Below are 251,932 nucleotides of genomic sequence, written 5' to 3' on the forward strand. Positions count from 1 at the left end.
ACTTTTTTTGCATTTATAAAACTAGCTTAAAAATTAAGATTAAAAAATGCAATCCACCACATGTTTCCAATAGAGGGCACACACAGCACTTTGCAGAATGAAAGATTTTAGAAATTTGCTCTTACTAACTGATGTGGCAGAACTATTGTCAGATCAAACTCAGATTCCTGCAGAAATTATATACTAATTTGTCTCCACTTATGACAATACATTTCCAACATAGCAGATAAATTATTTCTTTGGTTTGCTTCAGAGTATGCAAATTTTAATTATTCAGAAAATCAATGAGAGTTTTCCTTACTTTTTTTGCCCATGCACCGACAAGGTGTAAACAGTTTTTTGAGAGATGATGTGTGGTATTTTTGTGGGACAGACTGCAAATGGATTTTCTATCTATATGAGACAGTGCTCAGCTCTCAGAATTAAGAAGTCAATTTACTCTCTAATCAAAATTATTGGACTTTCAAGAATTTCAGACAGCCACAGCATTGCTTTTTGTTTTGTTTTGTGCTCTCTTATTTCAGAGATTTAGTGAAACAGGGCCTGTCAGTAAGCTGGAAAGATGTGATACTTGATAGCCACTGAATTTCAGGGTTTCACAAGGACCATTTCAGTCTCTCATCTTGTTACAAGTCTCTATGCTGCCACTATCACAGCTGGCTGTACTGTATGGTCAGACAGCACAGGCACGGTGCACAATTGTTTTTGTCCTGAAGACAAGACCTAGTCACTGCCACCAGTAATGTTTGGTGCTTCAAAAACATGTGTTTGAGGACTAATAATGGTTCAGTATCCAAAATATGAGCGCAGGCAGAGGTGATGCCAGGAGGCAGATAAAAGCCTTTCGAAGGCTTCACAGCCCCATATCCACTCTTCTTTCTTTGAAGTTCCCACATCCCTACAGTCTATCGAAAATGTATTTTAGAACAATCTTTGGATTCTTCTCAAACACTCATTTGACAGCACAAACTTTCTATTACCTAAGCTAGGTTATTAACCTATACTGGCAAGCAGTGGCAAGCCTAATTTACACACTTAGTGCAAGCTCATGGCTGGACTACAGCATCTAAACTAATGGAGCGCTGATGTTCCAGGACACTTACAGACATGTAGGCACAACAGATAAGGTCCCACAGTCTACATTGACTACTTTGAAAATTGATTTAGATTCAAGTTCTTGTTCTTAATCTTCAAGGTTTCCCCAGACTTCATGCTGATAAAAGCCACACAAAATATTCACAGTTAAGATTATGGTTAATAACTACTTGGAAATTATCCCTGGTCAGAAAAAAATCTATCCTGCAGGAGTTGTTTGATTGCAATCTTTGCCCTGGAAGATCCAACACCTCACACACCTTGCTACCCAGTGCTCCATGTTCCTTCTCTAGCAAAAGCTGAGCAAATTTGTGTTTGAATATGAAACAACTAAAAAAAGTCCTTGTCTGCGGTATGTGCTTCTTTCCCTGTGGTAGAACATGAGAAATATTAGTTGCACTGGTTATATTTTCATTGCATGATAGGTACTTTCCATGAGACACACATTTAGATTTAGGACAGGTCCCTTTCCATCTTTCCTTGACTTTCCATCTGCGGAAATAATTGCATGGAGAAGTGGAGGCACGATGTATGATTGGCTCTAAGACTGAATCGGGATAAGTTATAACACTGGAAATGAAAAATTAGAAGTGTTTCACTGTCCCACAGTTCAGACACAGCCATCGTCTAATGGCTGCATTTACAGCCATTACGTGATGCAGTGTTGGATTGGGACACTGCAGTGATAAGCAGAGCATAAAAAATTGTATAGAATAACTCATCAACACAAGCTTTCAGCGCTGTCTGGAAAATAGCTCAGGACGTGTAGGATGCAACACTACATAATTAGAAGGCGATATTTCTGAATAGTAAATATACGCCTCTTCTTTTTTTTTTTTCCCTCTCATCTTCCTCATTCCCATCTAGCCATGCAAATACTGATGAATATTGCATGTTGGTTTTTACAAACAGACAAACATTTCTTAGCAAACATACTTAAAAAATGGCCTTAATAAACAATACGCTTTAAAAGTTTCTCCCCTTTTGCACTGCCTGTGATTTAGTCCCAGTCCTACTGGCTGTGCCTGACTGCAGCATTTCCCAAGGGACTATCTGCCAGTTTAGTGCAGCTTAAACACACAGCAGCAAAGTGAACCTTACCCTTTCTGACCACTCCCTGTTATTATTCCATTTGCCCAAGACAAGGGAGACCTGTTTTTCTAAGGATAAACTCTTGTTTGCTATTATTTAGGACTTGGTTCAGCATTCACAAGTAATGCTTTGTAAGCTGATGTAGAAAACTCTTGTTTCCAGCTATTTATTCCTGTATCTGCATCACCCAACTTCATGTGCCATGAAACCAACAGAACTGCTAGGACAGTAATGTAACATGGCAAAAAAAGTTAGGCTATTTTTGATCCATGGGTAAGGTCAGTTCACACCAACACTGTCACTGAAAACTGTTCACTTGTTTGCTCTTTGCTCACCCTGTGACAATTTCTTCAACTTTCAGTGAAAGGTTTGAAAGCTTCTGTGTTGGTCATATCTCAAGAAAATATAATAAAATCCAATTAAAAGTTTTCATCTGCAAATAGTCCTAAGCCAAACTGACTTCTCACTGAATTCAGGGTGAAACACTCTTTCAAGTTTCATCTCTTTTTCTTAATGGACTTCTCTTGTCACTGAATTTATCAGAAAGAATTCCAGAGCACCTAGAACCCGATGCTCAGCCTTGGTAACGTTTTAGAGCCATGCTGTATGTTTATACATAGCACCTGTAGGTTGAAGTCAGATTTAAATCAGATCAACTAGATTACTCCTAAATATTTAATATGACCTTAGGTTATGAAGCAAAGAGGACATGTTCGGAGAATGCAAAGACGGGCTGCTGTTCTCATAGCCCTCAATGCATATTACAGTATTTTTTTTAAAAAAGGAAAATTCCCAAGAATTATTTTTTTTTTCTGCTTTTGCTTTATCAGCCATAGGAGTAATTTCATAAGTATTAGTGACACAGTAAGCAAACAGAGCACAAGACTGAGACAGGAATTTGCTCTAGTCACCATGGAGGAGGACTAACAAATCTTTATCAACAACATACTAACTTTAGAAAAGTAAACACTTGTTGCATGTTACAAGAAATGTTGGTAGGAAAAGTGCAAAGTAGAATCCCTGCAGCTGAATGAGCTCCCACAAAAATATTTAGTGCTGTAGGTTAAGACCTTGCTGATAACCTGCCTAAAAACCAGGAAGAGTTGAGACTGAATATGTGTGATTCAAAATGCATCTCATTAGTGGATGAAATAATTAAGGAAGAATTGCTCTTGGGCCTAAAAAAACCTCATGCAAACCCAAAAGGGGTAGGTGGAGAACAACTGGCCAAAATATTCTCAGGGAAAGGAGAAAAGAGCTCAGATCTCCTCTTCATTACAGTGTATGAATGAATTACTTTTTATTTCATCCCAAAAATATGCCTCCACTAACAACACAGGGTTACTGCCTGAGCAAGTGAGAATCTCAGGCTGAGGAATATGAGATATTGTGTTGCCTGTTTACCCTTATTTCTTTCTTCTGCTTCATCTGCGTCCGTTCTCTGCCCTAGTCTTTTGGCAGATCTCAAAACGTGTATTTGTACGAAAAGAAAGAGAAAACCCTCAATTTCTGTGAACACATCATGGGGTTTCTGGCAGACATGGACAGAGCCTGGAGGTCAGGTAATTAATGTGTAATAGATTAGCTGGATGGAAAGAGGAAAGTAAAAGCCTTTTGGATCATAACAAAATCAGATTTTAATTTTTTTTCATTCCTCTCTTCTGTTGTACACTGTTGAGAATCTGTGTGATTGCACTCTGGTTTGTAAGTGGTAATAAGTACTTCTGTTTGTTTCTATTTTACCCTGGTTTCAGGTAAGGGTGATTTCTAGATAACTCTCTGTACCTATGAATTTAGTGACATTTAAACCAGGAATATTTGGATATGTCAGATGCCTTTAGCTTTTCTGTGTCTTAATGGTGATATCCAGAGAGAAACAGAAGTCTATATGTAGGTATGTCATCTACTTAGTCCAGCAGTGGGCACCATGGAGGTTATATGACAATAATCTGGAAAACCTTCTGGCCCCCGGCAGAGCAATGGCAAGTACAGCTAATCCCACAGCAGTGCTCAGGGTGGGTTTGGCCCTGGTTGAACCACCACAAGCAAAACCATACACAAGCAAAGTAACACAGGCTGAATTGTCTTAATACAGGTATACAGCATGTTTGATCCACAAGCAGTGTAATTTAATTTTAAGATAGCAGCAGGACTGGGAGTGCGCCAAGTAGAAGCTTTCAGTGTGCAGGAGTCTACCGAACATCTTAATTAATTGTTAGTCATACTCTGAGACGAGATCTTGCCCAGAAGGCTTTGTATTAAAAGTGCAAACTGCTATTAGTGGGGTGCATTTCCAAAGAAGTGAACTGGAGTGAACTGACAGAGATCACAACTGTGTTGCGAATGGAATAACATCTGAGGTTTTGGGAACCCTAAGGTACAGCTCTTCCTATATATTGATTTGAGGAAGCCATTCCATATTTTAATTAGAGAAGTAATGAAACAGACCTGGGAAACCACCAGCAACATATTGGTTAAGAGTGAACCTATTAAATGTGCATTTCAGCTATCAGCATTGATTGGCACAAGATTGTGTCCATACTATGTTGTACTTTTGGAAATGAGAACATAATGATGGGAATTGGCTTATTAGTTGTTCCATTGGAAACGAGAATGGTTTATTATTTGTACAGTTTGTTGTCTGGATTTTTTTACGGAGTAGTGTTGTTTCTTAGTCTTGGGAAACAAATTATAAATTACAGTTTCCTTGTTCATAATTTCCAGAACTGCAGAGAGTGTCTGGTTTGTGAGCTGCAAATGGGAACTGGAGATGAGAACTTGCACAAGAATATAAGAAAAGTCATTCCCGGCAGACTAAAGGTCTGTTTATCGCAGCATCCTGCCTCTAAACCAGAGGGTTGGCTCACTTCCCACTGCTAGGAAAAGGTCTGAGTCTCACTAGGAGCACAAGCAGCTCCACAGAAGTTGCCTAAACTATGAAACAATGGACAAGAGCCCCTGAAACCTTTCTGACCATCAGTCGGCAGCTCTGACTGATGGTACCTTGCTGGATCTGCCAGCCAAGCACTTGCTCGGTTTTCTTTCTGTAAATGTTTTGCATCCACAGCGCCTAGCCCCCAAAACTTTCCCTTTCATTCTTTCCTAGGAGAATGTCCCTTGCTTATGTGTTGCCTGTGTTCTCTTTCTGTAGGCAGCACAGGTGAGATTGTAAGATTGATTTCAAGCAAGCTAACTTGCCTTTCAGAGAAGTTCTCTCTCTGTTGCCCATAGAGGGGACCTATAGAAATGCTTATAAATAGGGAGGATGAGTCTGGGCCTTGAATGCTCCCTCTCTTGGCCTCAGTACTGGGGTGTCCTGCAGTCTCTGCACAGCAGCTGTAAGCAGAAGTAAGTATATTTCAGCACTGCAGGAAATTAATGATACAGAAGCAGCTCACCTGTCTCCTCAAATCGTTTGCTATTCTTATCCTTGAAGAAATATAAATACAGGTGAGAGGAAGACTGGCTGAAGCTTAGGCTACTATATCTTTTGTGATAGATAGCCCTGGGCAAACAATTGTCATAATTTTGGAGTCAATAAGGACATTCACTTTGCTTCTCACCACCAAACCTGAGAATAATATAAAGAAAGTTAATTTTAAGGATTTTAGGCTTAGTACTTTCAGTAGCCATTGTGATGTTAAAATTTACTGGTTTATTAACTGTTTTCACTAATAAATTATGCTATTTCTCATGTGAATATGTCTAAAATATTGGATACTAAGGATCTCACTGACAGATCAGAACTGTAGTACAAGTATGTAATTTTTACCAGCATCAGGCAACAGCACAGTTACTATATGTTGTGGTTAGGGTAGAATCATGTGCTTTAATTTATTCAATGTCAAGATGAAGAGAAGAGCTTCCCACTCTGACCAGTCATTTCCAGTCTCCAATCAGACACAGTTTAACTCTTTTTGTGATGATTTGATTACTTGAGGGGGCTTGCCCCAAAAAGGAATCAGTGAAATTATGTGAGATTTTGATTTTCTGAATCAGATGACTTCCTAGATAAGCTGTAATATTAGTAACATGGGACTGCTCTCTCACAAGGCTCAAAATGTGATCCCCCATCCTAGCCCTTTCAGCAACCCTGCTCTTAAAACTCTGGGATTTTATAGCTACCTATCTGCTATTTAGTCCCACTTCTTCCTTGTGGATTGCTGACAATGTTCTGCAGACTACTTGCTCATCCTTGGTCATTCAAATCAGACTGAATTGAACTGGCTGAACATCTGCCTGTTGATGGGAAGCAGTGAATGAATTCCTTGTTTTGTTTTGCTTGTGTGCATGGCTTTTGCTTTACCTGTTGGACTGCCTTTATCTCAACACATGAGTTTTCTCACTTTTTTACTCCCCCATCCCACTGGAAGAGTGAGCAAGTGGCTGTGTGGGCTTTAGCTGCTGGCTGGGGTTAAACCACAGCATTCCTATAGGTGGAAATCAATGCAAATGCAATGAACCAAGTGGTCTTATTTTGTGCAAAACAACATGCACAATCCCTCTGGAATCCCTGGCATAATTTCCTACTATCCCAGCTGCGCTGACTGAAATCAGCTCACCATAAGCCAATCCTGTGTTATAATCTCAGTGCCAGCCTTCATTTTGCTTAGCTTGTTTAACATCTGGTACTGTTTTGCAGGTTCTGCATTAATTAAATCATAGAAGTCTATTACAGAGTGACACTGCCATACAGCATCCCAGGTAAATAACGAACAGTTTGTTGAAAATGAGTGCAAACACTATGGCTTTGAGTGTTTCCATAAACCTAAAATCCTCACTAGTAAAGGCAGAGACCCTCTTTAGCACTCAAGAAGTATGTTCACTCAGCAGGTACAATGATCAGCCTCCACGTGCCTCCGGATCACAGTGGAGAACAAAAAGCCTACCATCTTAGTTACAGCAAGAATCTTAATTAAAAAGCTTCAGCTAACCAAAAAGCTTAATTAGTTTCATCTTTGTCAATGGTTTCTTTTGTTCACAGTAGCCTACAAAGTGCTCCCACAAGCAGTTCAGCTGTCATATCCAAAGGATAGGTAATCCTGGGAATATTCACTGGGCATTTTTGCAAGCAGCTGAGGCTAATGGTCCTTTATCTGGCACAGCTGTAGCTGGATGAGGCTACATGCCTGCTACCAAGATAGGCAAGGCAAAGCAAAACAAAATCAGATTTGTTTCTTCTCCACCCTCTGAGATCCTAAGTACTTGCCAGTTAGTCAAGTCAAAAGGGTGAGATCAGATTTGCTTGTTGCATGTACAACACCAGTGTTGCACATCTGACCTCCAAAGTATGCTTACAAGACGACAAGAAAAAAAGAAATCACAATTTTTTTACTTAAGCAAAGCCCAAAAGACTTTATATTGCAAAGTGCCAACAAGAACTCATAACAAGATGAAATGCATCAATTTTTTATTTAGGTGAAGATTGCCAGTTTAAACCGTTCCAAAATGTTCACAATTTTTAAGAAAACCCAAAATATTAAAAGAGGATGGCTGTTCCTTCCCCATGGTGGGTGAGGCCTCTATCTGGGCATGTTCCACTTGCCTGCCTTTAAAAGCAAGGCCCACCACCATGCTGGAGGATGCTTGAATGTGGGGGTTTGAAATGGATGACTTTTTTGGCCAAGGATTTCCAGGAGAATGGCACTTCCCTTGCTACCAGTTGTGAGTATTTACTGTTAGAATACAAAAGTAGTCTGTTGGGTTGAGATGTTGGGTTGAGTCTGTTTGGTGCTTGCCTAGTATGAGCTGTAACCTACTGGACTGAGTTTGGGACCTGTGCTGTTACTGCTTCTTCGGGGACGTGAAGCCCCTTTGCCTTTTCTTTTGTATGTGACTTGTGGCCTTGCTCCCTTCCTAGGCAGAGGGGACTGTAATACCTTGGTTTTCCTCTGAGGGATGTTGTGGGAAACACAGGTCATGGGACCTGCTTCTCTCTGTGTCCTCCATCCACTTACCCAGCCATACCCTGAGGAGTTACAGCATCCCGTCACTGCTCAGGAGAGGATTCACCCCATGATTTCGAAGTGCCCATCCTATTTCTCTTTTCTCTCTGTCCCCTCTCCCCAAAGCTCAGTTTGGTCCTATCTCCTCCAAAAAGCGGTGCTGCCCCGCCCGCCCAGTCCTCCGCTGCCACCGGCTCTCGGCTGGGAGATGACACCCAGCCTGACCCCCGGCTCCGCCGCGAGTGACCGGCGGGGAAACCGGTGCCGGGTGTACCCCGGACCCTCTGTCACCCTCCTCGGATCCGGCCCGCCCCGCTCCCGGATCCGGGATTGCCCTTCCCGGACACCCCGGACACCGACACCGCCTCCCCCGTCCCGCAGGCACGACGGGACCTCGCAACACCTTCGCTGCTCTTACAAGGCTCTTTATTACTGTGGTTTTGGGGGGCGTTTTTGGTTTGTTTGGGTTTGGTTTGGTTTGGTTTGTGGTTTTTTGTTTGTTTTTTAAGGAAATAATGACAGATGTGACACTGTTGAACGCCCTGCAGGTCCCGTCCTGGTCCCAGTGCGGCCCCGCCGGGGCAGGACGCTGGGCGGGCCGGGGGTGCCCGGGGCGGGGCGCGTCTCTGCACGGCGTGTACCCGGCTACCGACCCGCGGGGCTCTGGGGCAGCCGGGGGGTCCCGTTTCATCCCAGCAGGAGCGGCGCTGGGGCAGCGAGGGAGGGAGGGATGAGGTCGCCGGGTTGCACTTTCCCGCGGCACGTCGGTGGGATGCGGTAGCTGCTGCGCGCCGCCAGCCTTTAGGTGCAATACGGTAGCGGCGGGGGCGCGGCAAGAGCCGGTCTGGGTGGCATCTCTATGGTTCCGGGTGCGGCCGCGCCGGGCGGCCGGGCAGGCGGGCGCTTCCTGCCCGTCTCTCTATGGTGACTTTCCGGGGGGAAGGGCCGGCGCCGCGCGCCTGCGTGTGCCGGACCCGCCCGCCCCCCGCCGAGGCCGTGCCCGACGCGCGGAGCGGCGCCGGCTGCCAGCGCTCGCGGCGCCGCCGGTGCGGAGGAAGGCGCGCGCCCCGGCCCCCGCCGCGCCCCCGGCGCCCCGCGGCGGCAAATGGTGGGGCCGGACGATGCCGGAGCTCCGGGCGGCGCAGCCGTGCTTCCCGCGGGCCGGCAGGAGGCGGCGGCGGAGGAGGCGGCGGAGGAGGAGGAGGAGGAGGACGGGGAGCGGGATGGGAGCCGGGGCTCGAGCCGGCGGGGCGGAGGGCCGGGGCAGGAGCGGCTGCTGCAGCGGTACCTGGCGGCGCTCGGTCCCGCCGCGGCCGCGGGTGGGAAGCGCTGCCCGGAGAAGCCCGCGAACGGGGCCGCCTGCGCCGTGGGCCCCTGCGGGAGGATGACCAACGGGGACGTCGGTTTCCTGCTGCCGCCGCAGGAGCCGCCGCCGCCCCCCCGGGCAGGACGGGATGAGCCGGGGCCGGAGGAGGAGGAAGCGAAACTGCAGAACGGGGGCTTCCTCCCCTGCCCGCCCGGCCCGGCGGGCGGCGGCCCCGCGGGAACCGCCTTGGAGGAGCCGCTGCGGAGCTGCCGGCTGCGGGGCGAGGCGGAGCGGCGCGGGGAGGCGGCCGGCAGCCCCTCGCCGCCCCGCAGCCCCGGGGGTGACGCCGGCAGCCGCTCGCCCGCGGCGCTGCCCCCGGCGCCCCTCGGCTTCACGGACGTGAACCTGAACTCCCGCAACACGTACGAGGTGAGCCGCCGCCGCAGCGCCCCGGAGCACCTGCCCCACGGAGGAGGGACGGCGCCTGCAGCCCCGGCACCGCCGCCGCAGGAGCCGCCGGAGAGGGCCCGGCACCGGCTGGGCATCACCGGCGCCGGCAGCAGCTTTGCCGAGTTCTTCACCAGGTAAAGGAGCCGGCGGCGGGGCCGGTCGGTGCCCCCGGCAGAGACCGGGGCAGGGGTCGGGGGATGCCCCGCGGGACGCAGGCGGGCGGGTTCGGGTCTGTGCCGGACCGGGGGGCTGTCTGAAGGAGCGTGTCTTGAGTGGAGAGTGTCTTACTGCGGATCGCAGGAAGAGGTATTCCAACCTTAACGGACTCTTTTGCTAGCAAGCAGGCACTTTCAGAGTAAGGCAAGGTTTTGCGTTGGACGTGACAGTAATACGATAGAGGCGCTTTTACTGCTACGAACTACATGGACTTCAAACTGGAATTTGCTTCCTGTACCAGAGCATTTTACTGTCTGGATCATCACAGTGGTACTGATTAAACTGCTTGGGGAATAAGGTTAAAGTTGTTGGTATTGAAAACTACTTTCAAATCATCGTGGAAGTTGCAAAAGCTTTGCTACTTGGTGATGGTGTAGATACAGTTTACTTATTTATTTTAAAGTGTGTTGTGGAAAGCTTCAAAGACAAGGCTCAGATTAACTTCTCTTAAGTTTCTAGCACAAAATCAAAAACTACAGGACATCCAGCTAAGTTACCTGGGACCTCTGTAGCATTGCTCATTCTTTAGCATATTACACAGGAGATGCGGCTTGACTATAATAGTTTATAACATACTCTATATTACTTTTATTAGGTTTGAAGTGGGCAGTTTAATTTCCAACAGTATTTATTCTCCCAAACCCCAGGGTTATAGTTATTGTGCAACAGTCACTCTGAAAGCCCAGTAGGTCTCTAAATATCTTAAGAAAACAAAATAAGATTAAATCTATTAACTGAAGAAATGAGATAGGAGAGGTTTGATCTCAAGGTGGGATCCCAAACTGAGAAACAGGCTACTTCTGCTGACCCTCGGGAAACAGGGAGATGGATTCCTGTCTGAGGACAGAGATAGTGATAGTTGCAGTGTAAGTTTGGTGCATCTGCTTTGTGTCAAGGATAGATTGAGAGATGTCCCTCTATTCCTGCTGTTTCCTATTAGTGTTCTTCCCTTCCATGTTATGTGAGCTGCAGTATATTACCTTCCTTTTGCCTCATTTCTCGAACATTTTGATCAATAACATTTGTACCTTTTTCTTTTTACCCCAGAGCAGTAGCTGATTGAAATTCTGGAGAATTTTCCTCTTAGGTACTGCAGTTTAACCCCAGCTGGCAACTAAGCATTATGCAGCTACTGGTTTTTCTAATAGCCATAATTATATGGAAATTGTTCTAAAAAGTGGACACTTCTTGCATTTATTTAAAGAAAACGAGAGAAAGCAAGGGGGAAGTCCTACTGCCTTCAGTATGAAAGCTTCACTGTTGTAATTGCCATGACTGAACAGTTTGACTGATCAGACAGATCTGGGTTAGGAGGCTGCTGTTTCCAGCTGCGTATTCCCAGCTCTTCAGTTATCAGACTGACCTGCTTCATAGTTCTTTGAAATAATCCATGTTAATTGTCTGTCTTCATTTCACTGAACTGGAGGAGAAACCAATGAGGTGAGGTGGGGGAAAAAGTAAGCAGCTATCAACAGAAGCTTCTCACCCAAAGTCTGTGACAGGAAGAATGACTTTGCCCTTGAGATAGTAATTAATAATTATTCTAAGATCCCAGGAAAGTTTGCATCAGTGATTAAAGCCTTTCTTTCAGGTAAGTATTAGGTGTAATATTTGGCCCTGGGATCTTAGTTGTATTTGTGCAAAATCATTAAGCCTGTCAAATCAATGCTAACTTTTAACTGAAAAATAATCAGTTTTGCTCTACTTCTTCTTTCTCTCAACATGTGAAGTGGGATGCCATGAGTAGATCAGGGGTATGTTGAGCAGAGTGCTGTGGCAAGGAAAACTGTATGACTATGGTCACTTGTCTCCACTGTGCTACTGTTATGTTCAGAGCATTAAGTGGCTTCTTGAAAGTCACCTGTCACTGCCTTGTACTCCTGTGTATGATTCTTAGTACAGCCATATATAAGCATTGTTCTTATGGTTTGTGGTCTTACATAGACCTTACAAGGGCAATGCTTTGTTCTCGGGTTATTGGATCGCTTTTGGGTAGCCCCAATGGATTGCTATTTGATACAGAATGGTTCAGTGAGCAGGAATGTTGTGTGGACAGTTGAATTAAAGTTGTGATGACTGGAATGATACCTTGACTATGCTCTATCCCCCAAAGCAGCCCATACACAGCAGAAGAGTTAACAAAAAAGGTCAAGCAGGAGTGAGTATTCCAGTGGTGAGATAAAGACACAGTGATTCTGCACCTCTTTTAAAGATGAGTTCTACTTCATAGTTCTACAAGTATGTACCGGGCGTCTTTTCAGCTTGTATAGATATTGTTCCTTCCTGAATTATATATTTACTAGGTAAATTTAGATATCTGGTAGCTTTAGATATCTGGTGAAGCTTTTTATTCCTGGATTCAAAGCTTACTGTTGACAACAGCAGTGATACTTGCTTGTTATAGTAGAGCACCATTTTCCCAAATAAGTGTTTTCCAGTATTCATCTAACAAGATTCACAAAGAACTTAATTCCTAACTGCTACTTCTTGTAGGTCTTTGTGATGTGCTGTGAGAAATAGGTGTAAGGGGTTGTAAGCATGCTTATAGAAACTGTCTTTAGTCTCATTCTCCCTTCCTCACCCAGAATGGTTGTTTATTGTCCAGAAGTTTTGAAAAATATTCATTTGGGGAGATGATGGAAAGTTGAAGGGAGTCAGTATTTGTAGGAACAAAGAATTAAGAAATCACTGAAGCTCACATCTTTTTCTGCCTCGTTGTAAACACAGTCCTGTGGTTCCATAAGTAGGTAGTTCTTCAAAAGCTGCTAATCTTTTTGCCTCTACAAATGTCCTTGGTACAGACTGGAGGGTTGAAGAGAGGTTCACTTCCCAGAGTGTTGTTACATGTGTACATAGTAGTGTCTCTAGCTCTGTAGTTTAGTTCAGTTTATTACTAAGTAGCACTTGCATCTTTTTGTGCTACATAGGCGTCTACCTGGTCTACAGATGCATCCTATGAATGTTTAGTACCAGAATCAATGTTTTTCTTAGAGAAGAGTTCTGCATACATAAGGCAACATGAAACTTCAGGGGATGTACCGTGCATCTATGGAGAAAAAATATCTTTATCAGGCTTTTGGTCAAAAACAAGAGTCAAGTGGGAATGGGTTGTCCTAGTTGTGATGGATCTTCTAAACCTTCTGTTCGTGTAAAGATAAGAGAACAGATTGATGGGATCACTTCACAATGCTTAATTTATATTTTGCTATTGCCTGTGCCTATATCTTGGTCAGATCTTACTGACATCCCAAAAAAGCTTGTGTGTTCTATTTTTGATTTCGGGGTTGTTTTTATATTGTCCAGATAAAACAAATAAACCCAAACAAATAAAAAAGTCCAAATATACTGTCAATTTATTGGAAAAATGATTGGAGAGAAGATCTAAGGGAATACAACAAATCTTCCCATGGAAATCATTAGGGCACCCTTCACCCTTCTGTCTTAGTTGAACCCAGTTGTTTTTCCTTTCTCCAAGTAGCCTTGTAACCTAAGTGAACAAGTGGATACATATAATTGATTTGAATTAAAGCTGACTGGAGAAAGTAGGCAAGAGCACCTGGACCCAAATCCGTGAGTAACTTCAAACAGTATTTTTTTTTCCTGTGTTAGAGACATGATTAACTTGATATAAACAAGAAATAGTATTCATATTATTGAATTGAGAAGCTCCTGTGTAGATTATTCCTTCACTGTTTGCTAAGAATGATTTATTTTATGAAGTTGCATTGACATGTTTCTGGCTTTCAGTCACATGAATAATAAATATAACGACAACTTAAGTAAATGTAATCTCCAAAGTAAAGCAGACTCTAGCAGACATTGAAGATGAGTGCTCAGCATTATTTTTTTTGACTCAATTTTTTTAATAACTGTGTACATATAAAATTTTACCCAAATTATATAAAGCTTTTATTCATAAGAAGTTAAGGAAATATCTCTGGGCACCTAAAGTTTCTCTCACAAGTGCAGATCCCACTGTAGGAAGTTAAATGTAAAGGACAGCACCCCTGTTTTTATTAGTGCACCAGTTCCAAGTAGTTCACAAAAATAAGCAAGTCCTCAAGATCTATGAATTTCTCTGTTTGAGAAAGCTTCACTCTCAGGTCTCATGATGCATAGGTCTCAAAGAGTTTTGTGTTGTTGGAAAATATTAGCAATAGGTGCTTGACAATAGGTAAGATGCTGTGCACCCACAGAACCATTTTGCTTAGGATGTTTGTCTAGCAAACCAAAGTTAAATTTCAGGTGTGCAGGCAGAAGAGTGTTATGTTGATTTACCTCTTGATAGGTTTCAGGTTGCCATATTGCTCCAACTTCTGTCTCCAGCCAGTCTTCCCTCCCCCCCCCCCAAAGCTGACTAAATAGATATCACTCTAAAGCCTTAGAGCCACGTGTATAATCTTCATCATTTTATAATACCTAAAGTATTATTAGCAATTTCTCTGCTCCCCTTAGTGGACAGTGTAATAGTCTACATTGGTACTTACATTTGCACTAAGAATTTTGTAACTCTATTAAGAGTTTTTGTGAAGTAAGTTCTTCTTAAACTAATGCTGTAGTTTTTTTTGGGGGGGGGGTTGTGTGTGTTTTTTTCAAGCTAAACAGCTGAATTTGCTGTTTAGTGTGCAGCAAACTGTTGGAGTCAAAGCTTGTTTTGCTAAGGAGTGTTTTACAGAGGCATTTTAACTTAACCTGAAAGCATCTCTTCTCTCCCTCCCCCATCTCTTCCCCTCACTTCATTTTGCAGAAGGCCTTTTCATTACTTGGTCTCTTCTGCTTATTTTGTGTCACAGGATTTCTTACAGACTCAATATATTGAGAGTAGTGTGACAAAGTGAATGGGACCTCTCTTCTGAATAGGCTATGACTAAAAGGACAGTGTTTTACATGGGAAATAACAACCAAAGGAGGTCACTTTAATCACAGCTGGCCTCTAAGAAAATGATAGTTTTATGGTTTTGTCCTCATGGCTGTTGAATTATTCATTAGGCTATTTTGTCCTGATTGCTTAAGATTAAAAAAGGAGTTTAAGGGGTTTTGGTCATGTTTCATTCACATGGATGCAAAAAATTTTATTCCTATCTTCAATTTCTTGGAACTACTGAGATGTTTATGATATAAAATCTGTCATTTTTTATCCATCACTGGTCTTGTTTGTTGTTCAACTGGGAAGGACTGGGTTTGTTGGACTGGGTGGTAGGCATTGCTTTAAACTTCTCAGCTTCGGCATATGCATGTCTTTTTTATTTTATTGCTTTCTAAGGAAGTGAAGCTTAGTTACTGCCTCAGCTCTCTAGTAGTACTGCAGCCTGTTACCCAGGCTCTGTCAAACCTCTGAGACTTGAGAGGGCTCCAGCATAAAAATCCTACAGATTTTTGAATGATGCCTGAACATAAGGAGAGCCTGCAAAAGAGAGACTTTACTAATTTGGCTCTGTATTTTCAGAAACCAGTCAGTTGTGCCACCTGCAGAACATACTGCTTCTGGCTCAGCGTTGGGGTAACAGTATGAGAGGTGCATGGATGTTGTTGGGTAAACCTGTGCCTTCAATTAGTAGAAAACTAGTTTTCATGGTCATAGATGAGTTTATTCTTTCAGAACTTCTGAGAGCCAAACACTCAGACTAGTTTTCTTTTAAATTCCTTTCCTGATTTCTTACCTCCTGACTGAAAAGAATACTTGTAGCCTGTAGGAGTACTTTCTTGTAATTTTTGCTCTCTTCTTCTCCAAGGTACTCCTTTATTAAGAAGAAACTATGTTGAGTTTCCATTGTTATATTAGGAAGTTTTATTTAATGTGCTCTTGTGTAGGTGAATGAGTCTCTTTCGATCATGTAGTATAATAAAAGCTTCCTTGTTGGCTCCCCTTGCCTAGGGCATTCTGTTGATCTAAACTTCCTGAAGGCCAGCTATAGGAGTAGGCAAACTAAGTAATTGTCTAGAAGTAAAGGAGAAAAGATAATAGAGATATAGATAGCAATGAAACATCTATAGCCATTCTGCCTCTGTTGCTGAGGAAGACACTGTGGGAAAAGGGTGCACTTCACACATCTTACTTGGGTTCCAAGAACAGATGAATTGTTGATCCCAGCTCCTCTGCTTTCTGTAGCAGGGGAAGCTTGGCCCTAGTCAGGTCTCAGACCTTGCACAGCTTAGTCCTATATCTGTGTTGCTTCAGTTGCCCAATGCATCCATTAATGTGGGATCTTGTTTACCTTGCTGCTGGGCAATAATGAAGCTGTTTGTATGCTGGATGCCAGAATGCTTTAAAAAAAAACCCAAACAATCCATGTACTACCAAAGGTATTTCAGTAGTTGGTAGCTGTGAAATAGGAAGCAGTGGAGATTCCAGAGCACTTTAGGCTGCTGAGGAACTGAGGTGATTTAGTCTGGAGAAAAGGAGGCTGAAGGGAGATGTCACTACAAATACCAGAGAGAAGGTTGTGGTTAGGCAGGTGTCAATCTCTTTTTCCAGGTATCAAGTGATAGGATGAAAGGAAACAGTCTCGAGCTGTGGCAAAGAAGGCTTAGATTGGATATTAGGAAAAACATCCTCACTGAAAGGGTAATCAAGCACTGGAACAGGCTGCCAGGGAAGTAGTTGAGCCACTATCTCTGGAGGTATTTCAAAGATGTGTATGTGTGGCACTTAGGGACGTGGTTTAGAGGTGGACCCGGCAGTGCTGGATTAATGGTTGGACTCAGTGATCTTGGAGGTCTTTTCCAACCTAACTCTTTCTATGATTCTAGCTTTTTGTTGCTGTAACCAGTAGGTGTTTTGCAAGTTGCTTGCTGTTCCTGAAATTTTGTAGGTAGCTGAGTGGTAGATGGGGAAATTTCTTCTTTGTTTTGTAAAAAGTCATCAGGCAAAACTGAAAGGAGCGAGGCTTTTGCATTCTAATATCAGGTAACGGATGAAAAATGAATTCTTGTGTTTTGTAGTATTTCTACAATTGATCACTGATGCTGTGATATAAAATATATTGTGAATTGCTAACCACAGCAGAAACCTGATACTCAGAGTGGCTACAGAAGTACTGCAGTAGTACTTTGTAGTACAACATTGCACAATCAAGTAGTTGACAGGCACCCTGTCTGGGACCAGAAGAGAAAAATATTAACTGAGGCTTAACCAGTTTTTGGGCAGAGTAGCAATCATCTCCAACCCTTGGGACAGTCTTCAAAATAAAACTCTACCCTGGAAGTCTTTCTCACCTTGGTCATGCAAGTGTATATTGTATACAAACATTTGAACTATAGGGATAGTGACTGCCCTGATAAATCTGGTGAGTTTTGCCTTAACTGGAAGTGAGTCATTACTAGAACAATTTCAGGTCATTTGTTTAATTTGGTTGTACTTTGTGAGATATCTTGGTGAGCTGATTGAAGAATTTGCTATTGTCAGGAAACAAAGGAAATGTTTCTTCCCTGCTTCTGGTATTTATTTGATCCTCTGTGAGCTGTTGTAGCTCATTAAGCTAGGGAGTGAAAAAATGTTCATGGTTTTCTGTGGGATTAGTGAGTTGAATTGACTTGCAAGGTATGGAAAGTCTTGGAATCAATGTAGAAGAAGGGGGTGTAGGACATAACTTGTGCAAAGAGGAGTAATGAACTTCCCCTTAGTGACCACTCTGTGGGAGGAAGGGGTCTTGTTCCTCTAGCACTGTTTTGCTTGGAGTAGGTTGCTGGTTAACAAGCCTTGACTTCGCTGGAGTAGATATTCCTGGCCATGCAAGAAATAGCAGAATATCTGTAGGCGCTGGGTAGAAATTCTCCATTTCTTGCAGCTGTGATCTAGGATTTCATTTTAGATACTCTGAGCAAGTATTTTTATTATTATTGTAGAAGATTGACCATATAGTGTCAAAATAGCTGCTGAACTGCCTGACCAAATACAAAGGTGATGGAATAGTCTGGCATAGAGCTCTCTTTTGCTACTTCGCTCTGAAAAGTAAAGGTGAGTGACTGATGATCTCCCATTACTCATTTTGTATTTAAGCACTCTGAATTTTAACCCCTTTGCATATGTGTCTGCTTGTTTATGTAAGTTTTTTGAATGCTTGAGCTGTTTGTAAAGCTGACCTGTGCAACGGCTTTTTGTTAAGATTATAATGTAGAGTGGTAAAAAACTGTTTATCAGTCGGTGTTCTGTAAAGAATGTTCTGTAATACAGCTAAACGCTTTCAACTCCTAAAACTACCAAAGTGTCTGTGTGCCTGTAGTAAAACTGTTTTGCCAGCATACTTGGTAAAGCCACTTTGGGACTGCTGTCAAATGAGAGTTTAAGCAATAAGATTGATGTAATTTAGTCTCTTCAATGAAGTTCCATAATAGTTCTGTTAATCCTTCTGTCCTCTCTAAAGAGGCCAGAAGCCACCTCCTTCCCTACCTCTCAGTCCTTAGCAGCTGGTCCTTGACAGTTCATTGAATTTCAAACATACCTAATTGTAGCTGAAGCTTTAGTTTACAACTAATATCAATGGAAACATCATATTTAATTAAAAAAAGTACTACAGACTTGGTCTTGCTGAAGATGCATGTTCTTCTGGTTAGGATTTTTGTTTCCTTATTTTAATTTTTATTTGGGAGGAGGAGGAAAGTCAAAGGTTGCTTACGCGCTAAAGACTGTAAGTGTAGGGTAATACAGATGCAAACATGGAAATTCCTTTGGAGAGGATGGTTTGGGATATTCTTTGGCTTGTCTTGGTGTGGAGAGAAAGAAGATATCTTTGTACTGCTAAGAGGTGTTGAACTAGAAACCTGTAACAAATCTGTGTTTGGGGTAATAAAATTTAAAGTGAAGTTTGTGTCTAGCTGCTTCTCGTAGCAAGGTGATGGAAGACATGGACTGTAAAATTGGTTGGGTCATGTCTCCTCCAATGTAGGACAGAGCTTAAAAACTTGTGCTGAGAGCAGCCATATAAATGTATCAAATCAAAATGGATTGACATTGTTTGAAGCTATCGAAATTAAAAATGTAGAATGTTGAATATATTCTAAATCTTATTGTTTTTTTCTAAATCTCCATGTGAAGAGTTTTAAGCTAAGCCTAAAAATACTTGCATATTAACTTAGAAATTAAGGTTGAAATGTGAGGATAAAGGATGAATTTAAAAGTATATTTGTAAAGTAGGGGCTATTTGCTTTTAATATGTTTATGTTCATGTCACTTTTTCAGCCATAACTAATGTGAGGAAATAATTATGAGTAGGTGAAAGTGAGCAAATAGCTCCTGGACAGTGTCATGTAATTCAAATCTAAAATAACAGGGAAGCTGTGACACCCTGTCTTTTGGTCTTAGAAGTAATTACTGTGTGCACTCTGAACATATATTGTTAACTTTTTGGACACACTTTTTTATCAGTTCCTACAAATTGTGTACTGTATATAAACAGTCTGAGATGTAGAAATAGAATCCTACTTCTGTTGCTCTGCAGGCTTTGTAAGGGGCTAACCAAAAAGGTTCTATTTCCTTTTAATGTTTCATTATTTATGCTTAGAGTTGAGTTACATTTGTTTCTGTATGTAAATTATTGAAAAGTCTTGTTTAAAGCAGAAGGGCTGATGGTGCTTAATAAAGCAATAGGTTCTTTCTGCTGTTATTTCCAATTATTGCACATAAGACCTTAACAGAATGGACAAGACTGGAGTATGAAGAAAAATTCTGTTGTGTTTTTAAGCAGCTTTGGTGTTTTACACATGGTAAAGACATGCCAGTGTGAATTAATTAATTCTTGTTATGTACTCAGCTGTAATAGTAAAGGAATATGGCATCAGAGGCTTGCAGTGATCTTCAGAATTTGTGCAGACTGTTCTGAAAGTATGGTTTTAAGTAACAACTACTCATTTTAATGCTATACCAGTAAAAATGCATCTATAGCAATTCTTGGGACATACCTCTTCTAACTCCTTACTGATATAGCACTCTGGATAAAGATTATTGGGTAAATAAGTAATTTCCTTATCAGTTTGTCTTTCAGCTGATGTCAACAAATTTCAAATGTAGACCTATCTTTTATGCCTAGGAAGCCTATTTTAGAAATTAGGATAGGGATAGAGCAAGTCTACACAAGGAGAACTCTGAATTTTGTTACATCATATTCCTTTTACAAATTCTGAGGTTTTATTGGAAGCGGTAGATTTTTAATGTGCTTCAGTTATTGCAGAGAAATGAAGCTTCCAGGGCTTTTAACTGCATTTTTGTGCATTTGTGCTCATTTGTAGCATTAATTCTGTGCCGGATTCCCCCTCTAAGCCTTTCTGATTCTGTGAAGAAAAGTTTTATATCGTAGAGTGAGGATGTTCTTGACGGGATCCTGATTCCTTCCTGTTTGTGTACTGCTTCCCTGTTTTAAAATCAGACAGTTGTATTATGCAGTGTTTACTAACAGGTACTAGATGCTTAATCAAAAGGACAATCTAATCAGCCCTCACTTCCTTTGTCAGTTCTCTTAGCTTTCAAACCTTGTTTTCTCAGTACTTCCCTCTTATCAAAGCTCTTGAAAGCTGGATGCAATCAGAAGAAATGATTGGTGACGGAAAATGACAGTAGACCAGATTGGTATGTGTGTGAAGTAAAAAAAAATGTTTTAGCTTTTTTTTCTCTAAAAAAAAAAAAGGTAATTTTTAGTATGCTAACAGAAGGTCTCTTTTTGCAACTATTTCATTTATAGATTAGTAAGTAAACATTTTGAGCAAGGTCAAAGTTACCTTGCAAGGGAAGGAAGTCAAAGACTAGTAGCCAAACTTTCAGCATCAAGATTTAACCACAGTATTTCATCTATTCCTAAAATAACCCTGAATTCTGAATATTTTATTTGGAAAAAATTGTTTCTTTGGTGCCATGCTGCAAGTTCTGTAAGGATTGCTTTCCAGGGATGCCCACAGTTTGTTTGTTTGTTTTGTCTAACATGGTGCAGCATTTTGAATTAAATTTATTTGTATATTAAAGTGAACTGTAAGGATGCATGGTTCGTTGTTCATGTATAACACTAATGATGATCATATGGTTTGTGCTCTCTTCCAAGACCATATCCTTGTGTCAGTAGTTGATACCATTAGAATTTTACCATTTCTTTTTAGTGCACGATTAACAAATTGGAGAAATGCAGGCTGATTTTTTTATGTGCTTTATACTGATATTCATCTTAAATGGCTCAGGTGTAAGATCCAACCTACCTGAAATCTGTCTGTAGATTGCCAAAAGCATCAGGATAGGTGAAGCTTGAGCCTGAATGTGGAGTTCTAATGATTGGATTCTCTAACACCAAGTAAGAAGTAGATTGAGGCTACAGACATTCCTTAACGGAGAAGAGACAAATCTCTGTTATGACTCCTGACTGCTTTGTTTAACTGTCTTTGAGTTTGCAACGCCTTTAAAGAATCTGATAAAACTGCCTTTCTAGACTCCCTGGCTAAACAGTTGGTGTGGCTTTCTAAGCTGGGGCTGCACTTACAAGTGTTGCTGAATGTATGGGTTTAAGGGCTACAGTTTTATAGAGGGAGTGGAGAGATGAGTCAGTGTCTGTATCGTGCTTTAAAGCTAGAGAACTAAGGGCAGATATAGACTTGTGAATGCTGTTTCCAAGAGCTATTGTTAAGAATTCTGAATTCAAATGGGACTTTCAGGGAAAATGGAAGTAAATAAAGTTGATTGCTTCCAGTAATGCCCTACTATATCTTAACAACATCAGAGCTCTGAATCATCAGAGATAAACCTTTTGGCAGGCTCCTTTGAATCTGTTATTGGAAACCTAGGGATGTGCGTTTGGAGTGGGAAGGAAAGCAACTTCAGGTGTTGCTGGGATGCACAAAGCAGTGGAATGCAGGTAGTCTGTGGCACACAGTGAAGCAGTAAAAAGGGAAGGTCCACGTGTGTGATCTTTGAAAGAACTGTAGCAAAATTATATCTAACTTGAAACTAGATTACAGTTTGACATTTTTGGTTGAACAAAAGACTATTGCAAGACTACCTGGTCTTGTGGAGAGGTGAATCACTCATACCTAGAGGCAGAGTGCTGTAGTTGTATCTAGCCTGGCACTTTTCCTACCTGCTGATGTTCATGGTTGCTGCTATTCAAAGCACTTCAGCTTTCTTTGAGTGGCTGTTGTGGAAATACAGCAGCCCAGTTTCTAGTCTGTTTTTTGATATAATTTAAGATCAGTTTTGAATTAACTGTCTTGTATTGTTCAGTAACTTCCTCTAAAACTTGGAAATCTGTCATCCTCTTGAACTGACGTACAACTAGCTTGGAAATTGGAAAAAAGTTGTGTTCAGATTTTTTTCAGGAGGGAAGCCAAACCCCCAAAGTAAACAACAAAAAAATCCATTAAAATATCAAGTTCCACCTATCCCCTTCTGAGATTTAATTCTAATGGTATTTAGACTTCACTAATTTATCTTAAACGACAATGAAAAAAGGAATTTAAAAGCAAAAACAGAGTGGAAACAAGCAATTGCAGTAGAACATAACCATTTCTACAAGTGGCATTAATGTTAACATTTCTGAATTACTGTGCCATCAGTATGGTGAAACTTGCACAGAATGCTGTGGGCACAGGCAGTAATAGTTGAAGCAACATTGTTAAAAATAAGGAGGAAAACCACTAGTCATAACTGTCACTACAGCTGTTGTAGTTGGGTGATCAGAGCCCCATAGGTTTTTGTGTAGTGTAATCCAAACCTTGTTAGCAATAGGTGTCTTGATGTGTGCCACTAACAGCTTCTCCTTCTGTGGCACTTCACTTAGTTTTCAAGCTCTTCAAGGCACCTGCTGAAACATTTTGGAGTGTCATTTGAGAGTGTTAATATGTGTTCTATAAAAGTAGCAGGGAAAAAAACCCTGCAACTTTTCCCATGGGTTTTTGTAAACTAGAGCTTAAATCTATGAACTAATTTAATACTTCTATCCCAAGGGTCCTTGCAACAGAAAGCATTATTCAGTTCTAAAGTGTAGGCTTCTTTTTAAGGAATTTTGACGTTTTCAAACAGATTTTGAGATTCTGTACCAAAATGCTATTAACTTTTCAGCCATCTCAATAGATGACTCTTCCTGGGATCAGTGAAGCTCATGAATATTCTAAGCAAGAAACAAATATATCAAATCTAGTACACTTCTGCCATTCAGTGAATGCAACTTGTAAGCATTCACAGATGCTGTTCCTTAACAAGGCTTTTGTAAGGCTTTACTGCTGTCAACAACACATCAGATGTGATACTGCTAGCTGCCAAAACAATATATTGTGTCCTTCCATCTTCAGCAAACTTTATTTGTAAACATCTCATTAATTTCTCTTGGATTAGAATTCCTATGTGAGGTTTATTCTGACATCATAAAATGTTTGACCAGCTTTTTACCTTCACAAGAAACAGACTTCAATGAACATCTACTCAATAAAAGTGAAATTTCTTCGCTTCCAGACTGCTTTCCGGAAGGTTTGTTTGAATATTATATTTGTTAAAAAAAAATGAAAAACGAGATGTTGTAAAAGCTGTGAGCATGCCTTAATCTTTTGTACAGAAATATTAAATAAAACCTTCTGTTTGTTTACACATTTTTCCTTTTTTAAATCTATCAACGTCCTAGTTAATCATAAACCAGCTTTGATACAGTGACAGATTGCCATCAATGTTAAAGGCATACACCCTTCAGCTTCCACAAGTGCTAGAAGCAGTGGAGCTCAACTGCTAAGTTATTCTGGTGGTGTTCCATAGTATGTGCAGAGACTGGATGGTAATTGGTATCCATGAAGTCAAGAACAGTACTGCAGAATGTATCTTCCTGCATTTGTGCTTTCGGGTGAAAAAGTCTTTTTCAGTTAAGTTCAAATACAGCTGCTGCAGTAGTCTTGTTTTGTTTATGATTCTTCAAACACTCCTCCTTCCCTCCTGAAGACAACCTAAAGCATTGTGGAAGGTGTCCTGTACTTGTAAAGTGAGCCTTTGTTATTTCTGTAAACATGCAAGTGCACTTTTTTTTTTTGCCTTGATGGGTGGACCTGTTCATTTCACTAATGGTGTGCGGTCCTGGGATTGACTGAGGACGGTGTCTTTTAAAGACATTGGTGCCACAGCTTGGCTTTTTCATCAGCTCTTCTTTCCAGATTATGTGTTGGAAACCACTATCTTGGTGTTTGAGTGCTTACATTACTTCTACAGGGATGGATTAGGATATTGCAGGTTTCCCTGATGGAGATAGAGCTGTGGGATGTGTGGGACACAACTAAAGCTTACCAGAACACCTTGCATTAATTATACTATTATTAATAGCAACAGTTTGATTCCTTGAATGCAGTCTTTTTTTTTTTTTTTTTGGTCTTTTTTTTTAGCAAGCTGTTGAGGATTGTAGTGTGTGCTGGTGACCTCAGACAGAGGGTCTTGGGGTTTGGGGTTTCTTAATCTTCCTGAATTCCAGAGGACCACCAGTTGAGCTTACCAGTTCTTGGGAGGCTTCCATACTCTATCAGCCTCTACTTCTCCGTCTCTCCAGCTTGCTGTTTGCTGGTGGCTACATCCTCAACTACACATAAGTTTACAGACTGTATAGTCCATTCATGCAAACTTGCATGGAAGGGATTTTTGCGACAGGCATTTGCCTGTTTCCCAAATAACAAAAAGCATTCTGGAAACTGAAAAGATAGTTTGTATTTGAAGGCTATACAATATCTTAGAAACACTAACAGTTCTTAGTTGTAAAACTATGCTGCCTGCCCAGAAATCCTGACAGCACTGGAATTTAAGAGCGCTGAGCACTTTTTAGATCGATTGAGGTGTTTGAAGCATGCTTCTTTTATCTGGGCAAGCCAAAAGACTGTTTACTGTGCACAATGTGACTGCATCCAATTTGAGAAGGAATTGTATTTTAAAATATAGCAAACACTTCAAATGCAGAATAAATCTGGGGATCTCTTTCCAGAGGAAGATTGTGAAGTTAGCTAGTTAGCACCACACTAAAACATCTTTCAGTAAAAGTGCTCCATATTCTGTTCACTCAGAGGTCAGCTTGTAAGCTTCCTGAGAAATAACCTTATGGACTACTGAGCTTTTAATCCCTTTGCGTTGCAAGTTTCTGGAAAGTAACTTTCCAGTATGTGGAATAAATACACTTCTTTAATTTTCTAAGCACTCATACATAACATGCTCTGTGGGAGCTTGTGATTTGAGTCAAAAAGTACAGCTGAGTATCTACACAAATGGTTGCTAATATGGTCTTGTGATGGTTGCCTTTCTAAGAAGTAAGAGCAATGCAGTCATCTGCTTTTTTCAGTGTAATTGCCTTAGGCACTGGTAAAGGTTATCTGCTAAACTAAAGCTGTGTGATTGTTCACTGGTTTTCTAGTCCATGTTATGAAAGTTGAAGGTGTGAAGATTGCAGAGAATGTTAGTAGAAGTAATATTTCACAATTTCTTTTTTAAATCTCTGAGTTACACTGTGTTTTTCAGCTGTTGTCATTTCAGTACCAAAATAGGTTAGTAAGACATTAAAGCAAATCCCAAACAAAAGTCTGAGAGGTGTCTCATGCTGCTATCTTACATTTAATAAAGTGCCTGGTATTACTAAATAAAGCTCTGATATTTCATAAAGTAGCTTAAAATTCAGAGGTAAAGCTGAATGTTTAAACCAAATATGAGCATCAAAACATCTGTAATGAAAGATGCTTCATTTCACGTTAATTAATTTCAAGTCAAAGAGAAAGCTAAGGTAGCACACTCTGCATTTGTGGAGCAGTAAATATCTACAGTTTACCCCAGTGGCGAACTGCATTTAAAGAAGTGTAAATGGGCACAATATATTTTGTTTATATGCTTATAATAAACAAAAAGAAAACCCTCCTCTCTTTACAGAAACTTTTTCACTAAAAGGACAAAGGAACTCAAACCTGCTGTCCAAAGCGCTCCTGGTTGGAAGTTGTTTGGAAAAGTCCCACCCAGGGAAAACCTTCCGAAAGATTCCAAAATTATTCAGCAGGTGAGTAAACAGCACACAACTCTAGGTATGAAACCTGTAAAAATAACACATAGATATTGTGTTTCTCTGCTGTTATCTCCATATTGTTATACAACCATAGAGTGCTCTGAGAAACTCTTTTGGGGCTTTGTTTAAAGAATAGTAGTTACTAAGAAGTTTGAGTTTTATCAGGCACATTCCTCAGTACATCTCAGTGCTTATAAAAAGGTGATACATGTTCAGAAAGCATTTAAGCTGTTTTTGTCAATACATCAGAACTTGTATTAAATTCCTGTAACGTTTTGACTTATTGTCTTATTTAACCAGCACACTTATTTAATATGATATGCCACAATCTAACTGATTTTTCCGTAGTTGTTATTGCCTGGAAGGCTTTCTGTGTGGATAACTTGTGACAAATTGCTTAGAATTCTGAAACATATGATCTTTTTAAAATGAAAGTTTTAATTTCCCTCAAGGTATTTTGTTCCAAAATAATACTGTAAATTGAACTTGGTTAGGAGTTACTGGGGTACTCCAGAAAGGTACCTCTGATTTTCTTCCTCTGACACAAAGTTGCACTTCCATATAATTGTTCCTGTGGAGTTTATTTGATAAAATAATATTAAAACGTCATAGTCTTTGAAGGTGAGCAATTGGTAATATATCATTTACTTAATATTAGCATTAATATAACTTAATATTATAAACCTGAAATGGAAAGATTTGTTGACATATGAAATGTGAATGTCCCACGTGCTTGTTAAAACAGTAACTCCAGTCTCTTGGGAGCTGCTTTCTCCGTCTCTTTTCTTAAGTTCCATATAAGCTGATGTGTTTGGCAGATGCAAATGACTGTGAATGAAGCAGTGTTCAGTCATCTTCTAGAAAGAGCTTTGTGGCAAAAAGGGCCTTTTGGGAGTAACTAAAGTGAAAAATTCTTTTTGAAGGACTTCGATGTAATGGGGTTTGTCACACAATAAAATGTTGTAGGGAAATGATTACAGCAAGTGTGATCTTGGGGGTTGAAACTAGATGACCTTTAAAGGTCCCTTCCAAACCAAACCATCCTGTGATTTACTGTGAGGTAAACTGACTGCTTTTAACATTTTCAAATACAAATATATAAATGATTTTCCTTTTTGGGTGGGAAAGAGGGCATGTGTTCTTTGTTTCCTTGCAGATGAACGTTGTTGGTGTTGTGCTATGAAAATGCTGTGGTAAAAATCCAGAGAATCTGCACAGTGCTACCCATCATCTGCTTACTGTTCTCTAGTAACGAAGACATTTGTTCTGGAAACTGTGTTATAATCACAGAATGGTTTGGGTTGGAAGGGACCTTAAAGGTCATCTAGTTCTACCCTTCCTGCCATGGGCAGATTGCTCAAAGCCCCATCCAACCTGACCTTAAGCACTCCCAGGAATGGGGCATCCACAGCTTACCTTGGCAACCTGTTGAAGATAATAATCTGAAAAAATAGTCCTATTTTCTTATTCTGTTGTCCCTCGGTGATTGTGTTTTGTTTTAAAAGGCAGTATTCCTTTTTTTTTTTTTTTTTTTTCTCCAAAGTAGTAGAAAAGCAAATGTATTACAACAATATATTATCTTTAAATATGATTGAGTTGGTCCTAGCCATGATCACGTGGTTTGTGTCGTGTTTGCCAGATTAAAATCACTGTTGGATTTTCATAATCTTGAGTAAGGTAATAGCTAACATTTTTAGCTTTCTATTTGGCTAAAGCGTGCCTGGGTTTTAGATAAAGCCTCATGAACTAAGATATACAGTTATCAAAGGGGGACCCAGATTGACAGTATGCTCTCCACACAGTTAGATGTACAATACCCAAGACAATTGGATCTTTAATTGAGAAGTGACCCTAATGTCTCCAAATTTAGCATATGTCAAATGTCTTGTATGTGTGCTTAAGATTTACAATATAGCTCCCTGTGCACATGCCTTTGAAGAAAAGCCAATGGTTTCTTTTCTCAAAAAAGTGTTCAAACTTGCTAAGCTGGTGATGGTTTAGAATGGGTATGGGTACACTTGGTTACTGAAGATCAGTGGGAAATAGCATCTTCACTTTCAAATGTCTGACTGAAGCCCCTAGACTAGTTCCTCACTATGCAGGAGATGTGAATGAAAAAAATATAGGCAAGAATGAATATAGGCAAGTGAAAAAAATATAGGCCTTCAAGAAGTTGATATAAATATGATTGAAGCTTAATATGTTTTATTCATAAGTAATTCTGTGAACCTGGCAGATTGCTTCATAACCTACATGAAGTGTCTCTGCAAACTTGCACTTTGACTTTCTAAATTGGAGGGATCAAATGTGATCTGAAACACAAACCCTGCATTTTTCTCCAGGTTTTTTTTTTTTTTAGCAATCTATGGTCAGAACTATGACTACTTACTGTTAGCCAGCTTTTGTAAAATGAGCTTTAGGTGTAAGACTGCAAGTAGAATGGGCTTAAGCTGTAGGAAAGCTACCTGTAAGGGAGTTTATGGTAGTTTATTATTAGCAACAAATCTTGCTGTTCCTGAACATTATTCTCCATGGTTGAACACAGTTCTCTCACTTTACAGATGCCAGTGGCCAGCCTTGAGAGGGTACAAATAAACCCTTGATTAAGGAAACTCAGTAATGAGTCAGCATCCTTCAGATAAAGGATGAGATCGTAGGAAGCCCTGTTGCGAGAAAAATTAACTCACAACAGGAAAAACTTTGTAATTAATAAGAGGAGGAAGTCCTTTGGATAAGAATAATACTTCCATCAAAGTTTTACGGCAATATAATGAAGCTTAAAGGACTTTCCTATTAGTAAAAGAGAGAAAAATTGCATCATTGTACGTTTATAGCCAAAAGGTGGTGGAACTCAGGTGTCCCCTTTCCATTCTGGCTGATGGAAACCTCCTTTGTTTTCTTTGTTATGGTAAGGGTGATGTAGTAAATTGATAATTACATTTAAATGAATGCTTGTGGCTCCCAGTCACTGTCTATCAACTAGACACTGCTATATATGCCTCTCCAGAGAAGTCAGACAGTGATTCCAATATCTTGAATAACCTCTGAGAAAATCTGGAAACTTAATTTGGGATACTGTTTCAGACATTTTTCAGACGGCGACGCTAGCCAGCTCTGCCTTCAGAGACTGTCTAATGAATATTACTGTAAATAATTTCTTTGCAATCTTCTTAGCACACGTAGAAGAAGATAAATATTTTTGTGGTACAGCAGCCTGGGGGGCTTGCCTGCCTGGGGAGCAGCAGAGTCCCTCACAGCTGTGCTGCCATCAGCCTGCTCCGGGCGAGGTGCGCTCGCTCGAACTGGGTCAGAGGTTGAAAGTTCTTGGCAGCTGCATCTCCCCTCTCGCAGCTGCTGGCACGCTCATCTCTCCTTGGATTTAGAGCTGCCCAAGCAGGATGTGATCGAGGCCAACTCTTTTGCTGGACATCTCTCTCCTCTGGGCTTCCTTCCTTCACTGTTTTTTAAAAAGGGAAAACAGCAACTCCCCAGGACTGCAAATGTCAAATGCCTTTGATGGTTTTAGGAAGTGTGCCTTTTTTCATGAATTGCAGCTAATAAAACTGGCTATTAGAAGAAGTATGTGGTCATTAATGATCAGTTTGGTAAATTCTTTTCAGTCTGTACAGAAATCTGCTTTAAATTAAATGGCTAAAATATTTTAATGCAGAAGCATTTAAAGTAGAAACAGACTTGTGGGCTGATATATAACATTTTGGAATGTATTGACTAGAGTCCAAGTTCTCTTTAAAAATGCAAGCTCAATTTCAGTTTTTGTGCTTATGCTTAAAGAAAAGAACTTTTAATTTATAATCAAAACTATTCTGAAATCAAGTCATTAAGTTTAGCTCTTTTTTCATTAAAGCAGTCTTGCATACTTTTTATTAATTTGTTTAAAACAGTATGGTTTTTTTTTTTCTAATATGCCTGAATTAAACTCATAATTTGCGAATACACATTGCAAAATAAAAAAAAAAGTAAAATGTTCACCAAATTCATTTTATCAGCAGTTTTAACAATGCTGCTCTTAGTGGCAGCCTTAACTGAGGTGGAAAAAGAGGCTTCTTTTCTATTTAAATCTGACATACCATGAAAAGCTTGCAGTGATTTAGAAATGATTGCTTATTCAGAAGTGAAGCCATCTTTTTCCAAAATCTGTCACCTTGTGTACAAACTGGAAGGTTTTAATTTTAGACAGTCCATTAAATACTAACTTTTGACTCGGTCACTGTTGTACAACTAACCTCTGAAAATGTGTTGGGGTGACTCTGAAATCTTAAAAAAAAGAACTACTCAAAGGCTAAAAAACTCAGTGTCTTCACTTGCATATTTTTCCAATGTTGTTATCTCCGGTCTGAAATCTAATGGAGAAATTGCAGTCACTGATTGGGCAGAATTCCCTTGGTCTCCCAGGGACAAGGATTTTCAGAGGCTTCTCTTCAGAGGAACAGATGCGTTTTGAATGGGTTTTCATACAACTCAAACCTTCTAATTTGCAATATTAACTCTTCCCTCCAGTTTTGGTTGTTGCAGTTTAAAAGTGTGTGAAGCTCTTTAATGCTTATAAAAATGTGTATGGTGTGTTTGTAAACAAACCTAAGGACTAATTATCTGTGAGAAGTTGTACAATGCTCGGTGCTTTTTTGTAGGAGTGGTTCTTAAGCAGATTGTTTTATAGAGGTTGTGTTGGCTCACCTTGCACTACTACTGGAGAAAAGAGAAAGGCAAGATTTTTGCCTGTTTACCAGATATAGGGTTGATATACATTGGTAACAAATTGCCTTGAAAGGAGGACAGACAATAAAATTTATTTACTTGTTTATTTATTTATGGGGTATTGGGTCTTGCAAGGAACATGTAACGCCTGAATAACAATTTACTCTACTAGCAGCAGTGACAAGGCTGTGATGGTTTTCTTTGTAGATGCTGTAGCAGTTCAGATTCTCCAGAAATGTACCACATAGTTCCAGAATCACGTGTAGTCAGTAAAATATTTACTCTAGAGGTAAAGACATTCCCCAGTGTTCTAGATTTCTGCAATGATTATCTTGTCAGTAAAGTGGTAGAGAAAGTAGTAGAACCCCTCAGAGTGACAAATGCTTCCTTTTGTTTTGTATAAAGGACATAAAATACAATTCAGCTCCTACTGCCAGAGCTTACCCAGCTGCTTTGACAAGGAAAACTTAAGAAGTTTTTATGCTGTCAGTGCTATGCTGGTGGCACAAATACATCTTCAGGGGAGTAACTTACAGTGGGGATGGGAGCAGTGCTTTGAAAATAACACAGAGGTGTTGACTCTCCTGATGTGAATTCTTCTGATTGCTGTTATTCAAAAACAAAGTCTTTGGGGAGAACTACTAAGGGTATTAAAGCAAACTTCTTTTTCCTAATGCTTGAAAAAGAAAACATAAGCATTGTATATATTTTCATTTCTGTTCTTAGAAGTTTGGAGTAAACAAAGAATATAAATTGATGTAATAAAAATGATAAAACTTCTTTTACTTTAATCTGGTGGGACATGATGTTTTGGGTCTTTTTGTAGTCTGGATTCTCTCTTTGATGGTATTCTTCCCCCTCTATTGGAACTTTGGACTTCTTTAGCAAAGCATGATGTATTGGTTTGGTTTTTTTTTTCCTTCTCTTAAAGAGGTGAGCTTTTGCAGATTAAGCAGACATGGTGCTGAGCTTGAGGTGCTGACATAGCAAAATCATCACCTAGCCAGGCTATATCAAATTGCAAAAGGATAAAGAATTTAGCAAAAAGATTTAGGTGGTAGATCTGTCTTACACGGATATTTTTTCTTTAGGTTGGGGGGGTTTGTTTTTTTTCAATGTAAGCCTTATCCTTCTGAGGCTGGTATGGTACTTCAGTACTGAAAAGATAAAAATAGTATGTCAAGAGATAAGAAAGCCTTTAAAGTACTTTTCTATTATTCTGGGGTGTGCATGGTACAGAATACTGCAGATATGTTCTGTTGAAGTCATGATGCAAAGCTTATTTTCCTTCATCTTGGTGCTGCAATTTGGTGCTTAAAACCAATGGCTGGGTTTGTCACCTCCCCTGCACCCCATTTTTAAGCTTGGCTTTTCTTTCCATTAGAAAACCAGCTTTGACTTTTGAATGGAAGTGTGCAGAGCTGTGGTTGAATGGAGTCTCTTCTAGTTGGCATGCTTTTAACTGATTACCTTGCTGCAATGTGCTGTGAAGGGTTCGATAGGTGCTTAGAATCTTAGGCTTAATTGAAGTGATTATTTCTCAAAGCCTTACAAATGCATCTCAGTTCTCATTGGCTCACCAGTAATGTTGAGGTGTAGTCCACTTTTGTTCTTTCAGTTTAGAAATACTGATTATTACATGGCAGAAGGAAACGGGGGGCAATGTTTTGTTTCTGCTTTTTAACAGGGTGCCTTCCAAGGCTAGTGTTTAAGTAAGTCTAACTTTTATGAGTGATGTGTACTAGGGAGAGGCAGTGATGTCTTAGGGAATGCCTTTTGTCATGTGCCTGAGAAGCGCCACGGCAAAAGATCTCGCTTTGGGCAAAAGTGCTGATTACTGAGAATATAAAACATCAATTAAACCAGAAAGATAACGCAACCAGTGTCTGCAGACAACTTGCACAAATGGGCAGCTTTTGTATGTATATCTGTATATTTTGAGGGCTGGAGAAGGAGGAACAGACACATCTATGTGTCTTCAAACATAAAAGATAAATACTCTACATGTGAATTTAAATTTTGGCTTGCATGTTGCTATATTGTAATGGTCTTTTCCTTCATTTATTCACTAAGGCTTTGCTTCTGTTTTTCTCATTAGGATGACAGTTCTGGCAGTCTTGCGTCAATATCTGCTCTCAGTCTGTTAAACACAGGGGTATGAAATTTAATATATACTTTTTTTAGTTGTATTCAATGCCATGCATGGGACTGTGTAGCACTCATTAAAATAGAAAAAACATCACATTTTCACAGTAGCATGAATATTTTATGGCACTAACCATCAACTCATTAAATACCATTAGTAAAATAAACAAACAAACTTCACACATGAATCTCACTAACAGCTTAAAGTGATAGAGTATTATTGTTTATCGTTTATTTTGCATGTTCCTGAATAGCAGGAAATAGGTAATGATAGAGCTTGATAGTAATTTACTTTCTATGTTTGTGCCTTGTTGCTTAATGGTAAAAGTTGTTAAAAGGCTTAATTTCTAATATTTTTGAACACCTTATTAGATTTTAATCTTTGTTCTGTCACTAAGTCACACAAGTCATTAACAGTGGCACTTCAGAACTCCAGATGCTTTTAATCACTTATTTCCAATATGAAATTGGAAACCTAGAAAAGCGTAGCTATTGAAACTTTCGTTATGTTGTGTCATCTATCTGCTGTGACTGTATCTTTCTGAAATTGCTCCAACTGCTGCCTTTGTAAACTTTTTTTGAATCCTGCAGTCTGTTAAACAGGAATAGTACAGGTTGGCTCTTTAGTTTTATGAAACGGTTGCTGTGGCTTTGTGAAACAGAGCAGTGATGTAACTACCGTTGATTCTGATGCAAATGGTTACATGGTCCGACCACTCTCAGCTCTTCTTTGTTGGGCCCAAAACCGGTGGCTTCTTGTGAACAAAAGAAGATGAAATGTGATGCACCTTGTTAAATATCCAATTGAGGAAAAAATAAAGTAAACAAAGAATTGAAGGTGTATGGCATTATTTTGGAAGGTTGACCTAGAAACTCTTAAGTGTCAGCAGTCTTGTGCTATGTGAAAATTAGTATGTTTTCCTCCATAAATATATATTCTTCCTAGTTCACCTGCAAATTAGGCAAGAATGTACCGTTCTGCCTGTTCTGATAGCATCTGGAATTCTTAGTTCCAGGAAAATGTCTAGTTTGACTCAGAATTTTTCAGTGACATCTGCTCTTGCTATAAACACTTCATTGTTTATGATCACCTTGTAGCCAGTGCCAGCTTTAGATTTTAGCATTTAACCCAGAGGCAGCACATATGATGATGTAGGATTATGCATTAGCAGAAATTCTTCTTACATGGATGCCCTCCTAAGCGATTCTGTTAATGCTTCCATTCTTGAATGATCAACCCTGACTCAGAGAATCACAGAATACGCTGAGTTGGAAGGGACCCGCAAGGATCATTGACTCCATCTCTTAGGCCTGCACAGGACCATCCTCAAGAGTCATACCATGTGCCTGAGAGTACATTCAAACAGTAGATTCAAAAGAAGGGATGCAATCTTTCTGATGATATATCTAAGCAGCTGTATAACATCATGAAAATAATCATATAGATGGTTTATAGACCCGTCTGCTCCAGAGTCATGTGTATGTAGAGGAAAGACCATTAGCACAATATATGGCAATCCCCATTCTGTTTTCTCAACAGAAGTCATGGTTGATTGAATAAAACCTCTTTTAGTATCAGCCTTAGAATTTTGGAGGAGAAAGCGTGTTAGAAGAAACTGTCATATGCAGGGTGCATGCTTTGTTTAGTTGGAGTATTAGTGTGCTTTGACATCTACTTTAAATAGAGGCAATCCTTAAGATGCGGTAAATTAATTCAGTCTTGCCTATCAGATCACTTTCTCCTCCAGCTTGCCTAAAACATAATTGGATCGGTGGTATTCTAGCTGCATGATTGGTACTGTGAGGACTTCCACAGTCCTTGTAATCCAAGGCTTTTATCACTCATTTCCAGGAGTTCAGTTTTTGTTGTTGGATCATAGACAGATCAAAACTTATACAAGCAAGATTCATGTTAAATTTTATGGCTGGTATTTACTCCTTTACAGCTGTATAGTTTGGGCACTGTAGATGCAAATTTGTCTTCTAAGACTGAATCACTATGTTCACACTTAGTTAAATACTTTATCCTCAGAAGCATACCCTACTTAAGGTCAACTAATGCTTCTGGAATGCTGCAATGCAGCTGGTTTTCCTTTCTGTAAGGTTGTTAAGTATTGGAAGACGGAGCTATGGGCAATTACACACATTACACAGAGCAATCCAGTAGTGTTTAGAGATATCTAAAATAACTCTCAATGGTCTGGCTGTACCAGATGGTTCTTCAGAGAAAGGATGAAAGAAACTTCTGTTTTGTATGTTTTCCATGTAGATAGTGAAAAGGTGCAGGCAATAGACCTCTGCAGGTTTATTATTTTTTGTTTATTTAGAACACCAGGAAGGTGTTTTGGTGTTCTTTGTGGTGATGTTGGGGATGTGTGTTTGTTTTGTTGTTGTTTCTTTGGTGGGTTTTTGTTTGATTGATTGGTCGTTGTTTTGTTTGTGTGTGGTTTTTTCTTTTTTTCTTTTTTTTTTTTTTTTTTTTTTCTAGAAAATAGTATTTGGGGTATCTTTATCTTCTTAGGCACAAAGGCAGTTTATAAGCAAAAGACATTTTTTTCCCAGCCCCAGTTACCTGCTACCTACCTGTAGGTTAATAGGCTTATCTGTATTTCTGTGGGAATAAATACCAGAAATGCAAGTCCCTCCACATATTGTAGCGCTCTTAAATATCTTGTCATGGTGTTTTTCAGGAAAAACATGCCTTTAGCCTGTTAACAGATTAATTATTGGCTTAGAGGATGAGAAGGTGCAGTTCCAGCCTTAATAAGGAGATAACTATTTTTACTTTCTATTAAAGCTGAAATTTGTCTCTCCTTTGGGATTGTGAAACATTCTGGAACTTTCAGTAAATGCCTGATATCTTGTAATATTTTTTAACAACCTTCTCTAAGCTTGTGAAACCATACATGTGACACTTCCAAAATAACTTTTTTTACATATACAGGTCTTACGTAGTCTTGAATCTTAGCTGTCAGCTGTCTTCTACCACATGTCCTGCATGTTAAGCATTTGACAAAGCATTTGACTTTAAATTGTATTTTTACCTTGTTACGGAAAAGTATTAGCTCACATCTTTTGAAGTGAAATTTTGTGTCAGTTCAAGCTTTTTGTTCCACACCAAGAATTTTAGATTCTGATTCAAATGCAGAGTTAAGAATATTGGATTCTTTACATCTAGTCATGCAAAGTATCCAGAAAAAAATGGATATTTTAGTTGTGTAAGTTCTCGGTGTGTTTGATGGTTCTGGGATCTAATCTTCAAATAAATTTCCTGGTGCACGGACTTCTTGAGGAAGAAGCATCTTCCAATGAGAAGTTCTGATGCTTTGTGAATGTATTTCGATTTGGGGAATAAGCCACCATGACAGTTTGAGCCCGAAGCTATTTTGATCTCTGCTTTGACTTTTTCTAGTGACACTTAGTTTTCCTTCTCTGTTCATGTGATCTTTTCTTACAAAACCCAACTGTTCATAGCATGTACTTATTTTCAGAAACACAGTTGGATGATGAGTTCTGCCTTTTGTGAAAATCTCTGAAGACTTTTTAGTTTGTTTTTTTCCTTCTCTTTTGCTTTGGAAATAGTATATCCGTTCTTAGCACATACAGTAGCCAGAAGCACTAGCATTATTCAAATATATTGCTTGTGTTAAAAAAGGTAAGAGTGGCTTCATTTGCAACGTACAACTTGCAGTGCTGATTTTTTTTTTTGAACTTGCATATAAATTCAACATGTAGAAATATTGAAAAGATTCTAGACTACTAAATGAACTTGATTTTGTGGCTTCTGTTACAAAGAAGGATGTGAAAGTGAATTAGAACTTCTACCAAGAATAGGAGGGATGGCATTGTTACGGTACTGCAGCCTGGATGCTGATCTCTGGCTGCTGTCACAGGATGCATCCTAACTTACAAATGTACTGGAGTATCCTGAGGTATACAGCATGGCAAGAGTGCTGATGTTTCTGTTTTCGGGTGGAATGAAATATTACCTTGAGAATATGTGTATTCATTCATACAGTGAATGTCAATTTTCTGATTTTTCTTGTGCTTGTGTGAATTACAACAGAACTCTACCAATCCCACGTGCCCAGTTGTTCAAGGTACTTGTTTGAGTGGTGATGATGAATGGTGTTGGATGCACATTATTTTAAAGCAAAAACTGTCTTGGGAATTACCCTTCAGGAGGGGAAGTGTGTTCTAGGAAATTTGTATAACCACAGTTCTTGGCCAAACCCTTAGAATTATTGAGAAGTAAGTTGTATTTAAGAAGACTTGGCTAGTAACTTTTAAGTAATTGTGTTTAAAAAGAATTGGGATTTTAGTGTGAATATATGTTTAAATGATGATAGCAAACAGTTGCTATCACGGTATTTGGGCTTTTTTGAAGATGGTAAAGCAACAGATGTTCTCCTATAGTTGAAAGAGTAGGCTGGCTGCTATAGATTTTTGACTGTCTTTTAATTTTAGTCTTGAGATGAGATTAATGTGACATCATTGAGGTTATACTTCTCGGATCATTTAATGTATCATACCCAATGTGGAAGAACAGAAATTTTGTTAGAGATTGTTAGAAATGGACAGAGTGAGGAGGCTGTTGAGCAGAAAGCTCTAAGAGACCTTAATCTTGGACTTGGTGCCTTCTCTGGAAATCTGAAGTTGCATTGTGCATGTGCAATGGTCTTTTTGCATTTAACTTTATGAACTGTGTCCTGAACTTTTAACCTATATAATAGTTTTAAAGTTGTCAGCTCTGTTTCTACAATGCTGTCAATGAACACTGACTGTGTAAAACTTTGTTTCTCTCTGAGAGAACTAAGGTGTACATGAAGCTGTGTATTAGGTGTGAGATTCATTTGGTAGCAGTTTGAAGAGAAGATTCCTATGTGATTGGGAAGATATGTGACCTAATTAGTATTTGATTTTTTTTTTAAATTTACTTACAGAGTTATTAAAGCAACAGATGTATACAAAAGCAAACTGTCTATAGATTAAAAAAAGCTTATATGTTAGAACTCACTTGGCTATGATTAAGAATAGAGGTGTGTGATCTGTGAAAATACATTACTAAAGTATCTTGAATTTGTTCTCTAAAAAAGATGATTTTTCAGCTCTTAGTATTGTATGTTTGAATTCCAGCATGTGGAAGACTTGCAGAGAAACTAGTATTTAGCCTCCATACCTAAGGAGAGCGTGACCCCACAGGTTAACTTGGTTTGGGAATAGGTTAAAAGGTCTTGTCACAGATACCCATTCAGCACATCTTAAAAGGTTAACTTGGCAGTAAATGTTTATTTAGAGGCTAAAAAAGAGGGTATCTGAGATCTGAGGTTTTCACTTGGGTCTGCTTAGCCTTTTTCTAAAGATTGTATCATATTTCTGTTTTGTTGTGTTGCTCTTGTGGTAAAAGAGTGGGATTCTTTCTTTCTCAGAATCTTGTGTGTATTAAAGGTTGTTGAATATTTCTAAGTAGATTGCATGTTTTAACCTCTGAGAAAGAAATTATGTGAAACAGATATTTTTATATTGTCACTGATTATAGTGTAGGTGGTTATGGTTATTATGAGTTTGAAGGTCTTGCTAAAGGCCTCAGCAATGTGATGTGTACTGGATCTTAAGGGTGGCTAGAATTGAGAGGAAGAAATGGGAAGAGACACATGTTCTTGATTAGTTATTTTTGTTGTTAGTGGTGAGGGTTTTTTTACTGTCAACTCTACATGTTACTTAGATATACTTGTGCACTAACTAGGTTGGGAAGATTATGCAGATATCCTGACTAACTGATCCTTGGGTGCTCAGTTGTAATATTGAACTAGAATAGATCAAAGATTAAGTTGATGCAAGAAACTGTATTCTGATTCATCTTCACTTAGCAGTCCTGGAAAGGTGCACTGTTGCTATCAGCAATTTCAACTTGTAGTATCTTGCTTGCTGTCCTATAAAATAATGTTAAAATATACAATATTAAATTATTTAAGTATTAAGTATTATCATGCTTACTAATTATGGGTGAGGTTGAAAGTTGAAATTTAATTTTTATCAATAATGTTGTTTAGGAATATGAAGCACGGACAGGAAGAATGTATAAACCTCCACCCCCATCAGCAAGACGTAAAAATATTGAATTTGAACCACTTTCAACTACTGCTTTGATTCTGGAGGATCGACCGGCGTAAGTATGATTCTGCTGTGCCACTGAATTTTGGATATACTTATGATGAGCTAAACTTCACAAGTCTTATGTGAAAGTATAACTGGATTATTCTGTCTGAGATAACAGCCTAACAAGTACCTCTAGAAGAACCTTTTAAATATATTATAGTCTATGTGAGGAGTTTTTTCTCGCTGTAATAGAGCCACTAATCTATTACCTACTGTATATCACAGCTGTCTTTGACAGTGTTGTGAGCATCCCTAAAGTCTTCGGGAATTCTCCTGATTGATTTCTTCACTGCCTTCTCAACATGCACTCCCCTCTCCCTGCTCCTCCATTCCCCAGTCTGGAAACTTAATTTCCTAGACCAGTTGTGAAGACTTAATAGTGACAGTTGTCATTTCATCAAACCTGGACTTGTCTTACCACATGAGTTTTTAAAAAGGAAAAAAAAATTGTTAGGTAGGTAATAGCAGGAGTGGGAAGGATTGCCTTGGAAACACAGGCAATCCTTTCCTGTCACAAATGCTGAGTGCTCATTTTGTATCTGGCAGCTACAGTTCAGTGTATTGTTGGTACCAAGATTGGAGCAGTCACTGAAACTCTTCCTTTCCCTTATTCCGATTAAGTTTTCATGACTTCTTAAAATTACAGCTGAAGGCAAGGAAACAGTAGATGAAAATGTAACAAACCCCATATCAGTAGAAATAAGAATGGTAATGAAAAATTGGTAATAAATTGGTCAGTATTTTCAGCTATACAGTCTAGCAGTTTGAAGGAAAGAGAAGGACCTGCTGACCAGGAACACATGCTTGAGGAAAGCAAATGGAGCAATGCTTTCAAATTGCACCATGAAAAAGCTTGTGATGGCACTGTTAAATGTTTGCTCTGTTCAATTCCAATTAGAAAATGGAAAACAGAACATATTTCAGAAACAGTGTTTCTTTCAATATTCTCTCTAGGGGTATATAAGCTCATTCAGTGCTAAAACAGAAATATCCTGAGGATTGCTAGCAATATTTTTTTTGTTAATGTATTATTTCTTTTACAGTATGGCAGAGAGTAAGATAGGCAGTTACTGGATTGCTGATGCTTTTCTTTACTTTCATACTACTACAACTTACAAACTACTATAAGTATGTTTTTCCAAACGACACTTGTTTCAAATTGGAGTGCCATCCCAAGTGTCTAATGTGCTGCCACTATCCATTCTTGAAAATATATTCTGCTCTCACTTTTACTGGAAATATTAAGTAATCTTTTCTGCTTATATAAGAGGAGATGGAAAACTTTTAATATTAAAATGACAAAACTGCTTTCTATTTATTTTGAACCAAAGTAGACCAAATTGGGTAAGAGACTAAGAGCAAACATTGTGCTCTGATTTTTTTGAAATGAGTCTTCTTGGTCACAAGGAAGCATGTGTTTGGCAATTAGAGGATCACTATGCAGCCAAAAAACACATTTTGAGCTGGTGAACTTGTAGCACTGCAGCAAGCTTCCTTAGCTTTAGCTCTGACATAAATGGTGATCTATTCTTTCTTCCTTTGGGAAACCTATATTCTTTTGTGGGAATTTTAAAGGGCTAGCTATAATGAATAAAAACCTTTACCTTTTATTGAAAATACGCCATGATAGATTTCATGTGAACAACTGGGTCTCAATATGCAGGTGTATTTAGTGATTAAAATACACATGTGCAGAAATGCACTGGAATAAATAACTCTATGGTTTGTCAGTATTTCCCTTTTATTACTTAATTTGAGCATTGTTCCAGATGTTAAACAAATTTAATAACCGTACTTTGGGGGAAGCTCTAGGAGAAACTAAAAAACAGGAGCAGTAAACATCTGACAGTTCTATACAACTGTTACTGAAACACTGGTAGTGTGACAACCTCAGAGCTCACCTTAGAGAAAAGCCAAATTTAAACCTGTTCTGAAATGGTCCAGAATGTCACTTGTGTGTATTGAATTCAGGAACAACTTGTTTTCAGAAATCTTCCTGCCAAATCAGTGGAGGAGGCTTTACGTCACCGACAAGAATATGATGAGATGGTAGCAGAGGCAAAAAAACGAGGTATGTTAACTGTGAATAATCACTGTAAGTCTTTTTAACTGTGCAGCAAAAATAAAGGAAATTTTGGGTTGTAGGTGAGTACATACATTAAAGAACTTCATGTTTAATGTCTGGGTTATTCTCTGGTACATAGGGGCAGTTTAAAACAGAACTCAATTATCAAATTGTTTTCTTATTCCACTACAATGAATGTAACTAGGTTCAGAATGCAGCTTAACCTTTCGTTTACTTTTTAAGGAAAAACTACTCGTGTAGTATGATCAGCTAGAAACTTTCTGGATATTTGGGCTCTTTTTTCAAGCTGTGTTGCTGTAGTTGCCACTAAGAGCCAAATTATAATAAAACTGACTGCTTAAAGGTCTAGTTTCTCAGGAATTTGAGATCAATTTCAGCGCAAAGACAGATGAAAACTGGATTTTCTTCCAGACAGCTCTACCTGTATGAACCTTCCTACTCCCACTAGATATGTTTAATTTAAAAAACAGATCTGTAGCATCTGGTACTGTGTCAATCTATGAATAGTTGTTGAAAGGACTTCTGCAGTCTTGTGCCTAGTATTCAGGGAATATGCTATTTTAAGAATCTGTACTGCGTGCTTTACTTGGGCTGTTGTCAGAAATACAAGCTTCTGAACTGATTGATCCTCTATGGATCTGAGGCAGCTTTAGCTTTGAAAGATGAAATAAGAAATCCAAGGCATCTGACAATTCATTTCACTCTGCTCTTGTGGTGTGCATCTTGTAAGTTGTGATCTGTGGTCCATGTTCTTTAATAACTGCATCTTGGGAGGTGCAGCCATGTGTAGTGTTTATGTGCATATGTGTGCCCTGGTTTATTACATTAACTGTTGCCACACACAAAGCTTCAGTGAAAACTTAATGAAGCTGGTCAGCCCTATTGGTTTACCAGGGGTGGCATGTTTACGCTGTTGTGTCTAATGCATGCGTAAATAGAAAGTGTCTAGTCACAGTGGTTCTTAGTGATGTCGAGACAGCATTGCTCTGTCCTTCCCTTAGCTTTTTTAATAAGAGGGATCTACAAATGATCCTTTTTTAACAGATGGCAGAACATTGTTCTCTTGTTCACCATTGTGACTGTCTCAGGTCTTTAGGTCCTGTTTCCAGAAAAGAAAATACATAATCCTTTTAGGTAGATGCTTCAGTAAAATTTGAATAATTTTAAAATGAATGTAGAATTGCACCTTTAAATAATAATTTTATCTATAAATACTGCTGATTAGTCTAAGTAATAAGTAAGGCTCAGATAGAATGTGGTATGAAAATCATGACAGAAAGAACAGCGCTGATGATGTGCTTGCTTTTTAGTCATTCTGTGTACTGCAGAAGAGAGTTCTAGTCAGATTTTTGCTTGTCTAAATCACTGTATTTGAACAACTTAGCTTAAATTAAAAAAATGTCCTGAGAAATACACCTACAGTCCACAGAAATAGTACACACAACTGTAACTTACCCTTCATCTTTCAGACACCTAAATATTTGGATAATAGCTGAATTATTTACCGAATAATTCAAATACACTAATACAGAATTATTAACATGTTATGCCTAACAGAAATTAAAGAAGCACATAAAAGGAAAAAAATAATGAGAGAGCGTTTCAAGCAAGAAGAGAATATCGCTAGTGCTATGGTGATTTGGGTCAATGAAATACTACCTAACTGGGAAGGCATGTAAGTAAAGTTCTACTCTGTAAATAAGGCAAGGGTGGCTTGTTTCTCCTCTGGAAACTGAGGACCCACATACTTTATTTTCCTTTTCCTTTCTGTGTTGTCAAGAAGTCGGTTTTTGTTGCTGTGATATAGTGTGAGGTCATTACAGAGCAACATGAAATGTGCTTTCTGGGAGCTTGATGTTTTGGGGTTTTTTTAGTGGAGCTTTAGCATAAGCAGAGATCCTTGAATATTGATTTGGTAAATGGTATGTTATTTTGCTTGTAAATTGCCCAGTGATTTTAGAAAAGAAGATGTGCAATATGTGCCTTTTTTCTTTTTTTTTTTTTCTTTTCCTTCTCCCTGCTTCCCTATCTTAGGCGTGCTACTCGAAGAGTTCGAGAGCTGTGGTGGCAGGGTTTACCCCCAAGTGTACGTGGGAAGGTTTGGAGTCTAGCTGTGGGAAATGAATTAAATATCACTCCTGGTACGTCTTAACCAACTTCATTTTGCATTAAAATGTGATCCATTGTTTTCAAAGAAAAATGTCAACTTTCATTAAAAAAAAAAAATCAGTGTATTTTCTTGTGAAGAATTGTGTTTTGCAAGGTTAGGAACAGCTGTGTTTTACAAGTAGACATCATAGCCTTATAAATTACAGAAGCAAAGTTCAAAACCTGCTTACAAGAACATTTTAGTGTTGTAATGATTAAGGTGGGGCTTCCCTTCCAAAAAATAATTTTTATGTTTAAAATTAAGAAATTTTAGCTTTGGTTTCTTAAGGGAGTGAAAAGAGGAATTGCTTTATTTCATAATGAATGATTTTGATGATTATTCACAAAAATAATAATCTGAATTATTCAAGGCATCCTTTCCCTTTCATAATTTGCATGTTCACTGTGGCAGAAAGCACAATACAGTGCACACTACAAAACTGGTACTCCAGTGGTTAGCAGTAACCATCTAACAGATTCTCCCCCTCCCTCCAGTGACTTAAAATGAAATCAAGCAACCAAAGCCAAGAATACTTATTAGTGTGCTTTTGTCTTGGATAGATGCTTTTCATACTACTTCCTTTTCTATGACTGATTTTGTTTTGCTGTCTCACAGAACTTTATGAAATCTTCTTGTCGAGAGCTAAGGAACGATGGAAAAGCTTCAGTGAGACAACTGCTGAGAATGACACAGAAGGTGAGCTCTCCTGAGTGCTCAACAACCTCCTATTCAATTTTGAAAACCAGGAAGTCTACAATGGAATTGCAGCATTAAGAATACTTAATAAAAGTGCTCGAGTCATTCCCTACTTAAATGTTTACTTTCTTACAACAAGTCAGTGAGTGAGGGGCTTGGCAGTATTTACTGTATCAATAAAAGATGCATTAAAATATTGCATGTGCTAGTTTACTTTCAAATGAATGTTCTCCTCTGAAATATTAGGACTAAGCTCTCATGAAAATATTAGATAAAATGTAAAAAGAAGAAATGGGAAACTAAATTACAGGATGTGCTCTTGCTTAGCTCTGCTTAGATGGTTCTTATGTTGGTATCCCTTCCATGATTTTGGGAAAGAAAAAAATATTCTCTATTTTTGATTGTGTAACTGAGAGGTGAAGAACACATAACATGACACATTTCAGATCCCACTTGGGTTTCTTTGGCTGCCCAGATGGCCTTTCCTCCCAAATCTATTAAGATAGCACTGTTAGAGGATGTTAGTGCTAGAATAGAGTGTATAATAGAGTTTTTTCACTGGCATATTGCTGTCTCCTGTGGGCGTTTTTTCTATTAAAAGTAGTATCAATTATGTTTTTAAGGTTGGATATATCCTTGTTATTAACTCCTTGTGCTGTTAGTAGATACTTTTTAAAATGCTGCCATGCGATAGTCTCTTCCATTACTGGTTTTGTTTGCACTTGCTGTAGCCAGTCCTCAATAACTGCCAACTTTGACTGTAAATTATTTGATCTCACATAGGCTGCTTCTGTGACTCATCTGAAGCTTGTCTTGAGACAAACAATTTATAAAAAATTCTGTGTGTACATGACTGTAAATATGCTTGTCCTTAGAAAACAGGTTTGCAATACCCCTTGGTTTGTAGGGTGGTGGTTTGTTTGTTCTTTTGTTGTGGGGGTGTGGGCTGTCCATGGGGGAAAGCTTAGGTAATTTGTTTATTTTGGAAAGGTAGTAGTTCTGGATGGGAATGAAAGGGAGAAGGGTCCATCTTGATTGTGTCACATATTCTGGGAACGTATTAATAAGGGAAGACTTAAGAGTAATAAAATTTTCATCCATGGTTGAAAAGCAAGCAAGCTGACTGCTTATTATTAATCTTTGGTAGCAAAGTCTGAAAGACCAACTATCATAGTTTTAGGAGGACAGGAATGAAATGCTGTTTTTCAGGCTTCAGCAGAGCAGATTCTTTTCAGCCTATTCATCAAATTCTCTGATCATCTGCTTTCCAGATGGCTCTTGTCTGATTTAAGCCCTCTGAAAGATCCTTTTCCCCAAGTGCCTTCTGTCTTTTTCACCACATTATCACTAGTATTTGTATCATGTCCCTGTGTGGAGGATTGGACAGAGATAACTCAAGGGCCAGCTGAATTTCTGGAGGTTCTTGAGTGAATGCTGCATTCTTTCCTGCCATTTGATGAATGCTAGTCCTAAGGATGCAGAAAAATCTGAGTCAAATGAGAGTTAATGAGAGCTCAGAAGTAATGTAACTTCTGCAGATTGCAACTGTGTGGTGAGTTCTGGACATGTCAGTGAAGTTTCTCTATGTTTTGGTTACCTTCAGTAACAGTGGGACCTGAGAAATGCATGACTTAAAGTAATGTGCTTGACTTTGCAGGTGAAGATATGTTGGCTTCTTGTGATTATATGATTAATCTTTTTTTCTCCCCTCTAGTGTACATAGTATATTTTAATGCTGTTGTTTTAAATGACACACCATGTGAGCTGATTAGGAATGGAAAATTTGAAAAGTCAGATTCTGCTGGATCACGTTTAGATCAAGAGTAGTGCTCTCACTTTGCTCTTAAACAGACTCAGTAACTGAAGTCTCAGCAGAATATAAGAAAGAAAACAGGATTTTGAGGACTGGGTTGGGCCAAGTTAAAATTCTAGTTAATGTAGGGTTAGTCTGGGCCTGAATAGACTTGAAAAAGAATGAGTAGACAGGTAGTCATTACTGATAGCTTACCTCACTTTTTGGAGTTGTTGGCATATGCCAGGTATCAGTGGACGGTGTTAGCTTTTGAATTATAGCACTGTAGAAGTTACACCCCAAAAATTAAAGCCAAGTAACTTTTTTTCCTTATATGCTAAGTCTTTGTGTCTATGGCAGTTTTAGTTTGAAGTTTGTAGAATTTGTCAGTTTTAATAAGTGTTGGTTTTGCTTGCAGATGCAGGAGCATCTGTTGCTGATCGTGAGGCCAGTCTGGAGCTAATTAAGTTGGATATATCACGCACATTTCCATCCCTGTATATTTTCCAGAAGGTGAGATTTCTGTAACTTTAGCTATGACAACTTTAAAATTCTGAATAGTTAAACAAGAAAAGAAACCTAACTGGCCAAATGTGGTATAGTTTTTAGAAGTTGTTGAGGGTTTTTTTTGTTTTTTAAAAGAGAATAAAGTAGGGACACTTAATGATGGACTGTAAGGGTGGGTTTTTTTTCTCCTGGATATATTGCATGACGTTCCTATTATTCCTAATGCTACAGAAATCTTGATGCATTTTAGTACACTTTTTCAGGTTTATGATTTTTATATAGATATATAAAATGGCATGCAATATTGAAATACAGTAACTTGTGCTACTAAGAATTAAAATATCCACTCTCTGAAAAGGAAAGACTGACCCTGGATATGTACTAGACATCTTCATTTTCCATTATGAAATCATTCAGTGGTAATCAGTACATAGGATTATTGGTCTGTTACTTTTAACATCTCAAAAGCATATATGGTAATGCTCGGAGTAAAAACTGGTATTATTCTAGATGTGGATAAGGCAACAATTCACTGACTTGCTTTCATCTTAAAATACTGGCTTGTTACTTTCCTGTATGTATGAAGTGATTTGGAAAAAAAATAAAATTTTGTTTTCTTTTCTCCCTGCCGCCTCTCCTTTTATTAGGGTGGTCCTTATCATGATCTCCTGCACAGTGTCTTAGGAGCATATACATGTTACAGACCAGATGTGGGATATGTAAGTATTTTTTGTAACATGTTTATAACATGGCAAATAAGGTTAAGATGTCACGTGTTAGAGTGTATTAAATAAATAGGTTCTCTAAACTTTATGCTACTGGCACTTTAAAAATAATTAAACTTTGGCTTTTATTTCCTGGCGGTTACAATGATGATAGTTCTTAGAGATAATTAAATAGCTGAAAATGTAGTGCATGTCAAGGATGTATATATTGTCTGGCTTGCATGAAAAACTTTTAAATGGATGTGTTCACAAGGCATTATCATTCTGACAGACCTAAAGTATCTACAGAAAAAAACCAAAACATGCTAGTGGACTTCCAGTTAGCACTTCACCTCTTCTGTCCTACTGTTCCTTCCACTGTTATCATTTCTAAAGTGATACTCTCTGCTTCACTTCTGCATGTCCTAAAATCCAGAAACTCCTTATTGGTGTCTTACTGACAAAGAATAATCACTCCATCTGAGTTCAATGAAGATAAGACTGTTTTCAGCAAACATTACGTGTTTAAAACAAGCAAAATATAAAAAACTGTCAAACTCCCCTGAACAAACCAACTAAACCTAACATCTCTGTCTCAATGGTGTCAGCCTACAGAAGCTTATAAATAATGAACAGCAGGTTTTTTTTTTTTGTCTTTGTTTCTGAGGGTATCTAGGAAAATCTTTTACAAGCTCTAATGCTTCTGGGCTCAAAAACACTTGAAAAGTTTTAAATCTCATCCATGCAACAAAGCATTATTTAGCACAGGGTGTGTCTTCCTCTCTAAATCAGATATGCTTGGGACTCTGCATAAATAACTAGTTGGTTTTTCATGTTCAAATGTTTTTAAGCCTGAATTCTGTCATCTGTGACCTCATTTTTGGAGACTCTCCCATATTCTTTAAGTGAGATTATAAACTCTGCACTTTCTGAGACTGCTTGTTCCCAGGGTGGAGTTTTAAAAGGCAAATGAGTAATTTTTCATGGATAAGCTTTCTCTTTTTCATTAGGAATACAACTAGCCTGGATATTTCTCATCACACTTTTTTTTATGTTTATACGGCAGTAAATTTAATGTAATCTTATTTCCACACCTATTTATCCCACAAAAATGGAAAGCTGCTGGATTGTTTCTGATGCATATCAGTACTCTTTTCCGTAGTTGGTTAAAATGCTGAGTGCATTTTTTTATTTTTTGAGAAGCAGCAGCAGCATGAATGCTTAGAGATGGTAGAATAATGATCATTGCAATTGAAATTGGTAAAATTATTTTTAGTATAATGAGTATTCAGATCATCACTTAACTACAAGAATCGTGCTCTTCAGTTTTTATTGCAGGCTAAAGTGTTTGTGAGAGGGTAATCATGGAAAAATGTAAACTTGCATTGTAGCTAACCACTTAGAAGTAATTTTACATATGTGAACAAATACTGTTTGGCAAGTGGAGAGATGTGTATTGGCTGTTCTGAAACAGAATTTTGACTCAATTTCAACATATGTCTGGGTCTAAACTGTCCCATATGTGAAGTTTTTCTCCATGATTGCTTTTCCCATATCTTAACAACGAAGTTGAGGCCAAGCTTTGTCTCTTATGAACTCTGCATTCAGCCTGTGTGGTTTTAACTTTCTTGCATTTCAAGTCCTGAGGACTTGTGATCATGAGACCTCCCAGAACTTCCACTGAGCACCTAAAACCAGCATCTGAAGAAATATTTTATTTCTTGCTGAAATCAAATTGATTCGCGTGCATAAAAATTTATCTGTGTTGTCTTTATTCATCTGGAAATGTTATGCAATGGTGTTTGTATTGCAGACTGTAAATGTTTCCATTTCCAAAGATATAAGATGTACTGAACCTACTCACCTATGTTTGCCTGATGCTTTTCCCACTTGAAGGTACAAGGGATGTCCTTCATTGCTGCTGTGCTCATTCTCAATCTGGAAGAGGCAGATGCTTTCATTGCCTTTGCTAACCTTCTAAACAAGCCATGCCAGCTGGCCTTTTTCCGTGTGGATCACAGCATGGTATGCACAGTTTTCTGGTTTTGAACCGTAACATTTTTTTGTCTTGAAGGATAGTTGATTTATTGATAACTTCCTTTTGTCCTATTGAGAAATGGAGAACTTTAACCTTGATTCTCTGCAAAATTGAGAATATCAGATACTAATCCATAAAACTCATTCTATTGTTTTGATTTTTTTCCTCTAGAAACATTTAATAATTTTACTTATCCTAAGAAGTCACACTGTGCTATGTGACATCCTCAGTTCTTGGCGGGGTTTGTGTTAGTTTACAACTAAATGTTATTTTGATGACTGCTTATGAGGTGCTTTACTATCTCTACAGATGCTGAAATACTTTGCAGCCTTCGAAGTATTTTTTGAAGAAAATCTTCCCAAATTGTTTCTTCATTTCAAATCATACAGTCTTACTCCAGACATATATTTGATAGACTGGTGAGTTCATAGAACATAGCGACCCTAACCTTAGAACTGTTGGAACACTTTCTATTTTTGCTAGAAATCAAGAATAAAAAAAATGTCATTTGGTAGGTGTTTATGTACCTCAGCTTTCTAGGTCTTGTGAAATTGTGATGAACTGTTTTGTGCAACCACAGTTCCTTTGGCACAATTCAAACTTTATTAACCAGGATGTACTCAGTTAAAAAATGAGACACATGGGGTCCTGTGTGTTCATTTTCTTGTTGCTGCAGTTATGTGTAACATAAGTAGGGGAGAGGAGGCTACTACACCGTAGTAGTCTTATGACTGATTGTAAGTGAGTGGATGGAATGAGCATAATCAGCTACTAAAGAAAGTATGACTACAGGAATAGAGACGTTAAAAGCAGAGGGAGGAGGAAATTTAGGACCTGGTTTGGGAAGGGATAAACTGAAAATACAGTGAACAAATTGAAATAACAAATGTTGTAAACCAGAGAGTACCAAACTACATTATGTGCCTGCAATGGAAGGCAGTAATGCATGCGTCCTTGAAGTGTGGTAGAGCTGCCAAATACAGAATGTCTGTTCTGTATTTGTGTGTGTAAGGATAAGCTTCATACAGAAACTTCTAACCCATATAATAATTCTAATAGAGTGAATTGAGTTGGGTGGAATTAAATAATATAAAAACATTGTCATCTGAACTTTGCCTGCCTATGAGATGCAGCTTATCAGTAAGCAGTAAGTCTCAGCATGAACCACTTCCCAATAGCAGTAATGAGAAGACAGAGAACACTGTGCTTTGTATCAAAGAAACCACTACAAATTTGTGGGAGGAGTTCTACAATACATACAGCATGAGCTCTCTGCCCATGTGTAATGAATGCCTTTTAAAAATAAGCTTTGCAAAAAAAATGTGGTTGGACTCTTCTCAGTAAAAATAGAACAACAACTGTCTTTAGATTTTCCAGACTTTTAATGTGAATAGAAATTCAAAAATGTATCATAGAAATATAGTTATTCAATTTTCATTAGCAGATTAGTGGGATGTAGCTCTCCATTGAGATGATTTGTGGCTTTAGATTTAGTTTAGGAAACAAATGATGAACAGAGCTGTTAAACTGTATGGCTTAAATGGTAAAAGTTAAGCTATACATTTATCATCTTTGCTTAAGTTCTTACCTGTATATTGTACTCTGAGTATGAAGAGGTTTGTAACTTTAGCCAGAGCTTCCTAAGGGAGAGGATATTCCAGTGGAGGATTTCCTGTGGCATAAGAAGAGATGGGTTTCAGAGTACAAATTCTGACTTCAAAAACTGGAGACTTGCGGATTGCTGAAATATGGGAAAAATAAGAGTGTATGAAATAAGTTGTCATCTGCCTATTCTGAGCTAATGTAACTGAGATTTACAGGAAGCTATATTTTTGTTTTTCTGAAGTAAGTTACAGTTGTAACTGTTTCTTTTTTTTTTTTTACTTAATTGTAGGATTTTTACACTCTACAGCAAGTCATTACCACTTGATCTGGCCTGTCGTGTCTGGGACGTTTTCTGCAGAGATGGAGAAGAATTTTTGTTTAGGACAGGATTAGGAATCCTTCGGTTATATGAAGATATTCTCCTACAGATGGACTTTATTCATATAGCACAGTTTCTAACAAAACTTCCAGAAGATATTACATCAGAAAAGCTTTTTAGTTGTATTGCAGCTATTCAGATGCAGAATAGTAACAAGAAATGGGCACAGGTGAGTTTCTTGTATGTATATATATATCTCTATATATATATGAAATCAGAGATGTCAGCACATGAATATATGGGCCACTTCTTTTGATGACTATTTTATAGTCTGCTGCTTGTCTGACTTCTGAGCAATGGGCACTTCCTTTCTAATGTCTCATTCTAGAAGTTAAGCTCCATGCTAATATTGTGGGGGTTAATATAGCTACTTTTTATAAGACTGGCTTTTTTTATATTCATTTAATAATTTTGCCAGGTGTTTGCCTCACTGATGAAGGACAACAAAGAAGGAGACAAGAACCACAGCCCAGCACCGAAAAACTAATCCTTGTAACTAATCCTTGAAGTCAATTGAAAATGTGGAAAACCACTTGAAGACTAAAAGCTTTCACATCACTTCTATGTGGAAAAAACACTATAGAAAATGTGAAAATGAGTTGGAAAAATGACATAGCTCTCAGTGGAGTAATGAACTGATGAAATCTTCACCCTTTTGCCAGTATTAGTTTTTGTCGTGGGAAGATTTGTTTTCACACAGAATACTAAAACCTATAAAACTGAGAATTGAGGAGTTCATATTTAATACTTTAAAAGAATCAGCTCAATGCAATAAACATTTGTAATAACTTCTGTTGGTACTTAAAAAAAATTTTGAGGCATAACTTTTTTTACAAATACCGCAAAGGCACTTTTTTGGGGGGATGAGGGAAATTCTAAATCTTAAAGCCCCAAAACTGCTATCCAAACCAAATGTTTTGGTACAAACATTACCTCCAAAATTACCAAGTTGAAAGTATTAAGGACCAAATAAGGTGGTTTGGTATGTTTATGTGCAAGATGGTTAAAATTTGGGAAAGGGTATTGTCTTATTGTGGTTGTGTTTTGTTTTCTTTGTTTTTTTTTAAGTTGCAGCTTCATTCTTCAGTCTGGGCAAATGTACTTAACTCAGGAACTGTAGAAGTATTGTGCCCAAACCTAGAGTAAAAATAATACGAATTTTAAACAGTGGTAAGAACAGGGCTACTATTTTCACTGTACAGCTTTCAAAGTGAGTGGTGTTAAGCATTTGTTTTGGTGTATTGGTTGTGGAGTAAATGGAGTGGGTATTCTGTGAAAGGGTTTTGCCACCAGAAGTTTTATTTTGTCGAGCCATTTCCAACTAACAAATACTTGTATGTAATGGTGAACACTAGATAATGACAAAGCTATCTGCGGACTTGGTGTTAGCAAAGAAGCACCCGCTTTTAACACTTGGGAATAATGCAGACACAGATTTTATTAGTGTGCAATACTGAAGTCCAAAAGGTTTAGTGATACTGAATTCTTTAATTCTGTAACATCTTTTAACTGGTCATATTGTATGTGTCATGGCAGTTACTTTCAAACATTTCCTGTTCTCAAAGATGCTGTACAACAACCTGTGGTTGTAGGGGACAGAAATTTAATATGGATAGCACTGCAGGTAAGGAACACTTGCACTCTCTTCATCCATTTTTGCTAATATTTAATGTAAATAAATTCCTTACATGTGGGTTTTTTAACTGGTCCCTCTGGAAATCAAGTCAAAATTATCATTATGTATTTTTAAGTGCAGGAGGCTTCCAGTTGTCTGGTGTTTAAAAGCAGAGTCTGCATAATCGGGGTAAAGATTTAGTGTGGTGTAACTTACATTGCTTTCTGGTTTAAAAACTACGTATATGCTACTCATAACATTACGATTTGAAATGTAAATGTCAGATTTTTCTTAACTTATGTATTCACTACTTTAATTGGATCCAATTTGTCTTATATTTTTGTGTTATCTTGTACAGTTTTCTTACTTTTCAACTATAAATCTGTATATAACTGTAAATAGAAGGATCAAGCCTTCCTTTAAGACCACTAGTACCAACTCCTGTGTAAATAAAACTTATAGCAGATGCGCTCTGTGCCTCTTTTCCGTTCTCCTGAAATGTGCTCCAAGAGCTGGTGGCCGCGGTGTTGGTGCCTCACCGAGGAGCCGAGGGTAAGCTGGGGCCCAGTTCGAGCCCCTCCGGCCCGACAAGGGCCTGTTTCGGTGCGCGGCAGCGTCTGCGGCGTTAATTAAAATGTTCATTAATTGGGGCGGGTGTGGTCCCCGGCCCTCAGCGCCCCGCCGGCCTCCGCCGCCAGGGGCCGCTGTGGCGGCGGCCGGGCCGGGCCGGGAGCGCTTCCGCCGCCGGCAGCACGCGCGGGCCGCCGCCATGAAGCCGGTAGGGACTGAGGGAGCACCGGCGCCGGGCGGGACGGGGAGCTGAGACTGGAGTTCCCGCGGGCTTCACGTGGGGCTGGGCGGGATAGGGAGCCGTGCCCAGGAGCAGCCTGTGGCGCCGCGGCCCCGGCAGAGCAATGCGGGGGTGCCTAGGGCAGGTATCGGCGGGGTCTCGGCAAAGCGCAGCCTCCTCCCGCGTCCCTCGGAGGTGATTTTGACGGAACCGAGGGATGGAAGGAGGTCGGAACGGCTGTTCGGGACAGGGGGGAGCGGGACAGCCCGCGGCGTGTCCCTGGGGCTACGGGGGGCACCGGGAAGAGCCGAGCGGGGTCCGAGCTGCCCCCGGGCCGCGGCAGCGCCTGTGCCCGGCACAGGGACAGTGCCAGGGCACCCCAGTGAAGGCTTCGATGCCCGGCTTCTCCCCACAGCCCTTGCCTTCCCATGTCGTCAGTAGGTAATCCCAGTCCATTTCCACCCCGAGCACCCTTGGGATTGTTTTGGTGTTTTGGCATAGGACGCCTGTGTTGTCCTGTGCCTCCGGATTCTCCCTGAGCCCTGTTTCCCACGACCGCCGTGGCTCCCTGAGCTTTGGCACCTGCAACTCGTACATCTGCATCCTGCTGCTCTGAGCCTTGTAGGCAGCAAGGCAGCCTTGCCAGGTCCACGCAGCTGCTGGTCAGGGAGAGTTTTCAGGCCGGAGAAAGCCATAGCTCAGCATGGGGAAGTGTGCTGCAGGAGAACATTTACCCGAGGCTGTGGCCTTGTACTTTAAAGTACCCCGAAGTACTTACCGTGTGTTGGGGAACAACAGCATCCTGAAGAGAGAACAGAGTGCTTGGGAGCACACAAAGCACCCTAACAACCTGTTTACCATGCTTTGAGTGTCCATGTGTCTGAAGTGATAGACATAGGGCTTAATAAAAAGGTTGTTAAACAATATTTCTGTAGAACATTCATCACGGGTGTCTCTTCTCAAAAACGTAACACGGTTGTGTAAATTTGAAGCTAACTGATGATACTGTTTGGAAGAAACATGTTATTCAGCCCTAATAGAGAGAGGAACTTAATGAGATCTTAAACAGTGAAATAAATTTCACAAAGGCTGTGAATGTGTCAGTGACTTGTCATTTTCTGTTTGTTTCCAAGAGAAGAAACAAAAAGCGAGTTCCAAGCTTTCGCAAGTTACTGAGAACTAGTCAAATAAAACTTGACAACAAATTAAAGAATAAACAGTATAAGCAGAAGAGTGCTGCTAAGAAGTATCGAAAAGAACAAAAGAAGCTAAGGGAGGCTGTCAGAGATGCTATTTCTAGAAAGCCTTTTCCGCTGGAAGAATGCAAGAAAAAGCAAGTTGGTAAGTGCTCAGAGTTATTTTAGTAAGCAAGAAGGTATAAGTGTTACTAAATATTCTGCTGCTTTATGTTGTGAAATTCAAGAAAACAACATTCTCTGTGTACAAATAATTGATGTTCTTGTTGAAAGAAAGGGAGAGTTGTGAAAAATATAAAATGTAGCTGTTAGGGCATCAAGATCTGACAGTTGGAGATGGTAGAAATGTGTTTGTGCTGATCATTATTGGATGTCAGAGGGGCAGTTTTCTGGGATAACACAAAAGACATGCATAAAGGTCAGTGAGCTCCAGGTTGAAGTAAGGTGTAAAATCTTTTCACAAGCCTGGGCAGGGTTAGATTTTCAAGTTTGAATATACATACCGGATTTTAATCTGTAAACATCATCTTCTAAAATAGCTGGAAAATACAAAGAAGAGGAAGAAGATGCTCTTCCACTGGACATGATGGATGAAGATGACTTAAAATTAATGGAAGATTTGGCCCAAAAAGCATCCTTTTTAACCAGAGATCTTTCTTCTAAGTGAGTGTTATTGTGATGTCTACTTTTTGTACTAATTCAGCCTTGTGCAATTAATATGTAATGTAATACATCTATTGGGAGGTCCCTTTTAGCCTGGTGTTTCTTTGCAGTTCCAGTTTAGTGTTTCCTTAGTCTGTTAGTACATTCAGTATTAATGTATTGGCGTCTATCAGTACATTCACCTGCTCTGCCTGACCTTCAGGATACTGTTTCTGCAGTGCTCCTGCCCGTGAGGTCCCTGGCTGTGAGATGAGAAGTGTTTCTCAAACTGAAAGAAATGCTTTAATCTGTAAACAGTCTTTTTTCTGTATAGAGTATTCAGGACATTCCCTGGACTTTGGGCCTTTATACATTTTGCATTGCAAATTGCTGGAAAAAAAAAAAAAAGGTTCTGGAATCCATGTCTGTAAACACATGCAACACCAAAACATTCATACAAAAGATTTGTCACCAGTTTTCTGGAGCAAGGTGTTGGGTAGAGTTCACAGTGAAGTATGGAGAAGGACAGTGCTCCTAGTATTAAAATTGTAAGTCTTTACAAATATCCTTCTACAGAAGTCTCTGGTTACTTGATTCTTTGAAAATCTTGACTTGCCTTTTTTGATGAATGTGAAAACGAGTGTATACCTAAGTGCTCTAGGGTGGTTTTAATTTGTTAATGCTGATTAATATCAGTATCAGTTACTAATCATCTGTAGCAGTACTGATTAACATCAGTAATCAGTTACTAATTAATAATTTAGTATAGTTTTGAAGGAAAGTAGTAAATGGTTTTTCATTTCCAAAGTTGCAGTTGTGCTGTGCTCTGCTGCAGGGTTTCTTGTAGCCACATAGCAAGTTCTTGATTTAAAAGAATTTTATTTTAAACCTTCCCCTCTCCCCAAGCTAACTGGATGTGACATAAGTTTAAAGTCTTGCAAAACTCAAAATTTATTGTGTGTTTTTATTTAATGACATTTTGCAAGATGTAGGTCTCTATGTTTTACATTCATTATGCCAAAACATTTTTAAAATGGTGGAAAAATGGAAGTATTTGCTTTTTTACCTGTTTTACTAGATTTTACCTCCTTTCATAGTGTTCCCTTAAACTGGAGAACTTTTCAATTTTCTTTACTCTGGTCGACTGTAATAGTTCTTAAAAACTTGTCAAATATTACATCACTTATAAATTACCTGTTCATATTAGCACAGACTAGATACTTATGTTCTTATATACTAAAGCGTAGTTTAGGAACATACCTGCAAAAGGTTTGCTGTTGTCCCTGGAGAGTGGGGTGTGACATAGGCTTTCCCAGAAAGCAGAGTAGAAAAGTGATAGGAGTAGTGGTGCAAGTAAACATGGAGTAGGGTAAATAAAAATGTTCACTGACCCTCTCAGTATCACATCCTTGTTTAGACTCACCTGGCAGGTCAAGGCACGGTAAGGGAGAGAGAGGCTGTGGGACATCTTAAGGAAGGTGCTGGACTGTTTGTCCTGTGAGAGGATCCTAGTCCTGCTTGTTTGCTGGTGAAGTCCTTCATGGCAGGACTGCTGGGGGTTAAGAGTTAATCAGCCTGAGCCGTGTCAGTGCAGCCCCTCATGCTGTGGGGGAGCACAGGGAGGGAGGAAGGGCAAGTAAAACAGCACCTTGGCCTAGGTGAGGGGCAGACGCTTAATCCAATTAGTTACCACTAGTGATACACTGTCATACATGGTTCTTGTCTAATTAGGTGGCTGATACATTTAGTTTGCCTTGTGTTTTTCAGTGAACCTGTTCATGTCAAAAAACGAAAACATGAAAGTGTGATTGAGAAATATGAGAAGGTGCCAAGACGAATGCAGACAGAGCCAGAAAAGGAACTCATCCATCTGCTCCCCATCAAAGACAAGAGTGGCATTATTCCTCAAGCTGTGGAAAAGCCAGGTAAGACACAGATTCCAGAACTGGTATAGTAGCCAAAAAGTATATAATTTATTCTTTTAAAGGTTCACGGTATTACGTGCTTGACACTAGACATTTTATTTTTGCAGTTCTCAATGTTGCTCATGATGAAGAAGAGGGTACAGAAGAAATGGAGGAAGGAGAGGGTAATAAAACATTATGTTTGCTTTGTGTTGGGTTTTTTTATGGTTTTTTTTTTCTAAATCACTGCCATATCTGAAGAGTACTTTGCTGTTCCCTAAGGAAGTTTGTAGTTTAAGTGTATTTCGTTCAGATTTTTTGGATATGTTCATTACCATGTTGCCATGAAAGCATAACAGTTATTCAAAGCTTGCTTTCTTACCTGTTAGATTCTCAGGACCTGAGGAATAGCTGACTTCAGAATCTCTTTCTTTAAAATTATTTTTATTTTTTATCTGCAGCTGATGTGTTCATGAAGTTCCTTTTATCAGTTATGCTATCTTTGCTAGTAAGATGGATCATATTGGTCTAACATAAAGAATATATGCTGTGGTTCTGTTGATTACTCAGATCATTTTGAAACGCAGTTCAGGACACAGGCTTGTGGAGGCTTTTGAGTGTCTGTCTTTGTCTTTGAAATTTTTTGCTTAGAACATCAGAATACCAGGAAATTGAGATTTTTGATTTGCTGTTGGTTATCCAGTTAGGAGTAATTTTCAAATAACAGTTGCAGTTCTAACTTTGCCACTTCTGGGTCATTATTGTCTAAATATAATCTGAAGTTGAGAAAGGACATAACAAAGTAATACTCAGAAAACACAAACAAAACAATTGTATTTTTAAAAGAAAAAGTGAATGTTGAATAATTTGCTGCAAATTGCAGAGCACTGTGGTTTCTTGGCACAGTTGGGATAATATGTTGAGTTTCCATGGTCCCACTGTACTTCGGGAACACTGGACAGATTCAAAAACATTTAGTCCACTTCTTTTTGCAAGCAAAAGATTTTGAAGTGGAGCAAAAATTAATCTCTGGGTTAATATAAGTACTAGCAAAGTCATTCTTAAAGCTTCTTTGACTGCGGAACTTCATGTGTTACTCCTGTGGGGTTAATACCACACCCACTGAAATGATGTTGAACTGTAGTTTGCAACATGGTATTTGTTAAGTGACTTCCCCACTGACCCTCTTTTCTCTCACACCTTGTGCCAGACTTTGTTGAGGAGCCCCTGCCTGTTCTGACTCCTGAGGAAATGGCTGCTCAAAGGCGACAAAAGCTGCAGGAGAGGAAGATGCACATAGCTGCCTTAGCATCTGCCATTCTGTCTGAGCCAGACAACAATGTACGTAGCATTTACTTAACAGGCATGTACATGTACCTCTGTTGTGCGGTAAGTCACGAAATAAAGATCTGAAGTGACCAAACAGTAGCAAAGGCACAAGAATACATGGGTAGAACAAGGAAAAGGTCAGTGTTGTATCGCTTCTCAGGGGCTGTCAGACTGTGAAACTGCATAGGTTGGTGGTTGGTGTAAAGGATTTGAATCAGGTGAAGGTCCAGGTGACTATGTTTGCTCTGTTCAGGAGTAATTTGTCCCTCTGAGTACTTGTGGTTTTAGGAATAATACTGTCTGGGGTATTTTCTGTCCAAACTACCTTGTTCCTTAAGTGTGACCCTTATGTAAGCTCTGATTTCAGGGTTGTATCTGATAGTTCTCAGTGCTTCAGGATATACTAATGATTTTTTATAATTCTGTGCAAGTTTATAATAGCAGGACAGTTTGATTATTCCTGAGATTAAAATTTTTTGGGGACATGTGGCATTTCTTGGCTCTTTATGCAATGCTAAGTAGAGTGAGTAACTGCTGAGTTAAAGTACATTGTGCTTGTCCCTTGGTTTGTAGTTGATCTTCAGCTGATTTTGTCTCCCTGTTTTCTTTAACCAGATTAAAAAGTTGAAGGAGCTGCGTGCCATGCTGATGGAACAGGATCCTAATGTGGCTGTGATTGTTCGGAAGCTGGTCATGGTTTCCTTGATGGAGATATTCAAAGATATTGTGCCTTCTTACAAAATTCGGCCTCTGACCGAAGCAGAAAAGGCTACCAAGGTAAAATATCAAATTTATTTATAGGGTAGTATGAGTAGTTCAGAATTTTTTCAGTTGTGCCAAATATGAACGCTGTTCTTTTTTAATATAAATTTATAGTTCTGAGCAAAGGGTGACAAATATACAAATACTTGTGGAAGGTCTGAAGCTGTGACACTTTCAGGAGCAGAGGTCTTTGTTTTGAACCTTTAATTCTTACATACTTCCTTTCAGGAAGTAGGTGATATGCTGGTGGTAATGGAGAGGAAAACTAGTATATGAAAGTAGTATACCTAACCTGGGTGACTTTTCTCATAACCCTTTGAGTAAGGTCCCACACTAAAGAGAATTAGAAAGAAAACAAATTATGCAACACTGTCACCTAACTGGCATAGATTTCTTTGAAATGTGTTCAACAATTTACTGAACAAATGCAGAGTAATTTGTTTTGTGCAGCTCGTTTTTAATCAATTCTTTGGAAGGTTTCTTGAGTGTAGGTTTAGTGCAGTTTAGAGTCATTAAAATAACATCTAGTTGATAATTTTACTTCAGTCTCTGTAAATGAAATGGGCCTAGTTGGAAAAGGCCCTCTGAGCACAACTGTAGAAAAATACAGGAATATTTTAGTTTTAATACATTTCTAGGAAGTTCTGTCTAGAAGAAAAAACTGCTTAGATATCTGGTATTTGTTTTAAACCTTTTTTTTCACCATTGGCTAATTTCAATATTTAGCTTTCCAAATAAAATTTCGTTTCTCTTATGTTTACAGGTTAAAAAAGAAACTCAGAAACTGAGAGAATTTGAGGAAGGCCTTGTGAGCCAGTATAAATTTTACTTAGAAAATCTGGAACAAACAATTAAAGGTATAGTCAACACTTCCCAATTTTTGTAGTAAAGGCAAAATTGTTTGCAGCATCAGTTTCCCTCTGATTGAGTGCTACCTGCTGTCTTTGAGATAGTACTTGCATGAAGTATGTAGGAGAATGCCTGCAATCACTAAAAATTTAAATATTTATAAGCTTCCCATCATTCTGAACAGTAATCACTAAAAAAATTAATAATGGTTTGTGCAGATTGGAAGCAAAGGAAGTTGAAGAAAAGCAATGTCATCTCATTAAAGGCATATAAAGGTCTGGCAGAGGTAGCAGTGAAGTGTCTGTGTGAGCTGCTTGTGGCCCTACCTCACTTCAACTTCCACAACAACATTATTGTTCTCATTGTACCGCTCATGAACGATCCATCGAAAATGGTAAGTGATTTTTCTGATTAGAGAAATAGTTCTTGTTTTGCTTGAAAAATAATCTATTTCTGAGCTTTATTCCACAACATTCAGATCTTGTGGCCATTTCTTTTCACTATTTTAAAGACTGTGTCCACTTTCTAATTAGTAAATACCATGAGTATCATCTACTACTAGCTGTTGTTGTGGACTTGGCTTTGCAGAACAATCTGTGTGATTTGCTTTTTCAGATTTCTGAACTGTGCTTTGAGGCAGTTAAGAAGCTCTTTAAACAAGACAAGTTGGGCTATGCTTCACTTGGTGTGGTTAAGGTCATTTCTGGCCTTGTGAGGGGCAGAAATTACGATGTCAGACCTGAGGTAAGAGACTTCTGTTGTACCTCACAATATTCTTCTGGCAAAGGTTGAAAAAAAATCTGAATGTCAAAGTCAGCGTGGGTGCTGGCTACAGACAAGCAGAACGTCCCCACTCTGTCAGACCACAGACAGTTTAGGATTAGGCTGAGCCAGAGGGTTAGAAAGAGAGGTATGGGGCAAGGGAAGGAGACTGGGAGTTCATGCTGACAGAGGTGTGGGTTAAGTCAGACAGGGAGACTTGAAGTGAGAGGCAAGTGGAGGAATGGATAGAAGTGGACAGTGCTGGGGAAGGAACTGGGAGCAGAGGTTAGAGATACAGGTATGAAGGAACAGGAGGAGAGTAAACAGAAGAACCTTTGACTAGCAAAGCCCACTAGATGGAATGGAATTCAGGATTTTTTACCCTCTGTTCCTATAGTGGATCACCTTTCACTGTATTTAATTTGTTTTTACCATAGGTGTTAAAAGTATTTCTTCACTTAAGAATTAAGGAAGTAGAGTTACAAAAAGATTCCGAAGACATTGCACCAAAGAAAAAGTTCATGACTTACAAAGAGAAAAGAAAGAATCTTTCCAGAATGCAAAGAAAGGTATGACATGTGCTTTCTCGTGCTCTACTTGTGCAACTTTATGTAGCAATTTGTTCCAGCAATGATTGCACATCTGTTCTTGCCATTGCTAACTCTCAGCATCAGTGATTAGTGTTTGCATTGTACTTGAACATTTATGAGCTTCTACGGGGAATTTAATTATCTTCCTATCTTTTTTTTTTCCTCTTTCCTGTACTGATAATGCTTTTGATTGGTTGTTTCTGATAGCAATATCTAAACTGGTTACCCAGTAGGTACCATAAGTCACAGGGTGACTTTTGTGACTCACCAAGCATGGAAGATTTGTTCTCTGGGTATCTTTGCAACCTAGATATCCAGACTGGTTGGAAACATTTAATCTGTTGTTTTAAAATCAACTGTGTATTTTCAGTGGAAGAAAGCAGAAGAGAAACTAGAACGAGAACTCCTGGAAGCAGAAGCATCAGAAAGTAAAGAAAAAAAATTGAAGTTGGTAAGTAATTTAGAGATTATTTCCCTATTTTTGCTCCTAACCGTTTGGTAATCAAGTGTCTTCCCTCCATTCCAGCATTCTATATCTCTAGAGAATGTTGTCAGATAACAAACATTTTGCCTGTACCAGAGGTCTAGGTTTTAGTTAACCAAGGTCTCTCAGTTTGCCCAGGAAGGCCAACTTAGTCATTCCTATTCCCTTCTGCACTCTGCCCAAAAAGGTATTGAATCCATTGACATATGTCTTGCAGGTGCCCTATTCCGTAGGACACCATGTAATGGGTGTTATCAGCCTCTCAGAGTGGCCTTCAGGGAAAGGAGGAGTTTGGCTGCTGTGGGCTGTTTAGCCAGGAGGGCGTGAGGGAACAAAGTCAAAGCAGGAGAGCAGGACTTGAGCTTTTCTGCATAAGAAGAGTGGAAATGGCAGAGCCAGGACTGGTTTGGAAGGCTTCAGTGCAGGCTTGGACAGAGAGAAGCATTTTCAGTTGAGTTTAAGTGAAGTAGAAATGTCTGTTTTCCATGATTAAGTATTTAGTTTTGTTTTCTTTCCTTCAGCACACAGAAACCTTGAATATTGTATTCGTAACTTACTTTAGAATCTTGAAGAAAGCTCAGAAGTCTCCACTTTTGCCAGCTGTGCTAGAAGGTCTTGCAAAGTAAGAACTGACTCTGCCTTCTTTTGTGTGTGTTGGAAAAGACATAAAGCACTAAAAGAATTTTTGACTTTGAAAGGAATTTATAAAAGCGGTGAGAGAAGATTACTTTATTACAAATTACTTTATTTCTCTGCTGAAGTTCTCAGCTATTTCCAGAACCATTTCAATGTGATGTGAAATTTCCCATGATGGAATCAATGTGGTTCAAATCCAGCAGGGTGTGATGTGATTCCATTATTTTGCCTGATTACTTCCTGAAGGACATGAGCATGTCTCTAGAGCTATTGGGAAGCCATGATTAGCAGCTGGGGGCTGAATCATTCCTTCACGAGAAGACAGTAAATGTTCAGCATTTGATTTAGCTGCTTTTAAGGTGTGGATTTTGGCAATTTAAAATACTTTGAACTGAATTCACAGATAATATCTTTAGCTAAAAATAAAAATCTCTTTGATTCAAGGTTTGCTCATCTCATAAATGTGGAATTTTTTGATGACCTGTTGATTGTCCTTCATTCTCTTATTGCATCTGGGGTAAGTTGAGTTTACTTTTATTACAGTTTTCTTAAAATTACTTTCTTTTGGGTACTTAATCAGTTTTGTATTTTTAGGATTTAAGCTATCGTGAGAGTCTTCATTGCATTCTCAGTGCTTTTCATATACTTTCTGGTCAAGGTAAGAGATTTTTAAAAACAAACTTTTGTTTAATGTTGTCTGATAAATCAATGGAGTAAATGTGTTTGTTTGGGATTATGTTAATAGGTGATGTTCTTAACATTGATCCGATGAAATTTTACACACATCTTTACAAGACACTGTTCAGCCTACATGCAGGTAATGCCAGATTCTTGTTTTCAATGTTTACCTAGATAATGTTTATTCTGCCTCTTTGGTGTCACAGCCTTAATGTAGTGTTAATAAACTACAGTTGTTTTAAGATGTCTGAGTTCTGAAAAAATTACTGTCTGGTTTAACCTACTTTTTTTCTTAAGTTACACATTGCATTACTGCAATACAAGTACTTGAAGTATTATTGCAATACATGGTAACAGGTTCTCATCATGTAATTTCATTAGGGAGTGCTGAGTATGTGGTCTTGGATAAGCCTTTATCCTGTCCTCAATTTAAATATTTTTACTTCCTTGTAATTGTTTCTTACAGTGGCAATTTAGAAATTCTGGGGGTTTTCTCTAATTCTTTCTCTAACAGGGAAGGAATCTTTACTTTTTCCAATATTAAATTTAAATTATTTTAAAAATTAATTCTGTCTTCTAAAATTTTCTGGTGTATATTTCTGATTGTTATATTTCTGGCATTTTATTTTTCAAATCTAAATTTCCCAATAATTCTGAGAAGTTGAATAGTTTAAGAAACTGTATTTGTAAAATTTGAAACTAACATAATTTTAATTAACTTCATTAATGCGTATTCACTAATGGAGAAATATTAAGAAAAAGTATTCTGCAATTCTGGATGGGTAAAAGACTAAATCTTTGCACTGTTTAATAATTTACAGATGATACAGTGGATTGTCATGGTTTGACATGACATGGATGCACTTAGAATTAAAACAGTAGCTGTGTCTAATGTTTAGACATTTTTGACAAACAAGTATTTTCTTAGAAAGGAGTGCAGAAACAATGATACATTTTTTCTATTCAAAGCTGGAGTACTTTTACCAAAAAAGGGTGTATGCTTATGTCTATATCCCGTGAGAGCTGTGTTTGAACCTCTTGGCTTTTGTGCTGTTTCCAGTGTCCAGTCCATAGCAGAGTATTCAGCTGTATGTTCCATGAAATGGTTATTTACTCTTTTTCTGAAATTCTGTATTTGAGGTGGTACCAATGAGGATATAGGGATTGTGCTCCAGTGCCTGGATGTCATGTTTGCCAAGCGGAGAAAGCAAGTTTCCCAGCAACGAGCTCTTGCTTTCCTAAAGCGACTTTCCACACTTGCTCTTCATGTACTTCCAAATTCCAGTGTTGGGATATTGGCAACAAACAGGATATTCATGCAAGTAAGTTTTACTTGTTGAAATTTTAACTTGATGACTAAAGGTTATTGAATTTTTTGACAAATTGATTTTATGCAAAATATTTTAAAGCATCTTAAGCAAGAATGATGAAAACAGGGTATCCTTAAATGCTGCTGAAACTGAATAACATGGAATGAATCCTGAAACTGACTTAGCCATGTTATAATTGGATGTGTAATAAGAGCAACTCAGTTGTTTTTTTGTGTGTTGTAGATGTTCCCAAAGATGGACCTCTTACTAGATAACGAGTCTCAAGGCAGTGGAGTTTATCTTCCAGAACTAGATGAACCAGAGCATTGCAATGCTCAGAACACAGCTCTGTGGGAGCTGCATTTACTTCAGGTTAGTAACTGAGTGAATTGGGAAGTAAAAGTCAGCAGTAAATAGCTACTAAATGTTTATATGCTTTATACAAATAGAGAACAGAGGTCTCCAGGCTTATCAGTCAAATCTGGCCCACATGAGCCTATTCCATACAAAGAGGAAGAGCAATGCAGTGATATGGAAGGAATGGGCTCATGATAACACTGGATCTTACTGCAGGTTGTTTAATAAGATTCCTTTGGAGGCTTTTTCAGTTTGTCAAGTTCCCTTTAAATCCAGCCCTTGTCCAGGGAGGAACAGACACCTTGATCTGTCGTTCCAGTCAGAGTTTGGGGCTTGGGGAGGGCTTCCTTGGCCCTTTCTTCCTGTTTTCTGGGAGTAGGAGTTAGAATAACTGTGGAGAGTCATGTTCACAGCATGACATACAGTGAATAAATGTATGACTAGGTGTTCTCATTCACTTAACCCTACAAACTGAGTGATTTTGAGGTGCTTTTTCTATTTAAAACAACAACAGAACGTTCCATCTTATAGAAATGGAAATAAATGTGAGAATCTGTAGATAAATAAATTATTATCCCTCATCCTTCAGTCAACTGCCTTCTTTCTTCCTTTCTTTCAGAGACATTATCATCCAACAGTGCAGAAGTTTGCAGCACACCTTATTGCTGGAGCTCCAACTGAAGGTTCAGGAGCTCTTTCACTTGATTTCAGCCAAAGGTGAGTTATCAAAGAGATTGGGTTTTTTAAAATAGTGCTTTGAAAGGAAGCTGTTGCTTATGCTTTATTAAAGGAATTCCTAAAAATAACTCTCCATAAAATTAGAAGATTCTGATCTTCAAACTCTCTTTGTTCTTCTGCCAGTACAGAATGTTGGCTGCCCTTTTTTTTTTTTTTCTTTTGATACTTGCTGCCAGGCTGTAACAAGGGTAAAAATCTCAAAGTGCAGTGTGTTTTCTTCCCACGGGAGCAAAATTTCTGCACTTCCTCAGCAGCAGCCCTGATCTGAATATGGATCAGGATCACTGAATTGTGGTTGTCCAGCGTAAACTGGAAACCAAGTTGCAGCATAAGGTCCATAGTATGTTAAAACTCGAGAGCAGCCATGCTGGTTCACACTGAGGGTCTGATTTAGCATCCTGTCTTTGGCAGTGGCTGGAAGCAGGTGCCTCATGAAAAGTAAAAATGGGGCATACATATAAGGCATGCTCTGAGGTTAGCTCAGTTGGTTAGAGCATGGTGCTAATAACACCAGGGTTGTGGGTTCAATCCCTCTATGGGCTATTCACTTAAGAGTTGGACTCGATGATCCTTGTGGTCTCTTCCAGCTCAGAATAGTCTGTGATTCTGTGACATGCTCTGAGCAGTGTCTTGGCCTCTGACTGGTCTCAGCCTGGTGGATTTTCTGAACCTAATACCAGTTTCTGTTGGTACTTCGCTCTTCATAGCGTTCTTTTTAAAACTGTTCAGTGTCCCTTGAACCAAAGCACACATTTTGCGAATGCAGCATTGTTTGATAAGGGTCCCATGAGTCCACAGCTCCTTAGGTTAAGACCTGCTGTCTTTTGTTTTGAACCTGGTGCCAGTATGCTTCATTTGACAGCCCTTGGTTCTTGCTCTGGGAGATTAAGTGAACAATCTGCTCTACACTCTTTCCATGCCTCACAGAACTTGGTAGGCCCTCTATCATATCATCCCTCCACCTACTGTCTCTTCTGGCTCAAGGGATCTAGCTCAGACAGGAGCCGTTCCATACTTTTCCTCATCTTTGTTGCATATTCCTGAACTTTTACCAACTTAAGCATTTCAAGATGAGGAAATTGGAGACTCAGTTGCAATATTTGAGATGTGGATGATCTGTGGGTTTATACACTGATGTAACTAATTTCTATTGTGTTCTCTGTTTCTTTTCAACTCCAAACAGCATTAAGGTCACAACCCTATAAAAGTATCTGTCATAACAACAAGATTTTTTTCCTTAAGTGATAGTGGTCAGCTCAGAGCTTATTGTGTTTATGTAAAGCTGAGATTGATTTCTTTTTCCAACGCTAAATTTCATTTGACATGTTACTGATATCTCATATGGACTATCTGAAGTTCTTCACATGGAGCTCATTTTTACTACCACAAATAACTTGGTAATCTCCAGCTCATCTTTGAGCATGTTAGAAAGCACAGATCCTGGAACAGACCTTGTGTGAAATCCATAGTTTTTCCTGCCATTGCAAAAACTGGCCACAAACTGTCCTCAGTTTCCTGTCTTTTAGCCAGTTCTTTTCTCCTATGATGGTCTTCCCTGTTCTCCCATGGATGCTTAGTTTTCGTAAAACTTTGGTAAGGAACTCTTGGAAATTCTAGCAGATTGTGTCAGCTAGATAATCTTTATCCACCTTTTACTTTCCTTTATTAAATATGTACAGATTAAGCAGTGAGTGCTTGGAGCTCTGGCAAGCCAACAGAACAGTTTTCTTGTCTCCCACAATTGAGTATTTTAGACACATTTTACTTGACTTGCATTGTTTGCCAGCTGTTGGCTTCTGATCTTTTGCAGGTGATGCTCATTACTCTGAGTTCTCTTAAAGTGTGATGGAGGATGAGAGTGGTGTGTGTGAGAAGCTGCCCTTAAATTGTTGATTATCAGTTGAAGATGTATCTATCTAATGCCATTTTTCTTTCACTGTGGATTTTGCTGTAGGTCTGCTACAGAACTTTTTGAGGCATACTGCATGAAAGGAATGACCTTTAATCCTCCTGTTGCATCAGTAACACCCAGAAGAAAGGTACCATCTTGTCGCTGTGTCCTTTTTTAACCACATGATGTACCAAAATAACCTGTGTCTGCTGGCTCACTGTGCAGTGCCCAGGCATTGGCACGCTCAGTTTGGCTTTCTGGTTTCTATACTTTGCATGTCAAGTATTTCTTTTAACTGGTGTAAGATAGGACTGACTATAAAGAAGGAAAAGTAACTGTATAAATAGTTCCACCTCCCACAGCTTCAGTTCATGTAGCAAGATGAATATGGTAGCTGTTATTTTGCACTTTGCAGTGGTTCAGTGCAGATTTCTTGGCCCTTTTCTGTAATGATGAACTAATGTTTGTTCAAAAAGCAGTAAAAAAACCGCAGCTCTTTTCCCAGTGTGGGTAGTTGGCAGGACAGCTGGATTTCCAGAGCCTTTGATTCAGTATGTAGAGGGATACTGATCCCTATTAGCCTCACTGTAGCTTTAAAGTGTAAATTTGAGGGGAACAAAGAGTTAATGTATAAAGATGAGAAAGAGGGGAACAGTTTTTATGTCCTCAGCACTGTTCCAGAGGCCAGCCTCCTTTAAATGTCCAGTGAGGGGTGTCCTTTAAAAAGTGATAATTTTATTTCTTCCTATAAAAACATTTAACCTTGTCAGTGCTCCACTTTGTAACTCAGTAATGTCAGTTGAAGCCTTGAGAGCACAAATTTTTTTCCATTTTAGAGAAGCAACTCATGAAAATGTGTTTGTACTTACTTATTCCATCATTTTACAATGACTTCTTGACGTGTCTGTCCTGCTAGGGAGTTATATTAGCACCTCAGACAGAGCAAGGCTGGGAGCAGCAGATAGGTGAGAGATTTGAGTTGTAGTGCTTGAATAAGGAAAAGCACAAGCTTTTTAAGGTAGCAGAAACAAAGGAAGAGAGAAAACAAACTGTCCATAGGTGGTTATAATGGACATAACTGGGAAAACTACCCTGGGGCTTTGCCTGCTCTCTGGTTTTTGGGCTCATTTAACAAAGTTTGGCAGTATCTAAGTTTTATCCTCTCTGTTCTGCATATTCTCTGTGTGCCATGCTGCCTTTGTCAGCACCTCCCTGGTGTTGATAGAAGCTCCAATTGGAGCCCCTTGCACTACTAAAGAGAGGATCTCATTTGTCCTTGAGTGCACAATGTACTTGACTGTGTGAGTGCTTAGACTTTAATGGGGGAGCTTAAATCATGTGTGTGATCATAATTCCTCATCTGAGCACCAGGAAAGAGTGGAAGGCTCCAGCTCTGGCTGGAGGTAGAAGGGTCAGGGCATTCCTTTCTGTCTCACAGCCTCTACTGTGAGCATCATTGCTCTCACTGGCCTTTTAATCAGAGATGCTTGATTTATATATATAGGTGCTTGATTTTTGTTTCTGAGGTGTGTTGAACAGGAAGCAGCGTGTAAGCACCTCCAGAACTGGAAGCTGTGGCTGTGTGTAGTAGGTAATATTCCAAAGTCCAGTTTACCACAAAATAAAAAAACCCTGAGCTTATGAAGGGCTGACACATCATTTGCAAGCCAAGGGGAACTTACAGGCAGGGCAGGCAGGCATGAACTGCCAATTCCATAGGTCTAGAGTCTGGATGACTGGGGACATGGGAGAGTAACAGGACTGCTAATTTAAGCTATGCATGGAAAACACATACTGGCCTCGTTTAGTAATGCAACTAATATTTTGTAATTTTCAGGATACCTTCTCACAAATGGATTCATTTCTAGATGAAGAGCTAAACAAGCAGCTTCAACAACACATCAGTGAGACTGTTGTTCACAAATCCTTGGATTTTGCTAAACACTTGAAGGAAACATCTTTGTCATAAATGTACCTATTACTCAACTTCAGTTGGCTTCTTAATTATGGAGAAAGATTGGCTGAAACTGATTTCCACTCATCATTAAAGGAATACCAGTAGGCTTTTTTTTGAATATAGAAACACACAAAAATGTAACAGCAGTTTTCCACAGAGAGTTACAAACCTGTCCGCTTAACTATGGAGCCTGTGTTTGCAGGGCTGGGGAACCACAGTGAACAGTCACATCAGTAATTTAAAAAGATACAAAACAAGGCTATTTAAAATTTGTTTGCAACCATGCATGATTGTATTTTTGTTTATATATTTTTCTAATTTTTATAACAGAATATAGACATATGTATTTCCAAGAACTCACTGGTTCTGTTGATAAATTAATAAATATTTTGAAAATGTTAACAATATTGGCTTGTCTAAATTACTTACAAATTCCAAATCTCTATTTTTTCTGTTGCATTTTTTCTTTTTTTCTTCTAATGTCTTCTAACCATTTATCTCATCTTGAAATGATTTTGCATTTGGTGGAGGTTTTCCCTCTGGTGAATCTTGGTATTGGAAAATTGAGAATATTGGATTTCAGTTCTAAACTGGCATCATGACTGAATGCTCTACTGCAGTGTCTTCAATAAACCATTGCTGTCAAGAATGATGGACAAATACAAGGTAAGAATGTAAATATTTATCGTTTTATCTTGGAAGTAATTTTCTCCTGGTTCCCCAAATGTAAGTTATTGCCTAGTTGTTTTAGAATCCATTTTCAGCTGCATGTTGGCTTTGCAAACAGTAAGTGAAATATATGAACTAATTAAAAGATGATATTGTCTTTATGTGAATTCCATTCTACAGGGGACTGTGGTGGGCTGTCCCTGGCTGACAGCTCAGCTAATGTATTTTTGTAGTGTTTAGTCTATGATGTGATAATGATATATGTGTAAGTTTTTCAAAGCTTTCATTCAAGTCAGAAAATAGCTTTTTCTCTAGGGTATTTAGTTTTTTATCCTGATTTATAGTTCTTAGATAGTTTTAAAAGTAAATTTCCTTTTTTCTTTTAATACATGTTTTTAGTATTAATCACACTAATTCACCAACTTTGAAATAGTTAAACATAAATTCACAGACATTTTTAGAATAGACATCTATGTATTAATGGATTAGAAAATTCCTGTTTTACTATGTAGATTACAAAACTGCATACATAACACTGATATTTATACATGTTTAGGTTGTGATTCCCATAGCTTTTGAATAGTTTTTTTTAGTGTGAAGTGTTCACAAAATGGATGTGTTTTAAATTCTGAAAAATTCCAAGGGGGCCATTTGCCAATACTTTGGTCAGTTTGGGAAGGCAAAAGCAAAGAGTGAACATCTTAAACCATTTATTTTTTTTTACAACATATACAAATACAGGTTTATTCTTCAAGTCAGCAGAGAGAAAATAGTCCAGGTGGAAAATTTTGAAATTGTTCATTTTTCATAGTTTCCAAACATACAGAGACTGGCACATAGTGATGTTGCATTGTCAGAATACTCTGACATGCTTTAAGAGGCAGAGAAAGACAACTGTACAACTAAGTCATTCTGAAAGAGCCTATACATCTATTGGATCAAAAATCTTATTTACTGCTATTTATTTTTGTGTTTAATTTGCTAACTCTGCCAAATGTCTATTACTATTTAAGTTGCAAAACATTTATCACAGACAGGAAAAAAATGCCACCATTGGTACATTTAGTGGGCTACCCTAAAAGTAAACTGAGTTTTATAGTGGAATAATAACTGACAGTGATTAAAAACCAAATGCTAATTGAAGCATTCAAAGAGCTAGAGCAGAGCAGAGCAGACAGTTCAGTTTCAGAAGCTGCAGACTCAGCCTTTCACTGAAATGTAAAGTTACCAGCAAGGTCTTCTTTTTTGAAAATAAACTATGAATGTAAGAGAAAGTGTTCCTGAAATATTTAGATATTTCCATGTTGAAGTCTTTAAATCTCCAAAGCATGTGATTTCTAGAAGCAGACACTTCACCTAGTATTCACCTAATATTTGTAGCAAGAAAAGTAATGTGACTAGGTTTAAAAAAAATAAAACTGCGATAGTACTTTTTAGTCTTCTGCTATAGTTTGGGATCAGTAAGATAGAAACAAGAAACCCTTCAGGTGGGAGAGGAAGCAGCTCCTGGTGTGCCCCAGTTCCTACAGATGGAGCAGTGCTGATGCAGGCAGGAGCTGTGACTGCCCGTCTTTCGTCCCATACCAGAACACCACTGCAAGCACCACGTGCTGCACAGGGAGAAGTTAAGAACTTGGTAGAAAAGTAGCAGTTTTTTAAATAGTACAGAATAAAATGCTTCTGTATTTTTGCCATTAGGCAATGGAGCATGAGATTTCCACCTGTAAACTGTTCAGTGTAAGACCTGCTACTGCTCAGAGACAGCATGTTTCTGGAAGGTGTTGATTATTTACATTCCTTTCTTTCAAACTTTATCCTGGAAGCTGCTTCCTGTAAATAGTTTGTAATGTAAAAATGAATGTATTTTCCTAATTGATGTCCATGCCCAGCCAGAAGCACAGAAAAGGACAAAGTTATTTTGTCAGTCTTGTCGCAGGAGGGTGTAGACAAATATTCCTGCAGAAATAAAATCCGCGGCTAAGCAGAATAAATTTCCTATTAGCATAATAACTCAGCACATGGAAGCTCCTTAACTGAGCTTTCAAGAAAGTTAACTGCCCCCCCCCATTTAATGCTTCAGGTGGTGGTGTATTTTCACTATCAGGAAACTTGGACCCAACAAAAGGAAGAGTATTGTAATTCTTTTCCAAATTCACTCCAAAGTGTACCATGTTTCATTAACAAAAGTTTACTTGGCTATTTACCAATACCTAAACTTGAAATTAAGTGATATATGAACATTAATGAAATACTAGAACAGGGTAGTTAGCCTTACATAATTCCAGATATCTACATGCCTACAAATATGGATTTTGAAATAAAAAGCCAAATACTTTGCTCTCCTCTTTCACTGTAATAAACAGCAAGCAGCAAAAGCAGCTTTTGGTGAGACTAATGAGGAAGATATTCATATTAAGTTCCCACAGCTAGAAAAATTACTGTATTAGTAGAAATAGTAAAAATCTGCTGCTTTTAAATTGCCACCAGATTTCAGGCTAGTGTTAGATCTGCGTTAATGTGACACGGCTACTGTTGTCCCTTGATCCCCAAGGTTTGTATGTTGAATCTAATTAATTAGCCAGTGTGTGATACTTAGGTGATGGTAAGAATTTTCAGTGCTGCTAAAGATTTAAAAAAAAACCAACAAACCACCACCAAAAAAAAAGGCCAGACAGGTAAGGGCAAACTACAGGAACCTTAAGTATTGTTTCTAAAATGCCACAATCAACATCAAAAAGAAAAAATTCTTAGTGATGTGAATCTGCTACTGTGTTAAAATAACAGAGAATGAAGCTAACATTTAAAAACCAGTTGCATTAGTTGAATTGTGCAGCAGGTTGATGTATTTCCTAGTAATTCCAAAGAATTCCAAAGCAAACTGCGTATAAAACTATGTGTAAGTTGTCACTTCTAACATTTTACTCGGGATCAGTCTTTTCTTATGCATGTGCAGAGTTCAAGTTGGTACTAATGAGTGAAGAGGCTGAGCTCGGAGGTGGTTGGGGGTGCTATATCAGTTCAAAAGTTTACTTTTGTAAAAGACAAGCAGTGGGAAGTGCATGGCCTCTGTGAGGATATGCCACCAGGAAATTTGACTTTTTTTGTACTGCTGTAGTTATTTTTCCTGAAAGCTGGAAATGACCTCAAGAGGGCACTTTTTTGCTTTGGTAATAGCTATTTTACAGGCATTTTCTGTAGTGTGTACTGAAAGACTTCATCGTTTCTGGTGACAGAATGCAGGTTCTGTCTGCTTGTTTATATGACAGTTAATGACTTTTCTTTCTTCTGTTTCATTTTCTAATTAATAGGGGGGCATCAGTTGTCATGACACTACTGCCTGTTACTTCTTTCTCTTGTTTAGGGATTGCTCTAGTGAGACAAAACCGTGTGCAGAGCAATTTGTTCACCACAGACACATTTCTTGTGGGAGATCAAAGGGATCACTGATTCCAGCAGTTGTTTAATTTGTGCCCCTGTAACTCGGTATGGATTGTTTTAAGTAACTAAACACATTAGTAACTCCCATGGAAATAAAAAAAAAGACTAGCACAACTAATTTACTTACATATCAAAAGATGAATTCAGCAAACGTAAAACTTCACAACAGTGTTTCTATGTAAACAAAAATGTCAGGAGTTATAGGGTAAAAGTTCTTTATACTCTCTGTAACAGACAAGTAAAAAGACATTTCTGACTGTATGGAAAAATGTATTTGAATTAAAAATTTTGAAATGTTAATTACACTTATCAATGCATTGTTTTGAATTTGGTCAGTTTGGAGTATTAAACATCTTGCGCTGAAAAGAAACAACCATAAAAGTTCAAACATATTTTCCTCTAAATCCAGAGAGAGGTAAAAATCTGCATTTTCTAAAAAGTAGTATATGATAAATATATTATACAATGCCATGTACTTTGGAACATGATAATAAATATTCTGTCTTTAAACACAAGCCTGGAAAACAAGAATTTATAAGAAGAAAATGTTGTTGCTTGTCAAAGTCTCACTACCAGTTAGGTGTATTTAGCTATTGTACATTATTTTGTTAAAGTAGATAAACCATAAATAATTTTGAGTGTTTTGTGTATATTCACCAAAGTTAAACAGATATGCAAAGGAAGTTACAGTATATTTAAATCTCTTTACAATCACTTAACACAGTGTTTAACAGAAATCTTCAGGTAAAAGTGCGTTATTTTAAAATAATACACATAAAAGAACACTCTGGTTCTCTGCCTTCAGTTTCCTTAGAGGCAACAAGTTAAAATTATCTTTTGTTTAAAAAGGAGAGGGTGATGACACATGTTTGTTTACAACATAGAGTCCAAGAAAACTTCTCCATCCGCCTATGGAGAATCTGCAGATGTGAAGATACGGGAAGAGCAGAATCTTCCGATAGCTGACAGGCATCTTTCCAATCTACAGTATCCCATTTAGGATTCCCAGATTCTAGATGTTAATCCAGCAGAATTGCCTGGATCAGGCATCTGTAGCACAGGGCACACAATTGTTGACCAGTTCAGTCCACAGCAGGATCCTTCAAAGGCACTGCAGAAGGATTCAGTAATGTAAATTCCAGTTTTAAAAGAGCAAGAAATAACAAATGCGGAAGAGGGAACCTGACTGGGCTCTTTCCATAATTTACTTTGCTTTCCTTGAATTCAGCTATAGTAGCCAAGAAATAAGGTATCAAATTTATCCCTTCATATTTTAAATACCTTGCAAATGAAAACATTACTTGAATTCTGTTAATTTAATGACTTAGCAGTAGTATGACAGTGCAGGCCAAATAATGCTTTAATAATTAGGTGTATGCGGAAAGAAAAAGGTAATATTAAATTGGCCATTAGTGAGATGGGATTATCAACACTGAAAAAGATTTCTTCATTTGCAAGGAGCTGTAACTTCCCAGTTGCTGTCTCAGTGCTGTAGTAGCACTGTGCAAATGTCTGGTTAGTGTACATTGCTGGACAAGTTGCACTTAGTATCTCCATATAAACGAGACAGTCTTATGTTGTGTATTTCAGTTGTTTGAAGTCAAGCAAGATGGAAGAAACTGAAGAGATACAGAAATGATAGTATAAATGTTTAAACATTTCTGGCAAAATTCCCACTGAGAGAAATTAACACCATCAACTTGTTTTAGCTAAAAAGGAGATGGCCAGTCCTGATGATTTTGTTATCTGCATGTAACAAAAAGTAAAAGCTCTACTGGCCACTTCCATTTACTTTGGCCCAGAGCAAAAGAGTAACAGTACATCATTAATTAAGCACCATTACTCATTAAAATGCGTACTATAAAATCAACCAGGATGCAACATTTTGGTTTGGTTTTGTGGGTGAAACTCCAGTCTGATTCACTGGAGCAAATGCCATAATTAAGGACTGGAGACCTTACTGCTGTCACTGTGCCTGTGCACACCGATGGGTAAGGCTTCTATGGATCTTTCTGTCAGTCCCTTGTACCTCACCCTGGTTTGACCAGCTACAACTCTGGAAAAAAAATCCTCAGTAAATCACATAAATGATTACTCAGAGATGTGATTGTTGGGATCGGTGTCTCGTACCTGAACAGACCGTGGGCAGTGGGGTGGCTACTCTACAATGTCACTGAAGGTCAAGCCACACGCGGCCCTTTCGTCCTTGCTCTGGGGACTGTCCGACAACACCTGCAGCGAGGGCGACATGAACCCCCGATACTGCTTACTGGACTTGGTTAACTTCTTCAGTTCACTGGTAAAAGAGATGCCTTTTCTTTTGTCATCTCGTGCTGCCTGTAAAAAAACAAAGAAACAAAAAAAAAAATCATAGAAGTCATTTAACAGCTGCTTGTTAGCTGTGAAATACAGAATTAATATGAAAACACCTAACATATTTCTAAGCAGGCCTTCCTTTTGAAATGCAGTATGTCTGTGCTTTCACAGGCAAGCACATCCTACTCATTGTTCTGAATAAATTAATTTAAAATTATGCCTTGTCAAAGATATGTTTAGTAAATTTAGTATAAACTTTTATAAAAAGATCTGTGCTTATAATACAGTTACTTTAAAGCAACAGCTGCTGTGGATTGGTGGTGTCTGCAGGCAGGCAGAACGCAGCTCCTTCTCCCAGTAGGCATGTACTTCATTCCTGCCATTTTCTGAAGCCTGAGATAAAGCAACAGAACAACTTTTTCACTGGGCAGGAATAAAGGAGACTTTATTCCAGTAGCTTTTAAGCTCTGCCCATTTGAATGGTCCTTTATTATGATGGAAAGTGTGGCATGCACAGCCAGAAGATTTTGAAAAACAGAAAGCTGGTAGCAGATAAAGGTTGTCCTGGATTTGCAGGCTGTGAGGGAGTCAACTTTGCAGTTTTGCAAAGGAAAAAAGTAAGGGAGGTTCGGAGAAAAGAGGAATCTGCTTTTTGCTGTAGTCTCTCTTCCCCACTTGCCCTCATGCCAGTTGTGTGTCTCTCCCATTGAAAGCAGGTTCCCATTAAGCTGATCACACACTATCTACAACACCTGCTGCAAAGTATTGCATCTTTTACCTGAACCTGTTCTTTGAGCTTCAGGATAAATTTTCCCGCTCCCTTCCATTTGCTTTGGGCCTGAAACACACACTCTTGATCAGAGAGAATCCTCTGAGATGGTTTAGATGTTGAGGACTTTTTGTTTGTTGGCTCTTTTGTCACCTCTTCCAGGAGCACATAATCACTTGGATTTGGATTGCTCAAAATGCTGTAGGAGTATTTTGCTTTGCAAAGAGTCTGTTTAAAAGCAGAGAAAAAATAAGACAAAAAAGAAGGCATTCCCTCAGATTCAGGTTACTAAACCGATTCCTCAGCTAATGCTGAGAACAAACCCCACCTTATCTTGTGTGAAACCAGCCTCCACCCCACAGATTAACATGGAAAGGTGCAGCTCACCTGCTGTATGACATCCTGAGCCGTGCTGAAGCGGGGAGCCTTGATGACGGTGCGTGGTTGCTCTGGGGAGACATCGTGTACCTGAACAAAGAAACTGTCATCCTCGGAGCTGATGGCTGCTTCTTCCTTTGCTTCTTGAAAGACATTTCTCTCGTTTAAATTCTACAGAGAAAATAAATGAGAGCCAGATTAATTTACTTCAGAAAGGTAACTAATAGCTGGTGGTCACAAAAGGTTTTTATCACATGGAAATTGGAGACTCTGCTTGTAGCCCCAGCTCCATTTTGTTAAATGCATTACAGGAGAGTTTTGACAAGCTACTACTGCTAATAAATACCTGTGTTTCTACAATCAGTGTCTGGAGACGTATGCATAGTCACTTAAATCCTTTCTTTCCTTATGTACACAAAATTATGTTTTGTCATCTAATGGTGGCAGTAAGATGGGAGATGGTGGAAAGGGTTCTTTTCTCTCCTGTCCCTGCACTAAAGCCAAAAGTACTTAGAGAGTAAGAAGTCTAAGCAAACGTTTTCCTGTGGTGTAGAGCAAGAGGAAGGATGTTTGTTCGTCCCTTTTCAGGCTCTCTGACTAATGCAGATTTTCAGGCAGAATTCCTCCCTGCACCTTCTCTCAGAGAATGCATTTCTGTCCAACACCTTGGAACACAGCTTGGATTCATAAGCTGTAAACATGAGCTGTGTTTCACACCCTCCAGTGGACCCACTCCTTGTTTTTCAATCAGATTTGCAGCTTCATTTCTAGTTCCAAGCTCTGAGGTGCTGCTGTCTGCAGAAAGGCTCAGAATTACAGATAATGCTTTGGGGTACTCACATCACAGGACAAAACTACAGCATAATTTTCACATGAGCCAAGACAGATTTTAACTCCCATTTTCTAACAGAATGGGGCTTGGCAGTGACATGTGGTGGTGCACACTGACAAAGTCAGTGCTGCAGTCAACAGAATTTAGTAGGTTACTATTTCCACAAACAAATTTCTACCTTGTAACTTATTGTGATTTTTTTTGCCAAATGTTAGAAATAAAGGAAAACAAAATGTGGACTTGTGTAATTTAATGGTAATTTGTCAAATTGAAGCTTTATCAAAAGTTCTGTCAAACTAATAAAAAAATACATTTTTTCACTTTAAAGTATCTCAGAGGATCTCTATCATTTTTGTATGTAAAATCTGTGTACTAATAAGCATTTTTGTAGGCCGAACTGACCAAAGAAAGTGTGTCCAGAAATGAGATCATTAGGTGTTTTTGTCCTGCTTTTTTTGTCTCTCACAAGCCTGGGCACTAGCATATTTTCAAGCTGTAGATGCTTTGCTTACAGTTTAAACTGAAGTAATCCGTCCATTTTCCTCCTTTAAATGAAAAGAAATCGCCTATTTCATTATTTTAGGTTATCATTAATAATTTAATTATCCTTTGTGATCCTTTTAGACTTATTCTATCCTTTTAGACTTATTCTTTAATATTAAAATTATTTCTAATTTTTCTAGACAGATAAGAAGTTTCTGACATCCAAACTGATTGATAATGGTTGTCTGGAGTTCTGTTATCTATGATCCTATGGTATTAACTATTATCTTTCTTTATATTAATTTCCTATCCTGGCATAATGTATGGCATTAAATTAGAACACAACATGGAACTGGTGAGTGAGTGATAATGCTTAAACATCACACAGCTGATAGTAAAGCTGAGTGAGGTCCAGTTAATGTCGCACAGGTGCATGAAGTCTAGTTGTCCTTGCTCACTCAAGAGTTATGTTTGTTTTTAAACAATGTACACAGCATTGACATTACTCACCAAGTAGTGAAACAAATACTGCACCCTTTCATTTCCTGGTCCTAAGAGCTATTTTTAGCTATCTTTGTAAATAACAATTTATCTAAAACAGACTTACTTCCTCTCGGGTTTTAAAGATAATCCTTCCAACATATCCTTCTTCTGGGAACCAACTGTTCAAAAGCTGCACTAGCCCTTCTTCAGGACCAATCACTCTCTGGAATGGTGGTTTTCTGCATTCACTCTTTTCTTTAGATATGAAACTTTTCTCTTCCATCAGAAAATAGTCTGCAGCGCATGACTCGGTGCCTTTTATGGTAGCCAAGAGCTAAGACAGACCATAATAAACACACAACAATTAGAACGCTAAATATAAACACTGCATAATTAGTAGTTATAAATGAGAGTGAATACGGAAGCTTTAAGAATCAATAACTGTTCTGACAGTGCAGGCAGGCTTTCTGATGTGCTATTTATTATTCAGATATTTTACTCCAGGGTAATGTCCTGTTCTCTTTAGCGTAGCCAAGCAGTTCAACTATCCCAGACAAGGCAGTGCTATTTAAGCTTATTTCTGTCCTGTTTGGCTGGCCAGACAATTTATTCATAATCCCAGGACAGTACAGTCTTTTCCCACTGCTAGAATAACAATCCCTGTTGAGTTAACTGGTTTTGCTACTCATGAACTTGGCCTTCTAACTTTTACTCTGTATTCCTATGGTGCTCAAGTTCAAAGAATTCTGCAGAAATGTTTGCCCTTGTTGTGAGGACAGCCCACTGCCTCCGTTGGCCAGAAAGATTGTTTTTCTCATCTACATATGCCCAAATATTAAAATACTGATAGGGAATATATTCTAAAATGATAAATCATTTCACTGATTATTTTCTGTGTCTGCAATGTAATTAATTCCACAGCAATACATTTCTAACAGCACCTCCTTGCTGTGATGAACTACAACGACCCTGCATGAGAGAAATGCAGGGAGACAAATGTCCAGAATGATGTTAATGTGGATTCCTGCAGTTGGATGTGCAATTCAGCAGGAAGCTTACCTGATGGAGCAGCTGTGCAGCCGTAGTCCCCGCACTTACATTAAAAACAGTGAAAGGCTCTGGGCCTGGAATTCCATGAACTGTCACTTTGTAAGTCACAGCAGCTTTCCTTTCTCCCAGGCTAAACAACTGTTCAGACAACATTCAACAGGTTACTGAATGTTTTTACATGTAGGCATGTAAAAGGTTGCTTAAAAGAAACTGTACATACAAGTTGTAAGGACCTTGAGAGAGCAAAGCTATCAAGGTAGGACATGGCTCTTATGCTACAGATTGAGGCATTTAAAAAGCACCAACGAACCCTCCAAAAGAGTCCACCCTACCCTGAAGCCGAAGAGAAAGAAGAAAAAGGAAGTTTTCCAGTGAAGGGCAGACCTCCATCACTCATTACTCATTCTAGCTGAGCAGACTATTTACATTTCAGCATACAGATTACTGGGTGAAAACCTATAGCTTTCTTTTAACCTCCAAACCATTTATGTTCTTCCTTTCTGCCTAGTAATTCACCAAGATACATGTTTGGCATGTATTCACAGGAGGATAATATCAGCAACACATCTGCATACACAGGAGCTCAGCAGGTTTTATCTAACACTTGAGTAGTCAGAATAATGATAATATAGATGTTTAAAGTTGCCAAAACATGAGTAACCCAGACAACCTAATATTAAGGGCTATTAATAGAAAAAATCACATCCATCTATGCATGCATAAATAAAAACATATATTTTTAGATATGTGTATATGTATGTATACATATTTGTACATATAAAATATGTGCACATACATATATAAATATGTGTATTTATGGAAATACAGAGTCTTTATTTTCATGTAATAAAATTCAATTTTATTCTCATTATTCCAAAGTTGTTGGTAATTTGCATCTTTCTTTTTATTTTGGTCTCAAATGCTTTGCTTAGAATTCATGCATAAAGGAATGCATGAGGCAGCACTGGACCTTACTGCTCAACTACACTCCTCCAGCCCAGGGGTTCTTGTGCTATACCTAAATACACCAGAGAAGCCAGACTTTGAAAAGATTTACCTTTCCACAGTTTTAGCCAGGTGGATAATCTTACTTCCATCAAAGCCAAAAAGTAGGCATCAGGGTACTTCTGAACAATGTGCAGGTTTAAGGGCTAACACCTTTGAACAGTCTGGCTGTTATTATGACAAGAATACAGGTAATTCACACACACACACACAAAAAAAAATTGAATTACCAAAGATGCAGGCAGAGTGTTTCCAGAGGGACTTTCTTCCATTCTCCGACTGTTTATAAACAAACTGGAAATCTCTAATGTTTCATTGTGCAGGTTATGGAGCTGGACATGTCTGTAGCCTAAAGAGGAAAAATCTGTAAATACTTCACCACATTCTAGAACACAAGTCTCATAAATGGAAAACTCAAATTTGCTGTATTTATAGGTACAATTTGCCACACAAATAGGATTTAAGGCACTGTAATAGCACTGCATTAACGCTGTACAACAGTGTAACCCAAGTGCTATGAATTGCTGAGTGGCTCATACAGCATCCTAGCTTTGTTTTGCCATAATACACAATATATTCATACATAAAATATCTAAATATTAGAATATGAATGAAACAAGGTCAAATTATCACTGGGAAAATGCATGTCTGGCCAGATCTCCTCATATGCCAACACAGACAGTTGTGTGGTATTACAGTGACACAAAGCACATATGAAAGAGCTGCTGGCAACATGGAAACTCCATTTCCCAGGTGTCACAGAATTAGCAATGTTTTCTCAACTCTCTCACTTTCTTTCACCCTTCCTTCAACTCTCCTCCAGCCACAGCTGCCAGAAGCGCAATTCCCCTCTGACCAGTGATCACCCATTACAGCAGTTTCTTGGGCAAAGGACAAGGCAGGGAATGAAACCACTCCATGCTTCTTAAGGGAGCAGCCAGTCTCCAGGTGAACATAACCTCACAAGCACAGCTCAGGATCCGAGCAGGTGTAAGATGCCCCTGTCTCCACAACACCACAGGATCGAGCTTTTTACAACTCACTGGGGCAGCTGCTGGCTCCTAAGGAGTCAGCATTGTACTGCCAGGCCATGGTATGTAGTCTCATATTAGCTCCCTTCCTCCTCTAGAAAAATGCAACTAGCTGATTAAAAATATCCCTCTGGACAGATTCAGTCCAGGAATCTGCTGAACCATTTTGGCATAGGGTGTCACTACAAACTAGGCTGTACCTCTCTTTAGTGCTTTGAGGGGAATGATTCTCTGAGCTGTCACAGCTGAACTGTTATTTTCAACAACTGCGAACCGGAGAAAGACCAAATCCTCAAAGTGAATCCGGAAAAGGAACTGTTCATTCCACATGGGGTTGAGAGTATTGCGATGAATGGGCTTTGTCCGGAAGTGGCAGCTGTCCAGAGGCATCCCCAGCACATCGATTTCAATGCATGGACTGCCCGTGCTATTGCTGGGGCACACGTTCTGTCCAGACACGATCTGAAGCCGAGGAGTACACAGAGAAACCAATTAGTGGAGTAATTCTTTTCCCGTCGTGATTCTGCTAAATATTGTTTAGCACATTCCTAAGCACAGTTTGTTAACGTGCTGATTTAATTACGACACTCCCCTACTTTTGTAATTGCCAGGGCAGTCACTTCAGAAGCAGAGCTGCCTTAACCCCCAACACCACCGCTATGGCATCTCTCCTCTGAAAAAAACACACTATACATCATGAGTGTAACCATTCACGGCATCTGAAAGCTAATCCAGAAAGAATGTACCAGTAATGTAGTCAAAAAGGACCACAATTTCTTCTCCACTACTCTGGAGTGATGGCACTGACGTCTGGTTTGCTTTGGCATATGCAACACAAGAATTAGGTTGCTTTGGCATATGCAACACAAGAATTAGGTGTGTAATTATCACATCTGGGAGAATTCTGATTCTTATGAATCTCACTTTTCTGACACATTTCCTGGAAGGGACTAGCTTCTGAGAATACTTTTTTTTGGCCACAAATCCACGAATTATATATCTTATTATATAACTTGTAAAATATTTTTTTAAAGATTCAGTACGGCTTTTCATAATGGTTTTTTTGTGTAGCTTCTCAAGTGTTCACAAATGTGTCAAACATCAGGGCACATGTGTAATTTTACACAGTTGTGTAGTCCCAAGGAAAATTCTTTCAGGACTGGGTTTCAATGAATATTGTGAAGGAAACAGTGAAAGTAACTATGGATACAAACCAGCCAATAAAATAAAATATAATAAAATAAAATAAAGACAAATCTTTTCTCCTTCCCCTTCCAATTTCTGTTAGTTATGCTGACCTTCAGAAGTACAAGCAACAATTAAAGGTTCAATCTTTCCATTTAGAAGCATGACCATAATGCTGATTAAAGACTGTAGTTACATCTTGTCTACTTCTATCTGTTTGGCTGCATGAAATTCCTTTTTAATGTACTTACTGTTAAAGAATATATAGCTGGCTCCTTATTATCAAAATCTCTTTCCAATGGACAAAACTTCTGGTACATTGAACAATTTTTATCCCACAGAACTGGAGGTTTCAAAACGTATCCACAGCCACCATTAGCCTCAAACATTGCTGCATTAAGTTGCAGAGGAAGATCTGTGAAATAAGGCAGCCAAAACTGACAAAGAGCAATGGTACAATGGAAAAACTGTAACAGTGAAGAAAAAGTCGTGTTTTAGGTATCTTTTTAAAATTATTTTAGTTGTGTACTATAATTTCATTCTTGATTTTCAGAGATAGCTGTAATTTATGTATCGAATTTATCCAATAAGTATACAAAACTATAAAAGCAGTTCCTTCTTATCTACCCCTTTCCATTGTCTTTATTGAACTGTAGGGCTTGCCTACACCATTTCTCTGAGAAGTCTCTAGGTATGTGCCCTGAACTGCAGAATGAAAAAGCACTGACTATGTAGCTTTGTAGAAGATCTAATGGATCCCCCATGGAAAAGGTGAAGCAACACAAGACAGCATAGCAAACAGTCCAAAAATGTTTTGGTCAACATTAAACCAGCATCCATGGCAGCACTTTCAAGTTAAAAATAGTTCAGTACCCTTTGTACCCTTTTGTATTTGAAGTTATCAGAAAGGAGTAACAGTTTCTTGAACTGGGGGAAAAAAAAATAACCTTCAGCAATAAAATAAAAATGGAAGGTCTTGCTGTTCAGGCACTTCTGTGTTATCACAGGATCTGCTGCATTGGCATAAAACTCCTGAACTCTGGGATCACTCCTTCCAAGGACCAGATTGTTGTGGTAAGAACCTGCTTATAGTGGGGTGCACAGACAAGCAGATCCCCTCGTGAGAGCAGGGAAAAGCAAGCGCCAAATACAAATTCACAGTTTAAGGGCTTATATCACATTTAAATGTATTAAAAGGTGTTCATGCACCCATACCGTCTGTTTGGTAGTTCAGAGCCACGAGCTGTACCCCATGGAGCCAGAAGATCAGTGGATGGGGATTTGAGGAGTCGATGCGAGTGGCAGCAGGGTAGGTCCTCAGGAGCTGGCAGGTGGTGTGCTGGATCAGCTTCTGGGAGTAGCGCCTGCACAGCCGCTTGGCAGCGTTCTCGTTCAGGGAGGAGATGTGGTAGCACTTGGGCGTCCTGATGATGGCACTGAGAGAGGCTGGGGAGTTGTAAGGAGAGCAAGGATCTTCCCAGGTTTGCCGCATCACATCCAAAGGACCTGGAAGATAAACAGTACCCTCAAGTTACAGCTGCAGGGCCAGAGACTCCAAAAATTCAAGGTTTTCTACTGGAGTATGTGCTTTAGTTATGGCAAAAAAAGGTGATTCTGGAAAATTACAGTACTCAGGTTAAATGTCACGTTCCTTCTTATAGAGGAAGAGCAATCCATGAGAGGAAACATAATGTTTAAGTATTGAAGTAATACCATTATTAGATGTGCTAAATAAATAAATAATTGGTGTTTGCCTGAATATAATAAAGGAATAAAATTCCCTTCTTCCCATTTATACATTTTTAATGAGGAAGGGAGGCAAGACTGAAAGCCATCTGTTAAGTCTCCAAACAGGCAATCTGCAGAGACTGTAAGACTTAGGGGACAAAGGCAGCAAAATAGTTATATACTTTAGAATTAGGCACCTGACTTCTTCATTTTTAGGACACTGGCCTCTAACAGGAAATCTAACCTGTCTGCTGCAGCTGTGCCCTTGGGCTGCAAGAAATGCAACACTCCCTGAGCCAGAAAATAAGTTCAAGAAAAGGTACAATTCTAACTTTCTGTTTATGACAATCACTTAAAAGGCAGGGGATCTGGGTCTCCAGAACCTTTTCTGTACTTCCTTTGTATTTCTTTACATCTGTTCACAGGCAGAAGCACAATTTCCTGGTTTACAAACTGAATCACCTGCAAAGTCTGACTTGCACAATTACACATTTAGACTTGGTTGAATTTTAGGCAACTAAGTCCTGCTTCAGACACTAAAAATTCTTTTCTGGATCCAGCCCAACAGTTCTGCCTTCCATTTGTACTTTGAAAATATTCATTTATACTTTTTAAAGCATAAACTTTAAGATACATCACTTAAAATGTATGTTAGTTTTGAATTGTTTATGAACTAAGGTCATCATATCTCTGACCGAGGAATCCTATTTTAACATTCCACACTCAACACTTCAGTTATAATAGTGTTACTCTAATAGCTGCTGCACTAACAGAAAACCATTCCAAAGTTCAACATCTTACACATTGCAAAGTATTTGATCTTTAACAACTTGGTCTGGTACATGTGTTGGATTACAGAGTCATTCCACATGACTGGTGAAAGAAGATGCTAACTTTACCTTTTCCAGATGCTTTGGCAAGAGCAGCTGACTCCCCAGGGCTCAGCCTGCCAGGATTGTTGCCAAAAATGGACTTCCTGCTTTTTCTTTCTTTTCCTCTGCTAGAGCCAGATGGGTTTAGAGTTGACAAGCCTGTTCCCATAAATGTTAAATAAATGAGCCAAAAAACATGACCAAGAGGGCACAACATTTTCCATCATATTTTACATTATTTTTGAAGGCATGAATACTCCTGTTATATAGTACACAGGACAAGCAGTGTATTTTTCTCCATAATTTAATTTGAACATCCTTACATAGATAGATGCCTTTATATATGTATATGTTATGTAGGTTTTTATATATAATGTGTATATATATATATGTGTATATATGTAATGTATATAAAAACTCATACAAAGCAATATTATATACAGTTCTCTCTCTGTGATGTAACTTTTCTCCATTTTACTTTTTGGCTTGAAGAAGGTATTGGCTTTCTCTCAAATTACCAAATAGTCCTAACTGATACTAAAAAAAATCTGCAGTAACAGTCCCAATGTATTCATCCTTAGAATAATTTTTAAAAAATAAAAATATTTTCTATAGAAGCAATAAACCTAAACAGTAGTGATTATCATGGAATTCATCTGGGATAGGATACCTACATAATTAAATAAATGCAAGACTATGATTTAAAGATATAAAAGTCCAAATGCTGTTGATAGAAGAGTTTAACTTCAAGATGTTTGCAGAGTTATCTTCTTCTGTTTATTAGTATTTCAATGTTGGGAAATACAGTTAGGTGTGCAAAATCCATTACACATTTAATGGCTAATATGCACTAGAAACGGAGCTGGAAAGCTCTTGTATAGCTATTATTCAAACTTGTACCTTCTAGAAACATAATCATTAAAATCATGACCTAAATCCCTGTGAAGTAAAGAGACTCAATCCCACTTAAGGTCAGTTTCTTTCTGTTGACTTGAAGAGAGCACAGGACAGATGAAAGTAAAGAAAGTCAAAGTCAAAATGCACAGTAGTTATTCTGCCCACAGCAGTGAGGTGTGGGATGGTCTCAGAGACCCAATATGTATTTGTGATATAGAATATAACAGAGCAAACACTGTTATTTGCCTAACTGTGACTCCTAAAACATTCCTCATTAATTCACATCAATTCATACCTGTCTAAAGACAGTTTTGGTTTTAATACAATTTCAAACAGTAAATCACAAAGAGGATACATTGGCTTCTTTTCTACTGAAGTCTGTCCACAGCTGTAAATTTTCAGCTCTCAATCTTTATGGCATGTGTACATGAATTTAGTAAAAATATGCAGATAGTTTCAATGGAACTGCTTGGATTAGTAAAATTTAGGATATATATAAATGTTTGCAGCACTGGAGAGGTACTGTCTCTTTGGGCCAAAGCATACACATAAACAACAGAAGATGGTAGAAACTGAGATGAAGGAATATGAACTGACTAGAGAATGAAAAGTTATGAACTGTGTGCTTCCAGTACTATTTAATCCCAGTTTTCAATGGATCAAATGGATTTGGCAAGGAAGATCCAGGTTTCAAAATCCTGTTGTGGAGACAGTCACTGAGGAAACAAGGTAACCTCATAAATCACCAGAGTGCAATGCAAAACCTGGGCTGACAGACCCTAACGTGATGGCCACGGGGAAGCTGCAGCAGGGGTTTTATTTCAGTCTTTCCCATGGCCATGCTTTGCATGTGACACATCTCTTCCCAGAGGCAAGCTCCATTTTGCACTCCAATTTAAACTTGACTCCAAAATACAGCTCCACCTCTTCATACAATCATAAATTTGCAAAATAATGGAGGTTGACAATGATATGAAAGGCATCTGGTCCACCTCTCTGGTCAAAGTAGGACCAGTTTTGATCCCACCATACTGTACACAGATCCTATTATACTACCATAATGACAGATTGAATGTTTTGTATTTCTCTACAACCCCTATGCCAGGTTCTTTGACTTACAGAGATTAGTGCCTGTCTCTTGTGTTAGATATAAGCACACTGCTTTACTGCTTTTAGATTTTTTAATCCAGACAACTGCAAACTTCCCTGCCCTTCTTATTCTAATCATACTGACATAACAGGTTAAATTGTAATTCCCACCTTTTCACCACATTTCAGACCAACAGACAGTCTGCAGGTTTGCAGATCTTGAAAAAGAATTTACAGCATTTTTGTATGTATGTAGGCTGTCTCTTTTCATATTCACTTTAATTTCTTGGAAAGTGATACCATAGAGGCAGATGGTCTGATACAATGGAGACGGTGCCTGAATTTCATGCCAGTTAGCTCAGGTGACTCCCTGCTCTCTCCCCTTGATTGTGCAAATTCTGCTTTTATGTACTCAGTTTCTGTACTCATTGTGTAAGGATCCTCAGCACCAAGGCAACGAGCCGTGTGCCAGTGGGTTACAGCACTGTGTTCAGGTGTGCTTCACTGCCCTCATCTTGGGAGATCCCAGAGAACAGACCTTCACCCTCTCACATACTGGTATGATAATATCCAACAGACTGTAAGGGTCAGAAAGCACGGAAGCAACAAGAGCTGTGGTGGGTTCCTTGTTAACACAGATTTTATAAACAAGAAATGTTATTTTCTCCACATGATAAATTCTGTTTTGACCAGGGAATGCTTAGGGAAGTCTGTGTTACTCAGTAGGCTAGGATAAGTGAACATAGTGGTCCTTGTCCTTTTTTATAGTCACAAAACAGTGATAAACATTCAGGGACGTAGGCAAGCGTAAACAGAGAGTAAAAATATATGAAGACAGGAGAAATAAAATATTTACAACACTGATTAGACACTGACATGAATTCTGCACTCACTATTTCCAAAAGTCTTGCATTTTCTGAGTTGGTTAGGAATGCAGTCAATAGAGCTCCATAGTTATGGATCTACCAGCCCTGTTTCCATCATTAATGGACAATATTGGGGTATGGCACTGCACCGTCTCTGTGCCCTCTGGCTGAGCAGAGGAATCCAATCACTGGCATGGTGGTCATGGAAGTCTACGTTACAGAGCAGGCAGTTTTTGCCTCAAAGGAGACAGTTTGTTGGAAAAGTAATTTCTATAGCTTCATGTGTTCATCTGTAAAAGAGCTCATTTTCTTAATTGTTCTATTCATGACCCCTTTAAAGCACAAGGAAGAAATCTGATAGGGAAAACAGGTATTTTGTTTATAACCAAAATTACATTAAAAATTAAATATTTCAAAGTTTTCTTAAAACATCAGAACTTTTTTGTGTGTCAAAATGCTTGGAACAACTCCAACTATCTCTGTTTAATCTTGAATATCTTTCTTTAAAACAAAATATTTTATTTGAAAGATATCTCATTGCAGATTTCATCAAAAAGAGTATCATATTTGAATTTTTAGAAGTCATTATTTTTACAAGTGACACCTACAATTCTTAAAGTTATGGAGGATTATCAAAGAATGTCTGTCCATTTTTCAGCATGTTTATCTTACCCATTTGACACTATTTTATGTTTGGTTAGCTTCTTTAATCTGATTATAGTTCTATTTGTATAAGATCATGATTTGGCAGAATGGTTAACTTTTCCACAGAGAACCATGCCACTAAAAAGCAGATTTTTCATTCAAAACATTAAACACATCAATAAACAATAAATTCTCAATATAAAAGTATTTATGTTCACAGTATGAGCCAAAATATACCCAACCTCACATTTCAGTACTGAACAAGTAACTATCGGTGATCTTTTCAGTTACTCCCTCTCCTTTTCTCTGCAAACATTATTCTTCCTACTGTACAGAAGAAGACACTCTTATTTCCTTAACTCTTTCCATGAAGATTGTGTGTGAGTGTGCAGTCAGTTGTTCTCACCCACCCCATAAAAAGGCTCCTCTCCTGTCCCCTTAGGGAAGAACAGATGATGCAGTGTAGGCAAAGGTGAAACACTCTAAACTGAGGTCATCTAAAGAAATGTGACACGCTGTTCCTTCAAGGTCTTAAGGATATTTTCCTTCCTAATTCAGTAGGTCCTTACATGGAAACTCGGAGCTCTTAAGATGAAGCTTTCTGTCATCTGGCATTTGGCCCTGAAACAGTTGTCTAAGTTGTGAAGACTGGCAAATTTCACTTTTGTAAACATTTTAATATGACAAACAGTATGTAGTCACATAATTTATGAATACTGCTTCTCAGCCAGGAGCTGTTATTACGAAGCCTACCAAATCATCAAGAACGAACCCCCTCGACTACTTCGAACTAATTCAAAACATAAACATAATGTCTCCAAGAATTAGAAAGCTTAGAGCAATAAAACAGGGCAGTGTACTTACCAGGGAACTTTACAGCTTGACAGTAAATGACAAGATCTGATAGCTCTGGGGCTATTTGTCTGCTTTCCTTCTTATTTTGCAGAAGATAGAATTCTTCACCCAGCTCCATGTCGTAAACCTGAGTGACAATTCCAAGAACATGTAATAAAATTAATAACAATATTACTGAATGTGGAAGAACTCTAGCATATCTTACTTATGTCTTTAAAATATTTTATCTCTTTCTTCCTATATGGTTTGTGTCTTCACCTAACACATCTCCCTCCCGTGTGCATACCTATGCAGCAACACGTGTTACTGATTCTGCAATAGTGTGCAAAGGCCTTAATCACAGTCAGTTCTACAAACATTTAGACAAAACATATCCATGTTCAGGAGAAACTACAATTTATTAAACAGAAATGCACTGGTTTCATTGTCAGATGATTTAATAAGAGGTACTGTGGTTATCTGATATCATACTGTGGTACTTTATTTTGATACACAAAGATGCTGAAGATTCAGATGAAATCTTCAGTTCCATCGATATTAATGGAAATTAAATATCTAAATAAGCTCCTGGATCTCGTTTCAATGACACTTTCCTTGAGACCAACAACAGTTAAATTTTCAGCCAAACAGCCTCTATGTACAGCAACCTCTGAAGACTTTCCTAGAACAGTATGTTGAGCATTTGTTCTATTTAATCTGTTTTTTCTGGTGTCTTTCCATACTTCCTATTATTTGTCTTTATAAAAGCACATTTGCCATCTGATGTCTCAGTTACCTAAACTGTCCAATCCTTTTGAAGCTGGTTATGTATCAAAGTGTGGCTGGGAAGAAGGGGGGGGAAAAGCAGAACTACCTTTCCTTTATTATTGTAAGTGGCACAATCAGCCTTCTTTAGTCGTTTGGCAGTCTCTTCATTGTATTCAAACTGCAGTTTATCACTTGATAATTTATTCTCAGGTCGGTCTTCAAGAATGTTATCTAAAAATTAAGGGGATATTAATAAACATAAAGCCAAACAATTTCAACTGGAAGTTTCATTTGAATTAACAATATTTGTGGACAGTGCTGTGAATCTTATATGAATAACCAGATGCTAAAATAATGCATTAGCTGGTCAAAGCATCATCTTCTGGTAGTAACCTTCTCCTTCAAAAATTTAATGCTTGGCTTCGGTTAATACATTGCACTTCCTTTAAAGCCGATCCTTTAGTGTTCAAAAGATCCTTAAGACCAAACCATCTAATGAATTAAGTTTGCCATCTGAAAATAACTGGAAGTCCTGAATGACAAAAAATGTCTAAACACAATTAACTACATCAAACATGTACACGCTTTGTACAGCAAATTTTGGCTTTCCTCTCCTTACTTTCATCACGCACAAATATTTTTTCCATCTATAGAAATACCTCTTCAAAGCTACATATTTATCAAAGAATAATAAACCTACTAATATAGTCTTTCTGGACCAAAATATTGCAACTGTCACAAAAGGAATGGTTTTATTTTATTCCTGATATTCCTGATGCTTTGACCATAATCTTTTTATGCATAACCAGTGTCGCACATGCAGCCTTCTAACAGCTTCTGACCAGTTAACAATGCCATCTAAAAACATCTGATTGCATTTACAATATGAAGTAAAAACCATACATTCACATTGTCACATTGAACAGGCTGAAGATGCAATGCTGATTTCATGCAGTTAAAATGCTCAACCAAATGGCTTTTACCTTCCTGGCTGTTAGGAGCAGGAGAAGCATTAAGGACATCAGCTACAGGGAAACGAGTCAGAGAGGGAATAAGAGTACAGGAAATTAAGATTTACAGCCAGAAAAATGAAAATTTAGTGTCAGTCATAAAACTATTAGCCTTACTCAAAAAATATATCAGTAAGAAAAATAAAACTGAATCTCTTTTAGAAAGTTTACAGACCATTACTTTGATTAGTTTTTCCAAAATATTAACACAATTAAAGACCCCAAAGATTATTATTGTAATAAAGCAGTAAATCATGCTGCAGATTTCTTCATGTATTGGAAGGTGTGAATGTTTCTTGCTAGCTTCAGATTTCTCAAACCTTCTCTTAACTAGAACATTGCTCAAAAGTCACTTACTGCAGTTATTTTGCAATATTTTCTTCACAAGTCCCTTAGCAAAGATCTAAGTTTTCACAGCAATTTACATCTTCACTATCTCCACCCTGTCCCACACAAAGAGTATTCTCAAATAGCCAGTTAGGTCAGCTTTCTAGCAAAACACAACTGAAGGCAGCACTGACATCAAACCAATAAATTTTCATATTAGCATTACATAATACTGCTATTCCATAAGCAGTGTCAGGTTCTGAACTGCATTCATTAATTTTGTGACTATTTTTTAAATCATTAAAGACAGAAGCAAGTAATGTAAATAAGAGACAATCTGAAAAGAAGTCCTGTGCTGCAGGACATGCTCAAGCCTTCCATTTTCTCTAACATGGCACCTAGAACTTAAACAGCTCCCCACTAGACTTAAAGGTTCGGTTCATCACTGTTTACTCAGGAGAACACCCCCAGTTGTGTCAGACCAACTGTCCATCTAGCTGAGCATTCTCTGACAGTGGCAACAGAAGATACCATTTAAAGAGAGCAACTGGCCCCACTTCCTGAGTACCATCCCAACAACCACAACTGCTGAATATTAGAGATGTTGGACTAAAATATTTCTACCTACGACATTGGCTTATAAATCTGTCCATGAATTTGTCCAGTCGTTTTTTTTAACATGCTGATGCCACTTGGCCCTGCAATTTCCCACGGCAGCAAATTCCAGAAGTTTACTACCAGCTGCACAAATAAATACTTTACCTGTTTTAGACTGAACTTCCACTTGTTTTACTGAGTACCTCCTAGATCTAAAGAGTAACAGTTCTGTACTCCCCTTATCCACCACTTCATGATTTAGCAAATCAGCTTCCAATTCACCTCTCAGTCCCCTTCTCTACCAGCTGGAGAATTCTAGCCTTCTCAGACTCGTGCAAGGCCACCACTGCACTCGCTTTACTTTTTTGGCTGCCCGTCTCTCTAACCTCTCTTAACCCCATCATATCCTTCTTGAAATCTGGAGGCAAGAACTGGACACGGAACTCAAGTTGTCACACATTAAGGTTTTATATAGAAACCAAAAGATGTTTTGTTTTCATTACTGTCCCTGATCATCTCCATCTTTAGCTGTCACTGAACACCAAGACGAGCATTTCAGAGAACTCAGTAATTCCATGATTTCTGAAACTGATACTGCCATCGTTGATCTTAGAATCATATAAACAAGGTTTAAAGGTTTTCCCTCAAATAACCTTACATTTACTTACACTGAAGCACATCTGCAACTTTTTGTCCCTTTGGTCAGTTTTGTGACTCATTTACAGAGTTTAACAATGGTGCAGGGTTTAACTACCCAAAGAGCTTGGTTTCACTTATATCATCACTGCTGTCTCGCTGGGTAAACACACGCTGATCTACTTTGATATATTCTCTGAAAATTACTATTTAAAAAAAGCAAGTAACTCATTTAGATGCATTCAAGCTTGTTCAATCTATACATGGAAGTTCTGACAAATATCCTTTGACAAAACTTTAGAGGATTAAATATATTTTTACATTTTCTGACTCCAGCTGTTTTCTCTACCTGAATCAACCAGTCCCGCAGCAAGAGAAGCAAAAAAAGAAAGCATGACTTCAGCTCAGCTGCCTCATCTGGAGTAGAATCAAGGAAGTAGTGGAAGTTACTAACTGCAATATTTGTTATCACTTCTGGCATGCCAGTCATTAATCCAATCTATAAACTGCTCCTAAAGGTGGATTTATGCTAAACTGCCAGTTCCTGAAGGGTAGGACAGCTGAAGTGTAGACAGCCCATGAACTTACAAGGCAAGTCACTGAGGCATGTCTTGCCATTTTCTCACTGAGCACTTGATGCTTCAATAAAACCATCTTCACTGAATAAACCAAGGACTCAGCAGCTCCTCTACCTTTACTGTGAACAGCTGATGCCTAAGGTGTAACTAGTGGGTACTTCAGAGATCATGCAGATGCCAGGGCTATGCCTGTTGCAAACTTGAGCTTTCAGCTGTCTATATGAGTAACGTAATTTACAAAGACTAGAATTTAGCATACAATGCACAGTTAAAACATAATGGTTGGACTCAAAGTCACATCCAAGTCTTCTATACAGTCAAATTAATTTCACAGTATTAGAGACTACTGCACCAAAGTGCCACCAAGGACATTTAGTACATCTTCCTCTCACAAGGTAAGACCAAGTTACCTACCTCATTTCTGAACTAGAATATTTACATTCTTATTGCTACAGTTCTAGCAACAGCACTGTAATAAATAAATAAATAAATAAAGGAATAAATATTGTTACCGTCAGAGAGAGATTCATAGTCATAGTCATATTCATCCTCTTCATCTTCTTCCTCTTCATTGGTAGGTGTGGGGTTGCTAGCACCATTGCTAGCCTGTGCTTGCATATGTGCCAGCTGGTGAGCCTGCAACAACAGAATCACTTAGTAAATTATTGGTAATTTTTTAAAAAGCAAAAGGGTTTTCATCACTGTTTGCATCTTATTTTATTTATATGAAAGCACTGAATGAGAAATAAGTGAGATTTTTAAGATTGTTAAGATCAAACTAAAATACCATTTTAAGGGTGTGAAAGTAAAGAAAACCTGTATTGGAAGAAAAACACTTAATAAGATATGAAAACTAATTAATTACAGGAAAATTTCCACTTTGCACATCACTCAGAGCAATGCTGCTTTTTTCCAGTCTGAGGTAGGCTGTTCAAGAAATAGTTCAAAATCTTTTCAAAAGATGGAGCATGTCCATATACTGGTACTAATCAGTGTGATTTACTCATTCTGATACAAGAATTTAAATCTAATGCAACTGCGTTTACATTTTCAAGGATTCAATCTAATTGCTGACTAACCATAGACATTATTATATTGATGTTACTATAGATGCAGCTCTAATCTTTAGAAATCAAAAAATTCTCATATAGGTATAAGCACTATTTGAATAGCAGAGTCCCCCATCAAAAGGGATTAGGAAAGACAGCATTTGCCCGGTTTGACTATGAAAAAGGAAACAAAGTAGAACTCTACCAAAAATTACTACATATTGTAAATATATACACATACTTAATGCATATCACTATTTCTCAATAAACGTGAACAGTAAATGTTATAGACTCACAGAGAAAATTCATTTATGTTTATCATTTATTTAGGGCTATATAAAACTAATACACACTAAAATGTAGTTGTGCTGTATCTATACTGTACTATATGTCTTGTCTAGTTATTTGAAAGTGTTGCAATCCACTGTGAGTCTTCCAAGCATGAATATGCATTAGATTATTCTGCTGTTCATATGGGAATAGCACAAACTTCAAACACAAATGAACTATTTCTAACCAAAGTTGGGTCTCACTACTTGCTATTAGGGAAAGACTTCACCTTTTGTTTCAATATATCCACTGGTGTTTGATGGGCTTTCAGCTTCTTGTTTTTAAGCAGGATTTTTCTTTTCAGTTGGCCAGGGGAAGGAAGCATGGGATCATCAGAAAAGTCACTCTCAAATAAAAACTTTGTCACCAACTTATCTCCAAATACATTCTGAAATATTAAGAACATGTGATATATTATGGAAAATCCCAAGGCACGTGCTTAGAGTAATTTACTGCAGTTTATGGCCTACCTTGAAGATTTCAGCCATCTTGCGTTGCTGAGGCAATGAGCAGTGGTTTTCTATGGATATGATAACTGGCATGTCAGAAGTGATGAATGCATTGCGATCAATAGCTTCAACTACCTCCTGGGGGAAAGAAAGGCCATTGAAAGAACATGGGGTTATTTTGCAGCGTTCAGCTAGCTTACTGTTAGTTGAAAGGGGAAGATATCTGTTTTCCTCTCTAAGGAGAAAGGGTCCAAAATTTGTTTTCAAAACAAGATAGCATCTTGTTACAACAGGACTGGTAATACATACTTACGTTGCTTACACTGACAATAAAAAGACAGAAAATTACAGTATATATGCTACAAAAACTGATTTAAAAAGCATAATCTTTAGCATTGAGGAGTTCATGTCTGACAGTCCATAGTTCATACTCTATTAGGATTTAGCCCATTAGGATTTGTATTTTTCTAGTTGGCAAATTTTTTCCTTCATTGCAGAAAAAAATACTGATTTTCTTCTCATTTTTTTGTTTCTATATGCAGTTATTAGCATACCTTAAAAGAGATCTTAGTAGTAAGAGTGTGACCATGATAAATGATAGGCATTCCGTCATCACCATCCCAGCAGTCTAATTCTACACTTCTGCAGCCTTGTAAAAGAACCTACAATGCAATTGAACAGTGTTAGCACGTCTAAGTCACACTCTCATGCCATCAAAGCAGAAGACAGACACTGCAGAGCTGAGTGAAAGCTCAGTGATTCAGCAAGAGTGCTGGAAAGAGCAATCTCCATGAAGTAAACAGCCCACAGAAGCTACCTGCATTCCCTAAGTGAAATTCTCATTTCCCATTGAAAAAGAAAGGGAAAATTAAGAAAGCATGTATGTTCTTAGGAGAGTTACCATAAAGCTTTGAAATTCATGGTATCTTACAGAACACAGGGAATCTGTTCGCAGAAGGTGGTTCCTAATGTATAGCTTAATTTTCTGAGGGAGAGAAACATTTCTATATTTCTCCCTGAAAAAGCAGCTACAAGGCAACATGGCAATTTATTCCAGGTTGCTCCCATGACAGCTTATGGGGATAGTTCCAGTTTGTTTGCTGGTTCTTTTTGTTATTGTTAGTTTTATAAACAGAAGATTGTCTGAAAATGGTGTCCGAAGAAACAACTTCTATGAATATAGTTAGAATGGAAATGTGCCAGGCCATCTTAATCAATTATATTAAGCTAATTTACATCCATTTTTCATTTATTCATTTATTTATTTTAGAAAGCCCTACTTGCTAGAAAACCACTGAAGGAAGCAAAGAGGAAGGATGAAGGGAAAGATAAGCTAGCCCATCTGGTGACAGCCCAGCTTCTTATTGCTATCAGTATTTAGCATGCCTGTCATCTGTACCACAATTAAATATTTTACTGAATAGAAAGACCTCAACAATCAAACCCATTTCCAGCAAAAACATTCAGGAACAAAGAACAAGTTATTCCTCCTACTCAAAACCTGAATAATTTGATTTCAGACAGTTGTGTCCATAGCTGGCACACCATCACTTCTGTGAGAGCCAGCCACACCGAGCTAGAACAAAGTGTCCCTTCAGCTGGTGACTTGAGGGACAGGGAGAAGCTTTTCTGAATCATGCAAATTTTGAAGGCAGCTGAGCCCTATCTCACTTCCCATCTATTACCAACACAATACTCACATCACTACGTAGTGCTACTACAGGAATCTCTGCAATTCAGTGTGATCATGTTACTCAGGATTTCCTAACACAGCCTCATCCCTCTGTCTTATAACCCCAGGTGAAGGAGCACACGGGACACCAGATGAGCCCTTCTCAATGATGAGTCATTAACATTTAAAGTAATGAAAACACTACTGACAGGAAGTTCGATGCTTTCTCTAGCATTTTGTAAATACAGACACGAAAAAATATATATACAAACAAACACAGAACCAAAAGTCCTAGGGAGAAATCGTTTTGTTCCTGCTCACTGCCAATAAGGTATAAAGTCTAAAAACCTGTAGAACATTCCTAGAAGTAATGTTTTTAGAAGTTATAGTTCCATCTGAAATTTGTCCTAGCAGTGCAATGTACAGTATTTCAGTAGTGTTTTTGACATCTGAATGAACTAAAATATTAGATCAGTCTTTCCTGTGGGAAAGTCTAATTTTAGTAGGTTGGGTCAGACCGACTGGTGTCTAAATGCTATGAATCTCAAACTAAACCCATTTTTTTTGCCTTAGAAAAGGCATTTGAGCACAACTGTGCTTACAGGCAGCTTTCCCACACATCATGTTTTCCAACATTTTGCAAGCAGAGGTTTAGGACATCTAGATTTTCAAAGCAAAAAGGTCATGTTTCTGCAACTTGCCAGTAAAACAAACAAGTTCATGTTGAAAGCTGCACAGTGATCCAATCCTGCATACCTGGCTGTAGAGCTCTACTGAGGACTCCCCTTTAAGCTGATGGCCAGTAAGGTAAGTGTTGTGTGAAGATTCTATGTAGTAATAGGAGAGAGGAAAGTTCAAGTCCTCAGCATTCTCCTGTGATTCATCATTTTTGGAGGCAAAGTTGTCTTTATCCATCAAAAATCTAGAAGTGAGAAGATGTGAGGAAATTTTATGCTGTGCTTAGCATTTTGTGACTGTCATACAAACATCAATACCCTAGTATCATCTTGAAAGATATATATATAGATAGAGATATAGATACATAAATTAACACATATGTAATTACCTTGCAAATCCTTCAAAAGATAGCAGCCCTTGCTGGCACATATTCACACTGGGTTCAAATTTCTATGAGGAGGAAGAAATTTAAGAGACACATCATAACAATTCTTAGAAATATGTCTTTGTCATGTTTTCATAGTGTAGTCTGCTCATAGCACTCACCAGTAAGTATGTAAAACCAGTCTTTTTGTGGATAATTATGTGCCTGCAAACTGTGTTTTACAAATCACTAAACAAATATACTGAACTCATAATTGTAAATCATAGAATCATTCAGGTTGGAAAGGATGTTGGGAGGTCATCTAATCCAACCTCCTGTTGAAAGCAGAATCAGTACTTAAGCTGAAATTAAGAAGGGTCTGTGATCAGGATCCCACTCCTATCTACTATGCTTAAACACAACATACCACCATTTCAAATTAAAGAGACTTGTAGTAGTCTAACTTGATGTTTCTTTAGAATTTCTGGCTTTTAAACTTTGCAGTTTTATATTACATGTTGATAGTTGAAAGCTACAGTTTTCAGCCTTTGTTAACTGCCAAGTGGGGGGGTTAATCTCGAATCATATTAATTATGCACGTCTAGAGGAATAAAAAATTTTCTATACACTTTCTAAAATCTTCAGCAATTGTACAAAAGGGAATAAAATGTCCATGTTTGCTCTGGAAATTTTTTTATAAAAAAATAAAATCATGTGGAAATGGTGTTTTTTTAAGTTCCAAATTAGGGTTAAGCTCAACCAAATGTGGTCACAGACAAGGAGAAAACAATGAACTGTCACAAATACTTTTCCCAAGTGATGACATCCCTTCCCTGCTAAAGCACACATAGCCAATAGAACTCTTTATTTGCATGATTTTAAAATGAATTTATTTATGGACATCCATAAAATTTTCTAGCCCAAAATAAAGATAGTATTAAACTTCAAACTCAAGTAAACGGTAGTGACAATATCAGTGTGAAAGGAGGTATCCACGCAGATGCTATTCTGACTGGCAGACAATGGTAGTGGGGAAAATGGAAGTAACAGGATTTCAAGTAAAAAGAAATTACAAGATATTTGTATTACAGACCTGTATAATACTGAGAATTTCATCATAGGTACAGTGTTCTCCTTGGCAATTCACTAGGAAGTCGTTTAGCTGCTGGATTCCTACTCCAAATATTCCCAGCGATGTGCTTTCAACTCCAGTACCATTGGTAACAATGCTGGCAGCAGCAATAGCATCAGATATTTGCCTCTGGTTGTCTGATAGCTGCTGCCTGCTCTTAATGAACAAACCAAGGTCTGAAACATTTCTAGTCAACAAATCTTGAAAGAAAAATAAGAGAATATAATTATAAGCCAAATAATTATGTGTATTATATAGACTGTATAGAATATAATGCAATATACAATGTGCACGAGTATCTGACTGAATATTTTAGCACTGACATAGTAAATTAGAACAAACTCATCTTGTTTTTATTCATTAACAAAAGAACAAGAGTCCATGGGAGCAGACTATACGTGTTCAATTATTATGAACAAAATCCTGGAACCTTGAACGTGGATCCACAGCCTCTCACACAGTCACCCAGGGTTCTCCTGCTTCCCCTCACCACCACGAACAGCCCCAAAGCCTTTCCTTCACTGTGTGCAACCCCATACCCTTCCTGTTCAATCACTGTTTATCTTCTTCCAGTCCCCTATGCCAATTGTTCTGCACCCTCCCCACAAGATGCTTGGCAGAAAGAGTGTTTTCTTTAAATGTGGCCAAAGTTCAGACTGAGATTATGGTAACTGGGGAATGTAAAGAGGGACAGAGGCTTCCTTCCCCTTATCCCACATAAAGCAGATCCACTAGGAAATCAGATAAGGAAAAAACAGCCAAATGAGACACAGGACACAGCTTCCTCATTTCTACTCCCTATTTTTGCTTAGTGTTTTAGCCCTTCCAGAGCTCCTGCAATCTCTACAGATCCTTGAGCTCAGCCACTCAGCAACAAGTTTTATGCCTCTGCTATTATCGGTTACAAATATATTTGGCTAATGGAAAGCCAGAATACTTTTCCTTCCCTTCATTTCTGTCTTATATCCTGCTTAGCAAAGGCATGGCAGCAGTCCTCTACTTAAACTTATAACTGATGGTTCTTTTTGAGACTGAGACACTTTTTATTAAGGCCAATAACCGAAGTTGCTCAGCAGTCTAACAGCTCAATTTTCCTCTTTAACAAACCTAAATCAGGCTGGAATCCACTGCTATTTTCATCAATTTTCAAATTAGTATAAAGTGGAGCAGGGTCTAAGCCGGATCGGTTGCAAGGTACAGCATAGATATCGAAAAGGTCTTTCAGATCCTTGCGGCTACGGACGCTGCAAAAAGAGTAGGAAAGTTCAATTTTTGCTCTTTTATAAACTTGGATGAATGAAATCAGTACAAAATAAAGATATATTTTACCTGAAAGATTTGAAGAGCTCTACAAATTCCACAAAAGTCATGTTACTATCAGACACCATGAAGTTCTGAAACCCCTTCATTCCTCCTTTAACGCGGCCATGCCAGCTACTGCTGCTCCATGTGCTAAATCAGAAAAAGACTGCTGTAGTTTGGGTACACTAAACTTCTTTTTATTGAAACATTTTGCATTACTGTAGTAATAGTTTATTTGTGCTCTCCTTAATGCATTTATTACCAATATCTGGAAGAAGCAAAAAAAGCAGTATCTTACAAGATGCATAATGACAGTTTGTACCTTCTTGTTTTACAGCAGCTACTCTTTTCCCTCAAGACAACTGCAAACTTTGCCAGAATAAATAATGTATATGCATGGTATTTAAAGCTTTCATGTGCAAAACAGCCTGATGCATATGGCACAAATGAAAGCATTCTTGTTTTGCCTTTGAAGAAAACAATGCCATTATTCTTGTAATGCAGGCTCTTTATGAAGTTCATTAAAGATTTGCCATGGAAAAAATAAAATGGAAGCAGAATTCCTTAAAGCTCTGCTGTCAAAATAAAATGCTAATATTCTGACTGGATACAGAGGAAAACCAAGTATTTTCCTTATGCACCCGGGGTTTCTTATATCTGGGAGCATTGAAGGTGCAGATTTTAAGAAGCATAACTCTTCCCCTTTCCTGGCATTCAACTCTCATTGTTTCCCAGTCCACAGGTCTTCTAGGATGCTTCCCAAGAATGGTTGGGGTTGTCATCAGATACCTCAAAGACAGGTCAAACCACAGTTCTCTTCTTCTTCTGTTAAGATTGGACAGCAGCCCCTGGAGGGCTACTGTCCATTAGAACCAAATGAGGTTCTAATGATTTCCTCCTTTCAGCTTTGTGGACTGAAGGAAGGAAAGTAAACTGGAATTTCTTGAGAGAAAAGGCAGAAAATGATCACGGAAACAACTAGCTGTTTGGTGCTATTTATTTTAATTGATTTGAGTAATACCAATACCAAGAGTAATAATGCTCTGTAACTGCAATCATTACTCTAAGTTGTGCAGATGAATAAAATTTTTGAAATAGAACCAGTACATTTCCAAAAGTGACTTCCCAAAATCCTCAGCCTACTACAGATTTACACTTGCAAGTGTAGTTAGGCCCTCACTTGAGAAGCATGAACAAGTCCTCAGTGAATTACATGTAGTAATATGCAATGAGGGGCTGAGCTCTTGAGCCCCCTCCTGGGCCTAAACAGCAATGAACACACCCTGCAGGAATGGAATCTGCTAGCACCACCATCCTGAAAAGGGAGGGATCTAAGCAAACAACTGTCTGCTTTAAACCAGAACTGCAGAAGTTGCAGTATTTGTTTCAAAATATCAGACTAGGCAACCGTGTGTCAGACTTAATTGCTCTGTAATGTTATACACAAATCCATTAATCTATGAATTCTGCCATCAGGTTCAGTACAAATAGTTCCAACAGCTGCGATGGAAAAACAGGACCAGCTTGTTGTCCAGTCTTCCTGAAGACATGCCTGCAAGCAGGTGACTTTTTACCCAAATATGCTAGATCAGAATCCTCAATTTACTCCTGGGCTGGAATGAATGCATATAATTGAAAACAGAATGTGACTTAGAAGTAGAAAAAAATACTATCTACTTTAGTTGATAACATTCAATTTGTTTGACATCATTATGGCATGTACTGACATACTGCATATAACTTTTTTTGGACTAAATAATTCCTAACATTTTTATCAGACAAGAAAAATAAACCACGATGAGGAAAGTTTCTAGACTCCAGAAAACAAACTGGATCTGTAGAGTACCAAATGGAAGACCAACAGCAGAAGAAAATGTTCAACATTTTCCTAGATCTGATCACTAAAGACTGTCTTCCAGAGTCATTCCATGGGTAATACAGGTTGTTAAAAAAAAAAAGCCAAAAACCCCAAGAAAACCTCACCATCACCAACAACCAAAACTGCAATTAGTAGCAGTCTGGATTACACCTGTATACAGTTAATGAGAGAGGCAGTTTATTCTCTGTTCACAAAAAAAGCCCACTTCTCTACTTTTCCATATCCTGTGGTCCATTTTCCAGCGGCCTTATCACCCTCTCTCCTGATTCCTCCACCTTACAGGTGGCACTAGGTTTCCAAAGACCTTGGAAATTTGTCATATGCACATCTGCTTTGAAAAGAATGACAGCTGCAGGCTACCTGTGTTCAGAAATCATCTGGACATTTGGATTGTACAAGAATTTATCTGAATGTAAATTATTTGTAAGGACATCAGGAATATCAAGGTTATGAGTTATATATGGAAAAATACCATTTTTCACTCTGTACCCATAAGAATTACTATTATTTAAAATGTACAATAAAGATAGCCAGGTCCTCCTCTTTTTCAACTTTTATCATTATATTTAGAAATATTTTTCCACTTTAAAAAATGTTATTTTATTTAGCACTTCTCATTTAGTGGAGATGTTCTAATTTACTGCTCAGGTAAAATGATGCACATACTACATGGCAAGAGAAAAAGAACTAGAATTCTCTGTTGCTGCCCTCCTGCTACACTGCAGGACCTAGCAATCACTTGTCACCAGCTCAGCTTTCTGTGCTGCTGGTGGGACCCTCTGCCCACTGCTCTCCTAAGCTCCAGGTTCTGTGAGGGATTGTGCACGCACCTAATGTGCACAACCAGCTCATGTCCAACACTGCCTCCAACTACAAAGCCTTATCAGCATTTGAGCCTAAATCCAGATGCTAATCTGAATTACTAAACTCTGCTCATCTCCTCATTAGCTGTCATCTGTGCAGTGCTTATACAAATGTGTATAAGCACTCCCAGCGGATCCGGTTTTTCCGAGGTTATTTCATTATCTAGGTCATTCAAACTTTCTGTTACTTTGGAAAACGGATACTTCATTTTATCTTAATTTATAATGATACTGGCAAAACCTATAGGGTATAACTAAGTATATAACTGGACTGCAGAATAACAACAAAAATGGAGCAAAAGAGAAACAAAAAATGGCTGTGTTCAGCCTGTGTGGGTTCCCAAACTTACTTTGCTTGCATATCACCAGGGTTAAGGGTAGCAGCTTCAAGTAAAAACATTGTGCTGCTCACAGTCTTTATGTACCACAGCTTGTGAACCACTGTCCCAGTCTGCTCCTCCCTCACTTCTACCTGTGCTGCCACAGACAACCATCCTGCCACTGTTTCATGTTTGGTGTGTTTTATATCTGAAACGGCTGAAATAAGCTATGGCAGGTTATTGCCTGACAGATTGCCATATATTTAATGCAACATAAAGCCATAGGACATGCCATGACTGTGGGTGGATTGCCTGAAGGTACAAACCTTACTGTGTCCTCCAAGACAGTTTGATGGTTTGAGTCTGAGTAAGCTCTTCATCCAGACATCTAATTACAGAAGTCTCTGGAGCACCTATTCCCAGAAGAGCACCTAAATTCTATACTGGAGGCAACCAGCTGGTTTACTATAAAAGATATCCCAGGAGTGAAGTAATACATATATAAGGTGGAAGATTACAAGACTTTGCAGAAAAGCAGAGAGTCAATTATTTGATAACTTGGACTCACTGATAACAGTTGAGGCACATGTGAAGTGTCCACAGACATGAAAACTGGCAAGCACAATTCAGACCTAGCAAGGGTCCACAGACTAAATAACAAGAATAAAACTCTCTCCAGTGCTCCAAATCTCTTAATGGTTCACAAAAATTAGGTCAAGGTAATGGGTAAAACATGTAAGTCTGATCTGAGAAGACTTCCTCGGGACAGATGAAACAGCCATATAGCTGTATCCCCAGCAAATTTTAGCAAGAAGGGTCACAGCAAGTTTAAGCAAGAAGTGTCACAGCAAATTTAGGAGTGCTCTACCAAGGGATGTATGGAGTTGCTGGGGAAACTTTGCCAGGGAAAACCTGTGATAACTTGGGGAGGCCCACAGTGCTAAGCTATGCAGGGATCTGTACAGAAACCCAGGACTGAGAGGATTTAAAAGAACATTAGCTGTCCTTCCCCGGGGAATGTGAGTTCCCCATTGAGCCTTTTAATCTCTTTTAGAGAACAACAAGCATTTTGGCATAAAAGTAAAAAGCAGATTTGCAAAACACAGAAGCATTTTCCAGAGGTGGTAAAGCAGTATTTCTTCAGTTTAATGTAAAAGAAATCTCTTCTAATACTCAAAAAAAAATAAAAAGATAAAAGTTTAGAGAAACAAATCCAAGTTTGTGAATGATAGCAAGGAACAAAAAGTAAAAAACACGGTAAGAATCTCAGAAAGCAGTGTTAAGCAGTGTTAAGCCAACCACATCTGTCCACACGTGGCTCTACTACTCACACCTGTTGCTAAATCCAACTATTTAAGTATAAATAAAATCGCCAAGAAATACGCAACAGGAACCATTCCACAAGACACATCTCTTCAAAAGTAATGTTACATCAACATCAGTAATCTCCTTCATTTTTTACTATTGCTCTTGTGGAACCCCCAAGATTCATACTCATAACCATATTTCAGTATTCATTCTCTTAAAAGGTACTGGAAAGCCTCTGTTTAGAATGTCTTCTTGTATGTTATAAAGTACCATCCACATCCCTGAAATATTATGGTTGTTATATTATTACTGTAATCACTACCATCACCACCATTACTACTTATACAATTAATACAATAGTGCCCTATACCACTGCACATAACATAATGAACTTTTACACTGCCTAAGTGACATAAAAAGGATGAATGTTCAAGGAAAAGAAGCTTATAAGAGAAAGATTTCAAATATGTTCCTCTGATTCCCAAGACGATACTGCAATCACCACCAGAAATGTCAGCAAAAGTTATTATTCCCCCAGGTAGAAATGAATTGTGCTGAGAAACCTCAGAGCTTCAGTTCACACATCTATAACATTGCTGTTGATTTGCATTATGAAGATGTCTCTCCATATCTTCTCCAAAACATAGTTATAAAGAGTTAAACTCCACATTTGTGTAGTTTTGGAACAGCATTCCAATCTGCTTCTGTAACAGACATAAACTCAAGCATGCTGCTCGGGGACTTGCTACAAAGGCATCCTCAGGTTCATGGTATTTCAGCTTAAATGTCCTGTGTTGTCCTACAATGTGTTTTAGATGTCTACAAAAAGGCTAATGGCATTTCTGGCATTGTTTTTGTCAGATTTTGCTAGTTTGGCACAAAACCCACATTTGACGATAAGTAGCAGTAGTTTCTTTTCTTTTTAAATCAAAGCATTGATTTAAATCCTTACCTAGACTGACTCTTGCTTGAAGATATTACAGGAGAGGAGACTGGTCTTGCTGGTGAAGGAGATGTAGCTCCTAAGTTTGGAGACCCGGATGCTGTCAGAGAGTGAGCTCTTCTTGATGGCAGGTTGTTAGATGGAGAAGCATTAATAATAATGTTTTGATCTATGGAGAAAACAGAAGTTTTCATCACAATTACATCTGGCCTAATAAAAATGTTTTTGTCCAATTCATTAACAAAGAGTAGGACACTAACAGCATTCTAGATTTGCCCCAAAACAGCCAAAAAAGTCCAAACTGAACAACACTTACAGACACATTTCATCTTAATGGAAAGAGAGTGCTACTGAAACTAAATGAAAGAACAATTGTTAACAACTACAGAAATTAATTTAAAAGCTTACAGGATTTGGAGTTTCAACTGCAAAAGTAGGTTTATTATAATAAATTTATTTTTAACATGCCAAAAAAATGTCTGCGTAAAAAGACTTTGAGCAAAAACCTGATGGACTTTTAAGTACTGAAGCAATATATCTACCTGGTTCTTCTTGTTTATCAATATCTTGAGGATCTGAGCCACTTCTATTACGATATTCCTTACAGCTTTTTGCCTTCCGTGTTGCCATTTCATCATCAGTGGCCTCTCCACTTTCACCCTGGAAATAATGAGCACCATAATAAACATCCCAAACCCACTACTATTTCCATTCTTTGTCAGTTCAACCTGTAACAAAACCATGAGGCAAATCAGCTATTCCTTATGAAACAGACTCCTGTAAGACCAATACCAGTAGAAAAGAGACAACTTAAATAGGATAGATAGTGAAGTGTGGGACCACTGGCTGTTACCTCAGTTTGACATCACACAGAAGATGACAATGATTGAATCTCTCTAAAATGTTTCAGCTGGTTTTACACTATTTCACTGGTGCACAGGAGCCCTAAAGAGGATGGCTCTTCCCATTTAAGGATCTTCCCTGCCTGCCTACTAGAAGAACATGTGGGTAGTGTAGAGCTGCTAGTTCCTGCATTATCCTCTCTCCTGCCTATTGCTGAAAGCAGTTGAGTCCAGGAAAAAAGAGAAGACTACCAGACTAGGTCATGTTACTGTCACCCACAAGACAAAAGCATGCTAACATGAGGTGGAATAACTGTGGTAATATTTCTGGAAATATGAAAATAAAAACGATTTTAAAAAGTGACATCGGCCTCCAGACGTCACTTTGCATGCTAATATTTTTATTATAACAATATTTTACCTTTATACTGAGGCAGTATCTAAAGGTTGCAAGATGATTCTGTCCCCTTCTGCTAGCCCCAGCACCTACACGTCCCAAGAATGCTTCAAGCATGAGAAAAGAAACCAAAACTACTGGAAAACAATAACCACAAAATCTGAAACTGCAATAAACAGTTTTAAAATTATCATCTAACTTTTTTCCTCTGGTTCAGAACACAGTTCTCTACACAGTAACTACAAGAAGGAAACAAATCAGCCAGATAAGCAACTAAATACACAAATAACAAAATATTCTACCCTTATGAGTACTTTCTTCTTTTTCTTAGCTGTGCTTATTCCCAGAGTGTTGTTTCTCTGTACATTAGGTTTCTCAGTGCTTTTGGTGAGAGATCCCGTGCTTGTGTTTCTTGCACTCCATCGTCTGCCTCCGAACAATTCAACAGCCTGAGCCAAAGTTGGGCCTTCAAACCTTCCATCCTCCTACAAAAATTCTCAGTGTTAACAAAACAAGGAGAATAAGAACAGACACATTTTTTAAAGCAATAATACAGACATCTCTGAAGAACCAGTGAAAGACAAAACATCAAGAGGAGGCAATTTTTAATTACTGCATGAATACCAAAGGGCTATTTTGTTTGCTGTTTTGTGGGGGTTTTTTGGCCCTAACTCTAATCGCTCAGTATTTCAGCTTTCTTTTCAAGTACTGTCATTGCTTTTTCTTTAATAAAATACTTATTCCAAAACTCCAAACATATAAAGAGCTTTATAAGAAAAAAAAAAATTAACCTCAATGTATTCAAAACTTGTAAGGTTTGACATAACATTGTTTGGAGAATCAGATCTTATTGACTTAAAGAGTGTTACAAAGTTGGAGATCTGGTGCTCATCTTTAATTGAACCTTACTTACAACAGAAACTAACTGGATTACATTAAGTTGTTGATATCTTTGAAATTTTCTTATACAGAATCACAGCATCTTTTACCTGGTAAAGGCTGACATACTGTTTCCGTAGCCACTGTAGTCTTTGATCAGGGAATTTCCTCATTTTTCTTACAGCTTTAGTCAATTCCAGCAATCCATCATACAGCATTCTGGCAGTATATTTTGGAGCAACAAAGTGCAGCAACTTATTGTCAGTAGTCTGAAGTCCATAAAGTAGTGTTATACCATTTTCTTCAAGGGACATATTACAGAGTTTATTTTGAACACACACAGTGTGCATATCAATGCCCGAGTGTCCCATATATACAGCCTTGGCTGAAAACAAGTCCAAAAAACCTTCCACCAGTCCAGTATTACCAAGAAACTGGTATTTACCAAGCTCAGCGGTATTACCCAGCACACTCAGTTTTGCCTTAGCATTTGCAGGGCAAACTGTTGTGGGTTTTGTCCAAGTCAAAGTACTATTGTCAGGCTGAAGCTGAAGAAAGCACCGTGCTGAGAGATGTGTCTCTTGGTCATAATGAATGACGGTTGCCCCTTGTTGCATGAACTGATGGACATCAGCCCTGATAGATAACACGTACCAGGGAATGAGTTCTATCCCATGGCAGAAAGCCTTTTGTTGCTCTTCTGTTGAATTTGTGTCCCATTCCTTCAACTGCTCAAATATGTCACTTTCAGAATCTGAAAGGTCTCCAATTATAAATCTGCATGTGAGCAAAGATGAGAGATTTATATTTAATGATACATGTGCTGATTTATGCTATGATTGATGAATACTTTTTCTGCTGCAGTTTAAATAAGTAGAACATTATCATCACTATAATTGCAACCTACAGGAACTTCTGTAGCTTTTATAATACTACAATTTATGTTATTGGAATTCTGAATTAATAGATGCTGTAACAATATAATTACATTTTCTTAAAACTTTCCAAACTTTGCACTAAAAATAGAGATGTCTGATTGGTTCTTAAAGCCAGGTGATTACAGTTTTTAAATTCACAGCATAAGATTGCTTCAGTTGAAATATAAGGTACCATATGTGAAAACTGTTAGCAGGATCTAGTGGATTGAAGACAAGACTTCTAATCTCTGTTCTATTACTGATTTAAGGTGCAGACCTTTCACATTATATAATACTCTGATTAACACTAGTAAAATAGTGGCTAAAACACACACCTTCCTTATAAGAATGCAGGAAGAATTTTGTCAGATATTTTCCACCAGAAAATTTAATTTTAGTTCATGAAAATATTAACATAAAACTTGTAGGCAGCAACTGAAATGTTTGAAATATTTTGCCATAATTAGAAACAGCAGATACAGAGCAGCAATACTGAACTAACAGAAGAGGCAGTTTAAATAAAATGCCTTCCCTGAAGAAGCTTCTAAAATGTATGAGTGCATAAATGTTCAATATTTTGATACTTCTTCAGTGAACATAAAAAAAGAAAAAACTGTTCTGTGCACAACAGAACTAAAGAAGCACATTTTCCTAAGGATATCCAGCCAATAAAATACAAACCATCTTCCTCTACATATCCTTCAAGACATCTTGTCCTAATACCCTCTGTGCTTCCCCTTCATATTGCTACAGTACTCTCAGTTCCTGCCCCTGTCCTACCAACTGAGCAGAACATGATTCATGCTGTGACTCAGAACGAGTCACATACTCTATCTCCCAGTGCTAAACTGTACAGATGACCATTAGTTTTCCCTAAAACTCTTCTTTACCTGGGCCAAAAATTAATTTATGAATTGGTGAGGTCTCCAACTCTTTGCCAAATTTATAAAAAAGTGGCCAATAGGCTGAGGATTTATTGCTTGTGGTGAGGGGACTGACAGAATAACTATTTTCTTTAAGGAATATTTCTAAAAATAAAGGCCACACATTGTAACTGAGCTGATATAAATTGTCTTCCTAGAGTCTTACAGACACATGTAAATTGAAATATTTACCTGTATTATACAAGATTAACATTTTAAAATTAAGCAAACAACTGAAGCAGCTCTTCCTCCTCTATGTCCTCAAAACAACCAAACAAGTCTCTGTAAAAATGCTAGAAAATGTATCCTGAGACAAGGTGTGGATGGCTGAAAGAGCCTAGTACAGCGGGGACAGCAATCACAGAACTTTGTTTCTGCCTTATTTCACATTTGATAGCATGTTGCAGGCCACAGATTAAACTGTAAAGCAGCAGGTGAGCCAGGCACACACACATAACCATGTACAGAAACAGAACTCTGACAGGAGCTGCCAAAAACGACACTGCCATCGATTACTGAGAACACTTACAGAACTCGGTTTGAACCAGAGGCTTTCTTTCTATGGGCTGCACTGAGACACAAGGAAATGAAAAGATAAAGAAAACAGTAAGACAGGTTGCAGTTTGAGAGGAGAAAATTGCAGGGTAGGCAAAAAGAAAAAAATTAGGTTTTCCCCTATTATTTTATAAGTTATTTACTGTAATTAGAAAAGTTTCATCTTAAACATGAGGATGAGATCAGGCTAAGAAAACAATGCATCAAAGTTTAGAGTATCTTAATAGATCAATTGATTAAAAAATCCATAAAAACTGTATTTTAAACCTGGAGGTTTTTTGTATTTTCCCACCTATCTTTATTTATTTGAGAACTGTCAAAATAGAGTTCTAATAAAGATTAATATTTGATATTTATCTGGCATGTACAGAAATTCAGGGTGATTAGATGGGTCACTGGTTACAGAACGATAGAGCTTATTTGTTTACTCAACCAGGAAAGTAATTATACCCATTGCCCACTGATTCTATTAGATGCCTTTCATTTTCTTCAAATCAAATTAACCTACCAGCTTTGGTGTGTTCATGTTCCACAATGCTAATCCAAATCATCAAAAGAAAAACTAATTGAAAATCTTTCTTGCAATTATAAAGTAACGAGGAACATGTTATGCAGTGTATTTTTCTGCCTTTATGACCACATTGTTACAATTATCAGGTAATACATATTCATGATATAAGTTGGATTTTATAACACTGTATGCAAATATGACAGGTCTCACAAGAAAGAGGACTAAATTTCTTCCTTAGAACGCTTTATCAGTTTATAGAATTAAAAATAAATCAAAAATTACAGCCTCCATACAAGAAGGACAACAGAACATTGAACTTCTGCCTCTGCACCAATTTGCTCCTGTGCTTTACCCAGTTCTCTGCATGCCCAGGAAAGAGATGGCAAGTGCATAAGGAATTTCTAGTCTATGAAGTACTTGAGCTAAATCAGTACTTTCACAAGTATTCTCCTACAAGTCATTTTACTGCTAAAATCAGAACTTACTGCATCATAAGTACGATATTACTAACTGAGTAGTTAGTAGCTCTGAATCAGGAAACATAACTTTAAATATCTGTCTGCAGTTTTGTTCATTTGAATTTTAAACTTTCATTTCAGATTCATATTGGTTTTTTTTTTATTTAATTCCTACTTAAGAGTGGAATTTACTAGATTATATTTAAATATAAAGCACAAATAACTAATTTACCAAGAAATTATTTCATAAACACATAAAAAAAAGAACTCAATTTTCTCCATACCGTTCTTTTACATTTAATTTCTATTTTGTTCATCCTAGTGCAATGTTGATTTGTCTAGCTTATTCTCCATTTGAACTGCAATTTGCAAGTTGATTTTGAAGCACATTAATGAACAAAAAATAATGCCTGGAAGAAAGTATTTGGACTGAAGTAAGTTAAGAGATAACATAAATGGACAGAGAAGTGGGTCTGTCTTTCTTGCCTTAATCTACTGCTCCAATTCCCAGAAGCAACTAAAGCCAGATGTGAATAATTCTATTAGAAACCATGCTTTCAGGAAATAATGATTATTTATTTGAAATGAAATTTAGAATTACATGTTAATGAAATAAATGCATTTTAAGCAGGAAGATGGTAGTTGCTTCTCAGGTGGCCATTTATTAGATTTTATGTTTAAGTAGCTGAAATACGTTGGATGGTTCTGAACATATGGATTTCTGACAGACATTATCAATAAAATAACTCCAGCAGTGACTTCAGCAGGTTGCTTTTATGCAAACCCTCATGTAATTTTACAGTGTTTTGTCTCAGAACAGTACAGTTCTGTTACTTAATTTGATGTTTGTCTAACAGTTACTTAGTTTAAAGCTGACCCACTTATGTCTACATGGGCTTTGCAATCAGACTTCATTGCAAAGCAAGATTCTAGAAGATCATGGGATGTCTTAAACTTGGCATTTACCATATATCCTGCTGGTGAATAGTACAGAATATATCAGGTCTTCAAAGTGAAATCAGAGACTACTTTTGACATAGAGCATAATGAAGTAAAATTCTTTGCAAAATAGCAGGACTACAGTGACTTGAGAATTCAAAATGTGTACTCACAAATGTTTTCTTAACAAAATTTAAAAGCCTCTAACTAATATGCCCTTAGAAGAACAGGTCTTTTGAAGGATAATAAATAACCTTTATTTTGAAGGGGGCAGAACACTGCCTGAGCATGTAGAATATTATGTTCTGAGCTCTGATAACAAGTATGTCCTGGTGCTATTCCTGTCACTAGAGATCAAGACTGTAATTGTAACTGTGGATTTTTAAAGTTGTATGTGTAAGACGAAAAGGATTTACTCTTATCATGAAAGGAAGTAATTACATCATGAGGGAAAATATAACTATACAGAGAGTTTCCAAGCAGTTGAGTATCAGATACTTAGAGTAACTGCAGTGGAGAAAAGCTCTGAGTTTGAAGAAGATAAATACAAGGAACAGTGTTAAAGTTGCCCTTATTTCTAAAAGCAAGCCTTGGTAAAAGGAAATTAAAAATTAAAACCATGAAATACACATGTGATGATAGTAAATAAAATGAAACCTCCTGGTACCGGTTTTTGTCCTTCAAGGAGTTTTTTCTTGAATTGCTCCCTTCACTAACATTATCTTCACCCTCCTCAGATTCCAAACTGCGATTGCAGCTCCGGATAGTTTGAAAGATACTGTTTGTTGTTGATTCTTTTTCTGGATTATTCAAACCATCTTGACCTACTCGTTGCAAGAAATTATCTTGTCCACTGTAATCTGAAACAAACTAGAGATATCTAAAAGATTAGTATAGTTATAAATAGAATCTTGTGTCATCTACTGTAGAAATTTTTACAACTAAGAATATTTTAGCGCATATTTTCTATTAGCTTCCAACGGGATTCTGTGCCTACTCACAATCCAAACTGGACCAAATGACTTCACAAATCAAGTAATGTAAATTACAGTAATTCCTGAAAACTTTAAAAAAGCCTCAGTTCTTAATTTTTTCATCTAACATGATCCTTTGCTACTAATATAATTTCTCAGTATTCTGATATTGAACTATGTATAAACAACCAAATCTAAATTGCTAAGTATCTATGGGAATTAAATCAAGGTCCATGTAACTGAACAGCCTAGTAACAATCTGGTTTAGAAAATTTTAATCAGATGATGCCTTTGTATAAAATTACATAAAATAAAGCACTGGATGGCTACAAATCCTTATCTCATTTACCTCTAATGTTTCTTCTTGGGAGTTATATCGTGGACAGAGTCTGATGAGGCTTGATGCTCCATCCAAAACTTCACAAAGCTCCTTTAAAAATACACCACAGAAAGGAACAACTTTACAGCCTGGAATATTGAGTGCTCGGTTGACCACTTTCCTGTATTCAGATGATGACTCATGTTGTGCCATAGCATCTTTCAGACTTCGCATGGTTTCAATATCAGACTGGTCCATAAATTGCCACATTTTTAAAACTTTTCTTGATCTATTGCAAAAAGAGATCACAATATTTATTAAAATAATTTAAAACAATTTACCTTCAAGTCCAACACCCACAGCATATATGTATGTAATAAAGGAAACTATCATCGCTCAGAAATGAACGAATGAATGAATGAACAAATTAATGAATTAATGAAATCAAGGTAATTATTTTTAAGATATTTCTGCCCTCAGAACTATTAATGAACAAAGCTAAAAAGGAGACACAAGCAGTCTGATCTACTGGAGCAACATGTCACATTTTAACAAAAGACCAGCTGTATAAGATATACCAGCAGGCCTTCTAACACTTTCATTGTGTCATTGCCTGAAATTTCTAAGGATTTAGAGAAATAAGAAAAGATAAAGGAAATGACATGAAGATAAACTAGACTGTTTCTTACAAATTCCTGTAATTATATTATGAACCATCCATAAAGTTAGCAAAAGCTGGTGTTCTTTAATTAAATGTATTTTTACAAAATTAAATAGGGGGTTTTTTTTCTGTTTTGCCCACAAATTATTTATTTTCGTGGAAATAAGGAACTCAGGACCATGTTTCAGGTCTCAGGCACCAGTGCAGAGCTGCAGCTGACAAGAAACTCCGATTTCAAACAGAAATAGCTCCAAGAGCTGCGAGTACCTCTGGCAGTTCTCTCACCGTCTGAGTTGTATGTCTGTGCAATTATATGGCCTTTCTGCCCACCTCTGGATTCAGACATACCAAAAGGTCTATAGAAATGCTCACAATAGAGTGCCCTTAACCCCACTTTCTGTCCCTGTCCCAGAAACACTGCTAATCAGCACTGGCCTTCCTCTCCTCTCTTTCCCTTGCGTTGTGCAGATGCTTTAGAGATAAAATTAATCCCTTAATTGGCTTTGCATTTTCCCTCATAAATTACACAGCTTGGAGATTGTGGATGTATTCTGCCAAAATGTATTCCCCACGCCTATGAGTGTTTCAAATATGTTTTATATACCAAAAATATAAACATAGCTCGATCAGAGTCCTTACTAAACCACAAAAAACAGCAATGCTTTAGAGCTTTGTTACACAAACACTACATACAAGGAGGGTTAAAGCTAAGAGAAGGGAAATCTGATCTTAACTCTTCCTCATTCAGTCCCATTTGCTGCCCTGTGAACTGCCAGTCCCAAGGCACTGCTTTCTGGCTCACCCAGCCCTGCACGGGGAATCTGTAATTCCCTAGGGAAGCAAGCAGTGAACTGTCTTTAACCCCCTACACTCTCTTTCTCCTGGAGATACTGCAGGTCCTTCTATATAAGACCACAACAACCTGAGATCCCAACATCCCTCTGTATCAGTTAATGGAGGGATTAAAAACCAGATTTGGCTGTTTGGTTTTGTTGGGGTTTTTTAGTTCTTTTGGGGTTGATTTTTTTTTTTTTTTTACATTTAAAACTGATCCTTTTAGAATGTCACCACAATTATGTTTCACTTGTGTCCTGGAGACTCCTACCCCAAGTTACATTAGTTGTAGCTCACTAGATAAACCACAACTGCTTTCCCATTTTCTTCTCATATTTAAAAAATTTCTATTAAAAAAAAAAAGAAAGATGTTTTCTAATGCAACATATTCAGCACATACCATGAAAACTGATAAGAGTCTCCAAACGCATTTTGAGAAAAAAAAGCGTTTAGCATGCTTCATTTTTCCAGAAGGGATTACTAGAAAGTCACTGTGAGATGATGTGATTTAGCCACAGATTTCTGTTTAATTCATTGTTCTCCAGAGACATCTGCTTAACAGAGGCTGAAGTGTAATCCATCACTGAAAAGCCATTTAGAAAAAAGAGTTGCCAGTACCTTAGCCCTGCCAGAAATTCCATAACAGCATTGTAGTTGCCCATATTCCAGCAGCATTTTGCCACATGTACTAAATATGAGAAGACTTCTCGTTTCTCCTCCATAGAACCTGCAGTCAGGATCAGCCAGGTAACCCACGAGCTCACCTTGTAAAATAAACCAGACAGTACAGACAATCAAAGCAATGTCACTTGGAGCATTCATGTATACTTGACAGATAATGTGGAGGTTTTTGCTGGGTTTTTTTTTCCATCAGGAGGTTATCAGACAAAATTCCACCTATACGCTCATGGTGTATAGGTGGAATCACATATGCAAATCACATATGCATTGCAAACACAACTTACACAGAGACATATTCCCATTACAGCAGTTAATTTATTAACTACTCCAGAAAAACTTATATTAAACAAATAACTACTGCATCTTAATATAAGATATTCTGAATATGCGTTGAGGCCACAGAAAAAAATGGATAGCTTAAGCTAGTGCTGGTTTCTAAAGCTGCCAGAGAGATCTGCAGTGTAAATTCTCATTTACATGGCTTACAACTCTCAGCCTCACACTGAATGACTCTTGTTTTTTCAACACGGACAGTAAAAGTTGATAAACTGGAATCTTTTTGTTTTGGTTAATTTCACAAAACTGGTAGATTTCTTAATGCTCAAATTTGCAAATTCCTACATGCATTGATCATTTAAAGTAGTTCACATTATCTGTTTGCATGATCACAAATGAAGTAAACAAAGAAACCCCCCACCTTCCTAAGTGTGACCATATGACCAACTTCTGTTTGATGATTAATTAATGCCAGAATCAGAAATCAACTTAGTACGTGACTCTGTTTGCATTTAAACAAATAAAAATCAAATCTTCATTTTATCAGTGTGCAGATTGTCTTTCCAGTTTATGTTCCCACAACATTCATAAAAAGTAGCTATATTTCACATGGAAACCTAATTTAAACCAACTGTTTCTTTTTACAATATGACTCTCTGGAGGCTTGATTTTTGTCATTCTGTAAACACTTAGGGGGTAATAAACGTGATTTGTTTACTGACACTGAGTTCCATTCTTTGGTCCTGAAGGATGCAAGTGTTTACAGACAATACCAGTGTGAGGAGGTGCTTATAAAAATTAGAAAATGCTAGTTCACCCCTCAGGAGGCATAGACTTTTGTTTTAAAAACCAAGCATGTGAAATGAAATGTAAATGCATTAGTACTAGCAGGAAAAAGAAACCCACTGAAAATATATAGGATTTCCCTTTAGGTAAGCCCATACAGACTCAGTGTTCTAACCCTCCCACTCCTGAGGGAGAATTGTCAAAGACTATGAATAATCTAAGTTACTATTTAACCTTCCTGATGCCCAAATCAATCAAGAGCAATACATGAGAAATGTCCAGATGAGAGACATATATTACAATATATGCAATATATATGTTTGTACAAAAAAAAAAAAAAAAGAAATATCGCATTTTTAGGACTGAATTCTTGAAAAAATTAATTCACGGAGGACATACTCAGGAATGAGTAGCATGACTATGGGGATGCTTTAAGAGGAGGTGCGGATCAGGGGACAACAGACTAACCACTGCAGCAGCTCAGAATGAGAATTTGAATTCAGATGAAATCTTATTTGAAGTGTTCAATTGGTTATTCCTAAAATATAAAACCTGAATCAACAAAGAAGTGCATACCTGAAGAGCATGAAGGTATGGAAAAATTAAAAAAAACAAACCAGAGCACTGCATGACAAAGGGGTCAAGTAAGGGCAAAACCAGAATAAAAAGGTAATAAAATAAATTCATTAGAAATCAGAAATTGTGAAACAAAACAGTCAGGTCTGTAATTCAGGGTTGGCATAGATTTCTTTGTGTATGCTGGAATAAAATTACATGTTGTTTTTGGACATTATTCCCATTTTCCAGAAACGGCTCTCTTAGGGAATGCAAATGCTAAACATGCAATCACACAAAAAATCCCCAATATTTGTTTGGTATGAAATACCAAGTGTGGTAATGACAGTTTGATTAATATGATTTTAAACATTTTAAAGAAAAATATAATTTTAAACATATATGTTTTAATCTAAGATAGTAAAGATGTAATGATCAGGAGAAAACAGTATCAAAACTGAGAAAGAATGTCTAAAAAGGCAATTGACTTCAGACTCCCCACTAAGAGGAAACCTTGAAACTAGGGCAACCACTTGTTGAAATTTTATTTAATAGAGAGTTTAGGACTGCTATAAACAGTTATGATGAACTCTTACAAACAATCTGTAAAAGCAAACAAAAAATGATAAATGGCAACATGAACAAGCCTTTGCAGCCTCCAGATACTGTATGCACATGTACAAGCAAAAAAAGAGTACAAAAGGCACCATGAAGTTTATGCTCACTCCTCTTGCAGGACAACAATAGACTTACTGGAAGAATAGAAAATATTTAAAGAATCTTCCACTAAACAAGAAAGAAAAATAAAGTGTCTGAATCTCTAAATTTTAAAACAGAATGGGCAAAGGTAGATATAACAGTTTGGGCAGAATCAGGGGAGAGAACTGAGCATCTAAAAATACAATCCACTCCTGATAAACAGTGAACATGCCTGCTTTAGAAACTTCCATATTTTCATTTTTCCTGGAGATCAGGGAAAGTGTGAGGAGCAGACTGGGATACTTCAGTCAGATGGAGATAATGGAAAATTTCATTCATGTTGTTTTATATGTTGAATTTAGGAATGGAACAGAATGGTTCCTCTACATATGCTACAGACTGTTTTGACTTTTATAGAATATCTAGCAGTAGCCAGGAGTATAAATTGACCTTACTGGTGGTTCAGAAGAGCATCAAGTGTCTATAAAGTTTTTCTGTTAAATATTCAGAGACTGTTGATTGATTAATCTGAATGTATCATACAGAACCCAGAAAAGGGAATTATGGGCTTCTCAAAACATGTATTAGCCTTGTACCCCAAAACTGATTTCTTGGGAGAATTCATCAGTGAGATGAGAACTGAGATGATTAAAATGCAACAGTACTGTCAGAAAGAAGGGAGTAGAGGAAAGGAGCTGGGCACAAAGGTCATCCCTTTTCATTCAGTGAGGTTTTTGCTGAGTGCTGTGCCTAACATCTGCAACAGTTTTCTACTCCTAGTTTTTTTAGTGAAGACAGATGGAAAGGGAAAGAGTTCAGTCAGATAACAGCACAATGCAGGCCTTTCTCAAAAGTTAAAGGTGGTCCTGAAGCCCAGCTAGGAAACAAACACCAAATTAATAAGCAGAACTATCGGTTTTCCACTTAAAATGCCTGGGGGATTTTTCTTATAGAAGTTTTGAAGGTGGGAGATCTGGTTGAATCAATGGGCTTTAAAGGTGCAGAAAATTGAAGCTGAATCTCAGCTGGCTGAGGTCACTTCCCAGCTCTGAACTCCCTGAAGATTTTATTCTGCCCTGGCAGACTGAACCGATGGACCCAAGAACTTTATAATGAAGAACAATATTCAAAAGCTCTTCAGTAAATGCATACTGGAATAGCTTGACATTAATTTGAGGTGTTTACTCATAATGGTCACAGCTAAAATAACTGATGTACAAACAGCACTGAAATGCAGGTGAGTTGAAAGGACTGCAATCTTCAGGAAAAACCATGAATGACAGCTCAGAGGAAATGTAAGCGTATTAATTAAAACATACACTTATTAAACATCATTCAGTAAACATACCTTTAATTTTGTGATTTACTGATAACTGTGTGAGGAGTGCACAGTATATCCTCAAAGGTATGCCTCCATAATCACTGACATTCTCAAATGTCTGTGTAGCTGCCACTGGATCCCCAAAATACCTGACAATGCATATACTAAATTTTTGCTGCCTGGGATGCATGAGCTTCCTCTGCATAGATAGTATTCAAGAAATAACAAATTTGTCAAGATCTTCATTCAAAGTTTAGAAGTGGGACTCAGATGCTGTCCGTGTACACCTGAGCTAGATGCACCTCACACAGAACAAAAGCAGAGAGCAACTCTGCATATGTACTTATTTCTTGGTGGCTATGGAATTCACCTGAAAGTTGAATTCAGAATCCTGTTTCTTCCACTTTGACAAGCAAATAGCCCAGACAGTATTTTGAAGTGGCACAATTTCTCTGTCACTAAAATCAGGGCTTTCCTAGCAGGAGGAAGGAAGCAAAGGAAAGCTCCACCCTGGCAGGCTCTGACTTCTGGACACTTCAGCCAGCTGGATACAGAACAGCTCACTCTTGGTTGGCTTGCAGAGCTACCTCCCCAGCTGCATCACCCCCGAGGAACAGCTCACCTGAGGATGAAGCACCACCAGGCAGCCAGCTGCCTAGTTATCAAGCTGCCACTACACTACACTGCTGCTACACAACTCAGGCAATGTCTGAAGTAGCGCTGGGACCACAGACAGCACAGCCCAGCCAAAAGACTGCACAGCATTAGCCTTGCCAAGGAGACCAAAATACATTGCAAATATCTCTCAGACTGAGCAGTAAAGCTTTTTGGACCACGTTTTTGTGTTAGATAGCACTTTAACGTCAGATCACAATGTATATATCAACACAGTAATCATTATTTCCTTAGTTTACTTTTTTTCACACTTGACTTACATAGTTCTGTTTACATAACTCATTTTAAACTCCCTTCAGAACAGAAGTCACCACAGCAAACCTATAATTAGATTTCCGCTGCACTGATGATGAGTCTGAAAAGCATGAGAAAATGTATCCTGGCTTCGTTACTATAATCCACATGATTACAAGACACAAGAAAAGTAATAAATTAAAACACGATCCACTTAAACAAGTTGATAACAACACCAGTCTTTTCATTCAGATGGATAAAAATGAGTGTCCCTCAGGATTACTGCATAGTAATATTGCGCACTAAACAAGCAAAATCCAATCAAATACATACTTAGTTAAGATTTAAATATTTTCTGGTACCCTAATACAGGGGAGCACTGAGAACATTGTGCCGAATTAATTTCAGACACATAGTAGAGTAGCCTCATTTGCAAATTTTCAGAATTACAGGAGTCTCCCTCAAATCTAAATCTGAACACACAGGACCTGCATCAGATGTCTGGGTAACGCAAGCTGTACTGAGCAGTGTTTGCAAGTACAGTAGGACAAAAAGATCTGTACAGTTTCATGTTTTCTGAAATTATCTTTTTAAATCATCCCTTATTATTTTAACTGCACTAAAAATTATTCTTTTCAATGAATTTTTTTTTTAAGGTTTTTAGGCTTCTCTTACTTTGATCAAAAATTTCAAATAAATTCAAGTTAGATATTGCTAATGCATTTGGAAAGGTATATTATAACTCAGCATTAATTTTTTTTTTACTTTTAAACATGGAAAATCTACACCAGTGATTAAAATAATCATGAGCCTATGTTTTTGATTACCTAATCACTGAACTACCACTGATTTCAAGTCTCTATGCAGGCAAAAGTCTCCCAATTTGTCAGGGGCAGGACAGAGCTTATTACTGACGCTTTTACTAATAAAATCTGAAGGACGTAAAAGCGTCCTCCCATGATGGAATTTGATCCTCAAGTTATGGTACATGACCTTAAAGTCTTTTCAAGTGTAACCTACAGGACTCTACGGGAGCCCTGCTACATGTAGTACACAGGAAGGAACAGTGCTTAGTTGAATTATTAACTGTATCCCTAAATTTGTCATGGATTTTATTTACTCATTCTCTTATTTTATTCTTCTAATACTCAAGATTATACAAATTCATATACATACATATATATATACATATATATACATATGTACATATATATAATTCTTTACTATCCTCTACACAGCTGCTAGAGAATGTATTACATGATTTTTTTTAAACAGGAATGAATTTATTGTTTATATTTTATCAGAATGTAAATGCGGTGGTGATAGGTATTGAGGGAGAAAACTATTAACAATCTCCACCTACAAAGTGCAGTATTTTGTCATTTGTAGTGTTTTACACTCATTTCCCAAGTGCTTAAGTTTTTAAGGCTTTTACAGCAGTTCCCAAGCTACATACTTCAGTGAGTGATGCTACATAGAAGAAACGATGTCTTCTATTTTTATATAACTTCTTTAGGAACTTCAAAATTCTTGAGAGATGCAGCTTTCAGAGATGAAAGTTGCTAACACAGATCTGTGTCTGAAGTTTAACACCATTGCTAGCAAACAAATCATTTGGTTTACCAAGATTATAGTACATACCTTCTCAACACCTAACATAAAAATTAGCCATGATATCTTTCTATAACAAACAGTAGTTGATTTAAGTACCGACTACATTGGAGCAAGAAATTTTAATACTGATGAACTGAAGTCTGTGTGTGAAAAGTCTCTGAATGCAAAACAAGATGATGATTCTTCAGGTATCCAAAGGATAAGCATAGCAATCTATGCTATTTAATCAAATCATTCTGGTTTTAATAATTTTGTTAAAAAAAAAATTTAAGTAAAATCTGAAGAACATGAAAAAATCCATGTAAAAATAACTCTTATCAGATATCATGTGGTATTTATGGCAGAGGGAAAAGCATCCATTATCTTGCTTGAAAGCACAATTCTTAGTGTACCAGTATAGTCCAATTTCTCCCTTTAAAGGATAATAAAAACCCACTAGCAGCATGCAGCATTAGCACTAATAGCTGGCTGTAATAAGTTCCCTTGCATTGCTAACTGTGCACAAACCTATCAGTGCTTACTGATGAATATAAGGATCACAGCGTATAGCACAGAACTGGAGTTTTTTACATGGGTTTCATTGAAGTTTAATTATTAAAATTTTGTTGGCTTTTTGTATAATATGCAGCATAATTTCCAGGTGTGTTTTTAAAATCTGAGTATTTTAAATTGCGTATCTTATGCACAGATGGTTTACTTTACATGCTTGAGTGAAATTATATAACCTTACAGAGAACATTTACCGTTTTAAATCTGATTAAACACAATTCCAAACAAGGACTGGAAACAGTCTGATATTTGTACAAACATAGTCTTTTTAAAAGCATTATGCAAACCCATTTAGGCATTGCAAAAAAATGCTGAACTAAGAGACAGAGTACAATATTTATTTACATTCCATTATTTCAGTAAAATGATATGTCTCTGTTTTGCTAGTGAGGTTTAATTTTGTGTTTTGAATGAACAATGAAAAAAAACTTACAAAATGAAACCATTAAAAATAAAACTATCATCTCTAAGTGTCCTAAATAGTCATATTTTTAATTGACTTTACTGAATATGAGAATCACTTAGTGAATGATGAACCCAGCCCCGTAGCACTGCTATACTGGAGTGGTTCTAATTTTTTTACCTTCTTAGCTTATTTTTTAGCAATTATATCTTTATAAAAACCACCTTATGTATTCAACTTCTTATTTTGCATTTTTAGTTCAGTAGTGGGACTGCCTTCAGTCAGCTGTTTGAATGATCTTTCAGTCTGGTGCAGCTTTCGATCTATGACATCACATTTGATTTGTATGCATATCTCAGCATGGAAAATGAAATGTTTCATTTGTTTTAAGTTTTATTCCTCCTCTTTTACTTGAAGATGTAGCCAGAAAGATCAGCTTACAAGAGACTTTTTTCATGTTTATATAAAGCAATGATTGAAATTATTTTAAATGTTTACACAAATATTTACAACATGTACATTGGACTTGTGTTTCTGTGGTTGTTTTGATGGTGAGAGGCAGAAGAGTCAGTGCAAGTAAAAGCTATAAAGGTGCAAGAGCCTGGGAGGGTAAAGATACAGAAAAAGAAACAGAATCCCAGGAAGACTGTGGCATATGATACTGAGTAAAGACCACACTGCTGAAGGCAAAGCAGCAGGGTGAACTCATGTCATACAGGAATCAGAGAAAAGAACTAAATGAAGAAGAGGAAGTCATGGTAGGCCACAAGGAAAGATGGAAAAAAGCAAGTTACAGTTCTCAGGGTCCTGAAACACACTTAGGTACTGTTTTCCTAATTTATTCCCAGCTACCAAGTCTCTGCTAACTGCAGAATCTCCTTAACACTTTCTTCCCACAGTTTTACATCCACGGAAACTAAACTTCTTGTAGTCAGGGCTCTATCAGAGCAGAAAAATATATTACTACTATTACTAAGTGCACAGTCTTAGAGAATCCCAAAGCCAATAGTTAAGTAAAGGTAGATGTCACTATATTTCACACTAATCCTCCCACACTGGTCACTAATTCAGAATCAGCTTTTAATTAGATTTATTAAAAGAAAGAATATCTGTCTTTTGCTTGGTCTACTGCCTTGCTCTAAAAAGACTCTATGATCAATTTGATATTATTAGCAGCAAATGAAGCATCAGCTGTGTCTCACCAATAAATATGTGCTGCGCCCAAGACTCCACTGTCATGCAACTACAGTTTTAATCAAACTTTAAAGACTACAGACTTTATTTACAGTTGGTGATACTGAATGCATGTAGCCCAAAATCTTCATGATATATCGACTGACATTTTAAACAAGTGTTATAAAGTGTTCCTCATTAATATGTACTGTCAGAAAAAATACTAAAAAGCATACTGCTTTATGAAAAATCCTCTAAGTAATATAATTGTTATTTAACAGAACAATGGCATGGAATTGTTTTTTCCCCATTATGTATCAGAAGCCTGTCATCCTAAAAGTAATTTTGGCTCCCACATTATAAATACACTTCAGTAATTCTATAGGCAATGCCAAAAAAATCAGCAAGTGCTCACTGAGTTTTGCCAACAAAATCATGACTCTTTGCACAAGAATTTTCTTGCCATTTATAAACAAAGACATTTTGAAAGTTCATGCTGGTGATTGGCTATGGCAACTGATATACTCCACCACAAGATAAAGCATATAGCAAAACAGTGATTTATTACAAGCAGTAAGTAATGTACAATAACTCCGTTTAAACATATAACATCTATGTTTTTAAAAAGTTATTCCAGATTATACCTAAAATAATCTATTTCACTAAATACCATAGAATCTATGCACTGAATATTTAGGAATTAATTCAAATGACATAAAAAACTATCCTGTAGCATTATCAAACACGTAATGACAGACTACAAAAACCGCAAAGTCACAAACCTCTAAGGCTAAAAGATAATGTTGACTATTTTATCAAAAAGCATCTTTAACACTAAAATTCTCATTGGTATGGAACAGACTAGACATTTCTGACAAGACTTCACCATCTACTTGCTCTTCAATCCTGTGATTCCTCAATGTCAGAACACAACGATGGTCATTCTAATTGGTACAGCAACTGCAGCATGTCCTCTAGAAACTGCTCTGGCGTTGTGACCTCACTCAGGTCATACTAGAGCTTGACACTGCACCTTTTTTCCACTGGCCTCACTCTGGTGATCACCGTAAGAGAAGCACCACAGGAAGGAGTGTCCTAGCTGGGTCAGCAGCTAGACTCCTCTCCAGCAATGCACCAGCCACAGTGTTTTCTTAAATACTATAACTAGAGCTAATTTAAACTATTTTTAGGCTCTGTTTAAAGACTGGATATTGCAGTTGCAACTTTTATGTATGCTCCCATCACAGAATGAGGTGAGAGAAGACAATGTATTTACACTATTTTAGTTGCTAAATCTTAATAACGTGTAAGAGTCAGGAACACTTCAAAACATGCTAAATATTCACTCACTGATTCTTCTTTGCCCAGGAATCAGGAAGTTCACTGGGGATTAATACACATTCTTCTCCATCTTCCAAATTTTATGCTGGGTTTTTTTTGCTACCTGCAGAATTTCATCCCCTATTAAACCATAAGAATGCAGTGAACAGCAAACTAACAGAGCTTTAAGTCAAATTTATCTTCATTTTCTTGCACTTCTATGAATCTAGAAACTGCTAACATCGCACATGGTTAACACACAAAAAAAAAATAAAAAAAATTGTTCCATGTTTCTGCAGCTAAAATCTGAGATTTAGTTGTTTTTTTTCTGGTTTGGGTGGATTTTTTTTACAGTTTTCTGAATCCTCAATCAATTTTCTATTATTTCTATTTCTCATCAGAAGATCACTTTAGTAAAAATAAATTAAAATCTTAATAAAGAACTCAAGATTTGGCTTGTGAAAATGTGTCCTGCCAAGTCACACTTCTTTGTATAAGGACATTCACGAAGACACACACAGTGATTAAATAAATAAATAGTGCAGATTAGTGTACTTATATTACAGAGAATACAGAAAATTCTAGTTTATAATACTTCTGTGCTGACTCCTAAGTCATGCTTAGTCTACAAAAATCCAAAACAAATAAATAGAACTCCAGCTCCTAAACAAAATAATAAACTGACTGAAACTGTACCCCATACTGTCAGTATAAATACAAAGAAGTAGAAGTCTGTAATTTTTTCTTCATGTTTATTTTACAATGTGCAAGAAAAGGTTGGGCTGCTGTTTTCCAAACTCACTGAGTAAACTGGTCACATAACTCCTATTCAATTCAGTGCAAGTTATTTAGCTAAATCCCTGGTCATCTTAACTTACATTTTAAAAATCTGTCACTACTGCTAAATTCAGCTCTGAGAGATAAAGGAAATAACTAACCACATAACAGGTAATAACCCTTACCTCATTAAACCTTGTCACAAGATCTTCTACAGCATTATGTTCACCATTGGGAGAAGAAAGAATAGTAGCAGATATGGAAGCCTTAAGAGATGGCAGCTTGCTTTGACATTCAGCATTACCCAAATCCCTGGTTAAAAAGCAGAGGTAGTCAATGGGTAAGACTTTCCGGTAGAGCTCCTGCTCCTGCTCGGTCAGAATGCTGGCAACCTCCTCTGGGAACTGGATGAGGTGCTGGAGTTCGATCAGCTCTTTGCTGATCCCAGCCACGTTGGAGAGAAGGATGCTGGAGCCAGCCATAGATGTACATGCTTGACGTTCTAAAACAAAATAAATAAAAAAATTATTAGGTTTTGCCTTTAACTCTTGGACTGTGCCGTGCAAACACAAGACAAGTTGTTATTTTGGTTTCGTTAAACTGCTCATTCATTTACTCAGCAATACACTATATCCTAACTACTTTCTTTATATTTAAAAAACCTAATATGTTCTTTTATTTGGCATTAGAGATGCCAAAGCATTATGTGCTTTTATAGGCATTAGAGATAATGCCTATCTCTATATCTGGTATCAGCTAGATAGCTGGCAACTAGGGCTTGTGCGATTGTTAAACCACCTGCCAAAACATACTTCCCAACATATCCAAACACCCGCTTCAGGCACCTGTGGCCTTGTCAGAACCTCAGATAAAAGGGTCACCTGGGCAGAGTGTGCCTCTGTTTTGCCTCCATATTAGAGTGACGGTGTAAAGCAGCTTGAGGCCTTGATTGGGGCACTGAGACTCCACTGCCACAAAAAATAATGTATAATGATCACTTAAAACCCGTGTGGTTCAGTATTTTTCTTCACATCCCACTTGCTATAAGATAAAAAACTGTAAAACCAAATGCCAAAGTTACAAAACATTTTTCATTCCTCTCGGAAAAGGCATCTATCTGGGAGCATGCATATTTTATCCATCAATACAAAACATTCATGGTAGTTTTATAATATCCTTGCAGTGATATCTCTTGAAAAATAAAACTTTTCCTAAGAAGGAAGAAGTCAAACTTTGTAAGATTATGTGGGAAGCATGAAACATCAACACAATGATTCCAAAACCGTGAGTATGAGTCTTCTTACTAGATAAGTTTAGAATGGGTTCTTTGAACAATTTTTCAAGAAATTGTCATGGTACTCTAAATTAAATAGTACAGTAAAGTATGTACTATTCCTCATTCTCAGAAAAAGGAGTTTATTTTTTTGCATTGCTTCACAAAATATCTTCAGAAATTTTTTTCACACATAAGAGAGGTATACTCTAGATCTATCTTTTACCTAATTTTTTAAAAATATATATACATAAACTCTCATTTCATGGAGGGAGCAAATATCCTTTCTTTTCTCTAAAAAACCCAAGTTCATAATGTCTGATTACAATTCAATCCCTTATAAATAAACACAAAATATGCTACATGAGGTTCCCCCATTACATTCATTTTATGCAAAGCATTATTAATCAGTGGGAAGTTACAGAAATAGAAAATTGCCTTTTCTTAATATATTCTGTTAGAAGTCAAAAGATAAATTATAGTAGCCCTAAATAAAGTCTTTGGGTTTATAGAACCTATTGAGAAATGTTCAAATAAAGAAGAGGCTTCTGAAAGAGCAAAGACAAATTTTTTTCTGTGTCTAGACTAGCAAGCAAAAAAACTAGTGGACTTAATTTGCAACGAGCAGTGTCTTGGTTATATAGTGGGGAACATGTGCAACTTCAGCGATGGCTAAGAAGTGCTGTACAATATCCGTGAATATCGAGAAATCTCTGTCATTGAAATGCCTGCAAGAAAGATCAGGGAGAAAAAGTTAAGAACACCACATTGACATGTCATTGCTGGTTTGGGCAGCAGGTGAAGTGCAGTGAGTTTCCAGGCTTCCTTTCCGTCTTGTTTCCTTCAATTCTACAAGAGACTCCAATTTTGTTTCCTACTTCAATCTACACAGAACAATTCTGAAATGTTTCGTAATAAAAAGCTCTTAAAGCTCACATGCACTATTCTTGACAACAGAACATAAGCTTACGTCAAAATAAAACCAATACAAAATATAATGTTCCTTTTATATTAGATGGATTATGTATTTACGCAGTGCTTTACATATATGGACTGAACTGTCACTGTCACAACCTGCATTATCTCGGAAAGAGGAGGATAAGGAAGGCATGACACAAATATTCACTACCACCCATTTGTTCCCAGAAGTCACAGTGCCTCACTGACTCCCCATGCATGACACCTCTTCTCACTCAAGGCAGAGAAAGTACAGCCTGTACCAGCCTCTCCTGTGTCTCACCGCTGAAACAGAGGGTATATTGGTTGTGTTTATGTTGTGAATTTATTTTAGAGCACAAATGCACTTCTGAAGTGAATCTCCCAAACATCCTCCCTTACTGTGCTTTAGTTTAGTCTCAGAGCAAATGAAGTGGACCCTTTTCAGATGAAACTGCACTAGAAAATGCACTTCCAGAAGGCAACTAACACGTCCCAGTTGGTAAAAAGCTGTAGCTGTCAGTGGCATCCGATCTCTGGAGCAGGCACTGAGGTCAGGAATGGACAGTTGGACCAGACAGCTCAGATCATGGCTTGGCTGCAGCTGAACATGTATCACAGGAGACAGCCAGCAAGTACCATGGACAATGCAATGCCAGATCAATACCAGTGCTTTGCAAATTCAACCTTATTTGGTAACTACAGTTAAAAACACTTTATCAATATTGCAGGAAAGGAAGGTATAACTCTATAAGGAGTGCCTATTCAAGGAGTGACTGATGGAACAGAGGTAACACGTGAGTGAAGATGTGCTGTTCCCTGAAGCACTGCTCGCTGACGAGATTTAGAGGTGCATTCTTAATAATTCACCTTCTCCATTGCAATACCAACTACAAACCCCATCCACATTCCCACTTTCCACAGTCTCAGAGCTTTGCTCAGAGACCTCTAAATCTGGCAAAGGTTGACACTGAATTTGTAATAGGTTGATCATGATCCTTTGTACATTGCAAGTGTAATTACCCTTTGGGGTCCACTCTCATCTAAGAGCAAGGCTCAACACACTGAAGTGACCAGAGTTAGGAGGCTGGCTCCAAAGCATGTCTCCATACTGCCAGAAACTACTAGGAATATCTCATTAGAATTTGATTTCACTAGACTGACTGCCCATTGATCAAGTCCAGCAGAAAGCTAATGCATGATTTTGAAAGCCTTTAATGAAACTACCTTTAATGAAACCATCATCTTCCGTAATGAAGGCTTCACAAACCAGCTTCACTCTTCTGGAAAAATGAAGCTGTCAAAAAGAAAATCTTTCCATAGAAGCTAAGCTAAGAGGATTCAAAATCAGCCACTTGTGTTGCTGGATTTGGAACAAGACAGAAAATAGATAAAACACTTTCTGATTCAAAACACAGAATTTCAAACCAGCATTTCTCAATTCTTCATTAAGCTGGAAGAACTTTATGTAAATTCTCTCTGTAATGTAAGAGTCCATGCAACAGGCTGCTGCAGCTGATATCCAACGACAGGCACACAGAACAAACAGAAATCTGAAGCCTCAGAGCTCATGGCTAAAGTATGGCTATAAATACTGAAGAAGTAGAAATATAACTTATTTCTGTTGACTGTTTCTACACCTATAATTATTTATTTCTTCCATAATTCACATCTTTGCAAGTCTTGGTTGTTGGCATAATTTACCTCTCCAGATTCAGATTTTTTATCTTTTCTCATTCCAATCTTCTGTGTTTTATCACAGAAAATCCAGGATCCTGATTCTCAGTTTCACCACCCCCCATGATTTATGCTCTGCACAAAAGTCTGTCTGTTTGCACCTACTAAACTATCCTTTTTCCTGGACTGTCTTTTTGTCTTTTTTTTTTTTTTTTATATGCCTAAGACTTTTGCCATTTTTCACTCCAGGAACTGATTTGCACTTCTCTGTTTCTGCTATAAATCTCTCTATCCAGTCTCATACACAAGTCCTCCAGCTTTGTGTTGTCAGTTTATGTCCTTCAGGAAACAGATAGTATCTTTCTGTGCTTCAAAGAAAGATTAACTTGCAGAATGGAACTGCTTTCAGGCTAAAATCACAGTAGGTTTTTTACAGGTAGGGAAGGACACAGTTCTCACTAAAATTAGCTGCCGCTGCAGTAAATGATACTGTTCTTTGTGCTCTACCACATCAAGTTAATGCTAAAACTACTACAAGAAAATGAGTGCCCTGACTATTAATCTGCAAGTTGTCTAAAGCTGAAATTGATAGCTTTGCTTATCCTGTTGATAAACAGCTGAAGCAGATAATCTTTTAAATAGCAAGCATTGCTTTTATTAATCAAAACAAGATAACCTCTGCCTAGCTTTAAAAAAGGACTCATGAGCTGATTTGAGCATTGCTGATGCACAGAGGAACAAAAAGGTTTCATCCTCTCTAACAAAAGAACAATCTATATAGGAATTGGAGAAAAATACAGAATACCTGCTTCAGGTTATTACTCAGCCTAGGCTTATCCTAAACTATAAAACACCCTGTCTGAAGAACAATGTGTTTTTATTATTTTTAAAGACTTTCTACAAGGTTTAAAGGAGCTCTTCCATCAACAGAGTAACTTAAAATTAACTCAGCCTTTATTACTATGCATCTTGGATAAGGTCTATAAAAGCTGAAAAAATGAGTTTCAAGTATATAAGTATGTAAGAACTGTATGTGCATTTTTGTGCATGTATCCAGAAAAATTTCAAGCCGGTCTTGAGAAACTGGGGTTTTTTTCTGGTGCTTTTCCCTTTGAACTATATTATATTTGTTTGTTATATTAGCAAGAGTATTGCTTGATTCAGTACCTTTTTACCTTGAAAACCAGGAAGGTTTTCACTAGAAAGGCTAGTGTTAATTATCTGTAACCATAAAATTTTTCTACATTTGTATGTTCTACTAAACACAGTAGTTACGTGACAAGTGATATATCCTAACAAAAAAGCAAAATCACCACATCTCTTGTAAAGCTAAAGTTAAAAGGTGTTTATTTATAAAATTTTATTTCATCATGCACACAGATAACTTATTAATACACAATATGATATAAAAGTTGGACTGCTGCCATCAATTTTCTCTAAGCAGAAATTCAGAATTTGGTCTGAGCACAGTTAGTGAAACCTATACAAAGACAGAAGGGCAATAAATACAACCCTGCTAATCCTATGTAAAATTAGTCGCCAACCATGCAATTTGTACTTTGATAAAATCACATCCCTTTCCACATGAACTGTGTTCCATGTAAACACATGAGCAAGTAAGGACAGTGGCACAGAATTACTTTTATCTCAGCTCAAACACAACAAGTCTTACACTGTTGAATGTGCTATGCATATGGGAGCTCATCCAGGGAAAAGTCACTGCATTTTTTAGATGAGCACAATCTCAATAGAATAAACATGCCTAGAATATGAAAATTCAACAAAGCTTGATGAACTGAAAAATTGAATAACTGGATTTCTGTCTTAATTTTATCTCTAGGTCCTTTTCTTTCTACACTTAAGTTTTTTAAAAAAATGTATTCTCTCTATACATTCCAAAAAACAGCACTTTGAAAGCAGTAAAGTGAAAATAACTATCACTAACAATGTGTTCACTCTCTAGAAGGCTACTGGGGAAGATCCTGTGATTATAACAAACTGTATGTTCTAAAGCAAAAGACAGATTTCAATAGCTGTAAGAATAAAAGTAATTATTCAATTTATTATAGCATTTTATAACTTAGCTGCTTTTTTGATAACAGACTTTGCTTCTGTGACATTATACTAATGTGACTGAAACTACCAAAATAATCTTAGAGGATTATTTTTCTCAGCTGGTTTTAAAATGTAGTGCAATAAATGGATTATAATAGATGCCTTTTTAACAAGCCATGCTACAGATATCATCTAAACTGTTCATATGCTTTAACAGAACATATGTATTATGTTTACAGTGAGAAAATAAAAACAGATCATAAAAAGACCAAACCAACCAACAGCTGCAGGTGAACAGCTGTCAGTATATAAAATGCAGAAGTGTTCTGTTCAAAAAAGAGGAAAAATACAATAAAAAACTCCCCCAAACAGACGACACCTATGCAATATATGGCAGTTTAATTGAACACCAGTTGCTGATACAGATCGGCATAACTGGGATAGCAATGTTTTGCTGTCCCTTGGATGCAACGTATATCAGTACCATAATAACCAAACCAACAAGCTTTTGTTAATTTCCTGTTGCTCTTCTATCTAATTAAAAACATACCTCTCTCTCTTTTAATCAACATGAATTCACTGTTATCAGTTTTGACTGCAAACAACTCACTCCAGTATCAAAGGGCACAGAATAGGATCAAGGTTAAGTTTAATTTCACTGTAGAAACAAAGGAAATTAACAGATCCATTTCTTCTTCAAATTTTCTTATCAAAGAATCAGAAGATGCACAGGCTTTCTCTCCATATACCTAAATCTAGCAATATGGGCTACCTCTTAAAACTGCCTATCAGCATGCACTGTAAACTATTAGCAGGGGAGCTCTGGATCTACAGGGTACTAAATAAAACTGGAGTTCAGTATGACCTGAGCATCAGTAAGCAGAAGACATTACTCTGAGATGACTTGAAGAAAAGAAGATTAGCTAGGGTCTGTATGGAAAATAATTTTTCATTAGACCAAGTAATACTATTGACATACTCTGAGGGCATAGGATCTTTCTCAGGTATGGAACAGAAACAACAAACTTCACAGCTAGTTCAAGAAAACCTGCTTTGAGTTTAATTCCCATCATGGTAATAGCAAGATTTTGGAGAAGGTGATCTTCTCTTGGGGAGCAGCAGCAAGTCACCATAATAGGCCAGGTGAAAAAACCCAATAGTTTCTACAGTAGAAAGGGAAAAGTAAAAAGGTAGAAATCACCTGTAGAACAGACTTTTGCTAAAAATAGTTTCACTGTGAAACTATACACAGATGTTTCTACCAAGGCTGATATTTTATTGTTGAATAGTTACGAAACCTCTGCAGAGAATTTTAAAAAAAGGCAACTAGCATGTTGAAGTATAACTGAATTAAATTAAAATTATATACCACAAAATCCTGATTCATGAACTGACTAGCATAAGAGAATTCAGCAAAAAGAAAGATACGCAGTATTTTAACAACATCCACTTACTCCTAAAATCACTTCTTGCTTTAGGAACTGGCAAGGGGTTCACTTCTGAAAACCAGACTCTGAACACACCTTTTTATTTTTGCAATTACAGCATCAGCGAAATGAAATCCCAGAAAAAAATGGAAAGTACTGTATAGACAGAGATACAACCTGTATATATAACTTCTAACTTAAAACAAAATTGTCTAAACAAATGACATAATTATCAGGACAGTTGAGATGTACATGCATGGGAAAGAATTTCATTTTTTTAAGCTGTAGATAAACATCCTCACAGGGTAAAACAGGGTATTTATTAATACATTAACATTAAATTAACAATTACATAGCAATCCTTACATTTTTCAGAAGTTCCTACTCAAAAGTATGAACTTGAAAATCTGTTTAAACTCTGCTTGTGACTGGATTAGAAGATCCTGGTTGTAAGCTATATGTATGAACACTGACATAATATATGAAAGGAATTCAAAGTATCACCATGATTTCACCACACCTTTACTGCCATGCCTGCCTCCCATCATCCCCAGTGTACAGTTACACACCACCCTGTGTAATTACATCCACACTGCTGCTCAGATTTCTGGAAGTGTATCCCAGGGCTTTTACCACTCCACTAGCCTGAGTCATCCATGGAAATATTTTGCAGTGTACAAGGGAACTTGGCTGCTTGTCTCTGAATCACACTATACTGTCAACACATTTAACCAACCATTTCCTCTCTGTATGCAGGTTGGCTGGTACTGGCTACAGCTGATAGAAACAATCACAGGCTTGTCCATAGTAAATGGATCTGCTGGGTTTTCTTCTGGTTGTAAAGTCACAAGAAAAAAGATGGAGCCAGTAACAGTGTAACAGTAATTTTGACTTTGCAAAATCAGCAGCAGATCTCAGGACAAAATTTATCCCATTTGATGCTGATTTTCCAACTCCTCTCCATTTCAGGGCAACTAGCAAAGAGCTGAGTCTGCATCCTCATGCAGAAGAGGATGACTGGCCATGCCTTCAGAATATCTACATAAGAATCAATGTGATATTGTGGGTTAATTCCAGCCAGCAAACATTTCTTCTGCACCTGAAGTAACAGGCTTTGAAGGCAGTGCCCTTACAAATGACCCTGAGGCTAACAGGGTAGCAAACGGAGCTCAGCTCAGCTCCAAAGGGCACCCTGTGTTACGCAAGGTTTGGCTGAACACAGACACACTTCCAGATACCATGGAGAAACAAATCAGCAGCGTGTACTGCCAGAAGTCTAAAGACATCCACCATCTACGTGTTTCATCAGAAAGCAGCTTTATTGCTTCCAGTCAATATGTATGGCAATGGGCCACCTGGGACCTGCTATTTTAGGGGACCTTCACCTACTGCCATAATTCATTAAACTATATCCTGATTTCAGAACACCTGCCACAGGAAGGTTTAGTTATACATTTGGTAGATAGATTGTGAGTGTCTGGTTGGCTGGCTGAAAACTAGATCTCAAAAGCTGTTTGATATCAACATGCCATCTGCCTTACTGGGGCATGCTGCAGCACGTGCTGTGCAAGACCAGATATAGGATTTCATTGCTTCAGAGACAACTGTCATCATGAAGGCTGGGAGAAGGGATTATGGGCAATAAGGACTGACTTCTAAATCTACACCTTTATATCACAGTGTAAGAGATCCGTGAAAAGGCCGTAAAGAGACTCATACAACACCACCACACTTGCTCTTGAACTGTTTTCAGGTTTTTCATTATTTTCCTGCAACAAAATCCCATCTAATGAATTCCCTCCTCTGCAAAACTCCTGAAAATGTTTTCAGAAATATTCCACTTCCACATAAATTTTGCAAATCTTTCTCCTAAAGGTTGTCAGTGGTAGTTCTACAGGATTTTGACTTGAGCAACACAGCAGCAGGACGATTGTCTATGCAGCATCTGTATTCAAGACCTTTTAAAATACTGGATATAAATACAGCATAGCATGTGGAACGTTAAGTTCAGATGCTAAATAAATGTACATATAAATTAACAGATAAATTCCAGCCCATAAGAAGGAAAGGGTCAAAAGGAAGGATTTATGAGTTTACTTTGGAAGAAAAGAGTATTCTAGAAAAAGAACTGTACGATTCTCAGTGCAAAAAGAACTAGTTACTGCTTGAATTAAAGCAGAACTCAAGCTTTAACCTCACCCCCCAAAATTGATAAAAAGCATGTTCAAAATCAAAGCAGGAGTTGTTGTTCAATGACAGAACAAAATTAAATTAAAATGCATACAACTTTGAGTTAATTCCGCAATGAAGAGATATCCAGGGGTTAAACAGAGTACAAGAATCTCAGAACAGGTTCCAATACTTGAGTATTTTGCTCAAGAAAGTAAAAATTAAATTTTACTTGTTTTCCATTTACATAAAGCAGAAATTAAGCAATTTTTCAATTTTAAGAAGAACTCTGTTATAAATCAGTGAGACTGAGAGAAAATGCAAACAAAAACGTAATTTGAGAATATATATATCACCCATAGAAAACAAGGGTGTTAAAAATAACATGTATATAAAGTTAGGTACTCATTAAAGCAGAGGCTCATGATACTGATTCTTTATATTTTCTTTTTTTTTTGTTTTACGAAGTTTTTAAATTTGAAAGACTATACAAACTGTAGCTGCAGTAAAATATACATTCATAATGTAAATAACTGCAAAACTGCAACAACAGACATTTTCAGTGTTTCAGAGCCTCAGCCTTGAAACATTCCTTTCTAGCCTGAGTGCACTGGTCTTCAACATTAGCAACACCTGCATTTAATCATCTGATCATCTGTTCAATTTCCGTCTTGGCTGTACAACTTTCAACAACTACCACAAACACAAACTCAAACTGCATTTTTTGCTTTAAGATTCTCAGAAACACATTTTGTAAAATGCATCATCTTCATTAATTTGGTCTTATCCTGAAGACCAGAGTACATGTGACAGAGACCCTTCACAGACAAGTGAGAAAGAGGAATGTCTGTTCCCATCTGGTCCAGTCACACAAATACTGCACAGGAATGCCTATTGAAATAACTATTTAAATGAAGATAGATTCATTTGGAAACTAATCAGTAAATGTAGTCCTTCAAGGTACAAACAATGAGAATGTTTACTATGGCTTCAGTGTCACACCAAGTGAAGCAAATACTAAAACTGCCATTGGTGTTAGTTGTACAAGATGAAGACAGGATGCTAATCTGAAAAATTAATTTTAAGTATAATTATGTCAAGGAATAATGTGAGAATTAAGTAAGATCTGATAAGTGTAAAATTAATATGACTCGTTATTCTTGCCTTCACATAAAAGACAATTCGTGCATGAAAGATGCTACCAGACTTTCCACATAAACAAAAGGGCAGGCAAATCTGCTGCATAAGGTATTTTGCTTATTATTATTACTGATTAGTGGAACAAAATTAATCCAAGTCACATCCAATAAAAACAACAACACTTGATAAGATGTTCCTGATTTAAGCCTTGAAGCTTAGCAGCAGAAGAATTTTAAAGGAACGTAATACACTTGAAAAATGTTTGATCAATTCAGAGGTTTCATCATTCTGGCCTGCTTTCAGCAGTTATCTAAACAAAATCTGATCATAACACTAGTTTGTTTGAGACCTGTCCTCTACATAATTATTTCAAAGAAAAGGGATAGAGATTAGAACCACTATCAGCAGATATTGTTGATTGTTGTATGATCTGCTAAGGAACCTTTTTCACTTATTTTATATTACACTTCGAAAAATACAAATTCAACTTCCACATACCTGTAGCACCTACACAATCTAGACCTTCGCCACTTAGCTTTGGTGAGGATTCTATTACTCACTCTACTGCATGCTCTGAATATTTCCTGATGATGAGAACATTTTGTGAATAGGAGAATTATTGTATCAGCTATAATATAATTTGATATCCAAGATTTTTAGAGTTCAAACAAAAACAAAATCCAGGAAATATATCTGTATTTAAACAAAAACATATGCATTGAAATGTCCTGAGACACATCAGAGAAAACAGCACAATGTACTAAGGCACCAGTATTGGAACATCACAAAACTATTGTGATAATATATTTATTCCTTTTGTCAGCAGTGTACAGAAGGAAGAATCAACCAAGAACAATACAACCTTTCAAAGCACTGGTATAGATAGCACCAGAATTTATAAAGATACTTAACAAAGAGTTAATAAGCTTAGTACTGCTACAAAGAAATACTGCAGTAATTCTACCTCCAAGCTCAAAATTCACAATGTAGAGGAAAATATGAAAAGATTCTCTCATACAAGAATAAACGAAGGATAAACCAAGGACACTAATTTAAAAAGATGCCAAAAATGGAGAAAAATTATGAACTGGAAATACATTGATGGATTTCCCAACAGAGTAAAGGGCAAAGCTAATACTCATAATTCACAACTATTTAGCACTTGCATTCCATTATTAAAGAGATGGCTTAAAAGTATTTTAAGACATACTAAGAGAGTATTCACTGGAACTCAAAAAGAGGAGGGAATGTTTAAGATGTGAAAATGAATACATGATTAACTGATGATGACCCAATCAGTAACCTGGCTGCAGCCACAATATCCACTGGGAATGCTGTGCAGCAAATCCATGGCTCTTCTCACATGTCCTACAGTGCACTGCCACGGTGGTCAGCTACCTCTACTCTACCCCCACACATCCAGAGCTGTGCTACTCACATTTAGGTTTCTGCATTCGAAATATCATTTGGTCCTGTTTAGACTGCACAAAAACACAAAGGTAAAATCATAGCCAATGCCCTTCCTGTAATCCTTATGTGTATTCCTAGATAAAAACAGGTACAGCTGCTTAAATTTAAATTAAAAGAATTAAGGGTAGCTATTGCAGCTGGACTAGACGATCTTGTAGGTCCCTTCCAACTGAACTATTTTGAACTACTCTATTCTATGTATCATTTACATTTTTTTCTTGTAGTTGGAATTAAATGTGGACTGCCTTCAAAGCTAGTATTAATACAGTCACATTTATGAACTACCATAAAAGCAACGTTAGACTATAGAGGCATAGTGTCAAGTTGAGCAGTATAAAAGGTACTTTGGCTTAAAAATGAGTTTAACAACTTATAAATGTCTTCAACATTTATTGGTTGTGATGGAGAGGCTATAATGAATACAACACAATGGATATAAGGTGAAGACAAAAAACTAGAAATAGAGTTTCCTCTTTCTCTGAGAAATACAGTATCATGGGCTAAGTATCACAGGCCGAGTGCTTTCAGGACAAAAAGTATGTTACTTAGCAAATACTTTAAAAGAAAATATAAAAATATCACAGTAACGTAAGATGTTTCTTCCACGTAGATCCTGCAATATCAAAGAAACAAGCAGTTGGAGACGCACATCAGATGAAAGCTGTGAGAACCTCTAAAAGTGTCTGCCAGTGCAGGTAGCCAAGGTCACCTGGAGAGCATTTCATGTATAAAACTACAATACACAACACGCAAAGGGATCTGTGCAGGAAAAACACAGATGGCTTTCCTAATGCATGTTTATTGTTAATTTTTGGGGTGGATTAGTGTATGTTCTTTTTCTCTTCCCCCAGACCAGTCTTTTCTCCAAGCTCATTGATGAATATATACTGTAAATGTACAAAATGTCAAATTAGCATTTTTCATGTAGGCTTAAACTACAACCCAGAAAGCCAGCCTGAGAAAAAGAAAGCCCGTGACTATAGAGGAATAAAATAAAATCATTGCCATACTGGTGTTTTTTTCAGAAGGGAAGTAATTCAGCTTTTTCTTCTGTAAAGTACTTTCTCTTCTGGTTTGGAAAAAGTAAACCCAATCTCTCTGCCCAGAAGAGTAGCAACCCTCTTAGTTACCCCTAGTCTCAAATTGTTTCCTAAATTGCAATTTGAATGCAAGTTTCCAGTGTGGTTCGATACCTCTTTGGTAAAGTCCAATCACCATAGCTAAATTTACTCAGTAAAGAAAAGGATTGCGTAATGAGTTTACAAAATTAAATTAAAGAAGCTATTCTTCATTTTAGAATGCAATTTCCAAATTTTAAAAGGTAATTTTGAAAGGTATCTGTCAATGCTAACAGCTAATTACACCAATTATCAGAAAATTTTCAAAAGGGTTATAACAGCAGGCATCCTTAACAAGCTCATTTTTCTCATGAGGAAGCTGATGAGAAGCTAAAGGAAATTTATATACTATTTTTATAAGGGATTATAGATTTACAACTTCCCATCATAGTAAGTCATGTTTGTGATGTTATATAAGTATTATATCTTGCCAGTTTTTCTTTTAAGAAAGTACTGCTACAAGGCAGCTATTCTTAGCAAGGTTTCTGGAATCACAAAGACTGTGCCAGAAGCATAACTCGAAGGATGCTTAGAGGCATTTTAAAAGGAAAAAGAGAAATAACCAGCAAAACCTAGGTCAATGTGATCAAAGTCCTTCCACTGACACACAGAACACATCAAATGCACAGTGACATACTTTCAGTGGCTATACTAATGACTGAATGACCTACACATCTTGGGCTACCTCACCAATCCAGAAAGAGCCACGACTGCCGTGCAGCACGGACGTGGCCAGGTGAGCTACCAGGCATCCATGGATTTTACTGAGAGCAACCCAGAATTCAGGTTAAATTGTAAGATTACATACAAGAAGCAGTTTAGCTGGGATAACATGCAACTTATTGACGTAGTTACTTGTGGAGTCAAAGGGAAAGTTTGCATATATGTTTTAGTAACAGATTTTCAAGTGCAACATGTCCAACTATAATAGAAAGGACATCCATCAAATTAAATGCTTTTCTTGACAGTACAACCACAAAGTCTAGAAATGGAAACATAGCAAATATTAAGAAAATGTGTTATTCTTTGTGATTATAACTGCTCAAAAGGATTATACCCTGTATTCTGTAGAAAATTAAAGCTCTTAGCATACATTTAAAATACTTCCAGGAGAAATAATTAGTATTCCAAACAAGTAACTAAAAAAAAAACCAACACCAAAACCAGACATTTTTTGCCTAGTAAAAAATTAGTTTCTACAAAATTCTAATATTTTTCTAATAGTACCATGTGGTTTGAGCATCCACATGTCATACATAATACATCTTTCACTCTTTGGATTCTTCCATACATCTTCTTGCTGAGCTATCAAGACAGCTTTCTCTACCATATCCAGAGAAAAAAAGTCAGCAAATGTGTACTGTTCATGTGAAGGTCAATCTTCACAAATTCACATAAGAAATTACTGCAGTCAAAAGGAAAATTCACCTGTATATATAAGCCAGTAAATGCTAGAGCATCTTTTAATTTCCATGAAATACAGTGGGGAACCTAAATTTAAGCTTACTAGAAAGCCTTGAAACTTTTGCTACTTCTATACCAAAAGGTAAACCTCACTAAGTGAGAAAACACAGCTGTATGAACAAACTAGAACATTTAAAAATTACCAGAAAGCAAAGAACTTATTGACAGAATAAACATATAATTTATAAAATTTCCATTTAAGGAAATCCTAAAATTCCTGTAGATTATAGCAATAACAAAATATGCATAAGATTCTCAGCTCCTCCAAATGATCTTAAGTATCCACTTATATAAAGGATTCATAATGGAAAGCAGAACATAAACAATCAAATCATTCTTCTGGGCACTACTTCTTAGATTACTTAAAATTCAGATCCAGTAAATTTAATTTCTTTGGTTAAATTATTTCTAGAGCTATACATCAGTATGTAAAAACTGATCTACAAAAACAGCAAAAACATATTTCAAGTTGAATTATTTGTTGAACTGTACAGTCTTACAGCAAATTTCATGGGGCTAATCACAAAGAATGTTTCCTCATAAACCACAGCTAACATCTTAATATCTCAATTTGTTATTTCTCAATTTCAAAAATAGTATTAATAACATTGTATTAATATGACCTAGCAGTTATATATATATCACCATTTTTTTAGCACTTCTTAATAGACCGTTTGGCTTATTTCCATTTGGTTTCTATCAGCTCTCTCTATTCAGTCGATTCCAATAGTCATGATTTAACCAGGCTAACAGACACAAACCACACAAGCTATGTTGCCTGTTGAAATTCATTGATACCCTCAAGAGCTGTTCTAAAGCATGCATCTATCTCAAGGGAAATGCTGGTATGCTTATTAAAACTGAAGTTCAAGAAAGAATCTATAGTCCCGAGACAGCAAAAATATCATGTAGCTTAATGAAAAGCACTCAGCACAATAACAAGAACTCTCAGCACAATAACAAGAACTGCCGAGAAGTCAAAACTGAGAAGACTTTGTTTCTTTCTTTCAGATGTATTTAAATGACAGAGTGGAGAAGCCTGTGTGATTTAGCCCTAGAATTGAAGTCTATTCTACGACGCAGGAGTTTAAGCCATATAGGGATTAGTGGAATACAACAGACAGCAGAGAACAGGTCAGGCACATGTCTGTAAAGTCAAAAGAAGTAAAAAAATAGACTACATAAATCAACCTTAACTTCCTAACAGAGATTTCAACATCTACAACTTGCCTCAATATAAGTCCCTTCTTCCTACCTCAAATATAAATTCTTCAAGTACTTATTCATTCATGCAGGTTTTTTACAGCCTCACTAGTGAATTGCTCTAGTTCTGCTTAGACTAAACCCTGCTATAAGCAACTACTTTCTATAATTGTTTTTGTTTAGTTTGTGTCATTTGGGAATCAGTGTAAGCTAAATTAACAAAGATAAGGTTATACAAGATTGTGTTCAAGTAAACAGAGGATAGCTATACTGCTGTAACGAGTTATCTTATAAGAAATGAAAGTATTTATTCCATTTGGCTTTCACAGGATTAATACACTTGCTACATAAAAGCTGTTCCAAGCAGTCATAAGACTTTTTAATGAATTGTGTCTTTGTCACTAGCTTTAGCAGATTATACTAGAAAGGGTATTTGCAGTCCTTTCCTAACATGAAAACTTTCAAAGTTAGTGATTTTGCTATCCAAAAACAAACTCAAAACTAGCACCTTCCTCAGATTTTCAAGAAATCTCCCTTAACCTGAAGACTTCAAATGGAATTCATTCCTTCTCTAAAAGTACATAGGAAAAAATTAACAATTCTCTTTCCGTTCCTTCCTACACTGCTACCTGTACTGCAGTTCAGGTTTAAAATGGAGTTCAGGCCAACCTTGTCAACGATATTGTCCAATATAGTAAGAAAACAGAACAACTAGGAAAACAAATCAATCTTGCTTTGTGTAGAGTTGGACTAGATGATCAGCAGAGCCCCTTCCAACACAAATGATTCCAGAATTTTTACATGGCAGTTCAGCATTCTACATTACAAATCTCAGTTAAGCAGTGAAATAAGAAGTAGTCAAGTTAGTGTATTCCAGATACAAGAATTGCAAATCCTGTGTATGGAATGGAGTTTTGCTTTCCTAAAGGTAATGGCTCTGAAAAAATAAGATGGAACACTAAAACTAAGTGTTTTCTATGAGCTTTTAGGAGGCGGTGGTGGAAAGAAAGGAGGTGGCAAAAACAGGTCCTCCCACATAAATCAGTGATCACACCAATAATGTACAATCACCTTTTCCATATTTTTAAAGACACAAACCAACCACAGAGCATGCAAAGAGAGATATAAAATTATTCCAGGCTTTAACAGTGAGACCCAGAGAAAGACTTAGATCAGAAATGCATAACTTTAGTTCAATAAAGTAAAATTTACTGTAGTAGAATATATAAGCATCTACAACAGGGGAAATATATCAGATTTTAAATACTTTAATCCAGCAGAAAAATGCATAACAAGAACAAACAGTTGGTCCTTGATGACAGACAAACCCAAACTAGAAATGTCACCCTTCTTTGACTTTGAGCGTCACTGACCACTGGAAAAAGCTGTGCACGTGGATGATAGTTCTAAGGCAGACTCTGAAGGTTGTAGGGTAGCACTGCAGCCCTTCAACGACTGAATTTAGAATAGAGACAAATGGGTTTAAGTAAATGACATCCTAAAAGAATGTCAGCCCAGCTAAAGGTCTCCATTGACTTCGCAATTCTATGAGCTGTTTTACTTTCCCAAATGACGTGCTCTTATCGACCTCCTATTTTAAAAGTTGATATGCCATCATCCATGTAATCACTCAACTTTTTTTCCTCTCAAGATTTCTGAAATATTTTTGGAAATTATACTGCCTGTGTTCAGTCAAATGCACGTCTTTCCTCACCACCTCTGCTGCTTCTGTCCTACTAGTTATGGTAGCCAACACCACCTGTGTCCATTTTCTTCAAGTGACATCTAAAAGAAGTCTTTCAGTTTGACTGGACCCCTCTTCTGTCAAATCCCCCTTCCCTTACAATACCTATAGTGAGGTGCTTTCTGTTCAGATCCATTTTTTGTCCCACTCCCAGAAGACATAAAGGAAAACTGATTATTTTCTCTTTACAGTAATTATTATCTATCTGAAGATTAGCATGTAAACTCCTGAACATTTCTCTATAGAAACTGCTCAAAGCTGGGCAGTCTACAATAACAAGGCTCAGAGGACTGTACTGCACGGCTTTAACATATGAGATACTTAATTTTGCCTCCCAGTAAATGAGCAAATATATCATCACAACCTGGCACACTTACCAGCAGACAGCTTGTGATGCCCTGCAACCAACAAGTGCTTTTTCAGGCTGTTTCTCACCAGTCCTCCCACGCTGACATAAAAAGTGATAACATTTTCTGCCCCGTACAATTAGAACACTGTTACCTTCATGACTCTATAAATTTTGATATTATCCTTATTATTGAGAAATAAAATATTATAATACTAAGCTTATTCTACCATCAAAAAAGCACCTGTAACTTCCATTCATTGTGGCAGGCAAAAGTAATGCAACGAGAGTAATTTTGTTTTCTTTTATAAAAAATGCAGTGTATTTCCAAACTATGCAAATATTGTTTTGTTTTGTTTGTGACACCCAACACACTTGCAGTGTTTTAACTTTCAGTATTAGAGAGAGAGAGATCAAATATGTAGGAACACAGTCCGCAAGAGTCTGCTGCAAGTCAAATAAAACAGAAAAGTTAAACTACCATTGTCACACTTTTTACATGGCTCATGGAAAGCACAAAGTATGTTTTTTTAAAAGATATAACATTTTAAACATAAGCAGTATTTTTAAAAAATAACATATTTTTGCAAAAGTGAGCATGTCAAACACCATTTTTCTGCATAAAATTTTGGATAAAATTATTTCATATTTGTGTGACTAAAATGCTTATGAATTCATATTGAGTTTATCCATGTGTTTTGGCTCATCGGTTAATAGCTTTTGCATAAATTATATTTTCAAACTAAAAAGTATCAACTTTTCATACCAAAGCTGATCTACATTTGTTCTTTTCAAATCATATATTTCCACACAAGCAAAACAAGACTATTTTTTTTTTGATGTTCAAAAGAAATTTTGGTTTTTGAAGGATCTGGTTGTTTCTTTTGCACAAAAAAAAGTCTCATATTTTAGGGGGTTGGGAGCACACAGAAATCCTAGTTATTGACACACTAGTTATTCTAATTCTATTCTAGCTCTATCTCTGCAAACAAGAATTCTAAATATATTTTCATTTCTCCCTGTTCTCTTTTTTAGAGCAATTCACTCTATATATGGTTATGGAAAATACCTGAATACACTAAGCTTGTATGCAAATCCTACCACCATCTTCAAAACAACCAGTACCTGAAGCCAGCACCTCTTCCTTTTTTGTGTTCAGTGCACATATTTGAATGGTTTGTTGATAGCTGTTAGGAGGTTTACATTCACAAATTCTGTACCCATAAGGTAAACATGAACTGTGTGATCTAATTTGATCCCTTCTACTTCATGGCAGTTACAGAACAGCATAGTCTGAAGACCTACAACCTAGAAAAAAATTCTACTTTTAAGGTTCATTTTATCTGTCAAATTGAAGACACTGTTAAACTTAAATAATAACAAAGCTATTTCATGGTGCTTTAAAGCAGACATCACAAGTAAGTTTCTAAAATGTTAATTACATTTTCTCAGTCAAGTGCCTACATTACTACAAACCCAGAACTAACTCTTCTCAGCAAATATGGCAAAAGCATTCTTTTCTGACCACACGAATCATTTAAAAAATATTTTTAAGTTTAAATTAGTTACTGCACTGGTTTCTTTGCTTGAATTATTAATGCCATAATGGTTTTTTGCAGTTCTGCTAACACTATATTTTGTTTAATTTATCCACCAATAAAAACAACATTTTAAAGATCTCTAAAAAGATATATGAAGTTTTTTAACCTACAAATTCTACCATGACCTTGTGCAGCTCAGGATTGTTGGGCACCTGAAAATAAACTTGGACATTTGGCACGTTTTGCCCTTCTGAGACCTGCAAAAGTCTCAATACAGTTTCAGTGGCTGCAGTTCCATAGCTGGAGGTAGAAGGAAATGGTAATGATTTTCCTGAACACAAAGTTCAGTAGAAAAAAAAACCATGTAGTTTAATGGCTTTAGGTATGGCTATTTTTGGGACCAAGTCCCAAAGACTAACAGTGTTTCAAATCTGAATTCTTCTGAATTCCCATTTGAAACTTCTAGAAACTCAGAAGAAGAACAATTTATTTGAAAAAATCTTATAAGAATTTTTAAAATAAGTACCATATTTATGGTACTTCAACAACTACTCCGCTTTTAAAAGGAAATGTCCATGTTAAAGAAATTTTTGCTCCATTTCTCTGAAGAGATTCATAAATCTGAGCAGGCGAACAATTTCAGATCAAATCTTTTCCAAAGCTAGCAGTAACGTAATCAAGGCATATGAAGCAATAGTTTTTCCATACTGAGAATTCTTTTTCCACCTCAAAGAAAAATGCTCTCAAAGGACACCACTCCTGCCCGTGGATCGTGGCAGAGAGGAGAGCTAATGCAACAGCATCAGATCTATCCCTAGAAGACCTCAACACTTCATAAAGAAAGCTGAAAATGTGCATGAAATCTGTTGTACCAAGTCCACGGGAAATGTAGGATACAAATATATAATTGCTGTACAACTGTGCAGAGCCCTTAAAATTAAGCACAAGAAGAAATTAAAGGTACTTTTAGCATCAAATTTTATTTCTAATTCTTTTATTGTTGCTTTGAAATATTTTCAGTTAGTGCTTGATAAATCTCACTGGCAAACCACTTATTTCAGAATTATTAAAATCTGTAGCAATGCTTCTTTTATACATAACCATTATTTCCAAAGGAAATACTTAAACATCAGAAAACTATGTCAATATGAAGCCCCTTAAATAAAAACTAAACCAATTATGCCCTAAGAAAAATCCTCATATCATCTTATTTTTTAGAAAAATTCTTACACCATTCTATCTCAAACCAAAGCTAAAACCATTACAAAACAGCTTATCAAAGGCAGGCTCTGACTCGAAATTAATTAAAATAATTTTCCCTCCCTTTCTGGTACTATTACAAGGTATCTCAGATTTGTTATCATTGACTGAATAAACAGATTAAAAACATCATTATTTTGCAATTAATACAGATATCAGGGCACTTTTTTTTTCTGTGCTGTCTAAATCACTGAGGTGAAAATAAAGGTGTTGACAACCAAGACAACCTTTCCATTAGAATGGGATGATATCACTTTGAATGGCGAATGTTTGTCATAGCCTTTAGTTAACAGCCAGATTAGGGAAATGGGAGTGTTACCACATAAAAGACATTCCTTTCACAGAGTAAAATAATATGAACATTCATTCAAGTTACACATGCAAGTTTAAAAAAAAAAAAAGTGCAAATTTCTTTAAGACCAATTAGTAGCAAAGCATTGCTTTTGCATGCTGCTATGCACTCATGTCATTCAGAAAGGGAAAAAAAATGAACTGCCTTAAGCAACCACAAAAGACAAATTGGTTGCAAGTTATAAACTTGTATATGGAAGATCTAGGAAGAAAAGCCCATGCAAGGAAAAAGCAGCAGTGGATTTACATTCAAAAACACAGTACTTACTTATAACATTTGAGTCATTTATAAACTTCAGGAAAAAAATAATTACCTGGTTCCAGTACTTTTAAAAGTACTGACATTTATATTTTGTCCAGCATTTTTCGTAATAGTCACTTGTTTTTTGTGAAATAAAAAACAAAGGAATGTATCACAACATAATTTAATACCGAAATAGTTGCAGTGTGAATCGAATAAATGCAAAGCACTTTACCTAAATTATTTAAAATATTTATATTGCCTTTCATTTCAAGCAAGTTGAAATACAAAATACACATTTAAGACATTATTTCACATCGTTTGTATTAAATTCTTACTTCTTTTTCCACCTAGAAACAGTTTTGTGTTCTTAAAACACTGTTATTGAACACAGCCATTACAGATCTAACATTAGATTAGAAAACTGCCACCTAATTTACTTCTAACTCTGGAAATAAAATTATCACTTTCATTTAACTACCTACATATAATCAGAACCGTGTGCTACAGGCCACAGAAAGGCAAATCTTACCAGCAAACGTGCCTTCCATTGAATCTTAGATTCCTCCTAAAATGCCAGAAGAGCAGGTACTTCCAGTACCACAAAAAGTCTGCACGCTGCACTTGTCCAAACTAACAGTCAGGCAACAGCTGCTCAGTTTAAAGCTACAAACTGTGGCAAAATGCATAACTGACATGCCTTGTGTAAGCCATGAAGAAGACATGCATTTGGCTGGCTCACCGAAAGGTCAGGTTACCCACCTCCCCAGATAAAAGCTGAAACACTAGGATTCGAATGGAAGGAAGTTTAGAAATTAAGGATGAGCATACATCCTGCTAAGACTAAAAGCACTGGATTTTGACAGCAGAGTTATAAACAAGAATGATTTTAATTCTGCTGGATTTTTGTCTTTAAATATATTAAGAAATAAGTTAGCCTATACCCAAGCTTTTGTACAAGTTATATTTATATCGGTGTTGTTTAAATAGGCCAAAAGTAATAAACGGAATTACTTTTGTTTTAGGAAACTTCAGCTGAAGCATTACAAAAACCATGACACTGGTTACTTTATTAGCAAATGCCCTACCTTTACAGCTATTATGCTCTCTGCACTAGTGACTCTAATAAAAGGCAAAAGCATTAGCTTTAATGGGACAACGGGCTATGACTTAGGCAACCATCCAAAACACTTTCTTTGAGAGGCAAAGAAGGAGGAAAACTCCCTGAGGCTTCCAGAAGTGTGATTAACCATACAGAAATTATAAACAGGGGCAATTAAAAAGACAGCATAGCCTTCAGACTGCATCAATGTTCATAAAGTAAGCAGACACCAAAACTCTGCCTTGATCCCACCGTCATTACCAAGCGTTTTTATGCCTTCTTTTCTTCCTTCTAACCTTAGCCTTGTCTACACACAGTTTACATCACTTTCACGAGCAGCAGGACTACATCAGTGAAAATTTTGTTATGAAATTTGCAAGAGTACACAAGACTGAAAAACAATATACTGCCACAAGGAACCTTTCTCCATTTCCCCAGGAAGTGTGAGAGAGTGATCCGTGCAGAACTGGAATGTGAGCAGTACACTCAGAGACACTTTGTTTATACGGCGGAATATACGTCTTGTCTGAAAACTCTCTACTGGAGGAATGATCATGGAACGTGGCCAACACACCATTATTTTTTCATTGACAATACAAGCATATTCTTTCTTAATTGGAAGAATGACCATTTAGTGTTGTTTCCAACTTCCAGCTGAAAACCAGTACACTTAGATTTCCAAAAAACGCCTGTTAAATATGATAATATAAGGATGCCCATGGGGATACAATACCAAACTTTAAAATTAATTTTATTTATAAATATCAATTTTATTAATGCTATTTGACTACAAAAATACAAAATAAACCATCAAATTAAACATTTCTCGCCATTATAGGTTCAATACTAAAATTTTTTTCACTAATTATAAAAGCAAATATCTGAAAACCTAAAGAAAAAAATCAGAATGTTTTCAATTCTGCAAAGAAAACTGCACAGTATATCATAGAATTTAACAAAAAAAATGCATCTGGAGAGAAATAAAACAGCATTATCCTACTAAAGTGGATTTTTCTCCTAATTTGTTTCCTAGAAACAAGACTTCAAGGGAATCTTCGAGATGACTATTGAGTCATCTTAATGCTTGAGTCCTTGGGGTTTTATGCTCATGATTGACATGCTAACATAAACATACCAAAAAAGTTCCATTCTGCACTTTAGAAGTTCCCAGGGACACTACTTTTACAAGACCCATTCAAACAAATGTTCAGATCTTTAAAACAATAAACAATAATAAGCAGTTCAGGGATTAACTATCTGCACTTAGAATCCCATTTCATTTTTTCTAAAGACTAATTAGTCCTCATTAAAAAAAAAAATCTGATTTTAAAACAAACATCACTCTGCACAAACTTCTGCTCTCTCAGCCTTCATCCACAGACCTTAGCATGTTCTTCATTCCCTTCCTCACAACAAGCCTCTAATAACACAGACTCATTTGATGTATTTAAACTTGTTACTTTCTTGCGGTAGAAATAACAGCTGTAGACTATTGGCAAAAATATTGCTGTAAGCTGAGACCCAGATATACAAGTTTAAGGATCATCAGTGTACCAAAACTGTAACACTGTACTGTTGGAACTGAAATCTATATAAGATCACCTGAAACTCAGTTCTGCTTCTTAACAGCTTAGCCCTATACACAGGTTAGGATATCCAAATCCATACAGACATGTACCTTCCTGTATCTTGAGTATGATACCTGTTATGCCCAAAGGAGCAATTTTACAGATGAAAATATTTTTAATTCTTTTACTTAGATTATTTATACTGGTTGACTTCAATCTACTGCCTGGTTCAATTATGTGTCTATCTTGCAGTAATACACCCTACTGAACCCAGAAAGAAGACTATAAGGGCAAGACAAGCTATACTGGCAGAACTTAAATTTTTGTCCCTATAATGTATTAAACATGACAGATTCAAGGAAGTTTTTGTTACATTAATATTGGCAAGGATCCTCCTTAAGTCTTTCTCTACTACCCCTCTGACCAATCTGGCTGCAACTAGGCCTGGCCAGACAGTGACAGGTTCAAGAGACTGATGGCAGTGATCTTTCCCTTCTGCCAGTTTACAGAGACAATCATCATAGCCAGCTCCAGACAGTCCCAGATGTCCCTAGATTTACAGCTGTCCTCCAAAATCTTTGTCCTCCATCCTGCCATCTCAGCCTTGATCTGTACTTCCTGCCATGTCCCTCTTCATTCTCTTCCTAACCAGGTGATCTGTTCGTGTTCCTGCTCTTCTTGATATACATCTTGGAGGCAACACAGCAGGCATAAAATCCTTGTCACCTGACTCACACTCTTGCCTCAGGCCACATTATCTACATACCGTGTGATCTATCTTCTGTATTTGATTTCCTCTCCTACAGTGTATTGCATGACTCATATTCTTACCATAGACTCTGAGCCTAAGACACATTTTGTCTTTCCAGGTCTTAATTTCAGCTCATTTGGATTTATCCCTCACTCCAGAGGGTCTTAACCTTTGTGCCCAAACACACGCAGACCAGCTAAATCATGCTGGCCTTTCTATATCTGTGTACGTCAAGCTTGTTATCACCATGACTGACATACAGCTATCAGACAACTGCCCCAACTTCTGGGACCCTGGAATTTCCCCAATACTGTAACAATACACCTCGTGCAAAGGGTACAAAAAACAGCAGTGGGAAAAGCCCCAGAGACTTGGGCACCTGTTTGCTGCCTGTTTGCAGATGGCAAAGTCTGATTACAGAAAAAGGGTAATCTCTAAATTCTGTGGGATGAATTAAGTAGGTTTTCTTAAGATCAATGCAGTCTGCCTCCATGTTCATGACAAATTAGTTTCCTTCCATTCTTGGTCAAAAACTGCTGTTGTGTATTTAACAAGTCCCGTTGAGCTTTGTCTAGAAGATGAACAACAATGATCAAACACTTAGTCTGATTTATATCAAAGAAAGTGGCATCAAACTTGAACAGCTTTGAAAGAAGCTAAAGTGAAAAGAATATTGACATGAAATGATTGCAGTCTGCTCCATCCTCAGACACCTCTTTCTATTTCCCTTTCCTTTTTCTTAGATTACAAACACAAGTTATTGGGGGTGCAGGGGAGGGAAGATTACAAGTTTCTTTCCAACTATGACTCCAGATTTAGGTATCAAATGTAAAGTACAAACATTTTCACATACTCTAGTTCCTTCTTTAAGAAAGACACAAACCTTTTTTTTCACTTTCTATATAAAAATGTCAACACCATATAAACTGTGATAATGACTGGCCCCTCAAATATGATTCCAGTGAAAGTTCTGGCCCATTCACAACTATGAGCAAACTTCTGTAACAATCAATTTTTAAGAAACAGAACAGGCTGAGAAACAGGATTTCCTTCTTACAGGAAAAAAAATCTGGTTTCAATCCAAATCCCATTGAAAGACACTCTCAAAACTTTTTGCTAACCAAAAATTCTGAGTTACACACAGACGTACTAAAACAGTGCAGCCTAAATATCTTCAGTACTCATATGTGAAAATTATGTTCTCTGTAGCAACAAAGATGCTGACAAGGATGTGAATGTCACTGACCAGCTGTGGGAACTCCAGGCATCTGTAGTTCCCGGGAGTCCACTCTCAGACTGTCCCTGTGCTACCAGGACCAGAGTCGCAGCTCCTCAGTCGGGGGATCCTGACAGCTCTGTGAGCCATGTGAGAGCAGGGCTTGCAGGCTCACTGCTCCAGGCCCAAGAGGTGAGTCTCCTACACAGCAGGCCCTACATGAGTTTTTAAAGACTCTTAGTCTCAGATCCATGTGACTGGGAATTCTGGCTTAGGAGGTCTGGTATGTTTGGAAGCCTTCTGTGGAACTAACACTGGCTGATCTGCCCACAAAACCACCCTAGCTCTGGGGACTCAGAGCATTTAAGGCCTTTAGCTACCAAGCAAAACCTTACAACAGTATTCCCTGGAGCTGGACTGCTTGTGACTGTAAGGTTCATTGCACATGTCACCAAGTAACTCCTGAAGGACTGAACACAAAGAACTCACAATGTGCTTGGTGCTAGAGAGGCATAAACCCAGGAGGCTATCCCAGCATTAGGGACTCGCTGTTTGTAGGGTCCCTATTTCCAGGGCAGATGTTACATAAAAGTCCTAACTACAGAGAGTATAAAGTTTTTGAGAAGTCTTCCTTTTAAATCATGAAGGCACTTCTCATTAGAGTTACGGGCTCCTCTTTAAACAGACTGTGCAAGAGAGTGCTGAACTTCATCTCCAGAAATTGTAAACATATTGAAGAAAAAGTAGTGAAATGGCTCATATGTGGTCTCATATTGCATGCCTCCAGAATAAGACTGGATATGTTGCCACACACTGTGTACATGGGCTGCCCGTTAGAGCAATTCAGTGGAATTCAGGAGTCCACCCACTCTCTGTCCCCCGTACATCAGAACATAAGTTACTGGTCAGAGCTCTAATTTACTACATGGCTTGTGGCTTTCTTACCACAAAAACTTCATTCTCCCTCATAGTGGTGTACTAGAGATCGACACAGGTACACAAACTAGATTTTCTTTTTCTTACTGGTAATAGAAAAGGAAGAGTTTTTGGATTTGTGACCAAAACATTGTTGATAACACAGGGATGTTTCGGTTATTGCTGGACAGTGCTTACACATCTTCAGCCTTTTCTGTTTCTCAGACAGGACAGCTGACACCAACTGACCAAAGGGATATTCTGCACCATATGCATAGACATGTATATTCTATACCATACATCATGCTCAGCAATAAAAGCTGGGGGAAATTGTAGGAAGGGCATTTGTAGCTAAAGTCTCTGTCTTCCCAAGAAGCCGTTACACATGATGGAGCCCTGCTTTCACAGAAAGGGCTAAACACCTACCTGCTGATTGGAAGTAGTGAATTAATTCTTTATTTTGGTTTGATTGTGCACACAACTTTTCCTTCATCTACTGAACTGTCTACAGCTCAATCTATGCATTTTTGCACTGTTACTCTTCTGATTCTCTCCTCCATCCCACTGTGGGGAAGCAAGTGGCAGCATGGTGCTACCTACTAGGGTTAAACCACAACAACTGTTTAACCACACCAGAATCAATATATTCCCTTTTCAATGCCTCCAAACAACCATTAGCTTATGCTTGAGGTTAAATCCAGACACAAGAAAAGATGCTGAACAGATACAAATAATCTTTTTATCAATCTATATGGACAGGACAATTTCTTTCTTAAAGTGTACACACCCATGAATGATAACTGCAACTCTGAATTCAGAATATGGCTGGGTTCCTTGCTAATGCTAATGGCTCAGATAGTAATATCATCAAGTAACACTATGTAAATGCTTTTAGAAAGGATCACAGTATAACTGAACATGAACCTTCCACATCAGAAAACTTCAATATCCTAAAGCTGCAGCATATCTCTTCCTTAACAGAGACCAGTACAGTAAATCATGCCTAGACCACTACAGTAAATACAATCTCTACTATCTACACAGGTTGTCAGTGGAATTGCAATTCAAGTTCCAGACCTCGGCTTTTTCTCTAATGTCTCACATCCTTTGGTTCAGAATCCAACAACAAAAACGTACACCACATAACACTGCCACCACAGAGATCCCCAAAGTGTGCAGTGCAAAGTGTGCTGGTACACAGAGCGCTCATGTGCAGTCACTAGCCCAGCCTCCACAAAAAGATGCAGCCATATCAGCAGATCAGGGTGTCTGCTGCTGCTTCCAGTTTCAAAGCTCAGTTCTGAAGCACATGACTCAGTTCTTTTAACCTTGCTTTCCAAGCTGTCAGAGGAATGTATATACTTATTCTTCTAAAGCACTCATCTGCCCAGAACAAATAAAACCCAAACAAAATAAAAAGGAAAACCCTACCAAAATAGGACACTGTACTGTACATATCTCTGTCTCCCACAGACAATGAGTGTATGTGAAGCTTAGTAACGTTGCTCAACATGCTACTGAAATTCACTCAGATGCTACAGTTTGCCATCTGTACCTGTCCTTCTTACAGTATTTTAGTGTCTCTCTCTCCCATTTGATTCATCTAAAGAGAGACTAATTAAAACTAGAGAGGGACACTCTTGGGGATAAAAATAAGACAACCATATCCAAGCATAAACTATACCATTATTGGAAAAAATGAGGTCAGTATCTACACTAGTTAAGCAACTACAGTGAAAATTATGCACTGATTTTGTCATATTCCTGTTAAAGTTGGGCAAACCATAATATCCACAAGCATCACTTCTACCATTGTATGACTGACATACAACATTCTTTTGTTAGGGTATATCAGATGACGATACATCTCCAAATGCTTGAGTAACTTATGAAATATTCTAGGCATTAATTAAAAATCAATTGATAATGTACATTCTGTGCAAAACCATCTTTTAATGCAATGCATTTGTACCAAGAATTCTTTTGTCTGTTTAACTTCCAAAATTGATCAAACTAAATCACATATGGGTATTCTTACTACATAGGAAGATGATCAGCATGGAAATTTAACATGCAACATCCATCCTCCAACTGGCATTTTCCAAATACACAATACCTGCATTATTTGAAATGATCCAATACTAGAAAGATGATGGATCCAAGAAAAGACCAACAATAAATCAGTAGTGAACTGTACATACTTAACCACACAGTGCTATGCTGACAGCTAGCTGTATAATGACAATAACAACCACATAGAGTACATACTCCTTTCTCAGGTCCTGAACTAAGTCAGCCCGTGAGCAAGAGCACTTGGCAAATGAGGAACACCCTAAAAACAATTGCTTAGGCAATAAATTTGGATGCAGGCAGAACAGATTCCAACAAGAAAAAAACCCTGAAAAGGTGTTTGTTTTGTAATAAGAATCTATTCAGTTTAGCATGCATTTTAGTTTATTAAACTAACACATCTAGTTATTATGACACATAATGATTGCAAAGGAAAACATCTGAAAACATGAAAACCTTTTTTAACTGTGAACTTCATATATGAGTACATAAACTACAGAATATTATATAGTATTAATAATTTTGCAATTCACCCTATATTTAAAGAGGATCGGGGTCAAAAAAATAAATCTTCATTACCTTTAAGCATTGTTCTTCCAGTTGATCCTCCAAAGATATTTAAAAGACCACTTCTTGCTCCTAATGATGTAGTTGCTTCTAGTAAAGCACCAGTTATATAGTTAGAGAGTGCAGTCCTCTGTAAAGTGGCACGATATTGACAGTAAGCATCTGCTACACATGGTTTTACACAAAACCCATCATCTTTGCAAATACAGACTGTAATAAAGGTTGGGAGCTTTCTCCGAAGATGAGGAATATATTCAAAAATATCTTCTGCTCCCTCCTCTTCTTCTCTCACTGTACTGAAGATCTGTGAAGAATGCAAAAGCATGGACTGTTAGTTCATTTGCTTAAGATAATACAAAGAACGCCAAAAAATTCCAAATGACCATGACATTCTGTAAAGTTGAACAACCTGCAAGATCTATGTATCCACAACTGATTTGTTAGGATTCTGAGCTGGGGTCCCAAAAAGGGTATTTAAATAAGATGTCATTCTGGCTTTCAATCTATGGTTACAAGCATTCTAATGAAAACCAGTTTTAAGGATACCCATTAGACTAAAAAAAGGCCACATCAATATACCTGGTTGACATTTAAAACAAAGAATATGCACAAAATTGCTTATAAGACTATTAAATCTACTGTCCTTCCAGAAAACTCTTAAAGATATCAGTAGCAGAAAAAACAGATCAACTCAGGGTTGGCACTTTTTCTTGCTGAGTGGGGTGGGGTTTTGCAAACAGAAATGGTTTTAAGCACTCTGAGCCCTCTTTCAAAATGTTCTGGTGTCACGTTCATTGCGTTACTTCCAGCCTACGCACAGGTCCTCCATCTAATATTGGTTTAGTACTCTTTTTCCAATATTTGTGATAACACACTAATGAACTTCAGCCTGTGGCTTAGCAACTAAGTAATGTTTGCTTATTTAAAAGAGTCTAATGATCAAAGCAAGAATCTGGAAGAAATCTTTTCATTTAGTATACAAGGAGAGCCTTGATTCTTTTCATTCTTGTATGCTGACTTACTGATTAACGTTAAGAATTTGTTTCAATGATCTGTGCTTTGTAATTACAAAGTGCAAACTACCAAACTAAAAATTAATACAGGGAAAGGTCATTGTAACTGTCACTAGGACAGGTGCTATGACAATTTTCATGAGGTTGTTCCCCATCAGTTCTTACACGTACAGAAGAAATAAGCTGATGACTTCATGACAGTTTTTTGTAATTAATGCCTTGATTCTCGTTGCCATCCTTCCCCACACATAAACAAATTACAGCTATCCATCAACATGGCAGAAACAGCAAAACAGCATCCACTCCTACAAAGCAAGCACACATGTGCTCAGTCAGATGATAAGAAACTGTTTGCACAGTCCGTGCACGCCACATGTCAGAGGCACTGGCACCCTCACCACAGGACATACACGTGCCCAGCCATGTATCCAAGGAGTGAAGTGGCTCCTGGTACAGGGATGTGCACACCCATCCACTTCTGCCCTAAGACTGGGATTTACCCTGTAACTGATGAGGGTTCGAATGCCCTGCTCCCACAAGGGATCTGACCCTCCAGTAACAGAAGCCGTGAATGATGATGTTTACTTTTCATCCAGGTAAATAAACTGCAGAAAATCAAATACAATCCAGTATATTAAAGCATATATTTGTTATCTTAGCTTTAATTTTTGTATTAACCGTTTCTTGGGGAAAACAGTAAAATTTTATATTGAAAATATAATTATTCATTAGTAATATAATTCAATTATTTGAAAGGGAACATTGACATATTTATTAACATAAAATAAAAATCAAAACTTTCACATGTTGACTATGGCTATATAACTCAATTCCATTAAAATATGGCTTTTGTAGCCTTACACAGTGAAATGCCATGGTATATATCTTTTTTCTCCTCTCCCTGCAAATATTCCAGAATTTGTTTGGTCTGAGGCTTCTAGAAACATTGCACCTCTGCTTGAGCATCTTTATCTTCTTTTTTTTGGTATATGAATTTTATGGACTCAGACCGTCAGCAAGAACACATCTCTACCATGATTCAGAAAGAAAGCGCACTCAAAGTGGATGGGATATGTGCAGATCTTCTAATCAAGTAAGTGTCTGCAAGGAACAGTACCTTTTCAAAAGGTGTACTGTGAAATAGTAAACCTGCCTTATGCCTGGATTATGAGTGTGTCACACACAGCAGACATAATTAGTCTTTTTAGCTTGTTTAAAAAAATATTTAGTTAATGAATATAATTTAACTTCTCAAAACTGCAGTTACCATCCAAAATATTTTTAAAATTGGGTTCTGCAACTTATGAAGGCACGTTCTGTTGCCTACACAACTAAAATTTCTTTCAGCTGCCAAAGCAAAGAAACCATTTGTTGACAGAAGTAGGCGACAGTGTTTTGCTGGAGAGATTATACATAGAATAATGGTGTTAATCTCTTCTGTATAAAGTAGACTTCAGGGCACTAGCTGTCTCCAAAGACTCTGCACTTCACCTAACATTTTCAAATTCTGTTTGTTTTCATGTATTAAAGTTCTGCATGTGTTACCTCTGCTGCACACTGATGAGGTTACAAAAAAAGACAGAAAAAATACAATGTGTATACTTGTCAGCCACTGAAAAGAACTGAAACAATCAGAATAGCAACATATCCCTCAGGTAACTGATAGGGGAAATCACCTTTCAGAAAGATTGCACCAGGCAATTGGGGAAACTTAATCTTGCCTGGGAGACAGAGAAGTTTATTCCAAGCCAGGGCTTACAGTTCATTCTCGCAGATGGAGTTATATTGATCCATATCACTACCAAAGAATTACTAACATAATTAAACACGAATGCAAACAAAAAAGAGTAAAATACGGCACTAAACCGACAGCTACCTGTCAAAAAGCAACGATTCACAAGGGCATATCACTCTTGATTCACTTTTGCCTTACATATCAAATTAAAGATTTCAAGGCCATCTGCAGTCTGATGCTGCCATATCTCACCTACTACATATCAAGCAATAACCCACAAGAAACTTGGGACAGTATCTGAGTCTAAAAGCGTTGTGGTATTAAACGTCCTGCAGTGAGCACACGTAAATGGTAACGTTTATACGCAACTATAGTACTTCAAGATTTACTTTGGACAATAAAAGCATGCATTCTAACACTTTTTCTTTTATCTTTTTTTTTCCCAAAATACTTTTAAAATAAGAAATAAGCTGAAATAGGAAACTCCACATACACCAGTATTCCAATGAAAGTATACTATGGCTTCAATAGATTTTTACTTTTTTCTATTTTTTTAGGCAGATTTTAATGGTAAGTAAAAGGAAAATGAAAATTATTTTCAACATAAAATTTTTCAGACTACTACAAAAAAATCTCCATCCTCGAATTCAAAAATGAAAATTAGCATTAAAATAAAGATTAAATTCAGGCAGAATTCCATCCTACAACCAAGTCCATATTTGGAAAATAAATGGAAAAATAGATTTTTCAGCTCTTAATAATGTATGCAACAAATCATCAAAACTTTACTTTAAAAAAAACCTTAGTTTTGCTTGTAGTAACTTAAAATGGTATCTGCAAGTTAACTTATTGATAACCTTCAGGCAATAAAACTTTCCTACAGTGACAACAGACATATTTTGTCAAGATATTAAAAATATCTTTAAAAATAACTATAAGAACAAGTAACTCATGGTGGCCTTGAAACTATTCCTTACTTTTCTCTTACTTTTTTCCTGTTTAACCATCACTGCAACTGCAAATTGCAATATGTCCTTTACTCCATACACATTAAGCTTACCACGCAGAAATGGCAGGAACCTAAACACCGTAGCTCCTTATTGCCCTACAGTTTACAACAGATATTTCCCCAAAATTTAGCTGGAGTTCAAGGGTGCTGCTGTACTACAAATATTGGATATGGCAGTTCATAAAAAAATAATTGTTCTGATTTCTTACTTAAACATACATGCATCTTTTATTGTGATCTTTTCATATTTTTTCTCCCACAGGTATTTAGCTTAAAACTTGGAGGCATGTTATCATGTTGCCAAACATCAAGCAGCTGCTTAGTGCATATGAAACCCTGAAACTGGAATTATTCCCACCAAAAATTCCCATTATAAGAGGGCAAGCTTAATTTCTCTAACTTTATTATAATAACAAAGAATATATGTACCCAAGAAGTTCATCACAAAGAGTAGTCATGAATAACGATGCTTATTGGTACACTATAAAAATAAGAGAAAACAGGGTGTAATGAGGCTTTAACATTTTACTGCATCTGTCCAAACTCTCTCTAAAAACATCTATCAATATATCCTGAACGACAAAAAGAAATGCTGAAATGCAAGAGGTGTGTGTGTATGCTCGGGTGGTACTATGCATTTCAGTCTGATTTCCTGGCTGTTCACCCACAGAGTGTTTTTGTGATGGAGGACTGCTGACAGCCCATGCACAGCCTTCCTGCGACACAAAGCCTTCCTTTGTTGCATGTTTTTAAAGGAACTTTAAATGCCTGTAAACCAGAATGGTATATTAACAAGTAGTAACTCTCAGGACGGTATGCCTTGAAGATCACTTAAGTATCTCCTTTGAAAACACAAAGGTTTTACAGAACATACAAGTCTAAACACAATTAGCATCACAGGAAATGCTGCTCTTTCCAAATTTGTTCTGTTCCACGAAAAATTACATTAAAATGAGGAAATTCTGATGGTGATTTTTCATTTTGGCTCTGTTTTTTTAGAAGAAAACCCTTACTAATATTAACCAAATGAAGTTAACAATGATCCCTTGGAAGACGTGACCAAGGACCATTCCAATTGCTTTTACATGTATTTATTCTACTATGTAATTCAACAACTATAGCATGGAATAGTCCATAACAGCATAGTCTGTTATGAAAAAAGCACTTTTGGCAGAAAGAAACTAACATGTCAGGTGAACTTGCATGGAGGGGAGAGGGCTGAAAGGAGAAACACACATACCAGAATAAGAATTTGCTCAGAACAGAAGAATGAGGCACTAATGCACAGTTGATCAATACTTCAGTTTTATGTCTTAAAAAATGGCACTTCAGCATCACACTTCGGAGCATTTACTCATAAAATTTAAAAAAGAGGTGATAGTGACAGTCAAATTTCTGAAGTTTTGGGTTTTCTCAGCTTTATTTCGTTCAGGTTATGACAACAGCCACAATGATTAGCACATGACATTTCAAGATCACTGTTAAAGTACAAACTCATAGATTACGAAATGCTTTTTTGTAATGATGTTGCCTACCTAGAGCCAGCACTTGTCAGTGGCCAGTTCCTTCTAAGGATATTGGGATATTGTGGGGTTGAGTTTTTTTTTTTTTAAAAATGAAAGAATAGTCCCCTATTATTCACTACTATTATCACCTTTTGGAAAAAATGGTATTAGAAGTAGAAATAAACAAATTTTGTAATGACTTTTCTAATAATAAATTACTTTCCCCAATATTCTTACCTGAAAAATTGTTTGTCTAAGTAATCTAAAAGTACCACCCAACATTATTCTGCTTAAACAAGAGTGAGGCCAGTAGTCCAAGGAACACTTCTTTTAGTTACAAATACAAAAGCCACTTTGGACATGAGTATTTTTCAACATTTATCTTTGACCTAATTCATCATGAGAGAACCACTCATTTAAATACTCCCCGAATAATGTTGTTAATCACTTGATTTTCAAAGATGCTGCAACAAACAACTGTCAATTGGGATCTGCAGAAATGATGAAATCTAGGAAAAAAGGTCTGCCACTGATCTGGGATTTAAAGGCAAGTCTTGAGAACCCACACAGATTTCTAGGCCAAAACAGAATAATTACTGACCTTGTTTTTAATCTAGTTCAATAGTTTCAAAAATAAGTCTTCCTGTGCAAAAATAGAAATGAATCACACTATTTAGTACAGCCAATACTCCACTCTTCATTTACAGTTTTCTAGTCCGAGTAATCATTCCAGGTGCAAAGACACTTGGACATCCTGGAAAAGCATTGCAGCTTTCCAACTTAAACTAGCTCCAAACAGATTTCCCATTTCACAGCACTGCCTAAGCCAGAGATTCCATCTCTGAGAAGGTTTACTTGCTTGTGCGCACTTATTGCTTACAGCACTACTGAAGCCAGTTACAGTGCTTCCTTCATCAGCTTCCTCTCTGCACTCACAAAGCTCAGGGATCTCTGCAGAGAAATTCACAATAAAATTTAGTTCAGAAGACAGAAAGAGACCAGATTCGGTACAGATGGGTATTTGCAATGCCAAGGGAAAAAAAAGATCTCTTAATAAAAGAATACTTTAAGATCTACAGCAAAAATGGCTGTATCCTATCTTCTATTGCTACTGCTAAAGCCACCAACTAAAATTTTGAAAAATATTTTACTTTAATTGCAACAAAATATAGATGAAAGACTGCCTAAAAGGAAAACTATTTTATATTAAACAGCAAGTTAACAAACATCTCTAAGTAATGTCAATCCAACTCAAACTTTCCCTGCAAAAAGTCAACCCTTTGGCAAAATTACAGATATCTAAAACCACCTTTTCTGAAAAAAAAAAAAGAAAATTAGTAAATGTCCTTTTTTTTTTGGCAATTTTACAACATTTGTTGGTTTCAGGACAGTTAACCTGTTCCAGGACAGAAGCTGAATGTTATCACACATTAAGCATGGGTTCAAAAGCTTCCAGCTACAAAATTACATTTAAAACAAATAAAGACAGTAACAGCAGGAGAGACTGGATGTGACCAAGTATAGGGTTCAATTGTGTCTCACTACAAATGTTCTGCACTCAAAAAGATCAAAGATTGACAATTCCTACATGACTTTCATGGAAGAGAAAGAAAGAGGTACCACAATTTTAGTGTGTATACTTCTCTGATTTTCAGGAAGAAAGAAATCTTTAATTCCTGGGCTTTCTAATATACGAATCTCTTGTGACAATTTCTGATTACGTATCAATTACAAGAACTGAAATATAAACACTGAATGCATTTTCTGCTATGCCTAGAATAATGTATACACTTGTTTTTCTTTCTATTGTGTTTCTATTATCAAGAAGACATGCCAGAGCCCCATATCTAAATGGTTGGGCAGGTTGTTCAAAGCCAAGGGATATTACAAAGGGATTTGACAAAGACGATGCTGTGAACAGCAGAAAGGTCTGCTCTGTCTGCACTATTTTTTAGCTCTGTTCACTGAGAAGCCTTGTTCACTTTAGCAATCCAATAGGTGAGGCCTTCAGAAGTCCTTTCAAGAAATTGAACATTTTGGTAAGTATTTTTCAGTGTTTGGAGTACAAAAGCTAGACATTTAGACTCTTAGAACATTATCTTCTTCACGGTATTTAGCTGCCTGTGACCAAATAAACACAAGCCAAGAGATCTGATCAAATTTTTGGCTATGTGTCTCACTGAGTTCTGGTATTTTATAAGAACAAGTAGGGCTACAGATAAAATCTGTGGTCAATTAAATTCCATTCCTAACTTACTATTCAAGATGAAGTAGATGATGACAAACAGTCATCCACAAGCTTTACTAAATTGTACCATCACTGAAATTTGCAAGAGATTCACTAGCTATCTCGAGCTTCTCTGATTTCTTGTTTGTCATGACACTCCATTGCAGCGTGTATCTCTAGGTGCACTGCAGCAAATACTGAAACAGTTATCTGGAAGCAACTGCAGTTTTGCAAGTTGGCGTCAAACTCAAAAATTCCCATGGTTTCTCTCCCAGCATCTCATGATCCTACTTTTTTGGCTAACGGGCAACATTCTTAAAGTATGAACAGCCATAAAATAAAATAAAATATTACATATACTTGTACATACACATGTTCTTCATACTCAACAGTATTTGGAGATGTATCTGAATGTCACCCTTCAGGTGGCTTTGCAAGCCAACAACTGCCCCACAAAGCAGAACTGACAGCAGCTTCAGCAATGGCACTTGCCATCTAGCCTGCCTGCAGCTTTACCAACAGGAGAAAAAGAACTGTCATCACCTGAAGGAACTCTTGCCAAAACACAGCCATTTGGTGCAGGTTTGCATTTGTGTTCGAGAAATAGAAGTAAAGGGCTGTTTTGACAATTGATCATCAAGAAAGGTGGAGCTATAAACACATTTACAGCGAAATACATGCAATTCAGTAAACACTGTTCAGAATATCAGGGGTTAACAGTGTTCTCTTCATCTTAACTTGCTCATTTCTTGCTCTCTCTATGTATTTTCACATGGTGCTTAAACAGAATTTCTCGACTGCTGATATGCTACTTTTTGTAATGGAAAAATTCCTTAAAATATCCCCAGTCTGCTGACATGTTGTTCTGTATTTGAAAAAACTGCCTAGAAAATAAGAGAATACAATCCATGGTACAATCTGAAGTGTACTTCAGATACTAGAAATACTGTGTTGTCTTGGGGGACGGGGGCAGAGGCAGGGAGAAAGCCTTCCTCAAAATACATACACACAGTAATCAATACCACTACAATTTTGCCCAGTACTTGACAAATGCAGTATTTACTATAAGGTGGTTCAGGCATGTTCAGGGTGGTCTGGTTCACAAGTGTTGTTCATCTTTTGCCTGGGACACTATAAGGAAGAAAAACAGGAACTGTTTTGAGACTGCAAGAAATGGAAAGATTTGTTCACTGCAGCAGCACACTAGCATGGAAGCATCAGGAAAGACAAAGAAAGAGATTTCTGAGTAGACAGCTGTAACTTAAGCATTGCTGCATTAAGGATGCTGAAGATAGTGAAGGGCCTAGAGAAAAAGCCATACGAGGAGCAGCTGAGGTCACTTTGCTCGCTCAGCCTGGAGAAGAGGAGACTGAGGGGAGATCTCATCACAGTCTACAACTTCCTTGTGAGGGGAAGAGAAGGGGTAAACACTATCTCTTCTCTCTGGTGACCAGTGACAGGACCTGAGGGAATGGCAGGAAGCTGCCAGGGGAAGTTTAGGTTTGATATTAGGAAAAGGTTCTTCACCCAGAGGTGTGGTTGGGAACTGGAACAGGCTCCCAGGGGAAGTGGTCACAGCACCAAGCCTGACAGAGTTCGAGAAGTGTTTAGACAACACTCTAAGTCACTTGGTGTGATTCTTGGGGATGGTCCTGTGCAGGGCAAGGAGTTGGACTTTGATGATCCTTGTGGGTCCCTTCCAATTCAGGATATTCTACAATTCGATGCTTTGAATGCAGTGAACAGGAGTCAGTAAAAGAGGAAAGGAAGGAAATACAATTAAATTAACTACAGTGGGGTTTTCCTTTAGTTTCTTGTTGGGTTTGGGGACTTTTTTTTTCTTTTTTTGCATTATGTTCTTTTTTTTCAAGATTGTGATTTTACAAAAAGATCTGTCTTTGCATAATTTACAGTTGTGGGCACTGAATAAAAGTAAACTCTGTATTTTATGCCCTCACTTCTCAGAAACTGGTGAGGGGAATAGGAGTGGACATGATGCCAAGACACAGTCTAGCATATACTATCACTTTCTGCTTACAATAGGAATAAACCTACCAAGTCCAAAGAAGTTGCTCTCTTTGGGGCAAGGTCTGTACAACTGGCAGAGGAGGTGCATGTATTAGAGTCTGTCCAGTCCCCTTACACATCTGAAGGAAAGAACACATCACAGAAAAGGAATAATGGTCTTCAGGCACCTCTTCATCATAGGGGTCGATGCTTGTCCCAGCATACTCATAACAAACTCTAATTCACTCATGGCTTTTCCAATAATGTCCAGTGTTACAGAAGGACTGTCACTGCATGAGACCCAGATCTTTTCCTTTGCTTTTCTGTCCTCCCTGGATACCCTTCCAGCAGCTGTCTTGTCAATATCCTTGTCACACTGTGTGTTCTCAAAGACTTTTCAAACTTTTGTGCTCTCTTCAAGGGTGAGGGAGATGAAGATCTTTACAACGTCAGGACCAAGTGCAAGACAACAGTACTGTGCTACAGAGCAATAATGCTCACTTACTCATCAGCAATTTTTGCTGTGTATTAAATTCTAGACAGTAAGTTGTAACTGGGCAAAATGGCCCAGAGCAGCAGAGGACACACAGGAAAACAGATGAGTTGACCCTGGTAGCATGGAGAGTCGTGTCGATGGCAGTTGGAAGGCTGCCAAAAGAGCCCAAATACTAATATTAATTTACTGATGTTATTTGAACTTTGTACAGCTTCAACTGCAATTCCAGAACATGCATTACATCACCAGCCAATATTTTGTATGAATTGCATCCTGTTAAGGATGAGATAATTTCAAGGAGCAGAAAGTGAATTTAATTTGGATGAAACCATCTTGCACAGGCAATCCTTAAGCACAGTTCATCATTCTTCAGAATAGCCACCCCTATTCGGCTCTGGTACACGACCACTGTCTTCAGTAGGGAATTTTTTTCATTTGTTATCATATGAAAATGATGATGCAGTTTTTAAAAATGCATTTGAGAGCTGAATTTATTTATGACCAGAAACTAAAACAGCAGGTCCAAACTTTCAGCAAATCATCATCTTCACTTTTGATAAAACTTGGTTGCTATTACTTATTAATTTTCTATTTCTGTAAGGTAATGTTACTAATTTTAATAGCCCTTACCAAAGGAAAGATGGACTTCACAAATTTGAAAGAGAGAAAAAGCAGTTTGGTCTAATTGGAACACATATTTAACACAGCATCACCAAGCCCAGAGAGTCCTGCTTTTAAAGAATCATGGCAGATAATATACTTTGGATCCAAATAACTACTAAGAAGAATCAACTTAAGATATAAAACAGAGGCTGAGACAGCCATTAACTGTCAGTTGAAAGATTTTCCGTCAATACTTGAAATTTCAATTTGATTAAGAAGAAAATGAAAGGATGACACCAAACATAACATAAGAGTTCTTCACATCACTTTCCAGCAATGTGAAACAGTGAGAGAGATCTCTGTAATCTTACCCAGAAAAGGACAAAAATATCACTTTCTGGTCAGACAGGTCAGCTATTTATACTTCCATTGGTACAAAAGTGTATGTGAAAAAATATATCTTTTAATAGTTATTATTTTATTACTAAGTTCACTTGCTAACTTTTTAATTTTAAATCATAATATTTATAATTTTGTAGCACTTCTCAACTTATTGAGTTAAATTTCTGTTTACTGTTCTATCCTTATCAATTCTTCATACAGCCAGTATTCTCTTTTATTTCCTGAGTGCTTATTTACTTCCTCCAAACTTCTATCAACAAATTCACTTACAAACAATACGCTGTCTCAGTAACTAAATAAATGAAGTTAATCTATTCAAACCTATGTTTCAATCTATGTTATTTCCACATAACTAATGCACACATTGGGATTTTTAATGAAAAGCTGATAGTTTTACCAGTCTGATGTGGGTCACACATCTTTGAACATCTGATCACGTGGATTGGAATTTCTTGAGTTATCAGCTTTCAAAATTGCCTATTGTGTGTTTACCATAAAAGTATATGCCCAACACGCTACTACTTTTTAAAAATATATTTTAGTAATAACTTTTAAGATGTCTTACTGATAAAAAAAATCATTAATATAAAACTTCATAGGTGTGTCATAAAAAGTATTTAGAACAAGAAAAAGACTAGTAGGTTGACTTTTCAATTCAGCACAGAAGTTTTACTGCAGCTAAGTACATATATAAAATAGACTAATTAGGATAAAAATTCCTTGTCAGAAAGCAGACTGAAATAATTCATAGTCCAACCACACAGACATTGGAATATTAAATGTGTCATGATTCAATAATTACAACTTAAGAGAGATGCAAATTTCCATTGTAAATTCCATACATCTTTGGTACCTCAAACTGTAATGGGATGCTACTATTACAGTGGGTCACTGAGCTTTCCAAATGCAAGCAAAAAATAGTATGAAATTCTAACAGAAGCCACGAAAAACTCTATTTAATACACCCCTGAAGGCTTACTTCTTCAAAGGTAGAAAAAAATTATTTCAATTAGGTCATTAAACATTTCGAACAGGCACCATGTTCATATTTTTCATTTCTGAAATACTGACAGTGTGATAGGTGCATTCAAGAGAGGTGAACACTGAGCAATCAAAGTAGAGGAACCCAACAGCCACCTTATTTTTTTTTTAACTATTATTCTATATGTGGAGTGATAACAAGTCTAGATTTTCTCTAAGAAATGGACAAAAAAGCCCCACGCACATCAGGTACAGGCAGAAATCTGTATGGTTTTGTACCTTAGTAACAACTTCCCATTGGAGGAAAGGCTTCCACAGAACTCACACATTTAAAAATAGCTGCATTCCCATTCATGTGAAGTGATTATTTAAACAACTTTGAAAGATGAGCTTCCTGAATCACAAACTGACAATAAGCATGAGGGGTAACACACAGGACAGAAAAAAAAAAAAGCCACCTAAGAGATCTCCTGTCAATGTGACCATCTTAAAAACAAAGAACCAAAAAGACAACCTAAAAATTCTAGCTGTTGAAGACCATATCTCACCATCCCTTATATGTTTGGTTTCTCATCCTCTTTCTAGAATCTCATCTATTTGTCAAAGTTCACTATAGCTACTTCTGCAAAACTCTGCCTTTACCTGTTTTTTAAAAATAATACTTTATTATGTATACCTAAATAACTGATTCAGAACACATATAGTCTGTTTCATTCCTGTATCTCTCATATTAAAATTCATAAGATAATCAATGGTAAGGGGTAAAGTTCACAGCACTGGCTAATTCAGTTTTTACACAGTGCAATGTTGCACCCCTGTGACTAAAGGAACTGCTTAGAATTGCTTATGAAGGTCTCCAGCTCAGCGTAAACGTGTCAAAGCTCCAACATAAAGTATATGTAATAAAACCATCTTTGTAGTTATACAATGACTATTATTATTTGTACCAAAAAAGGCTCATATTGGGATTTTATTGTACTATACATTTTGGATTTACATTGAAAGGTGGATGTTTTCAAATCTATCAGAAACAGTCCACAGTTCCACAGTCAGAAACCTAAGTATTCCATAAATGTGAAGTGCAACAGAACCTTACTGTATCTCTAAATATTTTCATTTATAACCAATTGTAAATGATATTGTTGTAAAAGACTGGTAGGCAGATTACTGCAGTTGTAAAATTTATGCATCCTATCCATGGCACATAGCTAATAAAAGAGCAACTTTTCCTTAGCACAGGAAACTTAGTTCTCATTTTCTAATTTTGTAGACACTGAATCCATGCCTATTTGTTTGCTTGTACTTCAGCTGCTGGGTTCATAGGGTCACATGAATAATTATAAGATTATTTTGGATAGTAGTTAGGGGCCAGGAAATTCTCAGAGTTTTCATGACTAAATTGTTTAATAGACTTTTAGGTCAGGCTACAGAACATGATTTCATGAAACAAAATAACTTTGTTCTATAAAGAGGCATTTTCCACTTTAAGGTTTTTTTTTAATTACCCAGAAATAGAAAAGGCACCATTGCTTGCCTAAAGTAACAACATAATATTGATACTTTGAACTTAATTTTTAAATAACGTGTCTAATTTTACTTTACTGATATAAAGTGAGTCTTCATTCATCACTGTTCACAATAAACACCTAATGACAACCCCCCAAAAAATAAAAAAGGGCTACCTTGTAAATGTTTTGAATAAAATTTTTGGCTAAAACTAAGCAATCACAATAATACATCACAGTACAATGAAGCACACTGGTACCTTGAATCAGGAGCATAGTACCTTCAATACTACTCATCTTGCTTAGTCATTAGCTGCTAAGGAAGACTGTGCTGTATCTATAGAAAGTTTCTAAAGTTTAAGAAAGCTGAAAATATTAAGACAGTGTGAACAACTAATACACAGTGCAGTAAGCTAAAGAAATAACTTCCTGTTTTCCTTGTTTCCAGATGGTGTGTTCAACCACGGCCTTAAATTTAGTAACTGTTCTGCAGAACGCAGTACATGCAATTTTCATATCATATTTTTATTTTATGATACAATTTTGATAATAGATACCTAATATACACCAATAGCCATACTTACTTTAAGACAACTGTATACTAGAATAAAACTGTATCTACCAAAGTAAATGTTTCTGAGTATCATCTGAATCTGCTAAAAAGATGAAAGGATGGTAACACTATGACTAAGTTAAAATTGATGGTGTCTCCAAATAGAGTTTTGGAAGCCAATTCCAAGATCTAAACACAGGACATTGATTCATTAATTGTATTTCCAGTTCAGTTCTACTTGCCTGAAAATCACAAAATAAATAATCTAATGTTCTGCAATTTTCAAAAGTTCTAATTCCTTCATCACATGTAAACATGCTTTTTAAAGTAAATATGCTTGTTCTAAGAGAAGAGAACGAGTATGAGTGAGAAAGAGCGAGTGACGGAACAAGGGAGTAGGAATGAGAGCGCATTCGTTCCGTATTTAAATACAGAATTACACTTTTTAATTGTTGATGAAGTAAGTTTCTGCAGGATCAGAGTATATGCTCTCCTTTCTTTTCCCACTGGAATGGAATGTCACTGGAGGTTTCATTTTCAGAATTTAAGGCATCTGGCTTAAGACCAGAAGAACAAAAATATTTTAAATTAACTTTCCTTATTCTCTGGGGATTGTTACAGACCCAGGGACTACAGTTTAGTCATCCATGAGATTTATTTTGCTTTAGCATTAGCTTCAACTAAACTTTGTATATACAAGAGCTTCCTTACGAAAATTCATAGCCACTCTGCTCACTGTAATCATTTTTATAAATTGCGATTATATTACACTGAATTACATGTGTAAGTGACCTGTGTGTATGCTTAACCTCTCAAAATGAAGGATAAAACTTAAATTCCTATTATAAGCTTCTCTTTCATACTATCACACCAGTTTTGAGAAAACTTTGTCTCATTTATCTGTAAGTACACATGCCCAATTTGGGATTCTTTAAACTTTTGTAAAAGTTTTTCACCTTAGTGAGAAATAACAGCTTTGGGAGAACTGAGTACAGATTTGTTTTGAATTAACTGCAGCAAGTTTTCATGTACGTAATAAAGTATTCATGTACTTTATTAAGTAAGCAAAAACTGTTGTTTGCTCTCATTTTAAATAATTATCATAGAAGAAAGGAAAAATGTTGGAACTATTGTATGTTTCCATGAAAGCCTAGTAGTAGCATAACATTTTACTGAAGTCCCAAATACCTACAACTTGACAAGTACACTCTAAAGATCTTTAGAGAACATTTTTGTCACAGTATCATCATTCTGAGAATAAGCAGGAAGAATTTTTGTTCAAATAGTGCTACTGTAAGAACTGGAGGGGACAAAAAAAACCCCAGAAAAAATACTGTTATAAAGGTTATATTTACTGTAGTAGAGAAGAAATAAGCAGAGATAATTTCTGAACCCTTATTTTCTCAGTCACATCCAGAACAACTATTCCATTGAGGGTAAAGTTTACATACATTTTTTATAACAGAGGTCTCATCAAACCCCAAATCTACATTAAATATATAAACCTATTATAATACTAGCATAGAAAAGGGCAATCCTGTGGTGAAAAAAAGTAATTTCCATCTGAGTCACATAATTCTAAAACCTATTTAAAACTGAATCTTTATATTCCAAAAATTATTTTACCAATTGTACTAATACATTCTTCTACAATGAAATCTGCCTGTGAAGATTTATCTATCAAAGACCACATGAAAACAGAAAATGAAGCAATGATGGAGGCTTAGCTGCTTATGAAAATTTAAAATGTAAAGCTTGGGCACACTTGCTGAGAGTGATGACCTCTCTCTAAATTAATAGAGCAGTAAGAACAAGTAAAGATGGCAACAAATACAATTCCATAAACTAAGTTAGGATGGTTTTGATAACTGAATATGTCCTTGACAAATGTGTGACTGTAATTCAACATTTTAGTCTAGTCACTCTTTTTTTTTAATCTTCTGACTGGCTAACTATGTATTTATTCATTTACTTTATTCACACAGCGTTACTCCTCTGGACTCACTAAGACATCAGCGAAAGCCCATATTCACATACATGCTACTTATCAATATGGTCATTTAATAAACTGTCCTATCTGTATATCCCACAGTTCACCCTTTTTATCACTGTTTACACACTTTAAAATGGTAACTTTATCTTCCTATGCATTTATTATGCTCCTTGGAAGATAAGTCCCACAGCTTAATGCTGCCAGACATTATCACAGTATATGTGATTTTTAACTTTATAAATAATGTATCAACCTTCAGTTCCCCTTTGTTTCATCACTGTGTAGCAGCACAAAGAAACAATAGATATTTTGACCCTTTACTCAAGACCTCAAAGCTTTGTCATAATGTTCCCAAGTTATTTGCTTTTAACATAATAAAGCTACAACACTAAACTACAAAGGTATCAGAGAGAAAAAACTCCTCCTGCTACTTAAGTGAAAATAAGACAAGTTGTCACAGAGATAGAGTTTGTGTTCATTAAGTGTAACCATCACAACTTACTCTTACTAATTATCAGAGCTTATGTACAAAAAAACCCAAACATTATTGTGTTAATTTTAGAAGTAGGTACTTCTTAAGTTAGTAGTTGGCACTTCATTAACCAATCTACAGAATAAATTGCTTGCACTAAGTCAAAAGCACTGTTCATAGTTTAAATTCCTGAAACATAGTACTTTACTGGAAGACTAATCCAGTACATTTAAACATCAGACAATTTCCAAGTTTTTTAGACTATTTAAAAGTACAACATATGTTTAAGAAAAGGAAACAATTATGTCACTATCATCACTATTGTGTAGTGAGCTGCCTATAATTTTAGCTTCACACGCACATGATGGGAAAATAAGACACAACAGTACTTTTAGCATTTATAAAAACATACATACTAATCAAATGTCATCCTGATCGCATTTCTATTGATTACACTAGGTATAGAATTTGCTTTCATTTATATTCTACTGAATATTCAAAAAACCAAATCTGATATATTCCCTTTATGATTTCAATATACTTTACTAAAAAATAGCAACTGTTATCTATAAATCCTTGCTGTGCATGCAGTATTTCTTCATCAAGTCACAGTAAGAATCAGGTATTCACTGGGGTGTTTAATGCCAACTTCATTAACTCTATCCAAGTATTTTACCAAAACAACAAGGTAAGAAAAAGAAAAGACTATAATTATATTACTTAATTTATAGAGTTAGAATCCAATACTAAGCAACCAAGTAGACTTTTATAACTTCAAGTACTAAAATTCTCCAAGTGGCTTTACAATCAATTAAAAACAATAAGCTAGTAAACATTCACATGCAGTATGCCTATTTTAAATAAAAAAGAAAATAAAGACTTTTCATAATTACTAATTGGTTACACCTGCAGGGTAAGTATTGACTGAAAAAGAAACGTTCCAGAAAGAAATATCTTGCTTATTAAATCAAGAATATATTTTTCTCCAGCACTACATTCTTCTTTCTGATGAAGGAAAGTTTTCCTGTTATTCTTCCAATAAGACAAACTATTTTATACTTTATATTACATGAACCATACCTTTTCCCCTTGTGTTTCACCATGTCCATATGATATCAACTTGTAGGAAAAATGACAGAATGGTATAGAAATTGAAACAAGCAGAGAAGCAGAAACTGCAAGTTAGCTTCCAGCAATACAAGATGACAGTCTGTTCTCGTCCACAGAGACTGCCTAAGAGCCTGGAGAGAAAAGAAGTGCATTGCCAAATCTTAATCCCGTTGCTGCATTTCACATGGTGCTGCCTCACCTCTGCAGCTCCTACAAGTGTACTTTCCCAACAGTCAGTGGAAATCTGTTCCTTGTAAAAACTCCATAAGCATTTCAGTTTAATCACAGACACGCAGATAATAAAATCTGAAACATTTAATATTTAATTTTGCTGACCTACTGGAGCTTGTGTTTACATTACTGCAAATGAAATGATGCAATGCTAAATTTATCTGAAAGCACCATCTTAGCCTCTTATTATTGTATGAATTTATAGCAAAAAACTACTTTACAGTGCCAGCAATTAAGCAATTCCTAAAATGTATTTATAAATACAGAAAATAATGTCACTGGCATAATGTAAACTCACCGTAAGTAAAAGCACAAAAATTCTTCCCACATTAGACTTCTCATCTCTAAGCTACTAATACAATTATATTACTGCAGAAAATATACAGATTAATAGGAAAAAACTTTGAGACAAATTATATAAACACAAGAGGATTATTTCTAATTACAGTTCTCTTGAATCAATTCCCAAGCTCACTGCTGAGGCTGCCACACTGCTCTGCAGTAATGCTGCAATGTCCTTTCCTATCGACCCACCATATTTCTTCACAAGGGGGCACAATTTAGAAAGGAAAGGCCTGCTTCCCAAGTAATTTCTGCAAACCTAAAAATTCCAAAGGCAACTGTATGCTACATTAAGAGGAACACCAAGTGGATGAAAGATAATTTTTCCTACTTCAGGAAGTGAAATAAGCAGTTTTACAAATCTGTTTTCTTGGCGATGAAAGTATATATGAAGAAGCCAATATGAAAGTACTGCAGTGCACTGGGTACTTTGTGGCTTCACAGTCTTATACTTCTCAAAAAGCGTCCTTAAAGTGGGTCACACTTCAAATAAACATGAATAAATCCATATCTGGTAACCTGGGTAACTTTATCTCAGAAGCAGGCCTTGTTACTATTTAGTTTACCCTCAAATAATGCTTTTCAGTAACTTCATCTGTGGACACGGATTGAAAAGTGACAATAGATGAGAATAACAAGTCATGCAAGGGAAAAAAAAAGAAGTATGTGATAATGGTGATGATAACAAAGGTAAAAGTAGGAAAGCCACTGACTAGCAGAAGCTTTGAAGTGACAGTTGTATATCTTTAGAAAACATTTTAAACAACATGACACACCACTTACTGACTTTAAGACACCTTCCTTTACAGTTATGGAAATGTTAACACAGAAGAAAAACTCTGAAAAGATATGCTACAGTTGCATGCTAGAATGCTGGAAAAGTAAGCAACATGCAAAAACATCCAGCTATCAGTAAAACCTGATAGCCTCCTCTGTGTTCTCTCACAGTAATTAACAGACAGCAACAAGTACAGAAAAAGGGTACATGGCTGAGAGTATTGTTCATGTTCACAGAAAACAGACACAATGATTTCTGAAAAAAACTGTAACAAGTGTTTTAATATTATTGTACTTATCAGGACTATCAATATTAAATATAACATGCCATCTAGGCAAGTAATGCAAAAATAGCAGGAAACAGCTCAGGTCTCTAAAAACATTTTACAAAACTTCACAACACCTTGTCATTAAACACCCTAAAGAACATTAGAGCCAATTTAAGTACTGTAGGCCCTGGCATTACAGTACAGATTTCTAACTGTTCCAAAACTGAAGCAAGGACAATTTCATATGCACGCTTTTGTTGAATAAGATCTTCTGGAATACGTTGTATCTATTTTTCTCCAGAATCCTTCCTTTTACTCAAAGTAATGAAACACCATACAACAACTACACGTGAAGAACTTTTCTTCAGAAAAAATAATTTGGCTAATCACTGATTTTCTGGTATTACCTTGATATTATTCCAAGATAAACTTGAAGTTTACTGGCAAGCATCTATGGGCATTTAGTTAATAAAGTATTAACATTTTCAAGTCTGTGGACATTTTAAAGGACACATTAATGTTTTCTTAGCAAAATGGTTTTGAATGAAGGCAACTGATAAGAAATACAAGCTAAAAAAAAAGGTTTAAAAACATTTTAGCTAAGCAGCCCTAAGATCTGTAGCTTTACCTATATCCTGTACGCTGCTGTGGTTTACATTCTTTCATAGCTACTACTCTAAAAATGTTGCAAAAGCGTTCTTTGAGAATCTAGAACAAAGCACCTGAACGAAAGATATAACTTGAACTGAAAATTCCTAACTCCTGGCATCCATAATAAAATCTTCACTCTAAGTGCCTATGACCACATCATTATCCAAATAGTGTGAACCCTGATACCATCTAGCACAGAAACTGCTTTACTCTTTTAAGCTTCTTTCATGTGCAGCATGTTCCACTATGCAAAGAAATACTTCAAGACAGCCAATCTGTTCTTGGCAGTCCCAACAAAACAACAATCTAACAGATTTATTCAAATACAATTTAAGTGCACTTCTGGCAGATAAACAATGAAATTCTCTTTCCTCTTTGGGGACTTAGGTTTTGTGTAGAAGAACAAAACACTATCTAAATTCTATGTATAGTTTGGTAATGCTCTCTATCAGTTGAATTTAAGATCATCATGTCCCCATGGTCCTGAATATATTCTTTTCTCCACAAACAGGCTTTAGTTAGTCAAACTAACTAATTGACAGCACCCTTAAAGTGCCTCCCTACAAACACACACACACACACACAAAAAAAAAAAAAGGAAAGACTGAGAGGAGGCAGCTGACAAATCTATGTTCATTTAAGTTGTCAGGCCTGAGTCATTTCTAAGATCTCATCAGAAATTCTGGTATCACATGCAGGATATGAGGTAAGTATTGACATGCTTAAATCAGTCAGGAGTCAGGCATCAGTAAGACATCCTTGCTCCCTTGGTCTTAGCACAGGGTCATCAAGAAAACCAAATGCTTTTCCTGTCAAATACATTTTTCATGTATTTTTCAGTGCCATAACACATGGACCTAATAGCATGAGAAGATTTACAAGAGATCCCATTTATCTGTGGAATCCAGCAGATGAACAACACTGTTCCCTCCAACCCACATCAACAGCTTTTTTGTTGTTTGTTGTTCTTCCAGTCCAAGGAAGAAAAGCTGTTTTTCCCAATAATGTCAAGGAATTTTAGGTAAACAAACCACTGCAAAATGCCTAAGGGATGAGAGTTTAGAGTTTATTGTGCCAGCACAAGGCATAAATGGTGCAACCCGCTCTTGTAGAAGGTGACATTGTCCCCAGCTGCAGAATTTTCTTGACAAAAAGGTGACGGTGCACTATGATTCAGCTTTGTTTTCCTTCCAAAGAGAACAAACCATCTCTGCAGAAGACTGACTATATGACCTTTTAATTAAGAGTCTGTCAATTCTAAAATAGCTTTAATTTCACAGTGACCTGTGCTATGGTACAGAAGCAAACTCTGTATTTCTTACTAATCCTTAAATACAGACCTCATTAGTTTTCTATTTCTCCGTCCGAACAGAACTGGAGAGAGCACATATCTGCAAGGAATTGTATTACAGAATACAGCCTGGGTTAAAAAAAAAAATAAATGAAGACAACATCCAACATATCCCCTTTGGTCTACTTGCCAAGTCTGTCTCCAAGTAGAAAAACCCAGATGCAGAACTCTGGTGTTACAAGTTCTCCCACATACCTTTCATGAAATTTGTCTGTGTAGGTTTGTCTCAAAGGGCTCTAGTTTCTCAGACATTTTGGAACTTGTGTCTGTACCAAGACATGCATTTGCAATACATTAAGTGCTCCAGTGCTTTCACTGAGAAAGTGTGAGCTGCATTTTGAGCTCCAGTAAGTTATGCTTTTCCTCAAATATTCTGTATGATTTGATCCAAACCATCCCTGGAAAGCTTCTCCTCGGTGAAAGGAGAAAAACATTCCCATGAAAAATTATTTCCTCCAAGAACACAAATGGGAACTCTCCAGCTCATAAAATTACACCAGTAAAGAAGGAAGGAAGATAAAAATTCAGGAGGCCATTTTAGCAGAATTCAGAAAAACAAACTGAAGTCTAGCTTACACTTTTTGTAGACGACAAAGACCTACTGGAAACTCTGTATTGTCCATCAGTAAAGACCTTAACGTTTTCTTTCCTGTATATTTCCTAATTTCTAAAGCTTATTGAAAAGTTTTACAAGTACTAGATGGGTAATTTTTTTCTCTTATTTTCCAAAATGCCCCGGAGGAGAACACACTATACCCCAAAATCAGTGCATAATACCACTACAGTTTTACCAATACAGCAGCCATGGAGAAAAGAGGCATGTAAATAAAATTTCCAAGATGAAAACTATTCAGAGGAAGAGTCTGAAGGAAAATCTGTAACTTCTAACTTCAGTGTCTTGCTCTTTGCTGAACAACTCTCCTTCAACTTCCTTCACAATTACAAGGCTGGACTGAACTTTTGTCTGCTGCCTGACCATTCCAAGGGATTACCTACCTTTTTCAGTGAGTTAAGATGAACTGGTGTATGAAACAGCCACTCTTAGACTGAGATTTTTCAGAGGAGACACAAATCTGTGACAATCCTGCTACCTTAATTATACACAAAATTAACAAAGAGTTAGCACTGCCAAAACTTCATACACATAACACACGTTATTCTCTTTTTAATTATGAATCCTTCCAAGACATGTAAAAGAAATTATAGTGCCAACTTTCTCCATAAGAGATCTGAGAATAAATCTAATACTAAAAATTTAGAAAGAGTATGAGAATTATTTTCTAAAATAATGTTTACAAAGGCCAGCTGTCCCTAAGTTTTTGGCATCAAATTTTTTTGTATCAGATAGATCAGTATTTGTAGTTTGAAGATTCTAATTCTAAATTTCTATGAAAAAGTTATGCAGAAGAAACTACCTATGAACAGCTATGGGTATTAACAAATAACAGAATTTTCCTCCACTCAGGCAATGCAAAAAACCCAATATGACTGTAAGAAGACATCCAGGAGAAAGTTTTAGTTTGAGAGTGATAAACATCATGCAAGAACAGAACACTTTTAACCTACCCAGGAATACTCTTCAGAAGTTCATATAAAGAACCAGTGTTAAAGTCATATTACTCTTACACACTGACTTTCTGTTGATCTAATTTGTATTTTTATGAGCTAAATGGTTTTTAGAAAGCTGCTATTATTTGTGAACTTCAAAACTGGAGCCACTCAGACGATTTCCTTCGGCTGGATCAGAAAATACAGCTGCATGCTGTGTTTAATAGTTAAGATTTTCATCTGATTCCACCTACTGGTAAGAAAATTGTTTTCTATAGCCATGACAATGGTATAAACAAGCAAAAAAGCTCTGCCCACAATCTTATTCAACTAGTGGAAAGTAAAATGGGCAATTAGGCTTTTACAACAAGTAATCTGATTAAAAAATGCACTAGTGTAGACTTTAGGGAAAGATATTCCAATTTCCTTTTAAATTCACAGTCTGTATTGAGGCTTGACTAACTTTAAAGTCTAAACTTGCTTGAAATGCATAGCAGTGAAGATTGGAAAAAAAGTGAATTTCATTTTATACTGTTCTTTAATACAATCTATTTAGTGTTTGCACTGTTCTTTACATGAAAAAATGTTTCTTTTCATCATTTTGCATAGAGGAACATTTTAATGAGCACAGATTTTTAAATGTTTTTCAAACATACATGTGAACACAGAGGACATTTTAATCACAACACAAAGTAAACTGAATAAATCTTTTATATTCAGATAATTTGCTCAGAACAAAACTTCTTTTTGTTTATATTCATATAAACATAACTGTCATTAAACAAGACTATCCAAGAGAAAATATCATCTCTGTTCAAGCCATATTAGAACAAAAAACCAAGGGAGGCTGGCTCCATGTTGGGCAAATTCACCTCAGGAAAAGATTATTTTGTCTGGTTTGTAGAAGAAAGTCAGTAAAACACCAAAAACAAACTTTAAAGCAGTTTGGGAGGATTCCCAAGCTGGTGAGGGGTTGGATCCTAGAAAACTAAGGCATGTCATATACATCACAGACCTTATTCTCCTAAATAAAATGTGGGTTCTAGGTCAATTGACCTACATGACATCACAAAGCCTGTGAAAAGACCTAACTCTTCTGCTTGGTCCCATAGGGTGGAAAAAGACCTGCCTCCCTAACTGTGCTCTTAAGAAAATTTCTGTCCAGTTCTACAATTAAAGTGGAAGAGGACTTCACCACAAACTGCCTGAAGTAATCTTTGAATGCCTTTTAAATACCATGAAAACACTCTCCCCAACAAACATCAGGAAAACATATCTAAAAATGCACCCTTTGTTTTTTTTTTAATCTCTTAATTGAATGGCCTGTTTTGGGCCAGAATTCACTTATGTTTCTCCTTTGGCTGACCATAATTCAATCAGTTTTGGGAAAAATATATTTTTTTTTCCTAATATAATATGATAAGAGTCATTCAGCATTTCACAGGAAGAAAATAGCAGAAAATGCTTAAAAAACTTATGAGAAAGGATCTTTTTAAAGCAACTTTAAACACCAGTGTTTGTTGAACCTTTTGAAGTGCTGTGGGCTTTCTAAGGGTAAATAATCATATCAAACATTTTATCATTTATTTTAATCATATCAAACAATAAGATACATAGCACAAACCTGAGAATTTACTCCCAATGTAGCATAAATATGTTTCTGCAAGAATGCAGGACCACGTGAAGAAGCACAAACCTGTGGACATTCTGGCAATGTTCTACTGAACATGCATTTCCTGGCCAGTGAAAAAGTTAAAAGGAGGATGAAACTCTCTTCCTTCGTGTAATATTTGACACAAAAAAGTGCCAAAGCAGCTTAGTTCAGAAAAAGCTGTTATACCATGCTGCAAAAACATTTCAACTCTAATTTTTGCAAATAATGTGAATGCTTGTTCTTCTGCATTTTTAAACATTATCTATCTTTGACTGCTGAGAAATAAATTAGTTACAAGAATAACAGAGCCATGAAGTATGCAGTCACATATAATAAGTCTGTTGAGTCTACTGTAAGGAAATTTACTGTCAAGAAGAATCTTTTAAAATATTTCTAAAGTAGTCAGTTGCTTCCAGTAATAAAACAAACCATGAATGCTTCCATGTGCAATTAAATATCCCTCTTGTTTGTGCACCATGACAGAACTAATAAACCTTCAGAACTGGGAATGTGGTGCAGCACAGTGCAGAGACCTGAACTAGCTCTGTGAAATCAGGAGCATGTGGAAGCAATAGTATTACCTGTTTTTTCCATTTTGTTGTATTTCAGCTCTTTCCTTGCCTTTTCTTTAGCTAATGGAAGGAACAATGACATAATGTGGTGATGACAATTCCATTTCACACATGCACGGACTACAATGTATTTGAATAATTTCTTCCTTTTCATAATATAAGCACAAGCTGTCTTTTATTTGATCCAATCTGTAGTAAATCACAGTATGAAAGACATTATGAAGTACTTTTTCAATTATTTTCTAACAAGCTAAGAATAAGTTTAGAAAAAAATAGTTCTGTATATTTGGGCTGATCAGTTTAAATTAAAAACAAGGCAGTTGTACTATCAGTCTTCCAGTATATAATAGGATCTTCAATTCCTTCATGTCCACAAAAGAGCATAAAAACTATTCACCAATATAACAGAAATTCTCTATCAGAATCTGCTCCACTTGTTATCCCATGCTCTGTCTACTCCATAAACTGTCCTGAAATGTATATCATGAAGCCATGCACCCATGCAGCACTGTGTGAAAAGGAAGATATTTAACACTGGCCACACTCTTTACTGTATCTGCCTAATCTAGTTTGTAAGTCACATCTCCACTTGCCTCTACTAGCAGTCTAACATTTTTAAAAGCACAGGTTTCTGTACAAAATGGTACTTAATGAAACTGTGCTCCAAATGGGCAGCAAAATGCAAGGCAAAGACACCTGAACGCTGCCGTATGACACGAGCCTACGGGCTCTGAGAGGCTGCTCCAGCCTCGCCCGCCACGCCGGTGCAGACGTAGAGCAATATCCAACCTATCCAACCTGTTGTAGAGTGATATCCAACGTGTCAAACAGATCATAATTTGCAATGAGGCAGAGGCTTGAGAGATCTCTATCCAAGATAAGATCTTTGACTAATTGGTACAAAATTTTAAACCTCCAGAATTAATATTTGAAGTGAGGAAAAATGGTTACCTTTCCATTTGGGTTTTGGGGTTGTTTAACCAAGCATCCAGTTGTCTAACCAAACACCAAAGCCAAGTTTGGAATTCCATTTTGCCTTGAATTCAGTTTTTGGATTTTTTTCCCTTTGCTTCTGACTAAAGAAATATCTGCCAATGCCAATTAAAAGTGACAATGCAGCAAAGAATAGAAGAGGATGTAAAACTTTAATAGAAGCCTCTTGTTAAATATATCAAGATTACCAATAAAACTGTATGAACAGTGTTATCCACCAGATGGCATGTGCCTCACATTTTACTTCAAATCTAGTCAAACTTCAGTGATAGGCATGAATATCAGAGTTTCCTCTTTGTTTTTCTTCTAATGTACAAATTTCAGTAATAGTTTAGAATTTATACAGTTCCAACATATGAAAATATATGTGTTGCAACCATGGTATGGAAAAATTAGTTTATTTTCACACTTAAAATACATATAGCCATCTATGAGCTGTTTTGAAACCTTAGCCTTTGCTCTCCTAGCAAGGAGATGCTAGTATAGTTCTACCAGGAAAGTTATACCTGTAAAACTATCCTTGCAAAGATCTGAGTCAGCATAAATATAGCAGAATGATTTTCTTTAATTAAGTTTTATTGTCAAAAGAACTCTAGCAAGACAATAATTTTATCATTATGGGTACCGTACCACATATTCACAGTTACTTAGGATTCTGAAGTTTGTTTGTGCACGTATGTGTGTATACAAAACAGGTCTAAGTGGAAATCAGTGATGACAGTTACGCAGAAGCCCTGTCAAACCCTTCCAGAGAGTGTTTCAGTGGACCTTTAGCCCAAATTTTCAAATTGGACTCCCAAAATCAAACCTATAAATCCCTAAGACTTCTAAATGTTGCTGGTCTGATTATGAGAAACACAAGGCATTCAGTAATCATGATAGAAATCATGATAGCCTTATCCAAGTTATGAGTTTTTGGTGTCTAATTTAAATACCTGCATTTAAAAATTTTGGCTGCAACTTTTTTGAATAGTACTAAAGCATGAATTCTACCTTCAGAAAAGTATAATGAGAATTACCGTATAAACAAAGCTTTCTCAGATCATCTCCCTCCTGTTTTGGGGGATCAACTCTGACAAAGAGTAATTCAATTCTTCATGCTTTGACAGATGTCAGTCAGATCAATTGTATCTGTCCATGGTATTCCACTAAGTCAAAGGCACCATACTGGACCATATGACAACAGCTGCCTGGACAGTAGCAACTTGCCTCAATTAGCAAATAGCCAGCCTCTGAACCAGGGATGTGCAAAGCCTCATGGTCCTAGAGCCAGCTGATACAAGTAAATCCTGTCATCAAATTTGACTTGGGCAGAACATACAAAATATAATTTATTGTACGCCCTTCGTTCTTACCGAAATCTTGTGTTAATAAATGCAGAGGATCAACAGCTGGACCAGGTGCGTTAACAGACATACTAATAAGGACATCCTCTAACTACAGAAGATCAGATGAAAGAGACAATCAGGTAAGGTAGTTCAATAAGGTACTTTTTCCTAGAGAAAAACAGGTATTAGTGACTTGCTTATAGTGCTTGCTTGCTTATATAAGTTAAAAATTAAAAAAGTACAAAAATTTAAACTGCAGAACATTCCGTGGCAACAACACTGCCTTCTTTCAAAAACAGTGTGGTTTCAAATTTCCAGTTAATATCTTATCAGTGTTTAATCAATTTTACGGACCTTTCTTCTTGAGAAAAAAAAATTACAATGAGGCAAGTATCTAGAAGAAAAAACAATATGGTTTTCCATCTTACACAATAATGATGAATCCATTCTAGACAGATATACCCCAAATTATTTATTATCCCACAACAGTAACCTTGACAAGTCAGTAAGCTTTTTCCCAGTCCTAAGGGGTCTTGAAGACTTCAATAACATTTAGCCTAAAAACATGGCAAGGAATTTTTTAAAAAATAAATAGCTGGAAACCTTGAACTTGCTTTACTATCCTGCAGGCATGCTGAGCCACCCAGCCCCGTTCACCTAGCAGCTGCAGGTGCTCCAGGTCCCTGGTACAGCTGTGGGATTCCCTCCTAAGCAGCTGAAGCTAACACAGGCACAAAGAAGAGCTCTATCATGTGATTCAGGACAAGCCTAGGAGATAAGGTATGGTAATAGGAAGAACAGTGTCTTCCCACCCTTTAAATTAAATGGTGGATATGGAGGGTGTGCAAGGAAAACTCTGCAATAACTCTGCCCAGGTCAGCAAGGTTTCAGCAAACCATAGCTTTAGTGACATTGGACCCCGGGCTTCAATGGCCTCAGGCCACTCACAGTGTGGGAAGTCACAATGCCTGACAAAAGGAGCAGAGTGAAGGCAGCAGCACTTACAAACCTGCAACTGAAAGGAACCTGCGCTGCACATCATTGGGCAGAGGAGAGGGGGGCAATGAAAAAGGGTGATATGGACGTGGCTGGAGCAGGGGCATAAGTTAGGCTACAGAATGATGATGCAATGCTTATGGGGTCTTTCATTTTAATTTCTTTTAAAAATTACTGTTCATTTTTCTTCTGTTCTCCAAAAATGAAAACTATTTATAGTCTAGGTTGTCTTCATGGTGGCCAACACAGTATTTGTCAGCAGAACACGAAACAAATAATCTCGTCTCAGTCAAAAACTACAAAATTTGATCCAGCCAAGTGGTGGATTCAGTCATGGATTTCCAAGCTGTGGTGCATATACTATTACTGATACACAAATGTCACCTAAGCAACCAAAAACTTTTCTCGTATGTGCATGTTAAATACTGCTGCTACCATGATAATGGTAATGAGCAAGAAAAATCTGGGACCTCTGCTCCTCCTCTGAGGAAAAAGGTGAAAATCTAAGTCTCTGGAAAGCACAGAGACTCAAGGTATCAGCAGCAAGGTTGAATTTTCTGATACGCCTCATCTTAGTCTTGTCAGGAACTTCATTATTCTAAGCTTTCCAAAATTAAGTTTCATTTTATTTCATTATTTAATCTCATTTGTTGACCAGGTAAGAATTTGAAATGGATTTTTAATCAAACTTGAGATTCAGTAACTTTGCTTGCAAGTCTGAAAAAAAAAAAAGGCAGCATGTTATTTTCATCAGATACTTTCCATAGCAGAAAATATTGCTGAGGAAAAAAACAACTATAAAATATCATCTAAATAAAACCCCAAGAAGCTAGTAAAACTGCCCAACTACTCAGCCTTGCCACACATGCTTGACCTTGTCACACCAAGCCTTGCCAGAGAGTCTCAGTTCACAATGATTTAGAAATCAAATGATGACTCATAATCTCTCTCCAAATTCTATTAATTTTGTTTATATTTCTACTTGAGAGTGCAATCTTTGTATATAACCATCATGACAGCACTAACACTGGTTTACATATGTCTTAGTTCCACAGAAAAACAGCAAAACTGTTAGTTCTGGTTAGGTTTGGAAATCAGATTTTGTTGGTTTTTCCTCTCTATATTTTTCAAGTCCCAAAACTCAAAGGACTCTTTGTCAACTATCTCTTTTATTTTCCTTCCAAGTTTTTCATAGAACACTGGCTCCTTTTCATTACTTCTTTCAGTTAACTACCTTTCATATCTCATTAGCAAATTCTGCCCACTAGTGTTAAATCAATTTCCACGTCTTTTACTTAACAAAAAAGGGTTTTTTCAGTTTTTGTTCTCTCAGATCCACTGAGTCACAACCACATGGGTACGTCCTGTGAATCTGCTTTCATCTTGGTTGTTGTTTTCCTTGTGGTTTATTGCAGACTGGAGAAATTTAAATTCAGCAAGGATCAGAGGAATCTGGTCATTAATGCCTAATATAAATACTAATTAGCAAATACTTCTTTTTTTATCCTGATGAGTGCAGTAGAAAAAAACTAAGAAATGTACTGCCCTCCATGATAGTTTGATGAAATGGACATTAAAGTTCAGCCAAAAATACCAGCTCTTTTGGAAAGCCAACCGCAGCCTAAAAGTGTAATAGTACAATAATTTGCATATCAATTACCCAATGTAAAGTTTGAAGGCTGTTTACTAATCTTCACAGGAAAAAAAAGATCCACAGAAAGAACATGGAAAGAAAAAGGACAAAAAAAATTAAAACTGAAATATAATAGCTATAAATGGTACAGACGCCACACATGAATTTATATGAGCTCAACAGTGCTGGACTTAAAGCTATAGAAGCAGGAATGCTGATTAAGACCACACAATTGGAATTTCAGCTTTTACTATTAGACTTAGCTGAAGAGTAGATTATGAATACTATGAAAAAATAGTATCTAGTAGTAGAGGGCTAATAGGAAATATATTTGGAAGTTTTTCTCTGTATAAAAGACTGAAGGATAAAGGAGACTCCATAAAGACCACTAGCCTAGGGAATAGTAAGCAAGCTCAGGGTACATTCAAGAATGGCATTAGGGGACAAGAACAAACAGCTACTTGGTAGGCCTAAAGTAAAAAGAGCAAAACCAGTTAGGAGGAGTTACAAATAATTAGCGTTTTCAAGGGAGAGAGGAGAATGCTTCCCCCTTCCCATCACTAATTTTAATGAGAATCCCTGCGGAGACTTCCAAGGTCAGGAAGACTAGAAATAGAGAGCAGATCTTGGAGTCATCCATAAAAAGGGACCTGGGGAGAAGGAGCCTAGAAAAGCCATAGGGAAATGAAGTGAGTGCAAGAGGCAGGAGTGAGTCTTTTCAAATGGCAACAGCTGGATCATATCCTGAGGTAAATGCTGTTAAGGCTGGCATTTGTAGAAGATTGCAGAGCCCTTAAAAATGGTATGGGATAAGGCCTATTAAAAAAAAAATAAAAAAGGTGAGGGATACAGTACTTTGTCCATGGGAGCAAATGCATGCTCTGAGGTTCTGGAGCTACGACCTTCACTGTAGACAAAGCCCCAGCTCTTCCTCTGCTACTCACTGGTAAGAAACTCAGTGACCTAACAGGTAAGGAATATTTAAAGCCCTCAATCCAGGGGGAACCACTGGCCACAGGAGCTGGCATGCTATCAACTATCTTTGTGTGCTTTTCTGTCATGCCAGAGGGTGCAGACTAAATAAAATCTGACCACTTAGGTCACAGAGAGGACTAAAGCAGAGCAATGGACAGGTGAGGCTGGATGCCACAGAACAGCTTGCAACAAAAATAAGAAGGGGCAACAAGAGATCCTTCCACAATCCTACACAGTAATGACCTCAAATCTGAAGACAGGGGGCATTACTTTCATTACTATCTATATAAACACCCTTTGGGTTAGTAACTAACTCATTTAAAGGTTTTGAAGAAAGATCTCTGAAACCAGGACAAAACACAGCTGCTGTCTGTGTGGATATGGAGTAAGTTCACCATGAATAAAAAAGAAATGAAGTGTACTGCACAAGCCAGTCCTAATAGACAGGTAATATACCAACTCTTCCCTGTCTTGCCTGACACACCTGTCCTGCTTTATTCTGAAAGAATACATATACAAACTCAGTTCTAAAATTTCAAAACAGTTTGTATGACTACAAAAATGAACATATCCTCTAACCAAAGCAGTCCAAAAACTGGGGGGCGAGGGGGAGCAGAGCAGGACAAATATGATGTCATGGTCAAGTCTTTATACAGATCCTGTATCAAATAAATCAAAACTGCTTGAAAAATTCCATCACACACACCCAAATTCCCCACACAAAGCTTCACCCTGATGTTTCCGACGCTGGATTAATTTTTCTATATCAAGTGAGCTCCCTGTGTAGCAAAAGCTCCATAATATATGAAACATCTAGGTACAGCAAACAATACTTCATCTTTTGAATTTCAGCATAACTTTACTTGTAATGGTGTCTAACTTATCTGGTTTACTCTTTCATCATTTTATAAAGGTAATTTTAATTCTGAAACAAACCATTGATGCATTTATCTCCTCAGCAGCTGAACCACTGGGTGGGAAAACAGGAAACAGCTGGTCAAAGCTGAAGTGTGATGACAAATGTATTCAAAACTAAAAAAAACATGGCTCAAAACTGATCATCATTTACAACGGCTGAATTTGCAGTCTTTACAAACTAAGGGCAAAGAAACACTGTGCAAGCTAAATTACATATGCAATGATTCACAAATGCCTGCTAAAGATGAAAGAACTTTATTGCTCAAAAGAAGTATTCAAATTGTTATAAAAGCCTATCCACATTCTGTTGGTTAGAAGAAAACAAAAAATAAAGAAACAAACCCCCCTCTATTTCTGGACTACCAGAGAATAAGAAAACTAATACACTGCTCTTTTAAATATGATCTATGTTATACTTCATGCTTGTTGATAACCTCTACCTATCTCTTCTACAGCCTCCACCCTGTTGAGTGACTTGGTGTGAATAGACCAAAGCCTCCTTATGCTGGCGGTGATCGCTACATCTCAATGAAATGTTCACAGAGCAAAAGGTTTTGCACTCCTGTAGTTCTCCCTGACTGTATTTTAAGGCAAGTTTCAAAAGGACACACAGGTAAGCCAGAATACAAGTTAATTTCCTAAAAGGAAAATATTCTGAGTGCTTATGAAATCATATTTTTTCCCTTTAAAATATATACATTTACATACACAAGCCACCATGTGCAGTCCCAAGATTGTAGACACGAAGTCCAATGTTACGGTTCCCATGGCAAGGGTAATGTGCTTTTATAAAGCAAAAAATCTTACACACAGGGTCAGAACTATAATGGCCTCAAGCATGCTGCAGGATGCTCTAAGTTTGCAAAGTTACTCAAGATAAATTCCTAATTTAAAATGGAGAATACTGAGGACAATTTTCTCTCAGGAGTCTTTTCTTGATCAGATTCACAATCACATTTAGAACAACTCTCCATGGTTTAGACACATTCTTATGTTTTTGCTGAAAGATGAACTATTCAGAATTATCATTCAAGCCTTGTATTCAGCCTAGAAGTATTTCAGTGTTGATTGGCTGATATACATTTTTCTTAAACACTTGGTTTTTCTTTGCTCTTATGCACATAACTCTAAAATTCCCTAATAATAACATTTATAACTGTTAGTAAGTTTGATGGGGGGGTTTTTTCCCCACTGGAAATTTAGGTATGTCTCTACTGCAGACTACAGTGCAGCACACAACTACTAAGCGTGCTGAGATAAAAGAAAATCTAGCCACAGCATATGGAGAGTGTTTGGGAGAAGTTTATCTTCTCCAAACTCTGAGTGAGCTCACTAACAACTAACTGCCTCTATGTCTAGAGAACAGATGAGATCATCCCTTGTGTGTAAAACAGCTAGGATTCAGAAGCAGGGCTTCCAAGCAGTGTGGTAACACGAACAGTAAATAATAGCACATGCAGCTGAAAGGTACTGAGGGAAGTTTTAGTTATTAATGATCCCACCCAAGTGGGATCATTACAATGCATTATGCATATTTTGCATAAATATTTTTAGTTTAAACTATAGTTTAGTTTTAGTTGAAAACTATAGTTTTAAAACCGCTTAATACAAATTCGGCATGTCTGTCTCTTAAAATGTCTGACGTAAAGTTATGGTTCCCATAAAGCCAATAGCTCCATTCTGCACATGCTTCTTTTTCTCTCTCCAAATAACATTATCCCAATAGGAGATTTTAAACAGATTACACTATGACCAGGATTTCACCCATTCTCTAATACTTGAAGGGAATTCCTAAACACTTTAAGAACTAATGTAACATGATGTAACATGAAACCAGAGCAGCCAATAATACATCCTTTGTTTTACCCACAATTTACTAATGAAGGTCTGTATCTGTTGTGATTGCTTGAAAACAATTTTTACAGTGTTAGGAGAAGAGCATAAAAAATAACCAGTACATAAGAACCACTTTTAATCACCTTAAAAGAAGTTCCCATTATTTTGCTGTGGATTCAAAGTCCAAATGGTAGCAACACTCAACAGGCATTACAGTTACTGGAAAAGCTAAGGGAAAAAACCCCAACCTATTTTCACAAGAGTCAATTAAAGTATTCAGAGTCCTGCAACAAGTGCATGTACTGATTGCAAGATAAAATTAAATTTTTTATTACTGTTGCTTGTTTCCATGCTACACTTCTTTGTAGGTCTCCATCTTTGAGCATTTGCTATATCAAGGAAATTTTAAGTTTTTATGTATTTTAAGTGTTATAATTTCAGAGATGAAAAGACTCTTTCAAACTTCAAACAAATGGGAAGACAAGAATATTATCTGTAAGTAAGAACGACCACAGGTCAATCCAACATTTTTCCTCTCTCATACTCATGTGGGGGATTGATGAATGCATCTCAAAAGTGAGTCTTCAATCTCAGTTCAAAAATTTTTGTATCTGGTTACAGAGCTTCATTTAAAAAAGTTCAATTTATTTTTACAGCACTTACTGAAGGGAAAACATAATTTCATGCCTATTTGGCTTCCCTGATTTTTTTCCAAATTGTTAATTTTGCTCATGAACTGTTCACTTTAAACGAAATATATAATTTTCTAGTAAAATTATTAGAAAAATAAAAATGAAAAAAAAAAGAAAGAAAATCGTTACAAATGCCAGAGTTAAATGTTTGTGTTTCCAGCACTGCCCCACTTCCGACATTCCTGATGAAAGCTGTATGCTGTCACACTGCCCTGAGTCACGCTGGTTCCAACTGCCGCGCTGATGTAATTAGCTTTGGTTGGTGTGGGAGCACCCTAAGAGCTCCCCTGTCACTTGATACTCCAGCTCAGATGTACTGGGACAGTACCTAATGGCTGTGTTATGTTCAATTGTTATTCCTCTTTTTAAGCTGCCACCAGTCTGTATTTTCAAGAAAATTTCGTGACCAGAAGACTCATAACCATACTGTATCAAACGACTTTTCACAAATAGAGAAACCAAACAGCCTCATATCTCACGGAGGATGCCTTAGATATTGTGGCAAGTATAATTTTACAGTAGAGACTTTTCCTCTAGGTCCTTGAAATTTCATACCGGTAAGATATCTGCCTACCAATTAGTGTCCAGCCAAGCTTATTCCATTTTAGAAAACTTTCTTTTTAAAAGATCCTGAAAGATCATAGAAAAGCAAGATAAATTGAAATGCACAGGAAATCTCACAAATTCAGATTTTAGTTATTCACTCACCTACAAAGTGATCTTTATATGGCACAGTTTTTACTCACTTATACCAGAGTAAACAACCCAACTTTTCAACAGGTCATATAGGTAATGGAGATAACTTAGTTTCAACTGAGAAAGAATTTAGAAAAGTGTCCAACTCTAACACTCTAAAATGAACTCTTTAATGTGCGGCAGGGAGATTTTCTAAACCAGACCTTCATGCTTCTTTACAGTTAATGAACAGTCACTAGAAGGAAAGTCAGAAAATGTGGAAAAACTGAAGGCATAATATATTGCTCTTGCCAAGACTCCCACACTATTGGCTCTAAATACCTAAGTGTGCTCACAGCTAAAACTTATTGTTCATAATTTGGCCCAATATTGTTAAAGGTATAAGGCAAGTACAAAATAATACAAAGTATTAGGAGATTTACTCAAATTCTATCACGCAATATGGTAGAAAAACTGATTTCTTCTACAGACAAGAGGTAAATTTTCTATTTTTAAAGCTAGCCTTAAAAACTGGAGTAACTCAACCCAAAGCAAATATAAGTATAGAGCTTCATTTAAAAAAGTTCAATTTATTTTTACAGCACTTACTGAAGGGAAAACATAATTTCATGCCTATTTGGCTTCTCTCTTGCTTCCCTGATTTTTTTTCCAAATAGTCAATTTTGTTCATGAACTATTTACTCTAAACAAAGAAACAACAAACACAGGGTCCAGGTAGAATAAAAACCAGCTTGTCCATACCTACCAACTACTTTAACATAAGAACATAAACCTTTATGTCTAAAAAACACAGTAACACTGGTAATTGGCAAAATACTCATGCACAGTCAGATAAAAAAAACTGTTAAAGTGGAGGAACATGCCAACCACTTGCAAATTATTTGCTTTATGTCATTTTTTTCCTTTCAGCATGCTGGACTAGAAATTTTATTTCAGAATGGAAAACCAAAAAATCTCAAACCCCAAATCTGCCTGTAATCTACAATATGGAATCACAAACTAGCCTTTTTTTTTGTTAAATAAAAGTACAAGTACAGCATAAACTTTAGCATAAAGAGCAGTGTTACATTTTAGGTAAACAAGCAGAACTCTAAGGGAAGAGAGGAAAACTCTATTTAAAGGATTCCATCTTTTAAAATATGTAGTGAGAAGGAAAAACTGTGGGAAAAGCACATAATCCTAACAAAAAGATGGTATGACAACACACCCAGACCTGAAATTCCTACAGAAACAATTAAAAAGAACCAAGAAGTGAAAGCCAGTAACAATTTAATTTTTTAGGCTGCTTGTGGGTTGTGAATCTCACAGTTTGGCAGAATAACTTCACTAATAAGACTCCTATGGCCAGGTGATTTCATGTGGACACTCCACAAGCTTTGTGTCTACTAAATCAAATCAGTCATCTGAGTGAAACACAGCATATAAACAAGGACTCTTATGCTATTTATTATTATTATTAGCAAAGAGAGTTGGATGCTTTCAAGCTTTTGTTTCATTTCCTAAGGATCAACATAGGCCTCTTCATTATATAAATTATGCTTTGAATACACTGAAAAAGTGTATCTTCCAAGATATTACTAGATAAAAAGAAGGTTATGCTATTCATTCTAACAAAACATTGAAAATTAAGGTTACAATTAACTCAACACCTAAGAAAAACAACCAAAAAAATGTTCTTCTGGACATACAGCTTTACTAACCCTTCCTTTGCTCAAAAACATGTTAGTATTTGACGTAACGTGTTCCTTGAAACAGTCTAAGCAGACATTATTTCCATGATTGACAGTGAAATAGTCAATCTATCTATATTTTCAGAAATGCCAGAAAAGCATGCAGCAAAGATACACTGACTTGAGTTGCTCATACAACTCTAGCAGGGAGGGGGACGGCAGGGGGAGGAAACTGAGCTCTCTGTAGGTTCAGAATTAAAATTAGTGCTTTTATTAATTAAAAAAATATTTATTTTAATTCTGAATTTATTCAGAATTAATAATCAATTTTAAACAGAAAAGAATACTCAAATACTATCTTTTAAACAGAAAACAACTTGTGCCTGGCTCTATTTATTTAAAAATATTATCCAAGATGACTATTTTAGATATCACACTAATAAAATGGAATACTAAAAATTGTTTACCTGTAAATCTTTTTTCCCCCCTTAACTTCTTGTTAATAGATACCACCAACATACTATACCTCAACATTAGAGAAATAAAGAACTCCTAATACAGGACTCCTTACATTAGCCATGCATAACCAAAAATCCTTGCATTACATTGATTTTACACAGGAATCATAAAAACACCATGGACATTACATAGAAAAAACCCAAACAACCTGATGCTAACAAATGTTGAAGTACTATACCAAATCACTAAATTAACTATGAAACACTCCTACAAGAAAACTCTATAATACAATCATTAGTCTGGAAACAGATGTGGGGCATTTAATGCTTTTTTAATTGTTGCCTTATTAGTATTTGGCATTTCAGCAGTGCCTTAGCAACTATGAAGAGTGGCAGATATATTCAAGTGCTAACTTCTATCTGAGCAGAACGAAGCAAGCCAGCAGAGTTCTTGCTTCCTAAGGGTCAAATTATGGGCACCAGGAATGTAATGACACAGCAAAGATAGTACTGATGCCTACAAAATAAGCTTAACTAAAGAATTCAGCTATTACGCACTGCAACTATGTTGTTGCAGCTGCCATCTGGACATCTCAAAGTCACTTACCTGGCTTGAGAGAATCACCCTGCGATAGTCTGGTGAGCTGCCCAAATTGAATCTCTTAGTCAACAGTGGACCTGGTTCCTTTTGTCATATTACATTACCACTATGGCAGAAACACCCACACATCAGGAAAAGAAGAGGTGTACTTCAACACTGTGAACCTAAGGTCTCACAGATTCCTGAAACTCTGACTTTGGCAATTAGTCAGATTGCTAACATGATGCAGCTGAGCTGAACCCAAGTAATGGCCCAAGCAAAGCCAACACCAAAGCTCGCCCTCTCGTTAGCTGTTTGTATGGCAGATTCATTGCACCTGCCTCTTCTTTAATATGTATTCCTGTGAGGAGCTTGCACTGTTCCAACAGACAAACAAATGTCTCATGAGCAGCCATACTACACACACCCATCTGATAAGTGCTGCACTGTATATAGCTACAAAAACTATGTGCAAAATAGGAAAAAAAGTTCAACATAAAAATCTTCTCTCTTCATACAACACATCCAGAGCAGAGCAGAGGAATCTAAATCTCATATAGAATATCTACAAACTAATAATATGCTACATGGAAAAAGTTATAACTTCATGTATTTTCTAGATAGTGCAAAGCCTCACTCCCATCTCCCTATGTAGGGGAAGAAAAAAGAAAAAATCATTCAGCAAGACAACAGTTCAGTGCCTTTCCTTTATTAGCGTTAGAATTTTTATGTAAGGGATATGCACAAATGAGACCCACATTTTCCTACTTAAAAACATAAAGGTCTCTATTGTTCCATGTTACACCAGTACTGCTATGAAAACTTAATTTCTCCAACTTTTTTTTTCCTCTTGAAGAACAGAACTACTGTTCACTTAGCTGTTCCAAACAGAATGCATGCTCAAAGGGTGAGATAAGGGGAAAGGAAGAACAAATTACCACATTCATTTACTACTTTTTCCTTCTTCCTTTGATTATTAGCATGAAAGCTTCCTACCAATGTTCATAATTCATTAAATTATTTTAACCAGTGCATATGTTCAACAGGTCCATATATTTGTCACATCTTTTAAGTTAATTTCTATGTTTGTGTAAATCCATCTATAATGCTCATAATATAAGCCATAAACACATAGAAATATTATTTCAGAACCAATATTTGGCACTAAAATAACAGAAAACCTGTTGAGAGAGTACTTGATGTATGTTATACATAAAGAGATTAAATACAGAGGTTGATAAGGAAAAAAATAGTTTTAGTGTCCATCTGGAAGAAGAAAGAAAAGTAGTTTTAAGCTTTTTCTGACCACGTGAAAACATTCTGTGTGTTGTAATTATGCAGAGTGCTTTACAGTGCCTGTTTATCTTTGCTCATTTGTAGACAGACCTTTTCCTATTTAAATAATTATTCAGTGAGTACTTATCACATTTATTTCCGAGTTTGCATATATATGCATTATAAAAAAATGTTCAAATTAAAGCCCTCACACCCTAAAATGCTGTTATGTTCAGTATTATACAGTAGCACTGGAGAGTGGGGAAACAAGCACGTGTGATAGAAGCTAAAAAAACTCATGTCATATCGGAAATGTCCAATGAAGAAACCTAAACACATCCTTCAGCAACCTCAGCTACAAAACATTTTCCCTTCTGTCCCCCTCAAAAACTGATAATGATACAAGTGTCCTGAGCATACACCATGTTATGTAAGGCACACAGAATCATGTTCATCCCTTCGTGGGAGCACGACCATGCACCGTGCAGGACATCTGCTCTACCAGCAAGTCTGGATCTCCACTGACTGGTATAGCAAACTTCACAGGAATGAACAGTACCACAAAGTCTTGCAGCCTGGTACAAAAACATGTCATAAACATGCTTATAGAACTCTCCAATCAACTGTTTAAGTGAAAAAATACTAGTTTCTAGAAGGACATGAGGATATTAGAGGCGGGAAAAACCGTCACGGAGTTCCTGAACAACCAAGTCTCCTCCTCCCTTATCACTGACAAAACTTCATATAATCCATTTGATTAGTTTTACAGTAGGATTCAGTGATCTCAGAACTTTTCCAATCTAAATGATTCTATGAATCTATACAAGTAAGTTTTCCTCCATTTCAGTTCTAGTGAAAGTTGTTGAAGAGTTTGAGCACTAACTGCTAGAAATTTCTTCCAGCAGAAGGGATTTACATTTATTCAGGACCAGTTCATAATCACAGCTTATCTGACCACACTCTCCTTTATCTTGATTCTTTTCCCCTCCCTAGAGCTTATTCATTTTAACAGGTAGATGGTGTAGATCTATAATACATATTAATACATCTATTTTATAGATATGCAAAAATATAAATGTATATCATATACCTTTTCAATTTAAAATATAAATATAAAAAATGCATATACATTCTAATCTGTATATAGGTGTGTTATATTCTTATATACAAGTAATATTTAGCAAGATTTAAATTTATACATACATCTATGTATAAATATGTACCTATACACATTTTATATAGATATATATGCATGTACATATATACATATACAGTTTATACACATAAAATTATTCTTTTTATCCCATCTCGTTTTAAACCTAAAGAATTTTGAAAGATGACAATACATTTTTCTAAAAAACAGTGTTCAGCATAAGATTGCTCAGTGTGGTTAAGTGGAATATCCTGTTCAGTGTTACGAAGTATTTACTAGTTGAAGGTGCTTTTTTAATGGACAGGTCATCAGGTTATGAAAACTTAAAAAAACCAAAGAAACAAAACCAAACAAAAACCCCAAACAAAACAAACAAACAAAAACATTATGAAAAGCTTACCTCATACCATAAAGACTTTTCAAGGCAGGAATTAAACTTCCATTTTATTAAGGACTGAATTATAGTTAGCTGTTCTGTTGTAATCCTAGAAAGCTTCAAGCCCCCATTGTTTCTCCTTTGCTCAACATAATTCCAAGCAACAGTTCCTATGTGCCCTGAAGGTGAAGTCCTAACAGTTGCTCTCGTTCCAGTATAAACTGATTTTTTAACCTCCTTATCATTTTTACAGAAACGTCTTATTAATAGAGTAGAACGTTCCTTTTTGTTTCGAAAAAAATCCTCTTCCAACTCATCTTCACAGTTATCATTGCAGTCTTCAAAATGGCTCAGAAAGGGCTTTGAGGGCATTCTTCCAGTAAAGTTATTTCCATAGAAGTTGTGACCTGAGCACGCCACTTTAACCTTTCGTGGTGCTCTTTCCAGACATAAATACTTGTCCCTTAAAGCATCTTCATACAACTGCTGCCCATTTGCATTCTCAGAATTATTTGTCAACTCCACTATGCTGCAAGTGCAGCCTGAGGAACCAGAGGTGTTACCATCACCAACGTTCACAGGCTGCAAGCAGTCATCCAAAATGAAGCTGTTGTGTAAACTGCACAAAGCCTTTGATATATTCCTTTCACCAGCACAATGTAAGTGAAAAAAGGCCACTTTGTCAGGATCACCGCTGTCATTCTTATTTACTGCTGTCTGGCTTCTTAATGAAGGTCCATTCATTTTCAACTGAATTTCAGCAAGCATGGCTCTTTCTAGTGAAACAGGAATTCCAGTTTCCAGGCATGCCTCTCCCCCTGCTAAAGGATCACAAGACTGATACAACTGGCTGCAGGGGATATTGCTCTTGTAGTTTTTCTGTACAATGTTACAGTTAATGTTAAGAAATTCCACTGGATCAGGGATGGAGCTACTCCTATCCCAGAAGTTTTCATTACTCTTGTCGTTAGTCAGTTGTTCTTTCGCCAGAGAGAATATTTTGGGCACTGAGCCCTGAAGACTTTCTTCTTCCAGTCTGTGTAAGTATGACAGAGTATGTGTGGTTTGCCTTCCTGAACTGGCAGTATGTCTTTTTATAACACTGGTGTCCAAAGCATTTTCAGTATTTTCATCTCCAGCTGACTGAGCAGGTATCACTTTACCCCGTACCACAGAGAGGAGAACAGACGCTCTCATCTCCTCAGAGGTCATCTTGACACAGTCTTTAGTTGCCAGAGGTATGCTGGGGATGGTGGGCGGGGGACACTGTCCACCAATCCTCACACCATGATTTCAGTGTGATAAAAGATTCAGTGCTAAATAAGCAGGGAACACATAGTAAAATATATATTGACTGCTTGTTCTTTTTGAACTGGCTTTTACAAAAAAGTAATTCTTTTGACTGTTGGGTTACTAGGCTTTCCCAACCTTACATTAGTGGCATGAAACACTAACATTTTTAGACCAATTTCTTATTGTGATATAGCCATTCAGCTGGTCTCTTTCCACAATTAATTCTTCTGTTATATGTAGCACACATTCTGTTGCCTCAGATTGAAGATGACCAAACATCTGCTCCATGTCAAAGACGCATCTCCCCATAGGGCATCCAAAAAGTTCATTTTCTGTAATGAAAGAAATATATATACATATTTTATATTGAAATATATACAAAGAAATTTCTTTTGTGTAAAAAGGATGACCACACAAAGTATGTTAATTATACTGAAACCAAGAGAATTCCAAAATACACATTTAAATCCATCTTAAAATCTCACTTAACAATTTTGGAAAATTATAGTCACATTTTACACATTTTAATAGCTGTTCTCACTTCACTGTGGAAAGCCACATGACTGCAGAGAACTAATTTTACTGAAGCTGTAACACTGAAATTGAACATACAAGGTAAATACAAAGGGAAAAAAGAAGATGTCTTTTCAATATTTTTTCATATCTGAGATAAGTTAAAATAATTTTTTAACCTACACTATCTTCTTAAGTTATTATTTCCCTATTCAGAACTACAACTACAATTGTTTTGGTGTTACGTGGTTTTTGCTTTCATTACATTTTCTGTTGATACCACAAAATCATGAAGACACAGTATTTTTGCCTCAAGTTTACGACTGAAAAAGCATGAAGACAGATTAGGGTAAAAGATTGAAATATTAGAAATAATCTTTTTGACCCCCCCCACTTGTATGCTTTAAGCTAAAATATCAACCTACCCTTCTACACTGCCATTAATTCTCAGCTTCTTTCCTGCAAACAGCATGGTAGAAGTAAAACTTGGAATCAGAATATATGAGGTTACAGATAGCTCAACAAAGGAATCAGAAAAATAAAAGAAACATACATAGATAAATCACAGTGAATTAAAAAAATATGCTCTTAAAATTTCAATTTATCATATTTACCATTGAAAAATCTAAAGTGTATGGAAAATACAGAAAGTTATATTAAGACCTAAATTTACCGGAACAGCCTAAATTCAATATAAACAAGAAAAAAAACCCTCAACTTTGAAACTTCAGCAGCAAAAAATATCACAAAACTGAGGCAAATGATGAAATCACTGGTTCAGCTAAATATAATAATTAAGTCATCTATAGTTAATAAAACACCTAGGAATGATGGAAGGGATAAAAATCAGGAAAGCTCAATAAAGAAATTTCAAGTGTAAAATCTATTTTGATACCCTTCTCGAGTAACTAAGTATTTTATCTTAATGCATTTTAGACTGTTGGGTTTAATTTTTATCGATTACTAACCACCCAAAAGCAGTCCGGCACAAATCAAAAAGTGAAACACACTCAGGAGGTAACAGGATATTTGAGATGCTGTATTCTCACACAATTACTTGTGAAAGGGTAACTAAATGTATCATTTTGCTGGTGTAGGGTAGGGGTCACAAAAAGGGAAAGACAAATTTACAAAGAGTTACATTTTGCTACAAATCTCTGGCTTCAAAGTTTACTAGGCAGAGAACAACACTGTTTCTTCAGACAGTAGCTAGCGAGGGTAAAAATTGCAATTTAACACTTCAATCAGGATTTCAATTTTACTGGTTTAACAACCGGGAGAGTTGCAAAGGAAAGTGATGGAGATAGAACAAAGAGCCACAAGTTTCCCATTCTCCACCCATTACAAAATGCCAGATCAGCCAGAGGAGAGTCAGGATGAGAAACTCAGATCCTGTATGAGAGAGATTTAGCACCAGAAAGGAAAATAACAGCTACAGTTCATAGAAAAGTTGTGTAGAGGGAGATAGCAGTAGTTGGATAGAGTGATGGGGATGGGACTTTAAAACTAGAGTCATGTTACCAACACAGTTCACGGACCACCCTATGAAATACTGCAACAGCACAACTGTAGAGGATGTGCAATGAAAAGCAACACTCAAGCAATTCTTTGCATCTACATTCCCTGGTAGTCCCTATATCTTTAAACTGTACCCTTAAATTCATTTTAATCCACTTTCTTCAATCTTACCTGTTTCATTTTAAAAAAACCCAACAAACCACCACCACCACATACGCACAGGAAAAAGGAAAGTACTTAAGCAATTTTCTTCTACCATTTCCTGTTTTCCTTTTCCTCTTCCCTGTCCTCCTTCCTCTTCAAATTCCCAGACAACAGCTTACATAACTTTTTGCCACTACACACTTGACAAAAACTGCAAGCAATCCATCTAGAAATGATCCCATCTTATTTCTTCTGGCAACCTTCCATGCCTTTCAGTCCAAACCTACATATGATGATGCTGACCAAAGGAGAAAGATGATCTAGGAAGGAGAAGCTGCTTTTTTTCCTCTTGATCTCTGAAGTTTCTTTCTTTCTATATCAATAACAATAATTCTTTGTAAAAGGTATAAAATATGTGTTAGTAATGCTCTTCAGTACTGAGTTTTAAGGAATTCTGTGATCTATCAAAATGTCTCAATCTACTGATTTATTTTTCCCGTTTCAGAACAAAGATTTCCAGACAGTCAAATGAAAATAAAAGCCACCTAAATATAGTCATAAATGTACTCCCTGTAATATTGCTAAGCCAGAACAAAAATTAATGGACTGGATTGTTACTGCAAATATTATACCTCTAATTATGCCAAATGAAATTCTTACAAAACATCACACTACTAGGCAAAAAGACAACATTATTATGCAACTTTAACATCATAAAATGATTTTGAGATCACAAAACTGACCATGCATGTTAACTTGAATTTTTTTAGTAAAAAATTTTTTTGCTAAAACCAGAAGTCCATTTACATCATACAGTGTCCACAAAGCTCCTTCAGAGGCTACAAGTGGTCTTTCTTCCACATGATTTTCTCATCTCTTATGCCAAAGCTCTTCCACACGTGTCCTCCCCAAACAGCTTCTCTCAGACCTTTTTCTTTTCTCTACAAAACTATCTCAAATCTTCCCCAGCATCGGTCACCTCTCTCCTCAACCCCTGAGGCTATATGCCTGCCCATTTCTGTCTTCTCTATCTGTCCGTGCCTGTTTGAAATCCAACTCATCAAGAATAATATCTGCTTAAGAAGCTCCCACTGCATGTCCAGCTGTTCCCATCCTGTTGCGACCACCGCAATGTGATAGGGAACTGATCCATCTCAAGAATCTTTTACTCAAGTTACTTCACAGCTAGAACATCTTCCCAGTCCAGTTCATAGTATGGTTGTACTAACATGTGCTACAACAGCACAAGGGAGAAAATGACCAGCATGGGGAAGGGAGGAAAACGCTGCTTAAGGTGATTTACAAGATTCTGCAATTTGCAAATGTAATTTGGTATTTCAGCTACGTCAATCTAGCAGGTAACTGCCACCAAAGCTGGCAGACTTGCTCCTTCCCTCACTCTTCACCTTTTGTTCCCATTCCCCCCATCTCACTCATCTAGAGATCATGAGTCCACAGAGTTAATTCAGCTGGTTGATTTGTCACAAAACTATTCTTCTCATCCAAACAAACTGACTCACCTTGTGGTCACATGATCACTATATTCCATGAAAAGAAAATATTAGGAATGCCCGGTAGGGACCACACGTCTCATAAGAAGCTTCAGTTTAGATCATGTTTGCTAGGATGTCTAAATGCACCCTAAACTTTTCTTTTAGTCTATTATGTCTAGTGTACAAGTATGTAAAACCTCATGAAATAGCAAGTGAAAACCATGATGGTAGAGCTGCTGATCTACAGACAACTGTAAAAATATCTGAAGCTGCGGCTCTGCTGAACAGATGACAAGGGTTTCATGTGTCCCACATTATACACTTCTCAGTCTCTGCTTTCCACTGCAATCAACAGATTTCAATTTACTGTGCCCAGCAAATTCCTGAAACTGATGGAATTCATTAGACATGTTATGAAGTGTGTTAACACAGTTTTATAAATGCTATCAAGTGTAAAACTCACAAGCTCAACCAATAAAACTGTATTTTGTATTTACTGTAAAATTGCAGAATTGTCACTCCCTGTGCCTTCCCTTACTTGCCTATCTCCATATGGGTGGCCAAAGCCTAGATCTTCATATAAAATCCTCATACAAAAATATACATGCACTTGCATATAAAAACAGTGCTGAAATTATTCATAACTATATTCTTCCTGTTGTACATTCAACTCAAAACACACTGATTCACAGTTAAATCTGAATATAAAAGCATACAAAGTAGACAGTAAAGCCTGCAATGTATTCAATACGTGCTGGCATTTTCTAAAGCCACTAGATTAGCTGATGAAATCCATTAATAACTACACTGGTTCATTTTACAAGGCCTAAGTTATGTCAGAAATGTAGTGTGCTCCTTCTATCAGCAAAGGGAAGTAAAAATATAAGCAACTAGATCCAGCATTAGTGAATCATTGTGGATGCAGAGGTCAGCCAACAAAGACAAATGAATAATTAAAATAAACTGTCTGGCAACCATTCAGCGCACACACATTCACAAAATGTATTAAGTCTGAAAACATGTGACAAAAAACTAATTTGTCTTTTTTTTTCATTTACACTGACTGCATACACTTTAAAACTTGAAGTACAAACTGGTTCTAGTTAGAATTAATAATAATTAATAATAATATTTAATTATTTCTTATTCCCCAGACATCTGGAATTAAAGTCTACAACAGTCTAGGTAAAACATTTCATTACAGTGTTTTATCTCGGAAACGAGCAGGAGATACTAGTACAAGAACAGGGTACCAATGTGTCATCACCACTTTTCTAAAGCCCTCTTCTGCCCAGGGATTTACAGGAAAACAGCAAGCAGGAAATAGCTAGACTCTTAAGAATCACTCAAGATGTGCACAAATCCTATTTGAACAGTGGGAAGCAAGTTATAACAACATTTTATTTGGCATACAGCATCATGTGGAACCTCAGATTTACAACCAGCATCTGCGTTTCAACAACAAGAAAGAAGAACTACAGTATTTATATATCTTGTCATTACAGTCTTTTTTCTAATTTCTAGAATACTTATCTAAACATGATCAAGTATTAGATGTCTCAAACTATGCAAATGTCTGCCAGATGGTGAACCCTCTCAATTGCTTCATCATTCATCATTGCATCAGGCAGAATCTGAAGCTTCTGCCAGATAACAGCTTCACTCTTCATTTCTTTACAGAAATTCCTTTTCTGCATGAGGAGATGCACTGAGAGAACCCAAAACTGCATTTATCTTACTGTCAGGGTCAGTTCTGTATTTCTTTTTAGATCTGATCTGCAATGAGCTGTTTAAATAAACTTTCTGTTCAGTGGTTACTTGAATTTCCTCATAAGTGACCTTATCTGAAAGCTGTAATTTCATCATCGACACTTGGATGAACAAGTCCTTCTATCTGAGATGTATAAGATAGAAAGCAGGATTATTCTTCTCTCTCTTTGAACAAGTGCTTCTGGAATAAATTTGTTAATGTTTTGAGGAACTGTGAAAACAGTCTTAAATGCACAAAAAAGATTTTCGAGCACTGAGTCTCAAATTCGTAGGAAATGGGAGTGCAGCAGAATTTAAAACAAAAATCTTCAAAACACAAAATTCAATAAACTTGTCACTAGTAAGTAGATTTCTTAGAAAGATTCGATAAACTATAACAGAAAACAAAAGATTCGACATTAATAAAACATATGAAAGACAAGGATAAATAATGATTATGCAGAAGAAAAATAGGAAATATAGTGAGAAATAAAATAAAATTTTTTAGAAAAAGCAGGTAAAAAATAAATGGACTAGTGCATCAGGATTTATTTTAAGATCTGGGAATTTAAAAAGTAATTATACAAACAATGCAAAAAAATTAAACATGATTAAAAATCAGGTTTAAGGTTTAAGCCAGCCTACTAGCAAGCTCGAGCCAAAGCAGCTGATCCCTCATTCCCTGTCGCTTTCAGTGAGATATTTTCACCATCTCCTGAACAGGAACTCCTGCAGGGAGGAGAATCAACTAATCCAGAGGAAAATCAACCCAGGAAGAATGGAAGAGAGTCTTCAGGTAGAATTATCTGATGTCCCTCACAACTCAATCGTGTCAATTGACAGAGACAGCATAAGCATAAAGCAGGGTGGAGACTGAGGGAGAATCCAAGACCAGAGTAGAAATGTATCTGCAGCATCTCACATTGAGACAGCTTTATTAAGTCACCAAAATACATCCTAAAAATCAATCTATAGGAACAGAGACATGTAAGTATAAAAATCTGAGAGGTTCAGGCAACACAATTATAACTAACAAATTAGCTAGACCACAACAAAACAAAGGCAAGTTCCACTACTCGAATATAGTAAGAAACAGTAAGATTAGTACCAGCTGAAGTGTTCAGAATTCAGATGTTATCCTCTGCTTCACTGGAATTACTTACATAATCTGCAGTGAACAGCAAGTAACACATTCACAGCACTGCCCACATGCTCTGTGTATATGTGAGTACCAACAATCAGGCATTCAGATCCCTTAAAACACCTGTAACATCAGACTGGGAAATAATTCAGCCATCATCCCATTTCAAGGCTTTGTCCACCTTTGAAGGTTTTACGGTTCCTCTGAATTCAATGCCAACATTCATATCTTCATTTTATCCTTTAACAAATTCTCACATTCTACAGACACACACCCTTCTTTTACGTGGTTTCTCTTTAGTCAAATTATGCCATTTCTCCTCAGTTGATAAAGCACAGTAAGTTCCTTCATTAAGGCCAGCTGGTATTAAATATGCTGGAAAATAAAAGGAAGCTCTTCTACTGATTAGGGCTCTAAGTAAAGTCCATCAAACAAAAGCAAAGAAGCAGGAGTGGAGGTGTTTTGTGTACAATGAATCTCAATTACAAATTACTTTTAAAATATTGCAAATGGTGTTTCTGTTAAATTATGGATGAAAACAATTGTTGTCATCAAAATACAATTAATAAATATGGGGGAAACGATTGTATGTATTTCCTATCATTTGCCAAACACTTCTGTGGCCTTAAAACAAAATGGAATGCTTACATACAAGCATTACTGTTCTGAGAACTTGGTTATCACATTCAAAATCTGCCACTTGGAAATATGAACCGTTTACAACTCTAAAAAGTCAACAGTAACCTGGGACTACATACTAATGTTACTTGTAAACATGGTATACATCCTCCATTCTAGTTTTTATCAAACTCTTTCTCTGAAGAGTCATTAGCACATATGAACTCAGTATGTGAGCAGGAAAAATTACATAATTTGAAAGCCAGATGACTTCCCGAATGCAAAGGGAGAGTAAGTAGCAAATTGATTGCAGGCCTTCACTTGCAAAAGAACATCCAACCACAGATTCACAATGGCACACCAGTGACAGAAGTGGGTGTTTCGTGCTCTGATCCCATTCTTTTCCTACTACACCTGGGAAAGATGCTTTTGGAGATGCTGCCTTGACCAAAGGATACTGTTTGTCTAAGTCAGTTGCTTCAAGCCTTCAGAGGTTAATGCCTTGGTCAGCCAGCCATCAGCCAAGCCCTGCAGTGGGCTGACTCTTTCAGAGTAGTGACGGAGTAGGTTTCAGATATCACAGCATACCAACCAAACTCCACGTCCTGCCTGGAGCACCACCTGTGCCGCCCAGCAAAGCTGCTCTCCCTGTACTGGGATCCAACTCCAGCACACTAGTTTCTACAGCAGTAGGTTTATTTGCCTGGACACTGGTAACAGAGTGACAATTCAGCCTTGAGGTGAAGAACCATCTACCAAATATCCTAACACCATTACCTCTCATCTTTCCTTTTCTCAAAGCAGCACCAGAGAGGTCTGCATCACAAAGCAAAAACCCATGCCCCTCCAACAAGAATCTTCAGCCCTGGCAATCCTCTTTCTTATCTAGTTCTAGTTAACAACAAAGTGCCATTGATAGTAGTCTTCCTGTCTGAGCTCATTAGCATTTCTACCCAATGTGAAATCATGCCTTTAAGGTACTTAAAATGGCACACTGACATATATTTCAATACACAGCAACTGCACCTTGCCATAAGAAACTGTCACCCTGTCAAAGTTTTAAAACTACTCCAATCCTGGGGACAGAATAAGCAACAAGAACTTGTCTTGTTCATTCTTCCTTACATTTTTCTCATGTGAGCACTCAAGTCTTCTCTCATTTCCCTCTCTCACTGTCCCATATTAGCTGTAATTCTAGCCACTCTGGTGAGAACAGAACAAACCTGTAATAAAAATATTTCTGAGTACTAAAATGTCTGAGGGTATGTTAAAGGCACATATATCACTACAATTTATCTTCTGTAAACCCAAGCTAACACTTTTACTCACAGTATGCTAAGCCACAGTAGCCCTACTTAAAACATTACTTGAATAATAATCTATATGTTATTGCTCAGCTGTCATAACTGTAACAAGAGTGAGTCTGAAACCTCAGTATATGTTTCAAATGAAAACTAAACACTAATCTGTACGTGGAAAAAAGTTCAGTCATTTGTCAACTTATGCACTTACACTATAGTTCTAGAAAAGAAAAATATTTCAAATGCTGAAAACTAACATTATTAAATTACTGCACTACTCTTCCATTTTCTCAAAATGCATTTTCTTTGTATATCATTCCTGTCATTCATTCAGGAATCATAATATTTAGTCTCTTACTCTTTCTCTTTTGAACATCTGCTATTTCATCTGCCTATTATTATCATGCCTAATAGAGAATATAAGAGTAAAAACAGGGCAAGAGCAAAACAAGGCAAGAGCAAACAGTCTGCTTAGAGGGGAATTCATTACCTGATTTAGAAAGATGTAATTTTCAGGAGACTATTGATTCAGCATCCCTGAAAATACATGAACAATTTCTATACACTGTTACTGTTCTAATATTGCTAGATATTGAGTACTGAAGTGAACCACTGAAAACAATGGTTTCCAGTTTTGAACTACTCAAATATAGCAAACAATATTTGCTCAGCAAGTCAACACTACATTTGTTTTTTGCCTATGATGGCTTTATCAATCACATCATTCTCTGGGAGAAAGCCCACCCTGACATCTGACTAAATCAAGCCAAGTAATCTCTAAGATATTGGTTCTTGCCAAAATTAACTGTGCAAGCAGCAGGTCAGCACATAACTGCAAATTATTTTTTCAGGATGTTGCAAGATGTTTATTATACTAACATAAAACTGATTATGTTGCTAATGACCTCTAAGTGATCATTCTAAATAAAATGTTTTAATATTTTAAAACTCCTGCAGGCATCATTGTAATTCACGTTATAAATACTACTTATCCAACCTTAGTCAATAAATAAATAGGACAGGAAGACAACCAGGATCAAAGTTAGGAGGTTTCTTTTATAAAATACTGTCGCATCTTCCAAGATAAAATTAACCAGACACAGAGAATATACACAGCAAATTCCATGTTCCTCAAGCTCCACTTGCATTTTTTTAACAGCTTGACCTATCTGAAGGAGAATCATGCCTGATCACACAGCATGTCTTCATATATGATTGTGACACATTCAGGTGACCCTTTATTTGAGGATCTTTATTGCAATGAATGTCTACATCCTTGCTAAAGAAATAGAGATGTATTTGCTTTTCCTGGTTATCTTTCAGAGAGTCTACGAAAATAGTCCACTAAGTATTTCTGACTACTTGTGAGATCTGTATTTACAACCTCTGGTTTAAAAATGTGCATTTGGACTTCACCCATTATTTTGGAATAAAAAGATAACCTTCAGCAAGTATTCAAATTAAGTTCAGTCATCATAAAACAGCTCACTCCTGAGCTCCTTGCTTCAAGAATAGTAAGAATCTGGAATTCTAAATATGAAAATCTGCTCCCTTGATAAGATGGGACTTTATGCCAGATTTTTAGTCTACTTCAGTCTTCACAATATAGTTAATTGGGATAAGAATGTGTGGCAAAAGCTAATTCTATACTTATCTAATGCAAACAATCACTTGTTCAAAGTTTCTTACATTTCTTAAAAGTTCTTGTACTTTCAGATGAATAGAGGGAATTTTAACACAGTGAAGTTGTTGGTAAAATTAATGGGCAAGTATTTCAGAGAATATTTAATGTTCATGTAGAGTAGCTAAAGGTAAAATCTAAAACAAAAGAACACACAATAACCAAGCATTATATACCTTATACCTTAGTTGCTTCCAGAAGTAATGAATACAGAATAATCATGATGTCTAAGGAAATGCCACTTCCAACTGAAGCTTTTCTTACAGCTGTGGTATAACTAAAGACTTTCTCCTATATGAACCCTCCACTAATGTGTGAACTCTCAGAGCAACTTCTTCACAGCCAGAGTGCTCTGCAAAACTTCTCTTTTGCATCTGAGTAACATTTCCATGAAATTCATTAAGTCTTCCACATTTCTGAGATCTGCACTTTGTAATAAACCCAACTGTTACAGGCTAGTTAAAAGCTGGAAGGAAATATATACAGACACACAGTGTGACTTTGCAAAGTCATTTCCATAAGAAACTAGTCTAAAAACTGCAGTTATAATTCGGAAAGTTACACTTCCTTCTCTGGAATACCCTTTTTCACTTGACTTAACTGGCAATATGTGCCCAGAGACTCTGATAGTATCCAAACAAAACTGCTTCATTAAAATCTGAAAATGCTACTAGGAAATCTTGCTGGGTTTTTTAACCCTAGACATACATTCCAATATTCATACACCTCAGTAATAACATATTATGTAAAAATGAGTGTTACATATACACTTTCTCAGTCAAGCAAAAAGATTTATTTGCAACCCTTTGACTGTGAATCCCTGTTGCTGACACATTACTTAACATTTAGGTCAAGAAGGTCCTGGAAGGGAGGAGGCATGTACATATCCCTGAGGTATGCCCTAAGCCTGAGCAGAGAAGGGAAAGCACCAGAGAGGAAATGGACAGTGCTGCAGCTAAACAAGCCAAAGAACACAACCACAACAGGACTGTAAAAGATAACGAACCAGCGAGCGCATGCTGGAACACTCAAGGTTACTTCTGCTGTAACAGCTAAAGAAGGTGAAATTACTCCATTTTCTGTAACGTACTTGGGCACAATAACGACACACCAGTGCTGCAACCAGCACAACACCACCACAAGATGTTAACCGAGGATGGGACCAATGCAGATGTCTATTAGAGGGACTGTCAAGGTTGCAAGAACACCAAATCCTTAAATGCCATAACCGGCCCCACCTGTGATGCCCCACAATAGGCCCAGGAGCCATTTCAGCTCAAGACTGTCCCCCAGTTCTGGGTTGAGCTCTGCTGTTGGCATCTCTGGACTCAGACCTTGCTCTCTGCTGCTCCTGACCTTTTGACCAGACTTACCAGATCAACATCAGGACCCAATTCACCTGCTGATTCCTGTCTTGATACAGGTGGACTGGAGTAGAGCCTCAGCCTGTGGCTCATCCTTCTACTAACATCTCCTGCAGCTCCCCAGCAAGGGAGGTCATTGGCCTCACCATCAGGCACAACCATGTGCTCACCAAAAATGATAAAAAGAAGTTGAGGAAAATTAACGATCAAGTAACTCTCAAACAGCACATTGAATAACTTCTCTATGTTGCCAAGAGCAGGGATGGGGAGGTTACTCAGAAACGCTGAATCAAACACTATCAGGCCAGTACTGAGGCAGCAAACTGAAAGATAAGGAGCAGCCCAAGGCCCTGTAATCAGGCTTCTCTTGGGCAAGATGACAACAATGACTTCATCCCACTGAGGGGAAAACCCTGCAGACCAGTGCAGGAGGAGGCTCACCTGCAGGACAGACTGTTCAAACAAGTGATGACCCTACCAGGCAGCTGAGTGCGTTATGAAGTAATAACTGGCAGGAGAAAAGATCCCTGAGGGGAGGCAAAGCAGCAATGAAAACTAATGATCTGTGCAGTCTACACAGTTTCAAACAAAACAAGGGCCTATGCTGGCAACAGTGCTCTGCATGCAACAAAAACCTATGCAATGTTTCAAAACAGTGTAAAAACAAAAAACGGTTTCAAGACAGTTTGCAAGGCGAAGCGTATCAGGGGCTTGCCACAACTGCTCAAGTTCATTGACGATACGAAGAGAAAGTGTTCACAAAAGGTAACTCAGAGTACCAGCACTCACAAGGTGCAATGGGCAGACCGAAGCTCTCCCTTTTCACAATTAATATTTTGCATTCTATAGGTGGTTCTTTGTTTAAATAATAACAGTTTACAATGTGGATGGTATTACTTTCCTCTTTGATACTTTCTCCTTGTTAGGAAGCCAAGAAGGAAAAATAAGGTCGTGTGAGGAATGTGGTAAGGAGGAAAAGAAATAGTGCCTGTACATTTAGAATGAAGTTTATGGATAACAGTAGATGACCTATGAAAAAAGAACATGTAAAACCAGCATACGTAAATGAATGTAGACTAACCTGTCCTTTGAGATTTCAAATTAAATATTGTTCATCTGTCTTTGTAGGCATGCTGCTGCCACACCTCAAAACAGTTACCTGCTCCTGCAGACCTATTTCTTTTCCATCTTTTCCAAATCAATTGGCATCCCTTAAGTTCTAGGGATTTTTTTTCCCTTATTATTATTTTTTTTAATCAGTAGCCCTCTTATTTTATTATGAGTTTATCTTGCAAGCTACAAAGTGTCTCCTTAGACCTGTTCCTGCTAATCTAGAGGGGACCATGTCACACTCAGACCCACTATATATTCAAGACACTTTTTTATTGATTTCCAAAACTATCTGCCTTCCCTTTTTACCTACCTTTAAGAAAAATAAAATCAGCAGAATAGGCAAGACAAGCTCTACCTTCAAAATCTACCCTCTCAAAGTATTTCACAAACTTAGTTCATGAGAGTAATCTGAGAACAGGTTAAATTGGAACCAGACAGCACAGTCCTCACACTAAGTCTTCACAGATAGGTTTCTGGCTTATTACCTGTTCATTAATGCTGGCTGGTTTTATTTAAGCATTTTAAAGCATTTATAAAAGCAGAAACAGCTACAGAAGGAATAATGCTAATAGTACTACAACATTTCAACGTATTTTTGAAATTACAGTATATGCATTTCATCACTTCTGATTTTACATGTGACCTCTCTGAAAAATAAAGAATATATCCACTACAGAAAATATGCTATAAGTATAGAGAGAAAAGCCAACAGTGAGGTGTACATTATTGATATAACTGCATAACAGTTGTGCATAATCTAGGTGTGCATAATTATCGCCTGTAATAACCATAAAACCCAAAACTCTTGCTTAGTTTTAATGATTCCCTCACCAGAAAAAATTACATAGCAACCTCTACATAGTCTTAGGTACAGTTATGGTAGAAAGAATGCGTAAGAGGTATTATTACTGTACTACTTCTAAACTCTACATTCTGGTTTTTAATACTTTAAGTTCAAATATTTGACAAAAATGAATTAAATATTTTTGGACCATAACAGAATATATTAAAAATAAGCCTAAATTTTATAGACACATCATTCAACAGATTGTCAGATTATCTGAACACTGAAAGTTTTAAAGCCCTGTACAGGAGAGAATCAAGTACTGGAAGTGCCTACATCCAAACACACACTAAACAGTATGATAACAGCCTCTACGCTTTTTTAATTGCACACTCATTTGTATATCAAGTATTTTAAAAAAATAAGGTCTTTAGATTTAGTAGAATGAAAGACAAGCCACATGCATGAAAACTGTAATTCTGTAGAGATGGGATTTTTTGTTGATATTTAAAACTGCAAATGGAGAAAGAAAATTACCATCAAACTGATAATCAGAGGAAAAAGCTGAGGTTGACCTATATGAGTTCACTGTAAATTAGAGATCTTTTCCTGGGGATTTTGGGCCACATCTAGCAAGCAAGAGACAGACAAGTCCTACCAAGAATGTATCAGGGACTCAATACTTGCAAAAATCTGTATGCAGAAAGATCAGAGCTTCCCTTTTTCTTTGACAGAGGAGAGGCCCCAGCTTTCATGCTTTTCTGGCAAGTAGAGGGAACATGGCCAACTTTCTTTGCATTTGCTGGCCAAAAACTGAGACAGTCTCTGTCTCAATTCAAACTTTAAGACCTTTATTGGGTTGCTCGCAGAACAGAGCTTGGTAAGCAAGATGGGTAAGGCAGGAAAACCAGGAGACAAAAGCTATCTTTTTTTTTTTTTTTTAATTATCCATTGATTTCTTTGAATCAAATGCATGTAAAATGTATGGGGGAGTTCTGCTAAGTGCAAATTTAAGCAAGAAGAAGCAAGTGAAGGGTTTGTTGCCTTTTTTTTTGTTCAGAACTTTCCGCTTTTCTAAACAGCATCCTCAGAGCACTAATGCTGTCATACCAAACAATTTTCGCTGCTTTAAATCTGTGCACACACCTTCCTCAAATATTTTTACAGCTCTCCCACTAACTCATAAGTCAACTCTATGCAGCTTTCTATAAAGCACCACAGCTGAAATGAAGTTCAGGGGTGCACTGAAGCTGCTCTTCAGGATAATACTGTGCTGTACCATTGTATCTGTGGAATGTTAGCTTCTGTCCTCAGAAATTTTAGCCTCAAAACCAGCTTTATGTACCCAGCCAACAGGACAACTGACTGTTAGGGATAAACATTTTTGTTATCACCTTGCATAACAGAATAAAGAGGATATGGAACAAAATCAGGGATGACACAAACATGGAGGCAACCTTTGGCCAAGTAGAATGACATTCGCAAATTTTAAGAGAATACATCAACTTGCCAGTTCTGAATGGGTGAAAGTGAAGACCTTCAGAAAACCCTTTGCTGTCTATGCATCTCTACCATTACTATGCATATCAGGTAATGAAACTCCAAATAGATGTTATGATCTGAATCCTGAAAGAGAATTCAAGCAGGCATAGTAGTCTAATACACAGACATTTGAAAGATGTTACTGCATATTTTAACACTGACCTGTTTTATAGCCTGCTGTCTAGGGAACTGTCTATTTCTACAAACCACTACTGAACCTGGCATGCAAATCTAAAATCACAGTTTGAATAGTATGGAGAATTAATTTCTAAAGAGCCCTCACAGTATTGCTAATTCTTACAGTCATGTACTCAGAAAGGCTCTGTTTTTTTAGAAGCCCCTAGTCGTACTACTATGTAATTACTCATCATCTCAGCTCTAAAAACATATCCTTTAGTTACAAAAACAAGATGAAAATGGGAACAATTAAGGTTTAAGAATTTTAAGAGAAAAAGGAAGGTTCCACATTTATTAATTTTAAGCCATACCAATCATAGAAGGGGAAGGATAATAAGGATTTGGTACGTGATGCTCTGAACAGTTGGTGCTGACAACACAGTTTTCATAATAAAATCAGTTGTTGGCATGCCCCATGGATCTGAATGACTAGAAAAAAACCAGTGAAAATACATTTCAGTTGTAAATATTATCCACTTATTAATACAACATATTACCCATTCTTTTTTTCCAATTCTATGAAAGATAATCTAAAGTTTTGGTATTTCCTTATCTTGGTAAAGTAGAAGGACCATTTACAACCCAAAATGTTGCTGACTTCCAAGTTATTCCTATTCCTTTATACAAATGAATCTACAGAATTTTAAACAAGGATTCGTATTTTCCCTGATCTCAAGTAATTATATCTCTTATAATAAAGAAATAAGAAGTTTTAAGACGGAGTTCCAGAATTTGCTCCACATAATCACAGCAAGTAAAACATTCTTCCAAAAAGTGTTCATAATTGAGTGACAGAGGAATCTAGGTAAAACATTTGCCACAGCTCAGAATTTGCTGGAACGAGAAAAAATTTCTGCTGACCACTAAGAACCAAAAAAAGGCATTGAATAATTCAAGAGACTCATAAAACCCCTCTTGCTCGTTGGCCTAAACTAACATTCTAAAAGCATATTCTTTCCTTATAGCAACTCCAAAATATTTCCGTGACTATATATAAAAACAAATTTAATCTGTGCAAATAGATTGGCAGTTGACAATATCTGCTTAACATAAACAAGAAAGGACATTAATAACATTATATTCTTTCTCTACAGCAAAAGTGGCTGCTAAAGCTAGATTTTTAATGATCACAACATTCTTATACCAGGGTACTATATATATACTTAACTTCTATTTTATTTCAGAAAAGCTAGATGAGAACGGAAACAACTGAACACTGCATTTTGGGATTCAACTGTATTTTCAAATAAGTTTAAACTCTAGATCTTCATCTGCAAATGTTTTCTGGTTAAGTATCAAGAAGGCTAGTTGGGCTTAGTTAAAAAAAACACATTCCTCTTCAACTTATTAAAAAACCCAAATAATTAAAAAATAAATAAACAATTCTGTTTCATGCTGCAACCATGTAGTGGAATCTTGCTATTACAGTCTCCAAAATCTAATTAAGGGGCTAAAAGGCATAAGTATCACAATGAAAACAACAGCACCCAATGTCACATAGGTTTGGGCTAAGCTAATATAATTTCATGAGGTTCTGAAACAGTGATAGTTATCTTCTAAATTTTTCTACAAAAATAAAGTTAAAAAAGCTATAATTGTACTTAAATATTTAAATTACCCAGACTAATGATATTAGGAATGCTGCTAAATGGGATTGTCACGGAGGTTTAGTAAATGACACACATGTGAAATCATCAATTTTTATAACGTTTCTCCATATTCCATTTCTATGTCTACTGAGTGAAAACCACCACTGAAGCAGAACTTCTTGCTTATACTTTGCTGAATTAAAGCACAGAATAAGAGCAGATGTATATTCAAATTTATTATAACAGTAACATTTTGAGTGGTTATTAAGACAAAAATATTGTCAACATAAGCAGGTGTCCAACTGATTTTATCGTTTCTATTTTTGTTGTCTATTCCATCAATTGACTATTAAGAAAAGCAAAACCAAAACAAACAAGAAGGTGCAATCACAACAAAACAAAGGTAATTATGCAAGATGCACCCCTTTCTGTATGTCCACTTTGTTCTTTTGGGGGGAAAAAATGCAAACAACAGACTATTCATGCTACACTGAAAAACTTCAAGAGCTCTGAAGGTGCCATATTAAGAAATATTCTTCATCTAAAAAATGCAAGAAGTACTGCAATAATGCAGAAGTACCATAAAACAAAAGACTTCAAGAAGCATTATCTGCCTGGTACTCTTTGACACCTTTGCCACTCAATATGTTCTGGGAAAGCAGCCTGCAGTGTAGCTGAAGAGCAAACGTAAATTACAGAACCAAACCGGGAGGTAGCCTGTTGTCGGCCTCTCCTGCAAGCAGAAATCTAGGGGGTTCCAGCCTTGCATAGATATCCCTCTACATTTACTGCTCCTCATAAGCTCGTTGAACTAAAACACGTGCACATTGATCAGAAACTTAGAGCTTTCACAAGAAATACCTGCAGATTATTTTCCCACAGCTTTCAGCAGAAACAATGCATGTACTCAGAGAGAACATCTGATACACTCGCCAGTCACCAAAAGTTTGCTTTTTCTAGAAAAAGTTAGAAAAATACTAACCAATTATTAGAAATCTCTGCCCACCAATGCAAGTATATGATTATAAATGCATTTTACCATACTTGTCCAAACTTAACAATAACTAATTGGTTGAAAATCTATCTCTGAAAAATGTCAGAGTATGAAAATTAACTAAAATTAGAACAGAAGCAGAATACCATCTTCAAAACACAGTTCAGCCTGCCTACTAAAACACTGAGTTTTCTTTTTCCCTTTCAATTTGGTACATAGCTGAAATCCAAAACAATTGTAGCAACCCTGAAGGAACTAAAAAGGAGGCATTCATGCCAAGAAAGTTCCTCAAGAAGAAATCTACAGGTTGTTCTTTGATGTGAACTGTTGGTAGTGCACAAAGCAGTAGCTGCTCTGCTATGACCCCTTTTTATCTTGCTAAATTCCAAAGGGAAACCAAGTTGGTTTTCCCTAAAACACTGTTGAAAGGTATTTGTACCACTACAGAAGAAATTAACCTAATCCAAGCAACTAAGTTTTGTATTTGGAGTAAAGGAATGCATCATGAAAATGTTTGAAAGAAGATGCAGTGTAACAAAAACCTCAAATACCAAAGATCACTGCAGCAGCATTCTTGCCGTATGCTGTAGCACAGACAGAGAAAAATACTGTGGGAGGAGAGGTCTCACATCAGAGCATTGTCTGAAACAGCAGACAGCAAGGTCCTACTACACAAGGCAAGGTCAACGCAACTGGAGAGTCATCTGTTTAAGAAAACACACTATTATTAGATGCAAGTTATGCAGCACTTGTGCATACTGATAGAATAAAACCATTACCCCAAAAATAAATGTTTTCAAATGGTAGCTTCAACTTTGCTCTCAGCGTTTCTACTTTTGTGTCTCATTTAAAACACTGAAGTGAGCAACATAAAGAATACTGAAAATACCTGAGCATTTAATTTTTTAATTACTTATGAAATGTTACAACTGACAAACACAATAATATATTCAATTTAATAAAGAGGCTCCACTGAAAATGTTGTAACAAATTATTAAACCTTACTTACTGATAGCAATGTAGAATAAAAAGTAGGCCAGAGTTGATAGCCTATTTAAACTACTATGATGTGCCTCAGGCTACTGTGAATAAACATTACAGTAAATATACTGGCCCATAGAATACACTGCCTTGTACAAGACTCAAGCCTGCTCAATACTCTCCCTACTCAAAAGCTACACCAAATACATACCAGTTTTGGATGCAAAGAACGCAAAAGAGAGCTCCATGGAGCACCTCACCTAGGCCATAAGGTGTGTGTCCCTGCTGCTTTAAATTATTTACTGAAAGAGCTGGGATTACCTGTGGCACCATCATTGACACTTGATAAACTGGAGCAACGTAGTGGGCTCTGACAGAAGGATAATTCCGGTGGACAGTTGAGCTCATTCCTTCTAGCTCTTGTAGTTTACCCGTTTTCAGTAAGTGATGGCACATATAGCTCTTGTTTGAACATGTTGGATTATTTATGAATGACTGGGCAATCAAGAAAAGAGTATTGTGGATGGCCTACTTTAAAATCAGTGACATTAATTATGTCTTGCATAGAGATGTCAGCATGACAGAGTATATAAAACTGGAGGACCAGACTTCAATCTCACAGCAACATATTTACAAATTAACTTTGTTGTTTCAAATAAAACCAAAATTCTGTGCCTCAAAACAGAAGAAAAATATTAGAGACCTCCCAATACAGGAAATTAATAGAAAAAAATGTCACCAGTTTATCCTCAGGTCTTAAACACAAGTATCACTTCAGTAGATGAATGTTTTGCTCAAAAAAATCAGAGTGAAATATGACCAATTTCTGGCAGAACCAGGACTACGGAAAACCCCACCCACAAGCAGATATATGTATAGGTTTGCCAAGACAAATAAAGTAATGTGCAGAGTAAGCTGGACTGCTCTCACATAATATGTACTCAGTCATGTAGGTCCTCAAGTCCACGTGCAACAACTCTCTTCTAAATGATTAAGAAGGCTCAAGAAGGGACAGAATTAATCTAAGGAAAAACATGGATTTCATGTTAGCATGCTAATAGCTTTCTAAAAGAAAGATGTGATGAAAAGTATTATTTACAAATTAATCAGATTTCATATTACAGGTACAGACAGCCATTAACCTGCTGTCTGCATAATCAAATGACAGTCATCGCTCAAGTGAAATCAGCAATGGCTGCATTGTGAACAGGCATGACAGTAAGTCTGTCCATGTTGGAGCTGTATGACTTGTTCCAGTGTTTCAGTTACTGATATTTTCAAGAAGTACATAAAAAAATGTAAACTATTACTAATAACACTTACCATTGTAATTTATAAAGTTTAAGAGTCATAGTCATGACCCAAAATCCATTTCGTGGTAAGTGCTGTAAAAACATTAAACAAAATGATAACCCTTGTTCTGGAGCATGGTCTTCAGTGTTTTAAAGGAAGACACTCTTCAAGAAATACTTTTGTAAACATGCATGTAAATTAAACTGATCACTAAAAAAACTTAATTTTAACACTTTATGAAAAAAATCCCTACACAAATCATGGACTTCTAATGAAATAATAGATTAATTACTTTTTGCCTCCTTTATAACTGAAGACTTTTTTAACTAATTCTCATTTCAAATCCCAAAACTACTGATAAATTACACCTGCTCTTCTCCAAAAAAAAAAAAAAAAGAGGGGCTGGTAAGTTGAGTAAGATGTTTCCAGTGGTTGTAAATCTACAACCTTTCATGAACAGTCACAACCATCACTTTCCAATATGTGCCTTGGATTTTGGTGCAGGTTCTAGTCACTGGTGGATCTTAACCTGAATATTTCTCTTAACTAAAACAGCCCTTTTGATACAAAAAATATTCTTTCCTATGGGTACTTAAAAATAGAACTCGGATTTTTCCACTACATTTTTTTGGATAACCTAAATACAGAGAATTTATTTTTCTCATATTAAAAACTCCCAATTTTCAAATTATCTTCTCATCTATTTCATGAACTTGTTCTATGATCTCCAGTAAACAGAGTTTTCAGAAATTTTTTATTCTGCAGTTGGGCTTTCATGTTTCTCGATCTAAAAGTTTTACTTTGTGGGGAATTATTTTTTCCTTCTTAATGTCTTGGAACTCTGGTTTGAACACCACACTTTCACTGTACAAGATGTATCACATGAAATCTGTGTTAACTGAGAGGGCAGGAACTGCACTGCCTGGTCTGCAATCACAAAGTCTTAATAAAAAATTTCTTACCACGTATGAAAACAGGAATGAACACACTACAGAATCTGAGATTAATACCTCGATATGGCAGAACAAGAATGAAATCTATTTAGATTACTGAAAAAGTAAGATTTTTAGTAATCCTCTGCCAGTTTATGTAGATTGGACATGCTCTTTCAGTCTTGGGAATTTCTCCATCAAGCACTTCCTAATACACAAAATGTTGTGTCTGTTTCACTTTGTCTCACTGCCCACAGATTTGTTTAGGTGTTTTTGTAACGATCACAAACATTGGTTGTTTGTTATTGACTTTTCACGGGATGAGATACCACAGATCAAAGATGATTATTTGTAGATGGAAACACATGCCTTCTCAAACTACACAATGGTCGCTGCTTTGCACTGATTATTAAGTGGCTTCTTCATAATTGGCAGGTTCTCTGATCTCCTTTCAAATATACAAACGTAAAGGACTGAAATATTTAGCAAACACTTGTCATACAAACAGAGAGGATTGAAGTATTTAGCAAACTTTTTGTCAAACTTGTAGCAAACTAAATACAACAGCAAGGCCAATTCTGCTTCTCACACAAATGCCTCACTATGAAACAAAACATTTTACTATTCCTTGAAGTACAGCCGACCCTTCAGGCATTTCTCTAGCACTCTTAACCCAGCTCTTAAACTTCCTCTATCAGAAGCCCAGTTTGCAGTCACCTGTCTAGGCTCTCCTCTGTATCACCTGTGCTGGTGGCGTCCCAAGAGCGTGCAGCGGAATGGACAAGCATCGCACTCACATCGCACTCAGACACCTTGGTCCTGATTCTACTGACACTTCAATGAAACTACTTCTCTAAGTGTTTGCAGACTTTGAGTCATTGTAACTCAACGACACTTCACCAAGTGGGGCAAAGAGAAGTCTGGAGCTGGAAGGAATGCATTCGCACCTTCATGCCTGGGCGCCAGGGCCTGCAGCACCTGCAAGGAGCGCCTAGAGCCCGCAAGAGGAGCTTGCTGAGACCCATTGAGAGCACCCTTGTCACTTACAGCCACAGGGTCCTTCCAACACCACATCTCCGATGAGTTGCACCACTTTTGGACTACAATTTGCCAGACTTTAAGGTAAAACATTGTTTGTAGAACCGCAGTGGAAGAGAGCATGTGGGATAAGGGCAATCATCCCATTTTGCTTTTGCGTTTGGGATTTTCTTGAACCCTCCCGGAGGAAGGCGGGGAGCCCTGCAGCCGAAGGTCAGGCGAGGAGGGCGCGGGCAGCGGGTCCTGCCGGCGCTGCCGAACATGGCCGAAAGCGGAGCCCCCGCCCGCCCCCGGGCTCGGCCGCACCGGGCAGCCCTTCGCAACCCCCCGCCGGGGCCAGCGGGGCTGGAGGTGCCGGGACCCTGCCCCGCGGAGCCCCCAGAGGAGAGCCAGCCTCACTCGAGAGTCGGGGAAAGAGCCCGGGAAAGCGGGCGGGGGCGAGCAGGGGACGCACCTTTCAGCGTCCCCCTGGCATCTTCTTCTTCTCCTCCTCCTCCTCGGGTCGGCCGTGACTCCAGCGGCGGCAGTGCCTCGGTGGCGGAGCGGTCTGCGGGACGGAGCCGCCCCCGCCTCGCCGGGGCTCCACGGCCGCCGCTGCCCGGGGCGGCGGAGGGAGCAAGGCGCCTTCCCCGGCGGGCCAGGGGCGGGGGCTGCGGGCGCGGACCGCCCCGCCGGGCCCGGCAGGGACGGGGGGAGCCGGGGAGGGGCCGGGGGCAGCGCCGCCGGCTGAGTCAGCCGCGCTCAGAGGGCGCGGGGCCGCCCGCGAGGGTTGCCCCGGGACCGCCCCTCGTCGGTAGTGGGGAGCAGGGTTCTCCCGCCGGGCAGCTGCCCCCGGGCCGGGTCGCTGGGATCATACTCCGCACACGCGGCAGGCGGGGTGCGGCAGCTCCTCCTTGTCCTGCCCTGTGCAGCCCCGCGCTCCCGCAGGCACCGCGGCGAGGCGGGCGGCTCTGCAGCCCCGCGGCAGCGCCGCCGTTCCCGTGCCTCGGGCGGTGCGCGGTCCGGGCAGCTCCTCACCCCTCGTCCGGCAAGTGCGGCGGGTCACCCCGCCAGCAGCAGGGAACTGAACTGCTCCCTCCGGTTCCCAGTGCGCGCTACTGCTCATAAAGGAGCAGGCGGCGCCCGCTGAGGGGGATCCTCGAAGCCTGAGAGCGCCCCGGGTCCCGTCCCGCCGCTGGGCACTCGCCAGCTGGAGCCCGCGGAAAGAGCTTCCTCCTGCCGCCCGCAAGCGAGCGCCGCCGGCCGAGCGCCGCAGCCCCGCGACCCCGTGCGCCTGGACGCGCTCCAGCGCCATCGCCGTGCGCGCCCCCCGAGCGGGGCCGGCGCGGGGGCGGGCCGGGCCGGGGCTGTGTCACCGCATCGGAATGTCGGCCCGCGCCCCCCGTGCTGCTCATCCCCCGCAGAGTCCCGGGCGCGGAGCGGAGCGCGGGAACCGCGGCCGGGCTCGAGGAACATCATCTCCGGGGAGAGCGCGGAGCCTGGGGAAGGGGAGGGGAACGCGGCGTGGTTTCCATCGGCGGTGCGGAAAAAACGCGGTTTGGGAGAACTCATCAGTGCATTTTTGCTTACGAGCTTTTCCATAAGGAGTACAAGAAGGAAAAGAGCCCCGTAAACTTCTAGTTTAAAGAAAGCATTCTCATTTTTTAAACTGGCGAGAGTTGTCCATAGATAACACGGGTTTATTTAGGACATTTTTACGTGAAGGGCAACGATTGTCATAACAAAGGTATGTGGGGATTGTGTCCCAGTGAGGGGCTATAAAACTTACAGTTCATTTACTTCATTCTCTTCCAATGCAAGGAACTCATCATACTATTTTCTATACGACCACTTGAAAGTCAGATTTATCCCTACATATTCTACTCTGTTACCTCAGCAAACACTCAGCACCTCATCGCAACAGTCTTGTGACCATAATACATGAGTACTGATGCCCTGTAGATACTGATGATAGCAGAGAAACTCTATTAGCACAAAGTCTGTTCAACAAATACATAAAAAAAGCCAGTGAAATTACCCAGTGGTGAGTTATGTATTTTCAAAAACTTTATATGTTGTTATTTGGATTTTTAAACAAATTAGGACAGATATAGTGTGTTATATATATCATCATCATGGCTGGGCTTCGCGAACAAAGATTTGAGAAGGATTCTATCCACACTTGCTACAAGCGCGCTGGAGGCTAAAAAGGCCAATGCGAGATAGACAAGTCTGGCTGCAAAAGGCACAGCGGAAAGTCTCCTTAGGTGGTATTGGCAAGACACGGTTCCTTCTGCGTTGTCTTTTCTCCTCAAGAATGATTCTGCATGTGTTCTCAAAAGAAGCAGCAGCGTTTTATATATATATATATTCCTGGCTTTACATTTATTATCTATTCTGACTCTTTCCATGGCTTACAGGTTCTGATTATTAGACTAGGGAGAAAAAATGCATCCACTACAGTAAAACACGTTGATATTTTTAGCAGTGAAACATCTAAATCTTTTATTAAGAAACATGAGACATGGCCAGTCTGAACTAATTCAGGTAATTAACTCATAATATTGAGCATTCTACACTGAAATACAGTACAGACTGGATAAAATCCAGGTCCTACAGAAAATTTAATATTCCCTTTGCCTCCAGCATGGCCTGGATTTCATTCACTGCATATAGTACCCAAAAAATGCCATAATACAATATTTGCAAAAAGTAAAATCCAAGTAGTGAATCTTTTCCAATTCATGTTCTGTGTGATCTGTATATTTTTCAGTACTTTCATATATTTAGATACTGAATACTGGCCCAAAATACATTACATAATACTCTAGTGTACTCTACAATTTCTTAGTGTTAGTTGCTTCAGAACAAATCTTGCAATAGGTTTTCAGCTCTACAATACTGACAATAAACTATCCTCTAAACACACAGGCAACAAGAACCTTTCCATGGAAGCTTTTTCCAGTTTCTCTCTGCTTTTCCATGTTTTTTCAAGAGTGCAGGAAAGTTACTATTGCATTATTCCAAGGGAAAATATATATAATTTCTCCTTTGCAATGTGTTCACACTTTATTTTTTTCAATTTGCAAAACTCCAACAATAAAAGATATCCTGTCCTGAAAAGAAAGTGATACTTTTTACAGAATGGAAAATTTGGAGAAATCACCATATCCTTGACTTGCCAAAAAATTAGGGCATCTGTCAAACTTCAGGCACACATCATTGGGCCAACTTGGCATACCAGGGATCAATAACATGCTCAAGCACTTTGTTGTATTCATTCCTGAGATCCAACTCCTGACCTGGAAATTGAAGACTTCCTTGTTTCACTGAGACACTGGAAGATTATTTAACAGTAAGATTTTTGAACACTGTGAAAGAGACAAGTCGGATACAACAGTGGTAAGTGATATGTACAGAATAATTAGATGCTCATTCCCTCCAGGATGACATCTGCTTCTGTGAACACTGTAGGAAAGAAGAAATTACCAGTATAACAAAGCTTCAGCACTGCTCTTTTTCTAAAATGTATTTATGCAATTAACAGTTCAAAAATTGCATCCCTGTAAAGTACTGGAGGATGAGAAAAATTTGAATATGAAGTAATAATGATGCCTAGAAATATCTAATACAGATGCTACTTTTAATGTGATTTCCTTCTTTAAAAACAAGTCAAAAATTACACGCAGCTGATGAGAAAGATGAAATTGCATCCCAGCTACACATTTGCAGTTGAGACAAAGCATCTTCTTTCCATTCCAACAGAAGTACATGATCCTCTGCGATGCTGCAAGCACATTTACTTTGGAAGAAGTGCATTTTCTTGGTGACAGGTTAGAAAACTGCCTGTTAGGATAGTTAACCCAAGTAATCTGCTTGCCTCCATTATGGTAAGATTCACTGGGTTTGGACCTCTCTCCCTGGTTGTACACACAACAGAAATAATTCCCCTCAACCAAAGTCACTGATCTTTTTTCAAAATTAATTTGTTCCCAAGGTGGAAAAACGCTGCAGGTACCCAGACCTCCACTTTCTCTGGGGACTCCCATGCCCAAGCTTTACAGAAGTGAATTTTGCCTGGCAACCTCAGTGCTATACAGATGAAGAAAATATTTTTTGCTGAACTTGACTCATGGGTCACAGTTTCTTTTTAACATTCTCAGCCAAGCAGAGAGTGCCTTAAGAATGCTTCAGTTTTCTCTCCCATTGTCCATCAGTGTCTACCCTGTTTTCATGAGAATTCACTGTTAATCATCACACGGTACTGCTACTCCATCAGGCTTGACAATACAGAAAGACAACGCATCCAGCTCAAATACAGTACTTAAAGGCAGAGGAAAATACAGGACTTCCAGAAAACTTTGATGTGTCTTTTAGCTCTTTTATCAGCTAACAGTCTTCTACCGACCATGTATTCTGGAGTTTGGGTTACAAAACTGATTTAGAGATGAACTTCAAAGTGATGCATAAATATTAAATTCCACACATTCCTGTGAGATGGTAAGTATTATTAACATTATACAGATGGGGAAACTAAAGCAATGTGAGTTTACTTGGGCAATTTTCCCATCATGAAAAAAAAAATAATTACAGTGGTAGCATCAGTAGTCAAGAATACCTGGCTTTTTTCTGCACTCACTTTGAATGGCACATCACCTGCCTAAACCCTGCAGTATAATCTATAAAGGAATATTTTGTTTTCAATCATGATATTATATAGCAAAATTTTCAAACAATTTATTTAACAAATTACATAAAACACTTAAAATATGCTTTTAATTTTAAAAAAATAGCCAAAAGGTTTTTCCTTGGGCTTTGCTCCAAAATTCACCCTTCAGCTAGGACTAAAGAAAAGCACGCACACTTGCACACATGCAAACAGAAATTCTAAAAGAAAATTAGAAACATATGAAAATAAGGATTGAGAATGTTTTCTTAACTGCACTCTGGTTTCAATACAGCAAAATTTTCATTGATTTACTAATGGATAGAATTTTTCTTGTGAAGTAACACACAGGCCTTATCTGCAATTAATTCCTTGCTTCCATTGAACGAATTATCATCCTACAGAATTACAGCCCACGGAGGCAGGGCAGCTCAGCTCTCTCTATAAAGCACAACCCTACCTAAGTCATACGGTGATTCCGCCCTATGAGGAGAGTTTTTACAGAAAGAGTTTCAGTTGAGACAACCATTATTTTAGTAAGAGCTAGATTTTGAGGCTATTTATTATTGCTAGATAAATAATCACAAACTACAAGTCCTATACTGATTCTCAAAATAATAAATAAATAATACGAACTACTTGAATTTCAGAAATTGTTTTTAAATTATTAACTCTGGACTGGAGGTTTCTTATGAAGCCTGCTATTCTATGAATGTTACAGCTTTGTAACCGCATTACAGACTTATTGTTACTTTACGTGATGTAATGTGAGGTGTTTTGCCTATCTGACCACTAAAACCATCACCAGTCATGGAGGCAACTATGAAAGTTTAATGAACTTGCTCAATGACTTTCTGACATTTCAATTAGGAAGAAAAAAATTTAACAAGATAAAACAAATAATTGTTAAAAAAGACTGAAGCAATGACCTTTGGAATTGATATCAGCTGTTTGACTTTCAAATCATTAGTAAAGTCATCCTCCAATTAGTCTTTGGAAGAGATACAAAAGGTTTTGTAGTAAACATGAAAAAAACTCATACGTTATTTTCAAATATCTCTAAGATAAGGATAATTAATTATACATATGGAATAATTGCATTATCACTTTTTTGGCTATTCAAGTTTTACTCTGAGAAATTTCATAGATCAGTGGAGTAACTTCTAATATAGATCAAATTAAAGAAAGCCTTTTACACCTTAACTGTAAACTGACAGTTCAGGTGTACTCCCATTGTATAACTTAGTTATACAATGTATTTTTAGTATGCCATTATTTTATGGCATCATAAAATATGACAGTTTTTTAAAAGTTAGAGACTATATTAGAATGCAGGTCTTCAAAACATTGGAGCAATAACTCTTGTTTACTTCATATTACAGTTCAGGGACAATGGAAGTCAAATTATTAATACCAATAATTGAATAAAGTTAATAAATGTAATAAAACTGAACACTATACCATAATTTTCTGTTAATTCTCTCTAGAAAAAAACAATAAAACCCCAGAAGATGGAAAGTACCTAGCTATTAATTAATCTATGAGAGTTTATGGGTCATTAATAATACATAAATATTAGTGATATTAAAGTGGCAAGTAACAAACACATCCCAGATCATATTATACAGTCATGATGAAAATGTATTGAGAAGTCTGCTTTATTACTTTCCTCATATAAAGTTCCTCAATACACAGTAAGTCTTTAATATATTCATAATGATAAAATGTATTGTTGCTTATATGAAATTACATGGTCCAACCAAGATGGAGTATTGTCTTGAGCACCTAAACAATAAAGTCTGATTTATGTAATCTATTACGTGTATCTGTCCCTGTATAAGGCCATTAACTGTTCCAGTTCACCTAATTAATCCTGTTGAACAGTATTTCTAGGCTTGTTTCTCCTGAGTGACATTTTCAAGGAAGCTTCACCAAAAGATAGTTTTTTATTGCCTCATAATTGTGCCTTTAGTTTGAATACCTAATTATTATTGTACTCACGGATTCAGTTCATCTGTAAAACAACAAATGAGCTGACTTGCCTGTGCTCCATCATCCCTTTAAACAAGCAGCCAGGACAATGAGTTATTAATTTAATAAATTATAAAATCTATATTGTCTTAATGCTCATATCTAAACAACAATGACTCTACAGGTTAATTTAATATTAACTCCATTCAGTTCCTTTACTGTCAACCTGCCATAGCATATATTTGACCAAATTCAAGAACCAACACAAGAATTTGTTTAGGTAACCAACCAAAATGGTTAAAGCCATAAGATATTTTAACTGTTTATTTTTAATAGCTGAAAAATTTGGGTGTTAACACAGTGGGCAATGATATTAGAAAACATGTAAGTACCCAGTATGTTTGTATTTTTGCTCTTCTTAATGTTAAGATACTTTATGTTGGATGATTCCAAGTTCCCTCTTTGTAAAAAGTTTAACTCAAAATCTTGTAGTGTTTTCCATGTGTAGTGTAATTCTAACGTAGTATTACACTAACAGACTCATTGAAAAGGAAAATAAAGTGAAGAAAATCTTTTAGCACTGTAACAGCACCCATGTTTTAGCCTGGTGAGCACTTCAATGCATTGCTGAAATCTGTAAAAGGTTAATAATAATAATAATAATCATCATCATCATCATCATCATCATCATCATCATCATCATCTAGTGTTTTCTACAAAGTCAGGCTGGCTGATTAGGTGTTGAAAATGTGAGAGCACGGGAATGCTTGTGGTTAATAGTTATTCAGGAATGAGCATATATGACCAGGACTTTCCATGGGAGAAGCCAGACAATCAGACTGCAAAAAAGGTAATAATTACTTTGCTTTTTGCTCATGAAATTATAAAAAGGATATTAACTTTGCAATATCTATTACAGCCTCTCCCCCAAAAAGGAACATTATTAAATTTACTGTAAATTCTAAAAATACGTACTTTACAATCAACATGTAAAATTCTAGTATTAAATAAAGAAAAAAAAATTGCCTTACTCCATTGTCACATCAGTGCATAGTTTCACAGCTAGTCCTGAACAACTCAATTTTATGTAACTTTAAATACAACAGAACCTTAGTAAAATGTTTTTTTCTTTTATAATAAAACCAAAATAAACTTCAGCTTCTGTTTTATATGCCAGTTGAGATTCTTTGCAGTAATTCCTTCCACATCTGCTCTGCAGCTTTTAGATTTATAAAAGCAGTATCTCCCAATTTCCTTTCATCAAAATATCCTAATGCTGTGCTTTATAGACATGTTGGTAGAGTTTAACACTGAGTCACTAATTACCACTTGGAGTCATATATATGCTAAGGCTAAGAAAATAAATACGTGTGGTTATGAAGAATTGAATACTGAAAATCCCAAACAACCTAGTCAAAAATTCTTCAAGTGTGATAACATACCAATAAAAGTACACATGAAATTATCACAGACATTATAAAAATAAAATTGAGAGTTAAAGAAAAAGTAAATAATAAAACTAAACACAAGTACCACCAGATTCTAAATTAATGACCTAAGATCATGTGCAGAAAATTTGCCAACCAGATTGTTACAGAAAAACTGTCCCTTAAGAACTAAATGGTTTGGGAAAGAGGCTGGTATGGGAAGATCTTCATAAACCATTTGTCCAAAACATAAATTCCTAGGATTTCTGAAGGCAGTACAGTATTAGTATCTCCCAATTTCAAGTTTCTCAGTTGCCAGTGTATTATAAATGCCATTGGCTTTCCAGTGAACAGCCCATCGATGTGAGCATTTGAGAGGACAGAGAGCGTAACATGGACAACCTCAAACCACATTAATCTTCACTATATGCAGGATTAGGAGCTTTGCATTGTCCTGACTGATCTGTAGTGCTGTACTGCCTTTTCTGTGCACTGTCACTGCACACGCAATATCTGAGGAAATCTGTTTTGTCACAAAAAATTATCAGTAAAGACTGCAAAAATAAAGCTATTAATCTTGAAATGAAGTTCTAAATATCCAAGGAAATGATACAAAAGGCAAAATAAAAAAATATGCTACAAAAACATCTGAGGGCATCACAGAACCTGGAAAAACCAGAGTCCTCCAGAAAATTTAAAAGAGCAGATCAAATTGGCAAGTATATTTCTCTCAAGGGAAACAGCATATAAGTTTGTTGATCAAAACTGACATCTAGAGATCTACAAGCTAACTAACATAAAGTATCATCCAGTACCTCAAGGCCAAGGTTTCCAGGTTTCAATAAAGGCATACTAAAGAAACAGAAATGTGGGTATAACTCTAGTTTTCCTATTTTCTTCCATGCTAATCATGGGATACAGGCTGTAATCTGAAGCAAGGAACATGCTCTCAAGGGTATTCTTATATAATCAGCAGAGAACAAACCGTTCCTTCTCTTCCTTAAATCTGTACCCGATCACACAAACAGGGTTCATTGGGACAGCTTTGCTGCAGAGTACTTGCCAGTAAGAGAACGAAGATTATCCCCCAGACTTTTCCTTTCTGTTTTCTCTCCCCTCCCTCCTATAGAATGGCAGATACAAGGGGCTGTTCTCTAAAGCTGGGTCAAGATGATTCATGATAGACATTGACATTAAAATGTACAAGTCCTATTGATGCAGAAAATATGGTTAATCTGTAAAGTTTACAGTCTTTAAATCTATATGTGTATACATAGATATGGGTATATAAATGTTTCACACCTTCCTCCCTTCCTTGAAAAAACAACATAGCCTAAGTGTCCTGATAATATCATAAATTGAAATCAGCCACCTTTACTGCAAATAAAGAACTAATGAACTGCAAAGGAAATAAGCTACATGGTTCTGGCAGACAAAGCAGGAAAGGGAGATGAATCACATGAGCAAACGAGGCTTCCAGGGTAGAAAAGGCTATCTGGCTACTTGCAGTGCTCCCATGGGAGATTTCAGACTTTTAATAATGAAGAAAATGTTTTGTCATATGGCAAGGATAAAGAACATCAGCTAAGTGTTTTCATATGGAACCCCTACATATATTACTACAAACAGTAGAACATAGGATCTTGTTCATATTACATAAAGATGATGTTTAATGAAGAAATTGAATACACATCTATTACAAGGCTTTGGTTGGCATGAAGTATTTCTGGTAAAGTGAAAAAAACCCAACAAAATCAAGGTTACTTTTTAGAAGTGAACAGCTTTTTCCTTCACTTCCTGATCAAAACTTAGTAGTGACTGAACAGTTTTTATAGTGATATAAAGGAATATTTGTTTTAAGAAATAAAGAGCAAATGGGAAAGTAGAAAGTAAATATTAATATCTGATTCACAGTGCACTGTGAGGGTTTTTTATGAAATAAAATGGATCTGCCACGTGGCCTTTCCAAATAATATTAAAAAGGTTTTTCTCTAGCATTACTTAGCCTCCCAAAAACTGTCCAGTACTTCCTATTAAGCAGAACAACACCTACCAGTGCCAGTTAACACCAGCAAAAAATCCTCCAGCCAACCTTCCAATGGAAAACATTTTGACAAGTATTTTTTCTAGCTTACTGTAGTACTTAACTGTGTCACCTCCTCCCTTTCTAACATTCTTCTCCCTTAAATTAAGTTGGAACCACCCTTCTCAACTCTACCAGGCTTTAGGCGCAGCACGGTGCACCTATGCTCAAAAGCTTCCACGACTTCCCCATTTAATCAACTGCTCTGACTGAAGAGGCTCTTCCAGCACACCTGGTCCTGTCCATAGCCCTGTGCTGTGGTGACCAGAGCAAGAGAGTTACTGGGAAACTCTGGCATTGGAAATATTGGGCAGCAGGGCCCTGGAGATGAGGTACGAGATAATATATAGGGCCTCCCTGCCTCAGCACTTGCACCAAGAACCTGCTTAAGAACTATGTAGGAGTCTCACCCCAGCCTCAAAATAAAAATCTAGAGTGGAACAGAAATATTTTTTTAAATACCCCAGCCAAACAGGAGAAAAACAGCGGGCAACAATTACAACCTGCTGATAACTGCTCAGACAGCATACGTGCCCTATATCTGTGCAAAATTAGAACTAGTAACCTAAATTCATTCTAGCTCATCACTTTGATTCTTGCCCCAAAGAATTTAATAGCAAGAATGTACTTGTTATCCCTCCCTTTTTTCTTTTTCTTTTAATAAAAAGAATGCTTAGGACATAAGCTACATATACAGATTGCTTCATACCCAGCAACATCATTATCAATGAGATGTCCAATTTCATTACCTGCTAATTCATTGACATTCACATGAAGGGACCAGGCCCCCTCTCTCCTTGCTCCCCAGAACTTCAGAGAGTGTTGCCAAAGTCCTCCTGTACCCTCTAGTATATCTTTTGCTCTGAAAGGGAGTGGATGATACCTTTTAAAACATCAAAGAGATTATTCAGGGATCTGCTGAGTAGCATTCTGTATAGTCATTTAAATGCTTTAGTGGTACTTGGACTCCTATTTAAATGTAATATTTACAGTGTGTACATCACACTGCATTGAAACTTTTATTGTCCAGAGCTGCGGATTGGGATTTTTAAGAGGGTTTAAGTTTATGCACTAAGGAATAAATTAAGAAAAACAGCCCCACCTGCCGACAGAACAGCCACAGTACAGAGTGAAAGTTTAAGAACTTCATACTTGCCAACCAGAAAACACGGGTCTTCTTTCCATCTCTTTCACAGAGACTCAGAATCACCTCATTTCAGCAGAGCCAAAACTCAAATCTCTCCTTTTTCCTTTGCTCAGTATGTAAATTCAGATGACAAATTAGTTTCTCATTATCCTTTCCAGAATTCACTGCTCCTCGACAGGATAACGTACGAACTTCATTCAGTTCAATAGAAGCTAATTGAGGAGTACAAAGTATCAACTGAAACCTATCTGAACAATTCATCTGCATATCATATCTCATGTACTGCTTCCTGTGCTCAGGACTGTAAAAATGCTTAACTGAATCAATAAGGGGATAACTCACAGTGTTGGTTCTTTTTCTTTTGGGTTTGTGGGGTTTTGGCTTTTTTTTTTTTTTAGTGAATAGACATAATTCTAAAATTTTGTTTCAAGAGATTTATTATCTAGTAATAGATAATAGCTCTCATGTCTCATGCTATGTCACCTACCATTTGTAAATAAGGAAGATTTCAATATTATCTATCCAAAAATCTTTTTCCCCTTCCCTTAAAGCTTAAATTTCTATCTATTACATATTTTTAGCTGTTTGGAGAACCCACAAAACTGCCAAGAGAAAGTGGCAAAGTTTCTTTGACAATTAATCTTCCCTTGCCTATGCCTGGCACAGTAAGTTCTCTTGAAGTACCTTGCTTTTTCCTTTACTGATGCCTGTGAAACAGATGGCATCAAGCTGTCCTACAATAAGTTAATTTTTGAGCCTACTAAGTGAAGAATGGGGTGCTGGATAGACAGGCTAACACTGCTAGTTATTTCCCACCATGTAACTCATCATTCCCCATCTATTTTTCCCTCTCTAATGTTTCAAGTCGCACCCAGAAATAAAATTTGTTCCATGCATAAAGCTCTCAAGTGTAAGCTTCAGAAGTCCGCCGACACTGTAGGAAGAAGCGCTTACAAGGATAATAAAAAAAAAAGTACTCCAATATTTTTGTAATATTTATCAATGATGATGGTTTTACACACGAGATTTTTTTCCCTGCTTTTTCCTCTTTGGTGAAAAGTTAATTATTGACACACTAAATAATGGGAAGCACCAGGATGAATTAAGTATCACCTTGTGACAAGAGAGATAAGACTTGAATTCAAATCATGACGTACAGAAATAAAACAAAACAAAAAAATACACAGAAACAAATCACCACTTGCACACAGGAAAATTTAACTTTACTGATCTGTCGATGCCACAGTGTTTCCAGTCAAGAAACTGCTGTACGGAAGCTGATGGAGCTTCTTTTTGTTTCTAGCCAGTTGCAAGGCACAAAAAATGACAAAGCATGATAGTATTAGCAGAATTTAAGGCATATGCTCGTGTTTAACAGGGACTGTTTGATTAACAGTTCTTTCAAAAAGCTTTTACAATCACTACATTCAGTTATATTCCACTAATCAATGCAAAACCAGAGACTAATTCTTCAGGATCATTTTATTAGCAATGATGAATATAAATCTCTTATGAAAATATTCTTAACATTTCAATATATAAGAATTGTCTATAAAAATATACTACTACATAACAAAGCCAATACCTTCTACAAAACATATAACTCAACATATATTTAACAATACATAGGATATAGTAAAAATCCTTTAATTAATGCTGAGGGCATTTTTACCCCCTTTTGTCATACAGTAACTCATATAACATAGGAAATTACTCATTCTGATATACAGAAGTGTTATCACCATAGAAGTCTACGTATGTTCCACCCTGAAGTCACCTGCATCTGCAGGAATATAAAGCCAAACTTTTCTTTGGATGGACAGGCAGTTAGGACCACAAAAACATTCTGCTGGTAGCTGCAATGTCCTGCTGAAGTCAGTGTTGCACATCTGCTGTCAGCACCGCCAACCCTGAACCCCTGCAGGGACAGAGATCATGTTCCTACTGCCTTCGTGGGACTGATGCCACAGACGAGCCTACCGTGGCTACATAGGAAACAGACTCTTCCTGGTTAACTACTGCTAGTTAGCAAGAAAAGAACTTCTAAAGAGGCTACCTCTATAGAAATAAACCTTCTTCCAACAGACAGCTTGAACAAAAGCTCAAGGAAGAGAAAATACCATGGGAGTGTTTATTCTAAATGATGATCAAGGGTAGTAGTATCCATCTTGTCATTGCCAATTACAGGAGGCTCCATCTTGGTGTTTTGGAATTGGGAAAGAGCCTAGTTTCAAGTTTCAGAATAAAAATGACACATTGAACTAGTTATTTTACCAATGCTGATAAAGTGAGGCTACTTCATGCCTAGTGTTAGACAAATGCAGGAAATCCATTTTAATTATGCAGACTGCCCTTGTCTACACAATGAGCTTGTCAAATTCTTGGTGTGGATGTATTTAAAGGGCTCTTAGATCATACTTTTGACAACCAAGTTAACCTGAAAGAAACTGGTTGCTGCACAGTAACAGTATATAGCTTTTTCTGCCATCAGCTTTCTATAGAAGAGTTGGGTACATAAGGCTTTAAGGCTATAAAGTCCCACTGAAGACTACAGACAATTACAGTGTCTTGCATAGTGAAGAACATAAGAACCATGCATCAATAACAACTAAATCTTTTGACCCTCCCTATGTTTATGTGCAAAACAATCAATAATTATTACTCTTTCTACTCAGAATCCACTGAAATCAGTACATTGAATGAATATATTGAAATTCAAGAGAAACTTAACTTTATAACACAGCAACTGCAATGCAACAATATTCCTTTGTATTATAAAGGAAGAAGTTTCTATTAGAAAAGTATGTTTATCAAACTTTAAAGTAAAGATCACAACAGGACATTAATATACTTCTGACTCAAAGCTCAGAAAAATATCTTTTGACCCTGAGAAACTTACTGTATTAAAACTTTAAAAGCTAAAAAAGATCAGAATCTGAAAGAATCAAGGCTCAGCCAGTTTCCTTTCAGATTCTCAAACTGTTAAGCTTTGAAGAATAGTTTTACCATCTTAACAGAAATTTTAAGAAATATTTTCCATTAAAAAAACCCCTATCATTTCACAGTACCCATACTTTTGCAATTTCATTATCTTCAAGGGTTACAACTAATATTTAGGTTTTCAACCTATCTTTGAGAGGAAGAAAAAATATAAAATTGAGGCAGTTGAAAAACTTAAAGCTTAAATATCTTCCATGTCCAATATCATCTAGAAAAGCTAATTACAGAAACTAGCTTGTTATACTTTGACTAGAGAAGCCCTAGTCAAGTCCTTCATTCTCCTACCAGTTAAATAATTCTCTAAAAGATGGACCAAAATCAAAATAATGTTCCAACACATACAGTGTTCTCCAACATAGGATCTTGTTTAGATAATTATTTTAACAACTTAAATATTTAGGAATGTTTGGGAACAGTAAGAGGAAAAAAGCAGATGGAGCCATAAGGAGACCCTATAGGTTTGAACAAAGAAAAAAAAATAGTCATCTGGGTTTTTTGGCACCACAGGTATGAAAATATATCAAAAGAGTTTCTGCAAACACTCGAGATAAAAATTACCAGTCACTATATTTGGATTCTGATTTCAGATCAGCTTATTTTCTAGATTTATTTATATGTTAAGGGCAAGAAAACAATCCTTTCTTCAGCAGCCTGTTCTTCTCTACCAAGTGTAAACAAGATTCATTGAAATCATATGAGCTAAAGAGTTCTTGATGTAAGCTTCCACATTATTTTTATTCTGTACTGACAAAGCAGTATTCATATGCTGTAATTTGAAGTATTATCTAATTCCCCTTCCTACTGCTTTTATACTGTCATAGAGTTCAGGCTACCCTGGTTTTGCTCTTTCCAACAACCTTACTAAAAAGATACGTAGCTGGATCAGCTCCCAGGTCTAGCTCATCACATAACCACATAAGCACAAGCACTGAGCCAACAGGAGGGAGCAAGGCTAGCTGACAATCCAAGTTTACATCAATCTGAACTGCTCTGGAACCACACCTTTATAAGTGGCAATTCAAACATATGCATATTAAACATGAAGTGAAGCAGTAAAAAAATGCAGTTTGTTTTCCTTCCCTTCCCTGAAAGTTATTGCTTAATGGCAGCGATGGCTGAGCAGTAGAAAAACAATCCCAGTTCACAGTTCCAAGTATTAAGCAAAAGAGGTGCCAAACTGGAATTTTATTACTACGAGGCTTTAAAGAGATAGGAAAGCAGTTTCATGCTACTCTTGACCCCTTCAGGAGTAGCTGAACTTCAGCCTTCAGGAGAAGCAGAAAACACATAACTATGAGCAGGAACTGACTCTTTCACTCAAGCGGAATCTGCTCCTACCCATAAACACATACGGATTCAGGGTGCTGGTTTACGTACAGAAACTCGCACAAAGAGGCTCCTCACACCAGATACATCCCAAAGTACTACATGCATTCCAGCCCTTCGGGACTGAAGTCCCTAGGTCTGCCCTGACAGGATCCAATGCTTGTTGACAAAGAAAAAGACATGTGACTAGACATCTACAAATCAAAATAAGGAAACATCCACCACTTTCAGTGATTTTGAAACAAATGTGTATCAAGTGTATAGAACACTGCATTTTCCTTTAGAAAAACACTACAGTGAGTAAATAACTGAAAACTTCCTCATGATACAAATGTCCAAACAAAGATCAACTTAAAATTTTCTTTAAACTCTGCTGAGACAAGACCTGAAAGTACATAAGACTCAATTTGGGAAAATCCCACTTCCTGATACTAAACATTTAGTCCTCCTCAAACGTGAAGGACACACAAGTATTTTTTCTTAGTGTTTGTTGCTATCAAGATAAAGCCTATAAAAGTAAGATGAGCAAGAAAAGTGATAAAGGTAGATTTAAAAGCACCAGCTGGAGAAATGGGGATGAAGTTACCCACTAGCACTGCCTGATGTAGTATGGATGCTTGAATGTGATGAGATGTGTATGCATAGCTTTACCCTTCCACCAAGCTCTCCTCAAACCTCTTCTGTAGAATCTCTGTATGGCCTTGGCCAACCTGCATTTTCTGTGAAACTGCAACTACCTGTACTCTTGTACATTCTTAGGAAGTAGGGCAAAAGCTTTATTGTAAATGCTCCTAACTTTATGAAGGCCAAGGAGACTTAAACTTGGTCTCATAAAGAACTTTCATACAGAAGAATCTAAACAAAAGGGTCGTAAGCAGCATTAAAAATAACCGCTATTAAATACCTAAAAAATATAATCTTTTGCATAGAATAAAGAAAAGTGCAGCTACAGAGTAACATTCTATACCACAAGAAATGGCTAATTTACAAGTGGTATACAATTAAACATTGTCTTTCATCATTGAGAGTGCAGCAACTAAAGACATGTTTATTGAGAAAATCACATTTGGGAAAAAAAAGGGGATTAGGTTCTTTCACTGTGTCTGTAAAGCAAATGCACACACTTCACATTCTTTTTAAAAGAAAGCAAAGCTGATAGATAATTTTCGTAAGTTAATTTTCTCTTTATATTACTTGGAAAGATGAAATATCTTTTGTTCTTTTAAAATCCAAATTAAAAACAAATCCCCATTTGACATCTGTTTTGTGCAAAAAAAAATAGCTTGTAAATGTGCAAGCTTTATCTGTTCTATAAAAGTTGGTTGCTTAAAGATTACTAACTCTCATTCCTTTCTAACTTTTTACTGCAATCTCTCTGGTAATCAAGCACAGAATAGTATTAAATAAGCCTGGGAGACTATTTCCACTGCTCTGAAGAATAAAAAAAGGGTCTAAGAAGTGAGGAGTCAAGAACTTTAGGAAAATAAATATTCATAGAATCACAGAATATGCAGAGTTGGAAGGGACCCATCAGGACCACCTCATGCAACTCCTAGCTCTGCACAGGACACCCTAAGAATCACGCCATGTGCCTGAGAGCGTTGTCCACTTCTGACAGGAAGCAACAACTTTAAAGTATCTTTCCACTGCTCATATTTTCAGGCCTAAATATGAAAAAGAAGAGCATATACCTAATCAATTACTAAAACATCTTCAATTTTGGTTTAAAATAAAAAAATCGATTTCTTTTATTGGATATAATTTGGTACTACAATTTGGTAAATGGGATGTTTAAAATAAATAAATATTGTGTGTGTATATATATATATCTCAAGATTGCTTGTTTCTGCAACGAATTAGTGTCTATACTCTTAGATTTCACTTTGTTTAGCTTTTTTCACACTTTGTCGCCACTTGCGAATGGCGGTTCCAGAACTACTGGCTACTACACACAGGGCACCACCCACAGTCCACCAAGTTGGCAGATGATTGAGAAAAAGAATTTGCAAAATAAAAGCAAAAACCACATCCATTGTTCTCATTATGGATACAGGTCCAGCTTTCTCTATCTGTAATGCTTTTGTGAGAAATATCTGACCCCCTAAACCTAACAAACCTATTAATATTAGAAAAACTCTATCTTTACCACAGTGTGGTAAACGCCATTCATTCAAAACAAACAATGCTATAACACATCCAATTAAACCAATGACTGCATAATACCAAATTGACAAAAAATAATGCACAGATTTTCCCACCTTCCTTAGTATAACAATAGTCGAAGCTGCAGATGCTGTGCTTGCAATTGCTGCTATAGTTCCTTTAAGGTGATCTGTGTAACTTCCTTCAATCCCCACACCACGTGACCCAAACAGAAATGGTGGTCTAGCAATAAGAATCACTCCAGTGATTGCAAAGAGGGTAAACAGAAGATCCCAAGGACTGTATTTCTCTTTGAGAAAGATACATGCCAGCAATGACGTAAAAACAGGACTGCTAAAAGTTATAACAGTGACATCAGCCAGTGGCATGACTTGGTAAGCGTAGTAGAGAAGAACCATTGCAGTAGAGCCAAAGAATCCTCGGAAGAAAAGAAAAATTCTTTTACCTTTTGGTCCCAAAAACCCTGTTCTGAAAAACAGAAATGTCACATTAATGTCACTGGCTTGCTTATATCATGACTAACATTCAAACACATTTAGATGTACGCATCCATCCAGATGGTACACACCTTTCTAGATAAGGGACTTCGATATCCAGATATTTTAACTGTTTGATCACAGAACAATTTACTTTCATCATGATCCCCGATCACATTCAGAGTTCAGAACCTGTTCTTGCTATTAATTTTTTGTGTGCAAAATAAGCCAAGAGTATCTACAAATTACCTTCTTTTTAAGATCACCACTTCATGGAAGATCAAAGCATTTGATAAGATAATCCTTGTAGAAAATGCTACAATTCAGGGAGTCAAAGATTTTCGGTTTTCTGAATCATATTAAGAAACTACCAACTAATCCAAAACAATGCAGTTATGCAACTGAAGTTCAAATTAAAATAATATTGCAATCTGATTTAAGTGAGTGATAATCGTAGATATACTTTTAAGAAATAACTTTAAATTTAAACATTTGCTATACTTACTTGTAGTATATTAAACCAGGAAGAACGAATGCCATTTGGAAAACACATCGAAATGCACTCACTTCCACTGAATGTATATCTTCCAGTTTTTTAAGAAATAAAGAGGCCACTGAGAAAAGGAAGGCAGACAGTACGGTATAAAACAGACCAAGTCCTGGACACGCAGCTTTCTTCTTTGTTCCTGCAACAGACATACTACAGTTAATAAGGATCTATTAGAAAACTTCTCTGATCAGGTAATTCTCCACTGCAGTGCTCCATACATCTGTAGCAATTCTTGTGGTAGAGGACAGGGGGATCAAAGAAACAAATGCAAATATTACATGTATTTACCAGATCTACCTTGAAAATATTTTTCACTGACCACCACAGGTCTCTTTTTTTCCTTAACACGAGGCATAAGAGATGAACTCTAACACCTGGGGTACAAAAGTTCTCATAGTTCTACACAAGTTAGCTTTACTTCTTGTAGCTATCAGACTAGTATGGGTGATTTACTATAGGGACTAGTTATGATTCTGCCCAAGAACCAGTAAACTGGTCTGTAACTGACTACGAAATGGCCCATGGTCAGATTCTGAAACTTATTACCTTATTGCCTTAATTAAGGTTCACAAGCAAGTGTTTAATTTCCTTTCTCACCAATCCACACATATAAAAGCTGCGTAAAGAACATCACTTTTGTTATACCTCATGTTTACTTTGTAGCTAAATCACCCTAAATATGACCTAGACCTACAGAATTTTCATATAACATTTTTATCTTGCTGTAAAAATTCAAATATGTTTTTCAAATAGGCATCACATAAACATTTTTAAACAGAATAAACTCAAGTGACTAATGGTAAAGCATCATAGGCCTGATGACTATCATAATTCCACAAAGACCATAGTTTATGCTTATTTATCATACTTGTCTTTCCTGAAATAGTGTCCCAAGTCCAATGTTTCTATTCGAGCTTCCTGATTACCTCAGGCTCTCTTTAGCAACATACTCTTCCTCGTTCCACTCATTTTCTCCACCCTTAAGAATTAAAAAAAAAAAAAAAAAGCCAACACAGAAGGAGAACTGCTGCTGCTGACCTCAACACCATCTCAAAAGAAATTAGCCTTTTTTGTTAACTGCTTTGTTTCATAAAAGGAACAGCCTTTTCACTGAACCTAGAGGTGAACACCATGGAAAAAGAGAACCCATCTAAAAATTTGAGTGGGATGTTACCTCACTGTCTCTTTTTCTCTGTCTGCCTAAAACACTGGGATTTACCTTTTCTTCTACAACACTCTCTAAAGATAGGAGCAAGAACTCCATGTCCCACAGACAGTGTTTTGATAAAAGGTGCCTCATCTCACATTAGTGCAGCAGCCTGTGAGCCTTATGGATCCTCTAAAACATAATCAGCAGGGTACTGCTGTGAGTTGCTTAGCAACTAAATATGGTTTTGAGAGGCTTTTTTCGCTTTGTTTTGGGTGTGTGGCTGTTTTTTTTTAATTAACAAAACTTGTCACAAACTCTTTTGATCCTCCTCGAGATCAGCACTCAAGGCTGAGAAACTGCATCTTACTACCTAAGAGCTGAGACTGTGGGCTGACACAGTTCTAGAGGCCCAGGCTTTAAAACAGATCTGAAGTAGGCAAAAGGCCTGCTTCTCAAGGGATCTTGCTACACTGCAGCTGAAAGTGAGTTACAGCTTCTACTAGAAATATTTCTATTTAGCAACAGCCACTTACATAAAAGTGACTATAAAAACTACCACCAACCAATACTGGACCGGGACATCTACCAACTATGAAACAGTGGATTTCAAAAATGTTCATGAATTATGTAATGTCCTAATCCACACAGTCACACCACAGAACTACAAAATCAACAACGTCTCAATATTAAAGCAAGAGGAATCAAACTGGCCTGCAACTGAAATGGGAAATCCAAACCCATGGTGGCTTACGGATGAACACAGCACAAACAGAACTATTAACTTTCATTTCAGGCATGATAGCTTGTCTGATTACTACAGAACAAAGCCAATCTAAATAATGAAAGTGTTGAAATGGAAAACCAATCCAATTAAAGCAAAATATGCTGAAAGGATCTTATACCCAGAGCTAAGCTTTGCACTGGCAGGAACGAAGAAAAAGCAGAAGGAACTCATTTCTGTAAGCTACCCAATATACCAAGCCTACCAGAAACATAATCTTTTAATACTAGAATTTAAACCATCAACATCTTGCATTGCCAAGGCATGTACTCACTGCAATGAGAAAGTGTTTTATTTCCTTTTAAAAATAAAATGGTACAAGTTCTTCCACCAAAAACAAGAACTGCAGTTCTGAAGAGTACTTATTTCAAAGTAAGTTGTAAGGAGAAGTTAGGTTAAGATAATATTCCCACCCCACAAAATCTTAAGCCTCCAAATACTAGCCCAACACCATCAAAACACTCAAGCACTCATGCTTTTTTAAGACTACAGGAGCCTGGAAATAAAAAAAGTTTCAAGCAATACCCAAGTCATCTTTTTTGAGTGGCTAAAGATTTCATTTTCCAATTTTATTCTCTGGCCAACTCCAACCTTTCTAAAAATTTTCCACTCCTGTTTTAAGTCCTAGGCAAATGCCTCCCACTGCACACCATTTTATGTGTAAATTCCGTTGGTGTTTTAATGCCATGCTTTGTTCTAAAAAGTTTTTATACTTGCAAAATGCATACAGTGAAGAAAATCACATTTCTCACATATATGCATCTCAGGAATAGCAGCAGAGACAGACGAGTACTGGCTATTGCAAAGGCGGTCAGCAAGAAGATGATTCGCCCAGACCTTCAGGAAAGGTAGAAGACTGTGATCCATTCTTCACATAATAAAAAGCAGAACAGCTCTCCTACAGTCTTCCGTTAAGTGCCAGGAGCACAACAGCCTGCGTATGAACTAATCGCGGTCATGCAAACAGGATCTAAGGGTGATTCATATAGTTCAGTCATAGACTCTGTCAAAAATTTTGCTAGACAGACTACTCAAAAACAAAGTACTTTTCTTGGTGAGTTAATGCAAGTTTCTCAGTTCAAACACTGGTTGCTCCCCCCCCCCAGCTTTGCCTCAGAAGTGACACTAATGGGAATTTCAGTGGTCAAGTACGCTCTTCTCTTCTGAGCTCTCCACAGCACACTATCAAATCTATTTTCCGCTAGAAAGTTAATTAGAGTCAATTTAATGACAAATACATTTTCAGCGATGTTGTTTAAAAACTACACATGCTAAAGGACTTCAGATAACAATTTCAGAAGTTATTTTAAGATGGTATTTATGTTTTAAAAGGACTCCATGTAAAACTGACACATGTTGGGTATTTCAGAGGAAGTTTGTGGCTTTAACAATTGAAAATGACCAAGAAGCGAAACACGGATTAAGACAAAACAAAGACTACACTCACACTAAAGCATGGTAAGAATTGCCCAGGAAGTCACAGCCACAAGTTCGTGGACTTGCTGAACTGCACTCGTGCCCCTGCTCAAACGTATTTAACAGTGCCAGAAGTTCACACTGCCAGAAGGTGCCTCTTATTTACCCGAAACTGTCAGGTCTTTCTTCAAAACTTTGACAACAGGAAGTACTGTTTTCCGAGGGATAATCGCTCCCGAAGCGCTCTCAAGAGGCGACAGAGGAGCCGCCCACCCTTGGGGATGAGCGGCCCCAGTGCTCTGCCCGCTCCCGCTGCCGGGGGGGCACCGGGCACCCGGCGCGAGGGGCACGGAAGAGGTCGTGCCTGCCGTTCCTACGCACTTCTCCACGGGGGCCGGCTTGCCCGGGGAAGAGGAGCGGGAAGAAGCGGGCGGGGCCGAGCACGCTCCCGGGTGACCCGGCGGGCACCAGGTGAGACCCGCCTCGGCAGCGGCGTGGCGGCCGCAGGTGCCGGGCGCCCTCTGCGGCCGCCCGAGCCCGCTCGGCTCCGCGCCCGCCGCCACGTGCGGACAGCCCGGTGCCCTCGGGCCGCTCCCCTGCCCCCGCGCCGGCAATGTCACCCCGACAGCGGGCAGGACGCTGCCCTCCCTGTCCCACTCCCCCTCCTCACCAGCTGCCTCGCAGCAGCGCGGCCAGGGCAAGCCCGAGCAGCAGTCACAAGCGCGGCGCTCCTCGGCGCCCGCCGCCTCAATGCCGGGCGCCGGGCACAGGGACGGCTGCCCCGCACCCGCCCCGTCCTCCTGGCCCGGCTGCACCTCCGGCTCCTGCCCGCCCGCCGCCGGAGCAGCGGCGCCCTCGTCGCCCTGACCCGGCACCATGAGGACGCGGGGCTGCCGCGATGCTCCCGGCGTTTCTCGGCTGCCGGCGACACCTGCCCTGCTGCGCATGCGGCGCGGCCGCCCAGCACCGCCCGCCGCCCTCCCTCGGCCCGCCCGCAGCGCTGGGCACCCGCGGGGCGGGGGGGGGTGCGACCGGGTCCCGGCTCCGCCGCCCCCCGCCAGGCCCCGCCTGGAAGCAGTCGGGTGGCCGTGCCCTCCCGCGGCCGTACCTCACCGGCTGCCCGGCGGCCGCCGAGCGCCCCTCCGGGGGCAGGAGGCAGCGCCCCGCCGCTTCCTCCCCGGCGGCCCCCCGAGAGGGACCCGGCGCGGGCAGCGGTGGCTGTGCCGGGGAGGAGAGAGGCTGCGGCGCCTCGGGAGGGGGAGCTCTGACCCCGCCGCAGAGCGGGTACCCGGCGGGGCCGCGCAGGCCACGGCTGCCGCGAGCAGAGGAGGCAAAACACCGTGAAACAGCGACGCGAAGTTGTTTTAGGGGCGTTGTTGCGTCACGTGCGCGCCCGAAAGGAGCGTCTCGCTGCTCTTGTACGCGGGACTGACCCCTCACAGCGGGCGCTCCCCAGCCCCTACGGGCTCATCAGCACAGGCAGCACCTGTCACGGCCTCTGCGGGTGTCACAGTGTGACCCCGCCGGACCAGGTTCCACCCCATTGGAATAGCCAGGCAGACCCTCGGTGGGCCCGTCAGTGTTGCCGTGTCACTGAGCGGGGGCAGAGCATCACTCCCTGGAATACCTGCTGCCTGCACCGGCTGCACTCAGGGGTCCAAGTGGAGATGGGAACCTGGCAGGCGACTCAGGATTGTTAGTAGGGTACAGGAATCACTTAACCACCTTGTCGTGGTGTATTCTCCTTAAGGAACAATGCCGCCTATGTCTTTGGGTCGGGGAATCGAAAAGGATGCAAAGAAATATAGAATAGCCCTTTTTCCTTACCAATCAAAAAGTGCAGAGTAAAAAAAGCAGGATAAATTTCAAATACCAAAAAATTTCCCTTTCGAGCAAGTCGAGCTGTTATCAATAATTACATTTCTATTCAAAGAAGACACTTATGTTCACACTAATCTCTTAACTGCATAAATTAATCTGTATTTATTTCTTTATTCTTAACAAGGTGAAATGTAATATATAGCTTTAGCAAAATGAATACTAAATGGTAAATACAAACTATTTCACCCAAAGTTTTAAGTTTTTCCTCCAGCTACCTCATAAAAGCTATTTCAAGCTTTCCTTGCCACTAATTTAGCACTTCTTATAGTCCATGCTAACCCACCATAAGTATTTCATTATAAGCCATAAGTATTTCATTATCTTGGAGCTAGCATTTGATTAATATGACCAGAATTATTTCACAAATTACTCTTAACTAAAAATTAGATGTGCTATATCAATTATTAAAATGATAAGTCAATTAATAAGGTTGTATTGGAATCAGAATTATTTCTAAATATTTACATTAGCTGATCTCCTAGTGCTATAAACAAAAAAAAAAAATATATGGTACTCTAGTTATAATTAATTTTTATTAAAGCTCTTATCAGCATAGCCCTCTACAAATTCTATATTGAAAGGTTTACTAAATCTTTCCTCTGGAGATGCAATTGCAGCTGCTTGTCCCACAGAGCGGACAAGCAGGCCAGCAAAATTTTCAAAACAGAGAGCCTTAATTAAGAAGTTATTTTTTCTTAATGCACTTCCCTATCCCTCAGAGCTTGGTTTAATTTAGAGAGGGAGGTGCAAATAAACCTGGCAGCCCGCTGCTTTCCCAAGAAACTTAAACTTCTCTGTATTCCAAGGCAGCTTTTACATGTCAGTGTTCCATGAATTGCCAATACAAAGTTAGAGCTGGCCTTGCCCAGACAAGTTTTGGTGAGAGAACAGTGGAGATTCTGTTTCTCAGCAGCCATCCTGGGGTATCAATCCTGCAGGTCTCTCAGAGGAAGACCTGGCACATCCCCTGCCCAGCAAGGGTGAAACAGGCTGGCAGAGCACTCCCACACAGATTTTTGTGGCCTATCATCACAGTCACTAGGTGAGTTACCTCTGTAGGCAGCAACAGCAGAAGCAGCTGGCTAACTTGAGTCTTCTGTGAAGAAAACTAGAGCTAGAACATAGTCTACAGTACAGACACAGAACAAAATATAGTGAGTACTTACCATTTCTGGCTATTTGTCTATAAACTTGTTAAAATACACAGATTATATATTTATTTTATAATACTGCCACTACGAAACCTAAAGTAAATTTTTTAAGTGCCACAATGCCAAGTACTGAGCTGTAGAGAGTTTCAAAGAGACTGCAACAACCCCCTCCATACTCCTCCACGTCTGGGTTTGAAAGGGACCATCTAAGGGCAGTGTTTGTTTATGCCAAGATACATAAAGTGTTCTGTTTGCTCCTGGTCAAACTGCCAGACTTGTCTCAGCTTGAGAGCTTCCAAGTTCTCCCTGTAAAGTACAGCCCTCTTCTCTGAGCAAGGAGTCAGAGCAGTTGCAGCTGCCCAGACTAACCAGCAGGCAAATGTAACTTGCAGTCACGATGCCCTAGATTGGAAAATTAAGTAGGTGCATTAATGTGACAGGTTAATGTTTTATGTAGCCCTTTCAAGTACAGATTAAGCCTTGTCTGTGTAATACTGTGCCTAGAACTAGCTGTTCCTTTCTCCAGCACATCACCAGCTTGCCATAGTAAAGCAGTAAGGACCTCCTATAGCCTCTTCCCTGAGTGCAAAGTGTATAAGAAAAAGCTTTATTAAACTTGGGCAATTTGATCATTAAAAGTTAAACTACAGCATCAAGCTAGAATGGCATTTATTTGGTTTCCAAAGTACCATAGGTGCAGAAAGGGAGATACCTCCTGCACAGTCACCACTCTCCCCAAAGGGAGCTTTCTTGGATTACTCTTTTTCAAAGGAAGAATATTATCATCTCATCCAGAATTTAGGCAGACACTTTATGTCATTATATATGCCAGGAACAAGCCAGTACTTCTCTGCAGATTGAGATACAAACCTGACAGGTACTTTAAAGTACTGTAGCGAGTCACTGGTCTGGGTCTGTGTGTCTGGTAAGGGACCCTTTAGTGTCCTATTTTCATCTCCCTGCCTGCAAGTGCAATCTCTGACTCCTCAGAGTGGCTTTTCAGAAACTTTAACAAGCACAAATGACAAAGCAATTAAGTGAGTTTTGTGGAGAACCGTGGGAGTTTTCTATGAGATTATAAGAACTTTATCCACTATCACATCACTTCTTTTATCCACTGCTGAGATACCCTAATAAGCTTTTTGGAACACTGCTGCTCTTGGGGGGCTAGTGAGAACTAAATAATGTAAACTAAGGGAGCCCTGGAACTGACCTAGCCCTTATTCACCTCACTTAAGGGCAGCACTAAAGGTTTTGCAGAGCTCCAGTGGCAAAGACGGCAGGATGGACTCCTGGTACTGCACATGGAACACCCTGGTGACATCTATCCCAGTTTGATCTGAATATAGCTGTGTCAGCACAATTATGTACTGCTTAAGCTATAAAAATAGTAGAAGATTTAAATCAAAACAGCAGTCTGTATTGATGGCTTTTATTCTGTAAAAATGCTAATTCTGTAAAACCACTTTTAAGATCTTAATTTGGGATTTAAGTTGTCTAGCAATAAATTTATTAAAACTACTATAGACTAATGAAGAGGAAGGAACAATAAATAATAAACTTGCATTTTTTCATTTCCTTCTGAAAAGGTTTAACAAAAAAATAGATAAGAATTACTTTATCAGCTTCTGAAATGGATCCAACTTTTAAGTGCATTGTAATAACCATTTACCTCTGCACCTGAGTGCCATAAAACAGATGATTATGGCAGCACCAAGGAGTTTCATTGTCCTGGTTAGTCATTCAAACTTCTGGCCAACCCAGAGTTGTTTGGGAATCATAGAATAGCTGAGGTTGATGGTCACATGGTGCCTTGAAAGGTCATCTAGCCCAACCCCCCCCCCTCCTCCCGCTAAAGGCAGGGTCAGCTAGAGTTCAAGGCTGTCTCTTGGGCGTTTGAATATCTCCAAGGATGGAGACTGCACCACCTCCCTGTGCAACATGCTCCTGTGTTCAATCACACTCACATTAAAAAAAAAAAAAAAAGTTATGTGTAAAATGAATAAACACTTATAGTCTTTCAGCCCAGTGAAAATGTGGTCCATATAAGCTCCTGTCTCTCCATCAAATTTCCAGTGCCTGTCTTAGTGGGCTTTGTGACCATCTTATGTGTTAGAAGAGACTCATATTTTTCAGCTTCCCTGTTAAGGTGGATGGTGAATGACTCTCAGTTTTGCCATCACCACAAATTGTTTCCACATGTGTATATATATAAAAGACTGTTGCACAAACGTTTAATCTTGTGCCACAGTATGTTCAGAGTATCACAGTTTTCTTCTTCTTGAGCTTATGGTTGTACTGAATAGTGCTATGAAACAGGAGATGGGGTGGATCATTGTAATAATAGGGAATCCTGCAATTATGGTCAATATAATGGTGATATCCTGGGGCTATTTTTAGCTGCATTTTTCAGACTGCACTATTAGCAGTTGCTCTTCAGGAGACTGAAAGTACTGAGATAAGTACCTTCTGGAGTAAAAAAAAATTCTGTGGTTTTCAGAACGATTTTTTTTTTACTTCTGAAGAATTGAAAAATAATGGATAAGCAGGACAATATTCAAATTCGCTTCTGTACTTGTTAGTGTGCTTTCAATCCAGTATTAAAGGTGTGCTGCTTAGCTGATTTTGGTCACATAAAGGTCATGCAGCATTGCTTCTATCCTCAGATAGCTTAAATACACCGCTGGGTATGTGCTTCTCCTGATAAGCATCTCCTCCTGGTACGTGCTTAAATTTAAATATTTTCAAAATAAAATTATTTATTTTGAAATTTCTAAATTTAATGTTTCAACAATGTAAGCCTCCAACATAGTTTTCATTTAAAATTCTTTCCCAAATCCATCCCTGTTTCTGGACCTTTCAAAAAATTGTGTTTGGCAATTTTGATAACTTTGCTTGTTTTTTTCCACCTCTTCCTTGGAGAGGTTTCGGAAGTCGCCTAAGAATTTGCCCTGTTATATAGTGCAAATTGCTGCTTATGTATAGCTGAGATTACTATAAAAGCCTGTTCAACAAGCCTGTTCAACATAGGTACAAAAGCCAAAGGGCTTGGAAAAGGGAGGGCAGATATTCTTTGAACCACAGACAGAGAAAATAGGAGCAGGCAGCAGGTTATCAGTTATCATTCTGCAACGTTTGAATAGAAATAATGTAATAATGAAATTCATGCTCTAAATTACTTGGTTAGGGAATTAGTAGTAGATGAGGGGAAGCGCTTTCTTCCTTCTTCATGGCACTCAGCACTGTGGAGAGAAGAGAAAGAAAAATAAAAAATCATGTAACTTTGTGGTGACTTTCCAGAGATTTCTGTCAGGCAGCGCAGTACAAAACTCAGAGAGCAGAAGTACAGCTTGAGTGCCATTGAGTATCAGAGCTCCCAAAGAAGAAGAGAGAAAAGTGGGAGTTGATCAAAGTTGCTATTTTCACTTGTTTTTTTTCTGTTCTATAATGGCCTTTGTGACTGTTAAAAGAAGGTAACTTGTTCAATTACATTTTTTCACTGTCACTTTAACTGACTTTTTACAGCAGTAGAGATGGCTGAATGTATAGTTTCTCTTCGTGGAAAGGGAGAGAACTATTTCAATCAGCTGCATTTCTTGGCGCTGGCACAGTATGTTTCCTATTTTGTAAGCTATCTGCCTGGGGCTGCTCTGCAGGGCAGGAAGGGGGAAACTTCCTTACTTGCAACTCCGATGAATTATTAAGCATTTGTTTACATGCCTTACTTGAAGGAAATTATTGTTCCTTAGCTTCTACTTGTTCCCAGAACAAAAATTACAATGTACATAACCTTGTCACAGGTGATGGATCAGTGTTGCTGTATTGGAACGCTATCATACATTTATATATTAATACATAAGTATATAAAACACTATATATTATATAAAACACTAACATGATTCAGCCTGTGCACCTCTCACCTTGTTCCGACAAGCTAAAGCAATGCTTACTCCTCTCAGTTTGCTCGTACTAGTATGTTGAAAGGGGAGTGATCTGAAATGCAACTCCAACTGTTTTTATGGAAAGAAAACCTTGCAACACAGGTTTAAAACCCTTTCCCTTTGTCACAGACATAAGTGGGGGCTTCATTACCTCCAGGAGCTGCAATGCAGAAGAGCATTCCTTGTTATAGCAAAAAAGCCTACTGCTGCCATGCGTGCGGAATGTATCTATTCCAGGCATTTTGCTGTCCACAAGAATACCCCCTTAAGGCAAGAAGCATGGTTTCTTTTCCTTCCTTGCTGGAGGCTGACGGGGTATCCTGGGAAATCATCGTGCTGAAATTCCCATATTGTTGGGGGGTTTTTTTAAGCATCACTTCCGAGCAGGCAAGACATTGGAGCACATGAACCCAGGTCTAACTCCAATGGTTATTTTGGTCCCTGTAACCTCAGCTAACTTAGATCCTGTGAGCAGTGCCAGAGTGGCAGCCCCTCAGGAATGGGCTGACCAAGCTTTTGCGCAGTGTGCTGATCTCTGCAATCTGTTCTTGGCTCCCCAGCAAGTGGACACTAAGTGAGCTCGGGTTTGATGACACACACAAGCTGATTACTCCCTCTGAAATACCAGCAAAACTGGGAATGTTCTGACATGCAAGAGCTGGTGCCCTCAAGACCTTGCTGAGTTGTCCTTGTCACCGGGAGGAATGCCTCTGATCTGTGGTTGTACTTCCAGGAAATTTTTGCTGTCTAGGTTTGCATGGAGCTTGTTCCCTTCTTCCAAGGGCAGCTTCTGGGCTGCCTGCTCCTTGCACAGGCACAAGGAGGGCTACAAAGTGCTCTCAGAGAAGGAAACACCTTTGCAATTTACTGGCTTAAGAGAGCTCTGGTTGTATACAGTGATATTGCTCTAGCATAGTTGATATGTAATAGTCTTGCCAGGTAAAATTTACAGTTCATGTAATTGAATTAACGGATTATTTTGCAACTGTACTTGGTTACATTTATGCAGCTTTTAGACAACAGTCACAACCATAGGATTTTTTGAGAAACAGTTGAAATTATCGTCCGTTTTTCTTATTCTTAAATCCTCTGATATTATCACTGTTCTCAAAATAATTTTAAAAAAATTCTGAAATTAGTTGTAATTCTGGAACAAACATTAATTTCCAATTTGGTTCAAGATAATAAAATATGATTATCATACTGCTGTTGCAGTTTGATGAACTCCAGAACCCTGTATAGAAAGGCAGAGCTTTCCTAGCAGCTACTGTACCAGATATTTTTTCTTAAAGTGAGTTTAGTTTGAAGGAGTTATTGTTATTTTAAATAATGCTAAGGTAAAGTTAGAGATAGGATTTAAGACTGGACTAGTGCCAGGGCATATGAATTATTTAAAAGCAGTGGATTTTTATTTGTGTTTGCAGTCTATAATCCAGGTAGCTAATGCCTTCAAATGTAAACATTAAAAGGATGTTCTCTTTTCAGGAATAATCTATATCTCAGAAAATTTAGAGATTCACAGGTGCAATTAAAGTTTCTGTTCCAGATTTGTCCTTTTTCTTCCTTTGTTTCACACTCTGGAGCAACATATTCACTGGTATTTTTCCTGAATGGGCAGTATCATTATGTTATTGTATATGGGGGACAAAAAGGGAGCAGGATAGGGGTTTCAAATTTCAGTTATTTGGAAATTGTGACATTGGGGTTGTTTGTTTGTTTGTTTGTTTTCCCAAAATTTGTGATCTGTTCCTGTGATTTAGAAATTACTCCCTCACAGGATAATACTATTACCTGGTTAATCATAAGGTACTTTGCAGCTAATATTCCTGGAGCTCTAATGTTCAAATCTTAATAATAAGCTTATAAAAAGGCTAAGTTGTGCTCTTCCCACGGGAGTCTACTTTGGTCAGGACTAAAACAGCTGAATACAGCCCAAGTTGTGCAATTACATTCTCAAGTGTTTGCAAATAGTTTGCCAACTTTTTTTAATTGTTGACATAATTTCAAGGAATTACATTGCCTGTATCTTCCAGATTTTTTCGGTATTGTAAATGGTTCTGAACAGATAATTCATATGTACAACTTATATATTTTATTTTTTGCACCTCAGCAATGAAGTTGAACAATGTGCCTCAAGAAATGAAGGTAGGAAATACCACACTGGAGTATATTCATTATCCCACTTCTTGGCTTTTCACCCAAAGTGGCTACAGCCAGATGCTTCTGACAGAAGTGCAAAGAACCTCCTCTTTCCTAATAAATAGCAATTATGTTCAGTACTAAAAAAGAGAATTACAATTTTTATGTAATTTGTCCATGTTTGACTTTCTGAATGCTATGTTATTGTACTCAACAACTGCCTATTACAACGAATGCCACAGTTTATTTTAGGGGGGAAGGTATTTCAGTTTATGGCTTGGTGTTTAGCAGTGTCAAGTGTCATCTTGTTCCACATCTTCAATGAGTTTTTCCACATCTCTCTGAGTCCTTAATCATCCTGAAGTGTGTTTTTTTGAGATGGCTACATTAGTGTTTCATGCAGCATCTCAGATAAGGCAACACCATTGATTTGCCATGACATGTAGTATTGTATTCCCCCTATTACCCTGCACATTTGGTAACATTATTTATTCTTTCCTGTTGCTGTATGTTGAGATCAGTGTCTTGCTGAGTTGCTCAGGACAATATCAAGTTGACTTCCTTTATTGCTAATTTTAAACTTTGCGAGCATTTATTTCCTATATTTTGCATTTCTGGACCCTCAACTTACTGTGCAGCTTGTCCCA

At 37.6% G+C, this 251,932-nt stretch overlaps 4 protein-coding genes across 9 annotated transcripts; 2 read left to right on the forward strand and 2 right to left on the reverse strand.

Annotated features, from left to right (window-relative positions):
* Nucleotides 1-9,143: 9,143 nt before the first annotated feature.
* On the forward strand, nucleotides 9,144-53,135 carry TBC1D12 (TBC1 domain family member 12). 2 transcript variants are annotated; one of them, XM_039380247.1, is made up of 14 exons: nucleotides 9,144-10,022; nucleotides 25,949-26,072; nucleotides 32,893-32,949; nucleotides 38,993-39,108; nucleotides 41,087-41,169; nucleotides 42,742-42,859; nucleotides 43,219-43,325; nucleotides 43,949-44,029; nucleotides 46,240-46,334; nucleotides 46,976-47,047; nucleotides 48,929-49,057; nucleotides 49,380-49,489; nucleotides 50,965-51,223; nucleotides 51,473-53,135. In XM_039380247.1, the coding sequence occupies exons 1-14, from the start codon at nucleotides 9,238-9,240 to the stop codon at nucleotides 51,539-51,541; spliced, it is 2,205 nt and encodes a 734-aa protein (XP_039236181.1). In that variant the 5' UTR covers nucleotides 9,144-9,237; the 3' UTR covers nucleotides 51,542-53,135. The 2 variants fall into 2 exon arrangements, with proteins under 2 accessions (XP_039236181.1, XP_039236182.1); XM_039380248.1 differs by lacking the exon at nucleotides 32,893-32,949 and having other exon boundaries at nucleotides 9,145-10,022.
* Nucleotides 53,127-69,946, forward strand: NOC3L (NOC3 like DNA replication regulator). 3 transcript variants are annotated; one of them, XM_027743128.2, is made up of 21 exons: nucleotides 53,127-53,221; nucleotides 54,593-54,800; nucleotides 55,195-55,318; nucleotides 57,065-57,222; nucleotides 57,330-57,386; nucleotides 58,412-58,542; nucleotides 59,146-59,307; nucleotides 60,056-60,149; nucleotides 60,360-60,535; nucleotides 60,757-60,885; nucleotides 61,341-61,472; nucleotides 61,864-61,944; nucleotides 62,499-62,599; nucleotides 63,058-63,130; nucleotides 63,208-63,271; nucleotides 63,359-63,430; nucleotides 64,432-64,613; nucleotides 64,845-64,973; nucleotides 65,578-65,675; nucleotides 67,651-67,735; nucleotides 69,425-69,946. In XM_027743128.2, the coding sequence occupies exons 1-21, from the start codon at nucleotides 53,135-53,137 to the stop codon at nucleotides 69,554-69,556; spliced, it is 2,475 nt and encodes an 824-aa protein (XP_027598929.1). In that variant the 5' UTR covers nucleotides 53,127-53,134; the 3' UTR covers nucleotides 69,557-69,946. The 3 variants fall into 3 exon arrangements, with proteins under 3 accessions (XP_027598929.1, XP_027598928.2, XP_027598930.1); XM_027743127.2 differs by lacking the exon at nucleotides 53,127-53,221 and adding an exon at nucleotides 53,406-53,447; XM_027743129.2 differs by lacking the exon at nucleotides 53,127-53,221 and adding an exon at nucleotides 53,500-53,604.
* Nucleotides 69,947-70,906: 960 nt separating this feature from the next.
* Nucleotides 70,907-220,633, reverse strand: PLCE1 (phospholipase C epsilon 1). Of its 3 annotated transcripts, none has more exons than XM_027743126.2 (34): nucleotides 220,493-220,633; nucleotides 196,805-198,405; nucleotides 156,208-156,499; nucleotides 126,777-127,093; nucleotides 116,147-116,292; nucleotides 114,064-114,322; nucleotides 113,402-113,610; nucleotides 108,548-109,214; nucleotides 107,861-108,043; nucleotides 106,862-106,979; nucleotides 106,329-106,488; nucleotides 101,034-101,156; nucleotides 100,812-100,948; nucleotides 99,666-99,904; nucleotides 98,597-98,658; nucleotides 98,287-98,452; nucleotides 96,413-96,520; nucleotides 95,880-95,996; nucleotides 95,639-95,797; nucleotides 94,543-94,666; nucleotides 91,866-91,907; nucleotides 90,989-91,113; nucleotides 90,145-90,262; nucleotides 85,811-85,942; nucleotides 84,399-84,689; nucleotides 83,435-83,598; nucleotides 82,199-82,460; nucleotides 81,198-81,316; nucleotides 79,972-80,100; nucleotides 79,037-79,246; nucleotides 77,124-77,285; nucleotides 76,746-76,964; nucleotides 75,782-75,988; nucleotides 70,907-74,762 (listed from the first exon to the last, which is right to left on the reverse strand). In XM_027743126.2, the coding sequence occupies exons 2-33, from the start codon at nucleotides 197,990-197,992 to the stop codon at nucleotides 75,809-75,811; spliced, it is 6,927 nt and encodes a 2,308-aa protein (XP_027598927.2). In that variant the 5' UTR covers nucleotides 197,993-198,405; nucleotides 220,493-220,633; the 3' UTR covers nucleotides 70,907-74,762; nucleotides 75,782-75,808. The 3 variants fall into 3 exon arrangements, with proteins under 3 accessions (XP_027598927.2, XP_039236179.1, XP_039236180.1); XM_039380245.1 differs by lacking the exon at nucleotides 220,493-220,633 and adding an exon at nucleotides 199,012-199,034; XM_039380246.1 differs by lacking the exon at nucleotides 91,866-91,907.
* An 11,879-nt stretch (nucleotides 220,634-232,512) lies between these two features.
* On the reverse strand, nucleotides 232,513-243,120 carry SLC35G1 (solute carrier family 35 member G1). The gene is made up of 3 exons (XM_027743161.2): nucleotides 242,844-243,120; nucleotides 238,782-238,962; nucleotides 232,513-238,268 (listed from the first exon to the last, which is right to left on the reverse strand). Exons 1-3 carry the CDS (start codon nucleotides 243,118-243,120, stop codon nucleotides 237,509-237,511), a joined length of 1,218 nt encoding a protein of 405 aa, XP_027598962.2. The 3' UTR covers nucleotides 232,513-237,508.
* Between the last annotated feature and the right edge of the window lie 8,812 nt (nucleotides 243,121-251,932).

Source organism: Pipra filicauda, unplaced genomic scaffold, assembly GCF_003945595.2.
Source record: "Pipra filicauda isolate LSUMZ 115617 unplaced genomic scaffold, ASM394559v2 scaffold190_size1978887_pilon, whole genome shotgun sequence".
Classification (NCBI taxonomy): Eukaryota; Metazoa; Chordata; class Aves; order Passeriformes; family Pipridae; genus Pipra; species Pipra filicauda.

What these genes read in the sequence shown, in the direction of transcription:
- PLCE1 (XM_027743126.2), bottom strand. Translation starts at nt 197,992, where the DNA reads ATGACCTCTGAGGAGATGAGAGCGTCTGTTCTCCTCTCTGTGGTACGG. An exon ending in AAGGACAAAAACCGGTACCA is followed by an intron (nt 109,215 to 113,401) that starts GGAGGTTTCATT and finishes GCTCACATGCAG; the next exon opens with ATTTATAATTGGAGACCTTT. An exon ending in TCAAGCTGTAAAGTTCCCTG is followed by an intron (nt 85,943 to 90,144) that starts GTAAGTACACTG and finishes TTATGGGAACAG; the next exon opens with GCTTGTCAACTCTAAACCCA.
- NOC3L (XM_027743128.2), top strand. Translation starts at nt 53,135, where the DNA reads ATGCGCTCTGTGCCTCTTTTCCGTTCTCCTGAAATGTGCTCCAAGAGC. An exon ending in AAGCAGAAAAGGCTACCAAG is followed by an intron (nt 59,308 to 60,055) that starts GTAAAATATCAA and finishes TTATGTTTACAG; the next exon opens with GTTAAAAAAGAAACTCAGAA. An exon ending in CAAACAGGATATTCATGCAA is followed by an intron (nt 64,614 to 64,844) that starts GTAAGTTTTACT and finishes TGTGTGTTGTAG; the next exon opens with ATGTTCCCAAAGATGGACCT.
- SLC35G1 (XM_027743161.2), bottom strand. Translation starts at nt 243,120, where the DNA reads ATGCGCAGCAGGGCAGGTGTCGCCGGCAGCCGAGAAACGCCGGGAGCA. An exon ending in GCGCTGCTGCGAGGCAGCTG is followed by an intron (nt 238,963 to 242,843) that starts GTGAGGAGGGGG and finishes TGTCTGTTGCAG; the next exon opens with GAACAAAGAAGAAAGCTGCG. An exon ending in CCTGGTTTAATATACTACAA is followed by an intron (nt 238,269 to 238,781) that starts GTAAGTATAGCA and finishes TCTGTTTTTCAG; the next exon opens with AACAGGGTTTTTGGGACCAA.
- TBC1D12 (XM_039380247.1), top strand. Translation starts at nt 9,238, where the DNA reads ATGGTGGGGCCGGACGATGCCGGAGCTCCGGGCGGCGCAGCCGTGCTT. An exon ending in ATTCCAAAATTATTCAGCAG is followed by an intron (nt 26,073 to 32,892) that starts GTGAGTAAACAG and finishes TTTTCTCATTAG; the next exon opens with GATGACAGTTCTGGCAGTCT. An exon ending in GACATATATTTGATAGACTG is followed by an intron (nt 49,490 to 50,964) that starts GTGAGTTCATAG and finishes ACTTAATTGTAG; the next exon opens with GATTTTTACACTCTACAGCA.